General features: G+C 29.5%; 11 protein-coding genes and 4 long non-coding RNA genes across 31 annotated transcripts; 6 read left to right on the top strand and 9 right to left on the bottom strand.

Moving 5' to 3' along the window:
• The first annotated feature begins 7,031 nt into the window (after positions 1-7,031).
• Positions 7,032-38,853, top strand: LOC100871306 (peroxidase). 7 transcript variants are annotated; one of them, XM_012487605.3, is made up of 12 exons: positions 7,032-7,177; positions 25,028-25,171; positions 26,418-26,724; positions 28,790-29,007; positions 33,122-33,298; positions 33,393-33,589; positions 33,873-34,056; positions 34,217-34,559; positions 34,649-34,979; positions 35,218-35,416; positions 35,530-35,635; positions 36,145-38,853. In XM_012487605.3, the coding sequence occupies exons 2-12, from the start codon at positions 25,039-25,041 to the stop codon at positions 36,230-36,232; spliced, it is 2,283 nt and encodes a 760-aa protein (XP_012343059.1). In that variant the 5' UTR covers positions 7,032-7,177; positions 25,028-25,038; the 3' UTR covers positions 36,233-38,853. The 7 variants fall into 7 exon arrangements, with proteins under 7 accessions (XP_012343059.1, XP_012343058.1, XP_012343055.1 ...); XM_012487604.3 differs by having other exon boundaries at positions 26,406-26,724; XM_012487601.3 differs by lacking the exon at positions 7,032-7,177 and adding an exon at positions 12,500-12,914.
• Positions 38,854-45,438: 6,585 nt separating this feature from the next.
• On the bottom strand, positions 45,439-46,908 carry LOC105735697 (uncharacterized). Its single transcript, XR_015292057.1, has 3 exons — positions 46,752-46,908; positions 46,518-46,656; positions 45,439-45,794 (listed from the first exon to the last, which is right to left on the bottom strand). It is a non-coding gene; the product is annotated as an uncharacterized LOC105735697 (long non-coding RNA).
• Positions 46,909-50,235: 3,327 nt separating this feature from the next.
• LOC116414513 (uncharacterized) lies at positions 50,236-75,496 on the bottom strand. Its single transcript, XR_015292056.1, has 3 exons — positions 75,410-75,496; positions 53,757-53,863; positions 50,236-50,459 (listed from the first exon to the last, which is right to left on the bottom strand). It is a non-coding gene; the product is annotated as an uncharacterized LOC116414513 (long non-coding RNA).
• On the top strand, positions 52,674-75,189 carry LOC100872770 (peroxidase). 2 transcript variants are annotated; one of them, XM_086908075.1, is made up of 15 exons: positions 52,674-52,798; positions 62,287-62,858; positions 62,997-63,127; positions 65,382-65,535; positions 65,593-65,768; positions 70,480-70,656; positions 71,416-71,615; positions 71,731-71,926; positions 72,728-72,925; positions 73,042-73,189; positions 73,440-73,596; positions 73,660-73,830; positions 74,302-74,500; positions 74,702-74,807; positions 74,908-75,189. In XM_086908075.1, exons 3-15 carry the CDS (start codon positions 63,001-63,003, stop codon positions 75,017-75,019), a joined length of 2,121 nt encoding a protein of 706 aa, XP_086764201.1. In that variant the 5' UTR covers positions 52,674-52,798; positions 62,287-62,858; positions 62,997-63,000; the 3' UTR covers positions 75,020-75,189. The 2 variants fall into 2 exon arrangements, with proteins under 2 accessions (XP_086764201.1, XP_012343060.2); XM_012487606.3 differs by lacking the exon at positions 62,287-62,858.
• A 2,218-nt stretch (positions 75,497-77,714) lies between the features above and the next one.
• Positions 77,715-80,360, bottom strand: LOC100871500 (leucine-rich melanocyte differentiation-associated protein). The gene is made up of 4 exons (XM_086908073.1): positions 80,120-80,360; positions 78,802-79,062; positions 78,410-78,670; positions 77,715-78,275 (listed from the first exon to the last, which is right to left on the bottom strand). The coding sequence occupies exons 2-4, from the start codon at positions 78,999-79,001 to the stop codon at positions 78,041-78,043; spliced, it is 696 nt and encodes a 231-aa protein (XP_086764199.1). The 5' UTR covers positions 79,002-79,062; positions 80,120-80,360; the 3' UTR covers positions 77,715-78,040.
• Positions 80,198-134,890, top strand: LOC147657637 (uncharacterized). The gene is made up of 3 exons (XR_015292055.1): positions 80,198-80,381; positions 80,708-80,753; positions 133,796-134,890. It is a non-coding gene; the product is annotated as an uncharacterized LOC147657637 (long non-coding RNA).
• On the bottom strand, positions 83,877-130,990 carry Scp2 (Sarcoplasmic calcium-binding protein 2). Of its 4 annotated transcripts, none has more exons than XM_086908072.1 (7): positions 130,748-130,990; positions 89,525-89,591; positions 86,127-86,179; positions 85,903-86,022; positions 85,671-85,785; positions 85,260-85,357; positions 83,877-85,196 (listed from the first exon to the last, which is right to left on the bottom strand). In XM_086908072.1, the coding sequence occupies exons 2-7, from the start codon at positions 89,580-89,582 to the stop codon at positions 85,089-85,091; spliced, it is 552 nt and encodes a 183-aa protein (XP_086764198.1). In that variant the 5' UTR covers positions 89,583-89,591; positions 130,748-130,990; the 3' UTR covers positions 83,877-85,088. The 4 variants fall into 4 exon arrangements, with proteins under 4 accessions (XP_086764198.1, XP_086764197.1, XP_086764196.1 ...); XM_086908071.1 differs by having other exon boundaries at positions 85,260-85,314; positions 130,748-130,950; XM_086908070.1 differs by lacking the exon at positions 130,748-130,990 and adding an exon at positions 90,058-90,185 and having other exon boundaries at positions 85,260-85,314.
• Positions 134,891-140,355: 5,465 nt separating the features above from the next.
• LOC100871737 (uncharacterized) lies at positions 140,356-142,823 on the top strand. Its single transcript, XM_003694417.4, has 3 exons — positions 140,356-141,330; positions 141,413-142,421; positions 142,502-142,823. The coding sequence occupies exons 1-3, from the start codon at positions 141,112-141,114 to the stop codon at positions 142,795-142,797; spliced, it is 1,524 nt and encodes a 507-aa protein (XP_003694465.2). The 5' UTR covers positions 140,356-141,111; the 3' UTR covers positions 142,798-142,823.
• Positions 142,824-142,918: 95 nt separating this feature from the next.
• On the bottom strand, positions 142,919-146,998 carry Suv3 (Suv3 RNA helicase). The gene is made up of 15 exons (XM_012487597.3): positions 146,332-146,998; positions 145,988-146,232; positions 145,683-145,905; positions 145,422-145,590; positions 145,252-145,363; positions 145,016-145,146; positions 144,626-144,939; positions 144,414-144,555; positions 144,168-144,326; positions 143,922-144,101; positions 143,708-143,856; positions 143,518-143,639; positions 143,389-143,445; positions 143,215-143,309; positions 142,919-143,099 (listed from the first exon to the last, which is right to left on the bottom strand). The coding sequence occupies exons 1-15, from the start codon at positions 146,403-146,405 to the stop codon at positions 143,034-143,036; spliced, it is 2,238 nt and encodes a 745-aa protein (XP_012343051.2). The 5' UTR covers positions 146,406-146,998; the 3' UTR covers positions 142,919-143,033.
• Positions 146,999-147,031: 33 nt separating this feature from the next.
• LOC100862986 (uncharacterized) lies at positions 147,032-150,978 on the top strand. Of its 2 annotated transcripts, none has more exons than XM_012487609.3 (6): positions 147,032-147,579; positions 147,651-147,923; positions 148,017-148,219; positions 149,683-149,885; positions 149,956-150,133; positions 150,205-150,978. In XM_012487609.3, the coding sequence occupies exons 1-6, from the start codon at positions 147,576-147,578 to the stop codon at positions 150,457-150,459; spliced, it is 1,116 nt and encodes a 371-aa protein (XP_012343063.1). In that variant the 5' UTR covers positions 147,032-147,575; the 3' UTR covers positions 150,460-150,978. The 2 variants fall into 2 exon arrangements, with proteins under 2 accessions (XP_012343063.1, XP_086764193.1); XM_086908067.1 differs by having other exon boundaries at positions 150,377-150,686.
• On the bottom strand, positions 150,842-152,156 carry LOC105735698 (protein SPMIP1). The gene is made up of 3 exons (XM_012487616.3): positions 151,594-152,156; positions 151,359-151,510; positions 150,842-151,191 (listed from the first exon to the last, which is right to left on the bottom strand). Exons 1-3 carry the CDS (start codon positions 151,780-151,782, stop codon positions 150,975-150,977), a joined length of 558 nt encoding a protein of 185 aa, XP_012343070.2. The 5' UTR covers positions 151,783-152,156; the 3' UTR covers positions 150,842-150,974.
• LOC100872059 (mitoferrin-1) lies at positions 151,029-157,954 on the bottom strand. 4 transcript variants are annotated; one of them, XR_015292054.1, is made up of 6 exons: positions 157,323-157,905; positions 155,466-155,748; positions 155,057-155,281; positions 154,765-154,972; positions 154,385-154,583; positions 151,029-151,191 (listed from the first exon to the last, which is right to left on the bottom strand). XR_015292054.1 is itself a non-coding variant. In XM_003694420.4 (5 exons), exons 1-5 carry the CDS (start codon positions 157,437-157,439, stop codon positions 154,439-154,441), a joined length of 978 nt encoding a protein of 325 aa, XP_003694468.4. In that variant the 5' UTR covers positions 157,440-157,932; the 3' UTR covers positions 151,965-154,438. The 4 variants fall into 4 exon arrangements, 2 of the variants coding, with proteins under 2 accessions (XP_003694468.4, XP_086764194.1); XR_015292053.1 differs by lacking the exon at positions 151,029-151,191 and adding an exon at positions 151,965-152,233 and having other exon boundaries at positions 157,323-157,954; XM_003694420.4 differs by lacking the exon at positions 151,029-151,191 and having other exon boundaries at positions 151,965-154,583; positions 157,323-157,932.
• Positions 157,955-159,585: 1,631 nt separating this feature from the next.
• LOC100872180 (uncharacterized) lies at positions 159,586-165,881 on the bottom strand. Of its 2 annotated transcripts, XM_086908066.1 has the most exons (4): positions 165,622-165,881; positions 161,642-165,411; positions 161,345-161,460; positions 160,209-161,271 (listed from the first exon to the last, which is right to left on the bottom strand). In XM_086908066.1, exons 1-3 carry the CDS (start codon positions 165,751-165,753, stop codon positions 161,379-161,381), a joined length of 3,984 nt encoding a protein of 1,327 aa, XP_086764192.1. In that variant the 5' UTR covers positions 165,754-165,881; the 3' UTR covers positions 160,209-161,271; positions 161,345-161,378. The 2 variants fall into 2 exon arrangements, with proteins under 2 accessions (XP_012343064.1, XP_086764192.1); XM_012487610.2 differs by lacking the exon at positions 161,345-161,460 and having other exon boundaries at positions 159,586-161,271.
• A 343-nt stretch (positions 165,882-166,224) lies between these two features.
• Positions 166,225-170,547, top strand: LOC100872298 (BTB/POZ domain-containing protein KCTD9). 2 transcript variants are annotated; one of them, XM_003694422.3, is made up of 7 exons: positions 166,225-166,416; positions 168,126-168,247; positions 168,327-168,503; positions 168,635-168,795; positions 168,970-169,196; positions 169,317-169,646; positions 169,726-170,547. In XM_003694422.3, the coding sequence occupies exons 1-7, from the start codon at positions 166,366-166,368 to the stop codon at positions 169,840-169,842; spliced, it is 1,185 nt and encodes a 394-aa protein (XP_003694470.2). In that variant the 5' UTR covers positions 166,225-166,365; the 3' UTR covers positions 169,843-170,547. The 2 variants fall into 2 exon arrangements, with proteins under 2 accessions (XP_003694470.2, XP_086764191.1); XM_086908065.1 differs by lacking the exon at positions 166,225-166,416 and adding an exon at positions 167,904-168,034.
• LOC147657636 (uncharacterized) lies at positions 170,391-172,183 on the bottom strand. The gene is made up of 2 exons (XR_015292052.1): positions 171,399-172,183; positions 170,391-171,308 (listed from the first exon to the last, which is right to left on the bottom strand). It is a non-coding gene; the product is annotated as an uncharacterized LOC147657636 (long non-coding RNA).
• Between the last annotated feature and the right edge of the window lie 54,915 nt (positions 172,184-227,098).

Raw genomic sequence — 227,098 nt, 5'->3', positions numbered from 1 at the left:
TCGATACGTATCATTTGATTCAAATAAAAAAATAAGAAAGAAATAATTTAAATACGAGTTAAATATTATGCAGAAGTTTCGAAATTATTTTAGAAAAATAAATAAAATTGATTATTTATAAAAGTGAATGGAACAAATGCATTTTTTCATTAATCAATCCTTATATTTTCACGTTTTTTATCCTAATTATAATCATACACCCATACAATGAAAAAAGTTTTCTGAAAAAATAAAATTAAGACAAATAATTCTTCAAGGAAAATTAAATTCAACATAACAATTACTTACTTGTAATTAATAAAGTAAACACAATTTCAATCATTTGTGATATCATTCTTGACTTTTGCTCTCAATCAAACATAAATTATGAACAAAACATGATAACTGTTCAATATGTAAAATTAATCTTTTAATCTTCCTTTCGGTTTCTCTTTCTATCCCTTCTCAACTATCAAAATACACGTATAAAACAACATTTTTTTCTAACAATGCATTTTGATGTAACGAATTCTTCACTATTTTATTTTCAATTTTAATAAAATTTGAATATAGAAGATTATTAATAACACTTAGGATGAAGGATGAAAATATGCATTTATATACATTTATAAAATGAAGTGGTCTATATTTTTAAATAGAGTATACAGCTTATAACTAATGATTAATGATGAGTAATCATCGAATAATTTTTATTTTATTTTATAATGAAACTTACTTTGTACATCTTTCTGTCATCAATTACATTATCGAAATATCAATTAAATAATTGATGGATCTCAAATTAAATAAACATTCTATTATATTTCTATTAAAATTTATTAATTATTCTTATTAAGGTATACACATCATCTTTAATTTTTAAAATATATAAAAATGTTTCATTCCTCTGTTGACGTAAAAATTGATATTTATGAATCACTGTTCAAATGTATCATAATTTGTGGAAATACATTATTTATATTTCATGGAATTCAAGAAAGATTCAAGGAGATACAACAAATTATCTTTTATTATTCTAAAAAATCTTGTTAAATAAAAAATAATGATACATTGTTTCAAAACAACATTCTATTTAATAAATTCTACTTTATTTGACGAATTATTATTTATACTGAATGATTTAATAATACATAAATTAAAATTGAGTTAAGAAAAAATAAAACGTTTTGTTATCTGCATAAAAATATACTATGTTTTACAATATATTTTTTTAATCAATATATAAATATCTTATACAAGAACTTTCATTTGCGATGAATTCTGTAAGTAAATTATTATAAGTCTACAGTTTATTTTTAATTAATTATATTCAAGATATAAAGAAAGATTGTATTATTAATATTCCTGAATAAATACGAATTAAATTTGTTCGATCGATAAATTCATCCTGCTAATTATTTGATTAAATGGTTAATGATTGGTTTTATTATTTTAAGATTAATATTGAAGATCAATATAGAAAATTAATTGTTAATATTGTTTGTATCTAAGCGTTTAAATACTTTTGTGACCTCATCAGAGAATATAATTGAAATGACTGTTGTGTAAGTATACGTGACCAAGTGTACGTGACCAAATTATCGTGAAGTTTTACCAGTACGATCCTGAAATTTATCTCTTATTCTGTTATAAATTATTAACTTTGACAACTTCGGTTTAACGTATATAGGGATATTCAAATTAAGCGACATATTTTTTCAAACTGGAAAACACGAACTATTTAAAACAAAACTTTATTTAAAATTCTTTTTAATTTAATAATAATTAATCAATGAAAGACAATCAATTATCATTCAAATAATCTCTTCGAGCTTTTGCTCGTTTTATCTAATTTTTCATTACACGTTCATGCCATAATAGCAGAGATAACAGGAATTAATTCGTTAATAGGGGCTGTAATTATTTTTGTTTCAGCTCGTCAATCGTTTTTGGAAATTTATAAGACGTATCGTACCATCCGAAGGAGATTACCAACATCGCGTGATTTCACATTTAATGTGTTAGAATTTTTCCTGTGGAATTGTTTCCTGAAAAGTGAAGTTTACCTTGACAATCTGAAAAAAAAAAAAAATAATATATCAACGAAGTAAATCCAATTATATTAATCTTTCGAATATTTTACTTTAATTATATATATTTAGACACAAATTTTAATTTAATCTATTGCGAAATTTTTCTAAGAATACAAATACTTTATTCAATGAGTAGACATCATAAATCACAAATAATGTTAAATATTTCTCTTCAAAAATTTAAATTTAAATTAATATGATATTCTGTTATTGATAATATCATTTATTTTAATTATTTAAGTTTAATTTCTTCCCATGCAACTTTATTTCATTTGCATCGTTCTTCATCGACGAGTCCATGTTGATAACTCTTATTATCTATATGCGGCGCGTGCAAAACACATTTCGAGGAATCGATTTATGTAATTGATAATAATCGAGCAGACGAAATCTCGTGGCTCGTAGCGTGATCAGGAATGAATGGCTCGCTTACTGAATCGAGCGTAACACATCCTATTCAGGGCATGGTAAAATTCATAACAGTGATCTAGGATTGCCTGTGTTTTCAATGTCTTCAATTATACTAATCGTTTAAGAGATAGAAAATATAAAAATATAAGATAAATAGAATTTTTATTGATTTTTCGAAATTATATTTACATTTTCATGCAATGTGTTTGAAATAATTCGACACATTATATGCATATTTCTGCCCTTGGCCTTCTTAATTTTTCTTTAAAGCTATCTCGTTTCAAAATATCGTATTTCTCGAAGATAAGCTGGACACGTACGCTTAATATCTCCCCTCTTTTTAAAAATAATATATCCTTGATTTAAAGCTTCTCTTTTAGCTGTTACATAAATTAAATAAATACAATAGTTTCTTTTTGCGCTATAATAGTGAAAATAATTTCTTCATCCATTTCACCGATTTAAAAACAAAAATTGAAATTACACAAAAATATTATTATTATATTTAATGTTGAAACGAAGAGAAGAAACGAAAAATATTGTTAATTCTTTTTACTCGTATCCATTCCCCCATATCAATAATTATTTAATCACAATAGAACAAAGATCGTTTAAATTTCATCTCCCCCTCCCATTTAAAAAATCAGACATTTTTCAGAATTTTTAAATAAAAACGTTTAACGAGGAAATAATAATCTCTTCACAAATGTAAACAAGATTTTTTTTTTAATATCATTTATATAATTCCTGTTAATTCCCAATAATAATTATAAAAAAGATGAAATACCGCTATAACGAACCGGTACGCACCATGAACTGGTGTCTGTCGGATTTTATCTATGTGTGTATGTATATATGTGCGCTGATTCCCAATGACCCCAATAATCTTTGAAAAAAATAAAATACGAAAAATCTGCAGTCTCGTATATCAAAACAGGACTTTTTCAAACCACTAATCTAACTCAAAATAAACTCAGAGATACCCTAAATCAAACTAAAGTCGGATATGTTCGAAGTAAATTTAGACATAATCCAAAAACTAATCTAAATTAAACATAATCAGCATTCATCTATATATTTTCGATGCTTCGTAGAGTACAAAAACTATTGAATAAACTATTGAAATCAGATATAAATCGTAGACTTTGTAAATCCAACTCTAAACCAAATCTAACTAACTGTTGAAAATACCAATTAATTATTCACTGAATCTATGTCCATATATTCAATCAATTTTCAATTAAATTTCATGGTCAAATTTCAAACCATGTACGAGTACATCAATATCAATGGATACATAAACAACATTCTCGAGTTCATTCTTCCTACACACACACACACACGCACAGGTACACACAAAATCCAATCGATATTTATACTAATCTCACTATTATCTATTATATAAAGTGGAATATGTGATACTTACTTACGTGGCAAAAGATTACAATAATTTTTGCAAACAGTTCGTTTGTTATTTAGAATTCTCTTAATTTCGAGGGGTTAAAAAAAAACTTCGTCCAAATTATGAAACCACCTGTACATGTTGACAATCTAATATATGTATACTACTTAATAATGTAAGTAGATAAGTATTACTATAATGTGCTGGCACGATAAGGATTTGTTTTATAGGCGTGTAGCCAACTAGGTCGAACAGTTCAACTTTAACTTACCATCGAATACCGAAGACTTTCTGGACTTGACAATCTACCTAATCTTGTTTGTTTGAAAACATGATTTTTAATCCTGATTGAAAAACAAGTTCAACATTGATAAATTTCATCGAACAGAGAAATATATTGCATACAATTCTTCATATTTCATTCAAATAATATCTTCAATAGAATTTTACATTACAATGTTGAATAATAAAATATTACTTTGAAATATTGTTATCGAAAGAAATACTTTTTTCCTTGAGTGACAGATCTTGTTTATTCGCATTCGTATTTCAAATTAGTCATTTCTAACGATTTTAAACATTGAATATTCATTTATTTCATAAATAAGTTAGAGACTTATTCACATTTCTAGATATCGCAATGATTTTTAATCATAGAAGATATTAATAAATTTCCTCTTCACCAAGTTTCTCAATCGAACTATATATCAAGGAAAAACGGTTTTTCCCGTTATGATTTTCATTCATTCGTTATTCTCTCTGTTTCCTGTTCAATCAACGAAACAAAACTATAAATATTATCATATATCATTGATAAAAAAAATGTCTAAATATTATGTGTTACTTAATTTTGATAGATAAGCATATTTATGACGAAATTTCCATATAATATTCTAATATTTCTATAACAATTTACTCCGCATCATCGCCATTAATAATCATATTTACGTAGATTAAAGAATTCATTAAAAAGAGGAAAAAACACACACCATAAATTAAGTTTTCTTTCTTATCCTATTAAATTTCTAACATTCGTATCTTTTTTTTTTTTTTTTCGATTTATGGATCAGAAAAAAAAAACTATAAAATGCAAATATACAAAAAAAAAAAGTCTTAATCATTTTCTTTCACTGATTCAGCAACACGAGGAGTAGAAATTGCGATGTACGTTTAAAAAGTCTCTGAAAAATCATCGTTATCGTAACGCTTTCTATAAACAAATGACGTGCTTTCCGTAGAATGGATATCAAACAAACAAAGCATGTCTCACTGTGGTAATAAGAAAGCAAGTTCTTCTTTCAATTCTATCGTGAGGCATACACTCACGATTAATTGGAATCGATAAAAAATAATTGGAGAAAATGAAATTGTTTCTTCTTAAAAGTTAAAATAAAATGCGTTGCATTTATTCAGTACAGATATATAGAGAATGTATCGTCGCTCACGTTGTTTGATTAATTTGCATGTACGACTTGTGTAGATATAAGCTTGTTCGAGTTGCGTAATGATTTGATACGATGTTTAAGATGTTAACATTTTTACGATCATTTTTCTTACATTGAGATGGAAAATTTCAATGTGTCACAAAATGAAATATAATTATTTGAAATATATTATGAAACGTAATGATGTATAATTTTATCGTTGAACATTTTTTAACATGATGAACAGAATTCTATTAATTTATTTTTAATTAAAATATCTTGGTAATATAATTCCTGAACAGATTAAATCTGTTCGTTGAAACATGAATTATTATTAGATTTCTATTATTACACAAGATTGTACATCCTATTATAGAAAAATCATAATTAAGTAATTAAGTAAGAAGAATCAAGAATCAATGAACTCGTATCGCACATTTAATCGTATAAATTATTTATCACGGATTATTTTTCACAAATTTTATTTCATTAAAAAGATATGGGAACTTAAATTAATATCCTCGTCTGTTACTGAACGTGTCTGATAACATTAACTTTAATAAAAACGACTTATACTTATAAATTTATGCGAAATGTTTTTCAAATATAATGTATATAAAAATTATAATATGTCATTCGTATGTATCTGTTGTGAAAAATTGATTTTCATTTATAACTTTTTTTATAAGAAAATAGTTTGGAATTTCAATTCGCTTTGTAAAAACTAAAAAACTTACTCGTTTCCTTATAAAATTGTTAATCAAAATAAATTTAATTGTTAAGTTGCTGAAGATATTGCACAAAAAATAAATCTATTTCTTGTAACTATTTTTAAACCCGTGGCAAACAAAGTAGAAACAAAATGCCGTTTCCTATATTTATTCATCGTGCATATACGTCTAATCATCAATTTTGGCAACAGGTATATAAATCTAATTAAAAAAGAAGATACTATCTTCTTTTGATCCATCTTAATTATCAAAGAAACTATGATTTTACTCGTATAAAAATAATTTACCATTTTTCTTCCTCAAGTATGACGAGTTTTCTTCCTCACTAATATTTAAGCAATAACACAAGCATTCATAAAAATATCCACATGAAATTTATACATCCTCTTAAATTAAAATTACTGTTCTTTGAAATGATTCGTCTAAAATCTGTCAACGTGTACTTGAAATATTAATTACGCAAAATAAAAAAAAATTATCTAACGATATTTAATTCTTTTCACAATTTCGTTTCCTTTTGACCAACAAAGAGTTCGAATTGTATCCTGATAATAAAAAGAAATATACTATATATGCTCAAGCAAAATATTTAATCGAAATTTATTATTTCGAGGATTTTTCTAATTCGAAAATCTTCTTAAAAATGTTTTAACACGTTCTTATATTCAACTTTTAATTATATCCACTCGATATAAAGTCGAAGTAAAAATTTCAAACTTCACTGTTTCCACCTCGAGTCTCAAGGAAGGCTTCTTGCCACGAAAGCGTATACAAGCGTGTACGCTATAAAAAGGACGAAGGGCCATCAAGGAGGTCGATAAGGCGAACGATGATGATTCCTTGGAGAAGATGGCGAACGAAGAGTTTTCGTCCGGGGTGGAGAACGACCCGGAACGACCCCACCAGCAACCAATGAGAGAGGCAGAGGTCTCGCTATCTAGAATCACTTGCTGGCCGATAGAGCTCGTCTTCGTATATAGTTGCAGTTGAAAAGCTAAGATCAGCCAGAAGCGCACTCGAGGTGGCACGAATAAGAGCTGCAGTCTAATATAAACTAGCCAAGGTGTTCGAGAGATCGGTGCAACGAGATCGAGACTCCAAGATTTTCTTCCCGATCCTCATCATCTTTGAACGATCGTGAGTATACATTTTTGGATTAAAAATTTATTTCTCCGTGCCTTAGTTTTTTTTTGTTGTTTTTTTTTTTTTCGACTCGACTTCATTCGCAATCAACTGTTGAACTGTTTCCCGCGTTTTCGTATTCGTACGCTTTTTCGTAGGAAAAAATCTAACGAATCGAAGTTAAATCTGACGAATCGAAATTAAATACGAACTAGAGAGAACGCGTTCGTTTATCGCGGTGTTATCGCGCTGTCTTTTATGATAAGTGTTACGTGAGATTACAAGACGTTGATCTTTTTTTTTTTTAAAACACACGTTCCACGTTTCTTTTTAACTTTTGTTGAAAATTAAAAGAGAACGAGCGATCGTACATACTCGTGATCCATGTGGTTTACATTGCATTCTGAGATGTATCTACGTAATCCCCACGGATTATGGCTCGCTTATTATTATTTTTATACTGTTTTTAATTTGTCAGTTGCTATATAGTATGTTGACTTAACGAACGCGAATTGATTATGAAACGTGTCATTGATTATCTAAATAAAAATCTAATAAATTTATTTGCGATTTATATATTTCGATTTAATTCTTTTTATTTAAGTATGTTACGAGATGTTATAGAAGAAAAAAAGAAATATTCTTAATTCGATGCAAAATTATTTAATTTAACAAAATGATTGTTTTTTGAAATAAAAACTCGATAACAAAAGTATATTGGACAATTCAAACGTGGCAATGAGAATGCGAATATAAATTTTACAGTAGTCGTAGGGCGACCTAGATTCTATAGCTATTTTTAAAAGATACTGCAATGGCGAACATTGATAATAAAATATCTACTTTTTTTTATAATTATGTTTAATCTGAAAATTATTAAGAGTACAATTATAAATAGAGTGATTCTAAATTAATACTAAACTCTTTTTTTTTTTTACAATCATTTCTATAATTTACCTATTTTAATAATTACTACAATTATTTTATATATATATATATTAAAACGAAATTATTTTCAGCAAAAAACTTTATAATGTCACGTAAAGTAAAGATTAATATCAATTTAGTATCAAACAATCATGAATAATAGATCTTTTAGTGTGAATTGAAATTCAATATCTAAAAGAAGACATATCTCTTCCGATTAAACCATAATATTTTAATCATTAGTCAGAACAAAAGTTGATAACAATAATTTTCCATCAGTTTCTTCTTCTATTATTTTTCTCTCGTTATCACAAGTCATTCAAAATATCATTTTTCTTTTTCAATTACAACGCATTTTTGTAATATTCTTTATAATTTCTTCTTTCTTTTCCCTTCTCGATTTGGAAAATTGAACTTTTTTACCAACATTTTGGAATATCTGTTTATTTTCATATTTTCCCGCTAAAAATATTTCCCTCTTTATCGAACGAGCAATACGATGTTCAACTCTATGCTGCAAATAATAGATGACGCATTCGTGGTATTCTCTTTTCTAGTCGCTGTTGTATATGTAGATTATGTATATGTACTGTTATGTAATGGGATAATTTTTTAAAAAGATAAAAAAAAAGTAGATTTTATATAAATATTTTATATCAATTTCAATCTAATAATAATAAATAATAATAAAAAAGATTTTAAAATTCTTATTAAAGTATTACGAAACTTATTTCAATGTTATTATGAGTAAAATTATTGTTTAATGATATGTATTTAATAGTGATTTCTTGTTTGTTTATTATTTTATGTGATAAAAATGCAAATGCAAATAAAAATAGCATAAAGATAATAATAATAATTTCGTTTATCTTATAATAACATTGATAGATAACACCAAATCAAAATAATAGTAGAGATATTGATGTTAAAATTATCAGTTATCCACAATCATTATCCATAATAATAATAATAATAATAATAATAATAATAATAATAATAATAATAATAATAATAATAATAATAATAATAATAATAATAAGTAATAATAATAATAATTAATAATAATTATTAATTTAACTTTGAATGAAATATAAAAATAGTAAATCTAATACTTGCAGTATTATTAAATTATAATTTAATGAATCTTAATTTATATACTTTTTCTGATCTAAAAATTATCATGTTAATAATAGATATATCGTAAAATAATTTTACATTTAGTTTATTCCGTAAAATAAATGATAATCGTTTAAATAGCGAAGTTTAAACTGTCCCGATTACTAAAAATAACATGATTGAAAATAAAGTATGTACGACGAATATTTATACACGTACATCACACTCGTTACGAAATAATTAAACAGAAAATACGTAATTATTTATACTCCCTCCTAAATGAAAAAATTTATTTATTTTTTCGATGAATTGAATAACGATTGTTACGTTCTAAAAATTTCTTTTTTTTTTACTTTTTTTTCGAAAATTTTGATAAGGAATTTTATTAATAATTTAATTTTATTTAATAATAAATAATATTTAATAAAATAATTTTTTTAATTCCTGAAACTATTTCTAGGTTCTATTTATAAATATTTATTTAAATTTCTAATAAGGCTTTAAATGTGGCATAAAAAAATAATATACTTAAGTTAAAAATTTTCATCATGTTATAAAATATAACAAGTTTTTATCCTATTTTCATCAAATTTGGAAATAATTTTCAATTATTCATTTGAATTAATTAATAGATTTTTCATCCTTTTCTAAAATATCTTCCTCTTCCGATTAAACCATAATATTATTATATATCAGTTTACTGTTTTGTTGTAGAATACTTTTTTCCAATTCCAATTTGTAATTATTTATTTGTTTTACATGGAAATTTTTTAGAACGATTTCCTTAATTTAGTGAGTCATGTTAAATAACTCCCAATATTTATATACATGATAAAATTTAATTTCTGAGTATATTCGATTCTAAATTTAGACACGATGATTATTTATTAATTATCTCTGATGACGTTAATTCATTAATTCATCTTTACATATAAAAAAGAATTGAAGGTACAAGATAAATTGGATTATAATAAAAAAAAAAAATTATTTTTACAGTATTTTCTTTTTCTAATTTTCCATCTATCTTATTTATTAGAAAAAAAAAATTTCCTACAAAATTTAAATAATATTATTAAAAAATGAACTTTTTCATTTTTATTTTATTTATTTATTCAATTTTATTCTAAAATTTTATATTAAAATAAAAAAAGCAGAAAATATAACACACCTATTATGATAGTTCAATAGCTCACATTGATGAGCAATAATAAAACTATTGAAACTATTTGTAAAATTTGTCACGTGTCTTCCGTAAAGAAATAATATCTTATGACACGAAAATTTTTTCGATTGACTAATCGTGATTATATTCATTAAAGTTTTTTTTAAACTCGATCTAAAAATTCTTCGTTGTGACATTGTCATAATCATGTGACCTTAACGTTACACGTAATATACTTTACAATATATAACATTGATAAAAGAAACTTTTCCAATACTTGTTAAATACTGTCATTTGTTTAAATTATCTGATTGACTCATCGTCTTCACCTGCTGACTTTTTATCTGTTTCGATCTTTACAAAAATTTTGTTAATTTTCATTTTTAATTCCAATAAATTCCAATAAATTTAACAAAGAAACTATGTTGTAATTGAATCAATTACAAGTAAAAGTAAAATTATGATTAAACTATTCGACTATTGGCAAAATAAATTTGAATTTCTTGAATTTCTTGTAATGATGATGAAAGAATTCGAAACTCCAAGATTGATCGAAGTTAATTTCAAAATGCCAATTATAAATTTCAATTAACATTAATTCAAAACTTTATCAAATTAATGAGATTGTAAAAATCAAAAATTAAGTAAGTAATATTTATTATAGAGCAAGACGATTAATTTATTATTTTAAAACATTATTTTTTTTGTAAAAAAAAAAAAAAAAAAAAAAAAATACAATTTCAACACAAAAGAAATCCTATTCTGCAAAGGTAGAAAGAAACGGTAAAGATGCCGCATGCCGGCCGGTCGAACGAGCACGTGATATACGCGTGACGGATAACCATTCTGTACGATCTTCCTACAGAGCTTGGTCTCATTTCCCCCACTCAAGGAGGGGGGAAACTATTGCTGGTTTTACCGTTCCCTTCCCTATCGTTCGGTTTTTACTCGCTTTCGTGACAATATAGAAGTGTGAGCAGGACAGATAGAGTAATCATGTTCGTTTTCATTCAAATTACGTATTCTTTCTGGGTTGCGTGTTCGCTCGAAAAACAAAATATCTTTAACGTTGATGATTATTATCGAAAGAATTCGCAAAAATTCGAATAAAATACAAATATTGTGTGAATGCATGTTCCACGAAAATATTCTTTTACTTGTGCGAAAAAGCAGAAATTAGATTTTTATTAGATAATTTAATTACAAATAGTATACAATTTTTTTATAATTTTTATTTATGTGAAAAAAAAAGTTAAATATCAGAAATTTGTAATTTTATTGAATGTCATGTCATGTATTTTTTTTTTTTTTTTAATACATTGAAATAAAAAAATTTATATTATAGAAAATGTGGAGATTTTTATTTTGAACAATAGATCTTCAAGGAATATTTTCGAAGAAATTTCGAATTATTTATTAAATATTCATTAAAAAAAAATTCATTAAATCGAAACTAATAGCAATTAAAGAACTTTCCCTAAATTATTTTAACACGTTAGAAATAAGTTATTAATAAACTATATATCTAAACAGGATTTGAAATTCTTAAAGATTTAATATTTAAATTGAATGGCAACTATCAATTTTACAATTAACAATAAATAAATTAGAAATCGTAATCATGTCGCAAGTAGTGATGGATTTGAACCGGATCAAATCAAATGAAACAACAAATACTTTTTGACTTATGTAAAATCTTAACTTGCAGTTAATCATTTTTTAACAATTTTAATTTCGTATGTGTAACACATAAAATTGAATCGATTAGAAATTTTTCAATTTCGAAAAATTTACATTAAGTTTCAAATGTATATGATAATTTTAATGTTATGCTAATATAATTGCAAAATCTCTTTTCCAATCTATTCAAACCTAAAACATATAATGATATATTTGAAAATTTGAAACTTTAATCTTAATATGTCATCAATTAATACAATTCTATTTCAAGTTTGTATGCAATTTATTATTATTATTGAAGAAACGAAGAAATATAAGTTATTGTCTCTAGAGTATCATCGTTTTATTGTTGGTACGCATGGGCGCAGACATTGTACGGTTCCATAGGGGCAAGCGCATGCGCTCTCCAGAAAACTGTTTTGGAGGGGAAAGAGAGGAGTGTTCCATAGGGAGAGTCGAATTCGGATAGCCGATCGTACAGGAAGTATTTTAATCCAGTTTACGAGTGCTCGTTATCGATTTGCTTTTTCGAGATTGACTCTAATCGTTAATTATCAATTAATTTTTACTTGTCAATTTTCTTGATTTTTCAATCGGTCTGTCTTTTCAAAATAATTATAAATAGTGACTGAAAGTTCTCGAGTTTTCACGTCCGAAAAGTATTATCGATCCTACAAAGAGAAACTATATATATATAGTTTATATAGTTCCGCCGTTGCTTTTGAATCTTACAAAAAGTTGAGCCTACTAGCACAGGGCTATCCAGCAGCCCAATCGTTCAATATTTGAGTGAAAAAATGGGCGTGGATGTGTTTACCTTCCTGTATGAAAACTTGCGAGTCGAACGTTTCAAGAAATCATATTTAGGTAAGCAACAGCAAACCACCATTGGCGTAGACATTGTACTGAATAATTGCAATAAGTGGGGGAAATTGAGAACTTACAAGTCATGTTTATATGACAATGTCTATCATTTTTGAATTTAATTTTGTAATGTTATATAATTTTAAAAAAATACTTATCGTTTAATGTGTGTTACATATACGTATACATAAACCTCTCTACATAAGCCAAATATATATATATATATATATATACTGTGTCAATAAACTTTCCTTATATGCATACAATACTTTAATAGTGTTGTATAATTAATTAATACTATTAATAGTATTGTAATACGTCAAAACAAAGAATTATTAAAACAAGAATTATCAAAAAGAATTATTAAAATTATAAGGAATGATATCTTCAATATTTTCTGCAATTATTATTGTTGTTAATGTATTGTTGAATAAATATTGTATGTAATACATCAATGATATAATATATTTTTCTCAGTTCAATAATAATAATGCAGAAATCAAATATTTAAAAATAATGTATATTTTATATATTTACAAATAACTGATTTACATTGTAAATATTGACAAAAAATAATACTATTAATAACATTTAATCAGTTGAATTATTTTTTATTATTTTAAAATATCATTCGATGCAATCATTAACATTTTAAATAAAAAAAAAAAAAACATTTTGCATGAATGAAAAATACGATTATGACTATTAAAACATTGCATCTGTATTTTTTCTAAATCAATACTCTGGCAATGAGCATTTGATAAAAAAAGTCTTGACGTCAAAACTATACGAAAGGTCAAAAATTTTAATACAATATTAAAAACATTGAAGTTGTTAATAATAAATCTTTTTGATAATATTGAGTATCAAATATTACCATTATCATTTGTTAACAATATTTTGATAATATTTGATATTTTAGACACGAAATTGAATTTTTGGTAAAATTCTAAATAATCTCAGAATAAAAATAATATAATTAACCTTGACACAAATTTTCAGTTTTTCCAAAAAATATCACTGAAAAGTATAGAAAAATTTAAATAAAATCATTTCGATAGAAATAATATTTTTATATGTTATTGAATTTTCTCTAAATTGAAATTCAAAAAATAAAAGTTAATTTGATTTTCTCTAATAGCAAAAATTTTCTATACATTTTTTTATTATCTTGAAACATATTGAAGAAGTGGAAAATTTCATATCGATAAGAGAAGTCACATAATCCATGTAGCTTTGCATTTTTCAATTAACAATCTTGATAGCACTTGTAATTTTCCTACAATTATTATATGTAGGTTATTATATATAAGATTAGGTATAAGATATGTAAAATTTGAATGAAGAACAAGTATAACATTTCTACATTAAACATCAATAATGAAAAGATTCGATATTTCATATTTTTTTAATATTTTTGCAATTTTTCACTTTCAATAATTTTACTCTTTTATAATTTTGAAAATAATATAACATATATATGATAACTTATTATCATATATATAAATTTGATCATGGTTACATCAATATTTATTTAAATATTGATATAACACTCATTAATCTAAACATAGTGAATCTTTAATTTTTCTAATTTGAAGATTTGCTTGCTATTGGATTACTTGGATTACGTAACTTTTTTGACACATCTTTTTCTTTTGAAAGATATTTAAACTTCTTAACACGTGTTTGAATCGATATAATTCGTGTTAAACCCATTGCTAACAAAATGTACATTGCATCAAATATTGAAAATTTTCATTACAAAAAAATTGAATATCCTAAAAATTAATTACACTGATTATAAATATATTTTTCAAATTAATATAATAATAAATAAATGTACAATAAATTAATTTTATGGCACAATTTATTTATCATTATATTTTATCATATCTTTCCATCTAAACTCACTTTTTTAAAAATATTTTTTAATTAGAAACATTTTTACAATTAAAATTATAATTACAATTGAATGAAATTTAAATTCCATAACTTAGATAAGGTTTTCTTCGAATTACACAGTAATATTTAATTTTGTATTACATGTGACGAAGAAAAGTATATATTTAATATCAAATTTCATCCTTGAATCTCGTAGTGTAATTTAATTCTCGAAACAAAATTTACCATGATATTCTGTATTGATTTTTTTTATTTTCTGTACAAAGAATTCAATTGATCAAGTTAGTGATAACCATAGTTAAGTTTCAATTGACTTAACACCCTCTTATTTATAACTGTGCCCGTTTTATAGATGGATTGAGCTAGTGACACAATTCTCATTCTTAATTTGAGTTACTTGAGAAAATGAATAACATTTTGTTTCATTGTGTATATATTCTAAACCCGAGTATCGAAGAATTGTAGAAAATGAAAATACATAGATCTGACTATAATTTTTCAGTATAGTGACTTCAATCAATATGTTGAATATAATTGAAATCACAAAAACACGAATAAGAGATGGCTTGATAAAAAATTGTTGGCAAAAAAATTTATTCATTTTTAAAAAATATAAACTTTTGAAATATTTATCCTTTAAATTTTAATTCTTTGAGTCCGCCACTATTAAACGAATAGCTTTATTTATTACATTATATTTTTCTGAAGAGAATAGAGAATTATATTCGTATCAAAGAACAGAACAGAACAATACATACATAAACATTGATTAAAATTATTTATCGGTTCTAATGGTCACACAACATCGATTTAATAATGGCGTTTGCGCATTTCTCTACTCCCATTTTGTTCTATCGTGTAAATATCAGTACTGCGCAGGACGGAAATATCATAGTGAAAGCAGTGGAAAAGTACTGGGATTCTCTGGAGGGTACCATAAATTTGTATCACAATAAGAGGGTATGCTTACAAATAATAGAAAGGGTCTTTTGACAAAAGGTATAGTAATCCAAACCTTTCGAAGTTTCTTCACCGCTATTGAATGATCCTTGGATTCGTACGTTACATCTGTCTTGTAGAGTATACTGAAAATCATGATACAACCGAGCAAGGGATGATTTTATGTGTAAAAATAAATCGAAAAAGAGAAATAATAAATTTCTTTCGTTTCAAGTTTTCGTTTAAATTAAATTCGAAAATTGTTTAAGTACAAGTGAAAGTGACGGATTTCTAATTGCATATGAGTGAATTATTTATTAGTACGTGAAAATGTGAAAATGAGAAAATGTAGAATAAAATATTTTTTTCATTCAAATGTTAATTTCCAAGAAATTTGAAAATTTCTTGATTATACGACCGTGTAATTTTTTCTCTAAACAATGATATAAAATATTATTGTACAATTTTTAATTGTTCTCATATGTAGAATAATCTCTTATCGTCATATAATTGATTCGAGAATCAGCCAATTTCACATTTCTACATGTAAAATTATTCTCTGTACAATTATTTTCAGTATACTCGCTGTATAAATTGGATATTTATAAAAATCCACGACTTGAATACTACAAATAATAATCCTATTTCGAGATATTTTTTTTTTAACAAAATTATATATTTTAAAAAATAAATAATCAAAATAATGTTTTATTAGAAACATTATTTTTTAATATATAAATACATTCATATTTTATAATTTTCAAGCAGATCAAGTAAATTTTTTTACGTAAACTGCTAAAAAAGGATTTATTATACGTTTAAATAATAAAAATATTTCCAACTAAATTGGAAAAACCATCATTTCATTTCCCTCGAAGAAAATCAATAAATAACTACATTTTCAAATTATCCGATCATAAGTTTAATTTCAATGCAATTGATATAATGACTACGTGCAAACCTGTTCCAATTTCATCGAAGCAAAAGTAATATCGATCATCTATGTTCTCATCTATTTAACAGATAAAACGTATTCGTAGATATTAAAAAAAAAAAAAAAAAAAAAAAAAAAGGAAAAAATCTAAGAAACAATTAGCATTTTTCTGGAAAATATATGAAATACGCATTTCTGAATCCTTCGGTTTAATAAACAGAAAATCATGCGACGAAGAATCGGCAGCGATAACCTGGAACACGCTTAGGGAGCTGACATGCAGCGGGGAACGAGGGGTGGGGGGCCGGGACGAGCACGTGCTCACCGAGTGATAGAAGTTTTTTTCTTCGACCGAATAAGGTGACCCTATCCTGATAGTGGGGTCCCACGAACGAAGCGAGCAAGTACGCGAGTAAGCGCGTAGAATGCGAGGAATCGTTGCCGTTGGTAAAACAAAGACGGAAAATTCGTTCTACAACGTAAGATAGCGTAAGTGGGAAAGGGATGGGGATAGCGATTGAGCGAGATGGGAATACAGGCAGGTGGGGGAAGAGCTCAAGTGTAAAAGTGGTGGGGAGCTACCTTGTGTGCCGTGCATACAAGAGAGACACAGCGATATGCAAGTGAATAAATGGAAAAGAGACACTATATGGGAAGTATACGGAATATTGTGTACGTGCAGAAGCGAGTGAGAGCGGGAGAGAAAGAATGAGAGAGAGAAAGAGAGATGTGCATTTGATCGAAAAACTGAGAGAGATACACCGGTTATGTATATTGTCAGAGAATAGAAGATATATTTCGCGAAAGCTGATAAAGTAAAGAGAGATATACAATATATATAGTTGGAAAAGAAGTATGCGGGATGCCAGAGAAGGTGAGAGTGAGACAGGCAAAGTGCATGGAACGCAGTATGAGAAAAGCAAAAAAGAAACATGAGCTGGAAGTATATGGAAATATAAACGTGTTGTAAAGTAGTTATACAACATATAAAATAATCTCACATTATTACGCATCAAGTATTAAAAGAAATATCATTTTATATAATAATTCGTACGAGGAGGATGTATCAAATAATAATAAATATACGTGGAATCTTTTTATTAATGCGTATACAGCTGCAACGTATACGCTTGAGAAGAAATACTGACTTTATCAATAAGGATCAGAAACGTTCTGTGAAGAGAAAAAAAAAAAAAAAAAGAAAGAAAGAAAGAACAAAACACCCTGTAAATATATAGATATATATATATAGTGTGTATAAAGCATTCAAGTATGATACATAGACCCGTAACTTTCAAAGAAATAAGCTCCAGAAAATACATTGCAAGAGCGTCAGAAACAACTGAGGTTCGTTCGTGTTAAACGCGAGCGACAAAGATAGAATATTACGAGAATGTGTAGGAGCTTCGGTAAATAAGCGAGCGCGAGAGAGGGGGTTGAATAGAAAAGAGAGAGAGGATAGAGAGAATTCTGTAGTCTGTAAACGCGGTGCTCGTGTTCAGTCGTCTTCAGTCCAACTTGGATACGCTCTTCGGCTCGTCCTCAGCAGCCAGTTTTCATAAGCGTATTCGCGAAATACTTTTTCCACTCCGCCGTGAGTTGCCAAAGGTGAATGCACCTGTACAAGCAGTTTCCAACGAGTATCGATTCCGACTAACGAGTTCATTAACGAAACCGGTCTAATTTATTTGAAATTCTATCAGAAGGAAAATCTTCTCCTTCTGTCTGACCAATCGTCTGAACTCGTGTGCGCGTCGAAATTAATAGAAAGATTCGTATTGGATGTGTCGATAAAACGGAAATATCGTATCTAACCGCGAACATTGCTATTCCGCTTTTGCGCGCTGAGAATGTTTCTTATTGCACCAGTGGACAATAATCGCTGGGCCTATACGATGCACGGATTGGAGAAGCCTATGGATCACGTGTCTGGTAATGTGTCTGTCTCATTATATTTTAAATATTTGCTCGTAATCAATGCCTTTTATTATCTGGTATCTTGATGTACACGTAAGGTTTTCGTGATTTTTATTATAGAAGCAAACAATTGTACATTTTGTATACACGTAAAATTTAAATATTCGAGTATATATTTTTAATTCTTTAAATAAGCAAAGTTTGTCCAAAATAAATTTTGATTTACTTTTTGTTGATTTAGTTATTGTGATTTTTTTCTAAATTTAAACATTTTTAAAAAACATTTTTAAAAGATAATCATATTATCGTAAGACGCGAGGAATAATGTTTAGCGATTTAATTTTATTTTATCCTCATGTTTTATTAGAATGTTCGGTTCCGTTAATTTAGTTGGCCTACAAAATAACAGACGCAGAAAGAAAATATCATTTTCAATATTTCAATAAAAGCGTACGGTGTTTAAAATATTTATTCTTATGATAACGACCGTTTTGTAAATTTTTGTTTTGTTGCAAATTAATACAATTTTTCTAACTTAAAATAATGAGAGTAATCTGCAATAAAATATATATTCTATCTCGATTATATATTTTAACATTGTGAAAGTTAGAAAACAGAAAATTCGAGATATCTAACATTGTATTGCAGGTATTATACTTTATTATTATTTATTATTTTTTTTTATATTGATTCTTTCATTATGATTTCTATACTCGAAGTATTTTCTCTAGTACAGTATCTTGTTACTGTTATGAAATATAGAATGTAGCTACTTATCTCTCAGAGTATTGTACTCGTTCACCTCGTACTACTGCACTGGTAGATATACGATATACCACTTGAATATATAAATTTAATATTAATGCAACTAATTTATTTCTTATTCGAAGTATAGGCATTAAAAAGAAAACAATAGTTTTCAATTCTAAGGAAGAAATTTCAATTATGTAGTAATCTGAAAAATATTAGATTTTTAATTTTTATCGTACAACTTTTTTATTCGAGTATGTTTATATATAAATAACAAGACAGACAAGTTGAAGACAATATTATGAAAGTAAATATTGAGACACACGTCCTGGGAATTCGACCGGTAATTTCAGAATCCAAACGAATTATTCTATACAACGTGTGTTCAAATTCTCATATCATACAATGGAAAAAATTGCTAAATTAAATATTAAGTCAACTTTACGAAATCTGCGGAATCAAGAGTTAAGATTGAAAGAAAGTTGACCAAATTTTTCATAGCAAAAATTGGATTGGAGTTGATTACTAACAACTTCTCGTCTCTCGTGCAAACATTACAAATGATTTAAATTATTCATATATTTGTATGAAAATGAACATGAGCTAAACTGAATTTGAAACTTCCATTGGAATTTCAAATAAAAGAAGAAAAAAAAAAAAAAAAAAATGTTAAGTACAAACAATAATATTGATTTTTCGTATCTGAAATGTTATCTAGGTCAAGATAGTATTTTTTAAAACACTTAGTCATTTATCAATATCTCGATTGCACTTATATTTATATGTATTTGATTCTATAAATTATAAACATAAAAATTTTTTAATTTTTAAAAAAGATATCAATATCAATGTATAATGCAAAATATTCTAACATTATATTCAAACATAGTATGATAGTGAATATATGTATATACAGTAGTTAGAAAGTGAATTTTCGTGTCAGAAAAAGAAATATTTTAAAATTAAAATATCTTGTCGTATTTTACCACTGTATATTATTGATTGAAAAATATGAAAAAAAAAGAAGAAGAAAAATACGCAGTAAAAAATTTAAAAAATATCTTTCTATACGATCAAATGATAAACGATAAATGAAAAAAAAAAACTCATTAAGAAACTGAAATGGAAATTTTGATATCATGATAAATTATAAGTAATAAATTATTTTTTTAAACTAATATCACGCTATAACGGTGGATTTGAATTACGGTTACTATTATTTTAGAAAACAATTTAAAAAATTGCAGCTAATTTAATATCCTAATAATAATCGTACAAGTGTTTGAATTAATAATGATGATATAATACATATTGAGAAACATTTGCCCTCCATATGCGTTGTATATTCGTTTTAGATTAATATGCATTATACAAAAGAAACGATATACAGCGTTAAAGAATAATTAATAAGTTTATATAATTACAATATATATTTGGATATTAATAATATTCTAATATCAGCATTAATAATACTATATGATATTAGTTTAAAAATTAATTTGAATTTTAATTTGAAGAAATATAATTATGTAAACTAACACTAAATTTTAATAATTTAAACAACAATTTCACTTTATAAATACTAAAAATTATTATCAAATTGTAATCTCCAATCTTTCAATTCTCAATATTTCTAATTTCAATTTCTAAACTTTTTCTGAAATATTTTACAATATAATAAAATAAAATTGAAAGATTACTCTTTATATTATTAGAGAGACCATTAAGCGTATTTCGGTTTATTAAAGTAATGATTGTAATAACCGTTGTAACTTGAGCTATATACCATGATGTAACGAAGAAGACTCATCTTCAACGTACTGATAGAGAAGAGGCGTGAAAAATGCGTATTTTATAGCAACATATGGCATCCATTTTATAAACACATATCTCGCGAGATGTGCGCGCAAAAATATCGAATCATCTGATAAAAAAGAAAAAAAAAAAAAAAAATAGAAGAACGTTGTTTGTTCTGCACAATTACATTTAAATTCGCATTTTCATTTTGCGTGATTTTTAAACAAATCACACCTCCGACACTATTTCCGTTCTCACGAATCAGGATATGTAATGAATCATTCTCGATAGACGCGACTAAATTTAAATACGATTACGCTCACTTTGTAACTTTGTTTCAAAAAATAAAAGATCTATTGTTTATGTTTGTAAAACCGAAAGATATGAAGAAAGAAGATAAGATGCAGAAGAATATTTTCATTTCTGTTAATATTTTCGATTTATATTTGTAAAAAGAGAAAACAGAAACGATTAGATAATTTTAATAGTATTTAATAGTATAAATCATGTATAGAAATTATTTTGGAAATTGATATTCTATATATATGAATTTCTCAAAATAATTTCTTCGTAAATAATTTAAAATAATATAGAATTGTGGTATAATTCCATTTTGAATTATCAATTCAACTTATATGATTGCTTATATGATTTTCAAACTTCCATTGGATTAAAAATTATGCTGAAAGCACGAGATTCTACTACTACTAGATCTTGTTAAAGAAAATGATAATGGAAAATATAGAATTGAAAGGAGGTAAGAGATCGTGAAATCAAAGCTAAGAACTGGATTATTTATTCTGGAAACTACTAAATTTAGATTTCTTATAATACTATTTCAGTAAAAGTCATTTCGGTTTTCTCAAAGAGAAATGAGATGGAAATTGGATCGTTGCCAGTTATTCTTTTACAGAATTGATACAGAATTTGTGATTCTATTCCGAACTATCTCACGAATTATCTTAGAAATGAAATAAAAAAAAAAAAAAATCGAATGTAATTTAATTCATTCATAACTATAATAGTTCTTTTCGTATGAAAAATTTATTTTCATCTATTTGTCTAAAATTATATTTTTATCTATTTCTATCTTGCTTGTTTAAATATATATAATGATGATAAAATTAAAAACTTTTATATTTATACAAATTCTAATAATTTACTATTCACCAATAGTAAAATATCGGAATAAAGTTCAATAAGATTTCTTATTTATACATCGTTACAAAAAAATGTTTGTGTATTTTCAAACGATATAACATGACATAATTTGTCATAATTAACGCATAAATCGCAATTTTTTTCTCCCTTTTACGTGTATTTCAAGCTCATATAAAGTAACTATAAATATTCTAGTGACTGCAAGTGACTTTGTGTACAGTATGAAGATCCAAGTAAAGAAAAAAAAATTTATTGATCATTTTATATTGTTCAAACATTTCTTATATCTTATAATATCTTATAACTACGTAGTTGTTGTTAATGAACTATTGTTCGATAATATTATCAACAGCGTTATTATCAGCAGTTATTATGATTCTATCTAAAGCGTTGAAAATTATACAGATATTCAATTTCAAATATTTTTAAGTATCCATATATATATATATATAAATCAACAAAAAAATTATAAGACAAGTGGAAAATAAATAGGAGAAAAAAGGCAGAGTTAAAGTCGAAGAGATATATCGTCTAATAAACGACGTATAATGAATATTGATGTATGTATACGCATACATTATAACGAAAAGTGATGCGATAGAACGAAGGCGCCATCAATTTGCAATCGTTCTTGCGTATGAAGCAAAATTAAATTAAAGTCAAGGAAGTATTAAGAACGTAGAATTTCTCGTAAACAATTGAACTACGTAATATTGAAAATCACGTGGTTATAAGAGTATGCACGAGTGTGTACTTATAAAAGAAGTTACGCGGCAAATTTCGATACAACATTTTGCTGATAATTGAAAACATGGTAAAAAACTGAATAATCCTGAAAATTGTCGTTCTTAACTATAAATGAAAAATTGTGTCTTTTTTTAAAAACAAGTATAATGAGATTTATCGATTTAATTCGTCTATTGATGAAATGAGAAGAATGTTAACAATTCAAACAACTTATTCGTTAATGGTTTTTTTTTTTGAAAATTATTTAAAAATTGCTAAAAACTAGTGAAGAACGTTGAACGCTTGAAACAATTATTTTTTTAACTTTGAAAATTAATAAATTTGTTTGCTTCTATATCCAAAGTAATATTTATTATTTAAAAATTATTATTTGAAATTACTTAATTGACATTACCAATTTTGAAATCAAATCTTACAAATATTTTGATAAGTATTAAGAAATTTGTTGGGTATTCAATAGAATTTAATAATAGAGTTTTATATGTCGCAAGAAATGTTTTTGAAATTAATACCTTATCTTTCTTTTCTATGATTTCGTCTAAATGAAAAATATAATGTTATAATCAATTAGACGAAATTACAAATAAAAAATAAGGTAATACATTATTAATGATAACAAATCTAGAAATATTTCAAAACACTATTTTTTAAATATTTAAACATTATTTCTAATCGTACGAGTAAATGAAATACGATAATAAATTATATAAAAATAAATTGTTGATGCTATGTCATTCTGATATACTTTTTTATAGCTCTTTTTCAATTCGATGAATACGTTATTATATAAATATATTATATTTCTTGCTTCATTGGTATAAAATTTAATTGTGAAAATTAAACGATTTTAAAAATCAATATTTTTCAAAAAATTTATAGACCTTTGATCTCATTTTCTCATGATAAAAATAAAAGAGATGAAATTAAAGATGGGGACAAATTTCAAATGTTTTATGTCTAACTTTGATGTGATGACATTCTCAAAAATTTATTTTCGATTTTTTAAACTTATTTCACTTATATACTTTCCTATATGTATTTCATATTAATTATAAAAGAATTATAATCTCTTTTACTGTCACGTAGTATAAGTTAAACATAAGATAAAATTAATAAAGTCATTTGACGTTGTTATTGTAAAAAATAAAATTCTATAATTATATTAATTCCGAATTAAATTTATATCGTTGATAACCTTACTATCAATGACGTCAATGTTCTTTCAAACTCCATTTCACTATCTTAAAAGTGATGTGGAATGAACAATATTCTACAATCATAATTACTAGAATAATTTGTACAATTTATTCAATTTTTGTGTTACAATAACAATTTTCAATTTCACCCAAAAAGATCTAAATACACGATCCTAAATTACATGAATCGAATATATAGGACGATCGAAAAAGAAGATATGCAATTTTGATTTAAAATGAAAATAACAAATAGAGAATGTAAATGAAGATAAATTATAAATAAATATTAATTATTTTGAAAAGTGAATTATTTACAAATAATAAACCGAATTATTTTAAATAATCGAAAATTTAAAATAAAGAATACAGAAAATATCAAGATAATAATATATCTTGATTTTATATATATGTATTCATATCCTTTCGTGTATAAGTAGACGCGATGTATCAACATCGACAAAAAAAGAAAAATCAAAGACAAAATCGAAATCTTATAAAAAGTATTCCACGTAACGGTTTCGATCAATTAATCATTACAATAAATCTCAAATCTTTTTGAATTATTGTACCAAACAAACAAAAGCACGTTTGTTACTATTAATCGAAATGACTCAACTAACCACTTCAAGGTAATAACAATTGCGTCGTAGTTTTTCGCGATAAAGGAAATTCATTTCGATTAGTTCTATAAATACGTACGAATCAATTTAGTCAAAATATTTCGATAGAAATACGCATGCTATAAAGAATTGTTTAATTGTCTTTTTGTGCAGCTGGTGGCCTAATGGCAGGTTCCGTGGCTACCTTGGCGATCCTATGGGTCTCTCTACAAACCATGGGATTCCTTGGAAATACGCATACGATCGGTGCCTATAAATTGCCAATTTCTTTGCAGAACTATCTTGCCAGTTATACAGGTAAGTTGTCCATTTTCCCTCCATTTTACGTATTATATTGTTGTTTTTCTTTTCTTTTTTTTTTTTTTTAATGAAGAAAATTTTAATCGCGAATTGCAGTGTGTTTTAGATAAGGATAAATTTTATCCTGGATTACTACTATCGATTACTATTGGACGATTATCATTGTTATATAAATATTTTATTTGTTAGAATTTGCTTATTTGTTTCGTTCTACACGTTTAATAATAAATTGCATCTTAAATGGTCCATCCAGGATCAAATACGTCATCTTTTGACAAAAATCAAATCAGTGTAAGTGAAAGTATTGTAAAAAAAAAAAAAAAAAAAGTAATGTAAAAATATGCAATTGCTTAACATTGTTTGTTGTATTTGTAAAATATTATTGAAACTATAATTATTAGAATTAGAAATGTGTTTGATAATTTTGCAACGTTCAATTGAATTTCACATTTCGAAGTGAGAGGAGGAGCACGAAGAAATGTTTACTTTTTAAATAAGATACTTTTTATCACTTTATCTATCATTTGTTTTCCTGCAATTTTCTTACTCTAAAATAGATTTATATAGTTACGATTATCAAACATCAATTTCTAATTAAAATAATTATGAAATATCTAATATTATTGATAATCATTTTATTTTTAAATGATATTTAAATGAAATAAATAACGAACACAATTGTGACAAATGCTGTTTTACAAATTGTGTTCGCATCTTTTCTAGAATTTGAAATTCTATCAAACTATGTAAAAAAAAATTTTTAATACTCGTATTTTAATTATACTTCAAAATACTCATAACGACAATAATATAATTCTATAATACAATCCTATCTGAATACAGAAACAAACGTTAAAAACAAGAATACAATATTTTTTTCAATAAAAGATTCTTTTCATCAACATTTATCTCTTCCACGTTACGCGTTGTTACATTAAATAATACACTACTTAGCCACAAACAATAATTATCCGTTAGATAAAACTTACGCAAAATTGGAGAAGATACATTATCTTGCACGTAAACACAATTTAGAAACGTTACCAGTTCTGCAAGAAATAGAAAAAAATAATTATACGTACTTTTCCTCCACGATATATCTTTGTGCCTCGAAACGACAAATTGTTTTGAACAACAATTTCGTAGAGAAAGAGAAACGAAACTTAAAATAGGATACCGCGTACAATCCGGTTGAATTGATTGAATTCCTTTTTTACCGACGTTTTTAAAGGTATCCTTTCAGGTTTGCCGATGACAAACTACCCTTACGAGGGCGGCGTCGTAGACACGGGTCGTACCCATAATCGGCGTTACCCTCACATTGACGAAGCGGTCTTGAACAACTCGATCAGTTTCGCGCAAAGCTTGGTCGATCGTATGAGCACCCTCGAAAGGAATATCGCGAATGCTGGCGTCGAATTGATGGCTCACACGCCGGCTGGAAAACAATTCCTTGATTCATATCCTTCCGAGGATGCTTTCGAGAGAGGCCTCGACGCCATAGTGGCGATGAAAGCTTCGTCCTATCTCCTTCATCAGAGCTGTCACAGGTAACCTTATATACCTCTTAGGTCGAAACTCTCAGTTTCGACTGAGACACATATGTCTATACAGGATGTTTCCTTACTGGTGAATGTCGCCTTAGGGATTAATTCAGCGTTTAAACGTAATTTATCGCAATCTATCTTCTTTCGCCCGATAAGATTTACGGGTTGCTTATTTTCCAGTCGAGTCGATTCAACTCGATTATTTTGAACATCGATAATGGGAATTGTAAAGAGTTATCAATATATCGATATATTATGTTGTAGTTACTTTTGAACGCTGAATCTTTCTTTAAAGTGGAAAGTTCGTTAAAAAAAAAAAAAAGAAAGAAACATCGTATTTAATATATATCATCTGGAGGAAATTGTGCAAAAGGAAGATTCTTTTTTTTAAAAAGGGAGAATTTCATATTACTTGAACACTTGATGTTGATTGAATTGAATTTCACTCTATATTAACATTCATCTATATGTTCTCATCTAATTCTATTCGATATACGGATCTTCTATATGAAATGCATAATAAAAAAAAAATATATATATATATATTTTATAAAAGTTTACAATGGGAAAAATTCAATACACCGAAATAATTTTTCGTTATCGATTATCTACTTGGAGTAAATAAATAAGCACTTTTTGTTGTTTCTATTTATCTTGAACGAATCATGATACGATAATATTAAATATTATCATTATTTTGATTATTTATCTAAAAGGTTATGAAATGGTGCAATATTAAAAATTCGAAATCTTATTCTTCGATTGAGATAATTTAGATTTATAGATATTTCATTACAATTTCAATACTAAAAACTATTATCTTATAATATCTATTTGTCGTTTAAACTTTCAACGAAAGTTTTTGCTGTGTTCGCAAAATATCGATTGAATTTATTTTATTGTAATGCTCCGCTTATAACATCGAACTAATAGAAAAATGCCTTTTTGCACAATGAGCAGTTCATTAAAAGAATTGTTTCCTACTGGGATATCAAAAGATGGTTATAACATTGTCATTTGTTTAATTAAAATATAATATATAATTATATTTTATTTATTGCAAATATAAATACAAGTATGGACGAGATAAAAATAAATAAGATTTGTAAAATATTTCGAAACCATCTTCTGAAAAAAACACCTAATAGTGCTTCATTCTCTAAGATGTAAAATATTACTTCTATATTCTAAAATTCACTAACCATAATTCTTCTTCAAAATTTTTAATTGAATATTGACATTCTACATTCAATCATTTATCATCTCCTGTTTATTTTTAATTTCCACGTTATACTATTTTATAAATTTATATATAAATGATCCTCGTACGTCATCTTTACACGATGATGAATGATTTTGTGTTTTAAAATTATGGAGAACATTCCTTGTGAAATTAACTAACTTTACGTAAAATAAGACTTTACATTTAAAAATTTTATGAAACTAAATATCATTGTACATTTCATAAAATTTTTTACACGTTGCTTCAAATATCTCGAATAAAAATAAGAAGGAAATTATTATTATTTTCAAATTAAAAAAAAAAAAAAACAATGTAAAAGTAAAGGTAATGTATGCAATCGTATTTAAAAAAATACAAATTAAAATTTTTATACTCTATACTCCTATCTAATTTCTAGCATATAATTCAAACGTCGTTGATAAAACACTTCAAGAGTGTTAAAAAATTTATCGTTCCTGTCACAATCAGCGTTACATATTCTTATAACCTTTTTGTTTCATTATTAAGCATTCAATATTATCAAATAGCAATAATAAAAATTATTGCCACTTCGAATACAATATCACGCTTAACTAAACAAATCGATTACACAAATTACTCTTGCAAAAACTTATCGTGATAGATCCATCTTTGAATTTATACAGAAGCACAAAATCTTTTCTTACCCTCCCCCAAATTGACAGCCTTAATGACAATAATACCCCATATATATATTCGTATGGTAGCATGTTGTCACCAATAAATATAGCCAAATACGTGGACGCCTACATTTACAATCGTGGTCGCGATACGTGTAACAAATGGACCGATCGATATTTGTTACAGATTCGGCCTGGACAAAGACGATTGCGCTCGTTTCATATCAACCTTGTCGCTGGAGGGGACCCCGTTGAACTCAGCCTGTCCGTCATCGCGACACAAGGGCTGCAACTCTCTGGCCAAGTACCGAAACATCGACGGCAGTTGCAATAATGTCCAAAATCCAAGCTGGGGTAGTGCGATGACCGCGTACACCAGAATTCTCTTCCCCCAGTACTTCGACGGTAAGGATGTTTCCTACCGTGTGACGATCAGCAAAAAAAAAAAAAAAAAAAAAAAAAAAAAAAGACTTGTCTACCATATTTCGCTACAATCGTCGCCCGTTTTTAGAAAAATTCGCGAAAAAATATTCCTACGGTATGCTCGAATCATTATCTCGTTCCTCGCTGGGCACACACTTTGAATCGGTTTTTTCTCACTCGTTAGCGTAACGCGATACGCGTCGTTTCCAGTGTTTTAACGCTCGTTCACGGAACCATCGGACTTTCGAACGGACGCAAGAAACGGAAGTAAACGGAAAGAAGAATATATCGACATATATTTGTTATTTGTGTGGAATAATAATCGTTCAATTATTTGCAGCCTCTGAACGCTTGGCGCTTCCTTCTTCTCCTTCTTCTCACGTATCCGTCCTCTGACACTCCTCTTGTCGTCTGATCGTTTCTTCCTTTTTTTTTTTCTCTTGTCGTTGTAATCACCGACGATGTTGGATTTCTTCTCGAAGGGGATGATTTCGTTTCTTTTCTTTTAATTTAAATACGATTTAGATCACGGCCGATGATCCAAGGATACTTTCGATCACGTTCATCGAATTATACATGCGATTTCCTCGGTTGTTTTGTTAAAGGAAAGAAGAGATTTGTTTGCATCTATATTCTTATGGGATATAAGGATGTGTTTTCCATCCGTGATGTGGAGATGGTGCACGTTTGACAAATTTCTGTCTATTCTAATTCCGATTTCTGAGAGAAGAGACTGATAATTTTTTGGTTGTTGTATTATTAATACCATATACGGGGTGTCCTAGAAACGTGTGTCTTAATACTTTCGATAAATATACACGTTAATTCGTCAAGTAATATTCTGCAAATGCTAGCAAACAAATTGAACATGGATTATCCTTTTGGATTTAAAATTTATGAAAGGAATTGCAGCTGAATGATGAAAAATCGTTTTTACGATTAATTCATATTTTATTCATATGTCATCCATGAAACGCACTTGTCTGTTTTTATACATTTGAATAAAGTCTTCTCATACAGAACGTTTCACAGAATGTTTAAATGAAAAAATCTTCAATATTCAATTATTAATAACATCGAGGATATTTGAAACAAAAGTGTTAGATATATCGGATATTTGGATAAATTAATTTATAATTCGTCACACATTTTTTTATAAACATTATTAAATTTTTACCACAACATTCTTTTATATATATTTATATATATTTTCTACATATTCTTACAAAAAAATTTAATCGCGTCAACGATTTCACAAATATGAACCAATTATTGCATACATCGATTTAAATGAAACATTGCGTATGATCTTTGGTTTCTCTAGAATTCTTCGAACAACAAGATAAGAACAGATTTTTGGAACGCATTTGATAAAACTTAGATGTATATATATATATATCATTATTGAATGATATTCTATTTTTTTTTTATGATATTCTCCTTCAATAATAAATTTTTATACTTAAATTATAAAACATGTGAAAAATTTAAGACAAGCTAAATGATTCCAAATATTTCTGACTCACACGCCTGCATACGTGTATGCTTCTAAATAACTAATAATATTACTGAAACGATAAATAGTACGATAAATTTTTTTTTTTTTTTGTTTTTAAATGAAGATTTAAGTACTTCGTGTCTCGTATGTAAAGCAGTCTAATGTATTTATGCAGAATAATTCAAGGACATTACTCATACACATTTCTATGCATACAAGTGATTCTAATTTTATTTTATACGATTTCTAATTATTTTACTTTTTACATAATCGAGAATTGAATTAAAAATTGAAACTTCAAATATCATACGAATTATTATTTTTATTAATTCTAGGACACCCTGTAACTTACACCGTATTTTGTTATACACAATTCTCACGATGAATTAAAAATAAAAAATCCTTCGATTCCAACTCTATCCGATCGCAGGTTTATTCGATTATTTTCTTATCTTTCATCACGTTTTTCCTTCCATAAATCGTTCAAAATTCTCGTTCGATTCGCCAACAACATATGGCAAGTTATCCGTCGATCACTCGGATGCATTTTTAAAATTCCTCGCCTCATTCGTCGGCCGTTGAGATATTTATAACAAAATCCGCAAAATTTCGATAAAAACTTGCTCGAACAAAGCAAGATTCTTTCATATTCATGATTCGATATTCGTCATTACGGTGGTGGTATATCGCGAGTTACCAGCCTCGACCTACTAACCCACCTACTCCTCATATCGACACCTTGCAAAAGTATATACCATCACACACGACACGCATATCACACACAACAGACGCAAAGCCAAAAGAATATACATGTGTGTACACATATATATAACAGTTCAAAGATATTTAGCATCATCACTTTTAATATTTAAAAAAAAAAAAAAAAAAAACCGAGCAAACAATTTATTACGTTCAATATAGATTTGCCAAAGATTTTCTTCCATTCTATCGATTTATCTTTCACTTCGTTTGATAATTATATATCTCTATAGTTTTTAATTCGAAATTGATACGTCTTTCTGCGATTAATTTTTCCATTGTATTCACAATTTTAATTAATACCTTTTCTTTTTATCATAACAGTGAGCACACGTTTTTCCTTTATTCAAAAAATTTCTATACTGTTTTATTATTAAATAGACGCAATTTCGACGAATAATTATTACACCCTATCCGTGTTACGTGCACACATACAAAAAAAAAAAAAAACGAACACACTGTCTTATCCTTGGGCGCTAATGGACAAGAAAGAAAGAAAGAAAGAAAGAAAGAAAAAAAAAAAACACACGTTCGTCGATTGGCTTAACAAATTATATTCTGTGATTTGCATTACAGTTGTTGTGCGATAAGGCACATAAGAGCATAAAATGCCTGAGTGTAGCAGTGAATAATACTGCCTACAATAGGGTGCCCCGGTCGGGAGATTCTATCCAGCAGTAGAATGTGTATGTAAACTAATTCGGATATATCTAATAATGTATCATATTTATTATATTGTAACACTAGTTTCAAATATTTTTTCTGTTGATTGCGGTACACGGGTCTCGTTAAAGGTGTCCGAGGCAGGCGAATGAAAATTGGGAGTATCATCCGCGCCCTTCCCATTATTATCTTTTTCTCAATTTTATCGTTTCTCTCGAGATCTTGAATCAAATTGAAATTAAAGTTTTTCTCTTATATTTATACAACACGAGATTATCATCTCCCAATTCGACTTTCTCACTTGGGCACCTTCATCAGCCACCTAGTCTAAGTCACTCGATCCCTTCTGTAAGCGTTCTCGACGTGATTGTTTTACCTTTTTTTTTTTTTTTTTTTTTTTATTTAAAGGCAACGAACAAGCACTCGTTGTGTCGCGCCAAATTAGAAAATGGAAAATCACCGATCATCGAGTGAATACACGAATGTGAGTAATTAAAAAAGAAAGAAAGAAAGAAAGATAATATCTCTGTTCTCAGCGTCGATAACGCATCAGAATATCACGTCAAACAAAAAATAAGTAGAAGACAAGTATTTTGTACTGCTCTGCAGCGCGAGAGTCGTCGTTTCTCGATCGATTCAGAGGTCAATCGGCGTTGTTCAGAATCCGAGAGGAAAAGAAAAGAAATTTTAATTCGTATTCGAAGAGCAGATCGTCGTTTCTAAAATTCAATCTCGAAAATACGATGATCGTCCACTGATTGGTCTCTGATGAATTGAACGGTCGCGTGCTGAGGCAGGTTTTGTAGGAGTAGGAGTAGAACGAGTTTCGTATTGCAGGGAATGGAACCTCGATTTCAATTGTTCAGAATCGCGAACTGTTGCTCGCTCTCGCGCTGCACGAACATTATTTTTCACACGTATACAGCGGAAGATTTTGTCGAAATCGGAGTAATAATAATAATGATCCATTTCCATTCTTCGAAAACTTTTCCTCGATCCGAGTTTCAACGGTTATAATACATCGGTATATTATACGAATTATTCGTTTGATCGACAAATTTCCGATAAAAATCAATCCAATTTTTTCGTTTCAATTCGAACGTAGCGTGATATTACTCCGATTTGGCGACGCGTCGCGAGATAATGCACGAGCCTAATGCTTTATTTGGCGATCAGGAATCCAAGAGCCGAGACGCATGGGGCACACGAGAAAGCCGCTACCAGGCGCAAGAAGCATAAGCGTGGCTGTGTCGACGCCCAACGATCAGTCGGATGTCAGCAGAACATTGACAGTGATGCAGTGGGGTCAGTTCATTGCAAACGACATTTCTTACACCCCGATGCGCAAAATGGGTAAGCGAAACGAATAATTGATAATATAAAATTCATTTGTAATCGATATCTACTTGTATCGATTGCAAATATTGATAAATTATTACGTTTACAGTGTCGACGGGAAAACCAATCTCGTGCTGTCGATCAGACGGGAACACTTTATCTCCTAGATACGTGCATCCTGATTGTTCCGTAATTATGGTACCTGATCGAGATCCTATTTACGGCCAGCATTACGTACGATGCATGAATTACGTGCGATCGTTGCCGGTTCTTAAGGCAGAATGCACATTTGGACCCGCGGAACAGGTTATTTGTAACTCTCTTTATTATATACATCGAATAAATTCTTATCATTGGAATCCATTTAACGAATAATCGTTCCTTCGTAATTCGTAAATCTCGTTATTTTTATTAATTAAAATATGCTTACGTTAAACGCAGCGTTTTGAAGCTGGATAACGAAATAATTGTATTTTCGTTGTTTCATATTAAATATCTTGAAAATTGATAATATACGATAATAATGAAATATCGCGTATATTAGAATTATTAGACCAGGATCAAGTATATTTTTCTCGTCGTCTAACAGATGAATCAAGCGAGCCACTTTTTGGATGGTTCAGCGATCTATGGTTCTACAGTGAAGAAATCTCGTCAACTCCGTGAGTTCGAAGGAGGTCGTTTACGAGTCCACAAGGAGAATAATCACGAATTCTTGCCAATCGGGGAGGATGAAATCTCGTCCGCGTGTGCGAAAAATTGTTACAATTCTGGCAAGTGTTTTAATTAATAAATATCGTTCATCTTTTGTAAAATGATGAACATTTAATTAAATTAAAAGACACCTTCTTACATTTGGCCTTTCCACATTTACTTCGGTTCAAAAGTTTCTATTTATATAAATTTCATCGAACGTATCTCTCAATTACTTAGGCGATTATCGTGTAAATACGCATCCACAACTGGCCGTGATACACACAATCTGGCATCGCGAGCACAACAGAATAGCTGACAAACTTGCCGAGCTGAATCCTAACTGGTCAGACGAGACGCTGTTTCAAGAAGCCAGGCGTATAGTGATTGCTGAAATTCAGCACATCACGTACAAAGAGTGGCTACCTATATTGCTGGGCAAAAGGTACACGCGTGCCGTTGGTCTCACCGTTGGAAATAGCTACAGTCGTAACTATAATTCCGAGGATGATCCAGCGATCAGCAACGAGGTCGCGACGGCAGCTCTCCGCTTCCTCACCTCTTTGATGCAAGGGAAAATAAGGTATTTTTAATTTCGAGGATATATATTTTCTTTAATCTTTTTGTCGACCATTATTTTAATTTTGTAATCATGTATTTTTTGTGTTACAGTTTGACAGACGACAAACGCCAGATCAACAAAACAGTTTCTTTGGCAGAATACTTCTTCAAACCGGTTATAATCGAATCTGACGAAGTGTTCGACGGTTTATTACGTGGAATGGCTACTCAGACCAGCCAGAAAATGGACGTAAGCATAATCGAAGACGTAACGAGCAAATTATTCGCGGCGAGCCAGGATAGCTTGGGCCTGGATGCCATCAGCTTGGACATTCAACGTGGCCGTGATCACGGCTTGCCCGGTTACAATCATTACAGAAAATATTGTGGCCTTCCCGCTGCGAACAGCTTCGATGATTTCTTAGATCACATTCCAATGGAGGTAAAATCGTTCTAATAATAAAATGATATTTTGTTATCAAAACGTATTTTTCGTATCCCAAGAGATTTTCAATCGAAAAAATATCGATTTGCAATTATTAATTAGTTATCAGAGAATTAATCCAAATCGAAAAGTTGAAAATGAGAAAAGGGGATATTTCCAAAAATTATTCTTGAAAAACGAAATACACGCGGTTATTTTTATTATATTCTAAAATATAATCGCGCAATATCAACAGATGACGAAGAAATTACGCGCACTTTACGCTCATCCCGATGACGTAGACCTTATTATCGGAGGTATGGCCGAGAGACCGGTGGATGATGGACTATTGGGCCCCACCTTCCGCTGTTTAATATTTGAACAGTTTTCAAGAACTCGTCGCACCGACAGATATTTCTATGATTCCGCGTATCAGCCACATCCCTTCACACCTGGTAAGAGAGTGAATGCATTTTGATCGCAAAGAAATGACCGCGAGATTTATTAATGCCATTCCCGGAAAATGGAAATTCGGTATAAATTGAAATTCTTGAAAACTTTGTTACAGAGCAATTGGCACAAATACGCAATGTAACGTTGGCAAGAATATTTTGCGACAATGGTAACAATATTATCCGAATGCAACCGAATGTATTTCTCCGGCCACAAGCAGAGTAAGTTGATATTCTATCCACAATTGTTTTATCGTTAGAAAACTCTCGTGTAAACAAACGACTCTTGAGTTTTATACTCTTTATACTCGATTCATTCGTCTATATCTATTTTTTTTTAAATATCTCTTACAAATTACACGTACTTATAACGATTATGAGAAAAAGCGATAAAAGTCTCATATTGTGTCTCATTTGTATGTGTAAATAGATATTTATAGTAGAATTATATATATATATATATATATAGAATCATATTCTAAGATCGTTAGCCGCACGTGTTCGAAAAATGTCACTTGAAACATTTTAAGAGCTCGAAGCTATATTTCTTTCTATGAAATGTGATCCAACACTTGATACTTTAATTTACTACCTTGCTTACACTATCATTATTTTAATTGTTTTTTTTTCCCCTATCAAATTTCATACAAAATCCTATAAATATAAAAAAAAAAAAAAAAAAAAAAACTAAAATTAAACGCGTTCCTTCTAATCTTTCTTTCTTTTACCAGAAACGAGTTGAGGTCCTGTACAATGTTCGAAGCTATTCCAAGTGTGGATTTATTCGCTTGGGCAGAAAGGGCCAAGGCTTATCGTTGAACTTCCTCTTTAATTGGCTGGTCACATTGCCGCATCGGTTTGCCCGGGTCGCAGGACGGGCATGATATAGAGATAACAAGACGATGATCGATTTTGGCATAAAATATCTGCCAAACTTTGACACGTAATCGATGAAGATTTTATCGAAGAACCGCGTGCGATCGAATGACCAACTAAACGGGCACGATGAAGGGAAATAAGACAATTTAATAGTATATATATATATATAAATATGCTACTCGAAAAACAAATTAAAAAGTAATAATAAAAAATAAAAAAAAAAAAAAGAGGTGCATTCAAGACACGTGACTAGTCGATTAAAACGAGCATGCTACGGGGCTATGCTACGAGAAATTATATTATTTTAAGAGAAAGGGGAGGAGAAAAAAAAAAGAAAAAAAAAAAAAAGAAAAAAAAAAAAAAAGAAAAAAAGAACGAGTGTTGTGTTCAATAGATGGAGATTCGATTTCAAAGAGACATTTAGATCTTACGGAAAATTTTTCTATTAGAATAATTTAAGAATAATATGAACTCATATGAGAATGCACGCGAGAGTGAGAAGCTAGATACGCTAATTTCTTTAATCCTACGCTTAAAGTATATGTTTGTTTCCCTTTGCAACGAGCATTCAATAGATCATGCTATCCAACGAGATCATTTAGAATTTTTATTTTATTGATTCGCCATGTTTTTTTCTTCTACTCATTTCATATACTCTATTTAGAATCTATTGAAAAGAGATCTTTTTATTTCGTTTCATTCTTTTTCATATATATATTTATATATATTCTCGTGAGCTAAATGGAGTTTATTTTTGTATCTGAAAATTATTACGATATAAGAGAACATGATATTTTGGATGCCCTATAAAGTATGCAAGTGAATGCATGAACGAGTCGTCTTTTTGGTTATTGTACTTTTTAATCCATTGTGATTTAACGATTCTTTTTTTTTTTTTTTTAATTATTTTAATTAATATATTGAAAATACATTAAAGTTGTAATCTTGTACAACATTTCAAACTTTTGGTATATCAATTTTCTTTATAGAAATAATCTTATTTTTTTTATAAACTGCATTCTTTGTTTTATACGAGCACAATATATAATTATAAAAACTTTAAATTAATTATAATCAATTTGAATTTTGTTAATCAGTGCTCATTAATTAACATATACGTATATATGTTTTGTACTGCTCATCTTCCAATTTTTAGAAAATTGTATTTCTTGGAAAATTTATATACATATTATTGTAAAACATATTCCCATTTTTCATACTCGTACAAAGTATAGCAATATAACTATTCACATACATATCAATATTTCCAATCTTTTATTAAGCTCTCTATATAATATAATAAGCAATATCTTATTTTTCATCTTAATTTTAATAAGTTTAATTTCATTGTATCCAAATAGTTTCCAAGAAATTATGATGCAAACAAAAAAGAAAAATACAATGAGAAATCACAATGGATTAATACAATAAGAAAATGACTCGAGTGTATTAAATCAAATAATACGAATAATTTCGAATTAAGTGAAGCAATGAATTGAAGAAGTAGAAAGTCAAAATGAGAATTCAAACGAGCAATAAGTTTTGAGAAAATGATCGATATTGTAACAGATAAATTTAATAATCTTTGTACTACGTAAATATTGGATGAAGAAATGCTTCAGAAGATTTTATCATATCCTATAATAATAAGGTTAAAAAAGAACAAGAAGAAAATTTTTAAAAGGAGCAATATTTTTTTAATCACCGGAATATGATCTTTGCTCATACGAAATGAAACGAAATTTTAGGATTTTATATAATATTTTTTAAGGAAATATAACTAAGATGTGGTTATAAAAATAATCTAATCAAATTTTTTAGTTAACACGTGTATATATTTTAATTACATTCACTTTTATCATTTTCACCACTATATTGTCTTTAACTATGTATCTTTGTTTAAAATATATACAGAATAGAGAAAAATATTGAAAGAAGAATTGCTGTAGAATCAGCTGTATGTTAGGATTACTGTAGAATTCTTCATTCAAGGCGATACACGAAAACTGTTGAATATCGATTGTTATAGGAAAGAGTTAAGTTCGATCGAGCAAAAGTAAGATCCAAAATCAAAATGAGGAATTTATAATTATAATCAACGTAACAAATCAAATGAATGAAAACAAACAAAGATAAAGACTTTTTAACCCAAAAATACATCTATCTATCTATCTATCTATCTATTAAAACCTTCCACTTTCGCTCGATCAAATACAATAACTCTTAATATTCTCAACGACTGCCACTTAGAAGCACACGCGTTTTTTGAATTTGTTTAGAATATTTTTTTTCTTTTCGTTCTTGTTAATAACTCAAATTTTTAACAAAACTCTGATCAGCGTTTAAGTTGATTTGCATGACTGTAACGACTGAAATATTTTTAGGAGTATATGGAGTATGACTGATTAGTTTTTAAATAAAGAGTAATATTGTTGAACGTTTTATACGTGATTAGGATTAATTGTACTTAAGATATCCAATCCAAACTTCAATAATACTAAGATTGAAGATTGGATTAATCGTATTACGAAATTAGAAAAATAAAGATCTAATCAATGATATTAACGCGTCTAAATTTTATTATTCCTCGAAATTTCCCTACTTTTATCTTTTAAGAAAAGATTTAATTTACTCAGGAAAGATAAATATTTTCACTAAGATCATCAAAATTTTGATATATGAAAGGAAATTATACGAACTAACAAAAAATAGATAAAATTTATTTTAAATCTAACCTATTATTTAGAAGACCGAAGGTAAAATAAACCTAACATTCAATGCCTTTTTTGTCGCTTTTGCAGAATTTACTTCTTCTCTTTTAATATAATATACTCATTTTTTGATAAAATATTTCAAAATTCCTTCCCCCTTTTTTTCATTCAAGTCCCTATCACTGATAAGATCTCTCGCACGAAAAAATTCAAAAAATTCAAAAATTCATACAAAAATATCAAAATAAATATGACTAATTATCCGACTAAGAAGACAAACTAATCAATTTAAACAATTGACTAATCGACTCACTTTTGCAACTGCAATCTAGTGATTGCAATCTGCTATTAAAATTAACAAATCAAAAGTAAACTCAAAAAATACACGGTTAAAAATCTGTATCTATTCATATACTTTACATAGGAATTAACGAATCAATCTACGATCAAAATGATCTATCTATAAAAAATATAATCGCAGCCAATTGGCTCATATTATTCGCTATAAAATTTATAATTGTATCGCATGATACAATTATGAATCGTATAGTAAATAATGATGATTTCCCAGGTCTCACCGGCGTGGAGGTTGCTGCGAATTGGAGACCCACCCTAACCACGACGTCTCCCATCCACCCTCCTTTTGCTCGACAAATTATTTACTCATCATCGAATAAATTCTCCCTTTGGTGCACGTTTGCAAAACGTTCAAATTTTTTGATCGTTGTGCGACACGAGCAGCAAACGGAGCTGTAAGAAAGATTTAATTTCCCGGCGCGGAAGACTAAATCTGAAAATAAAATCTGAAAATTAAGAGACTTTCTATCAATACATTTTTACATTTCCGTCCATTATGAAAATGAAAAATAATTGATAGTTAAAAGCGTGAAAAAAAAAAAGAGAAGAAAAATAAGCAAAAATAAGCATCCCCATAAAGCATTATAAACTACTTTGGCCATTATCTACTTATTTACAAGTACTACATCTACTTCGTTAACACCCTTCAAGTTACGCATGCACTTAATTCTAATCTTCTCTTCTTAATTCGATCTTCTGTTCCCGTAAAAAAAAACTCCTGAAACAAACTTAAATAGAAATATTATTAAAACATTTTAAACATTCATCGCATACAAACCTAAAATCTCACGTTCTCACATTCTTACTCTCATAGAAATTAAATATTTCGTTTATAAACCCTGTCTGTGTGAAAACAACGTAAGAGATATTTTCAGTCACAAGAATTTTCAACAATTTATCATACGAACAACACGTGGTCTGGGATAATGCAAGTGAGGAGATAGCAACGATGGCTAGTGATCGAAATCACGTAGCTATCGAGTATTAAGGATTTGATCGTTGATGAATGAGGAAGTTTAGGAATGGCAAGTGATCACGTTGCCTTAAAAAATGGAAATATTGTTTCCGGAAACTTTGAATCAGAGTAGGGAAGGCGAGCGTGCCTTTTTGATAAGAGAAAGAAGATTAAAAGACATCGCTTATAAATTTTACCCATCAGAAAATTACTGAATACTTCTTTCTATCTAACATAAAAATTTGGAAAATTTATCTTGTACCGAAGAAAAAGAAATGAGATATTCCGTTGAAGAAAGCTGGAGAATTTCTGAAACAGACTAAACGATAGGGATTAATAAAATTCAATAAATACGAATAATTAGTTTCTATCAAATGATGAAGATTATTTTATAATTATAACTCTTCTCTTCTATTTATTTTCTTCAAGTCGTATCTGTAACAAACTCAATCACTAGATCAATACTTGAAAACAAATTTACACATGTTATCAAAGTTCTTAAAGAAAAATCAAATTGTCAAAATATGTAATTCATAATTTCAAATGAAAGACGTTCATTGGTAAAAAAAAAAAAAGAAGTATATTTTTTTAACAGTATTTTTATTAACAAATACTCCTGACAAAGGGGATGCTGAAAAGAAAAGAACGACGAGAAGGTAATCAGAAGGATTACCAAAAATAATATTTATCCACTCAATGTAAACCTGAGCAAACCGTGAGTGGATCATCTTTTTTATTTCGCAACACTAATACATTAGATTCTCCAAAGAAAACGCGAAGAGTGCTTTATTATATTTGCAATGCAATTCTTGATTAATAACAAAATAAAATAAAAAAAAAAGGATAGAAAATTCGCGAAAGAACACCCTTAATAAGATGTTTCAAATATATTTACGAAACTCTAATAAACTAATTTATGCACTCGTGTCTTATTATACGCAACACTAACAGCGGAAGATCGCAGCCATATCAGAAGAGACTGCCGTTGTGCAACCACTTTTGTGCAGCACTTGCGTGCACTTTTGGTTGCAATGATCCAGGAGCAGGAACATTTCCACATTCCAAGTGGAAGTATGGGCAATTTGTAAAACGTAATGCTACTACAAAAAACGCGATCATTCGTCAACGCAACACTACTTCAAACAACGCGATTATTTCTCAACGCAACACTAATTCTTAAAGTGAATTTAACACAAAATTTATTATCATTCTATACATGAAAAACTATGTCAAATATGATATTAAATCGCAATTATTATAGAATAAATTCAAGTTTACTTTAACAAATTTAAAAAAATAAATAAAAAAATTAAAAAGTAAAAAGCAAACGCGGTTATTTCATCGCAACACTAATTCAACCCGTTATTGATCAATCGCAACACTAATAAAAAAATCGCGATGCCCATGATGACTGGATCTGGATGATGGGCCAGCATGCATATTGGCCGGACAAACACAACAACATTTACTACGTATTACTAAAACGAGCACAATGACAAAGTAGTAACAATGACTTCCCATCCTTTGGACCCAAAAAAGATCCAAAAGATGAGAAGCCATTCGTTGCAGCCCTCTTCTCGACAGTTTGTCGGGGCCTCTTCGGTCTTCCTCCTTCGGGCGCGATGCCCGCTGAAACTTAAATCTAGGCTCGAGATTCACTGATCGCAGATCAAAGAAAAAAAGAAAAAAAAAAAGACTAAATCGCGGAAGCTAAGTGCACATAGACGACCAACTATCAATTACGATCGTCGATCGTACACGTGCAGAATCTCGAGCGCAACGTTCGTTTCGAATTTACCTCGCGACCGCGACCGCGGGAAATTCGAAAAATCGACGAATAAAGCCAAATACGAATGGCATGCTCCATTCGCATGTTCCAGCTTCATCCTCGATTTTTCAAATTATATTTCCTGAAACAAGTTGTCACGCGAAAACGCGCCTACCCGACCAGAGACTGTGACAACCTGCCCGGCCCTACCTACTTATAATTAACAGACACACCAGAAGTATACTACCTATCCTACCTAACCCTATATTTAAAAAATGGCAAAACAGGCATACCAACACGTTCATTCTACGAATCTCACGCATAATACTCGGGCGCAAAAGCCTACACTAGGGAAAGCGTCCCGGGACGCCTCCGACACCCGAGCTTGGCACACAACTTGCACACTCTAACTTTACGTACCATTTTCCTGAAATCGACTGACGATGGCTAGTGACCATTGCGTGAAATGCGATAAAAACCGGTGTATATCTTAATTTTAATTGTGCTCTCCATTTCAATGAATGGATATGTCTTTTAAGGCAATTAAATTATTAAGGTTGCATGAAAATTTGATCACCATTGACCATTATTATAATTTGAAAGTAAGAATTATAATATTGCGTACAAATATTGTTGTTGAAAATTGTAATGATATTAATCGTGAATATTTTAAATATTTCAAGTTATATTGTGTTATGGAATGATAAATGAAACGACGCAATTCCACAGCCTAAACCACACACACATAATGTGGAAAGTACGTCGTGCACGATACACTAACGCATCGTCAGTCGCTAAAAAATGTTTATTAGCTTATGAACTAAGATCATCATGCCCATCGCCTCTCTCTCACCCAAGTAGCACTTGGGCACGTGAGTGAGATCCTGGCAATAGACATGGAAGGGGTTAAACCTGAAAATCCTGAGCTAGAAAGATAGATTAAATATTTTGTATCTAACGGATTAATAAACTTTGATTTTATATAATCTCATCATACTTTATCAAATTTTAATGACTCTACTTTACTTTATCAATATAATAAATTGAAATTTGAATATTTTAAATAAAAACTATTAATTAAAAAGAAATTTGTATGTATTTAAAAAATTAAATTATAATTTAATGATACAATTGACTCAACTTTAAATTTTATTATGAATGAAAATACCCTCAGGCGATTTTTTCATCAAAGCATATTTTTAAAAATAAGTATTCAAAATTAGTAGCTTTGATTTCAAAATCTGCCTGTCGCGAAATGTCTTCTTGCATATAATATTTCATATTTTTTCAGACGAGAATAAAATAAAATATAAATAAAATTACCATCTTTATTATCTTAAAGATCAAGTAACTATTTAACGCATTGAATGAAAATTTGAAACATTGAATAAAAATGATTATCATATCATGTATTTAATTTACATGTACAAATATTCATATATTTAGATATTTGATCTGATTTGCAAATATATCTATATTAAATATATTATAGTCGATTTAAATTTATATAATTAATTTGAAAAATTATTATTATATTTAAAAGCGCGATGTACAAGAAGACCTAGCCTAAACTAATAAATAAAACAATGGAAAACGTTACTACTCACGGGTATAATAAATACCCGTGGTCACTGTGCTCGTGCAAAAATCTACGTATACAACCAATCACTCGTGTCGATTTGGACCTTTCATCCTACGACATGATTGAGTGACCAGAGGAACCAAAAAGCATGCGACTCACCATTGATGCGAAGAATCTGCATTGCCACTGATGCCATTGATGGAAGTCGAGAAACTGGAAACTGTAATAAAAAGTGAAACATTATAATTTACAAATATGATAACAAAAATTGAAATTTAAAAGTTGGAATTCTCTAATGGTTTGTTTTTCATTAGAAGAATAAAAATTTAAATAGGAATAAAGATAATTACCTCTTCGCGTGATGGATGACCGCCTTATTTTCTTGAGAGAAGCACTGATTCTATCCTGTGCCGAAAACGAAAATTTAAAATAAAAAAATAAAAATAAGAAACTATTAACGCGTCCGTTATTTATGCTGTTTAATCGGCGAACAAGCACTGACTCTAATTTCACGTGTGATTATTATAATTAAATTTATTTAGAATTAATATTCTAAAAAACGAAATACGAAGCAAACACTGACTCTATCGATCACATTGCGCGTGATCATAAATACTATTGAAGAATATATCAGCAACTGTAAATAAAATATAAAATATTAGATGTAATTCTTTTTTTAAATACAATAGTCATAAAAATAAAATAATATCTTAAAATAATAAAATAATTGCATTTAATTTTAAACTTTAATAAAAAAAAAAATAAAGAATCAAATTTCTAATATGTATTAATGATAATAAAAATTGAAATTCTAATACAAAAAATTAAAATCTAAAAAATAAGAATGTGATAATTTTTCTTACCTCTTCGCGTGATGGATGACCGCCTTATTTTCTTGAGAGAAGCACTGATTCTACCCTGTGCCGAAAACGAAAATTTAAAATAAAAAAATAAAAATAAACTATTAACGCGTCCGTTATTTATGCTGTTTAATCGGCGAACAAGCACTGACTCTAATTTCACGTGTGATTATTATAATTAAATTTATTTAGAATTAATATTCTAAAAAACGAAATACGAAAGCAAACACTGACTCTATCGATCACATTGCGCGTGATCATAAATACTATTGAAGAATATATCAGCAACTGTAAATAAAATATAAAATATTAGATGTAATTCTTTTTTTAAATACAATAGTCATAAAAATAAAATAATATCTTAAAATAATAAAATAATTGCATTTAATTTTAAACTTTAATAAAAAAAAAAATAAAGAATCAAATTTCTAATATGTATTAATGATAATAAAAATTGAAATTCTAATACAAAAAATTAAAATCTAAAAAATAAGAATGTGATAATTTTTCTTACCTCTTCGCGTGATGGATGACCGCCTTATTTTCTTGAGAGAAGCACTGATTCTACTCTGTGCCGAAAACGAAAATTTAAAATAAAAAAATAAAAATAAGAAACTATTAACGCGTCCGTTATTTATGCTGTTTAATCGGCGAACAAGCACTGACTCTAATTTCACGTATAACTATTATAATTAAATTTGCTTAGAGCTATTGTGCTCTAAAAAAAACAAAAAAATACTGTTACGAATCAAACACTGACTCTACCAACCGCATTGCACGCGGTCATAATTGTGGGAAGAGGGGGATTTAGAAAAAAAAATAAAATACATCTATATGTATTTTCTTTTTTTTTTCTTATTGAATATTTGTTAAAAAAATAAAACTGTTATTTTTAAAAGAATGTCGTCAATTATTAAAATGAATAATATTTTATTCACATTATAAAATAGCATTTTAGAAATATTCGAAAATTTTTATAAATTATAGAAAATATGGCATAAATTCAAAATCTTTTTCACTATTATTTTAATATTTTCAAGTAATAATTTTCAATAGTAATTATGAATTACATAAAAATAGTATAAAAAACTATATACATACTATGAAATTAATAATTTAATAAAAAAAAAATATAAAAGTACTTACATACATCTTTCTCTAAAATTTAAATTTTACTTCTTCTTTATATGAAATATAAATTGTCATCATGGCGTCCATATTGAAAATCCATTTTCCCGCCTAAAGTAATTTCAACAATCAGCTACTTATCTGCACAAAAAAAATCAAATCATTAAAATAAATGTATAAAATGTATAAGATTAAACTTATATTAAAATAAAATGTATTAAAATAGAAATTTAACAACTCAAATCCTATTTTGGAAACTCATAATATGAGCTAGTATTAATTTTAATGATGAAAGAGACGAATAAAAAAAGGAATAAATTATGTCTCAAATAGTTATCATTAATATTTAATAAATAATTAAAGAAATTCATATTAGTGAAATTATAATAATAAAAAGAAGTAAAAAAAATAATTGTTAAATAAATATTATAAAATAAATAGATCATACACCTGAAACGAAGCGTCTAATTGTCACGAGTTTCGAGGACAAAATGACACCCCGCGCAACGATTTCGATATTAGAAATTAGGAAGGAAAGGAGAAAGAGTGGGGAGAACGCTCGACAAGTCGAAACATGTCGAGCGTAATACGAACGCAAAATATTTCTTGGAAAGACTGTTATAAGAAATGCTTTTAGCCTCGAGGCCTTAAACGTAAATAATCAAAGGAAGTATAGAATAACAACACACGAGTTGAACGTACAGATGACGCATTTGAAAAAGAAAAAACATAAGAAGTATGTGAAATATTTACGAGCAAATTGATATAATAATTCTAGCTATTTCCATCTCATAAAAAGATAAAATAAATTTATAATAACTATATATATAATAATTATCTCTATTAAATTAAATAAAATCTTACCATATTTGTACGAAAATCGTCCAATTATTTCTTCATCATCGTGTGTGTGTGTGTGTGTGTGTGTAAAACTATTATACTTTCGAACCATTCCATCTTCGAATTTCAAACATACGATAATTTGTCACAAACATATTTAATTCTGTAATAATAGTAATTAAACAAACACATATTAATTAAACAAATCTTTATAATCTATAATTAAGCTTAATATAATATTCTATCAATAAAAATTACACGTAATTATACACTTCTGCCGGCGAAACACGTCCTGTCACCACAATTTTCAACTGTAGACTAATATCATGCGCACTGTGATGCGCAGAAACTCATCTCGCCGTAGCGCACCGTTAGATCTTAGGAGCTTTCTGATTGGCTGAAATAAAATAGTTCTCTATTCAGCCGCGCGAAAATTAAAGTATAAATATATTATATTTTAATTATAGATTTATATATATTGAAATTTTATAAAAATATTTCAATTAAAAATATAATAATATATAGAATAAATAATAGATTATCATAATTATATTATGATTATCATAATATTATTTAAAAATTATCCAAATTAGAAAAACTAAAATATAATTAAACATTTAAAATAAAAATTCAAATTAAATTATACAAAAATATAATGTCTGTAAAAATAAAAATTTGTTCATATGCTTAGAATGTAATAACTTAAAAAAAAATTAAATTACTATAATAATTATTTGTTTCATAATCATTTACATTGTATAAATACAAGATTACAATTCAAAAAATGTTTTAATTGTTTCTGTATATGTATTTTTAATTTGTTCTTAAGTTTTGATCTATTATGTCTCATTTTTATAATAAAATCAGATTTTAATTCCAATCTATTAACGTTTAATCGTTTTCTACATCAATAATATCACATATAATACAAAAATAATAAGAAAATAAGAAATTCTTAAGCTTAAGCTAAAAGAACATTTCATATTACATCTATATATGTGATATAAGTCGCCTATGATTAAATTCTATTATCTTCTTTATCTAACTAAAAATTTTAATAGAATTTATCAATTTAATCTTTTGTATTGTTTTACTTTTGTATTGCATAAAAACATTTGTAATGGTATACTAACAATATAATATAAATAATAAAAATAAATTTACAAATAATTTAAAGACAAATAATATAAATAAATTTATTCAACTTTAATAACATTATAATATATTTTAAATCCATTTTTATAAAAATCTCACAAATTTATATTATTTTTATTATGTTATAATAATTTTTAATTCATATATTAACAAAATACAATATATATTTATGAAATATAATGCATATTTATGAAATGAATATTTATCAGAGAAAGGATGTCAAAGAAATTTTTTTTTTAAATTTGTTAACTTAACTAATCTTTATAATTGAATTGATAACTCCTACACTGATCAATTTATCATAGAGGGCATATCAACAGCTCTGATTTTTTACACGATCGATATTTCAGAACATATGATACAAAGTTTTATTAAATGTTAAGTCTATTTTATACTTCATCCATGATGAAACTCAATTTTCTTTATGAAAAATAAATAAAAATTTCATTATTTAAATAAATTTAAATCTAATATTTTATAATTTAATATTAAAATTAATTCATCAATATTTTAAAATTATAATTGTTTGTTTCATAAAAAATTATTTCAAACATGTACAGATTATTTATAGCAATAATTCTCAAGCTAATTGTATGCGCACCTATTAGTAACCCAAGATATGGCGTTCTTATGAATACCGTTATTGTTATCTTGAATTTCTGTTTGATATATTTTTATTGATTAAAATTTGTAAATTTTTTAATTGGTGATATGGATTTATAAAAAATCAACAGTTATTCACAATAATCATTATATACATATATATAGATGAAAGAAAAGATGATAATTTGTGAACAGATGTTTATAAGTTTGTTATACACGTTTTTAAAAATTGTCTATAGATATTTGCATATAAGATCCATGAATTAAATAATGGAGGTAATATATAGAGTGAAATCATAAAATACTTATTTCCTAATTATTATTATATTAATTAATATTATTCTTATTAATTTAATTTATATGTTACTATCAAATAGGTATATTATCTTGATATATAAATTAATGTAATGATAAGATAAATAATTAATTTCACAAAGTAATTTCTTTGTTGGAAATAAAAAAAATATATTTAAATACATGTAAATATAAATAAACTCTTTAATGCGTTATATAATTTCCACTTAATAGTAAATGATTTTATTAATAGTTCAATTATATTTTTAATCAACATAAATAAATTAATGAGAATCTACATTATCGATGAAACCATTCACTTGATGATTAATCAAGACGTAGTAATTCTGAAAATATTTGTATAATTTGTATATATTGAATGAAAGAAAAAACAATTCTAATTGTAAATTAACATGTACAGTTTTAAATTTTACTTTTTATCTTTATTTAATATATTGTTTCAAATGGTTGTTTCAGTTCTTCAAACATATAAACTTGAATGTTTTATCGATTTCATAACATTATGATATTGTTTATACCAACTGTAGACGTTATCCAATAGTCTGGACAGTCTTTGTCTTTTGTCAAAGCGCAAAACAAAAGACAGTGTCTGCAGACAATATTTGCATACATTATATTTATATGATCAACATGTAGTCGAATAAAAAAGTTTTGTCATTAAAGATTTACATTTAAATGACTATTTATGCAATAAGAACATTAAACAATATAGAAATTGTGGCAAAAAAAAGAAATGCGATTAATATTATTTTCTAATTAATTTAGAAAGAAGAATTTATGTTTTATTTAAAATTAATATTTTATAAATAATATATTTTTAATACATGAAAGATTATATGTATAACTGACACTTAATTAAACATGTTTTAAATAATTGATCAATAGAAAAAAAGTTTTATGGAAAAAGATACGAATATTCTTGCATCACTTGAATAAACGCATAGTAAATAAAATATAACAAACAATATATCCAATAAATACGTTTTATTTATTTTTTTTTATATCTTTATCATTTATAACTTGAAAAATAGATTTATAAAAAAAGATTTATTATCATGTGTTAAAAATATTATTTATTGATTTATATAATACGTTTGAATAAAATTGTGGTATTTTTTCCCATTCGATTTTTATAACATTTACAAGATTTTCCTGGTAAAAAAAATTGCCGATTATTTATGTAAATTTGTCTTGATAAATATCTCTAAACATTTTCAATCCGATGTTCATATCCGGTAATTATGTGATACAATTATGTGATATAAATACAATTTATTTCTTGTTTCTTATGTCTTCAATTATAAGTCTTCAATTAATTTAGTTGGATATATGATCACATATTATTGTATTGAAATATTTTAATTATTATGTTTCATTATGTTAAAAGTATTATTTTTGCAACCTCGATATTTTAAAACATTAATTCATATATTTTCTAGGAGACATTTTTTCCACCAGGAAGAAAACGAACAACCATCATTTAAATTAAATTCTTTTTCACCATTAAAATAGGTATTAAGATATACTCAATTCATATGATTTCTTGCAAATTCAAGCTTTTTAGCCTTCTTTTGAAGAGAAACAGAGTTTCTCTTCAACATTTTTATAGTTTGTATAATAGTAAACGTTTTGTTTTTTTTTTTTCGTTATATAATTAAAAAACATTAAGTTAAAACATTTCTAGCAATTTATTTAAAATTATCAGAAAACAAACTTTTTATCTCTAAACGATCTTAAGCTTCTTTAATTGTACATTTATACTTTATCATAATTTTCTTTTAAATAAAAAAAAAATGACAAACTCACCTTTTTTAAGTCTTTTTGTTTGAATATCTCTCTCATTTTTATATTTCATTTCATCAAACAGGATTGCTTCATTTTTCTTCTTTATATCTACAAACAAGATAAATGTATTACAAATATAATAGTTTTACAAATATAAAAAAAGAAAAAAAATAGTTATTTTTTTTTTATTATTTTCTGAAACTGCAAATATATATCACAAAAAAGATTCAAAAGAAAAATTTAAGATTCTGAAATTCTATATCTTTAATAAAATTCTTGAGTTCATAATGGATGAAAATTTATTCAGAATAAATTTCAGACTTGGAGAATTGCATAAAAATTTATTATTGCAATTGATTCTGATAAAAAATAATAATCACTTATTGATTATCACAATTGTCTTACAAACTCAAGCTATCTAGTAATAGTCTTTATCAATGACAAAAATCTTTTTGATATAATATTATTAATATTTAGTTATATATATTTAATTAATTTAATAAAATTTAAAATAGTTGAACATCTAGAAAAGGAATCAAAGGAACTTAATATATTTAGAATTTATATTTCACAGTTTTACAGTTTTTAATGAATTCAATTGTTAAATCAAATTTTTACATCATAAAAAGTGAAGCGGAGGAAGAATTATAGCGGTCTTTTCTCAACATGATAAGAAAACAATAAAACGAATCTCAATCTTACCATGAATTTTGCAATGAGCATACATTGGATATTTTGTTAAATTTATGATTCACTTTCATATATCATGTTGACAGAGACAATTATATAACCAACTACCCTATTGTGCTCGATAGAAAATTTCAATAAAGTCGACGTTTTCACAAGAATCGCAGGAATAGAAAAATTTATACGATTCAATTGATAAATGCACTTATTGTTTTATTAAAATGAAATCATATTATACGATTTTTCTTTCGCACGGTAAATCTGTTTCTTCTATTATCATTATAAATCTTTTTTCCAAGATTTAGTTTCGATTGGAACTACAAAAAACGTTATGAAGAACAAGAATACATTATATACTTCAATCATCCAACTTTTTTTTAAATGAGGACTAAACTCCTCGATAAAAATTCTTTAATTCTGATTGCATCACATTTTAGATTATATATTCATGTATAATTTCATGTATAATTGTGAAATTTATAAAATTCTATATTTTTTTTTTAAAAATAACTTAAGAAAGGAGAAAAAAAATATATTTCATATATATTTGCATATCTAAGAAATTAAAAAAATTAAGAAATTGAAAAATGTTGCTAAAAAGATAATGGCATAGACTAATTGTAAGATAAAATTTATGCATAAATATCTACTACGTTTCGAACAGCATGCCAGTTAGCACGCCAAAGTTAAACGCCAAAGTGAAACGTGATGTTATTAAAAATTTGAATCAAAATTGAAATTCTTACCGTTTGTACCATTATATTACTTTAATTATTATTCATTCAATATTAATTTATGATATTTTGTGTCCACTAACCACTAACTAACATGACTAAAATAATTCTTTTTGACACGAATCACTAACATTTGATCCTAAGAGATTATTAATATTATTTAATGTTATTTGAATATCATAAATATTCATGATAATTTTTCTTGATAAATTTTTGAACAAGAGATAAACTAGTATTAACACAAACGATACCATATCTTAAATTTTAAAACATATTTGGAAATGGAACATCATAACAATAAATCAGAAATTTATTATCACCTATTATCAGGCTATAAGTTTGCAATAATGAAATCTATTTAGATTTGTAATACTTTAAGGAATATTAAAAAGGAAGCACCGAACAGTAGATAAGAATTACAACAATTCAAACGTTCATTTTATAATTGTGCAATACTATTAACTCTGAATAAATGAATTTAAAAAAGAGAAATGTTATAATTAAAATATTTAAACCAAAAATTTGTACAATTTTAAATTTCTAAAAAGTAATGCACAAAGAATGAACGAAGTGTATCAAAAAATATTGCTATATAACGACATCATTAGTTTCGATTCAAATTTTTCTAATAATTTTTAAATTTAGATTAGAATAAATGTTAAGATTCGTTTCATACGAATTACAATCAAATCTGAAGACACATAACTCATAAGAATACCAGGAAGGAATCGTGAGGCATGCAATCCTCTCCAAAGTTAACCAATTGGAATAGAACACGGTTTGATGATAAAAATCCTCGTAAACCAAGAACTTTTGACAGCGTGGGGTACTTGTCGATCCACGATCGTACTCCATGTACTTTCTCCCACCATTTATAAAGTTCGACTCGTATCTCGCACCCGTTCAGTCGTTCTGCCAATACGTGTTTGGTATACCAGAGATCGTGTATGAAGTGAAGTCTCGTTTATTCTTTTCTAAATAGGTTTTGTGCGCCTAATCAAGTTATCGAGGAATCAGCAATTTTCGGTGGGTTTCATTCTATGCAAATTAAAATGCTGGATGAATTTTGATTTTTAATTTCATTGAGTTGCAACGGTGAATCAAAAGTGTTTTTCTGCTTTTGATATATCAATTGCTCTTTTCTTTTTTTCTTTTTTTTTTTTTAACGAATTGATATTGATATACCGATCAATACGTAGGAAAAATGAAAGGATTGGCATAATGAACAAATTGGTATACGTGTTTTATAATAAAAATTTGTCGCATAAATCAAATCATTATCTTGAAATGATGATCATAAATGAATTCTAAAAATATGTTCAAATGTTTATTTAAACGACGTTTCTATATTACTTTCTTTTTCTATTATACAATAAACTTATATGACAAAGGTGACATGTTTCTTTGAGGGAAACATCGAATGACAGGCAAATTTATAGCTATTCACTTTCTAATGTAAATTCAATTGCATTTAATTCACAAATAATTTTACAAATTTGATCATAAAATAACAGATATATATATATATATATTTTTTTATGAAATGAAATCAATCGTTTGACAAAAGTGTCAATTTTTGATAAAGGAACATTTAATACGTAATTCAGAGAATTATGATTAGAAAATATCTTAAAATTCTTTAATTTACTTTCGATGAAAATGTTAAAATAAATTAAAAAATTCTTCTTCAAATGTTATTGGTGTTATTCAATGGAAAATATTTCAAGCATTTTTTCCTTTCATTTCTTTCCAATTTATAACAAGATCTTTAATCTTAGCAGAGAAAACAACTTTTTAAACAAAATCATTCCCTTTATAATTACACTATCAATCGCAGGACATTCCAAGTATTGCAAGTACTTGTGTCCCATGAAACAGGGCAATATGATCGAGCAAAGAAAATGCCTTGAACTTGCCATTTAAGTAACTACCGTGTGAAGATTCTGACAATTAAAGGTTAAATAATGCTTAATGCTAAACTTACACGAATACATTCCGCTCAACACTTTAATTGCGTTTACTTGTTAAACTTGTTCTAATGTTTCCTTCCTTCTTCTCAGAAATATTCATTTTTCTCGATAATATTAATTTCTGAAAAGTAAAATGTAAATGAATCATAAAGTAATAAGAAGTACTACCTTTCAATCTTTTGTATCAAACAACGTAGAATTAAAGTGCAAGTATATAAAAATAAATGCGCTCTTATTTACACTGATAATCAATTAAATCAATTAGTTCAATTAAATACAAATGTTTTTTAAAATTTCAATTTTTATATTTCTGTTCGTTTAAATATAATTTAATAAATCATTCCAATTTCTTATTTAATTACACGCGATTTACTCGCATGTCTACTTTCAATACTTTGTCCGATTTTACGATAATATAATCATACAGGAACGTGCATATAAAAATGAATATGCATTTGTAATTGATCGATCGAATCGATCAAATCGATCGAGTATTTATACCATTAATTCGAATATCTTCTATCTCGAATCTGAAAGAAAGATTTATTTTTTTTATATGAATGATAAATAATAAACGAAGATTATCGTTTAAACAATTAATATTTTTTAGTGGAAAAGTAGTATACAAAATTGTATAATATTTTCAATTCTGATCAATACGAAACATTTAAAAAAAAAAAAAAAATGAAAATACCTTACATTGTTACGTTTTTCAAATATTACATTCAATTTTAAATTATTAATTTTAATACCTTTGCTGTTGTACAATAAATTTTCAAATAAATCGATTAAATTGCACTTACAACGAAAAGAAATATTTGTTATGCTAGTACCAATAATTAAGTTACCAATACAAAATCTGATTCCAGTGAAAAACTTTAAATACCATTTACATTAAATTTGCATAATGTTTATACAGCGTTTAAATATTTACTTCAAGTTTTTAATTTGTTCATCGCTGTTAATTTTATCATAATTAAAACAAAACGACACGTATCAATTCCTATTATTATACACGTACAACGTTTTATTATTCCATTACTTTATCACATTATAAATATCGTTATTTAATCGTTCCATTAACAAAATTATTTCTCATTATATTTTACTTTCCACGGATAACAGGAAACCAAAATTTAAAACCGCATAATTCGTCTAAGCTTCAATTGTTGATCAGACCTTATCAATCTTTCCTTATTATCTTTATCTTTATTATACCTTCGCTCTCCAATTCACACTTTGCCATCTTTGAGTTATTTAAAATAAGCGGAAAATAGTTTCGTTTCAACCAGTTTCCAGGGTATGAATTAAAATTCCTATGCATTTCCTATGTTTGTATAATTAATCTCATAAATAAGATAATTAAGGAAAGATCGATCACATCGCCGATCTTTCCGCCAAGAGAAACACGCCCGCACTTTCTCCCTTTCAATTGGAGAATTAATATTTCTTTGTTGAGCGACCATCATTAGGGAAATCCAGCGTATTCGCTCATGCGTATCCTTCATTTGATCATTCGAATCGATCAACGTTCGAGACAAAACGTTTGTGAAACTATTTACGTGTTAATTCTTGTAATTTTTATTATTATTATTATTATTAATTTCAATCGTAAATTCTAACGAGATTGAAACGAGGGAAAGACGAAATGCATAAAATGTCAATCATAATAAATGATTCATGCTTGTTGCAGGATTTCATTTGTGAATATGCATTGATGTTTATTTAATGACTAATGAATTAATATTTTAATACACGTGTCTCCCCCCGATAGGATTCGTATAATATACGAGTTAGTTATTTCAAATAATGGTATTTTGACGACTCGTGTTTAATTCTAGAATTTCGTATATTAATTTCTTTTTTTTTTTTTTATATATAATTATGGCCGTGAGTATTTATACATTCGACGTTTTTATCTTAATATATAATCGTTCGAAGTGAATATCAATCGTTCTTAAATTGAAGCAAAGTGCAAATTATAAATAAAATAGCATTTAATTTTTCTCATCGAACATGAGCTCCGCTCATTTCATTATTGTGAATCGTTAAGAAAAGAATTCGCCGTTATATGATATTATTTAATTTCGTTTCAAATTTTTTTCTTGCGCAATTTTTGAAAACTGAACATTTCAGATCAATCTAAAAAAATTGAAGACATTATCGTGAAAAAGAAAAATGGATCAAGTTGATCGCAACAGACATCAAAGTAGACTTTTATCAACTAAAGAATAATAGTTTGTTTTTCGTTTCATTATTAAGATAACACCTTATTGGTGTTAATAATTCTGTATAATTAACCCAAGTCGTGACAGATAATTACGTGTAAAAATTGTTAACCTTTAAAAAATGTTATTAAATTGTCATTTGAAATTATATTTATCATTTGAAAATTATCGATACGATTAAATATCTTTTACATGAACACTAAATGAATTTTGCATAATGGACATAACACTTGTATATGCTTCTCTTTTTTTTTTTCTTTTTTTTTATGTAATTATATATTAGAGCACGTCATGGTAAATTAAACGCATATTTTTTATTTAAGGAACATTAAATTTGTATACGTCAAGATTGGAAAAGATAAAATATGAATGTTCGGTGAAATCGTTGAAGAAAATGGGATGAGAAAAATTAATTATTTTATAAAAACAAATTGCAAAAAGAGGTATATCGCATTTTATTCATGTTTCATCAAACATTCATAAATTAAGGAAATATATAAATTAACCAGTACAATTGTTAATACTTTCGTATTAATTAATAACACATAGATTAATAAAAAAATAAAATTTAGTTAATGCACAAATAAAACAATAATGGATTATAATATACGGAGCAATTTTCTTTTCAATTTTTTAAAATATGATTTCTTAACGTTGCAAACGTCTCTTGTCTCAAAAAATATGTTATATTAAAGGAAAAAGAAAAAATCTCAATTTCATTTCTTCAAAATAAAGAAAAACACAAACTTTGGACAAACTTTCTCACGTAAAAACAATATTTTCTCCCTTTCGTTTCTCGAAAGAATTTCGCGACTGACTGTACGATATGAAACGTCATGTGAATTATTTAATCGCAACTCGGATCGATTTACACGGTGAAGAATAATTTAGATTGTTAATCTATCGTTAATCTATCGTTTCGCAATTAACCGAGAGAACCGTAAAATTATAAAAAAGAAAACTGGATTCGCATACAAACCGATGTGATACGTTTTCCATCGAATGCCATTCCATTGATTTGTGACCGCAGAAAACTCACCGAACACGTTGCACGCAATCCATGCCGACAGATATCATTTACCACTTGGGTTTTGAAACCAGTCTCGTTCCGCTATTGTCCACTATCCAAACTTGGACAGAGAACCGATTATCGAAGGATAGGATGATATCGTAATGCAAATATAATGTATCTTCACTTTCATTCCGCAGATTATTATCGAGTTTTGTCGCGTGACCGTTTCGGTGAATTGAATTATACGGGAAAACGTAAAGCAGCGTGTTCACGACAATTTCTCGCATAATTATTTGACGCGTAAAAATTTATGATTCATAATTCTCGCGTTTCAGCAACGTGCGTACCTGTTCCGTTTGTTAAAATTTCACTGACGTTATCGGGTATATTAAAGTCAGATAAATTTGATGCGAATTCACGATTATATATATGGAAAACAAGTGTTGTTAACAAGATTTATAAAGATTATTAAAACAAATTGGAATATAGAGATTGCTAAGAAATGTAAATTCTTGTGATTGTGTTTCAATAAAATGATAAATCGTTTTTTTACTGATAATTATTGGGATTGTATAACTTTAATGCGTCCGAAATTTTTGTATTAAAGAAAAAGATCGTCAAGAGAAAATTTTTCGCGAGAATCGTTATCGTTCATTGAATCGCTTCTTGGTTTAATGGATTCTTGCCACAAATTTCCACCAGTAGTAGAAAGTTTTTATTCGCCGATTTCGTAAATTATTGTACAATAATCGTGGAATATAAATAGAATGTGTTATTAAAACTATATTAATTAATATTTCAATTTGCGATCTTTGATTTTGTTTTAATTTAAAAGAAAGGTAAACAACAATTTTGCAAATATATTTACTTTTATCCACCTCAATCTCATATATGAAATTTCCTAATATTGTATAAAATGATTTCTTCTTCTTCCCTCGAACCAACTGTAAATTAAAATTTTATATGAGACATTTCGCGACTGTTCCATTCTATTTATCCATCAATTGATCCCTAATTAAGACGTAATTGAATACATATACACACACACACACACAATTATAATTTACTATCCCTAATTGATCATCCCAATTGAAGAATCAGAAATGAAAATCTAGAATTACGTCAGCTCATTCATTTATATACCATTTCTTCGGTTACGTGAAAATACGAATCGTTTCACGATTTCTTACTAAAAAAACTGGCAAACAGTGTAGTTTCCTTCCCCATGAAATCTCATGAATAACAGATTCGATTTCTCAAAAAGTGTTATGCTAACACTTTCAACCAGTTCCCAATGAAACTCGATAATCGTGACAGCCTCGAGTCGATAAATAAATAGATAAACAAAAAGGAAAACGCGTTTCTTTATTGATAAAAAAAAAAAGAGAGAGATCGATCGAAAATACAAACTAACCTGCGATTACCCGTTTCTCATTCGTTCCACGAGGCGTTAAATACTGAACGCGTAAGAGAAACAGAAGCCCGATATTGCCAACCGACACGGGAATGTAATTGCATCTCGTAATGACAAGTAATTGTCCAGTCGCATGATTTGAGACGGACGAACCGCGAGATTAGATCGTTTCATTTATGTTTGCGTTCAGGCATTCGTGAAATGGCTACATTGGATTTAATTTAAATTCGTCGAAACAATTAGATTTCTCACACTTTATATGAACTCTATATTTGTTCCCCATCATTCTTACGCATCTGTGCAACCAGTTTATAGATAATATAACAGAACGAAGTAAAAAATAATATTCTGCGTTTATTTTCTTCTTCCATTATAGTTCCTTTGAATAGATAATATATATATATTGTGTGTGTGTGTGTGTGTGTTTATACAACGTGAAAATAGTGGTTTGAAATTGTGATTATTAAATTGTAAAAAACGATTCAACGATCCATTCAAATGTTTATCGAGTGTATAATTATAAAGTTACGAAATAAATAAACTATGGTCACAGTGTTATCATTAAAAATTGAGGTGTCGAAAGATATACAAAAGCAGCAACAACATATTTCAGTAATACAAACACGCAAAGTTTCCAACGAAAATAGAACTTTTAAATTTTGCAATACTTTTTCTTAGTTCAGGAAGTTGAGAAATCACATTCCCAAATTTATCCATCACGATATTCATTCGTCGCACAGTTAATTGTGGTAAACGAACTTCAACATCGTATTTATGCGTATAATTAGTTGCAATTAACAAATTGTATGATAAAAAAAACCGACGAAAATTATGATTCGCGTAAAACTTTATGGATTAATTATTTTCTAGTTTAAAAAAGAATTTTCTAATGAGGACGAAACTTTAAACTTACAAAATGTTCAGATTTGTTTTATTCGACGCATTAAAAAATTCTGAAATTCTCAAGGTTCGTGTCCTCAAGTAAATTTTGATAGGAAAAAAAGAAAGAACAAAGCGCTTTTTACGATTAACACTGCGATGAAAATATAAAATACAAAATTATCTATTATTTTTCATACGACTTTACGATAACCAAAAATTTATCAATTCCGAAGACATAACCTCAAATTAACCTAACCTATTCCCATATCAAAAATTTCAACTCTGAATGTGCTCTTTTCACGATATGCGTGAATACAAAATGGTTCTTTCCCTCTCGGCTTCCTGTTGCTTCAAAAACTCCAACGTACTTCCATTACTTCCTCTGGAAATATCGATGAAACGATTGCGCAATATACTTGGAGGACAGTGAATCAACAATCGACTTTCTTATTCTCTTTTCCTTTCCTCTCCTTTTCCCCTCCGTGGCGTTAATTAAGGGGAAAATCGGTTCGAGGGAAAGAAAGAAAGAAAAAGGAGAAAAAGAACGCGCAAAGTGTGGAAAAGAAAAATAATTACGCGTTTGATGAATCGAATCACAAAACGATTTTGATCGAGACAATAGAGCGGGATAATAGGCGTTAAAATCGTGTAACCTTCGAGGCGTAATGGAAACGCGAATTACGTAATTACACGGCTGCACAACTCATAATTAGCGCGTGAAAAATCCTCGTGGAATTTCCTCGTGGAAGAAAAACGAGGGAAGAAAGTGGAATTTTCCGCCAGCGAATGTTTTAGAATGAATTAAAAATATCGAGTGGTTACGTTATTGTTTACTTTCCGAGGAAAAGCCTTCAGATTCAGGACAAGAAAATGGAATGAAAAATTAGAAATTGCACGATTACTTTCCAGCTCAGATTTAGAGATTTACGAAGGATTGTTTTGTTTAAAATAAATTTTTTTTTTCTTTTTATATATATCCACCAATGAGAATGATGGTTTTCCTCCATCCATCCTAAACTTCTTCGTATAATCGTAAATTTCTTCGAATATAAAATTAGAGAAAAAGATGTTACTTTTACATCAACTATTAGATGTGTTTCAATATGTATTAACTTTTATATTTGACTTTTTAAAGGATCTCCAAAAAATAGAAAATCTAATGTAACGTTTGAAATTTTCTTTTCGCGATATAAATAAAAATAGATAGAGGATTAATAAAAAGAGTAATAAGGAACGATATTTTTTTTTAAATAAAAGATGCGAGCAAAAGGATATTCGTGTAGGATAAATCGAAACGATTTTCATCGCGTGATTAAAATTTGTAATTGAACTAATTATATCGTGAGTAAATTTAAATTTTAATACGCCAGATTCGAATTTATGTAAATATATTTTATGAATAAAGTAAAAAAAAAACTATTTTCAAATACAATACAATTAAACGATGATGATAAACATAGTAAAAAGCTTTTTACTAGCTTATGAAATGTGGAGATACATACTACTCACAAATAGCCCAAGATAAAATAGAAACAGTCTTTCATTCCATGCAGGATTTTTTTTTTTTGAAAACGTTTCCTCGAAAAACTAACATAATAGATTGTAGTAGAAATGCAATTGCGAATAACTTTCCATATTTGCAACAAGATAGTGTAGATCTAATCGTGTCTCTAGGTATCCCTAGTGAATAATTGTTTTCTAATTTTGGCAATATTGTTACAGCCGCAAGAAAAATCAGGAAAAGTAGAACAATTGCCTGTTTCCTTCATTCATCGATTTAATAAAAAAAAAAAATTATCAATTTACACAAAATATTATGAAATATTTCTTCTTCTTGTAAATTTTTATTTTAAAAAATATAAAGATTGTTCTGAACTTGAAATTTAAAGTACAAAAACCGATCCAAGAGAAGATAATAAGAGAGAAAAAAAAAAAAAAACTATTCTACTCTCTAAATCACATTTACTGTGATTAAAATCTTTTCGAATCCCAATTCGAGTCTGGAAATATCAACACATTGTACTAATAAATATTCAATTTTTTTTTTTTTCTAAAAATACCTTATGCGAGGTAAAGCAGAAAGCATTCTAACATAAGATAAAGTCGAACATCTACATATATATGCATATATAATAATAATTAGTTGATTGTTTCACTTTCTGCCCACAACGATTGGAAAAAATTTAAAATTATTATGTTTCGATTTTATATTATTAGATATAGGTTTTATTTATATTTATTATTTTTTTTTTTTTTTTTTAATTCTAGTTTCTAAAGAATTTGATTTGAAAAGTTGTTACATCCTTTATCTATAATAATAACAAAATATAATATAATAAATAGGGGAAAATAAAAATCTGAAATTTATTCATTTTGAAGGAAACAAATTGAACATGTCAGTAGTTTATCAACTACTCGTTCAACATGTCCAGTTACGTGATATAAATTGCCTTGTCACAATTACATTGTCACTTTTCAGTTAGTTTCATCAATCAAACGAGAAATTGATTAAAAAAAAAAAAGAAAGAAAGAAAGAAAGAAAGAAAAGAAAGAGAAAATTAAAATAAAAAAAATTTCACTTTAACAATGTAATTGTGAAACACAGAGTGTGATCGAAAAATCAAGGAATACCTTAAAATTAGAAATTAATCTCATTTTAAGATGTGACTTAAATAAACTCTGTAATAATACTTGTTCTATTTTATAAATAAAATAGATGTAAAAATAAATTTTCATATATAATTATTTATAAATGTTAGAACATCCTCGTAGAATGATCGCTACTGGAATTGAAATGATTATTGTTAGAATTTTAAATTATAATTTATCTCGTGTATTATTAATTGCTCTAAACTTTTTATCAAAAATCATGAATTGCGTTAATAGAAATAGAAAGTAATAAGATTATCGATATAAGTATTGCAATACAACATTTTTGGAAGGATATTCTTTTTGCAAAAAGCAATAATTCAATAATAAACTAGCTAGATATATATACATATATACAGTTTCAGGCTATAAAGGCTATCTAAAGAAGTTTATGACACGCAACCGGAAGACGTTCGTGGCACGTTGCATGCAAGTTGCATTTACCGAGTTTCACGTAAACTTTTACTATAAAATCGCCCATCTACGTAACTTTGTCTCAATGGAGGGACAACCAACATGAAATTAAGAACAGAACATTAATCATAAATATTTTAATAACCGTGATACATTGTATCTCGTCTATTATTTTCCTTTTGATAAAATAAACAAGAGTTAAATTTTTTCTTTTACATCTAATTTCATATTTGCATTTCATTATATTTATATTATACCCTGATATTTTTTACATCTCAAAAAAACTAATTAACTATTTAAAGGATTTCATATGTCGGTGTGTTCGACCAAAAATTGTTTATCTTTATGATGATATTATTATAGAGAGATTTAAAAATATGTGCAGAAGAAATAAAATAAGAGAAAATACGCAAGTTACGCGTATTTTGTTGCGCGGCAGTAGAATACTTCGTTTATGCTCAGACGAATCTCACTTCTCTTATCAGATCGGACTGAGAGGAGGAGAATATTAACTAATGTAAGAAAATTACCAAAAATCGATAAGATATATTAGACACTATTTATACTATAATTTTTCGCTTCAAAAAAAGTTTTTATAGATTTTTTTTTTACATCTTTTAAAATTTTTCTAAAGTATTATATATTTAAATTTCAGAAACATGAAGGAACGAAACGATCGGCGGATTGCAACAACTTTACTTGTGACACTATTGATAATAAAAGAAGTAAATATAATAAATGGACAGAATGTTACATCTGAGGATAAACCATCTACGAAAAAAGCAGGTACGGGTAATAAATAAAATTTAAAAACATTCGTAAAATTGGAATATGACTGTCGTGACTTTTCATTATCATTGTTAATATTTTTTGTAATGATTTTAACGATGTGATATTTCAATTATATATCATAAATTTATCGATAATTATTATCTCTGCCGCAAAATTTATAATGAATCGTAACAAATTGTTATTATTTTACATTTTCGAAATATTTGATCAAGAATAATTGTAGCATGCTTGAAAGAAATGCAATCTACGATTGCAACAATTGCAACAATAAAAGAAACTGAACAAAGTTTGCATGCAGTTCATGATACCAAGTGTTTTCTACCATGCTGCATTACTTAGTAAATAAAAAAAGAAAAAAAATAAATAAAAAATCTTTGAGATTCGTATTTGAAATAGCATAAAGTCACGCAATCTGATTTTAAATAGAATATTCACGATCTTGAGATAACACGATATAAAAGAAAGAATCACACTTCAGATATAATAAGTCACAATTGTGGGAGAAGAGAAGCAATTAGACGACACAGCAAAAACCATGGAACAGTTTTCTCGTTAATCTCATTGTTACTTCAAATTCGTATCGTATAAACTGATGATACCAAGTGTTCAATGACTTGAACAGAAATAAATTATGGAAAGTTGCTCTCGTTAAAAAAAATTTTGTTCTCTCTTTTTTAAAAAAAATAACATTGTAACACGTTATAGCATATGATCAGAGAGAATAATTAATGCTACTCCAATTACATGCTGCTCTACTTCTTCAAAAATTACCATTCACAATCCATTAATAATGCGCTTAAACACCGTTTAAAATATTAACCGAAGTTTTTATTTCTTCGCGATTTTATCCGATTGATTAAAAAAAATCGATCGAGATAAGCGACAGGAACGGAAAGAAGGAAGGGAAGAAAGGAAAAAAACGTCAGTTTCTTCAAGGTGATGAATGTTTTGCTCGTACATCGAATTTCTCGAATGGCAATTAAAGCGTTAATAATCAAGGCAAGGGAACACAGGTAAAAAAAAAAAAAAAAGCAGGGCAACGAGTCGCTTGTGCAACAAGTGGAAGTTAATAGCAAGAAATCGTTCACGAGGTAGAAAATATTCTGTACTGGCAGGTGTCCTAATAATATTTTCAAGAGACATTCTGGTGTGCGAATATCGCTAGAAATACGACGTGTGCGGGATCGTTTGAAAGGGGGAAAGGAATTATATCTTTTCCTTGAAGAATTATTTTCGAAATATATATATATCCTTTCGATAGTTTTATATTTTTGCACATCTCACCCAATAACTCAACACTCCATAAATACCGACATCCTCGCACTGATATACGTATATATAAAAGAAAAGTAACGCGTAATTGATACTCAATTAAACTTCATTCATTCTCTTCGTTCCCTGTATAATTATTTCTTAACACGGTGGATGCAACGGTTTGACAACAACTAACGTAACAATACGTACAAAACCAATGCCGAAAGAAACACTTCCACTTAATGCAAGAAACGAAAAGAAAAAGCGAGAGATTCCCTTAATCTTATTCAACTTATCGAGATCGTTATTCATCGTCCGCAAAAAATCAGCGCGGAATGAAACGAAAAGCAAACGTGATCACAGGACACGTGGCCATTTACGTAACAACCTAACTCTCTAAATAACAGCGCGCGAGCAATTTGGAGGTGCAACGCCACACATACACGATTGAAATTCAAATTCGAGAAATAGCGAGAATGCACGCAGACCCGTTTTCATTGGGCCGAATCGCATCGATAAGATCTGTCTCGTATGCTATAACATTTATCGTTCACGGCTGAAAGCGGTGAAAGGGATCCTGGTAAACGAGAGTGTTTCACGATCTATTACGTCGACATTGGTATCCCCGGTGAGCGTAGCCTAACGTTGCTCAAAAAGGGGGGAAAAAAATCTTCCGTTGAATAGAAGTCGATGTATCTTGCGTGGAAATCTTCGAGAGAGGAGCGTATTATACCACCTTTCTCGTGGGAAAATGGTCGAGGTTCTGTTGACACTGAACCGTGTGTCTGTCGGCATAAATCCATTTTATTCCAATTAGAATTGAAAACGAGTTGGGTATCGAGCGGATCGAAAGGCGTGACTTCATAAAAGCAAAGGGATTTGACGACACGATTCTTTGCGTACTTCTTCTACAAGCATCTTCGAATTTGTTTATATTCAATCGTGAGACGATTTGAAAGTAATTTTCGTCTCGATTATTATTTTTTATTTTCAGAGAGCAAAGACAGATTGATGCCAGATTTGGAGGGATCGGAGACTAGTTATAGCTTTGCTTACACGAACGCGTTTGGAAATGCGTACAATTCATTCCCTTATCACAACCGGTTCTCCTCCGTTTTCTCAACATTTCCTACGTTCTCGTATAACAGGTAGGTTGAAAGCAGTGACACGGTTTGATTTCGAATGAATATTCTTCACGATTTCAGGGAGAACTCGACGAATAATATTCACCGGGAGATTAAATGCGGGGACGCGTTTCCCCGTGATTGTGAAAAGTCGAGATATCGAGCGTACGACGGCTCGTGCAACAACTTGAACAATCCCACGTGGGGTATGGCAAACACGAGATACGGCCGACTGTTGCCGGCGAATTACGGGGACGGTAAGAAACGATCTAAAAATATTCCAACTTTTCTCTTTCCACGAGATAAGATTAGATAGTGGGAAAGAAGGCTAATTCTTTCTAAATGAGAAACAAGTACGAATACAAAGGTTCGTTTAAGCAATACGAAATCTAAATTTCCGTTATTATTATTATTCTTAATTACGATCGAGCGAGCTTGTACGAACGCTGTCTGAGAAAGGAAATTAATTAAAAATCGCAACGTTTCTGAATCTTTGTGAATCTCATGGAAAGAGAGATGCGATTATGATTTATATTGTACGCTAAATTCGTCAAATGAAACGTTTTAAATCAAGCTTTTAAACGACAGCTTTCGCCGCATTGCGCGTTATCCAATCATTTTTATCCTCATTTACGATCGATAGAGAAAAATTACTTCCGTAATCGATGCAAAATCCACTTTCACTCTTTGCAATCCGTACAATTAACGAACGAGTCGACATTTTATTTAAACAATTATACACGAGTAATTATACACTTTGTCGTTACGCATCACGACCAATTGTTTTTCTCGCCCGATTTCTCTCGATCGAAGCATGCGGCCAGTATTTCGAGCAAAAAGATCCTTCTCTTTCCATCTTTTTCCAACCGATTGTGTCAAGTAAGTTATCCATAAACTTTCTTCTTTCTTTATAATCCTATAATAAAATTTGGATATCTCCTAATTAACAATTCTTCCTACAATCTATACTCATTCGTTGATTCGTAAAAAATCAACTTTTTCGCCAAGAATTAACGAAGAAATTGGTCCATCGATTTCGAATCGAATAAAGAAATGCAATAAGGAATTTTTGACGACGAATATTGGAAAAAAAAGGTGTGAGAAAGGATAGAAAGGTTCCACTAGTATTTTATACGACAAATAATTAAATACAATTAAAATATATAAAAAAAAAAACATTGATTTATCGCTAAAAAAAAAAAGAGAAAAAACTACAAGATTTGTTAAAATCAAATTATATAAAACATTTTCGTTCGTGAAACAACTGCGTCGATTAATTTTTTTTTTTTGCACGTTATAAAAAGGAAAGTAGCAAAAAAAAAAAAAAAATTTCTTTTTTAACACAACAGAGAGTGCGTGTCAATGCAAACACAAAATTTATTTGGACCGATGTGGATAGATAATAATAATTCTACAGCGGTCGCGCTTCGTTTCGCGTTGCCATAAAACGGGAAAGAATTTCAGCAGAATCGTTCTACGTTATTACATACGTGTTAATTGGATTATTATGCAAAATCAACGGTTACCAGATTCCTATCTTCTGTATTACGCGCCAACGTTGAAAAAGAGTCTTTTGTCTCGGCTTCTCAACTATTAATCGTGATAAAATCATGATCTACAATTTTATTCTAATTGACGGGACGAAATCTTGATTTGTTATTTAATCATTAACTTTAATCGTTGTAACGCTCGAGAAAAAAAAGAAGAAAAAAAAAAGTAGAATGAACAAGTGTGACGCAAAAAGAAATAGAACAATGGATTGATTATGAGTAAGTAACTGGCAAGAGTAATAATATGAAGTTGAAGTGAAGATATAACTTGAAACTTGAAATCGTTTATTGTTTTGCCTAATCGTTGGATACTCTTTACCTGCAAAGGTAAAGAGTAATTAATTTGTTTAATTTTTATCTAATAAAGTTCTTGATAAAGAAACATGAGAAATGAGCTCGATCAATTGGAGATAAGAATAAAGATAAGCCTTATTTTTAATACAACGTGTGCTTTGGGCGTAAATTGGACAAAACATTTCTATAGATAAATAACAATTTGTCTTATTCTCTTTGACCAAATCAGCAGGCATTGCAAGTATTCCGTTCTACTTTCAACAGCACGTTGCAAAAATCATAAAACCCCACCAGTGACAAATATCGACTTTCGCAAAAACTTGTTTCGATATTATACGATAATAGTCGAAGCGTGGTTTTACACGGTCACGTAGGAATTAATCTGCTACTTCGAAACTTTACTACTCGCGAGCAATCGATCAGTAACATTCTTGCAATCTCATTCTGCAACCCTTTGCTTCTAATTTCCTAAGTTTAATCGTGCACAATGTGAACACGATATAATTTATAATATTAACAAGCGAGAAAAATTAACGCATGCAGCTAAGCGTTGCTTCGAATTATTTTTTCCAGGATAAAATCGTACAAGTTTTGTTTGATAAAATTAATAAGTTTCATTGAGAATTGTAATTCTCGTTTCTATTCCGATATTTTAATTAGAGACATTTATTTCTTGTTGTTTAAAAAATTAAACACGTATAGATAATATTTTGATAATATGCAATTCCGAGTGATTTCTCTAGAAACTTGCCAATTATCTAATGCAACCAACATTTTTTTATGGAATATGTTTCTACAATTTCTAAAAAGATTATAGATAAAAATCAGGAAAACAAGATATGTATATATATATGTAATGATATAGAAACTTTCTATATGTAGAAATATATTTTATAAAAATTAGTTAACCATTCTCTGTAAAAAGTGTTATTCTTTGAAATTCAAAGAAGAAATATATCAGCAAAGATATATAGAAATAAATATAGAAACTTTCTACGTGTAGAAATATATTTTATAAAAATTAGTTAACCATTCTCTGTAAAAAGTGTTATTCTTTAAAATTCAAAAAAGAAATATATCAGCAAAGATATATAGAAATAAATATAGAAACTTTCTACGTGTAGAAATATATTTTATAAAAATTAATTAACCATTCTCTGTAAAAAGTGTTATTCTTTAAAATTCAAAAAAGAAATATATCAGCAAAGATATATAGAAATAAATATAGAAACTTTCTACGTGTAGAAATATATTTTATAAAAATTAGTTAACCATTCTCTGTAAAAAGTGTTATTCTTTAAAATTCAAAGAAGAAATATATCAGCAAAGATATATAGAAATAAATATAGAAACTTTCTACGTGTAGAAATATATTTTATAAAAATTAGTTAACCATTCTCTGTAAAAAGTGTTATTCTTTAAAATTCAAAGAAGAAATATATCAGCAAAGATATATAGAAATAAATATAGAAACTTTCTACGTGTAGAAATATATTTTATAAAAATTAATTAACCATTCTCTGTAAAAAGTGTTATTCTTTAAAATTCAAAGAAGAAATATATCAGCAAAGATATATAGAAATAAATATAGAAACTTTCTACGTGTAGAAATATATTTTATAAAAATTAGTTAACCATTCTCTGTAAAAAGTGTTATTCTTTAAAATTCAAAGAAGAAATATATCAGCAAAGATATATAGAAATAAATATAGAAACTTTCTACGTGTAGAAATATATTTTATAAAAATTAGTTAACCATTCTCTGTAAAAAGTGTTATTCTTTAAAATTCAAAGAAGAAATATATCAGCAAAGATATATAGAAATAAATATAGAAACTTTCTACGTGTAGAAATATATTTTATAAAAATTAGTTAACCATTCTCTGTAAAAAGTGTTATTCTTTAAAATTCAAAGAAGAAATATATCAGCAAAGATATATAGAAATAAATATAGAAACTTTCTACGTGTAGAAATATATTTTATAAAAATTAGTTAACCATTCTCTGTAAAAAGTGTTATTCTTTAAAATTCAAAGAAGAAATATATCAGCAAAGATATATAGAAATAAATATAGAAACTTTCTACGTGTAGAAATATATTTTATAAAAATTAATTAACCATTCTCTGTAAAAAGTGTTATTCTTTAAAATTCAAAGAAGAAATATATCAGCAAAGATATATAGAAATAAATATAGAAACTTTCTACGTGTAGAAATATATTTTATAAAAATTAGTTAACCATTCTCTGTAAAAAGTGTTATTCTTTAAAATTCAAAGAAGAAATATATCAGCAAAGATATATAGAAATAAATATAGAAACTTTCTACGTGTAGAAATATATTTTATAAAAATTAGTTAACCATTCTCTGTAAAAAGTGTTATTCTTTAAAATTCAAAGAAGAAATATATCAGCAAAGATATATAGAAATAAATATAGAAACTTTGTAGAAATATATTTTATAAAAATTAATTAACCATTCTCTGTAAAAAGTGTTATTCTTTAAAATTCAAAGAAGAAATATATCAGCAATGTATCTACCAGCAATTAAGGCAAAAGAATTTCACATATGATAATGATATTAATCTTCTTACCGATATTTTTAACATTTCCAATTATTGGATGAAGAAATATCTATGGAATGCTACCATAGAGTATCATAGAAATACTCTCAATATCAGAATAATAAATGGACTGTATTTATTATACAACACAATCAGTGAATGTGGTAATCTCGTGATAAACAATTTTGCAATTATTCGACTTTCTAAAGATAAAGTAGGATTTGCGAAATTTGTGTTATTCGTGCAAAAATTGATTAACCTTTATGAGTTTCCTTCGTTTAAGCGAAAAAAAAAAAAAAAAAACAAACACCATCTAGTTCCGGCATTATTTGTGTAAATTCACATTCATAAATTTTTAATTTTTGTTCTTTCTAATATAACGCAAGTATAAAACTAACATATACTTTATAATGGAATTCATAAAAATTTAAAACGAAAGAGTAACACATTTATCATAAATAAATTTAAGTGAATAAAGGAATAATTTAAAGAATAATAAGTATCCATTAATTTTCACTGCCTCTTTCACTTTTCTTAAAAGCTTAATCACAATTTCTGCAGGAATACAATCACCTACGAGATCAGTAACCGGATCAGAATTACCATTTTCTCGAATGATCAGCTACACGTTATTTCCAAACGTGGACATAGATGATCCTGTATGGACGCTGGTAGCAATGCAATGGGGACAAATCATTACCCATGATATGGGTATGATCGATGGCACCACTCAATCAAGTAAATTTTTATCACTCTAAGATTATTTAATAACTTAATAACTTAATAATTTATCTATTTTTCTTCACTCTTCACTCTTCTAAAAATTCTCGATAATTTATATCAAATTTTGAAACTGGTCGACTGATATATATACCTTTTTAATATTTTCAACTTTTCAAATGTTACGTCGAAGTTGATCAAGTTGATTTGTGCAATATTATACAACAAATTACTATTAAATGTTAAATGTTACATTTCAATATATTACTCACTGTCGCTGGCATTCCAATCGTAAAACGAGTTTATAGTCCATTTTTCTACTTTTTACTATACCACCATTTTCCGGTTTTATCAGCCTTTTCCTTCAAAGTGCACATTGAACTACGTTCAAATATTTTTACCTAATTCGTTTTATTTTTTTTTTTCCAAGTTAAAGTTTAAAAAGAGACAACAAAATTTATATATTTTTCCAGTCGATTGATCAGAGATTACTATTTTAAAAATCATCCTAATTAGAATTGAAAACCTTCAACTCATAAGCATCGTAACAATATAGGATAACTCGTAAATTATAGCAAACAATATTTTCAAAAATAATAAACGATAAATTAAACGTCCACGTCACTCTACACGAAGAGAGAGCGAATATTTCATTAAAAATTAAAAAAATAGAAAAAAAAAAAAAGAAAGAATGAAAAAAATTCTGAAAATATTTCCAATTTTCATTATTGGAACTATCGCTAAAAACAATTCGTTTCTAAATTACTTTTTGTACAGAGCCGCACAGTACAAAATGTTGCACCGACGAGGGCCAACTGTTCAGAGATCCATCGTTCCTTCATAGAACGTGTTATCCCATACTAATACCTTTCAACGATCCTGTCTACGGCAAGACTAACATAAGATGTCTCAACTTCGTTCGTAGTACAACTGACCTTGACTACGGTTGCTTAGACCGATTGAAACCAGCAGAACAGGTTTGCTATTATTACGTTGAATGGCTTTACTCGATCGTTCGTCATTTCCACATGATGTACAATTTCAAACTTTACGATTTAAAAATAACTTCTTTTCGCATCGATCTTTTTTCAGATGAACGTGGTAACGCATTTCTTGGATCTTTCCCTGGTTTATGGATCCAGCGATCAAGTAGCCGCTAATTTGCGAGCCGGCGTCAATGGACGTTTGAGGGTGGATGTTCGAACGAATAGAGAGTGGCTACCCTCGGCACCGAACGCGTCCGAATCGTGCGACATCGTGAAACCTGTCGAAGTTTGCTATCTAGCAGGTAAGATGCAAAGAAATCACGTTGGGATAACGTTGATTGCAGAAGAGTTTCGATTTCAATTCTTCAGTTCCAGCAAAGTTTTTATAGATTCGAATCCGAACGATTGTTTGAATTTCGAAAAGAATTAAATAACATTCAATTGTGAAAAGTAAGAATGTTATATGAACGGATAATTAAATCATTCTCTTGCAATTTAATTTAATGTAAGATAAAGTAATAATTAACCACCTATGTAATGTATGTTCTGTATTCTATACGACGATATAGAATTATAGATAAAAAGATAAAGAAACTTTTAATTGCTAATTGAGGGGAAATGAAACGCATAGCGTGACGTTAAAACACGTAATCTTTGATCTTTAATTAAAATTTAATTAATTATCTTTTTTGTTTTCACGATATTCGTAACGATCAATAATAGAATTAAAATATATCCTTTCCCCTCCTGAATAGCTTTAAAATGATCGATTTTGATTTAATATTACCAATTGAATCTTTCTCGGTAAAATAATTTTTTTTTTCAATCAAGTTACAAAATTTCACTAGATAAATAAAACAAGATACACTTTCTTCACTTCTTTTCAAATAATTCAAATATAGTAATTGGATTTATATCAATTGCTGATTACATCTAACATTCACTTCGATGTTAAAATAAAACGTATATTTTCGCCAAGAAAAGGCGAACGTAACAACGCATATATTTTCTTTCGTATTGCATTCATTATTTTTAAAAACACTTTGTAAAAATTTATTTTTTGATACTTATTATTAATTAAACACAAATGTCTCAATTTTCAGGCGATAGTCGAGTCAACCAGAATACTCAATTGACCGTTTTGCAAATAATACTGCTCAGGGAGCATAATCGTATCGCGAATGCTTTGACTAAATTAAATCCTCATTGGACGGATGAAACAATTTTCCAAGAGACTCGAAGAATTTTAATCGCACAGCATCAACAAATTTCGTATTACGAGTGGCTGCCAATATTTTTAGGTGAAACAATTAATTTTTGTTTTGATTAATATTAATGATATATCTCGTTATTTCTTTAAAAATAAAACAACATTGTTGCGTCACGTGAAAATCTAATACGTCTGTTTGATTTTTAGGGAGAAGGAGTACATATGGTAACAAAATTTTGTACGAAACCAAAAATTACGTGAACGATTATGATCCGAACGTGAATCCAAATACTCTAAACGAGCATTCGAACGCAGCTTTCAGATATTTCCATTCCCTTATCGCTGGCTTCCTCAAGTAAGCTCAAGCGGTAACATTACAATTATTAACAAACTTTTTGAAATGAATAAAACGCTGTCGAATGGTGGACAGACAAATGATTATTCTTCAAATACATTTTGATGTCGTCAAAACTGTCTACTAATATTTAATTAAACTTCTAACAATTGATAATTTTGACGATAACAATATCGATAATAATAACAACCTATTGAATTAGATAATACGAATCAATTTTGTAAATTTTATTTTGCGAATCACCCACTAGCTTGGTGAACGAGCACCGGTTTCCAGACGGTGTCGTCAGGCTCAGCGATTATTTCAACCGGCCAATAATTATCGAGCAAAACGACAACATGGACGACTTGACAAGAGGCATGTCTTATCAACCGCAAAAAGCGAGCGATCAATATTTTGATCCAGAGGTATATAAAGCTCGTTTGAAACAATTGCGAATACAAAAATACCGATCGAAATCTTTATTCCAGATCACTCACTTCTTGTTCAGGAATGGAAGACCGTTAGGAGCGGATCTTCATGCGACGGACATTCAAAGGAATCGCGATCACGGTATCGCGTCGTACAACAATTACCGCGAGTATTGCGGTTTGCCAAGAGCCCAAAGCTTCCAAGATTTTACAGATTACATTTCCTCCTCGGTACGTGGAAAAATATTTCAAGAAAAAAACAAAAAAATTAACGTCTCTTTTTAACCCCTTTTTAATTCGACTTCGAATGAAAAGTGAAATAACTTTTAAAAAATTACACGACGTGTGTCAATTAACACCTACGATAGGGAGGTTTCGCTAGTTTCAAATTTTTGTATCGATACAAAGTATATTTTCTTTGCGCCGGGAAAAAGGAATAACTCGAATTTTTTAAGAATAAAAAGTAATGATTTAATTTAAGAAATGCACGAGCAGTTCGTTTAATGTCGTGCTAAAACTAGAATTTACACTATCTTTTTTTCTTTTGCAACAATATAGTATATCGAGTATGAATATTGTGCGATGTAATTGTGAGATAAATTGCAGATGTAATTTCAAAAAAATTCGTATTCCAATTCCTCAAAGCTTATGCATTAAATCATTAGATGAAAAAAAAAAAAAAATCATTATATGTTACTATAGAACGTAGAAAAATTGGCTCAATTATATGCCAGCCCTGATGACGTCGAAGTGATTGTTGGAGGATCGTTAGAAGAACATGTTCCAGACACGCTCACTGGACCTACGTTCCTCTGTATTTTTATAGAACAATTTTATCGAACACGAGTAGGTGATCGTTATTGGTTCGAAAGAGGTGATCACGAATTAGCATTCACTATAGGTAAATATCCTATCAAACTTAATTTTAATTTTGATTTGATTGCTAAAATTTCATATTTAAAAAACTTTTAAAACTTTTACACGACCTTTCAGATTTTTCACGCGATTAATTTTAATTTAGCAATGTGTCAAGTTTCCTAATTTTTTTTTAATTTCGTAATAAAAACAACTGTTATAATTATTTAATCGTATAATTTTGCAGAGCAATTAAACGAGATTCGGAAAGCTAGCATAGCCAGATTATTTTGCGATAATGGTGACAATATCCAACACATGCAACAAAGAGGTTTCGAAAAAGTATCTCAATTGTAAGTATCTCGATTTCTGCATAAAATTATTACGTATATTTTATTTAATTTAACAACAATTATTATTTAAGAATTATAATATATTTTTTGTTGATTTCAGTAATCCTATTGTAAACTGTGACGATATTCCTTCGATAGATCTTTCATTATGGAAAGATTATGCCCCGACACTAACGACGCAACATATACCATTCTCGAATTTTAAGAAATAAAAGTGAGATAATTGTTATTATCTTGATACATTTGCCAAATATCAATTTACTAGATAATCTCACTGCTACATGAAGTATTATTAATTAATTTATAGAATATATATTTACATAATTTTGAAAGTTGTGTTTTGTATTATGTGAATAAAATGCATTATTTTGTTTATAAACAATTGATATCCTAATCTTTTTCATTTTTTCCCCTGATTATACTTTTATTTTTATAGAATAATCGAAAAACCACTAAAATTACATTATTTTTCAAATATAAAATGGAACAAACTATATTTTCATTTAAGTTTTTTCTTATTAAAAGAAAAATAAATTAAAAATTAAAAGAAGATATATTAACAAAATATATCGTAGATGGTTTGAAAAATCAAGTGATCTTACCTGATCAAAATCCTCTGATGTGACTTTTCAACAGCAAATAATGAATTGGAATGTCGTGTAATGTCAATGATTTCCATTCTTAAACGCTGAAACAGTTTACGATATCATACAAATATCAACGATAGATAATAAAAAGATTAAACTTAAAATGAAAATAACAATAATCATAAATAAGAAATGCTTAATATAAAATTTAATATATTTCAAATTTTATTAATTTATTTTAAAGAATAAATTTAATAAATAGAGATTAATAGAGAATAAATTAAATAAATAGAGATTAAAGAATAAATTTGAATTCATTAAATCACAAATGAATTCGTGATATATTGTACGAGTAGATAAAGAATGTAGAAAATATAAATTATGGAAAAGTAGAATTTTCTAGATTTTGAAGACTAATAAAAAAGATGTGGTGTGAACGTTTTAAAATTTCTTTTAGAATGTAACAATACATGAAATATCACTAAGTTTTTCTTAATTACTATCTTTGATAGCCTGTGTTTTGAAAATTTTTCCTCATTCAAGTGATCATTAATATCCAACGATATTATTGAAATTTATTGATATAATTTTTAATTCTTAAATACATTTTCACTATTTGCAGACATATTTTCGAATCATCCAAAAGAAAAAAAAATCACAAAAAGCAAAATCAAGTAATGTACAGGCCAAGGAAGGAATTTTATTGAAATTAAATACGTATGGAATATTTCTTTTTAATCAAAGTTTAATAGAAATTAAATAATATTTCATGTCACTTTTATATTTTAAAAATATTCACTTTTCTTAATTATTAATCACTAAAATCCAGAAGATTGTGCTACTATATTATTATTAAAATATTGAAGAAAGGAAGTAAATTAAAACGCTTGTTTGGTAAAATCATTATTATGATGAAATAAGATATAGTCATAATTTATTGAAGTTGCAATACTCTTTAATTTGCCACGTGATATTACTGTGTGTGTTTTATCAAAGTACCGTTTATTTGCAATATATTCTCGTGTAAAATGGAATTTACGACTTATCCCAACACGTTCAATAAACTTTCTTATCTTACATATGTTTACGACCGTCTGAGCAATATTTCCTATTAAGGAACGAATATCGGAATCAATCTCGAAACGATCCCACTCGTAAGATTTATAATCGTGTAATTCTAGAACAGAATTCTTATCAAGATATACGTGATTCCATGTGGCAAAATTGTATACAAAATTAAAAATAAATAATATTAATCTTTGAAGATCATTCTTAAAATTATTAGTTTTTGTTTATTATTATTATTTATATATGTTATTTTAATTATTCACGAAATATGATAGTAGTTTGCACATATATATATATATATAGATTGAAAGAAGAACATCTCTTATAAATTATTCGAAAGATAAAGAAATTAATTGAAAAGTATATCATAAATCTATAAAATTTGTTATCATCAAAGAAATTTCGACGAACTTAAAACTTTAATCAATTTTAATCATTTACAACGTTTGAAAAGTATATCCTATAATATTATTATTTCTGCTTGTTTAATCATAAAATTCATTATATTACATAACAAAATACGTTAGAAATCTCTATTATTATATAATAGATATATATAGATTAGTTTTATCAATAAAATTTTTAAATAGAAAACACACAAATAATATTATATTTAGTTTTGATTACCAATGATTAATATTAAATTTATTATATTGGAAAAATATTAAATAATATATATATATATGCAAACAATATTGAATTTGGCAAATTTTGATTATCAAAAATTATTGTTGATTTTTTTAAAATAATGATTCAAAGTTTAAGACAAAGATGTATTAATTTAATATCATATTAAATTATATTCATATTCCGATAAAGATTTTTTATATTCTAGATAAATATAAAAACAAATTATTAACTGTTTAAAACTTTGAGCTTGCGCAATCTGACAATTTTATATCGGAAAAATAATAAATTGATAAAGCAATAAATTATAAAAATAAAATGTCAAAAATTTTATTTATCAGTTGAATAAAGATTCAACTAAAAGTGCTAAAAAGATAAGAATAATAAATAAAGATTAATATACAAAATTAAATGATTAAAAAAATATCTATAAATAATTCAAAAAAATAAAAATTTGGGATAGATAAAAAGATATTAATTAAAAATAATTATATATAATTTTGTAATAAAAAATTTTATTTATTATTATATAAAATATTTTTAAATGCACACTAATGTATATGATTATACAAATGTGTAGCATATAATATTTATTGAAACATTATTGCAAAGTTAACGTTGTAGCTTTTAAATCATAATTCAATTTTATTTATTAATATAAATTAAATACATTTTTGTTAAGTTTGTGTATATCATATAGTCACTAATTATCCGATTGTACGTAAGAGTTAATTATGTTTTTAAAATTGTAGTAAACAGAAAAATTATATACTTTAATAATTGTACAATAAATTTGTTTTGTTACTGCCCCATGTGATTGCTTCTGTATATTTAATTTATAATTACGTGTAAAATAAAAAATGTAAGTTTCTATAAATATTGTTCTAATCTCTTTCTTAATTAATAAATTTAATAGCTTTCAAGCAAGACCATTACTAATATAATACTGGTTTAAACAATAAAATTTGTTCCTCTTGGTTTTAATTTATAAGGCAGTGTTGGTTTCGAAAATATATTTGCAATTTTATTGTGCAATTGTTTAATGCATTCTGGAAGAGGAGCATATTCAGTTAAATTTTCTAACAATGGTCGCTTGAAAAGCCTTTTTGCTTCCTGACGTTGTTCTGGAGTCACAGTTCTATCATCCAGATGTACCAAGTGAGGAAACCAAGATATGACGTATAACCTTTTTTTTTTATGAGAAAATTTATGAAAAAAATATTTATAAAAATTAAGTAATATACCATGCATATATTCGAATGCATGCAAATGTTTAATACAAAATTTTAATATCTTCTTAATTATTTTTAATTTCCATACCTGTATTGAAGATAATCATAAAAAGTCCCACCATTTAAATAACTTGGTGCAGCCTTGTTTCCCATAAGACACAAATACCTGAGGTTGGGTACACTCTCATAGAGATTCTTAATAAATGGATATAATTCTTCTATGCTGTTATGATTTAACCACAGAAGTTGAAGTTTTGGCATATGTGGAAACACTGTGTGGTCATCTATATTATTATGGTCTAGATTTAATGATGTTAAATTTTCAAATTCACCCAAAAATTGTAAGTTTCTAAAAATTTTATGAAAAAAATAAAATATATAAAATATATATAAAAGTAGAGCTTTTATTAATAGATATATATTTCTCAAAGCATTAGCGCACATGTACATAAAAATTCAAAATAATAGGTACATACATACCTAGTAAACTTATTATGACTAATATCCAATGTATGGAGAGTATTGCTATAATTTTCTATAATGTCAAATGGCATATAAAAAAGATTCTCAAAGGCAAGCGATAAAGAATCAGCAATATCTACAGATGGTTTATCTGAAGATAAAGACTTTGGATGTCTACAATGTAAATCTACAAATATTAATCTTCCTAACGAAGTCATGGCAAATTCTTCCACCTCGTTTGCTTCTTTTTGTAATTCTAACTCATCACTGTAATCCAACCTGTAAAAATTATTCTATTTAATTTAGTAGTATTCTGATTTCTCTTCAACTCAAAATTCTTCTAAATATCAAATAACATTTAAGGATTATTGAATAAATAATTGTTAAAAGATTTTAAAATACTTTCTTACATAAAGTATAATATGTTTCAAAACATATAGGTGATATTATATATTTAAAAAATAACAGCGAAGAAGATATCGTGAAAAATTATTAATCATTAATATTAATATTTTAGTTTTACTAATATATACTAATGTATTATTTCATTTATGATATATTAAAAAATTTCATTTATAATATTATTGATATATAATTGTTTTTATTAATAATTAATAAAATATCATATTTCTGATAATTATATATTATACGCATATATATATATTAATAACGATCTCGTTCTAACACTCAGAAACTTTTGTATATATCTACGAAAAAATTTATGAACATATAAATATCCTATGACATTTTGAAATGACTAATAAGTCAGTGATAAATAGATTTTTGAAAAAAACCTTAATCATCATACTTACATTATGCCTTGACTTATATCACCTTACGGGGCAGTAACTTCAAATGAACAATCAACACGTTAAAATCATGCAATACACTTTTCACACACTACATTTATCTATACCATTCACTCTAACATTGATTAAAGTTAAAACTTGCATTGGAAAATAATATTGCGTAAAGAGAAAAGATCGAGTAAGGCTGTAAGGCTTCAGTGTAATATGCAATGCATGTAGTGATTAGGTCAACCATAGTGAGTTTTCCGGCAGTTTGATTGATACTGAGACTCTAAATCGCGATGATAGTACGTAAAATTGATCGTTTATCTGACGATAATTAATGATAAGATACGAACAAAACCAATTTTTAGTTAAAACATTATCAATATTACGAATAATTCAAACCAAAACGTAAGATATGGAGGTTAGAAATTTAGTATTATACGATATTAAAATATCATTAATATATTAACGATAAAATAATAATTTATTATTAACGAAGATAAAAGAATTAGAAATTAACCAGAATAATACAAATTACTCACCGAATTTTCCTGCATATCTTGTTTTCAAACCTTTCCAGGGAATGAGATAACGAAACGTTGAATATTCATTATTGAGGTAACACAGATGGTGCTGCTAGTTCAAGCTGGTAAACTATTAATGTATTTAAAAATCGAACTATATATCGATTAATCGTTTTATCGATTTCTATTTTTCAAGTTGGCGATAATTGTGCAGTGTCTGTGTTACTTTTTTTCAATCAATTGGAAATATATTTTTATTAATCGGAGAGAAAATAAATTGGTAAAATATTTATTGCATAAAAATTTTAATAGATTTAAGAATATCTTTATTCAAAATACATTATTACAACGATATTTGATTATATATAATAGTTATATTTAAAATTGAAATCATGTCTTTCTATCATTTATACATTTACAAAATATTTGAATTTTAATTTAAGAATATTTTAATACATAATTACTCTATAATTATTATTAATTACATTAGTAAAACATATTTCTTTTTCAATAAAATAAAATAATATGATATATCAATAAGTAATTTAAAAAATTTACTACTAAGATAACCTCTTTTTTCTCAATGTTGAATATTTATTATTACAGTGAGATGATGCTGTCAGTTTGAAAATATGATATGCAAGAAAATTCGGTGAGTATTTTGTAATCTCTTCTGTATTGATTTATAACATAAGAATAAAACATTTGGAACATGTCTTTAAGATGTAAATACATATGTAGAAGCAGATATCTTTAAGATGCTCTTAAGATGGCTTTATATCATTTACGATGTGTTTAATTATTAATTCTGAGAGATAGAAACAAAAAAAGGATTATATAATGAGTCTTAAAATATAATTAGGAATCTTTAATAACTGTGTAATTTTCATCTATTGTGTTTTTGCTCATTTTTAAATATACAATATTAAATATTAAACAAATTTATAATTATTGTCAAAAATTAGATTAATAGATTTGCTAATGATCGTCGTAATAGACATCATTGTGATAAAAAGACAGGAATAATAATTAATCCTAAAGTTGAAACTTTAGTCCACAGACATCTTTATTTAAAGAGTTAATATGTAATTAGTTTTTACATAACTTTATTTACTTTTCATGTTGTTATCAATACGATTTATAGATAATCAATAACATCATTAATATTTTTATATTATCGAATAATAATCAGCGATTATATTTATCTCTTTTTCTTATTAAAATTCACGTCCAGCGTGACATTTATACTTTCGCTTCGTCTTTTCTCTCAATTTTCCTCTTTTCATTACAACACTATAAACAGTGGAATAGGATTTTTTTCATTATGCATCTTATAATTTCTTAATCTTGTAACAGATCATGCCCGGCATTATTTACATGTTCATACAATTTCAATGTATGCATTTGCACGTATCTTCAACGGGCAGTGATTGATAATAGAAACAAATGTCAAAACTTTTACAATTTATCTTCATACATTTTATAATGAAATTGATATCGAATTAAGTATCTAGGATCGAGAATTTTTTTCAATCGAATTAAACAAATTAAACGTCTCCTCTGTTTTTTGTACCTTTAATTGATCTTGACCATGATTTTTATTATTTAGAAAAAAATCTGTAGTTTTCTGTAAAATTGTCTGAAGTTTTCTGTAAATTTTTAACGTAAATTATTTATAACAAATTATAATACAACAACGAATGTCATTCTATTAACAATCGTGTTTATTGTAATGCAGTGCATTGGATTAATAGCAGTTCTGATTAATAGCACAATAAATAAAAGAAAATTATTCATGGCAAAACGTGAATAGATTCCTACTTTCTCTCTTGTTTCTTTTCGCTTTTATTGAAGTCTTCGTTTTCAAGGAAAACAGCTTAAAGGGGTATTAAGTACACTCGATAAAGTGTCTCAGTGGTTCTCACGAATTATTGATGTATTTCAATGGAATTATATATTCATTAAAATGAGATAAGAATAGATGCAAAAGTTAATTTTATTCATTTATCTTTCAAGTTTTTACAACAAGCATTTTTATTATATTCAAACAGTATGCTGCATAAAAGTTTTGTTTCTTGTACAAATTGAATCACTTAGTGATTCAACTTGATTAAATAACTCGTATTTTTTTGTATGCAAAAAATATTTCATATAAAAAGAGATATAATTCGATATTTTCAATTTTTTCTGCAAATTGTTCACTAATCGATTTTCATTTTCCATGAAAAACTATTAAGCCAATTATAGTAATTATAATAATAATAAAAATTATTAATTTCGCTTTTTTTTTTTTTTTAAATTTCATATAAAATGTAAATATAAAAGTACGCGTGAAATATCATTCGTTTGTTCATGCTTTCCTTGTCTTTTACAAAATTTATATCAAAATGTTTCCAAAACTCGTAATAATTTTTTCCTATTAATAAAACTACTAATAATCGCTTGATATTTTTCTTTTTCTTATAGAAATAGCAATAAAAATATTCCCCTTAAAAAAAAAAAAAGAAAGTTTAATTTCATATATCTATTTACAAAAAAATATTCATCCCTATATTCTTTGTCTCAAAAAATATCCTAAAATTATAATATTTTCATATAATAATTTCCAGAATATGAATCTGGAAAGCTTATGTAAGCACTGTACGTAAGAATAATCATCACACTGAGAATCACTGTGACATCGTTATCGAGTGTATAAATATCGAATAAATATCATTTTTCAAATTTTTTGTCTTTTTTCATTTTATTATTATCTTTCTTTCAAGAATTTATAAAAATACTACGCATCCGTTTGTTAAATAATCTCTTGATTATTATTTTTTTATTAACACGTAACTAATAAATATATGCAACAATAAAGTTCAATGACATCTAAAATTTATTAAAATTTATCAATATTTTTGTTTTATTTACTTTATCTATCTCGTGTTGAAAATCGAGAAAATCAATTTTCACTGTTTTACTGTTTTCAATTTTCTTTTATTGTACATTCAGAATTACATGACAGGCTATATTAAGTCGTGAAACAACATTGTTGTTCAATATCTTCTTGAAGCAGAAGAAAGTTTCAAAGAATATAATTAAACGGTAAATTGCTCTCAATCGTATTCGTACACGTTCATTTTCCTTGTTTTCTCACCTTTATAATCCGAATAAAAAATATTTTATCAATGAAACCAATAAAAAAAAAAAAAATAATATTGAGAAAAGATTTTTAAACAAGTCGCTACAATAAATTCTAAAACAAGTTGTCTATAAGTAAAAAAAATTTAGTGTATACGAATACGAATGCGAGCATTTTATTTTCATATTTTTCACATCTTTATTACAAATTCATTAAATTTCTATTGCTCGTCAAATGATTTATCGACAATTTAATATTATTTTAATATTAATATAATAATGTCATGTATTGGTTAAATTTTTTTCTGAAGGAAAAAATTGAAATTAAAAGTCAAAAACAGTAGAGTAACAATATAATATTTTAAAAATTTCATTGAAAAATCAGGCAAAATAAAATATTAAATGGATTAAAATTGAAATACGTACCAGTTGTTCGATTGCTCCTTCACAAGTCGACATCGATTAAAATTTAAAACTCTCTTTAATTATAATTTATTGAAAAGTCTATCGTATGTTTATTCAAATTTATATATATAAATATATATATATATATACATGTATATATATATATATATATTTATCTATATATCTCTGTAGATACATTGTGTACGTGCAAGATATTAATATATTTGTGAAACATCTTCGAAAGTTCGATCATGCAAAATGCCCAAATTTATTTATTAAGTTACAAAAACAATTTAATTTCGTATCAGACGAAATGAGACGAAGATAGAACCATCCCCTCTTTGTCTTTGTCTTGCCTCCGTTATACCAATATTTTTACGTTTATAACCTTTATTAAAATTGACCAACTCCAAAGACGTTCCACAAATATATTAAACACCTTGTATATTTTTCTTCTATACATATATTCTGTATGTACCTTTTATCTCTCGGTATAACAGCATATAATATAATATCTATACAAGACACATTTAGGGCAATATTGAAACTCGTTTAAAATATAACACTTCATTTCTGCAATATTTCCTTACACGATAATTAAGCCAACATTTTCTCTCTCTCTCTCTCGCTTCTTAATCCATCTCTAACTTATTTCTGCCGATAATTACGAACCAGGACATATTTATTTATTTTCTTTTTCTTGTTCTTTATTTCCCCTTTTCTCCTTTTTTTCTTTCTATTCTTTTATTCGTCTCAACACCACGCCTCTATATATCTTTCCTCTCTTTCTTCCCGACACGAAAAACTGTGAAGCCATTATATACGCGGGCATGCTTTATTCCGAACAAGTTCAACTCTGAAAAATATCGTCTGTTCAACAAATGGAGGGAGATATTTTGTATTTTTCCGTAGACGAAAATCGAGATCGACTCGATCACACCCGAAAGCATACACAACGATCTCTGCCACTGGACGTGAAGGAGAGGCTTGCACGAGTCACGATCATTTTTTTTTCTTTTTTTTTTTTTTTTTCTTTTTCGTTTCTCTTACATTTAAATAACGCTACATATACAAACATACAGTGAGGTTATAATTTATTATTACCGCGGCGGAAGGAGTTCTTCGCTGAAGATCAAACGTACGTCTCTTCGATCGATTCGCGCGGACGACGATTCTTTTTATTATATATCGTCGAAGAAAGAAAGAAAGAAAGAAAGAAAGGAAAAAAAAGAAAGAGGAAAGGAATGATTTTCTTTTTCTTTTTAAGAAAACAAAACGTCCACAGTTGAATTATTCAAATTGTCGAATCAAATAGGTTGACTCGAGAGGGGACAAGATCGAGAGATGGTGAGAAATCAACGTGAGAATGGAGGAAGGGTGTGAGGAACTGAAGGAGGTTCAATATAATAATATATATATTATGCACGTCGGTTGACTTTTCCGCGGGTTTAAAAGCGAGTTAGAAGGAAGTTTTCCCGAAAATAAAGTTGCCGGCTGCGGTCGGCTCGTCCGAGGAGAAATATTGCTTCCAGAGGTTGGTGAATTTATCCCAGGTAATTTCCTCGCCCTGTGCACAAAGAGACGATTCAATGGGATTAGCGAATTCGAGGTGGAGTGAATTTGCACTTACGACCCCCAATTTTTTGAACGCCTCCCTTGCCTCGGCCTCCGCGACGCCGTGGTATCTGCACACGTTACAAAATTCGTTCTCGTCGATCGATTTGTCACCTGAACAGAACAGAAACGACGCATCTTTCCAAGCATGTGAGAAAATTATTTCTTTCGTTTTGTTAATCGAATCGTTGGTTGGAAATTATCGATGATATCATAATAATATAAAAGAAAGAAAGGAAAAGATTGAACAGAAAATCAAAAAGTGTTGCACAAAAATATAGGAAAATATAGGAAAGAAGTTTCGAATATTTTGAAAGTTTCGGATCCTTTTATAAATATTTAACGGATCTTCCAAAGATTTTGACAAAAGTGCGCTTCAATTATTTTCCTCACGCTTTCTGGGAAACTGAAAGCATAACAAACTTACCGGATGCATCGAACAACTGGAACGTCACAGACATGTACGCTTCTTGCCATTCGGATGGGTTCGATGGATTTTTCGCGTATTCTTCCCACAGTTGGAACCACTCCTCTCGACTCACCTGAAAAATACAAAAACAGCGTTATTATCCGTTCTGATACGTACCGAACCTCTTTTTTGTTCGTTGTTCGAGTACCTTTTTTATCGGTAAAATTTGTATTAAAATATTATCGTTCACCTGGCCATCTTGATCCGTATCAGCTCCTTGCCTCAAGTTATCCCACATTTTAAGCAAAGTGTCCCTTATACTTTGAGCCTTGGGATTGTCAGCGGACCAACCCCTGTTTTCGTTGATTCGCTACGAGAAAAAGAAATTAGGAATTCTTCTTAGTAGTAGAAACGTAATTTCCTTTCGTTTCCCTCACTCGATTCATCGATCGTTCAAAAACGTTAAATGCTTACTTGTATAGCGAGGTCAAGATCCTTTCTGTCAATTGCGCCACTCTGATTGAAATCTAGGAATAACATAGAACACAATATAAATAAAGTGTACGAAATGGAAAAGAATCCACATTTGCACAAAAACCTTTTTTAATCTTTTAATCTTTAAAAGTCCCTGTCCCGGGCGACTACAGCAGATGGCTCGTAACTCGATCGGTACAGCAGGCGCATCCTCGAGATAGCCGGGTGGAAGAAGGGAAGAAATAGGTTAAGAAAGGAATGGACCCAGTTTGGCACGAGACCAAGAACAGATGATAGATAAACGTTGAGAGTAACGTCGAAGTAATATCGTCCTTGATATCGGACACGGCATTAGCATCGGCATTAACGCTTATCGTTTCGCACGCGTCGAAACGAAAATCGCGAAGGCGACGAAACAAGGAATCGATCTAATGAAATACGAGCAAGGCACGGGTGGGCAGAGGGATGGTATTTTGGCCTGTATCCAGCAAGAGTTGTGTGCAAAATCTCCACCATCCGTAGAAAGGACGTCGATCGTGCCATTCATCGTCCACCAAGGCAAGGTCGCCGTTTCAATCGGACGTCATTAGTTTTCGCAAAGTCGACCCAATTTCGTATCCCGACTTTTCTCTCCCTTTTCACGCGTCTCCCTTCCATCCCTCCGGCATCCATCCGCGGATTTCCCGTTTATTAATTCTAATTTCACCTAAGAAGAATCCTTTCTCTGCTCTCTCTCTCTCTCTTATTTCGTTCTCTCCTAAGTCACAGTTCAATTTGAGAAGCGAAATGGTCAATAATTCGTTTCGAGGCTTGCTGGACGAGGCGCTTCTGTGTCGTGGAACATCAATGGGCTGTTTTATCTGTCTACTAAAACAATTATACTGAATTTTTGAGAGAAATTTTAAATTGGTAAAAATTTGTTTTTAGATAGTGCGTTGAAAGTTTTCTATTTAAATAGTAAATTAAATTCTTCTCTTTGAATATTATTTTTTCAATAATTTTGTTATAATATTTTGAAAAAGCTTGTTGAAGAATTATGAAATTGGATGAAATCGTTTCGTTTTCGCCAATTTCCAGGTATATAAATATAGAAATTCGATATAATATCAATGAAACGCGTATATGCATTAAATGTATTTCTACAAAAATCTGAATACGTCTATACATGTTTCTTATACGTGTCTTTTCAATACATTTATTCTTCGCGTTAGCTTGTATCGCGTTCTTTACCTTCCATGTTCATTTATTCGTCGGATTATTATCGTAAGACAAATACTCGAATATTCGACTTCGTTAAATCGTTCTTTGAAATTGGAAATATTATTTTTAAAATTTCGACCTCAGAACACGTATACTCTTCACAGAAACAATCAAATATACGAGGCAAAATTATTACACCTCCTATTTTTCTCTCAAATACTTTATCTTATCTCTCGACTAGAATTCTAGAATTCGCAATAGAATTTTCGAAAACGTGTGATATCAATTATCGCGTTGTACCACCAGCTTTCACGCAAAGATTCTCTGGGTCACGGTGAAATACCGTATCGAAGAGCAGCCCCGCAGGATATGTTTAGCAGTCGATCGACGGTCAAAGAAGGGAAGAAAGTAAGGGGCTAATGAGAGCCGCGAAGCGTGTACACTGTGACCTCCACGCTCTTATACGAGCAGCCTCGTCCTCCACCGGCATACTAACCAAACGCGATTCGCACATTCGCCAGTTTATTTATCCTCTAACGCGTAATTTTTACACGCGTATCGTCATAAACCGTGCGACAAAAGGAAATCCAAGATTTCGTGTAAATAATAAATCAAAAAAAAAAATATCTAATCGATATTAGCCTCCAAAATGAAAATTTTCATTATTCTTATAAAAATAATAAATACGATTTTTACGATAGATATTAATGAAAAAAAAAAAAAAATATATCTAATCAATATTAGCCTCCAAAATGAAAATTTTCATTATTCTTATATATATATCTCGCGAAATTTAAAATTGTGTAACAAAATCCAAGATTTCGTGTAAATAATAAATACGATTTTTACGATAGATATTAATGAAAAAAAAATATATATATATCTAATCAATATTAGCCTCCAAAACATGAAAACACGAAATTTTTTATTATTCTTATATGTATTCACCATGCGTATCGTCATAAACCGTGTGACAAAATCCAAGATTTCGTGTAAATAATAAATACGATTTTCACGATAGATATTAATGAAAAAAGAAAAAATATCTAATCAATATTAGCTTTTAAGATGAAAACACGAAATTTTTCATTATATATATATATATTTATCTCACGTTGGAAGAACGCAAGCCGCGGTTACAAGCCATGTTAATTGACGCGATGACATGCCATGAATGAATACTGAACAGTTGTGGTAGGTTCGCGTCTATGAAAGCAACCTTCTTTGACACATTATTAATAACCTCGTGTCGTCGCACAACTTTGACCTAATGTATTTCTAGACGAATTCTTCCGTTCGATATGGAAGAACGTTCGACATGCAATTTTTTTCAAAACATCTGTTCTCCCTTCCATCCAAGTTTTACCTTCCTCCGCGAAACTTGTTCCGGGCCTGGTGCACCATCCACCTTTAACCGCGTCCATTGTTTAACCCGTAAATAGGTGTCCTGGCTAGACTCGCTTTTGCCCAGCACGTAGAGGGGGGGGGGGGGACAAAACGTCCGCTCGATTCGAACCCAACCACCAAAAATACCCTCTCGAGGATGTGTCGTCCACTCCTCCCTCCGGCTATATTTCATCTCGGTGGATGAAGGTGGAGCGTTGATGTTCCCGTTGCTTACCGCGATAGGGGGCCAGGAATGGACGTTGGCTGAGCCAGGAATCGAGGGAATCGGTTTGGTTATTTCGTTACCAGGCAACGAAAGGGAGGAAAAGTAATGGCCGATTCGCGACGAGAGCTTAGGTATACACGGGACCCATAGATAATATCCCTCTGCCTGGAGTCTGTTCTCGGCCGTGAAATTTTCTCGGGATAATTGTTTGTCGTTGGGGATGATTGACGGCTAAATTGAGGATTGCTGTAACGTCTCGCACTTGGGCGAGAAACTCGTTCGAGCTACTTTCTCCCTTTCCCTTTTCTTTTTTCACTGCTTCTTGGTGGAAGCAATGTTGGCGGCTTGATTTTGTTCCTCAAACGTGAAACGTTGTTGATTATAAAAAGAATGTAGAAAATGTATAGTCCAAACGAAGGTTGGACTTGTAAGAAGAAGTACGGACGAGGTTTCGAATTTTTCTTCTTCGAACGAAAATCTTCTAAATATAGATATACAATTAACGGACGAATAAACTTTATAAAAATGAATTATGCACGGTTGGTATGTATGGATAACAGTGGGATATAGAGTGGTATTCGCTCACCGAAGAAGGTGTTAAAAACGTAGAGTAACTTCTTTTTACGGAACTCCGACAGTGGCATCTCGTCGATCTGTAACAGAAAAGAAACAAGGGTGATTGCTTAAGTATCCCCCTTACGTTCGTGTGTGCCACGTTAAATATTCATTCTACGATCGAATGGCGATCAGGGTCGATTGTCTCGAGCGAGCGACCCTTATTTTATCTCCTCGGTGAAAAAGTAGCCGCGGCTCGCTTTTATCGAGCCACTTTGTACAACGCCTCGATATTTACAAGGTCGTCGTGAAGACGCAAAGTTAAGCTTAATTCAGGTGTTGAGCCTGGGATATCCGAATAATAATAAAATATCCGAGTCTATTGTTCTATCGATCCCTTGATTTATGGGGCCTAAATTATAAAAACACTTGAATTATAATTCGAATTGTGCCGATAAAATTGAACATTGAACTTTCGACTTTAATACGTAACTTATTTAACGTTATTAATAAAAATATTTTATTTAAGATGGATGTTTTAAATATTAACACTGAAAATCTTACGTGTATTTGGTGAAGAAATTTTGGAAGAATGAAGATCGTTCCTTTTGCTCCAAGTAAAAAACGATTGGAATATCGATGAAGAGGCAACCTTTTATATATAATAAGATAACATGTACGATTCGAGTATTTAATGACGTACATTTTATTCCACAATAATACTGTAGATGTAATTTAAGATATCTGCAAACATCAGAAATGTGTTATTACTCGAATCGTGACGTAAATCGTGTTCAAGTGATTCCCATGGAACGAGCAATTCCTCGAAACACTTTTTCCCCCCCTTGGCAATCGACCATTAAATTTGCAATTCTGAAAATTGATTTGGAAATTGTTCGTAATTCATTTTATTAAATGTTCGAGATCGACAACGCGTGTTCGAGAAAAAACGAAGGTACACGTGTTTAGACGTTTTTTCTTCGTGAATTTATCGGATATAATTGTGGCACAGGGAATAAATTATGAAAAAATTTATTATTTCAACATTTTCAACGACGTTTGTGCGACGATGAATTGCCTCGAATTTTACATTTTACATTTTCGATTATTCTCTCGCGTAAATAGTGTATAGCTCGTAATAATTCAAGTAACTCGAGTAATATATCATAACGAAGGATGATATATTTCGTAAGAATAAATTTCTTGAAATAACTTCTTTGCCTTGCGACATCCCTCTGTAATTTACGATTTTTACAATTCCGTTCCTTTATTTACAATTTCAATTTGTTACGGAAGAAAAAAAATGTCAAGATAAAAGTATAGAACATTATAATCTTCGAAACAAGGAGGACAAAATACGAAGCAAAACGAAGCAATTATTCGTGATGATTCACAACGTCATTGTGTGTCGAATCTATACATTCGAAAAAAGAAAAAAAAAAAAAAAAAAACAATTCTCGAAAGAGAATTATTCATCGTTCAATTATCCTCATTTATCAATCTCTGATCTGTCCCCCACCATCGCCCCAATAATTGCAAGCCAATATCTTGTTACGTAGCCACACGAATAAAATATACATTCCCTGCCTCTATTCCTTTAATTACACTACCTCGTTCATTGTAATTTGCATCTATCTGATTCGCTTTGAATTAACCCATTGATTAATTGATTCCCTCGTAATCTTAAACTCAACTCGAACAAAAAATGGTGCGACGATTTTTCTTTTCAGCGAAAAATGAATAGAAGAAAAAAAAAAAAAAATTACGAATTTCTAAGCTTCTTAAATGGAAATATGTATATTTTAACGTTTGAAAAAACGTACGGATTTTCCTATCTCCAGAGATCGAAAAAAATTTTTTCTCAAACCCTTCTCTACCTCTGATCTACCAGCAAATAAGCAATAATAAGAAATAATAACAGCACTGATAACTACCTATTCGAGAGAGTTGAAAGAAAGTAGACAGAGGCAACATTATAATCGCACGTACTATCATTACGCGCCAAGGTGAATGTTGACGTCAATCTTTAGAGTGGTTAATATTGCACGGCAATCTTTTCATTTCTCGATTGTGCGCCAGTCAACTGGATATACTACTAACGAGGCGAAACGCGAATAGAAAAATCTACTCTTTCGCGTCACTCGTGCAATTTATCAATTTTCAACACAACGCCGTTTCGATACGAGTAGGATTAAGTAGAATACGCGTAGAGTGGTGCGTGTACACGAGTACACGATACATTATCGTGTAATTTGATAATAAAGTAAGTTGATTGCAAACTTGGTTAGATCTGGCAGAGAATGCCAGAGATGGTCGTTCGAGTAGTTTAATGCTAACTTCTGGCCGCGTTATTGGCCGTGCAAGTGTTGCCCTCCCTCTCCAACTAAGCTAACCACGATTTCAAACTTGTTCAATTGCGGTGAATTTCACCTGCTGATCGAGTTTCGTATTGAAATACGCAACTTTTGCGAAGAGTATTTTTCGCGTATCGTGCGGGGATTAATTAATATCGACGAAATGATTTTTAAATTTATATCTGTATGAGATTAGCGGGTGATTCACTGATGTTTGAAAATAATTAATTCGAATAAATTACAGATAGGTAGAAAGTTTGTGCAGGTAGAAAGAATACGTCGCTTTAGATTTCGATACTCTTTGATACGTGACATATATGACGAATGCAAATTATTCAAAATTTTCCAATTTTTTATATATTTTCCATATTTCCACACGGAAATTCAATTGGAAAATTAGGCGAATATTTTTATGCAACGTCTTATCGTATATTGCTTTTCTGCTCAATCAATATCGTAATAAAACTCGCGGTCTGATAAAATTTCGAAATAACAACACGACGGAACGATCTTGGAGAAATGCTTGTTAACGATGCGGAGCGAAATTCTTTTCCTTTAAAAAAAAAAAAAAAAAAAAAAAAAGAAGACTTTTAACAATTGTTTCGCGAGCCGATAAAAGCTTTCGATTTTCATGTGGAGTATAATAGATAGATGTAAAGAGATGCGACGAAAGGAGGGGGAAAAAAAAAAGAAAATAAATCGGTGAATTATTTGGCGTTTGAAATTCGGCATTTTGAGATAACGTGGCCAGACGATATATGGAGATGCAGTACAAAGATCCGAAACGAGTTCTAAGTTTATTGTTTCTGTTTCTACACCACTATGAACAATCTCCATTCGCATAAACGTGCATACGTGAGACACGATTCCTATATTATAGCCTCGTTATCTGTCCCTGTCGATATATCAACCTGTCAATACCGCTAAATATTGCACAGATTTGGCGAGACACTGTACGCCAGATAAAAATATCTTCAATATTTTCCTGAGGTACACGCTCTATGATTTTGTTAGCAAAAATTTCTATATTATTCGAAAATTATGAAAACAAAAGAAAAAAGTGTAATTTGAATATGAAAGAGAAAAGAGCATTGATAAAGAGCTTTCAACTATATTTTTGAAATGTTTCGCATGGTGGCAAGGGAAGTATAATTTAATTCATAATCGTTGATACATTCTCGCCTTCCATTCTACGCCAAGTAACATTTAAGCGCGATCCTTATGAAAATCGTGTTACCACGACTTACACAGTAGGAGGCAAAAGTAATCTACTTGTAAACCACTTTGCTATTGAAAATTCAGAAAACTCTGGTTTTAATGAACAATTTTGTAATGGATTGATTGTACGTAATACTAATTCAATATTTAATTGAAATTAAACAATTAATTTTTTAAATAAGGATTGAATATAAGATAAGATATAATCTTTTTATAGCTCACTGTATATGAAATTTTGTTTAGAAAGATATATATATATAAGATAAAAATTATCGATTGTGATAACTGTAAAGATAGATCTAAATCTTACTCAGAAAACGAAACGATTATATTCTCGTACGATGAGTTATCTGATCGATGTTAGAATTTATATAAATTTCTTTAAAGATACATCGTATTTTTAAAAATTCCAAAAAGGGAATTCGCGAAAGAGGAGAATTAGAAAGATGTTGGATTAAGTTAAGTTATTGTTACGTAAATGTTTATCATTTCGTAGGAAAAAATTTTTTGTAATTGACATGTGTGTGCATACGTGTGCAATTAATATAAAACTTTTAAAGTTTAAAATTAACTTTATGATTCATTATTCAAATCTCGGAATTAAAATATTACTGGAAAGCAGGGCAAAAGTAATCCTGCTATAATTATGGCCCAAGTTAGCAGAAACTCGTAATTCTGAGATGCGAGTTTATTTTGTTATTAATTCCAGCATTATCATGCAACAAAGAATTAAATATATCCGTCCTTTTAAAATTTTAAAAATCAAAGCGAATAACATAATTTAATTTGCGAAATTTCGTATTTTAATATTAATCATAAGTGCTTATATTTCTCGAAGTTAAATTAAATTTATAATATTCAAACTCTATATACTTTTCTTTTATGAAATTCTGTATCTCGAATGTTGTGTATACGTTATAAATCGAGGAATAATAAGAATAATTTAATTCTATTACGTTTGATACATATCGTTTAAATCAAATTAAAACAGATATAAGAATCTCAATAATAAGACAATTAATAAAACGTATAGTGTAAGAAAAATGATGACAAATTAAATTAAATCGAATTAAATAGACGAACGAAGTGCAATTTATATTAAATTATTTGAACATTCGAAGAAGATCGTGAAATTCTTACAGAATTGAATTGAAATTGTTTAAATCGTGTAAACGAAGAAAAATATCTGTATATATGTAATAAGAGGAAAAATATAAAAAAAAAATATCGCAACATATCAACAATATTTTTCTCTTGCCTGATTGCGTTCACAGAATTTATCCACGGAAATATCCAATTTCTGGATCATACCTGAGGGAAATACAACGTGATTTGTGAGAGTTTATACAGAGTTTATAGCGTCGTAATAATATCGACGAAGCGAGACGATGGATCGACATTTGGAAAAATTTTTTTAAAATTAGAAATAAGAAACACGACAGCTTCGTATAATCCTTTTTTGCAAAGTAATAAATTCAGAAATAGTGTTTGAATATTAACGCGGATGCCTTATTCCCTGTACGTAAACATTCTCGTGATTTGCATATCTCAAGAAATAAGATATCTCAGATAAGATAAAATCTTATCGATCAAAAGGGCTACATCTTTAGAAAGCAATAGCTTTTTTTCGTCATATCGTTATATCAAAGAACGTAATACGAATAAAATCGAAAGAAAAAGAATCTAAAAGTATCATCAAATATTATGAATTGTATATGGAAAATACGAAATGGAAAAATGTATATTTCGTAACGTCATGATCAAATTTTAAAAGATAATTTCGCGTATATTGGAAATTAAAATTTATTCGGATCAGGATCTATTTTGGGATACAAATTGAAATTATTCTTATTTTTAAAACTGGAAGACGATCAACAATTCGACATTTCTATAACGTTTTAAAAATCTTGATCGCTGATGACGACGACGAAGGGAAATAAATTTTATATAAATCTACTTGGTGAAAAAATTCACGAAATATATTATGATACGCGTAAAAATAATTCTTCCCTGATTTATTTATTTTAATTGTATCTAACGAGCCATAACGCATGATTTATTTCTTTCATCAAACAGCTTTCGCTGTTTAATTAAAATCGTATTCGATTCTGTGCGAAATGCATGGCTGATATCATTTAAATGATCGTGTTGTCTCTTTAATCCCGTCGCGCGGAAAATTCGAAGGTACGAATCTATTTAAAATGAGAAAAAAAGAAATTAAATACAACTCGAAACGAAAAATCTGAAATGAAATCTTTCGTTTCGCTATATTTCTTCACCTATCTACTTGAATATTTTTCCATTGTGTATCGTATACATTCTACGCTTGGCACTGAATTTTATTCTCAAATATCGATCAGCGTTTATATTCAGACTATATTTCAACTAATGTAACTTTAATATTATTCGTAGTATTAAAACGTTTTAAGAAGATTATACAATTTTTAATACTCTAAATATGTCTAAAATTCATGAATTAGAAGATGTATTTGATAGAACACGTTTGATTCACTTTTATTTAAAAATTATCGTGTCTTCCATAAATAAAATATAATTTCTTCATGGAATATTCGTCATCGAAGAGAATTAAAAACTGGATAAAATTGTGTTCATTTAAAAACGTTGTTTTTTTTTTTTCAAAACATATATTACATTTCAACTGGAATGCAATTTTTTCATTGTACAAAATAAATATTTAAAAATTTATTTGTACGTTAATATCTATTGATTTTGGAATGTAATTTGATTTCTGAACCTTTTAACGGTTAACTTTTTTATGAAACATCATCATAACTTGCAAATATTTGCTTTTAAAATATCACATTCAATATTGCCTATGCATTTCTTGTGATTGAAAATTGAAGCAAGCATGATATGATATTCAAAATCAGTTAATTTTTGTTAATTTCTTTCTTTTTATATATATATAAAAGTAATTGATTTTATTATTCCATAAAAGTATTTTGGAATAATTTTGTTTTATCATGCATTTTATTCGTATTTATTTTTTTACAGTTAAATTAGAATACCATATGACGTGACTTTATCAATTTTTTCTTATTCGATACGAAGATATTACAACCTAATTTTCGTTATTGTTTCACGTTTTAGAAATTAATTGTTCCATCAATTATATTAAAATCGTGATTCAATGCAACGATTTAGCCTCATCACGAATTTTTTATTTATAGCAAACGATATTACATTTTCAATTTGTACAGCGATAATCAAAGTTTAAGTAATTCGATATCGGATAACGCGGGGCGTTAAAAAAAAATATCGTCGAATAAAAATTGTAGATCGATAATTAATATTTCACGAATAATTTTTATAAACAATTTTATTGAAAGTAAGTAACTAAATCGAAAAAAACTTTATGAATGATGAACTTTAACGATAACTACAATTAAAATTTAATTAATCATAACGTTCAAACTTTCCAATTACCAATGCAAGTTAAAATGAAAATTCACCAGTTTGTGTGATACGTTATAAAATTTGTATTTACACAAAATTTCTATTTATTCTCTAACTTCTTTTTGACGATAATTAAAATATAAATAATTCAACGAGCACACACGTAAAGAAAAAGAAAGAAAAATAGAGAAAAAATAGTGAAACTGAAAATGTTCCTTGTGTTCTGAAATTTTTCAATTAAAATCAAGCGTAGATATCTATTATTAGATATATTATTATATTTATTATAACAATTAAAATTTATTAAAATGAAAATTCTAAATTCATTCATTTATACGATACGATATTACAACACTTTTACTTTATTTTTCTCTTGTTAGAATATAAACGATCCAACAATTATACACAAAAAAAAAAGAAAAAAAAAAATAACAAGATAGAAAATTTTGGATTAAAACCTTCGAAATCCTTCTTAACCCTTCTTAAGTGAATAGCCGTGATAATCGCAGGCTCGCGTATGATTTATGCAGAATTTTAAACAAAATTACCTTTCGTTTCTTCTATTTTTTTTTTTTTTCATATAATCTTGAAGTAATTTTTAATCTTTCCAACAAGTTTCTTCAATTTCTTCGCGTGGATATCCTCTATCAGATCACAAATCTTCGTTCACGCGAATAAATTTCTCGGGAAAATTCAATTTCTTGGATGGTAATCAATTTCAGCGAATTAATCTGGCAGGGGACGCGTGAATACTGTAACTTTGCAATGGTTTTTCGAACAAAAATCACGCGTCGATATCCATTACAACACTTGTCACAGCCACTATACCGTTGCAATTTCAATTTTCTGGCCGCGTGGAAGGCAGGCGAATTTTCACGGAGTCGCTCTTTCTCCCATTGTGTTTCGAGCTCCGTGTTCGACCGATCGTTCGTTCGGGGTGAAAAATTTGAAAGCCTCTTATTCCTGCTAACGAATGAAAGTGCAAATTAAATCGCGTCTCCGGCAGATAATAAAAAACAAGAAAATCAGGATCCGTAATTCCCTCACCGATTACTCCAATCCTTGGAATCTTATTCGGAAGAAGAAACGTTTAATAAAACAGTTTCTCTTTCGTTTCTGCCTCCTTTCTTTGTCTTCCAACATATCTCATAAACTTTTGTGAGAATTGAACAAAGCCAATCCTTAATCAATCATTTAGAACAATTTACACAAGGAAATAGAAAATTCTAATTTATTATCGTGGAATTTACTTTTGGAAAATACTTTTCTTTCCTTCCAATCTTCTCTGTTTCTGATCCTATAATTTGTATTGATTATTACGATTTCGATCATTTTTTTTAAAAGACACTCTAATTTTAAATTATTCGCGGAGAAATAAGTTAAGGTTTCGATAATTTAAAAATTTTCCTCTGGAATAAATGGGAGAAAGAAAAATAGATGAAGGATAAATACGAAATATTGAAAATTAGAATAATATCTCCTGTCCGTTAGCGCACGTTTATTGTACATGATGCGTCCTGACCGCATGCAAAATTTCAACGGAATCGGTGACGCGAATATTATGCACTCCTCCGCTGAGATGGATTCAATTAAAGGATTGACGCGTTGATCACGACACACGCGGATATCGAGCGTTCATAAGATTTAAGGAGGAAAGTGATTAAATTAGTTTAAAGTTTTAATAGAGTGGGTTCTTATACTCGTTTAATAATAAAACTAATAATAAAATTTATACGTTGGATCAATGACAATTAACATTTATACAGGAAAATGTGGGATTTTAATATTTTTTTGCCACTGATAAAAATTCTTTTAAAATACGCGTTATCGGGTTCGTACTTGGTCGAAAACGAGCAAATTGCACGAGAATCAAATTTTGTTCCGTTTTCGTTCGATTAGGTAAATGTATGTGTACAACAATAAAAAAAATCGAAATCTTGAATTATCGACAAACGCTGCATCGTTAGTTAACTTTCTTTTTCCACCAGATTCATTACTTCGATAAAGGGAAAGAAAATCGATTAAAAAATTTTCAAACTCTGGCTCCCGTTGCGTTTTATAAAATTATAAATCCCATTTAATGAATAAATAACAGCCCATTAAATCAGCGTAGGAGTTTCTTCTAACTTCTTCTTTAAAAATCTTCTATCCACACCTATAATTTGAAAACTTTGAAAATAATAGATTAGGGGATAGAGATTAAAAGAAAAAAGAAAAAATTAACTATCTTAAAAGCCTAAACGATAACAATAATAATTACACTTTTTAAATCATTTTAAATCATTAAATTGGCCACGTTAGACCACGCAATAGATAGATCGATTAATCAGTGGCTAAATTCGTTAAGAGTAATAAAGATTGGAGAAGATATAATTGCGAATGAATTTCTGCAATGTCTTCTCCGCAGTGTTCATAAATATGCCAAGCGGAGATCTCATATCGTCGTTATTAAAAGAATCCGCAGACGGTGGAGCTGTGATGAAAGTTCTCGTCAACCCGTTTATGTGAATCCTGCAGTTCTCTTGATATAGAAAAATGGCCTAGCTCAAAGTATCTACCGATAGATTCTATCTCATAAAATCTTCATACTCATACGAAGAGAGATCTCCAGATATTTCGAGAAAAACATAAGATTCGATCTTTCAATATCGTAACGCGATTTTCACGATTAATATCCACAATTATGGAAGCGTTAGAGCGTTTTTATCACGTTATAGGCGAGTGTAAATCATTACGTTCAACCTTTTCGCAATCTAATCTTCGAGTATACAATATTTTCAAAGCTTATGTTTTTAAAAGTTTATCGTGTTATCACGAGGGGAGAAATCTCCATTTAACCCTTTCAAATTTAATCTTCAGTCATCTATTATTGAAATTACAACGGGAGGAAGAACGGAGGAAAGATATTTTTGATGGTAGAAGCGGATATATATTTTATCGTAGTTTAACGATTCTTTTCATCGATTCTTTTCTCCAATATTTTTTCGAGCACGGTATTCGCAGAATTTTTATATATTTAACGAACGTTCCTTAATTAATAATTCTTTTCCGTGTGTTAAACAAACATTTTCGCTGCGTTTAATTCCGGAAGAAACCTCGTCGGCTATAAAAGAATTGTTTAAGGAATCCGGTTGTGGTATTGGCAGCTGACAGTTACAAAATAGAAAGGTGGTGAGAATTTGTGCAATTACTAGCTTCCGGACGAGCTATTGACAGCTAATGACAACCATGTTTCACAGAAAGGCAAAAATTGCGTGTGTGTGCGTGCTTAAAAGTTTTAAGACAACATTTTAAAAATGAATCAAAAAGTTACAAGTTTTCCCCTTTCTCCTCCCCGCACAAATTCCACAATTTTACTACGTTAAATTTTCACATTTCGTTCTAATTATAACTATCTCCACCATCTTCCTCTAACCCAATCTCAAAATGCCCATTTAACGAACAATACACGCCACGAAATTGATCGATCGATCGATCCCTTTCACATCGAATGTTAATCGAATCAACGATCCGCTTTAAGGAAGAAAAGAATCATCATCGAAATCCGAAGAACAGAGAGGGAATCGACAGGAAAAATAGAAATCTGGGAAGCGTAGGCAGCCGCATTTTTCGTTTCGCGGAATGGCATTACATCTCATTCAGGGTATTAAAGCGTTGCAGGAATAGCGATTGGCCTTAAACGGGGCGAGAGAGAGAGAGAGAGGAGGAGAGAGCGGAAGTTTCATTTGAATCGTGCCGGTGTTTATCGGTCACCAGCCGAGTTGGCAACGACGGTGAATAAAGTGCACGTGCTCCTTGGCCTCCGAGCTAAGAAGCTTACTTAAATTATGGCCGCGTGATTCGCGGCGTTTATCCGGGGAGGGGACGACGACATCGCGAAACGTCGAAGGATAACTGCAAATCTCTCTCTCCTTTCAGCGGCAGCCAGGCGACAGCTGCACAAGATTTACGCGGGCTAACGATTTCAGCTGTTTCGCCTCCCATCGCGAGAAACCCAAACCTAAGAAAGGGAATTCTCGTTTATTCCATTCGGCCTCGGTTTCGCTGTTTTTTTTTTTCCCTTCGATTTTTCCTTCATCGATTCGTGGATCCTTTCGAGGATCGTTCTTGATCGAGGATCTCCTTTTTGAAATTTTCGTTCCATAGAGCGTGGTATATTTTCTTTTGAATTTCAGTAAGTACATTTTCATCTCGAGTGAAAATTGAGTAAGATATTTTCGATGCGCGTGAGACTTTTAACGAGAGTTGAAAAAGCAATAATTGTAATAAAGCTTAGCAACGGGGTGAACGAGTCACGAGTGGAATTGAAAAAAATGTAAATTCGTGGAAAGTAGAAGTTGGCTCGATGCGCGAATATTTCTGTTCACTCTTCAATTTACATTTACAGTATTCGTGAATATAGTTGAGCACGAGTCAAGGAAGCATTGTGGAAAAGTTGTATCTCGCGAATAAGGGTGAAAGAACGAGGATGGTTGAAAGTTTTCTCTTAACAGATTATAACTTTGATATAAATATGTTAGGATGAGTGAAAATTTTAATGAAAAGTAATTAAATATAAAAAAAAATATCAGACAAGAATTGTAATATGATAAGATTTTCGTGAAGGAGACGTATATAATTTCGTATCTTCCTTTTTGAATGTAAATCACCAGCAATTTGTATTATTCTCGTAGAAAAGTAAAAAGTAAAAGTATTATATATAATGAATTCAAATAGATGCCCCAACCGTGCGAGAAAATTTATTTCTCTTGAAAGATAAGAAAGTAGATGCGAATTTTTATACGATCATTTCTCTCAACATTGAAATAGAATATATTTTTCTTGATTTCATGAAACGTAAATAATATTTAAATATTTATGTATTTTATCTACAAATCCATCGTAACTATTATAAATTGATTTTAAAAATACTTTAAGTATTTTCTATAACTAATGTTAAACTTTAAACTTCGATCAACATCTTGAAATTTAAGGTTAATTTAAAATCACGAAATTATATTATTGGCAATAAAGGGGGAATCGAATTGGAAAAATTCATTTCGATCATATTTTGAACAAATAAGAGTTGATGATCTGGCATTATATTTGAATGAATTCGAGATCAATGTCGCAGAGATTTTAAATCTAACTTATTTTCTTCCACTAAAATTAATTCCAATTAATTTCAATTTACAATTTAAAAGCGATTAAAATTAAAAATTGAATTATCATTTCTTACAGAAGGAAGCTTCGTTCCCGCTCGTATAACTCGTAGACGTTAAAGATCGCGTACACTTTTACGTTTCCTTAACGGGCGACACGAACGTATTCATTATATGCTAGAAATATACATATTACGATGCCTTTCTCGCTAAATCGCTCGATGAAACACGCCAGTGCAAGCACTTTTAATTTCCCCTCTAAGAATACTTAATTTAATGGATCCAGATTTCATTTTTACCAGGTCATCTGATAAAACAAGATTAATGCCTGAATCTTACGTTATTAACTGATATAATATCATTAATAAACGTACTAAAATAAGAATGCATTTGGAAAAGTGGTTAGTCACGTTTCGAATGATATTTAAATTCTTGGCTATTTATATACAACGAATTATTATAATAATTCCATTCTTAAATAGCAAGGCTATCCTTCAAACTCGAAACTATGTTATTTTCAATAACAATAAATCAACTTAATTATTAAAGATATTATTCATTTAAAAGATTTATTCGTTTAAAGATATAATAATATTTTATACAAAGCTACTGAATATATTTATATTCCACTTTTAATTGGAAATCTGTTTTATTAAATTCAGATATGATAAAAGTTCACGATTGACTTTCAACCGGTCTGTTGCACGATCAATGATGTAAAATATACGAGTTTCGGAATTTTTTTTTTTCTACGAACAAAATTGATGATCTACATTTGCTGTATACGATCTGGAAAAATTAAAACTTTCAGAATTAATTTTCCCCTCCACGCGATATTGATTTTCCCTCCGTTTCGCTATTGTTTCTCCCGGGAAAAACTGATTCTTTGTATCAAATAAAATCTCTCGTTAACATTCAAGTTTTGTTAATTCAATACAACTACCCTTTTTTTTTTTTTTTTGCTTTGACAATAAAATAACAAGGAAACGTTTGAATTGCAATTATGTTTTTGTTTCGTACATATTCTCGTACGTTTCGTATTTTATTTCTCAAAAAATGCAATTTCTAACGAATTCTGAATCTTTTACCAAAGACTATTGATTCATCGGTCAGAGATTATATTTGAAATAATTTGATATCCTTTATTTTAACGTATATCCATAGTTTTCAGATGTTAAAGCTGAGGGAAAGTTTAGATTTATCCCGTTGGAATTTCTTGCGTGCAAACAGGAGGTGGCTTACTCGTTATCGCTTGATTCTACAGATTCTACAGAATATTCTGTTTTCTGTGTTAATCTGCTATGATATCCTGGCTTCTTTCTGGGTACATCCTTCGTTTGCCCGAAAATTTCTCGACGCAAGTTTGTCTTATTACTTAATTATTCGGGAGAAACAAGTTGATACCCGATTAGAAGACAATTTGAAACGGTGTCACGAGATTTTCAACAAAGGATAATCGATAATCAGTAAACTCATTTTCAGCTTCGGCTTGTTGTCGATGGAAGAAATTATCTAATTACCAAGGAATTAAGCAGTCAGGGGGAGAGTGGCGCAAATCAAGTACGGCTGCTTTATTTAATTATCTCGCTTAACTACACTTCGTCCTCTGCATTCGATACACTTTCAATTTAATGCTTGCAATCTAACTTTTCGAAACGTTGCGCTTACCACCGCGAAAGGAAGATCGTTAACAAGCGGATTAATTTAATCGTTCAACGTTGTTCCTCCAATGGCGATCGTAAAATTTCTAACGTTGCGAATATATCGTTAAAATTTCATTACGAAGATTTTGTTCAAATTCCGGCAAAAATCAGCAAAGAGAGACTATATATTTTCGAAATATTTTTCCGCAGAGGGAAACAATTGAGAATCGAATCATCTGTGAAAATGGAAGGGAATAATTTTTACAACAAATGTTACGTTATACGAAGGAATTTAATTTCCTCCCCACAAATTTAACTTTCGTTTTAACTCGAGGAAAAAGAACAAGCTCTCCTTCATCATCCAGCGAAGGATAAACTTAATTGAACAACCGCTTCGAATTACATCGAACGACTCGATAAAGTTTGTATACCGTTGCGACGACACGTTCGTTGCACCGCCACCTCCAATTTTCTAATTTTCTTCCCTTCTTCTATTTCCACGCTGGATGGTCTAGCTATTATCGCTATTAGCACCCGTTGCATTTAAAAAAATATTCCAACTTCCATGCGGATGATTCTTAATTAAGCACATCTGTGCATCGAATGTTGCCTTTCCTTGTTTTGTCGTTGAACAGATCTAGAAACTTATGGATTTTGTTTTTTAATTAATAATTAAAATTTTTAAATTACACCCAACTTTTCACTTTTGTTTTTAAGATTATACCATATTACTTTATCGTACAATTAATATTGATTGAAGTGGAGACTTGATTGTATTAATTTTATATTTGTTTTTCTAGTTAAGAAAAATATCTAGTTAAGTCAAAGAAAAATATCTTTTTCTAGTTTAACAATATTTTTAATAATATCGAGATATGGATAAAAGCGCTTCCACTTTTGTACATTATGTACTTTTCCCAATAAATGACGCTTTCTATCAAAAGTTTATTCTTCATTCATACGAACACGACACACGAAATAGCGAAATCCATTCAAGTGGATTTTGGGCAAATGGTATATATTTAAAACCGATTTCCAGAGAAGGAGATTTCGATGTGAAAAAGATTCTATTTTAAACAGAATCGATTTATTTTTTTCTTCTTTCTCGATAAAATTTTATTATTGAAATATTTATTATTCGCCGAGTGCACATCATCATCTCAAATATAACAACAAATAATGAAATAAATAATGACTCTACGTGATTCACCAGTGATTAAACCGAATTTAATTCAAGAATCAAGAATTGAATCAAATATGAAAAAAATAGGCAATGTGAATCGTAATCGAATAGAAATTCCAATGTTCGATCCAACAATTATTTCAATCGAAACGTAATTAAGATCCGCGAATAATTCACGCTGATTTTTACCAATTATTCGATGGAATGAAACGCTCTTAGGTTAGGCGTGAAATCCATTGCCGCGCATAATCCACACGTTCTTCCTTCCACTATCAGTTTCTTGGTAATTTATTCGAAGGCACGCTTGCAAAATTATCCTTGTTGTTCGTGGAACAATGCAATAATAAAAATTAGCGGAAGCTCGAATCAACTACGTTGAATTACTTTTTCTCTTTCTTTTTACTTTTCCCCATCGTGTTTATCCACTGCTAATTTTACGACGTATCATTATTATTATTAAATCTATTCAACGCGCAAGATAAAAATCAATAACTTGGTTTCGTGCTAAATTTAAAAATGTATACTTCAATGATAAATGCTGCAACGCATACGACACCATTTTAAATTGTGCGTTTAAAGTATCGAAGGAATCGAATACGTGGAGGGACAGAAGGTAAAATCGCGAATCATGTCAAAACGTTGGTTATATATAATTCATACAAAGGTTAAGTTCAAAGAAGCTATTTTCGAGGCTCGGTTTACTCTTGCTTTTAAGCATTCATAAAAGTTTTCTGGAAATCCCTCCAATTCCAAAGAAACGTTAACGTTTCGATCGCTTTTTTCGTCTTCTAATATCACAGTTGGGCGCACAGTTTGGAGGAAGTCTATCTTTTAATAGACTTTGGTTCCTGGACTAACAGTTGAAATCTTTCATCTTTGAAAATTAAAAGCACAAGGGTTCGTTCAAGTTTGTTAAAGTTGTTGAAAAATGATTAAAACATAATTAAACTTTTTAAAAGAAGAAGATCGATCGTGAATTCTTTTTGAGAAAAAATGATAAATAATTGGATTATAAAAATTAATTATTCAATGGATATTTTTTTTTTTCAAGAAAAAAAATTCAGCATCAATAAGAAATTTTAATTTTACAACGAAAATTTTCACACGAAGAATCGTTATCGAATTTTGGCTAATCGTAATTTCTCTGCAATTATCTTCATTTGATCAAAATTACGTTATCGAAACTCAGTCAGGAAATGAGGATTACAGTATCGTCGAATATTAACACAGTTAAATCAATACTATCCCCGTAGAAGCTTCTAACAACATTTATTCAATTTTATATTTAATTTTGTAATAATACATTTATATTTTTAAACAAAAATCGGCTTTTTCAATAATAATAATAATAATAATAATAATAATAACAACAATAATAATAACATCAACAGTTTTACAGTTATACAGTTAATCTCCAAGGCAAATTAAATTTTTTTTAAATCCTTTAATTCGTTATTTAAATTCATCTTCGTTGGATATTCTTCCTTCAGGGATATTTATATTCCACAAGTATTAAAATTGATCGTTTCATACCACGTTTATCGATTAATTTCATAAAACAATTTTGTGAATGTAATAAACGAAGTTATGATATGAAACGTACGTTGAAAAACAATACGAGCTTTGTTTTAGTTACAATTGCATTTTGTTTCAAAGAATTAATTTTCCAATATATACTTTCGAATAGAATATCCATTATCCATTGTATCTTATGTACATTGTATCATGTAGAAAATTACATTTCGTAATTTCATTCTCTTAAGTATTATCCTCTATCTCACGAATTATCGTATCTCTTAAAAAAAAAAAAAGAAAACGAACAACAATTTTAAACAATTTAGAAGAACAAAGAAGAAACATATCTGGAATTCAGAAGACGCCCATACGTGACTGGCATAGTTCACCGATCAGATTTACACGAAAATGCAACGCGTGAACATTCTCCCCCTGTTGATAATTATGCTGATCGCGATTATGGAGATAAAGCACTCAGAGCCATTAATCACGATTCACAGAATGGCGATACACAGAAACGCATTAAACATCGTATTGGAAATGAAGGCAAAATTTCTTCACTTATCGAATGATCCGATAATGATTCGATCAAAAGTTTCGAAATTCGATCGATCGTAACCTGTTTGTGCCCAATTTTTCCATGAAATTAATTCCATTTCGTATCTTTCGTCGTTGGAAAATACATACATTCGTTCCAGAAAATCACTTTCTTATTAATAAAATTTATATATATTCAGTTATCATATTATCTTTCATAAAATAAATTCGTATCGAAATTCATCCAAAAATTGAACACATTTGAACTCTCGAAAACTCTTTTCCTTTCCCTGTCAGAAATCAATAACGAGAGTTACGCACCATTATTATTATCCGAGCCACTCGAATGTTGTGCATGCTCCATGCATTCCAGGAGACACGAGATGATAAAAGTTAGCCAGGCGATTGTTCCAGTGTCGAAAATTAATTATCGACGCCATCACGGCTTGTCGTCCCCACGGTGACATCTCACGGTGAAATTCAAGTTTCCAGTTGTACATCGAAATCCCAGGATTTCTGACCAATTGAAACTCGAGGTCCAGCGTCTCCTTGCCACGGAAATGGCTCGACCAAATTGTGCATTGTTGTAGAAACCAAGCCAAAACGGACTCTGCCGGACAACAAACTGCGATGCTCGCACCTTAATCATCGATCCAAGTATGCCTCTCCGAGATTCGGCCGTTTAAATTAGTCGGCAGCCAACCAAATAGGTAACCGCCTTGTCCTTTGTGCCTTCATTCACCCGGATCGTATCTCTTGACACGAGCATGATCGCGCTACGATTCGAATATTTTCGAATAGAAGGAATTTATTTAAATCGATCGATCGTTTATGTTGTAAAATTGTTAATTAATTGGAATTTATTTTAGGAAAGCTTGGAACGACGTTTAAGAAGAATTTGATTTGAAATATTCAGATCAGAATTTTGGTTTATTATCGATTTTAAAAATTATAGGAATCATCGATCGATGAAAGCAAGAAGGCAACGACGCGTTTCTGTTGTAAAGTTGTTAATTAATTGGAATTTATTTTAGAAAAGCTTGGAACGACGTTTAAGAAGAATTTGATTTGAAATATTCAGATCAGAATTTTGGTTTATTATCGATTTTAAAAATTATAGGAATCATCGATCGATGAAGGCAAGAAGGCAACGACGCGTTTCTGTTGTAAAATTGTTAATTAATTGGAATTTATTTTAGGAAAGCTTGGAACGACGTTCCGAAAGATCAGAATTTTATTATCGATTTTAAAAATTATAGGAATCATCGATCGATGAAAGCAAGAAGGCAACGACGCGTTTCTGTTGTAAAATTGTTAATTAATTGGAATTTATTTTAGGAAAGCTTGGAACGACGTTCCGAAAGATCAGAATTTTGGTTTATTATCGATTTTAAAAATTACAGGAATCATCGATCGATGAAAGCAAGAAGGCAACGACGCGTTTCTGTTGTAAAATTGTTAATTAATTGGAATTTATTTTAGGAAAGGTTGGAACGACGTTCCGAAAGATCAGAATTTTGGTTTATTATCGATTTTAAAAATTATAGGGATCATCGATCGATGAAAGCAAGAAGACGACGACACGAGAGTCAAAAGTATGGAATAATGAAAAGCGATATTATAAAACAATTTTTGATGGAAAATCTCTTTGCAAGATCCATTGACAATTTTTACACTTGTATTAAACGTTCGAGTATTTTCACAAATTATTGTGCACATATATATATTTAAAATCTTTTCGATTAATGAATTTATTTTTACGAAACCTCGGTATTTTAACGTTTATTTTTATATAATACTTTATATATATATATATGACACACAAAATTGGCAATAAAATTGTTAGATAGGAATAGCAGTCTCGCATACATCGTTAACACGTCGTTCATAAAGTTTATATCCTCGAAAAAATCCCAAGACCATCCGAATATTTTACGGTAATAAACATGTATATCCTTCGCTATCTTCGCCTTTAAAAGCAAACATTATTATTTTTACTACTCGAAAACCGGATGTGCTAAAATTCACGTTGATCGTTAGATCGTACCTCGAGATCTCTTCTTGTCAGATGCACAACGTAGAATTTACCTACGAGCTGCTGTTCGTACGACAAAAAGGATGAATCTCTAACTCCTGACTTCTATAGCTCGCTTTCGTGAAATTACTGAAGCCTCTAGATGTTCTTGTCTGCTCTGTCAAGCTTGACCGAATTTCAAAGCCAGAAATCGTGTTTGAAATTTTTTTAACATTGCTTAATCTAATTGTTCAATTGAAATAAATAAATATCTCAAAATATTGTAACATTGAGGTATAAAATTTATCATTTTCTGTTTTTTCATTTGTATTTTCTTTAATAATTCAATAAATTTCTAGGATTTTATATCTTGAAAAATAAAACAAATTAGAGCAAGGAAAATATTTGAAAATAATTTAATTAAACGTATCTCTGATTCGTGGAAACGTAGTAGATAGAGATCGATGAAGAAGTTGAATATCTATTTGTGAAAGAATATTTCTCTTTGAAGTTCAAAGAGAAATAATAAGAAATGATAAAGTAAAATTAATGGAGCAAAATTAGGGGCGGGCGAAGAACAAAGAATCTATCTGAAAATTTTAATTAAAACTCGAAGAAATTGGAATAGTTTCTTGCTTTGTAGTGATAAGACGAAGAGATCAAGATCGATGATGATGAAATTATAAGTTCTTCGAGGCATGAAATCTCAGTGGATCGTATATAAAATTGTAATAACTTAATCTTTTATTAGATAAACTCAAAATAATCGTTTTAAAATATTTTTATATAACAAACAACATCATATTTTCATCAAATTGAGATACAATGCGATACACATTAGTCTTTTATACACAAATATCTAATATAATAAAAAGTTCTTTTAAAAAAAAAAATTATAACTTCTTTATTATTTATTTGATGAACGAGCAAGACTCATATCACAAAGTTCAATATCATTTTAAACAAAAAGTTTTTATATATAATTTTGTAACAATGTTAAACTTTTTTGTTATAAAAAAAAAAAACAAGAGAGAAGTGTTTGACAATTTGAATTTATAAAAAAACTCGATTGAATAACTTTTAGACATTAAATTTTTATTCAAAAGTTATTCCCTTTTTATAAAAAAAAAAAAAAAAGGAAAGAAAGCAATCCATCTACTTTAATATCCTAAAATATATATCTATATATGTTCGACCTAACTTTGAGTTCAGTTTGAAAAATGTTCGTTCGAATCACAAGTTCTATCGAGTTATCAATTCGAGGAACATCCTATTTTTTTTTTTTTTCAATCTTTTAATTTTGGCAACGAATCTTTAACATTATACTACTACAATTCAGGAGCGAAAACATTTTTTAGTCGGAACATTTTAAATCCATTTTACCTCGTGAAATTTCTATTCATAAAAGTGTGTCAAAAGTTCGTAGGAAAATAATTTGTCAATACTCGGCTGCATGAAAAAACTGATTAAAAACTTGAAGATCGATATAAAAAAGTTTGGATAAACGTTTCACTTTTAACAATTAATTTGATAAATATTTATTTAGTAGAAAGTTTTTATTATTCATTTCGATTTCAATTATTATTATTCATTATTTAATTAGAAATTAAAATTACCAATTATCTACCTCAAATTATTATCCTGAAACAAATTATACAAGTTTAACGAGAACGACTTTGCGTGCTTTGTCCTGAATTTTTATATTACAAGATCTTAATAAATTCAGATTTAACTTTATCTTTGTCCCATTTCAAAAATTTCTACGCCGTATATCCAAATGTATCGTCCATCGTCGTTTTTTCATCGTTTATTCGTTTATTCATTCAGTAACATCCTTATTTTATCACCTATTTCCTCGAATTGATATCTCTTAATTAAAGAAAACGCATATCTACACATACGTGTATGCCGATACATCTCTGAAGGGATTAATAATAAAAATCCATGCCTTTTGGAACGATAACATTGGCGCGGCATTTGGGGAGGATTAAATCTGAAAATAAAGTTCGTAGCAGTATTTTTTTATCCTATCTATCTATCTATCCTTTATGACTATCAATAATTCAGCCTCGTTCCAATGTTTCAACTCGTTTACGCGGCGTTGGTTTAACTCCGCCCCGCTATAAAAGCTCAATTGGATTTAAATGGCGAAAAGCTAGATGTGTTCCGAGGCGAAACAACGATTATCATTGAAAGATGTAAAAGTTTCGAGCTGGCCGGGGCGGATTTAAATAATCGAAATATCGTCATGAACGGGGGGCAGAAACGTTTAAACAAGAATTATTGAAAGTATATCATAAAGGGGGGATAAAAATATATGATTCCAAATTCCATTATCACGTTCGATCGTCGTTGCAGAATTTTAAATGGATTATTGATGATAATCTAGAATAACAAGAGTTATTTGAAAAATTATTTTATTTTACTTTTATTTTTTTCTAATCAAAAATATCTTTGGTAGATTTATAGAATATTATATAAATTGATCGTTTGCTCGTATTTATATAATTTTTCCCCTCCCCCCCCCCCTTTTTTTTTTCCTCTCTCGTTGCAGCATCGAATATTGGCCATTTTTATTTTCTCTCGTTCAATTCATCCCCGTAATGTACGTATTTTATCAATTTGATCGACTGTTTTTATTTGCTTTTATTTTTTTTCTCCGCAAAAGAGAAAACATAGCTCACCAAGTTTATCACTTAGAAAATAAATATCGGTTCGAAATATAATTTAAGATAATTTTTCCTTTTTTTATAATGAAAATGACGATATTCAAAACTGAATTTCCCAATTATATGAATTCGTCAAATACTGCTCTATTCGTTAAAGAATAGTTTAGTAATAATATTAAAATATATTTGACAAATTATAGATTTTAACCTTCCGGGTTTCTAATACTAAGAAATAAATGACAAGTTTAGAAAATTTACTTCGTTATGACAATTATCGATCGTTTATTAAAAACAACATTAACACTTATAAAATAATATTTTGAACTTTGCATTAAATGTTCGCCAATAATATTGAGAAAAATCTCTATGCACGAATAAATTAAATTCCTACCACTATTCGATCACTCGACGATACAACTATTGATCGAACAATTAAAAAGATTGCCAATTGAATTTTTTTTTTTTTTTTTTTCTTTACGTTGCATTACGTCATTGAACAACCTACGTTTCTCTCTTGTACTTGGCCTAAAGCGCAATAAAGAGTCGAGACGAGCCCCCGTTACGCGCATCCCTCGATTGCTTTCAATATCTAATATTAGATACAGGCTTAAGAGCTTATTATCAATTCAATGTCCGTGATCGTTTGACATAGGGCTTAGATAGATTGGATTATAATTGTGCAGCATCTAACGAAGTTAATATTATACTGCAACCTTTGCCATAACAACCAATTGTGCCTCTGAACTTTGTTATTGAACGATGCTTTTAGAAGACGTGAATCTTATTTCGCTTACCTTTTAAAGAGGTCTATCCGACATCGACATCTTATTTCGATGCTGTATCCATCATTTTTCCATGTAATACATCTCGATAGAAAGAAATTTGGAGAGGGAAGGAGAATGACTCTTTTATCTTTTATTCATTAACAGAGCCAAATTATCTATTTTTATTCTTGCTTCTTATTTATGAAACATCGTTGTTGGATGATGCACAACGAGATGTAATTTGGATGTATATTTTAAAGACTAATTTATACCGTGAAAAGATACTAAAGCCATCGTATCGTATTCGTTTGATATATATTATTCGTGAGAAATCAATCATAATTAAAATTGTTGGCGGAAAATTAGAATTGAGAAACGAATAGAATTAAATTATATAAAATAAGCAACAAGTTAAAAGTTTTTGAACGAATATTTTAATTCGTATCAATACATGATTTAAGACTTTAAGAGTTTTAAGAGTTTTAAGAGAAGAGAATCGTTCAGCTTTTACTTTCATACAGTTAAGAAAATTGGAGGAACTTTTACTTCGCGCCTAACTAATTTCCGCGAAAATTAGTTAAATTAGTTGTACGATTAAACTTCGTTGGAAGGGAGAACATTGGAAAAAATTTCAAGTATTCGTGGAACTCAGATCATTAATTTTAAAATGATAACTCCATTTTCAAATTATGATCTATTCCCAAGATTTTAATTATGCATCACACTTTTAAAATAGACTTGTATAAATAAACTTAACAGTGTGTAATTTTTTTTTTTTTTTTCAATAAAAGATATACGTTCCAGACATATTTATACAAATTATTTTATAGAAATGAATAAAACTTTTTTTTTTTTTATCCAAGCTGCATAACACGAAACTTGGTTCCCGAATTTTTCTCCCCACATTTGCGTAAATAAATAGCAACGCGAAAGTGAGTGAAATATTTAAAGGATTTCATATTCGTATCGACACCGACCAAACACGAGCGGATCAAACGATAACGAGTGAATGAAAATTTATTTATATCTGTTTATCTATTGATCGTGTAAAATAATCGAAATAACGAAGCAATATAATAATATAACGTAGAACAAATATTTATTAAACGATACATTTTATTCGCCCTAAATATCATTTCCAAATTTATTCTCATTCGAATAAATTTTTACCAAATTTTTCTTTTCCCGAGCGAGTGAATTTTAACGAATTTTTAATTTCGATTTAATTATTCGCCATGTTTGATATAATACACGAGAAAGTACAAGTCAGTGGTGAAAATCAGCGCGGAAACCTGTTGATGCTTTCATACAACTGCTACTTCCTGTTAAATTTCTAGGGCGCTGCTACGTCAAACTTTCGTTTCACGTGAAAACACTGCAAAAGGGGTAATTATCTTTAATGCTGCAGCATAGCATGCATGACTATTATTATTTCACATCCTCAGACTCTTTTAAATCTCAAAAATTAATAAATAACAATTCGTTCAACTAATTTTACCTATTCTTCGTCCAATTTTGAATACAAGTACAACTCGCCATTTCACTCACTCGTCCTTACAACAAACCTTTAATTACAAATAAAATCGAGCACGTTTCTTATTGAAATATTATCGAAATGTGGGGGCAAAATTCTCTGAAACGTTTCTAGGAAAACTAATCGATGAAACGAAACGAAACGGGGATAATTGTCGTGGCATAATTACGCGCAAAACGTCTCTAAACGAGATACCGGATGCGAAGAAATTAATCAGGTTGGATCGGTCGGTTAATCAGCGAAATTGAGCTCGAAAAGGTCGGCATTCCGTGTTTTTTTTAAACACGGTCCAAGAATTTTGACGGCCGGCCGTCCATTCGTTCCACGTTGCCTCGCTTTATCGATCATTCAATTTAATTATTTTTAACCACGATGCGCACCGACTCATTAAACGCGGTATAAAACTTTTTCCACCGTCGTCCAACCAACGGTGGACGAAGGAACCACGTGAAGTGTGAAACATCGATATAATACCGCGTCTGTTTTTTCCCCTCTCGTCGTGAAAACCATCGGTTCTTCGTTGCTCGAGAGTTGAGAGGAAGGAAGAAGAGAGAGAGTGAGAGAGAGAGAGAGAAAGGATTGCGAGAGAAATGAAAAGTTTTTAGGTTTAATTCGAGGTTTAATATCTCGATTATAAGTTTTTAAGTGTATTCTATACCGGTTTCATACTCGTGAACAATATTATTGACTTTTACCACAAATTATATTTTAATAATGCAATGCCAATGACGCAATGCTTAATAATAATCGTTATGATAAATTCTATACGATTAATAATTAATTATATTAATGATAGGAACAATACGAGTGTCTATGGAATATAATTTGTTTCGATCATTTTTACCACAAATTATATTTTGATTTTTGGTAAATCACGAATATCGTGTAATGCTAATGACGTTGCTTGATAATAATGATAATTATGATAAATTCGATTAATAATTAATTGTTGCAATTATAGAGTAATTAATGAATAATGAATGGGATAATTAAGTTATAGTTAATATTCGCATTTGTAACAAATATAACCGATAAGATAATTTATTTGATAATAATAAATTGATTATCTACATCTCTGAATAATTACAATGTTGATTTATTAAGAAACGATCGTCGTGCAAGATTCAATCCTGTATTTTATTATATACGAATTAATATCTTTATGATTTCGTTCCTACGTGAAATTCTACTTTTCGCAAAAGTTTGAAAAAGAATTTTCTCGATCATCAATTAATATTCCATCGTGCGAATGCAAGTCGAATGACGTCGAGCGTGAAATCATAAAAATCGCGTGGGAACTAGAGCAAACTACAATGCTAGAGCTTATGTAAATTCCCTAAACCCGAGCAATTGCGGAGTTTGATTAGTTCAGATCGAACAGATTAAACAGCCAGATCTGTCGGTTAATCTGCTCGACGAAATTTGCACGAAAGAATAATTCGCAATGTCACAACAATATCAGCGTTATCTCATCGAACATAAGATTTGATTCCTATAATCACGATTCGTGTCGGACAAGTGTAATCGTTTCGACTTGCAAATCGGTAAAGTCGCTGCGTTTCTCTAATTTCGATTCGAAACGTTGTTAAAACAAGCACTTCGTTATAGTGATTATCGAAAATTGGATTCTGAGAAACAGGATGTACGTGCCGTTCCACATACGCGTTAGATGGAAATGATAAACCAAGACGACAGAATTACAATTGAATACAGTGTGAAAATTTATTAATGAAATTCTCCCCCATTCCGAACGAATAACCCCTAATTTCACTTCGATCGCAGCTTCATTATCGTCGAAACTTAATTCTCGATCGACAATAGATAATCAAGTGGATAATTTCAAAGCGAATAAAATTTTCCAACAATTAAGATCGGATGCGTAATGAACGAACAATAATTTTAAATCTTCTAGCTTTATTTGTATAATTAAATTAAATTATCACAAACAGAAATTTATTTTTTAAATACGTAAAAAAAGAAAAAAGAAACAATTTTTAAGAAACTCACGTACGCATAAAAGAAATAAATAAAAATTCAATAACTGTAGCTACGTGCGTGTACATTCTATTCGGGATGTATCTTTTGATAAAAACGATATACTTGGATATGCAAAATCGGGCGATCAATCATTGTTTTTCAATCCCTAAATTACATTGGCTACAAGTGAGTGATGGCATTTATCTAGTACAATGGTTCACGCGCGTCTCGTAGATAAAGGAGTATATAATGGAACACGTGTTGCTCGCTTGCTTTCTATCTTATCGAGGCGAATAAAGTAGATGCAAACTGTTAACATGTTTTAGAGATTAACTTTAATCAACCAGATGAGTGATGACGTATGATTGGCAAGATTATGCGTTATTAAAATAAGTAAACGATAAGGAAAGAAGAATTCGAAAATTATTGATTGAATAGTAAGAGCAGTTTTGAGGAATAAAGGAAAAAGTGAAAGTGGGTTCTCTTTTTCATTATATCATGAAACAATGGACGGAGAAAATGATTTTAAAAAGTTGTTGACATTCGCGCAAAAGTTTTGAAGTTCAGATTTCGATATCGATTTGAAGAAAGTTTAGTAGGAGAGGGTGAAAGTGTTAACGAAGTTACACTGCGAAGAGAGTTGTTATCTTGCAGTGATCGATACTTTTAAAAATTATTTCAACACATATCTTCTCTCAATCCCTTGTAACTCAATACGTGTTTATCACCTTAATTTAAAATATTCTATATATTATTAAAAGTATTGCGACGAATACGATCGATATTAATTTAAATCTCTTCGTCATTCCACAAGAAATTAAAATTTTCTTTTAGCCAGCTTTTTAATTACATTTTATTCTATCAACTACGCGTTATCGTAAATCTAAATAATGAATCAACTTTTCATCGTCTCCGAAAACTGTTTCTCGATTGGTTATTCCTCTCGGATGTATATATATATATATATATAATTCTCTACAAAATCGAACAAATTTAATAATTTGGAACGAAAAGCCAATTCAAATTATTATTTGCAAAATTTACAGAATAAAAGTATAGATATCTAAAAATTTCCACCACTTTTATCCCAATATTAAGAGGGAAAATTAAGGAAGGTTGCGTTTCATCGTTGTCCAATTCCAAAATAGAACGAGCTTCCCTTAAAGTTTGCACGAATCGAGTTGGAAACAAGTTGGAATCGCAGTTGCAGTAACGGCATTCGAGCCAGAAATGGCGATCCTTAAGGCTAGGATCGTTTGCGAGGAGAAAAACGGCGAAATAACGCAATTACGTTCTTTTCGTGACAAGTGGACGCGCATACTGTTTCCCTTTGTTTGTTTCGTAAAATTAATCATCGAATATCGAAAATTGAATACAATTGAATCTCGATTAGGCCACACGGAGACCAATCGATCGATTAACATCCCAGTTCAAATCCGTCTTCCTGTTATGCTTGATCCAATGGACTCATTGACTCGAGACATCTCTCCTTCTCTTCCATATCAATTATTCGTTGATAAATTTAAACGGTTGTTTGATCATCTTGCAACGATTATAAATCAAAGACCTACTAATATTATGACGTCAATGATGAATGAAAGTTAAAGTATTCTCTTGGAATTAGAAGTCGATCAATTTCGCTTCTCGATAATTTTAAGCGAGTATAGCGATAGCGGTTAATATAGTCATCGCGTGTTTAAGTGTAGAATAATAAACACGCGGTTATACGAGGGGAATCACGAACAATACAATGGTAACGTTTGCTTCATTGTGATGCATATGAGCACTCGCGCAAGCTACGTACATTAGATTTCACGTTCGCAAAATAGCGAGAATAAAGGGCGAACGTTACCACGTCTGTATCGACATAGATATGCTTGCTTTTTTTTTTATGATAACTATAACGATTTTATCGTAACTTTTTACGAACAATCTTGTTCTATATATTATTGTATATATATATATATACGACATATACGAATATGCTTGCTCTTTTTGACGATAATCTTTCGTTCTTATAAGTAGCAAGCTGTAACTGCTGTATACATTGAAATACTTGTTTTTAATCGAATATATTTTCTTTGTTAAATAATCTTGATTATTCTATATATTAGTGTACAGTAAATATACAAGTATTCTTTGTATAACTCGTGTATACGACACTTGTATGAATGATTATTGATATCTTGATTATCCTATATATTAGTGTACAGTAAATATACAAGTATTCTTTGTATAACTCGTGTATACGACACTTGTATGAATGATTATTGATATCTTGATTATCCTATACATTAGTGTACAGTAAATATACAAGTATTCTTTGTATAACTCGTGTATACGACACTTGTATGAATGATTATTGATATCTTGATTATTCTATATATTAGTGTACAGTAAATATACAAGTATTTTTTGTATAACTCGTGTATACGACACTTGTATGAATGATTATTGATATCTTGATTATTCTATACATTAGTGTACAGTAAATATACAAGTATTCTTTGTATAACTCGTGTATACGACACTTGTATGAATGATTATTGATATCTTGATTATTCTATATATTAGTGTACAGTAAATATACAAGTATTCTTTGTATAACTCGTGTATACGACACTTGTATGAATGATTATTGATATCTTGATTATTCTATATATTAGTGTACAGTAAATATACAAGTATTCTTTGTATAATTTGTATATACGAATTATATATACATATGAATATGGATATGCTTGCTCTTTTTATGATAATGTTTCGTTCTTTTAAGTATAAGTAGCAAGCTGTAAGTGCTGTATACATTGAAATACTTGTTTTCAATTTTTAATCGAATATATTTTCTTTGTTAAATAATCTTGATTATTCTATATATTAGTGTACAGTAAATATACAAGTATTCTTTGTATAACTCGTGTATACGACACTTGTATGAATGATTATTGATATCTTGATTATCCTATATATTAGTGTACAGTAAATATACAAGTATTCTTTGTATAACTTGTATATACGACAGTTATATATACATATGAATATGGATATGCTTGCTCTTTTTATGATAATGTTTCGTTCTTATAAGTATAAGTAGCAAGCTGTAAGTGCTGTACACATCGAAATATATTTTCTTCATTAAGTAATCTTGATTGTTGTATACATTAGTGTATAGTATTATATGCATAAGTATTTTTCATCTTCGTATAACTTGTATATATATATATGGATATGATTGCTATGATAATTATAATGTTTCGTTCTTATAAGTATAAGTAACAATATGTAAGTGGTATATCGAAACTTGATTGTTCTGTTGTGTAATTCTGTATACGTTTAAAAGAATGATTAAACTGTTACTACATGTCAGATATTTCCTTAATTTCTTAAATTTAATACTCGTGTACTTAAAGGAAGTGGAGAACAGAAATAAGAGATCAGAATCTGTATCTTTACTTGTATCCAACGTTAAAGAGAGGGAATATTTGGTAACTGAGGATGAAAATAGTAGGATTCTACGTAAAAATCCCTAAGGAGGACGGCAGAGTCAAGACAAAGGAGAAACCGGCGCGAGACAGTGTCCACACTTTTCAACAAAGTTCTTCTCTGCTCTTCCGCGAGACTATTAAGAAAGTATTTCGAGTTATTCCCAAGAAATGGACCATTTATTTTTCGCTCGGTGTTAAGAAAAATTCTGGAAGGTAGACTGGAAAAGTGGGGCGGATAAAAAAATTGATTAAAATGAATAATATTAAAATAAACAGAGTTTTGAACGAGTAATGATCTCGAAACGCTTATATAACGTCATCGAGAAAAGATTCGATCTAATAAAGGAATTGAATTTAAACGTATATTATTACTTCGATACTTTAGTCAAAGATACATTCTTCTCCACTATTTACCTAATATCAAACTTTAGAGATTGATCTTTAAATCAATCATCCTCTCTCTTTAATAGATATGTACCATCCAAATACAAAGAATTTATTGTACGCGCCTCATAATCCTATTGTTAAACCAATTATTAATCGATAAACGTGGGTTGAAAGATTATCTTTTTTCCCGAAAAAAAGTTACTTATAACAACAAAAAATTTAACGTTCTCCCTTTGTGTTAATTATCTAATTAATTAACACAATGTTATTATATGTAATTATATGTAAAATCAATTTCTAAAGAAAATATTCCCCTACGATTACAGCTACTCGTTTCTTATTCTTTTTCCAGTCAATTTCTGATTCGACGAATCAGGTATTATTATCATTCGTGTTCGCGAAAATGGGCAAATACAAAGATATGAAAGAGTGTGAAATGCAACACGATATTTTATACACGTTTGATCTATTATTATATTATAATAATCGTGTCAACCGTGGAGGAAACGAGTTCCGGCAAAGATTTTCCAAGTAATGTAGCCTGCATCTGTTGGAAAACCTCGACAGCAAACCGCAGGTAATTTATGGAGGATACAAAGGGTTCGATCTCTTGTTGGCTTTGCGATATATCACGTAGGAGATCGAAGTATTGGATACCAGGTGTAGCAAATTTTACCATTCTTGTAACGTGTTAGCTACAGGTCTCCTTCTTTTTCACCTGGGGGTTGAAGACAGCGTGTAAAAAAAAAAAAAAAAAAAAAAATCATATACGGTTTCATCTTTCTCATAATAAAATTCCAATAAAATTGAAGTAAAAAATGAAAGTATGGTAAACAAAAAAATTAATTTCCATACAGTGCTTCGTAAATATTACGACACATTGACGATTATTTTTTTTTTTAACGATTGTTTCAACTGTTCAAACTAATTTTAAAAGTAAATGTAAAAAATATCATCGTATATTTACCTCAATTCTTTACACGAATTAATGCTTTCTTCGGTATATCAAATATACCATTGTTCGTGTAATGTACACGAATTTTATTGTCGAATATGGAGGAGTAAGTAAGCAATTCTTTATGGTAATTTTTTAGATAATAGGGAAATGTGTTTAAAGCGAACAAGTAAAAATGTTGGCAATTTTTTAAGATTAAAACACTTGAACGCTTGAATAGAATATATTTAAAAATCACTCGTTCCAGATTTTAAGGAAGATAAGTTTGAACAGTTTTGCAGTTTTGAGATTTATGAAAGTTTGAGATTTCTTCTTTCAAAAATCTCGAAATTTCTCGCGTCATAATTTAATTAAGATGGAGAGTTTCGTGGCGAGATGATAAAAATTTTCGGAATCGTTGAAAAAGAAACATACGCACAATTTAAAGATTTCGAACTAATAGATAATTGATGTAAAACGTTTCTTAAACTTATGAACGAAATATTATAGACTGAGAAAGTTTCCTAAGAAAGTGATACCTTGCTGATACTTTTAAAAGCCGTTTAAAAACTTTCACGAGCTTAGATTTTATCAATTTTTTTCACGTTATCTATTTGGGTTAAATCTAACACTTGCTCGATTATCGAGGGAAAAAAAAGGTAAAGAAAGAAAAAAAGAAAAAAAGAAAAGACAAGAGATCTCACGCTAAAAAAAAAATTAATAAATTGTTATAACTTTGTGACATATCGTAACATAATTTATACAGATTCATACGTTTCACAATAATTGCCATCTATCATCTATTTCCTTTTTCCCAATTAAAAGATGAACAAATCTCTAAAAATATATATAAAACGATTTTTCCTATTTCATGCTACAACAACAATTCTTCTCGGCTGGAATATTCGCCGAAATCTTCGAAGGTAATAAGAAATAAAAATTCAGAGGAAAATGTGATTTATGCGAGCCGGGTTTTATCTACAAGCCAAACGATTCTTCATTGTAATCCAATCATTGGTAACGACTAAGTTATCCGTCTTATCCTCGAGGTATTTCCTCAAGAACAGATCTATTATTTGCATTTCTTTCATTCCGCCTGTATACCACATCGATCCTGATCCATGAGAAATATTATTAGCTTATCCTGTATCGAGTACACCAGAATATCGTGTATCCATTCTTATCACTGGATATTATCAAGGAATATTCGCGAGATATTTATTATATAAATACTACGATTCTTGTATTTAAACTGTGAAAATAAATCGCGATGAAAGAGCACGGTTGAAAGACAAGGGAATTGTCAAATTTTATAATGTAGAAACTTTCTGCGAATAGAGTGCGGGAAACAACTTAAGACACAGTTGTTTCTACGATGCGCTTCTTTTCGCGTGACAATAATACACGGAATAAAAGGAGTGATGAAAATAATTTAATTTAATATATCCAACATTTCGAAATTTTTCCAAATTTCGTAGCAGCCACGGAAGAGCGAAATTTTCCTTGACCTTAATTCCCAGGATTTAGTTAATTAACAAAATGTTCAAACCCCCTTTCCTTGCAAATGAACCCCTAATTGCATATTTGTAATGCGTGCAATCAGTGTGTGTATTTCAATCGATCGTAATCGCCACTAAACGACACTCCACAGCTAGGCTGTGTAATCGTTGTTCCGGGAAATTAAAGAAAACTTTGATCACAGGCTACTATGATCAAGTTACTGGACTAGAATCTGATTCCTAAAAAAAGAAAAAAAAACAGAGAGCAGTCTTGAATTCTATGGAAATGTTAAACCTATCGTCATCGAATTCGCCTGGTAGAATGTAACAGTATATGAAAAACAAAATGAAAGAGAAAGGGAGAACGTCATGATGGAAAATATTGAGTTTCAACCCTTCGATCCAGGGTAACAGATCAAAGAAGAATGATTCGATGTCTGTCATTTGAAGTCTGTCAAATTCAATCAAAGCTTTGTTCCATTATTATTATACAAAATATTATTATTATTATAATGAAATTTAGCCATTTCTTATTAATATACAATAAATTCTTTGCTCGTTCATTTATCGCGTATGAAATTTTCTTGATAAGAAAACTAATTCTGGCAGTAATGGAAGTCCTTTCTTTTTTCGTTTCGTTTCAACACCAACTAATAGCCACTATTAGTTTATCAAGCACTCTTATTTTCATTTTATATTCGAGTATTGGAAATTTTTAAACTCCTTGTCACTCGTGTGTATCGAAATATGTATATTAAAAATTCGAATATTTCCTTTTAATGTGATATTATAACGTTCTTCCTGTGATTTTCAACTCGACGCAACGCATTGCATTTTAATCAAAAGGGTGAAATAAGCAAAAGTGATGTTTCATTTTTAATCTGGACGCGAATTTCTGGAAAATTGTGTTTACTCGGACAAAGGTATACACGACTCGAAAAGTCTTACGCTTCATTTTACATCTGATTGTACAATCTACTGCTACATCTAGAAATTTAAACACGTTTAACAAAGTTTTAACGTAAGAAAAGTTGTTGCGTTTCTGTTTTCACTTCTCTACTTCGAGATACGTGAAAAGATTATTTTTTTTTTTTCCATTTTTTAAAATAAGAATATAAAGTTGTCCACACAAAGCAAACTTTCAAAGAATTTTTCTTTATTGAAATATTTTTAATGTACAGATATTCGTGATTTCAGCGTTCTCGTGTTCATCCTTTGACACAATTCTATTGTAAAACTATATATTATTTATTAAAAATATTTTACAGTATTTTACAAACTTTTTCTAGTGTAATTTCTAATTCTAATTTTTAATCTTTTACACGTTATTTCATTCGAATAGAGTTTTGTTATGGAAGTTTTGCTCAAATGCAAATACGAACAAAATAATTATTCCTCAAAAATATTTCAATCGGTAAAAAGTAAATCTCTTGCTATTTGAATTGAAAAAGCTCTAGAAACAAATGAGAAACTTTTAACTTCATATTAGTGAGGATTTATTAACTCATAATGTTGAATTTGCAATTAAATTTATACATTTATTTCCTTGAATAAATTCAATTTCTCCTTTCTGTTCTAATTAACTTTTATAATTAATTTAACAAAAAAGATCACGTGCATTAAAATAATTGCAAGTATTCAACATTTCGTATCGAAATACATGATATCTGTACCGGTGAAATTAAATTGCAAAAAATTATTATAAAAAGATGGTAGAAAAGCAAAAGCTATTCCATTATTCCAGAATTCTATCGATTCTATTAGCAAGCCTTTATTATTATTATCATCCTCTTAAAAAGTCTATTCTTTGTGTAAACATAACGATATATTTTAATATATAAGAAAAAATCTTATTACTGTGATCTAGAATTTTGATCATTTCCTCTTTAAATATATTCTTATATGTACATTACATGAATGAATCTTCTTTATAATTAAATATTTTTTTTTTATATATATACATTTATATCACATAATTAATATCTAATCGTTTATAATAAATAAAACATTTTGTACAACATATTTTATATAAAAATTCAGTGTAAAAAAAAGTTGGTTTCTTCCTCCCCACTGTATGGTAGACTGTGAAGATCGATGAAGATGAAAAGTGGTGAAGACGGTCAAACGATCAAAGTTCTGCTTTTGAAGGTTGTTTAAAATGCATTATTTGTTCACTGTCTTTATAAAGAAACCGTATTCGGGTCACGAATATATCCTTAACTTTTTAAATTAATTATCCACGATATATTAGCAAAGATTAATTTTTTCTAATAAAAAAGATTAATAATCTAATCATGTTTCCCAATTATCTACGAAATGATGTATCTTAAAAAACTGCTTAAAAAGTATAATTTTCGCAGAATTCTATGATTAAATTCGTCGTGATTAAAAATTGGAATTAGATTTATACGTATCGTGATTCGTGAACGATGAATAAAAGGGGGATTGCGCTTTTAAATAATCGATTCAAGTCTGAAGTAGAAGAAAAGAAATGATCAAATTCTTTGTTTCTTTGCCAACAATTTTCTCGAAAAATTATTTTTTCAAATATGAATATTTAATAGCGAGATTGTTAACGTAATTAATTTTGAAGGAACGCGTATCGATCGAAGTATCCACAATAATCGTGGAAACGTACAAGTCAATTCTAAATATCCCCCTTCCTTTCGGTTCAAAATCCTTTGAATTCCATCGTCTCGAGTTAATTGAACGATTCGATGTGCACGTATCGTTTAGCTAAAGCAGACACGATACGAAACGATCGTTGTTTGAACGTGTATATATATATAGGAGAAATAGCCGTTTCAAATTTTCCATCCTATCATCCTCGACACAAAGCCTCGAACAGACACGAGATCTGAATATAAAATAAAGGAAGAATCAGTGTGTACGCCTTTTATTTTAACAAATGAAAATAAATCGATACTTTTAATAATGGCACTGGTATGGGCAGCACTGGTAAATAAAATCGTAGATTTTAAAATCGATGGCAAGAGATACGCTCATTAATTCTCAAAAAATATCCGTATAATTGAATACGTTATTCGAGTGAAATACAATACGCGCGTATAATTTATTTCGTATAATTAAAAAGCGAACGATATTATAATTGCGAATATTTATGCACAATCGAATTTTCATGAAGAAATGGGGTTTAAATAATAAAGATTTTATTTCCTTCTTCAAATATCACAATATATACTTTGTATCTTTTGTAAATTTTTCTACATTCGAGTTTTGCATAATAAAAATCTCCGCAAAAATCTCTGGGATTATATCATCTGAGAGCACACGTAGTAAAATATATATAATAGAAATATTAGGAATTTCATTAAATATAATAAATTAAAATAAAATATACAAAACGTGTGATATATAAATTGAAATAGAAAAATAGAAAATGACGACTGAGCAATAAATTAAGATAATAAATGCGCGTAATATCGTAAACATTTTTAGAAATAACGATCGTTTTTTCGAAAAAAAAATTAAAAATCCCCTCGTTTTATTTAAAAGTATTTTATCCTACGCAAAGGCAAAGAAAATACGTTTGAAAAGCACTGTGCAGAGATCATAAGTCGGTGTGCCATTCAAAATTTATGTACCCAAAGTCTTACTTACTGGTCGATATTTAACGATGATCACCAAATACCAATAATCTTAGAACGAAAGAAAGAAGCTTTGCTTATCTTCTTATTTAACCAAGAATGATTTTTAAAAGGAAAGGGAAAAAGAGAAGAAATTGATAAAGTAAATTTCGTTCTTTTCGTTCTTATTCGTAATTCACTAATTATTCAAGATCGAAGAACGATTGATCAATGCATTTTCTATTCAACCTCTTCTCTCGAAATAAAAATAAGAAATGCACCATAACGCGTATACAAATTTCTTTGCAAATCGCCATTTCACAGTTTTTCTTTCTTCTTTTTTTTTCTCTTCTCTGATCAAAATTCAACATTTTGATCCAACATCGCGACTGAATTCTTTTGGCATGCGATATTCGAACGGGTCGATATTCTCCATGTTTTTTCGAATCGAACCGATAAAAACGACAGAAGTAGAAATTCAAAGCACTTTTTCTTTTTTTTTCTCTCCAAAATTATCGAACTCTCTCGTTTAAAAGCATTTACAAATTGTAGGATACGTAGATTGTGCAGAATGCAATTTTAATCGAAACGTTTTAAAAAGACTCAATATATATTTAAAATTACCATGGATTACCTTTCCCCTCTCAATATTGAAACAATTAAAAATTCCAAGGCGCGTAGAGAAATACAATTTCGATTCGAAAATTCCAAGCCACATATGTATTCGAATACATTTGAATGCATAAATTATCCAAAAGCAATTAACATAACTCTTTCACAAACAATTAAAGCGATAGCTTTAACTGCCAGAGAATTCGTGATCCCTGTCGATTTTCGAGCCTGTTTACATAAAGTGATTGCTTCGTTTCATTATTTCCACGACCTGTTCGAATTTCGTGAAATGAGTTGTACTTGTGGCGATCGTAAAATTTAAGAGAATTTAAATACTAATAGCAGTTACGTTTATCCGATTAAATGCACGTGTTTACGATACAACACCGGGAAATCGTTTCCATTTTGTTTTATTTTACTCGAGCAGCACAATAAAAGTATCAAGTTTGTTTCAAAAGCAGCTACGTTCAAATTACGCGCATATATTTTAATATAATCTTATCGTTACACCACTTGCGTTACACTAATTGCACATGTTTCGACATAATCTTATCATTATGCCATAAGCGAGAAGTTTGAATAATGAATTAATAAATTCAACCGAAACTTGGATGATACAGTAAAACGTAGTCGAAATCGAGCGATCGAATCATTTGATCAAACAAATAGAAAAACTTTTGAATCGATATTTAACATTCTAACATCTTACGCAATCTTACACAATTCCATCTTAAATGCTGCCATCTTTCAAATTTTTTTTATCTCGTTTCAACTTGTATTGTCGTTAGGTTAATTCTTGAAACTTGTCAATCCACCACGTTCCATTTATTAATTTTTCACACGTTTCGCGATAAGAAATTGAACACAGAGTTTCAATCGAAATTAAATAATTCTTAGAAACGAGAATTTTCCTCCCTCGTTTTTTTACATCAATTAGACAACATGCAATCGAACGTTTCGAAATTCTTCTTCGATCGACGATCAATCATTTCGTCGATAGAAGATTGAAATTTACCTTCGAGATATATGTAATAATATATACAGCAATTACAAGAATAAAATTCCCTCTCCTAAAATGTGTAATACGTACACATCTTTCCTTTCCTCCTTTCCTCAAAATTCTACAAGATTACCGAAAATCTCAGGGGATCGGAATAAATCCGCGAAATTGTTTCGCTAACCGAAAAGCACGCGTCCTTTAACTTCGTCACTGGGACAGATTTTTCACTCGAGAAAAAAAGAAAAGAAAAGAAAAGAAAAATGCCTGGTTGTATCCCGGTGAATTACTACGGTTTCAAAGTTTCTTTCTCCGATAGGCGAGCACTGCCGAATTTCTTCCCTTTTTTCCTTCCCTTTCTTTTTTTTTTTCTTTTTATTCGTTCGAATGCATCCGGCCAGTTAAATTATGATTTTGCAACGAAGAGAGAGAGAGAGAGAGAGGAATAAAAGGATGGACTCCACACCTGAGCAACGCGGATTCAATGCAACTTGGAGAGGGGTGGAAACAAAGAACGCAGCGCCATTTATAATTTCGCGATATTCCGCGTTGTGATGCGCGGGAAATAGACGAAAAGGGAGAGAAAAAAGAAGGGAAGGAAGAAAGAAATTAGATTAGATTGAGGTAGGCAAGAGACGGTGGCGTTTCTCTTGCTATCGAAGCTTCGTATCTCGATAAAGATTATCGTCACGGTGATGATTTTAATGCGCTCGATCCACGTTCGATCGAAATAGAATAGTTGGAATTTTTTCGATCAAACTTTAACGAGCAATGGTTGATTGAAATAAAAAAAGAAAAAAAAAAATTGGATGAAATATGCAGATGATCGTTGAATCATTGATGTTTCATTGAAATTTTAATTGACGCTTTTATCGTGGAAATGTATGTATGTATGTATGTATGTATGTATATATATATATAGGAATTACGATGAATCGATTTGATTAAGCTTATTACGTAGTTATTGGACAATTATATTAGAAATTGTACGAATTAGATAATTCCATGTAGATCGAGATTATAATTAATAATAATCAAGGAATAGTGCAAATGGTGATTAATACAGATATATTTTGTCGAATATAAATTTTAAAGGATAACGAATTTACGATACAATTTTCTTGTAGGTTATCCCAATAAAATTGTATGAGATTATGATCGTTTATATAAATACGATATACATTTTTTTAGAATAAAATCTTGTATCTTTAGTTTCGTTCATAATATATTTTATCATCGCTTTTGTCGTAAAATTTTTTGTCGTATCCGTTTTAAACCAATATTTGAATCAATTCTTTCTCTTGAGAAAAATATGCCCCGTGGTTTTTTTATTGAAATTAACGATAATAACACCGCTTCCTCGTGTCGCCATCTTCACTCTTTATTAAATGTCACAGGAAAGTGCATCCCTTCGTTACATAAACTTATGCTCTGTTTAAAATAACTGTATTATCATCCCCATAAACGAGACATCTAATATTTACAATATTACAATATTGCATAAGCCTGATACTTTTAAAAAATTAAAATTTAACGATGCTAAATTTACCATATTTTCTTTTTTTTTTTCTTTTTTTTAAGATTAAGTAACTTTTTTTATAAATTTCATTTTTACTTATATCGCGATTCGAGTTCGTAAATTATTTTGTATACCGCCAATTACTTTGAACAGCAAATATAATTTCATCGGATAATTTTTCAGATTTTTAACGCAAACATCGATCGTGCATACGATTCGACGCGTGTTTTATTTCTATTAAATTAGAATATATTGTTACACTTTGTAAATGTAAAATTAATTCAAAAATTGAAATTGTAAAATTGGTGAAATGTTAATTAACGAATGTCGTTACGTCGCGCTTTTCATCGAAACCGATACATGAAACAGTTATAATTTTTCCACGAAAATTTGCCACGAACAGTTATAATTTCGTTATTCCTCCTCATCTTTTCTCTCCATTTACCCTTTTTCCTCAACGTACACGTAATTCATCAATTATCAAAAATTATCAAATATCCGAATATAATAAATATATTTCTTTGCATTGCATATCCTTTTTAGAAAAGAAAAAAAAAATAAATATACATCATGATGGTAAAAAAAAGAATTTTCCCTTTAAACGATCTTTAAATGACATCTCTATCGTAAAAAAAAAAAAAAAAAAAAAAAAAAACCGACAAAAATGTACTCAAAACATGAATGGGAGTTGATTTCATCCCCTCAAAGAGTTTTCCCGTCGACAAAAAATTATTCCATGTCCTCCAACCGTTTATACAAACTTTCATTAAAATCAGAATTTTTGGAGTAAATAAATTATAAAATATTCTATACCTCTAAAATATTTTCGCGAGCCACTTTCTTCTCTTAAAAATCCGTGATAAAATCAACAAGGATAAAGAATCCCTTTACAAATTGAACGAACACATTTCATAAAATAAAAAAAAAAAAGAAGATCGTATCCATACGTATTGTTTATTGGAAAAAGGAGAAAAAAAAAAAAAAACTTTCGTCGGTTTAATTAAAAAGAAACGAGAAAATAAAATTAATCGTCTCGAGAATCTCTGGGCTAATTGTAAAGCAACGTTATCCTCTCGATGGATGTAACTTTCCGATTTAAGGAGAAACAATGAAGCTAATCGAGCGCACGGTCGTTCGAAAGTCGGAGAAACTAAATCCGATGATCAGAAAGAAGTGAACTTTCTCTCTCTCTCTCTCTCTCTCTCTTCCCGTTTATCGGGATAAAATTTGAGAAAGAAATAGAGACGATAAAGCTCGTTGTTATCTCGAGTGCACGGAATTTTAGAACACGTTCACCTTTAATACGAAACGCCGGCCAAAGACAACTCTCAAACTCTCGAGTGGTATAATTGAAGGGTCGAAACAACAAAGGCGGTAAGTGGTTTCGCGCTTTTCAAAATGATAAAGTTGCACGTGCGAAAACGGTGAATTTTTATGTCGTTGGGATGTTCTGTTAATTATTTATCAATCATTCTGAAATGATAATATTACGTGTATAAGTTTTAATCATCAGATTTTTTTTAGAAGACAATGTCAAATATTTATAAATCGTGATCCACAATCGAACAAAGACTCTTTTCGCATCTAAAGGACGATAATATTCGAAAGTATCTGTACGTAGCAGGCAAGATTAATAACTCGTGGTGCAATTAACCAATTGTAGATTTAAATTGGACTGGAATGTACTTCAACATTATCTTCTTTAGCATATACAATGTCTTCCACGTTAAGTTTAACTTATTAAGTAATTACTTCTATTGTAAAAAAAAAAAAAAAAAGAACTATTCGTCCATTTGCTAATAAATAAAGATCGATAATCCACAATTCAAATCCCGATTTCAAATACCTTCTCATTTTTTTCAACGTCCACTCAGCAAAAACAGGAGTCCAACGTTGTTCTTCTAAAAACGAGCCTCTCAAAATAATCTTCGATGATGAATCCAAATTAATTCCACAAAAGTTCGGCAAAAGTAGCGTGAAAACCTATTCCCTGCCCACTTGCTCACCTTCTCGAAATCTTTCCTTAATCCCTCCGCTTCCTCTTCACACTCCATTCCAAAACTGGGATAAACCTATTTTCCCCATCGCGTCACCATCCAAAAGTTCACAAGTTCACCGATACGAATCAATCTCTCGATATACAAATCATCCACCACCACGTCAAAAGAACAACGAACAACAAAGGTTGTTCTGCGCAATCCAAACCGAAAAAAAAGAAAAAAAAGAAAAGAAAAGAAAGCTTTAACATATAAAAAATGTAACACCTACCTGGTCGAGCTGAGCTGGTGTGAAGCGGAAGTGATGGATCCAACGAAGAGGAACGTATGCACACGAGGACCCGATTCCAACCGAGGACAGTTGGAAGAAACTCGATTTTCGCGAGGAGAGAGAGAGGGGGGGGTGGCGAGCACTGCGTGAACAAACAGCGGACGAGAGCGCACGACGCGAATGACGGACAGATGAAGCACAAAGTGCGCGCAGCGAGCTCGAGCTTCTCCTCTTTATACCCTCGAACTTGCACCTGTGCTTGCGCAGATCGGCCTCTTAAGCTTCGTCCACTCGGCTCCTTGGTTCCCCACGGGTAACCACGTGCTCCAATCGTTCCACGCATCGGTGCCCCCCGTTTCGAATCCGAGTTTTCACGCCTTTGGACAGGCTTGCTCGATCTAGAGAGCTTAGATGGAGGTTGAACACGTTTGAACGAGATTAGATAGAGGTGAATGCATGGAGGTGCATAAAAATATACTTGCTTGATATGATTAATTATCGAGCAATTTTGCGTTGTGAACTTGTGTGTAGAAAGTAGTCTCGTTCTGTCCTCGTAATATAATCTCGCTTTCTTCTCGTTGTTTCTTTGTGTAGCGATGATTGGAGAGGACCCTGGAAGGAAGAAAAATTCGTGTTAGTATTGTGAAGAGTGGATCAGATTTGGGACAATTTGTGAACGATGCGAAACATGGTAGATGGCGCGATGGAATAGTCTCGTTTTGTCCTCGTAATATAGTCTCGCTTTCTTCTCGTTGCTTCTTTTGTATTTATGTAGCGATGATTGAAGAGGACCCTGGAAGAAAGAAAAATTCGCGTTAGTATTGTGAAGAGTGGATGATTGGATTTGGGGCAATTTTGTCCTCTTCAAAAGATTTATGGTAGTTGAAACGTGGAGGGTTGTGGAGATTAGAGGAATTAGAGAAGGTGAGGTGATTGCTTGTTAATCAGAAGGTTTTGGTATAATACACGTGTTTCAACGTATCCATTGACAAATAAATAACGAAAATGAACGAAGAAATACGATATAGGTATAGCTTTATCCCTATTAATAACTTCCACTTGTATTTTTAGTTAGAATTCATCTCTATTGGATTTCCCGTTCAACAGGTAACACGAGCAAAAGTGTCAAAATGAAATATTCTAAGATAAAACATATTTTGGAATTAATCTTTTCTTTTTAATCTTTTTACATCTTCTTTTTAATCTTATATCAATTAATGCAACTGTCTTATTATTAATTAATTGATGATTTGATTTCGATAAGAATCAATTTATCGTTATATGATTTTCCATTGCGTCTGAAACACGTATCCATTTTTCTTTGGCACACATTGGCCGACACGTGAAGACGTGTCTTTTTACGTAATAATTACGTCTTTAGGAAAACATGTTGTTGTTGAAGCAGTCTCGAGCATTAATAATGGAGCGATAATGCATCTTTTTAGAATGTAAATTTTTTTCTTTATACCATGCTTAATTAATTATTTCGAACGATTGTTATTCATTCTACCATTTCGTTCGTGATCGATGACAAATTTTGATCGATATCTGTTCGATCAGATAAATTCCAATTAATTCCATATTAGGTAATTCGTGGTCAAATTTAGGAATAATTATAATTCTTTTCCCTCCTTTTATTTTTCTCGTTATTTCTTTTCGTTGACCTCGTGGACAAAGATGGGCAATTAGCCAGGGACCCAGTTTTGGACGTTAAAATACGCACATAATTTCTAGTCCATTGTTCAATGGCGACATCCTGCACAACTACCGATATTTCGATTACACGCACACAGAATGTATAAGCGTCTTTCCAACGGTAAAATTCTAAACACCGGGCAACACATAGCTCTTTGAACAAAAAGCGTAAAGGCGGTTTAAAATTTCACCAACCCGTGTTCTGTTCATGGTTGCACGCATGGAGAACGTGTATCCCAAGATAAAACTATCTTGGAATTATTCCTTCACTCGTCCCTCGTATTCTCGAAGTGATTATCAATAAATCCGTCGATCTTATCAATTTTAATTCTATCCAAAATTTTGATTAAACTTTTTTTCTTTTTTAAATGCACATCATTGTGAAATGTAACGTAATTCCTTCCTTCCTTCCTTCCTTCCTTCTTCTTCTTTTTCTCTAAGTTAGAAAAAAAAGAAAGAACAAGTTATACTGATAAATAAAAATTATCAAACAATAAAATTTAATTATATGATTGTAATTTTTTTTTTTATTGATTGAATTAAAAAAATTGTATCTATATTGTATAAAAAAATATCGTTGATTGTTAATAGTTTTTTTTTCAAAGAATATTAATTTATTAATCGAATAGGCGCGTAGTCTCGTATATAACATGTTTAAAAAATTTATCTCGTAATTTCAAGGCCGCTTTTTTCGTCGACCTGTTTCTGGCCTGTTTCCAAATTAATATGCACCAAGTGAATAAATAATCTGAACTTGCCATACGCGCATGCGACACTTCTCGACTCCGCTAAATTTTATCCATTTGTTTCTATTAAAACTTAAATTTTAATATAATAATGTTTATTTACAGTTGTCCATCTGTCATCATAAATTTAACAGTAATGTATTATTCAGATGTTATTCATATTCAGGCTGGGTTCGTGATATTTAGACAATCCTAATCGTGCACAATTTGTATTCAATAATTTTTAAATTTTTTAAATAAACGAATTCGCGATCCGACAATTGTCCAAAATAATTTTTATACATAACACAAGAAAATATAACTAAACACCTAAAATAAAATAAAGTTTTAAAATATTCATATTTTCACAATGTTCAATTATATTCACTTATGATCTTTTCAATAATGTAACTACATTCGTAAATTTAATAAATTTAATAAATTCAATTATAAACTATCAATTTACAATCGTACAACATAAATTTATCATATAATCTCGTAAATTGAACACGGTGAAAATATATACGTGTAATTAAATTTTCAATATTTATTTCATCTATTTTAATATCTGGATGAACGAAAAAAAAAAAAAAAGATATTACAATATAATAACTGCACTAATTTTCAGTTTCAATTACTTTTATCGATAATGAGACGAGAGAAGAGAAAAAGAGGGACGTCGCGTGAAGGATGGCAGCGATATTAATCGACGATTTGAAACAGAAAGAAATGGAAGAGTGGTGGCAACACGTGTTAATAAGTCACAAAGTCACGAATGGTCGGAATGGAAGAAGGATCTGTCTGGCCGGAAATCGAGAACAATGGAGAACCAGATGGAGGATCGATCGGTTACACATTTCTGTGATTGATACGTTGACAGATGGACAGATCGATTAAACGAATTAATCCATTGTATCACAACAGAAATTTTTTACTTCACGATAATTTTATAATTAAAACAAAACTCGAGTTTGAAAAAAAATTTGCTTCGAAAAATTAACAAATACAGGCTCCTCTCTTCTTAAATTTCTCTTAAAAAATTCGCTCGTAATTATAATTGTAATTATAATTATAATTTTGCAAAAAGTTCTTCGAGAATGATTTTGTTCCACGAAATTCCATCGAGGATCTCGGATCGGAAAAAAAATGGTTTCAGAGATGCTCTCGTTTGCTGGCTTCCGTCAATCAAACCGCAACTTACATATACCACGTTCGATCGCGGATTTCATGGGTTTCGGTGCACGTCGGTTAATTCGATTTATAACAGATATAAATTGCCAGATCGGCCAGCTTTACATCTGTAATACCAAGATTGTCTCTATTAATTAGAGACTGTTCGATTTAATTTCGCGAGCGTGGACACCTCGAGTGTTACGTTAACAACAAGTAACGAATGAATTAAATTAAATTTGTGTTATCGATCGTCGCAAACAAAGTGATAAACAATTAAAGTAAATAAAAAAAAAAATGGAATGTGAACGTATTCTTTACGTTTAATCAAAACGTTAAATTTATTTTATTGTTTTCATCGAATTATATATTTTTTATCGTTTCGAATTAAACGTAAAGTATCCGCTTTTGTAGAATAAGCAAAGGTAAATTTAAAAACAGAGATTTTAACAGAATAACAGAGTAACGAGTGAATGTATATTGAATTTTTTTTTAATTGTGAAAACGTGATATCAATGTGACATCAACTCGAAATAAAATATATAATATCATACTTTCATTTCTTTCCTATCGTCTTCTATCGTTTCATTTCAACACTTAGCACAAACTGCTTGCTCCACCTATTTCCTTTTGTACACGAGATTACAGGAAGAATATTACATATTTGTGCACCACCACGTTCCATTTTATTGTAACAGGTAAGAAACTATGTATCCTATTCGAATAGCAGGACGTTTGAATAATGGAACTTTCGCATAATCTGGGATGAATAATAATTCCAATTCTATTATCTTCCGATTCTATCCCTTTGAAAATTCCGGTGTATAAACATATTTCTAGTGTAATAAACGTTTAATTTTAGAAATTGGACCAATCAATTGTCACCCTTTTAACCGTGGAAACGAAGAGAAGAAAAGAGGGCGATTGAAATTTTTCAACTTTTGTTTGACAAAATTTGTGTTACGTTTATCATTACATTCATTTGCCACAAAAATTTATAATCTTTATTATTAATTTTCTTTAAAATGTAATTTGTTTCAAAGCTTTGTTTGAAATATGAACAAGTTTGTTGCGTGCGCGTTATCACGTGTTGAATTATTCTCGTCACCGTGCAAGTAGATTTTGAATTTTTTATGGATCCTTTTACCTTTGACAAAGAGAAGCATAGCCCTTACTCGTCGTTTCGTAAAACCTTGATACTCATACTCGGCGTTATTCAGTTAAGAGTGGCGAGTTATTTTCGAAAATTTAAGAAAAAAAAAAAAACCTACGACGACATTTCCATCACTTTATTGTACGTATCAGGCTAATCTATTTAACAAAACATTTGTTACGAAAAAAAGAAGAAACAATTTTACATATAACATGCCGTTTGCGACAGTTCAATTACAGCATAGAAAAAATTTCTGTTCATGTTTTCCTTGTCTTGCATACAAAATTTTATATTTTACAAAATTTAATATATCTTCTAAATTATTAATTTTTTAAATTAATTCACCAATACAAAACTCACGAGCGCACACTGCAAATCTTATTACCGTTATAATCAATTATTAAGTAATTTATGTCATCAGCCAATTTTCTAATCGTTTAAAATTACGTTTAAACGTAATCTCGAGTGAATTATTGAATTATTCTTTATAAAGTCTCGATTAATGCCGTTGAGTATTTGAATCAAGGTGTGTTAAATTTAAAAATTTTTATGAACCAATTAAAACCGTTAAAATATAATCAAGTATAAAGAATAGAATGTTACACTTTTGTCTGATTGTGATTCATTATTTCATGTACAATTGATTCGATTGATTTCAAGTAAATAATAATAATAGTTTATTATTGTATGATCCGCATCGCGGAAACTAATTCATTGTTTTTCATTTCTATCGTAAATTTTACAGAATAGATTGTTATTGATAAAAATAACATCTTTTCTCACTTTAATTTATCTAAAAGTTTTACATTTGTTAACATTTACGTGTACATTTGCTTCCAAGTTATTCCTCAAATTAAACGTGAATGCTTTTGCTTCCCCTGCATCTTCCTCTGCTGGAATATTCTTCTATTTTGTAATCTCCTTTTGCTTTTCCTTCTTTAATATAATATTTCTTTAATAACCTTGCGAATCAAATCTCGATAGCCACGCTGGATAAATATTTCTTCCAGCGTTAACCAGTTTCTCTTTAGATCTGGCTCGTTTCGTTCCACGATTGATTGAGAAAGAGAAGAACGACACGTCAATTTCAATTAACTGATATTTGATATTTAAACATATCGTCGCTGGATTTCGCTTTCTAACAAAGCTGAGAGAATTTTTAATTAAAAAATGTGACAACTATCCCACTTCTTTTATCTAAAAGAACAGTTTCAGGTCAAACATTTTAGACCTCTAAGCTGTAAACGCCATAAACAGAGCGTTCTTTATTAAAAGGAAAACGCTATTGCACCTTCCTTTATAGCTTCGGTCCAATAATTTTCACGCTCTCGCGTATACTCACAATGCACAAAAATTGAATAATTACATACATTTGCATGAATCCCTATCTTCATCTTCCACTCGTGGAACCGTTTCTGGCAACCCGTTTCGATACGAAAGACCTTTGTCCGTCGTCGTTGAGCGGCCAAGAAATATTTGACAAATCAGCAGTGGAACGACAGCTAAGAAACCAGTTGGATTGGATCGAGGAGGAGGCCGATTTTCGAGCCCCCTTTCCCGAGATTCCTTTACGTTTTATCTCATCGCCGATTCAGCGCCGTGTCAACGATTTTTCGAAACTCAACAATTCTTCCTGATCATCAACTTTCAGCCTGACGAACAGCTGATCGTATCGCGCCAATATATCGAGTGGAACTTATTCACCTTTTATATTACACAAGTCACTTCTCTCCTTTTCTTTTCTTTTTTTTTTTTTTTCCTTCTTTGAACAGTGTGTGTGTCTATCTCCCTCCTTTCCTCCTTCCTTCCGGTTCGCAAGGTCGATCTCTCACGTGTTCATTCGATTTCGAGACGAGAAGGACGAACAATTTCTTGTCTGCCTCTTTTTCCTTCAGATTGTAATTCGAATCGCAGTTGAGAAGATAGTAATTTATTACGATGCGTCGTAAATATAGTGTAACGATAAATACAGGATCTTCGTGTGAATCTATACAATTTGCCTAAATTTTTGTCTAAAATTTCATCACCGAATCGATTTGAACAATGATTTATTTAATTTTAACTTCGTGTTCCAAGTTTGACTTTTCCATCCTGAATGAATAATATTAAAAGAATATAATTAACGTGTATATCGAGTTTTATTATTCAACCAATATAAAATTACCAATACCCGTTTTATACATAAATTCGAATTCTTCGAATAAAATGGTTCACAGTTGGGGAAAAAAATAAAATACGATACGACCTTCAACAACCTCCACCACATTTAACGTCCTTTCGTCTAACACCATTTCTTCGTTCGAAGGTGTTCAAATCATCCCGTAAAGGCCAACTATTCCGTCAACTATTCCATACTAAGCAATGTATATTTCAGCGTTTATAGGAGGAATATGAGTTTGCACTTTGTCACGTATCGTAACTGATAATAATCTCTGGCCAGTGTCGCGGGATAAAGTAGGCGCGGGTTGCTACAGCTGGGGATTTATTCCAACGCTATAACACGACCGGCCTAGAAGAAGAAGAAGAAGAAGAAGAAGAAGAAGAAAATTGCTTGGCTCGCAACTTTCTCTCCCCCCCACCTTTCGCTATATTGTCGCCCACGGGATACAACATTCCCCCCCCCCCCCTCCTTTTTCCTTTTTTTACGCATCGATATCTCACGACAATAAGCGCGAACGCAGCGCCACGCTGAACGAGGATCACCACCTCGTTATTTACCCACCCAAATGTGCAACGATGGGATTTCGCGTGAATTATAGAAGTTTGTATGGATAGAGAGAGAGGGTTGCGTGGGAAAATTGTGAACGCTGCACGAGTCAATTTGTGGGAGTGGCGCGAGTTGTGATGAAGAGATTGAATGTAATATGTTTCGTTGTATAGAAGCGTTAAGCAGAAGAAATCGAATGCACGAGCGAATTTTTGTGAATTTATAAAGATATTTGTAAAGATAGAAGGGGAGAATATATGTTATAATTTCGTATTCCCTTCGTTCTTCTTCAGTCAGATTCTTGTTTGTTAATTTATTCTAGAATCGATTGCACGATGCGGAATTAATTAGTAGGGATGAAAAGTAAAAGTGTTGTAGATTGTTATTATTTAGGATATTATTTCTTCACATTTTCGAATACGATTGTTTACGTGATCTTTTTAAATATTTAAAGATCGTATTATAAATGGTTAAAATGGTTAAACAATCGAATGATGGGATATAATGAAATATACAATGGAATCAAATAGATTTGTTTAGGTATTTATTTAAAAGTAAATTTAACTATAAAAGCATCTTCTAAATCTCGAATTATAAAATTAATTTGTGAATTAATATTTGTAATTTTTTTTAAGATTACGCGATATTAAATTCTTTCGTTATCTATGTATATTTAATAATAATTTATTTCGTTATATACTTTTGAATGCTTAATTATATTGTTTTAGGAATGCTTTATAAAGTTATTAAAAATTGCGAGAAAAAATAAATTCGATAAACGAATCTTTTGTAAAATGCTTTAAATTTCTAATTCATTTATTATTGGGCCGAGCTTTCTTTATTTAAATCCTATCAATATTCGCGTCAAAATATATCAGCATAAATTGTGTTTTCATATTTTCTTATATCATATTAAAAAGGAGAGATTGTTTTAAAAGAAAAATGAAATTCACGAGCAAGGAGTATGAACAAGGAGAACAAGGAAACAGTGAGAAAAGGATAGAAATAAATTCAAAATTAGGTAATCAGCGCCATCTCTGGAGTGCCGCAAATAAAACATGTAGACAAAGAGAGCAAATGAAAAAAGGATAAAAATAGAATGAGAATTGATTATCAGCGCCATTTTTAAATGTCTAATGATACTTCTTAAATATCAAAAATTCTCAAGAGATGACACTGATATTTAATTCTTACTCTACCTTATCCTATCTTTCAAGAGGTATCATTGATATTCGAGAGATAACGTTGACAATCAATTCTTGCTATCTTTATCCTTTTTCCTGTTTGCTTATCTACATTTGTATTTCATTTGAGACATTCCAAAAATGGTGCTGATTTCCTAATTTTTAATTTATTTCTGTCTTTTTCCTACTACTTGTTCTCTTTATCTATATTTATTCTGTAAAATTCATCATTCAAGAGACAATTTCGACATCTGATTAATAATCAATCAGCGAGAAAAAAAAGCAAGGAACATTTATATCTGTATGATTTTAATAATTATATTACTAGTAATATATATAAATAAATTTAGTTTTAATAGTGTTATACTTAGATCTTTATAAAAGATTTTTAAAAATAAAAAATCTCATAAATTGATATTTTTATTGAATTGTACAATAGTTATGAGCAATATTAATAAAAAAAGTATGAGCATAATTTTTAATTCATGAATCATTCAACTCGTGTATAAATCTGTCATTTATTCGTAACACTAAAAAGATTTTTAAATACAAGTTAATATAATATGCATAATATGCATATAATACATGGAGTAATATTTTTGAAAGGATATATTGAAGAAATTATTTTTAAAATCTGTTAACTTTATCAACTTTTTATAACTGAATTAAATATAATTTCCATGCTTACTGTCGCAGATGAAATAATTCTTATATCCTCTTCAATAATAAAGTCACGGATTAGATATAAGAGTTTTATATCTAATCTATGTTTTCGTTTCACTTTCATCAACGCAAACTTAAATTGATTATATAAATAATAAATAAACAATTAATTTAATAAATAAATTCGATTGATATAATGATTTTTATGTTTTGATCACTGGAATCAAATCCTTTGATCCAAAGATGTTCCATAGATATATTGATATCTTATATATATAACATTAACTGAAAAAGCAATATTATATATAATTCTTTTAATTGGACGAATAAAATCGTAATGTCGATCAAAATTACCCGTAAAATATTTCACTTTCATATTTCACTCATAACTTTTGATTCCTGACATTGAAATTCTGATTTTCAAATCTATTTGCTATTAAAAAATATAAAAAAATATCCAAATATTTGATTTCAGAAACTAAAATTTAACCAAATTTTATATTTTAAGTTCATATGATGCTATCCATAGAGGGCGATACAAATTTTATAAAAATATTAGCTCAAAGTAAATAAATCGTCAAAAGTGCTTTATTTTTAAATTACATTGTTTAATGTTTCTCATGTTTTTGTACAAAGTGATAAATCGCCATTTATAGAATAATCTGTGAAATTACCTATCACTATGAAAATCTTTTTATTGAATGATACAGTTGAACAGAGATAAAATGGTTGTTTTAAAATAATCTGAAAAAGTAATGAATAAACATGTTTAACGTATATAATTAAATAAAAAATTGCACAGAATTGATAATAAATAATATTAATTTAAATTTTAAAATAAATACACAATCTGTGTATGTATGTGCGAGATGATATTTTAATATACCAATAATATAACCTAAATTCAGTTCGATGATTTATTGTTTTACATCGTATCATCCTCAAAGTTAAGATAATTATAATATACGCATAATATGAATTATAATAAAAATAAGTGTAGAAATGTAGTAACAATTTTATAAATATTTCAAATAAAATAATTTAAAAATACATTTCATAGTGTAATTATGACGCGCAAGTGTGTACTGTGCAAGGAAACCAATTACAGAAACACTTATAGTTTTTTCTCAGCACCAAAAGATCCTGAAACGCGTAAAAAATGGCAAAATGCTATAGCCATTGAAAATTATGCTGTTACTGATGATACATATGTTTGTAGTAAACATTTTCACAAAGATGATATCATCACACATTGGGTTAGTGGTGTACCTCCACATGTTGTAACTGTAAGTTTAACTAGTTTTGTATTTATCATATATCATATAACTATTATTCTCTTTTTTACTATATAATTCTATTATTTTGTAGATTAAATATAAGAAATGCAGATTAAGACCAGGAGCTGTACCAGAAAGAAATTATCATTCTGAAGATGCTCAAGAAAATTATGATGATTCTCAGAGTAATATTGATAAATTTGATAAAGTAAATACAATAGAAGAAAAAAAAACAGATTTTCTTATACCTAGAACTGAAGAAGAATTACAAATAAATAATGATGAGAATCAGTTTTCTTGTGATTTTAATGATTATATTCATAATTCTAAAAGAAATTCCTTAAATAAAGTGGAATTGATGGAAAATGGTCCAAATGTAAATAATGCATCTTATAATGGATCTAAAATTAAAGAATCATTCAAACAAAATAAAACAACAAACTTAATGGAAAACTGTATCGTTTCTGAAACAAATTTGATGGAAAGCACAAATTTTGAAGATAAAAGAAAAAACCAAAGTCAAATATCTAAAGGAGATTCTTATTTCAAGATACAGAAAAAAAGTTCAGAGTCTTCTTCCAAAAGTTATATTTCTGAAGAACATGAAATAATAGAATGGAAACACAAAACAGTGAAAAAAGATACATCATCTAAAGAGAAATCACCAGATAATTTTAAAACAGAGAATGTATATAAGATGTATATAGAAAATCAAATAGTACACAATTTAAATTATAATCAGTTAGATGAACATTATTCTATGTGTAATGAAATTGATGAAAATGAAATGTTGTTTGAAGATTTACTTGAAATATGTACTGAAATATTATTACCACGTGGATGGTCATGTTTAGTAACTTCAAAAGGTCATACAACAACAATAGTATATTTATATATGGGAATGACAAAAAGTGGGATGCCTTTCACAGAAAAGCAAGTATTTATAAAGAGTGATATGATATTGCATTGTGCTGTCATAAATAAAGAAATTAATCCACTTATTCACAATCTTATAAGAGAAGGAAAACATTTAAAAGTACAGAATTTATCAGATATAGAAGAACTTATTGATGAATTTGATCGAAGAACTGTTTGTCAAGGTATTTATATTTCTTTTTTTTTCCTCTTTGTTTTATTATAATTATAATATAATAAATATATCTTTTATCTTTTAAATTAGGTATATATAATTTCGGAAGATTACAAGATATTAATCGTATCATAGTTGCGTATAAAGATGGTATAAAATGGAGACATATTTTATGTCCATTAATAGTGAATAATGATTCATCAAGATGCACAAGATGCATTTCATTGTCTCGTACATTACAGCATAAATCAAAAAATCTTGTATTTCCTCACAATTCTTCAATATTTAAAAACCAACATCAAAAAATACATTCAGTACGTCATAAATACAAGCATACAAGGAAACAAGATCATGGATATGAATTTATAAAAGTATTCAAACAATAATTTTGAATAAAAATTTTTAAAAAGTACAATTTTTAATTACATTCTCTACCTTAATTATTTGTCAAAAATATATATATATATATATATATATCTATAAATTGTTTTGAAAATACATATAAAATTATTAGAAAAATGTTGTTTGTGTCTTTAATTTGAATAATAGTCACTTTACATTTTAATATAAACATCATTCTATAATAAATTGTATTTAATATAATTAAGATTAAAAAACTTTTTCACTTACGAAATTTAGATCTATCTTCATTTTTAAATTTATTGTTCTTCGTATTTTTATGACGCTCCTAAAATATTTATTAAATATATAAAAATTTACACATTTATTCAATGTTTAATCAACTATTATAAAAATAATGTAAATAAATTTAATTTCTTTTTTTTATGAAAAATTTTTCTTACCATAGACCATTCTATCCTTAGTTGTTCTAACATTTTTGGTGTTAAAAGACCTCGAGATATCAACGTATTACTTAATGTTTCTTTTTGATATTTATCTATATATAACATAATTGTGTAAGAATATAAAGAATAAATTTAATAATAATAAAGTTTTTAATAACTTTAATAGATTACCATCTAATATTTCAGCATTTTCAAATGATTGTAATTGTTCCTCCTTATTTTCAGCATCTATTTAATAAAATTAAATAATATTATTTGATCTGTTTACTTTTAAACAACAATTAATTCAATATTAGATACCCGTTTTCGACTGTTGAAATAATCTTGTTATTTTTTTAATTCCCTTCTCAATAATTTTGTCTAATTCATATTGCAATTCCCTAACTGAATCTCCATCAGGAAATAAATTTGATATCCGGTAACTGTATTATCATATAAATTATATTACAATTTAATTCATTATAAAAAATAATAAAATTATATTTCTTACCTTAACCAAAGATAAACGTCTAGTATATCAAATATACCTTCTAAACGTAAAAGTTCAACAAGAGTCGATGGTATTTGGGGAGGCCATTTAATTTGTTGGCGTAACCATAAAATAGTTACCGGCTCATTTTTACTACATTGTCGAGCGTACTAAATAAAAAATATATATATCTTATAATTTAAAATTTTATAATCTTGTTATAATTTTAATATACCTTTAGAAACATGCTGCATGTTAAAGGTACTTTTCTATTAACTGGTGCGCAACAGAATAAATATCGCGTAGAAAGAGGCAAAGGTATATGTTGTATCATATCAGCAAGAAATTTAAAATCATCTAAATTACAAATAAAGTATAAAGAATCATCAACTTCACATAATGCAATAAAAATATTCTGAAACAAAAAAAAAAATTTGTTAAAATTATAATAAATTATAAATTAATTATATTCAAATATTACAATGAGATTTGATAATGGTGCATTTGGTAAATAATAAGCATATAATTCTATTTGATCTGCAGTTGGATGAAGTCCAGCTTGTTGAATATCTTGTGGAGTTTGCTCTAATAATTTTTTTAATAAAGGCAAATCTTCAGATTTGTAAGTTGTTACAAATCCCTGTAACATAGAAAGTTAATAATATTATACTTTTTATATTATTATATTTTATTCATTTTTATCTGTTTAAATCTGATTATAAATTACTTTAGACCATTGTGTTCCATAACGTCCAGCACGACCTGCTATTTGTAATGCAGATGATACTGAAATTGTATCAATATCTATTTCTCCTTTTTCATTTATAGTTGGTTGAACAAGACTATAAAATATAATTCTGCGAATATGTCTGAAAAAATATCAATATTTTTTAACCTTGTTAAATATAGAAAAATTGAAATTTTTAATTATGATCTTACAAATTAAGACCCATTCCTATTGCATTAGTAGCTACTAATATTTTACAAGGATCTTTAGGATCATTAAATTTTGCAGCTTGCGCTAATTTTGTGCCTGGTGGTAAACTACCATATATTACAGCTACTTTATGTCCCATTTTTTCAATAGCTTTTGAGACAGTGAATATTTCATTTCTACTAAAACAAACAATACAATCTCCTGGTTGAATATTTTTTAAAGAATAAAGTGCTGAATTTTCTATTTCAAGTGTAGTCAATCGTTTATATTCCTTTATTTCTACCGATTCACCTGTTGTTAAGCATATTGATTGTATCTATAATAATAATGTTATAAAAATTTTAGAAATAAATATTTTAATATTATTTATAAAATAAAATTATGAAACAAACTAAGGGTATAGCAGCAGATTCACCACATAAATGTATTTCATTTGCAGCAAGACCAAGAAGGGCTCTTGTCCATGCCCAACCTCTAGTTGGATCACGTATTAATTGAATTTCATCAATTATTGCTACTTCATCTGTAAAAATTATTTATCTAATTTATAATAATTTATTTGATGAAAATTATGTGAAACAATAAAATGCATTACATAAATAAAAAATTATAAATCAAATGTACTTACAAACATTTTGTAAATTTGTCATTTCTACAGAACATGAAATATGATTAGCAGGACATGTTATACTTTTTGCATATCTATGTTCTTCTCCTGTTATTAAATCACAAGGTGTACCCTAAAATTATTTATATTTATTAAAATAAAAGTAATTAAATAATATTTTTTATACTAACCATAGAATTACATTTATTAAAAACTTCATTAGCTAATAATTTTAATGGCCCACAATAAACACCACTTTTTGCTGATATAAACTTTTGTAAAGCATGATAGGTTTTACCACTATTTGTAGGTCCAACATGAAATATAATTTTTCTCTTTCTAGATCGTGCTATAGGATACCTAAGAATAATAATAATTAAATTTATCTTGTATATATTTAAATGATTTAAAATTTAATAATATATTATTATTATATGGTATATAAATATTACCAATTAGATGGATTTCGTAAATCACTGATTTTTTTCAATTCATCTAAACATTCAATATGTGGATACATTTTTTTAACATAATCCAAGAAATAAGGATATATATCTATAATATTTCCTGCATTATTTATAATATCACTTAAGATAATATGAAGATCTGCAGGTAACTGCTCAGATTCTATACAATGTTTTCGAAAACTTGCCATAGCTGAATTAAAAATTAACTCTACAAATAATTAGATATTAATAATTAAGAAAAAAATATAAAATTAAGAAAATTAATCAAGAATATAATTAAAGAAAATTACCATCTAATCCATATTTTATAGTTAGCTCTTTAATTATTTCTTTCTTTGCAAAATCACATAAAATTTGTACAATTTTACGTTTATTTAAACTACCAGTTAATTCAATACCAACATTTGCATCATCTGAATTTTGATTTACAGGAACTGGTTTGAATAAAGAACTTATAGATTCTTTAGCTTTTAATTTGTTACTATTTTGTTTTTTTTTTACATTTTGTATAAATTTAGTTCTAGAACATAATTGTCTAAAAATCATATAAATTTAATTAAATAACTTAATATAAACAATTTAAAATTTTTGTAAATGCTATAACAAATATAACAAGAATAATAAAAATATACACCTTAAAAATGAAGACACAATAAAATTATTTCGTACTTTTAATTGTTCTGTAACAATATACATAATTGGTATCATTGTTAAAACTAATTTTATTTATTTTCATATTCTATAATTTTTTATATATAGAATATAAACCTCGTGTCAGAAGAGGTTAAAATACATGGCGACATCTTTGTTAGTGTGAAATGAAATGATAATACATATACAGAATTAGTTAATATTAAATTTTTCATTTTAATTTATTAATAGTGTTAATTATCCTTAAAAATTATATATTTTTTATATAATTGTGACAATAAGAGTAAAAATATAATTTAAGAAACTTCAATAAAAATAAGATAATTTTTTTTACTTTAAAAAACAGATTTTGAATTTAAATTAAATTAAAATTTATCTTTATAGATTTAGAATATATACTTAAATTTCTTTAAAATTTTATATAATTTTTTAGATTTTTAATTATATTATATTTAAATTATTATGTCAATTTATTTATCACAGTTCAGTGATTTTTATGAATAATTGTAATAATTTATTATATATATTATATATATATAATATAAAAATTTGATAAATCACATATTAATTTAACTATAATATTTTTAATGCAGAAAATTATATATACATGTTTCATTATTTTAGCATAGATTTTATTTTTTTCTTGTAATTATAATAACTATATTTAGTGTGCAACAGTTGTCATACTTGAAATAGTTTTCTTTTACTTTCTTCTATTTGTTAAGATCAATTTTATTTATATATTTACGTTCTAAAAAAATTCAGAAATTTCAAAAAATAATTTCCAAATATAAATTATCTTAATATTAACCTAACCAAAATTTTTATTTTGAAATAAATTAATATAATTTTATTAAAAAATTAACATAAAATTTTAAAAAATAAAAATATAATTTTATATTTATTATATATATAATTTATTATTCGTTCATATAAATATATATAAATATATATAAAAATATATAAAAATATATATAAAACGATACAATTTTATAACACAAATTGTATTATATAAATTTATATCTTTTAATAGAATTTTATTCTTATAAATATAATTCGAAGTTTTATGTATCGCTAAAATTTTTATATTTTTACTTGAGAATGATTATTCTTTCTTTTGTTTTTTTCTTTAAATCAATCTGTCATCAATTAAAGATATTATTTTGGAAAGGTTAATTCTTTCTTAAAATTTATTTATTAAAAATTTTTCGTAGCATTCTAAAAGATATGCGTAAGTCAAAATAGTATTTATTAATATTTTATTACATCTTTGAGTGAATAGAAAAAGTAAAATTTTTACAGATCAAACAAGTGTAAAATGTAATGTAAAATTATGCTCAAACAATGATGTTCCGCCTTCGTCAGTAATTCGCACTTGTCTTGGTCCATCCTTGGCACAAGTGTTTTTTGACTATACTCATCATGATACATTAAAATTATTAGATGTACTAATAACACCAAAAACATCAAAACCATGTTTCTCAATTCCATCCGAAGATCAGTTGGTCAAAAATGAATACATGCCACCAACAGACCATCAAGTTATAAAAGCATTTGTACATCAAAATATATTAAGTAATATTATCATTATTAAGAAAATGTTATGTTATATATGACGTAATTTAAACAAAAATAATAATTCAAATATATTTTAAATAAAATTAATAGAGATAGGTGAAACTCTCATAGAAAATTTAAAAAAGGAAGTTGAAGAAAGTTTAAGAGAAAAAGTAGAAAGGCAATCGCGAGAGAAGTTTTATTTGTATCAAGCAAAAAAAAGACGAGAAGTCGATCTGCAAACGCAACAATTGCATGAAAAATACCAGAATTTCCTTGAATCTGTTCGAGTCAATTTACAGAAACAACTCCAAGTAACAATTTTCATTACTTTTTATATATTCTTTATGAATTTTTGTTTTTTAAATAAATATTTTTCAATATTTGCTATAAATAAATATCTTATATATTAAGTATAAGAGAAAAAAATAGAATTTAATTAATATATTATTATATTATTATAATTTAATTAATATTGATATTTCAACAAAAAATAGTTTAATAATATTTTATTTAAATTTGAAATAATGTTCCAATTGATAATCATATACATAAAATTTTTTTGAAAAGAAATCTTTTATTTTTTTTTTTTTCTGTAAAATCTGATAAGCTGATGTGTTTTTATTGAATAGATAAATAATGATATGAATGATACTATGTTAAACAATATTCAAAAAATTGAAGATTTTGTGTCTAACTTAATATAATTGAATTTATTATAAATAATTATTTTTTTTTAATTTATAATTAAAATCTTATACAAACAAAAAATTTCATTTAATGAAAAATTTTATTTTAAAAACGTTTATATACGATTGTGTAACTTTCTTTCTTCAAGGTTGTTCTATATGAGAATCGTTATCTAATTGAAATATTTGTCTTAGGAAAAAAAAAATATAGTAATATTTCATTTGAAAAAAAATTAACGTTGAAAATCTTTTTAATCTTTTTCGTAAAAAAATTATAAAATATGTTTTATAAAAAGATTTAATTACTTTATAAGTATTGTTTAATAATCATATTATTTTAATTATTAAAATTTTTTTTATCAAAAACAGAATAATTCAAATAAAAATTAAAAACAGATAATTGAATGAGATTTTATTGAAAAAATATACGAAAATAAAAAAATATATATATATATATATATATATATTCATATAATATAGAAGATGATTCATATAAAATATTAAAAATCATTTTCTTAAAAATTAATGAAGATATAAACTTTCTTTTTCTTTTAATTAAATTATCTCTTGATACAAATTGATAATAAATGATTAATAACAAATTTTTGTAAGAAAACTAATAAGAAAAGAAGTTTTTATATAAGTGTTTAAAAATCAAAATTTTAAACATATAATGAAATAATAATATTTCGCATTCGTAAATTTTTTCTACAAGTTTTTAACTTATAATAAAAGTAAAAAAAAAAATAGTTTAAATAATTTTAATATTTTAATGAGCATTATTTCATTTGATAAAAACTGTTCGAACAGCAAAAAATTAATACCATTTTCTATGATATTAAGATACCTTTTTATCATTCGTTCTAATAATGATTTATGCTAAAAAAAATTTGTTATATATCAAAAGATCAGTTTTCCTATCATTATATCTCTTTCATTTAATTTAAAAAAATAAAAGAAATTAATATCTTTATTAATTTTTGAGAAAATAGTTTCTAAGATTTTGCATAAGCTTATATATTTATTTATAATGCTAATAAAACGCTAAAAAGTAAATTTATAAAGAGAAAAAGATAATTATTTTTTAGAAAGAATGGCTTACAGCAGCCGAAGAATGTGCCAAGAACACACAAAAAGCAATTATACAAGAACGGATGAATATAACACAGGAAATGATACGAAAGATGCGTGCAGAAATCACGTATATTACACAATCATTATATAATGATTTTGAAAAATTATTTTGTGCTAAAAGGGATACCATAATCGCTGATTTCAATCAAATCATGAGGTTTATATTTGCAGGTTTATATTCATAGATAATGTATTTGCATAATTAATTTGAATTAAAATTCACACAGGAAGAGGCATATTAAATTTAAAAACGAAATGCAAGAATTAAAAGAAAAGGCGAATAGAGATATGTATATTCAAAAACGTCAATTTGAAATGCAAAATGTCACAGATATAATTTATGTTCTTTGTTTAGAGCGAGTACGAAGTAATAGAGAAAAACATGCCATACATAAATACTTCGAGGTAATAAAATTATATTCAAGTCTTATTAATTATTAAAAAAAATTTTTATAAAACATTATATATTAATACAGGAAAAAATTGATGAATTTTACCAATTAGTAATCAGCTTGAAAAATATCATTAATATTATGAAACAAGAAATTATTAATTGTCATACAAATAAAAAATCGTTAGAAGAAAAATTCTATAATGTTACTGAGCATTTTCAAAAATTCATTAATTTCATTTTTCATGCTATACCAGGACAAGCAGACTATTTATTACCACCAGAGTTACAACAGTTGATTAATTTAGACATAGATAAAGAAGATAAAAAGATAGAATAATTAAAAAATATAAAATTAGACATATAATGTGTAAGAGTACTTCTCTTTAAAGTATTAAAATGTTATAAAATGTTAAAATTATAAAATATAAAAGAAAAAAAATTATTTGTAACATTTCAATGTGAAAAACATATAATAATTGTTTAGCGAAATATCTTTATTGTTGAAATTGTATTAAATGTAAAGTATCGTTAATTAAACGTAATTTATTTTTAAAAACAAAAAAATATGAATGTAAAAAATTTATTATATAAAATAATAAATGATATAAAAAAAAAATTTTCACGATATTAATATTTTTATATAACAAATTTGTATATAATATTAATATAAGAAAATTTTTTATTATTTATATAAAATACTATAAATCAAAAAATAAAAATTAACAAATTATATAATAAATTTATTTATAAAATTTTTACTGTTTAAAAAATATAGCTGATAAACAATTTTTATAAAACTCTGGAATAGAAATATACCTGTTTGAAATTTTATTTAATAAAATGATTAATTCATTAATCGTCGCATACAAATGTTAATCTTCTTGAAGGACGATACCATTCTGGATCTTTATGAAGACTTGATATTTTTGGATGATAAAATTCACGCATCATAACAAATGTATGTGAAAATTTACTTCGTGGAATTGATGGATAATCTGATAGACGCCATCCATATATCCAATTTGTACACTCCGGATAGTAATAACGATTTTCTGGAAGATCTTTTAATCTAAAATAATTAATGAGAATATTATTAAAAAATATTGATATATATAAATATTGGTTGATTCTTCAATAAAAAAGAAAAGTTGAAATAACATAAAGAAAGAAATATAATAGATTTTTTTATTAAAATCTTTTTTTTTTTTTACTACAAAATGTTAATATATGTAAAACCTTTTATAAGTATAATTTTCATTGGTAATAAAACTTGGAGCGTCTTCAAATAACATGGCTCTCGTTTGTGGATCAATGGGTTTCATTATATTCATATTGATAGAACCATCAGGTTCGAGAGGTCTCCAATTTGGTAGGGGTTTTAAATGTATCTAATAAAAAATAAGAAATCTCATATAATTCTTATTATAAAATGAGTATAAATATATGTAATATATTATTTACGATTATATACAATGCCTATGCTTGGTTTTTTCTCTGGTTCATACTTCGGCAGCAATTCAACTTTTGTTGCTTTTTCTAAACGATCCAATAATTTCTGTTGATTTTTCAAAAACCAGTTAATACGTGTGTTTTCCTCTTTTTTTATCATTTCAGTATGAAATGCCTGACAACGTGTATCACAGACTCCTTTAGTCGTCATGATTTAATTTTATTATGTATTCAATAGTTTATATAAAATTGTAATCAAAATTTGAATATAAGCCCACTGATTTAAAAAAAAATTACATTTATAAATAATTTTCAACATAGCATAACTCTGAAATGAGAGTACATGTTATCGCGATTTTCTAATGTTTCTTTTATTAATTCAATAGACAAAAATAATATTTTCATGACTCTTTTTATATTTTATTTACATTACAGAATCATTTTATTTACATTATTATTACATATAATACGTTTTATTGTATATCGTTCATTTATTTTTTCGTGCGCTAACATTATCAACTTATGCAATAATATATCAGTGGGAGCATTATTTTATATATAAGTTGACAAAAAAAAATTTAATAAGCAAATATTAATTAAAATGTAACTCTATTAATTTTTCAGGTAAATAGTCCATAAAAATCAATTGGTCATCATGATCTCTGCAAATATACATAAAATTTAATTTCGTAAATATTAATAAAAATTAGACGCTAATATTACTTTTTATACTATATAAAGTGAGTATTTATTTAAACAATTAAAAAGAATTAAATTTTGCGCGATTATTAAATTTTAAAGATTATTGCGAAATGCATATTTATTAAACACCGAACTAAATACCATTTATTTATTCGGTGTATTGGCATTTTACATTATACACATAACATATACATGTATATTTACATGCATAGATTAATTTATATGCCAAATTTTATTATAAATTTTATTTTTTTTGTTAAAAAATCATATCTTCGCACCATAAAAATAATTTAAATATATATTTTTCTTCGTTTGAAAAAAAATTTATCAAAAGACATTTATAAAAAGATTATACATATATTTTTATGTATACAACAATTAATGACATGTTTTAAGGTGTCAAATAATATTATATCGGTAGCGATGAACAATAATAAATAAATATGGCGTGAAGTATGAGTTTTCATATGATATTACTCCCTCTTAAAGTCAACATCAAATGACTCAGTAATCACAGCCATAGGAAGCAATATTGTGATATAATGTTTAGATGAATTATTTATATTACACAGACTAAGGAGCAATTCTTAATTTGTACTTGTATAATCAAGGCGAATTGTACTTGTTGCACAATAAGATTGCCGTTTCTTTGCTTTATAATTTGTTTCTTCATACTGTACACACGCACGTAATATTAACTTATCTATACTGTTCTACAAGATAGTCTAAATTCTGTACCTTTTTATGCAGGACTTATCTAATGTTTCATTTTATGATTAATGAAGGTATTAGTAAATTTACATTTTATCTAAACTTAGATGAACCGCGTTATCATTTTATGATAGTAAATCGAATACTAAAATTTTATATTTTTCATTCGAAATATATGAGATTTTCAATTAAGAATTCTTAATTTCAAATTTTAAATATATCATTTTAATTATATTATACACACTGCTTCGCTAATTAATTTTTCCATGCATCCCACTGTTTGTTTTTTAATCTAAGTGTACAATAATGGTACAATATTAAATATACTAATTAAATTTATTCTAATTTACTATTCGAATAGAGCATATTTTTCAAATTTAATATTTTTTAAAGATAATTATATTATTGTTTTATTTATGATTTAACCAATATAATTTTACTGTATTTAATTAAAATATTTTTAACAGTTTTCTTCTATACAAAATATGTGTATATCATTTTGATTCAAAATTACATGGCTCACTTTAATGAATAATTATTGTAACATTAAAATTTTTTTTTATCACGTATTTTTATGAACGCCAAAAATACATTCACGCGAATAATTCATAAATTATTTTATAACAAAAGTATATAAACTATTTCATAAATAAATTGAACATAGTTTACATATAATTTAGCATGTTTGTTATATAAATCTTTTTTAAATTTTTATAATGAATTTCTTATTGATTAATATAAACGGTATGGTAAATGATAGCACGTTTAATAATACCGGATAACTATCATTTACACAACATTTATATTATGTTATCCTTTGTGAAATAATATTACTAATTAATAATTGTATTTCATTAATTTTTTAAAATAATACATTGTTAATTATTTTGTTTAATAAAATATGATATTCAATAAAAGTTTCAAAGATTCTATAATATCTTTATAGTATTTTATAGTATGTTAAGAAAAACAAAATATTTTTTTATTATATTAACAATTCCTTGTTTTAGATTTTATATCAATTAATAATGTTTTAATGATTTGGTGAATATTTGTAAATTACTACTTGCTGTTTACTTCAATGTACTAGAAAATGCAGTCATTAGTTTGTAATTATACATTATTAAATAGTCATATATTAAAAAATAACTAAAGAAATTTTCTGATTCGTTTTTCTTATTCCGTTGAGCTTGCGTCCCGCACTTGGCTCAAAATGGATTTTCATTTATACATGTATTTCTTCATTATGAATTATTATATACATGTAATAATACCGTAGATGAATTAACGAAATATTGTTGATAAACTCTCCAAATACGAAAAAACGGATATTTTATCTACTATTCAATAGTTCTTCATACAGTTCAAATGGTGTCGGTAAAGATTCAAAAATACTTAACTCGTTGTCACACCGAGTAACACTGAGGTTGGAGCATTTTTATCGAGATATACGCTCATATCTTGAAAAAGACTAGAAAATGAAATCTAGAATTCGAACTTTGGTTCTGATTAATTTCACTCGAAGAATCATTATCAATTTCTGGTCCACGATATCCATCATCTTGTTTTTCTTGAAATATATATTTGAAAAACTCATATCTAAAAATATTAAATTATATTAATTATATTAAATATTATAATTAAAAAAACAAAAATTATTATTTAACATTTTAAATAATATTATACAATATAATATTATTTAGATAAATATCTATAATTAATATTTTTTCATTTTATAATATTAAATATAATTTTTATTAAAATTATTTTATATATTTACGTTGACCAACAAATAGTTGTGGCTGGCATTTGATAAAGAACACGGGCATTTAAACCACGAAAATAACTAGATAAACCTCCATATCTATACACAATTCTTAAAGCATCTTTCATGCCTTGAGCCTGTATACCATTTTGTGTATTTAGAAGTGTTTTACAAACATCTAAAGGTGTTGTAACTGCAGCAGCAACAGCTCCTGCTAATGCACCTGTAATTTATTCACATGTTAGATTTAATATAAATAATTTTTAAAATAATATAATATATTTTCTTTCAAAAAATATATATATACCTGATACCATATGTGCTATTGGATTATAAATATGATTAGGATTTGTGACAACTTGTGCAACTTCATAAGTAACAAAATGGATCGTTTGAAAAGGTATATTCATAGTTAATTGTGTTGTGTAACTTCTATAAAATGCATATGCACCTTCATTTTTATATATATTTCTTATACATGTCATAACATTTTGATAAGGAGAATTATACATTTGTAATCGCTGTTTAACCACTGGAATAAGATAATTATTTTCTTCATTGGAAAAAATTCTAAAAATTATTAACCACATTTAGCTTATTAAGTTTCCATAAAAAAACATACTTAGCATGTTTTGGAAATATTGGGACGTAATATATGAAAATTATATGATAAATGAATAATTTATTTATTTGTTAATAAATTTAAAATGTTTTACCTTCTGCTGGATTCATTATACCATCATGAAGAAGTGTTGCCACAAAACCAGCAATTGCATAAGGAGCTACATTCAATTCAGAATATGTTCTTGAATTCAAAAATTTATTTTTAATAAATTCATAGCACGAAAAATACAATGCATGTGCAGGACCAGCTCCTACAACCATTGCACTCATACCACGAATTGGTCTCAAAAAACCTTCTTGTTGTACCATCCTCCTTAGAACAGTTCTTACTCCACCTCTTACACCTGCATTTGGTGTTAATGCTTGCATTCTTGTCTAAATAATATAAATAAAATATAAAATACATATATGTATAAATAAATTTTATTTTTACACTTTCTAAATGTCACATTTTATTACTAATTTGAAGTATTGATTACACATATAATAATATGATTTATAATGCAATAATAAAAAAGTTATTATTGGAAAATCTTTATAAAGATTGAAAAATCTTTATTACTCTTTTAAAATTTTAATTGATGAGAAAACATATAGAAATACTAAAATAAATGAAATCATGATTTGCAATTATTTAAAAATATAATTATTTTTATGTTTATTAATTTTTTCTCATTAAATATATTATATTATAATAATAAATATATAAGTAAATACATAATATTTTAAAAATAATATAAAAAAAATATAAAACATTAAATAAAATTTAAAATTTTTACTTTTATGATATATTGTTTATGTGACATAAATTTTCATGTTATTTTATATTTACATTTCATTGCAAGTATATTTTTTAAGTAATTGTGAAAGTAATTGCTAATATAGGTTGTAGGTTGAAAAGAAAACCAAAAATAGAACCTACTGTAACAGAACTAAGAAATGTGTTATATAATAAATGTTTGAAACTCATGTTCAGTTCAATTATTTTACGTGTTAAAATTATTTACAACTAATCTTTTTTAATATTATAAAATTACAAATATAATATTTAGGTATTGTTTATACTTTGCAAAATATAATATACATAAATATGACATAATAAATATATCAAATACTTAAACAATATATATATATATATATATATATATATATATATACAATCAATAAATAAAATTATATAAAATAAATATCTAAAATCAAGTTTATAAAAAGATAAGTAGAATTTTAATCATATATTTTAATAATAAAAAGGGATCATAAGAAATGTTTATATATTTATAAATTAATTAAAAACGATTAAATAGAGATTAGAAAGTTTATTTTTTATTACATAAAATCTTTTTTATTTATTATCAATTAACATAATTCCATTATTATTTAATTATGAATAGTTAAATTTACATTAACAACAATATTTTCTCAGATAATAATAAATTATATATTTATCATAGCATTACGTATTGAAATATAATAAACTATTATTATAAAATATTAATACTAAATTATTTGATGACTAATACAATCATTTGTAAATTCTAAAAATTAGTATCTGAAAGTAATTACGAAATTATATTGCTTAAACTGGTTGCACAATAAATTTATAATTGAGATGCAAAACACGAAATTATACTTGAATATTAATATTATATTATATTTTACAAATATTTGCAATTACCTTGAAAATTTAAGTACTTTTTTATTTATTTAAGATTACATCGACGAGATCACATATGACAAACTTGATTTCCAGATTTCAATGAGGAAAAAGATAAAATTCAAAGAACTGTCTTTGAATATCACATTTTATTATTCAAAGATTGTGACTTGCAATGTCATGGTATTAAATGTCATGATGATGTTAGAATATGACGGAAATTAAATTCCGTGAAACAGTAGTTGAGGTTATGTAAAATATTTTAGAAAAAATATACAAAAAATAAAATTATTACCTTAACACTGTCAAGTGGATACATAACACAATGTTCCATAATTCCGGCAAATGCACCTGCTGTCATATGTACAGCCACAGATGATGTAGGTAAAGTCTCATAAATTTCAGCATTCATATTTCCTGAAGATGCTTTAACGTAATTTTCAATTCGCAGCTTTAAAATGCCGCAATTTTTATATGCACTCTTTTGAAGCAGACAACGCGCATTCGGCAATAATTGATGCCGATTTATCGTTTATGTAGCAACATTTGCTTTGTAATTGCCAAAACATTCATTCAAAAGGATATGAGGATAACGTTCGTTCTTTCGAAATAATAAGACGTAATCGTATTCGTTGATCGTGTCTTAATGGAACGTATTGGAGTTGAAAAGCCTGCTACTCACGATAAGTAAATTTACAATGTATAGTCCTCTCCTGATATTCACGCCACATATAAGTTATTTTATTTTCTTACACTACTTTCTTAAAATATGGTAATACATGGCGTTTGCATTTGATTGTTTATTTGAATCGTTACGGAACTCGATACATACTGGCATTCTTCGCGATACGGTTACGGGTCGTCGTCGTCATACATTCGTTTGGTGAGGTTAGATGTACGCGCACGTGTCACGCATGCGTCGTATTCAACCACGTGGTTGGTGCGTATAATATCTACGCAGTAGTAGCTTAATAAATATATAATATAATGTATAAGACATGCTTTATATGTATATAAAAGCATACAATAATGCATCCATTAATCCCTCTCATAAATGGAGATGGGTCGTTGAATTTAAAATCACAGAATGAATCTCTCTAATATAATTTTTTAGAATTTTTCTTATTTTTTTAGATAAAACTAGATACTAATAAAAAGTACATTAACTTTTAATTATTTTATTTTAATGTACTTCATTACAATTTTTAAATTCCTCCATTAATTATAAAATATAAATAATAAATCGACATAACACTTATAGTAAATGTTTACGATATGTTTATAGTATTAATGTTTTTTAATCATATACATAAAAAATATTTTTATTTAATATTTTTCATTTTAATCATTCTATACTTTATTTCTATACATTTAAAATAAAAATGTTTGATAAATTCATTATATATCAATCATACATATTTTGTCAGAAACATTTATTTGTTTTATATAAAAATCAATCAAATTCATCATGTAAAATGAAGATAAATAAATAATTATCATCATTGAAAAATTTAATGACTTGCATTTTGTACTTCATAGTATTCTATGGACGGTTTTACTATATTCTAGACAATGCAATGTTGTAAAAACATGTACAAGATCATGTTACGTAGCATATGACAAACTACACATATTGTTCTAATTATAGAAAATATCAAGATTACGAGCTATCGTGTGCAGTACTTTACACGCTAATACTTTTTTAAAATGATTTAATCGAATGAGTTATGTAATATAAGTTTTAAATGTATGAAAATTCAATTTATATCATAATTTTTTGAATAATAAAAATGTTCGATTATATTGTATAAAATTACGTAAAATTTAAATACTAAAGTTAATCGATATTATTTTTCATGAGTTGAAAAAACCAGAATGATTCAACAGATGTAATTAAAGTTTCTAATATACAGGTGTTAATATATTCGTGCGATATCTTTAGAGGATCGATTTTAAAGGTCAAAATAAACAGAAAAGTTGATAACAAAAAATGTTAATTGAAATATATTTATTAAATTATAAATAATTTAAGTTTTGTGTTAAATAAAACAATTCATAAATAAAGTAAAATTCTATTTTCTATCACGACCGTTACATTCCATTTCTGCTGCTTCATCTAACGCAAATTTAAATTCTTTATAATTTAATAAATAAATTAAATCAAATTTTTATATTTGTTTTGGCCTCTAGAATTAAACATCCAAAATGTCAAACATCCTAATAAAATAATTATATTAACATCCTGTATAATATAATTATTTAATCGTTAATTTCGTATAATTATGTGAAATGTATATTTTAATAATCTATTGTTTTTATTGCATCAATTTAATCTGTGATTTAAAAATTTATAATATCTATATATACATAAATACTTACATGTAGGTACATACAATTATTATTTCAATCTTATTATTTATAATAAATAAAATGAAATCTTTTTTACATATATTGTTTTAATTATTTAAAAAATTTTCAATTGAAACACCAAAGAATATATATAATATGACTAATTTATATTATTTAAAATTCAAGAAAGGATTTAAATATTTATAAACTTTTTAACATGTATACAAAAAGTCATTTTATTTTAAAGCAATTATAATATAATAGTAATGAGTTTTATAAATTGTTAATTACTATGTTACATATGGCAATAAATATCTTAAAAAGTTGGAAAAAATATTCTACAATATTTTCACAGTAATAAAGTATAATATACTTGTTTTATGTACATATTTATACAAACTTATGTATATATGGAATAATAAAGAATACGCTTATTAATAAATGTAACATTTTTCATAAAAATTTAATATTACAATTTTTAAATAGATAGAAAGTTTGGATGAAAAATGAGATAATAATATTTTTGTATTACAATTTTGTTGTTATTGTTCAATTAAAAATAAAGAATAAAAGGAAAATAAGAAAAAAGAAAATTATTGCTTAAAATTATTTTAAACACAACATAATTAGTTTCAATTTCTATCCATTTTGTTAAACTTAAGTATAAAGAAATTGCCAGTAGAGTATGTAAAAAAACATAAATAACATTACTTTTATAAAATTTTATATTAGAATAAGATAACTATTTAAAAGTAACAATTGCCTTCCTTTTAATCTTATCAGGTTGCAACATTTTTACACATATTTCTTATCATAATGTAAACTTGATGAATAAGAGCTTAAAAAAAAAATTATATTTGTATAAAATTTTTGTTAATATATACAAAACTTATATTCATGTCAAATAGAGCACATATAATAATTCTTTAATTTGTAGCCCTATAAATATGTACTTTTATATACTTTTTCAAAGTGTACATTTATATTGATAAAAATTGCACACTAATTGCAGATTTGTGTATTTTTTATAAGAAGTTGAGCTTTATACAAAAAATTTCATATAAGCAATATGAAAAAATATTAACTATCCTTTTTCTTTTTTTTTTTTTTATAAATAAGAACTACTTAAGTATGTATTCTTCAATATAGTTTGAATGATTAACTCAAACATACATTATTTGTACAAAATTTATACAGGTTCTTTGAAGAAATACAACTTTACAACCAATTTTAATTAAATTTAATAACTGTACAATTCAATTCAATTGATTTTTTTCACAGTGTTCTTTTTTTCCTGAATTTTTTAAAATATTGTATATTATTTTTATTAAAAAAAAAATGTCTATTTTTATTTAAAAATATTTTTTAATTGCGTATTTTAATAATACTGCATTAGACTCAATATTTCTACATAAGTAATTCTTGCTTAAATTATACCATTTAGAAATTCCTAAATATATTTTTTTTTAGATAAGTATAAATAGCCAATTTAAAATTATGAATTTAATTATGAATGTCAACTTATTTCTAATATAACATATATTTGAAACAAATATTAATATATATTGATTTATATGAAGTTTTGCATAAAAAAATTTAGAAATTTAAATTTTAAACATATTAGATATATAACTTACAGATTTTTTCTTGGTCACATCAGTATTTTAAAGTTTAAAAATATTTGATTCAAATATGATATAAAATGTATATTATTAGAATCAACAACTAGGATTTCTTTTTTGTATTATATAAAGTAAAACACAATTCAACATCTTAAATTACAAGCTACTAGCTATACCTGATTAGATCTCCTACTTCTGCGAGAAGAACTTGAAAATAGTGGACGTGGTTTGTATAAGTCATCACTTGAATAACGTTGACTGCTTCTATGTCGGCTGCAATTACATAATAAAGTTCTTATAGTATGGACAGTAAAAATATATATAGTTTAAAAATTATAAATATTACAAAAAATATGTAGATTTTTTTTCAACTTTTTATATTATGTATTATATATAATTTGTTGATTTTTAATATATGGATAGCTTCTGGATAACTTGACAACTTTTTTCATAAATAGAGACCTTAAAAAAAATGTTTGATAAATATAATACTTTTAATTCATTACATGTATTTTATAAAAACAAAAAATTTATTTAAAAATTTATGAAAACATAAATCTTGAATATTTTTTCTTGAAAAATAGATAAAAAAACAAGTTTTCATTTATAAAAAAAGAAAAAAAAAAAAAAAAATTTAACATACCCTTTGTCTTCTTTAATTAGATTTGAAGAAGGAATTTTTTCACTGGTTGCAGATACATCACTTTCTGGACTTAGTGGCATAACAAAATTTTCTCCATTTAAAAGTGCTTGTGGAGCACATATGTTTTGTTGGAGTCTTTGCTTTTTAGATATTAATTTTCTTTTTTTTATATTATTCAATGCTTCTTCATTAGGTGAATTGAGAACTTTTTTATGGCTTCCTCCATCATTGTTATTATTTGAATTATTTAATAATATATCTGTTAATGGGCTAGATGAATGTTTACGTTTTGGTAAAGGTGGTGCCATCGCTTTTGGTATTGAAGATACAACTTGTCCTCCTAAACTTTCTATTATATCTTCTAAAGAACTATTTTCCACTAATTCTAATGATTCTAAGAAACTAGAAAATTTTTCGGATTTTTCATTATCAGCTTTGAAGTAACGACAATCTTCATTATCTTCAATTTCTATTGATGTAAATTCTATTGCCTCCGATTCTTTTTTTGTCATTTTAATGTCAGTTACACATCTATTGAAATTAGAAAGACTATTGTTTTGATTATCCTGAGAAACATCTTCATTGTTAAATTTTGATGTTGAAGGAATTTCTATATTTTTATTGTCATTTGAATAAGTTATATCATTTAAATTTATATTACTTGATTTTAATTGCTTGTTTTTATCATTTATGTCCATTTTATTAGTATCAATGTTAAAATACTTTGTGCCTTGAGATGTTATATGTTTTTCTAATTTAGATGAACTAGTTTTTTGTTGTATTAGTTTTTCAGAATATATTTCTACAGAATTATCTATTTTTTCTGCCTTTATTATATTGCTACTTGTTTCTTCTATTGTAGAAGACAATGACTCTTTATTTTGTAAGTCTTCAACTCCTTTATTGTCAGATAGTTTTGTTTGAATATTGGAACTTGATTGTTGGGCAGATTCTTTTTCTAATGTTTTATTAGGTAATGTTTCATTTAATGATTTTCTAATACACAGTTCCATGTCTGATAATTTCAATTTCAAATTAGAATGTGTTTCCAATAAATCTTTTGTACCAGCTTCAGTTTGTAACATCATTATTGATCTTTCTTCCAAAGTTAAATTAGTATGTTTCTCAGGATACGGTTCTTCATATTCTTCATCTGGTATTTCTATTATTTGAACACGTTCTTCATCTGGCATACTTTCAAAATTATCATTATTTACTGAATTTGATTGTATTGATTGTTCTATTTTTTGAATATTTTGTTTTTCCATCTTTTTATTTTCTTTAAGTTTTTGTTTCTCTATTTGTTTTCTAATTTTCATTAATCTTTTAGCTTCATGTATATTTTTTGCAAATTTTGGTTTCTTTACTTTCATTTCTCCTGAAATGCTATTATCTTCTCCTAGTAATGCTCGTTTTTTCAGAGGTAAATTAATATCATTAAATTCTAATTCTGGTTTACTGTGCATTTCATAATTATTAATGCTCTCTGTTTTGTATTCTGAATGTAATTCTGTTATTCTGTCCAATTTATAACTTTGTTGGTCTGACGATAATTTTAAATCACTTGTATGTGCTTCTTCAATATTATCTGATGTTTCACTACCAGAATTACTTATATGATTTGTTTCTTTAGAAAAAGTTGATGTATTTGATTTACTATTAGCAATATTAGATCCAGAATTGCTAGATTGTGAGTTTTTACTACTGGATCCATTTGAACCATCCCTATCTGTAGAACGACGATCATTAGAATTTCTTCTTAAACTAGAATGATCATCTTTTGATTTGGACTTCTTTTCTTCTTTTCGTTTTTTATCTTTGTGCTGTGAATCATTTTTACTTTCTTTTTTGCTATCCAATTTCTCATTTCGTGTTGAGCTTTTATTTTGCATGTAATTTTTTGCATCTTTTTTATTGTTTAACTTTTCATTATTTGTCTTAATATCTTTTTTTGTTTCAGATTTGTCAATTTTTTCTTCTTTTTCATTTTTTATAAATTTCTTTATATCTTGTTTATCTAATTTTTCTGTTGAATCCATTTTCATACTGACATGATTTTTAGATTTTATATGTTCCTTAGAAGTTCGTTTTTCATCTCGCTTATTTTTATCTTTGTCCTTTGATTCATTTTTTCTTTCTTTTCCCTCAATAATTTTTTCAGATATTTTAATAGTTTTAATTTCATGAGAACTTGATGAAGAGTTTTTGGAAGAACTTTTATTATCTTTTTTATAAGATTTTTTATCTTTTGGAGAATCTTTTTTATCTTTATTTTCTTTGTTTGATTTTGATTCTTTATTGTCTTTATTTAATTTTTCCTTTTCTGTTAATTCTTTTTTTTCTCTGAGCTCTCTAATTTTTTCTTTATAAAGATCTTTTAGATCTTTTCCCTCTTTACTGATATTATCTTTCTTATCCGTTTCTTTTATTTTATCTTCCTTTATTTTATTGTAATTATCTTTTTCTATATCTTTAATTTTATCTGTATTTTCTTTTAGTTGATCACTTTTATCTTTAGTTTTACTTTTATCATATTTATCATATTTTGATCCACTATGATTCCTTTCTCTTTTTTTATCATTACTTCTATCCCTATGATGTTTTCCTTCTTTTATATGATTTTTATCTTTTGATTTTGATTTAGATTCAACATCTCTGCTTCTATCTTTATTACTTTTATGTTCATACTTATCTTTTATGCTGTTATTTGTAGCATCACGACAGTTTTCTTTAGAAGATAAATTGTTTTTAATATTTTTAGAATCTTTAATATCTTGTACATCTTTATTTTTATTCAATTCAAAAATATTTTTATTATTTTTATTTTTATTAGATTCATATTCTTTGACAGTTTTAAAATTGTCTTTAATATTTTTAACATCACATTTATCTTTATTTATTTCATCTTTCAATGCTTCATGTATTGGTGTTGATGCATGATTAGAAGATCCAAAATCAGTTACAATTGATAAACGAGAATCAGAAGAAACTTTACTTAATTGTGAATCTTGATTACTATAATCAAAATTATCTCTTGATAGTTCATTACAGAAATCAGGACTTCTAGATCTATGACTAGTTAATTCTGATATACCTGATAAATGAGAATCATTAGAATTGTTAGATTCATTTAAATTCATAATATCAATTGGTTCAAAAGTAGGACTATCTTCTTCATCTTCTTCTGTTTTATCATCTGATTTTCCAGATATATTTAAATTTAAAATACTACCAGTCTTATTAAAAGTTTTATCACTTTCATCTAATACTTTTTCATCTGAAGAAATATGTCCATTCTCAGATATGTTATCTTTATTTTTTTCATAAGAAATTTCTTCCTCATGTGATTTTTGTTCATTAATTAATTTTACATCTTTCTTTATTTCTAAATCTTCCATTGCATCCATAGATTCCAAAGATACATCCTTTAAACTATTTTTGTCAGACTCTGGTGAAACAGGATCTAAATCTTTGGGTAATAAATCTTTAAGGCCACATGCACCATTTTTTTCTTTTGCTTTAGGTCTTTCTATTCCTAAAAATTTATATACTACATCTTCAATTTGAGGCATGAAAACTGAATACACTTTTGGATTTACTACTTGATCTACTATGCGTTCTACACCAGCATCTAAATAAGGAGCTTCATGTATATGTTTTCGTAATGTTTCTCTCAATTGATTTTTGTTTAGATCTGGTTTCCATGATTGTTTGCTAAGAAAAGAATTTACAGATCCTTCAACTCTTGTACGCAAATTTTGGTATGCTGGCTGTAATTAGAATGATAAAAATTATTATGAATAATAAATATTATTTATAATCATAAAAAACTTCTATACATAAATGTAGTATTTGAAAAGCATAATTATATTAAACATAAATATATTATATTTTAATCATTATTCTATAACATTGTTTAAAATGATTATATGAATAATTTTATTGTAATTATTTAAAAATATTAAATATATGTTACATACTTTTGTATCAACATCAGCAATACATTCTTTACGAAATTGATCAAAAATTCCTTGAGATTTAACTTCTCCTACAATGTGATCTATTAATCGTGGATCACCTGCTAATAACGTGTTGGGTAAACTTAATTCCATGATGAATAAAATATTCAAAATGATTATAATTCACTTGAACATTAAATAATTATTCATTTTCACTAACGAAATCATTCCATGAAACAGTACGCAGCCATACTCTTTGGCTTTACGTCTAGGTTAAATGTTATATTTGTGTGAGTAAATGAATAATAATCAGTGGTACCAATCTTCCTAACTTTACTTACATCACAAATATTATGGTATAATATAGATGTGGAAGTCAGTAATATATTTTACGATAAATATGCAAAAATAAAAGGTGCATTTTTAGAATTTTATCTGAATAGTTAATAGGAAAAAAAGAAAATAAAGTATTTAAAATTTTCTACTATTTAATATTTTTTATTTAATTTACAATTTTTTATATATATATATATATTATTTATAAAACATATATTAATGAATAAAAATTTTAGATTTAAGGCGTTTCTCAATAAGAAGTGTAGTTCAGTGTATGATAATAAACACATCTAAAAAATTTATACTTCTGATCTTATGTAAAGTTATTCTATGTCAAATGCAACTTGTTTGTGATTCTATTTTGTCTGGTTATTACTAATTAATACCATTTTTTTTTTATTACGTATAGAGGTTTATAACTTTCTAATTATGAAGAGAATAACGCTTTTTGTCAATGGCACCAATATTTCAAATGGCAAGGTGGCTGCGATTTTATTCATATGTATAATAAATTTTGCTTCACGTTTTATTTTTTCATTTTTATTGAATTCCTAAACATTATAATTTTTCAATTTTTATTTTATATCACAACTATATTATATTATATAAATATACATATAATATAATATATATAATATTTATATGGATATGATATATAAACTTATAAAAAAAATTTGTTTGAACTGTATTTGCATTTTTGATATAAACAATATTTAAAAAAATATGTAGTATTTTACGATTATTTTTTTTATTTATAGATATGTAGATAGTCATATAGAATATTTTTAATATTTAATACTTCTGCAGATACTTTTTTTAATATTTTTAAAAATAAAATATTTTATTTTTAGTAGTATATTTTTATTTAAATGTGTAAATTAATATTTTACTTAAAATATATAATGTCATGTAACTAATGCTATAATGAATGGGGATTGATATTACGTGGAAAACTAGGAAAAAAATTAGAATAGAATTTTTTCATGCAATACATTTGTTTTTAAAAAAATTAATTTTTATAAATATATATATATATATATATATATATATATATATATATATTATTTATTATAAATATATATTTATATATAAAATATAAATATTTATTTAATATAAACTATATTTAATTATACATTTAATTATATTTCAAATAAATAAAATGGATATGTCTACACAATATATTTTGTTTTTGTATAATAAAACAAATTTAACATGAAAAATATATTTAATGGAATATATAGAAAAAAATATATAGCAAAATATTTATAATAATCTTTATAAATATAAATATAAACAGTTTATATATAATAATTTACTTTTAAATGCTACATATTAATACATATAACAATATTTAAGTTAAAACATAATTAAATATATACATATCAATTAAATACTTCAAGTTAATTTTTTTGAAAACAATATATAATATTTATTTTTGGTATTTGTTGATATTTATATTATATTATGGAATATTTATATCTGTTTTTGTTTATTTTTTCTTATATTTCTTATATTAAAAAAGATATATTTAATATATATATATATAATATATAATAAATATATTATAATTAATAAATTTTAATTAATATAATATAATATATTTAATATAAGTAAAATAGTGTTTCATGACATTTATATATTACAAATTAATATTTAAATAAAAATTTTAATAATGAATGAATAACAATTTTTACAATATATAAATACTATTTAATATATATTGAATATTTAAAAAAAATTTATTATATTTAACTTTTTATAAGAAATTTATACAACATTTATAATAAATTGCCCATTTCTAAATTATCATATTAAAATTTATTACTAAATTATTAATAATTTTTTATATAATTAATTAAAATTTTTTGTATAACTATATTATTAATAATTATTAGTAAAAAATTACTAATAATTAAAATTATTATTTTATAATATTGTTAAGTTATAAATGTAAAATTTGTATTCACAGAAGATTTATTAAGTTTTACAAAGGAATATAATTCAAAAATCTAAAAATTTATATAATTTAGATATTTTCTTATTTTTTACACATTTTGTTGTATGTAACAACTAAGTTTTCCAATCAAAATTTATTCAGGTGATTATTTTAAGAAATTATAATAAATATTTTATATATAAAAATTATATATATAATTATATATATATAATTTGATGTTTATTTGTTTTAGGTATTTATGGTAACCAATTCACTAGATGAATTATTAACAGCAGCTAGCACAAAATTTAATATTGTTGCCAAAAGAATATTTAATATTCAAGGTGGAGAAATTGATGATATTAATCTAGTCAGGTAAAATAATTAATATACTAATGATGATCAGTTCATATTTTTTTAGTACATATAAATTATTGAAATAAATTATTTACAGGGATGATGATGTTTTGTATGTTTCATGTGGAGAAGATTTTATTTCAAAGGATAAGCTTTGTATTCCAAGTCAATTAAATACATATTCAGAATGGATTACACTGAATGTTGGTGGAAAATATTTTACAACAACCAGAGATACTTTAACGAAAAAGGAACCAATGAGTATGTTGGCCAGGTAAGCAAACATATTCAATTGATTTATCATTTATGGTTTAATCATAGTTAAAAAAATGAAAAGACTGATATATTTTTGTTAATTTTTAGTTAAAACTTACTTTTGCACATACTTATAATATGAAAACACAGAATGTTTACAGACACTACAGGCACTGAACAAAGGATCTTACCTAGCCGACAAGATAAAAATGGTGCATTTCTAATTGATAGAAGTCCTACATATTTTGAACCATTATTAAATTATTTAAGACATGGACAAATAATACTTGATACTAATGTGAACGCAGCAGGTATGTTTATTACAAATTTTATAATTTATTTTATCAATTATATGAAATTTTTTGATTTAAATTGTTTATCGAATTGTCACAAATTGTCTTTAATTATTAATTTCTTTTTATTTTATTTATATCTCATTCTATTATAAATGTAATAAATTAATTAGATAAAAATTAATTTATTAGGTGTTTTGGCAGAAGCACGCTTTTATGGGATAGAAGGTGCTATTAATATATTGACTGAAATGGCAGATGAAGAGGAGCTTCAAAGAAGTGGTTTAGTATCTTTAACTCGTAAAGATGTACTTAAAGCAATTATGTCAACACCTACAACATCAGAACTTAGATTTCAAGGTGGTAATTTTGTTGGTGCTGATTTATCACAATTAGATCTCAGAAATATAAATTTTAAGGTGATTAGAGTTACATTGATATTAAAAATAAATATTAGTTATAAAAAAGAATTTAATAATGTTCATATAAATAATTAATAAATATAATTAGAAAATAATAAATTTAAAATAATATTTTAGTATGCAATTATGCGTGGCTGTAGTTTGGCAGGTTCAAATTTATCAGGTTGTTGCTTTGAACGAGCCGATTTATCTCATGCAAATTTACAAGGTGCTGTGTTAAGTTGTGTAAGAATGCTATGTGCAAATCTAGCTGCTGCCAATCTTCGTTCATGTAATTTTGAAGATCCTTCGGGTGTACCTGCTAATATGGAAGGTGTGAATCTTAAAGGTGCCAATCTTGAAGGCAGTATTATGTCTGCTGTAAATCTTAGAGTAGCAACATTAAAAAATGCTATTTTAAGAAATTGTGATCTTAGATCAGCTGTGTTAGCTGGTGCAGATTTAGAGGTACTATTCCTTAATAATTATTTCTCTTGAAATATATATTTGTGCTTATTTTGAAAATGTATATTAATATATATTTCAGTGCTGTGATTTATCAGGATCCGATTTACATGATGCAAATTTGCGTGGCGCAAATTTTAAAAATGCTGAATTTAATCGAATGTTAACGCCATTACATATGTCTCAAACGATACGATAAATTTATTTTAGATTCAATAATATAAATATTTATTTAATATGTAAGATCATAGTAAATTTAGTAATTATTTTTATAGATTGCATTTAATATTAATGCAAAATATGCGCCTAATATTTTGTGCTTGTGTGTGTACTTGTTAAATTATTGCTTTATCATTAAATTACAGTCTAACGCTGCAATCAGCGGTCTAAATATAACTAAATATTTATAAAATTATTTATGAAATATTTATAAAAATATTTCATCTCATGGAATTAAAAATTATAGAATATAAGATCAAAATATCATATAAATTTGTTTAAATGAAAATAAAAATTTTGACAGATATGATGATTAGAAACTTTATCAAATATAATATATAAACTTTTCGTAAAAAAGATATTTATAATTGAGAAAAATTACGTGAATTGAAATATATAGAATTATATAATTTTTTATTTTCTATTTTTCAGTATATTATAAATATTTTCTGTAATATTTTTTATTAAAAAAAAAAAAAATAATTGTATTATATTGTAATTTTTAAAAAAATGTATAAAAACAAAATATTTTTTTTCATAAAACAGAATCGTATTTTTTTATTGATTGCGGCGTTAATATGTACATTGAATAAAATTTTATTTCTATTTTTTATATAAATTTTTATATCAATAATATAGGTTCAACAAGAATGTAACAAGAATAAAATTATCAATACTAAATTAATATGTAGTGTTTTAATCTAATATAATATTTTTTTTATCTTTTTATATTAGCATATAGTAAATATACTAATATTATTTTATTATTTATATTAGTAGTATAGTAAATAGTTGAACGAATTTTTTTTTAAAAATTCGAAATTTTAAAAGATCCTTATTCCTTTCATTTTCCATGTATAATTTCTTATTAAAAATTATTTATAAATTACCGAAATATTAAGAGGATAGATATTTTTAATTAATATTTAATCATATTATTTTCATAAAAATTTTTTGCAAAAGAATGAACAATCGTTATCTTATATCGTTATTTCATTTTAAAAGATTATCTTCATTTTGACTCTCTCTTGTTCCACTTCTTAAATTAAGTAATTCTTACTTAAACATTTTGAAAAGCGTTTCCGTTCCGTTGTGATATCCATATTCTTGATAATCATGTCAAAATAAAAATAACAGTTTCAAACTATATAATAAATCTCCCATGATGAATGTGTTCGTCATCGAAGTTTTCATATCCATAAATTATCTTGAAATTCCTTGGAGAATAGTCAGTCTAATTATAAATTAAATAATAATCAAATGTGAAGGAAAAGCCAAGTACAGAATGTTCGGTCAAATTTAATTTGTCTTTGCCACGATTGTTTGCAGTTACATGGAATATGGTCGATGGAGAACGGGACTAGTGTTGCAACTTGTTCCCGGAGATTCGTCTTAATCTCGTTTATCAGAAGTCCAGAAACATCCGCGATGTTGCTTCAAAGTTATCTGCTTCCCAGAGCAACGAAGTCGCTTTAACGAAGCGCATCACAGACGCGTTCGAGGACGATTTTTATTCCGACAAGGAGTAAAACTTACTTGTTTCGTATTTTTCGTCGACATTGGATTTGATATGTCTTCGATTCGAGGATTAAAAAGTGAAGGAAAATGTACAGCCAAGAAGAAGAATTTGTTATCACGAATAAGATAAGATGTTGGGCCTAATTTATCATGCAATTCCATGTATTCTTCTATATGTAAGATAGATAATAAAATTTGATTAATTCAATATAAAAGAAAGTTAAGATAACTTTGCTGATGATGATTAAGAAAGAAAGTTTGTGGATTTAATTGTTGGTTCATTAAAAGTGTCATTATTCTGCGTCATCTTATATCGCCGTTTTTAGTAGTGAAAGATTTTCAACAAACTATTTTATTACTTAAAATTTCATTTTTCTAAGTTAGAAAGATGAAGAATATCGTTGATGTTATTTCTTTTTCCTTTTTTTTTTTTACGAAATTAAAATAACTTTCTAGTTTCAGACATTAGAACTCCTGAATGAAATCTTAATGCACTTCTTACATTCTCTTTTATCTTATGACAAACGATTCGTGTAAGTATTGAATTTGAGAACTTCTTTGACGTTGAATTGCTTCGGAAACGAGGCCACCAACTCTACTTTTACTTAATAATTGAAACTGCATTTAATTATATCATCGAGCAAGTCGATCTCTATCTCGACTGAATGCCGAAACAGATTTTCGGGATACGAAGCAAGAACTTTGCAGGAAAATTATTTAAATTTTCTCTACGATTATCGTCACACAGTATCTCAGCATAACAATATTAATCGTCAATAAATTTTATTATTCTTAACATTAACATCGTTGCAACTCAAGGTTCGATTGCAACTCCAATCCAACGCTCACTTCTGGAGCTCTGGATTTAGTCGACTTATAAAACGACTTAAAATCTTCCATTACACCATTCTACGAATATACGTCAAAAGTCACACAAAAGTTGGGCAAATAAATAATTCTTCTATCTACACTTCCATTAATCCATCTCTACCATCATCACTATTTCTAATGAACTATTTACTACAACATCGTTATACCGTCGAAAAGATATAACTTAATCCCTTCTTCATCCGTTCGTTCATTGTAATAATTTCAATATTATCTTTTTCCGTGTCGTTGCACCAAACTGGGCCAGGATAATCATCGTTGGGAAAAAAACTGGGGACAGGTTTACGACTTATCGTTGAACGCTGAACAATGTGAAAATTCGCCAGGTAAGGGGTCGCGGATGAAAGGGTGGAAAGTTGAGAGCCGCAGTTGCAACGTAACCTTAAATTGGAGACTCTATATTCCGGTGCACGAAATTGCATAGGTTCACTAAATAGTGGCACTTTAGCACGACCTTCTGCTAATAAGATCCTTCGAGTGATACTCACGGCGAAGTGTTTTAAAGTTGAACGTTAACTCCGATACCTTGTTGTTGGCACGCGTTTTATTCCTCGTCTCTCGCGCCACCTTCGCCAGTTTAGATTCGGATCGGGACGGAAAAGGAAAAGAGAGAGAGAAAAAATATCGTATTTATAACTTTGGAGGAAGGAAAACAAACGCGAGGAGGGAAACAGAAAGAGCGGGACATTTTTCAAGGCGTTTTATATTCGTGGCGTAGTGGAGATTTAATGCACGAATGGAAATAAAAAGTAGGCCAATTTAAAGTACGTACGAAAAGTGTCACACATTTCTTTTTTCTTTTTTTTTTCTTTTTTTTAATATTTTATCATTCGTATTTTAATAATAGATAATAATAGTTTTAGTTGCATTTATTTTCCGTATATCTTATATCTTTTAATGGAGCAAACAATTTATAAATTATTCGCCACGATGTGTGGTGTTACTTTTGTTCAAGGAGTTATTCGTTATGAAAGAAACTTTTATACACAGTCTTACAAACTTTCAAAATTTCAAGTAATTCATCGTGATGCGTTCTCGAAAGAATAATCTCCGCGTCACTTTATTGCGTAAAGTGTATTTAAACATCCTGTAACAATATCTTCATTCCTCAATTCAAACATTTCTCACAAATCTTCACACGATTATAAACGTGTTTGAAAAATATATTGTTCATACAAGTCATACATTTTTCTACCGAATTATAGGATATTTCACTTGTTTCCAACTTTAACTAATAAATACAAAAACTTAAAAAAAATTCTTTGTTTCTTCTACGAGTCAATTTCCTTTCCCTAATTATTTATTCATTTCTTTTACAAAAAAAAAAACATTACTAAAATAAAAATAAAAAAATTGTTTCGAGCCAAATTAAATTCATTCGTATCTTTTTAACATTTCCACTTCAATTATTTACGTTCTGAATATACTTTCATCGATATACTTCCACTGAACATACCAGTTTAATATAATTGGACGTATATTAAAAGTTAACAAACTTTCCACGGAATCGGAGAAAATTTATTTTCGTTTCCCTTTCTTTCCCCCTTGGTATTCACTTGGTAGACGAGCTATGTGTTACGTGATAAAGAAGTCGTTAAAGATCGCTTCGAGGAACGTCCTGGAGATTCGATTCGTCGCATCGATGGCGACGAGGGTCGAGGTCGAAAGGTCAGGTACCGTTCACTATTTAGAGCAGGACCTTGGTACCGTTCTTATCTTGAGCTGTGTGCGAAACAAAGAGCGCGAGGAGGCGGAGTTGGAAGGAAAGAGAGAGAGAGAAAGAGAGAGAGAGAGAGAGAGAGGAGTGGAAAGAGGTACACGCGATGTCGTGTTGGGTGGGCAAAGATGCAAGGGAAAGTTTCTTGGGCAAAAGTAGTCACGTACCGGCTTTGTCAGACGCCGCCAATCTCCTTGAACGATCTAGCCTCGAAAAATCCTACTTTCTTAGGCACGCTGCTTTTCCTCCTTCTCTTCTCCAACATTCCCTTCTCACTCGCCAAATCTTTCTCATTATTCCCTCGTTTCTTTCTCGTTTTCAAAATATGATTTTGATAAAAAAAAGTTCTTCGATAAAACTGTACACAGTTTTTTTCCATCCTTTCAAACAATTCGTTTTGCGAATTATGAAATTATGTGAAGCGTATATCCATGTTTTACATACGTGTATTTAATATTCATCAGACTATTTATATTTATCCCAAACTGATGGATAAATTTTGCTTTTAAGACATTTGAATAGCAAATATTTTTTTTTTTTTTTTGAGTAATAATTGCATCCGTTTTAAATTCATACGTGTTATTGTTCTGTATGCAAGTTCTGTGCTTATTATAACTTGTTGCAATTATTTGAAAGGCTGTCGATATATTCGTGGAATAATTTTTGAAGCAACGAAATTTAAGGGAAAAGAATTTTTAAACTATCAGAAAGCGAATGAATTTCGATTTAAAACGACTTTTTCGTCGCCTTCTCAAACATGTTTGAGAATCTTTCTTGTTTATCGATGGCCATATCTGTTCTTCAGTTTCATAAACTGAATATCCGATATGATCCATCAAATCATGTCACTTGGTATAACTATGTAACCTGGTTCATCACAGCCTATTAACAGTGCGGTTTGTATTATGGGCATGGCACAGTTGCGGGATTGATTGTCGATAATTTCGCTTTAATATTTCGCGGTACGTACTCTCTCTTTTTTTTACAATTTGCATTTAAATTATCCGCGTAATTTAACAAACTAAGAGAAGTATCCTAACTCGAAGAACGATTGAATTTATAGAAGGAGAAGAAGAGATAAATTTTAACCCCTTGCTATAACGAGTGTGACTCGTGATGAAGATAGCACGAGTGAGAACGAATTTTTTTCAATCGTGATCTAAATAATCTACGTTGAAGTAGAAGATTTAATAATTTTATCTTTTAAATGAACAAAATGCGATACGAAACATTTACATGGAAGCAATCCAGTGACGTGTTTGTATCAATAAGAAGCGTCTAAACCATGCAGGATTTATTAATTTTTAGAATATTTTCCTATTACATATTGATTCATTTCTTATGATTAAATTTTTTGTTTATAACATACTTTACATTTATTTTTACGATATAATATCATTACAATTGCTTGGAACAAAGATACATTCAGACGATTGTAATTTCTATTAAAGTTGTTGTTAATTATTAAAATAATTTTGAAACTGTTATTTGTACATATACAAAAGCAAAAGAATTATTGTCCACAAGAGGTGTATCGCGTCAAGCAAATGACTGTATCACATTTATTTCTTATATTTCGACTCGTATTGCAACCGTTTTCTGCCCTATTTCATCGAGCTAAACGAAAAAAGACAATAACGAAAAAGTTTAACAATTCTGTATCACGCTAGCACCCAATACTCACACCTAACTCTTCACCTTATCTTAACAAGAATTAAAATTATCATTTAAATAACACTAAGTAATGAATAACATTGCTCTTAGCATTATTAATCACAGATTGGTAAACGAGGCGTCGATCGAACCGAGTGAAATATATCGTGTAATATATAAAATTCGAGAAGATCCTCCCCCTCCTCACGCAGGGGATCCTCCCCTCAATCGAGAAATTTCGTCTCTTCTGGAGGAATCGAATTACGAAACGAAACGAAATCATCATCTTCAACGCATTCTCGCGTTAAAAGGAAAGGAGAGAAGGAAGGAGGGGGTGAAAAGGGGGTTAAACTGACTGTAACAGGATGGCGAATTATCGCGTGACCGTTCGAGATTTTCACGTTTTAACTCGTGATCGTTTTCGCGAGTAGAAAATTCTTGAATTTTTTGGAAATTGTGGAGGAGCGCGCTGCTTCCATCTAATTATCCCGTGTTGCTACACGCTCGTGCTGGAGATTTAAAATTCTCTCATTAGCTAACAAGTTCTATTCTATCCGAGTTTTTTTTTCTCCATCCACCGTTTCATCCTGAAGCAAGGATGAAAAAAAGTTTCGAAAAAAATTTCAGATAGCGTTTTAAATTCTCTCTCGCGTGGATAATCTCGCTTATTTTCCCCCTTTTATTCTTGCCAATTAGAGTCTCGGATCGATACGAAAGGATTTCTGAGAATTTTGAACCGATTTGTCGATTGGTTGAATTTTCAATGCTATTTCAAGGGACTCGTTTACGTTGGACTCGTACGTTGGAAACGGTCAAGAAATTTGGTCAAAAATTGTTCAATAACGAGCGAATGTTAATTTAAAGATTGAAAAAAGATCGATGTACATTACACACTTTTGATTGAACTGTGTGATTTTTATTATATAAAAACTCCAAACTTCAAACTTCCCTGATCCAGTGTTCGAACGTATTTCATATCCATCGCTACCAAACACTTGCAACTTTTCAACGATTACACAAGAAATCCTCAATTGTACCGATGAATCTATCTATAAAAGTCTTAAGACGTGCGCATCTTTTTCCAATATTTTCGATCATCACATTTACGTTTTCAGTTTTCGAAATTCGAAATTGTGTGACACACGTATGCAATCTTTCCTCCGCGCATATACAAACTCGTACACGATTCGAGGATCGATATATATTGGAGCGTAGTAATTCCCCCATTCCGTATCGACCGTGACACGAAATCTGCGTGGTTTCCAACGATACGCATCGTGGAGATAAACCGTGGCACGATAAATTCCTGATCCAACTTCCCGTTTCGTGATTACATTAATTAACCTGGTGGCTGGCTACGAATGCGAGTAAACGAGTGTACAAAAGTGTTTTTTGATAGCAAAGGGAGGAATGGGAGGGGAAATGGAAAGGAAAGAAACGAGGATTTAACGCGATGAGATGAACAAGAGGAGGAGGAGGGCTACTGAATAAGGATGGCCTGCTCTTCTCGAGGATGAGCTTTGCTACGACAAGGACGAGTGTTCAAAAGTGGAAGAGTTTGAATATTTCTTACTTTCTCCTGGAAATTGGAGTTTTTTTCAAAAATTGGTTACAATTTAATAATTTAATTAAAATTGTTCGTATTTTTCTAAATAAACTGCATAAAAAAAAATAATTCGTTTTTAGAAATTTAATCTAACACAGAGATACAAGTATATTTTTTTAAACGAGATACTATTAAATCTTTCGAATCGAAATTGATTTTTATACTTTTTAATTTGTAATAAAATTTTACATCAAAAGGATCGATTCTTTGCTTATTCTCTTCACTCACCGATCGAATCGGCTTAAAATCTTTTTATTTTGACTTTCGTCGATCCGAAATCACGTTTCGGATAAACGAATTTTCATTTTTCATATACGATTTTATTAAAATTTATTCGCACTTCATTCCTTTCGTCTCCGGATAAAAGCTGTCCTCCCAATCTTGGAAGGAAGAGAAAGAAAAAGAGAAAGAATGAAAATAAGGGAGGCTGCTATCAGCAGCGACGCCGTGGGGGATCGGAAAGCCGGGGGTTGAAAGCGACTTCGGCCCGTAGTGTCTCCGCGGACAGCAGCTACGCTGCCACGCAGCCTCCTCGCCGTGCCTCTCTCCTGCGCATTCCGTTTCCTCCGCCATTTCATTCACCCGATTTTCCCGCGCGACGCCCTTTCGATTCGCGTCCCTTCGAGTCGCGCGCGGCCAAATTTCTTCATCCGAGCGGAAGGAAACATTGAGGAGATGTTGAGCGTCGAACAACGTCGAACCGATTGAATCCATCTCGGAGAAATTTTTATACGTTTATGAAAGATTGATGAAAAATGTGATAAAAGTGGATCCACATTGGAAACTTGTTTAAATTAAACACGGCTGAAAGTGAAATGTGAGTACAGTGTATGTAGAGACAGATCGAAAACTAGGATAAAAATTGTATCTGTGGGAATTGTGCGTGAAAAGATGTAACGTTTCCATGATTTGATGTTTTTCAAACTTAATTTTTACTCTTTCTTTCTTTACGAGGCACAATCGAGGAGCTTGTTTTTTTTTAAATTGGAAAGTTCGATGATTAAAACTCGCGTCACGTCCTAACGACGAAACAGTGATAAAAGCTGTGCTGTTACATTGATTCCACGCCTCGATAGCGTTTCAAACATTTTGCACCGTGGACTGGAATTCGCGTGTCGATCTCGTAGGTCAGATAACCGAGAAAAACGTCTCTTCGATTCTTCTCTCTCTCTCTCTCTCTCTCTCTCTCTCTCCTCCCCCCTCTCTCTCTCTTTCTTTCTCGTCACAACGTTATCGTCGATTCAGGTAAGTCTTTCTCCGTTACGCTTTGTTTCGCGCTAAAAATAAATGGTATCACGAACGACGATCCACGTGGTATTTCATTGACCTGTCGAGAAATCGTTTCGATGTAAATGTTATGGAAAATAAAGTTAGTCGCAGTCGTTGTTAATCATTTTCGATATTAATGATAACAATTTCACTTTGGCCAGTCGGGCCAAACGAATTTTCACGATTCAACCATTTCTGTGTGAGATTACTTTTATGGAAATTATACTGCACGTGCTTTTACAGCGTGTTTACACATGTATATGTATAGATTAATATTATAATTGTAATATCACTGTATGCTTGTAGTAGTAAAAAAGTGGCCGAGATGGAATAAGAGATTGCTCGAACGAAAAACGAATTTTTACGAAAATAATTAATACTTATATATTAAATTATATACATACAGGTAACTTTTTGAAATATATTAAAACGAATAAAACTTTAGAAATCTCCTCTTTTCTTTTTTTTTTTTTTTTCTTAGATTTTAATCCCATTGTGAAAAAGTTTGAATAAAATTATATCCTCGCGATGTTTAAATATATACACTTTCACCCGAGAATTCACATTGCTTAAATTTGCTTTAAAAAAATTTCCTTTTACTCGTTTCCAGCGGTTACAAACGTAATTTTATCAAATACTCGATGGAACGTTTATAATTACCTACCTACCTAAATATATATATATATATTTAATCTAAAAATCGATATCCATATTAAATATTAATCATCTTTCCATTCTTCCTCTTTCCATCCAAGAAAATTTCTCTCGCAAATTTTTCAATTACTTCCACTTCGCCTCATCTACGAAACGTATTATAAACGATTTGAAAATTCATCATCCTCCCCCTTTCTCCATCGAGAAACGGTTCATTTCGTTCGACGGGATCTCAATTACCGTCGCGCAAAGATTGCAGCCAGGCCGATTAAAAGCCGGCTACTCCTGTCTTCCAAGATCCACCAAGTTCTGGGCAGAGGGCCGGTAATGCGGTTCGCTTTGAGCCGCTTTTCGCTCCCCTCCTCCTACATCTAGTACCAGTTAAAAGCGTGCTAAGCTTGGTTACCACTCCGTGTAATTATTTTCTCATTCACGCTGGTGGTGGATGATCGAGCGGCTGTCAAAATGGAGGGGCAGGTGGCATTGGCGAAGCTGACGCATTTCCTTCGATCCTCCCTCGAGAGGATTCGATTCGGATCGAACGAGGTGTCGCGCCACCCCGAATTTATCGTTTCCGATTTAATTGAAAATCCAAAGCGAGGAAAATCGAAATTTTCCCTCCTTCCTTTCTCGTTGATCCGGAAAAAATGTAACGGAAGAGGGAGGCTTTTCGTTAAATATTTTTTATTTATATATTTCGTTTTTCGCAAATTTTGAATGCGATCGATAGCGATCGCACGAAATAAGGAACGTTTGGAAAGCGATCGTTTTGATTAATAGAAAATTTGATCTTAGTATTATTATTCACCAGGCTTTGGCTGTAATAAATATACCAGTTATAAAATTTATTACTCATTACAACCAAAGCTTTATGAATAATATCAATATATACCATTTTATTATTCAAAAAGCTTCGATTCGTAATGAATAAATTTAATTTACGTGTATTTGTAACAAATGCTTGCTGATAAAATAATATGTATTCAAAGTTTGATGCATGATTTTTCTTTCTCTCCTTCAATTCGTGCTTATTTTTTACATTACATACATATATATTCTCTTTTCAACACTTCTTCCAAACTTTTAAATTTCTTTTGAGAATTCGACGAAAAATTGGGAAAAAAATACATTCACTTTTTTAAATCAAAGTTTCGATTCTTTTTTCTTTCTTAATTTAAATGTACACAAGAAGCAATATAAAACGATTATTATAGAGTCAGAATATACGATTAAAATTTCACTGATTCAGCCAATCAATAGTAGGTCCATTTTATGCAGAAATTGTTTCCGTCCAAAGCGGATTTCAATTAAATGCTATTAAACCGATCTCTCGATAACATCGAGAAGCTGACTTTATTGCTTTATTCCCCTACGATACACGCGTCTAGAACGTCGAAATGCTTGACTTTACTCAGCCTTGTATAATTTCAGTCCGCGGTATTGTTCCCAAGTATTTTCAAAGGTCTCGTAAGTAGATTGGTTCTGTCGCGACAACGCAATACAAGTTGCATGGAACAACGACTAAACAGAAGAAACTTATTCAACAGGGGATATTTTCGAGGCGCGACGAATTGATAAATTGTTCGAGCAAGAAATTTTAAATCTTTTTCCTCGTTGGAATACGTTTGTTGAACAGTTTTTCCACGTGATTGGTCTCACAATCGAGATCGAAATTTCCTCGAAATCGCAAGTTAAATTTCACTTTTGCGACGATTCGGGTTTCGACTTACCTGTCTCCAAGAGGGTGTAAAAGGCTATGTAAATGACTATCTTAAGTCTGTTTAATCTTTATAACCTGTATAAATCAAAATTGTCGAAATTCTCTCACGACGAATAAAACGATTTACCAGATGGATCATTGGCGATAAGTATTTTCCAAATTTATCTTAGTTCGAAGAAAACCACGAGATGGATGAATTTAAATTTTCCGATATTTCAAATGGATGAACTTTAACGGATTTTAAACGGATATATTTCTTTCCTTTTGTCTATTATTTTTTTTTTTCTATTGTTCGTTTAACAAAATTTGAACGAGTGATTATGAATTTTATTTTGATTATTTTGATACGAATTTTATTGTTTGTTGGCGAACCACGCAGATTAAAATTAAATGCTTCGTTAGATTCAAGGGTATATTATATTATTAACTGCTTGGTGAAAAATAATCGAAATTGGAGTTTCAATTGAAGAAAGAAAATTAAGTGAAAATTTGTGGCGCGAAAATTAATTTTACACATTCCACGTTCCTTCTGCAAACATTTCTGGAGATAATAGAAAGTTTGCCGTTACGTTTGGATGACTTAAAGAAAATTTCTCTCGGGAGAAGAACAAAAGGTTATTAACTTTGTTAAAATTATATTTCGAATAGATCTAATTCATTCCTGTTCGTTTTTCATTATTTCAAGGAAATAAAATTTCGAAAATAATACTTGAACACTTGAAAGAAAAAAGGTTACATCAGTAATTAATAAAAATTAATTATTAAAAATGTATTAGAAGCACGAAGAAATTTTGTGAAATTATCCTCTGTTCATATCCTGTCAACTTTTCACAGAAGGGAACCTATTTAAATCTCTTTTTCGCTTCGACACACGTGTTTCAAGCGTAAAGAAAGAATAATAAATCGAATGGATCCGAATTATTCAACACTATTGCAAACAGATTGAATAACAATCGCGACTATGCACTCGTACTGCTTCGAGTCAGGATATCAAAAGGATGTAATTATGAAGTTACGGTGTGCTTGAATAACGTGAAATAGATTTGCTAATTCGACTCGTGGACAATTAAATTGGATTTTTGCCGTACGATTAGATTAAAAAAGTGAATTAATTTCGTTACTAAAAAATTTAGGATAAATTTTTGAGAATTCATTTGCGATAATTTGATTGAAAAAAACGTAGATATTCTACTCGACATTTGAAATTTCAGGATCAAGTTTCTCAAGTTTTGTACAATATCAAAGAAACTTCCATCTTTGGTAAATTTCTTCTAGAATTATCTTCCTAAAAGTTATCTTCTTCTTAGGCATGTATTCGCGCGTGTAAAACGTGGATTTGCACAAGTAACGAAGATATAAATACCTAATGAGCAATCAGAAGAAGAAGCAGACCATTGAGAGAAAGCTAATGAGTATTCCGTGCTTGTCAGCTATTAATGTATATAATTGTTACAAGTCTTGTTAAACGAGCTTTCTTCAAAGCTTCGAGGCATACCTCTTCCTTAATCGAACGAGATAATCTTCTTTCTTTCACACGATTCTACGATAACGATGATTGTCAGATAAATTTTAAAAATTACGAATTTTTGCATGGTGGAATAATTGGAATAAATATTTGAGAAGAAAAGTGGAATGATATTTTTCAACGATTCCAGATTATTCGATCTTTCTCAATATTCTTTTTTTCTCCATTATTTCCTTGATAACAGAGATTTTTATAAACTTTTCGTAAATGAAAGTAAAATGAAGTAAATTTTTGCGAATAAAATATCTCGATTGGATTTTGATTCGTTTTTTTTTCGAATTTCTCACGGAAGAATATCGAACGAATGAATTATCCGAATTGATCGAGATTTTTGAAAATTTTGAATCTTAAATTTTGCACATATCTTTTTTCTTTATTTAAACGAACGTACATATTATTAACACTCGATCGCAAATACTCCTTTTTATTTTATGTCCGAGTTAAATAATCAGTCAACAAAAGGAGCACTCGGGTACTTTGTTCTCCACTCATTAGTAACGCCGTCTAGCAGACTTGTAGCTTAGACAGAGGTCAGGTTAGACGATTATTTGCAGAGAAGGATATAGTTAGAGAAGTGCTTGCGAAAATTGTGTTTGCAGCGTGAATCCCACTGCTATTACTTTGCTCTGAATTCCTCGAGAGGATTCGAAACAATCGAGCTCATCGCGGCAACAGTTACGAAAAAATAAAAATAAAAATAATGTTAAATAAATTAGGAACAATCGAAAATTATTAGGAAAAATTCACAAGAAAAATTGGTTGCTTTTTACCTAATATAAACGTACAAATAAAAACGGACAATCTAAAAAAGAAGAAAAAGAAATCTACATTTTGTATGATAATCGAAAGGTTCTAAAAGGATCGAACTCTCTTGCGTATTAACGACAATCGACAATCAGGCTATGCTGACGTTTAAAATCACTGCTTTCGACCCAGCCGTTCGATCGTTGTTCCACCTTCTCCTCGTGGAAAATGAAAAGAATTGAGATCAATTAGCGTTGCATTATTTCCGAGTTAGGCAGTCGTGTTACAAAATACGACATGCAAAGAAAATTAGTATTGTGGTTCAAGTATGCGTCGACCTACTTAACACGTTTCCATAATTGGAGAGTTTCCTCGAATAGAAAAAAAAAAAAAAAAAAAAAAAAATGTTTACAACCGTTGGCTAAGAATTTTCAACGAATCGACGTTTATATATATATATCCGTTTTAAAATCGATTTAATTTAGGAATTTTCGTTGAAAAGGATGGGTTTTCGCATCGAGAAAATGTGAAAATTTCACCGAGATCGAAAAATTTACGAGCAATATTCTGAAGTTTTTTGTTTCATTTTCTCTCGATCGTTCCATTTTCCTTCTTTCTCCTTTTTAGATTGTACGTGGTATAATATTTGAATACGATGATTCATCCAGCAATTCCTAATAATAATTCCTACGAGTTATGGAAGAGATTATTTTAATATGGTCATTCATAAATAGGTCTCGGTGTTATCTCATAATGGGTGACACAGGATCTCTGTGATTTATAAAACCTACAATAGTAATTTCCCCTCGCTATAAAGTATTGCAATATTTCCATTTCCACAGCCCAGGAATACCGATTATTCGATTATTTATACAAGTGGTTAAAGTAAAGTCGACTACTTAAAGTGAACCGATCGGTCATAAGTCAGGCATTGGGCGACAACTCGAAACGGGATCTGTTTTCAGTGATGCGTCGTATAAGTGGTCAGGCATCAAATGCATGTTTAACCAGCAGCTAATGTTTTGGAAATGTAATTCGATATCGACAACAGCATAGGTACAAGCATTGCTGTTGCACTTCAACGAACGTTGCTCGATTTGTTATGTCGCACAATTGAACATTTACCGACTCGATTGAAATTAAAAATTGATCTTTCTATCTTAATATTTTGATTTAATTATCATACATGGAAAATAAATCAAATAGAAATACATTTTTAATCATTGAATTTTCCTTTTCATCAAAACGAATGTAGAAAAATTCATTTTTACCTTTAGAAAATCAAACTATTCTCCACCAAATTCATCCAAACAACCTGCTTTCCTTTCCTTCAATTATTTATTTAAAATTTCGTGAAATTGTAACTTGCTCGTATTATATAGTTATATACAAATAACCGTTCGAAGTGATCACCTTTCCAAATAGATGCATAAATATTCGATAAATATGTGACCGGTTAAAATCCGGTTTATTAATCGCAATCTTAAAACAGATTGCAATTATTATCGAAACAGTTAATCCCATTCGTCGAATCTCGTCTACGTATTTATTCCAAAATCCGATAACACGAGTTTAATACTGAAAATTAATAAATCGATATAACATGTACGCGCGTACAAGGGACGATCTCGTCGTCTATGGAATTTCGATTAAGCCTTCGAGACAGAATTTCCTGGTTGAAAATTTTAATTAAAACTGTCGAGCCGAGTTCGAAACCGGCTCGCTCCAACACCTCGACCTTCGCGTCGCGAGCCTCAACTCAAGTGTAAAGGAGAAAAAGATCAATAAATATCTCGGACGTGCATACATAGGCCGACGTTTAGCTCTTTTCGCTCTTCTAATTAATTAACTCTTAACTTTACGTCTATGCAACAAACTGATCGTTGCAAAATGAGTTGCAACTCGAACACAAGGTTGTATTTTTTTTTTTTTTTTTGTATCCAAATTGATCTTATTGTATATTACACGGTGCTAACATATTCTTGGAATATTTTTTTTTTTTTTTTGAAGGATCGATTCTAGAGAAATTAAAATTTTTTCCATTTAGCTTGCTAATATTTTTTGTATATCATTGTTTATTTTATGTTTTCGATCCTTCAAAAATATTAACGTTCTATGTATATTATATATATAATTTTAGTTGGCATTGTTCCTTTCTAATAATTTAATAAATTTGTTCCAAATTTGTGTATAGGATAATCTATAAGGAAATCTACAAGGTTTCTAAAAGGATGAAGAAAATGTCAGGGATTTTCACGGTTGTTTCTGTAATTGTTTTTGTAACATCTGGTTTTATGCAAAGTCCGTTCAGTCTTTTCAAAGAAGACAGGCATGGCCATTTAAACCGATGAACCGCTTTTAAAAATATACTCGGTTCGGATCGCTTTTTCCCGGTTGCTCGGTTCACCGATTTTATGAAATCGAAATTGAAACTTCCATCAACGCTTCTCGTTAATCGATTCGTTTTTCGATTGCAGTCCGCCGTGCATACGCGTTCAATCTCTATGATTTCGAATTTAAAAATCATTCCTATTTCATTCGTGAAAACGCATCACAGCCAAAATAGTTTTCATTCGCTTTGACGAATTAATTCCTACTTCTAATCAACGAAGAGGAATGCATTAATTGAAATTGCACGATAAATTGCTTATATTTTCAATGCAATGCACAAATTAAATCGAACAACCCTCGTACGTACGAGGGTTTCTTACTATTACATTCAATTCCCTATAATTTCATAAATACAAAGAAGAAACTCTATCTTTCGAAAGAGCTAACTTCTTTCTTTCTAAATTTCCTTTTCAAGAATATCGTGGATTAAAAAAAATGAATTGAAAACTTGCAATTTTCCACTTTCGTGATCAACGTGATCATTATAAAAATCGAAATTGAAATCGAGAGAAAAAAATTAACGATGTAAAATTATCATTTTCGATAATTTCTCTACCCCGACTATTTAATACCAATAATCAAATCGATTGATCGTTAACGAAATAGTTGGACGAGCGATTCAATCGCTCGGCTATAAATTAATTCTAATTAAAAGCGGATCGTTCCTTGTTCCATCTTCCACCTGCCCCCCCTAATTTCACTCGTATATATCTCGGCATGGTTACTGCTATTGTTTACAATCTCACTCGAGCTGCCCTCGCGTGATATACGCGTGCAAACACAGTGGGGCATAAATTGGGATTCGAAGTGGGGATCGTGTTAAGACGTGCTATTGTCCAATTGTTGTTCCTCAATTAACGGTTTTAGTTTTCGCGTAGGGGGAGAAGGGTTGGAAGGGATTGGCAACGATGATAAGCGTTTGGAAAATGATAAAAATTGCGTTTTACTTTTGAAGAGACAAGAGTTAGTCGGAAATGGTGTTTAGAGATCGTTTAAGAATTTTACTTCGGTTATTTACTTTCAAATAAAAAGAAATCTCACGTTTCACTCTCGAGTTCGAAACATCGTTTCTCGTTCTCTCCCCGACGAACACGTCGTAGAACACGAATTGTTCGAGTCGCTTTCGTTGAAAGTTTCTCACGTGGGAAGCGAATCCGTAATGAGCGAAAACTTGCCAAGGAATTATTCTGTCCCCGTTTACGAACCTGTTGAATCTATATCTATAGCCGTTCGAAAAGTTGTTCAAAATTTTCTCTTTGGTCAGCTTTGCATCTTCACGCAGTAACTGTATTATAATATTCGTAATTACTTCAAAAGGGGATTCACAGAGAGAGAGAGAGAAATTGGAATAAACGTCATCGAAGGAGAATAAGTAAAATAAGAAGCAAAACCGTGACACGTCTCTTCGAATCACAAATACGGATATTAAAACTTTCCGTTTTCCTGGTGGAATCGGTTCGTTAAATCCGTGTCGTTAAAACGGTCGAAGAGGAATATTTTACAAGTGTTTGAACATTCCCTTGAAATTAGTCGAGGAATTTCGCCTAACCCTTTCAACAACAACAATACGCTTTCGATTAAACGTGAATCGAGCGACTGTCCAATTAAGTCTCGAGATGGCTCTCAATATGCGAATAATTCCGAGTATCTTTACATCAATTTCACTCTTATCCTTCTCCTTTCCATCGCGTGAACAACAATTCTTTTGCAAAGAAACAACGATTCCTACGTTCGAAAATAACTGTACGTGTTATTATCAAGAAATTAATATTTGCAAAATATCGTTGTAGATTAACATTTTTCTTTTAATTTTCCGTATATACTTTCAATAATTCAAAAACTGATTACGTTTTTCCTTCAATTCTATTCAATTTATTCTCACGTATATACAATGATCCAATTAAAATCGTTATCATTATTTGCTTCTTAAAAAAGTCGAGGTGTAAAAATTCTAAGAGTTCCAAGAAGAACATCGACTCTCATTCAATTATATTATAGTTTAGAGAAATTGTTGTTGGCGCGTTGTTCAAGCCGATCTCGCGGACTGACCGAGACCGATGTAACGTTTAATTGAATCGAACATTCGTGAAACCGAGATCGGTGAATCGAAATTCAACGGGAAACTTGTTCGCGTGTATCTAAACACGGCTCTGTTTGCGGAACCGCTTTATCCACCGGCTTGTTTTCCACGTCGTCCGATCATATTGACAGAAAAGCAGTTTTCCGGCCGTATTCTCGAATGAAACAACCAACTCTGTTGAAAATCGCGCTTGTTGTGCGAGACAATTAACCCGTGGCCAAAGAATAAAGGCTATAATTTTCAATATGTTTTTCTTCCCCCTCTCAATTCAAAAATTTAGAAAGCTGAGAACGAGATTTAATTAATCCTCACGAATTTTTCATTATTATCAATACGTATTATTTCACACGTGTGCTTTTTTATTATCTTTTTTATTTTTTTCACTAAGCTCTTATGGAAATTCTGATGATGGATCGGGATTTATGCACGATCGGTCATTCTGGATATTCGATTTTCGATATTCGAAATTATCAAAAAAATAAACGGTGGACATTGTGATCAAAGCAAATAGAAAATACCGTCGATAAAAATAGTTAATAAAAACAGGTATTATTCCTTGAATCTCCACGAATAACCACGATAAAATTTTCTGCGTTGATTGTCGCATAATTATTCTCGATAATATTGACTTATCCTGTTTAACAAAGGATCGATCGCAAAGTATTTATCCTTTTTGGTCGAATAAATGTTTCATTTACAAATCCGAATCGAAACGAATTATTTAATCGTAAAGTTTTATATAATTTAATTTGGAAAAAATAGGCCGCTGGAATTTTCGCTGGTGTTTTTTAAAGAGTTAAAAAAATATAAGGTACAAAATTATTGTTTGAAAGCGCGTGGACATAATCCTCTCGATATTTGGAAAGTAAAAAATTGTATTTCGAAGCGAATGGAAAATCATTGACGAGAGTGAATAAAACGAGGGAGGAAAAAAGAAAAAAAAAATAGAGATTCTGTTTTATCATAATAATAAAAGGAAGTAATAACTATACTATATTAATCATATCAATTATTTTGAAATAAAATAATTGAATTTAAATTCTTGTGGATTTAAATTTACATTTTTAGCAAAAAGGTATTATACAAATTGAAATAAATTTACAAAACGTATTATTTAATTTTCTAAACATTATTGCAATTATGATTTTTTTAAATCCAATACTTTTCTTATAATCCAATTTTTGTTAAAAAGTTATTCTATTCCAAAGGATGATCGAATACCAAAGAAAGCTAATTTAATTTCTTTTAAATAAATCGCTGTTAAATTAAATCTAATTTAATAATCACGTTTGTTTTTTAATTAAATACGGATAATTATCGGGGCTTATTTCTGATATCTTTTATAATTTAATCAAAGAATGATGCGCGAAAGGAAAGCTCGGCGATCGTTTAAAACTTTAACGAAATATTAAATAAATTGGGCGTAATCTCTCGAGCGTAATTAATTCATGATAAAATTCGTGGACGGCTTTCGAGGAAATTGCAAGATAAGAATAGAAATTCTATCATTAATTTTCTTTCCTTTTTGGTGCAAAAATATTTATCGAAATACGAAATTGATCATATATTTAAAATTAAAAAAAAAAAATCTACATTCCTTAAAACATAGAAAACCAAGATGCGGACGTAACACCTACCTCGTTGTTCGATTGAAACATCGAAAATTCATAGAAATTCTTTCCCCTCAAAATAATACACAACGAGGTGTTTCTTACTCATTTTAACACCTCGTCTGAACACGAAGATCGACTCGTTAAACTCTAAAATATACTTTATCCCTCGATCTAACAACTTTAAAATTCCTCCCTCCATATCCATCATTTCAATCATTCTAATCTTTCAAATTCTCTTTCCTCCCAAATATCCTCGAAATCGAACGAGACTCGACATCCTCCTACAACTCTACAAGAATGACTCGTTTCTTTCTTCGTTTCTCTCGTCCAATACACATAATAAGAATAATAAAGGGAGAAAATGGTGGTTTCGAAATGACATGTTGTGTGGGAGATGACGTCAACCGTGGTGGGTCAAAAGTCGGCGCGCACAGAGGCGGTGTACACACACACCGGGTTTTCCTCATCGGCGAATAACTCGGTTAATTACTCAGCACGATTCTGGGCCGGTGCTGGCCGATAAATCTGATTTGCTCCACCGACTCGGTCAATCGCTTTCTCGCACCGATGCTCCGCACCGAACCCACCACGTTCGCCATTTTTTAATGCCCGCACCCACGCCATTATCTTTGTTTCCAATTTTCGAATCGATTCCACGTATTTATTCTCCCTTTCCGATTTATTTCGATCGTTGCGTTAAGATTTGGAAATGTGTTCGAACCAAGCCGTTGAAAATATCGATACAATTGTTGCGAGTGTTGTAAAATCAGGAAGGAAGCAAGGAAGTGGAGATTTTTATTTAAGTTATAATACAGTGATAATGTAACATGTGACACGTGATGATAATGATCGATGTTATTAGGATTAAATAATATGTAATGATCAGAAGATCTAAATTGAAGAATTGAGAGGAGGAGTAGTTTGATCTTATGAATTGTACAATTTTTGGTACAATATAGAGGCTGGCTAGTTGCCATTTCCAATCTTAATTCATTTATTGTTCCCTGCCAGTTGTAAAGATTCAATACCGGTTGAATACCGGTCTTCGTTTTCCAATAATTTTTTCCAACTATTTTTTACAAAGTATTTTCAAAACACCTCAAAAAATGGCAATATAACTTACCGGCTAATCATCTCAAGACAATTTCCTCCAAATTTCATCGTTGCTAAAAAAATTTATCGATAAATCAAAAACGAGGATCGATACTTTCCACAGAAATCGAATGTAAAAAACTTATCCATACATTTTACGAGGGACGTCGTAATTATCGAAGTTCGACGCGTATCTCATCATTCTCTCGCGCCCTTCGACAATCATCGGGTCGCAATTTAAACAAAAAAAAAAAAAAAAAAAAAAGAAATCGATTTGGCCAAACGTCACCGCACAATTTCATCTAACTCTCTAACCAACTAACGTCCTGATCCGCCATAACACGAGCCTCCATCGAGCGGAACCATTCGTATTCGACCCGTTTCCAACTTTTCCCTTTTCCCTTGAATATCAACGCCTCCGGGTCTGAGGGGAGGGACCAAGGAAGAGAGACCGTTGACCCAGAATCTCTCATCCTGCAATCGATGGCTCTCTTTGAAGCGGCGACGAAGAGGAAAAAAAGAAGAGGAGAGAGGAGGAAGGAATCGTTCGATATCGATATCGAGAAGAAGCAACGGTTAGGCTTATGGTCGAGAAGAAAACGGACTGCCAAGCTGGAGCGTAAGGAGGAGGGTGCGTTGTTATCCGTTAAAATCTAGGTTACGAGGAGGTAGGATAGGCCGCGAGGGAAAATCGAACGACCGCGAGGCTTGGACGCCGACCCATCCCCGTTTTCCTTCCGTCCCTGTCCTCTCGTTTCTTGCCCCTCCTTTTGTTGCTTCTATGCTCTTCCGTCAACTGGTGGTGGCAACCTCTGCCCCTCAGTTCATGCCTCGTCATTGGTCGGCTGAAACAAACGATACAGATATGTTAGAACAGATCAGAATTTATCAATATATTAACGGCAACAAGTAAACGATCGTTCTTTAATTCGAACGTGAAACATTGAGAAGTGTTTTTTAGCTGACGGCTCGTTAATAGAACCTGAAACAAACGATATAGATGCGTTAGAATATATTAATAGAAAAAATAAACGATCGTTCTTTAATTCGAACGTTCCTCGGAAACGTAAAACATTGAGAAGTATTTATACACAAGAATAAATATATATATGTAAATCTTTAATTATCTTAATATATCTAAATTTGTCCCAGCTGGCGGCTCGTTATTAGTCGTAAGACCCAGAACCTGAAACAAACGATATAGATATGTTAGAATAGATTAAAATTTACTAATATATCAATCGAAAAAACATCTTCGTAATGTAAAACAGAGAGAAGTATTTACATAATAATTTAATACATAAAAATATATGTATATACACGTGAATCTTTAATTGAAATTAATACTTTTCATGATACATTCACGTGCATACGTGAATAATTATTCTTAATATTATTGTCAATTGTTATTGCGTATCAAAAATGGCGTTGGTGAAGTTTGCGTTTCAATGCGAATCCGACGAACACTTGGGATATTTGGGGGGATGAGAAGTCGTATTGGGGCAAGTAGTTGGATCATCTGGAGAAAATAAGGAAGGAGGCTCGAAGGAGGGCATTCCAGAAGAATGGGATTTTAGGAGAGTCTGACGTTTATAGGGGGAAATAATGACGTTATATAGTGACGAGATCTGTTGTTTGCGGTGGGATTTTCTTCATTGAGATATACTAAACACACAGATTTACTAGAAATTGATTTTGTTTATTCGTGTTATTGTCGGGCTTGGAAAAAGAATTTAACTTTAACATAATATTGTTAAAGTTATAGTGGAAATAAAAATGATGGAAAATAAAATAATGAAGATGTTTATCTTTACAAAATTTGAGTTTTTATATGTTAAAAACGGTTTTAATATCTATTAATTAATATCTATCAATAAATAAAATTTGTTATTAAACCATCAATATGGAATATAAAGTTAGTTAACGAGTCTTTTATAAACTATTATCAATTATACATTTTTACATTAATATTTTCCACCCTCTTTCCACCATAATTCACTATTCTCCTTCCTTTCCACCTACATTTTTTCACCATCGACGCATAAATTTAAGAACAAGAAAATATGAAAGAAACGGAGGAGGAACGATGACGTCTGTCGACGTGAGAGATACAAAGATACGTGTTACACTTCAGAAAGCTTTTTTTGCCTTTCATTTATTCATCCCTTTATTTTTCCTCTACTCTTTGTGTCTTCGTCTCGACTTTCGTCGTTTTCGTCGATCCTTATCGGATTCGAGAACAGTGGAACGAGATATCTCATTCTCATTTCTTTCGCTGCCTCTTCGACCGCATCGTGGCAGAAATGCTGAAACGGCTAGAACGCCCGATAAAGAATAACGAGTTGCAAGAAGAAGAAGAAGAAGCTTCATAGTCGAAGGGGGTTGGCTTTCCTTTTGGAGAAACATAATTCAACACGCTCGACGGATTTCTTTGCCGGTAACAAATAGTAATTCTGTCTGACCAAGGAGAATTGTTTTTGGGTATTGTTTCTGTTTCTGTTTTTTTTTTTTTTTTTAGGAAAAACTAGGATTAATTGGGTTTGCGTACGAAGCTAAGGGCTGATGTTTTTGTAATTACTGGTATTGATCTTTTAATAATCTTTCTTCAAACTACAGTTTCAAAAATTCCAATTTTCGTGTATCGAATTCTTCTAACTAAATATTCTTGCATGCAAAAAAATATTGAATTACACCGAGATGCTTTACTCAATGTATTACAATTAAGCGACAATTATTAACAATATAATTATCGATTGATATATAATTAATTAAGAGAAATTCGCTTATCATCAATTTCGATTCTTTCGAAAGATTCCTCCACCGTTTTTCCCATCCAAAATTAATGAATGGAAAAGAGATCAAAGATGGAAGACGTATGCCGGTTCGAATCGATGCGAAACGTTGTCTCGTATTTTTTAATCGCTTTAAACGATGCACCGTGTCGACTCGATTTATAGTAGCCTTGTAACGAACGTGTTCCATTCTCTCTTGTACAACGCCGTTACTATTTTTAACGGCTTCCATTCCAAGAGCGGTTGAAATCTTTTTTCAAATCAGCTCGGGATTTCAACGTTTAATCTTTCTTCCCTTCTTTTACCTATTTCTTTTTACCTTTTTTTACCTTCCGTCAACGCCTAACTCTTTTTGTACTTTTTATACGCTTCGAATTCGAGGGTATCGAATTTTTTCGTCACACGGATTTTATTTGTAACTTTGAAATACGAGAAGGAATCGTACACTTTGGAATAATTAATGGGAACGGGAGAGAAAGAGAGAAAAAAAATGAGAAAGTGCCTCGATGGAATTTGCTAGCAAACAATTCATCAATAAGATTTAAGCCGATATGCTGTTCTGTGACATATATTTGCCGTGCGTTTGCTGAACTTTATATCGCGTTGCACGAATTAAAATTCAAAGATATTTTGGATATTTTAGAAAACTAGAATACGCTTAATGTAAAATATTTTCTTTCTGATATTTCTGGATTCATATTTATTATTATTATTATTATTATTATTATTATTAGAACCGTGTACATTGCTTAAAATTTCATATTTAATTACTTTCGAATCTGTAAATTAAAATACGAAAATTATCTTTCGTTAAAAAAATTGTAATATTCGTTAGTCGTTTCTTTTTTTTATTAAAAATTTATTTTATATCAATCGTATAAATTAATCTCTACGTGAAATAATATTTGTCATTAATGTTTTTTTTTTTTTTCGTTTTGTATCGATGGCAAATATTAGTGATATTAAATAATACGCGTAGCTTGGTGTTAATAAATTCTATTTCCGCCTGAATTTTAATCACGTTTATTAAATAAGTTACAAGATTTATCGAATAAACGCATCATTGATGAAACCGATCAACCGATTTAATACCTTTTACGTTTATTACGTAAAATACATTGTCAGGAAGTCGTAAAAAATATTCATTTGAAAAAAGAAAAAAAAAAGAAATATCGTATTTCATAAAGTAAAAGCAATCGAAATGAAATGCGGTCGAAAAAACAATATTCCTCAACAATGCGGGATGAATATGAAATAAAATGTATCGAATATCACGATATTCCGATGAAATCAATTTTTTAAATACTGTTACTGTTCGAGATGGAAAGTATGATCTGGCGAGAGGAGCAAGTTCATCTGATGAAATTTAAGATTTTAATAATCTCAGAGAAAATTTAAATAGGTCGGTTTTAATTGAAATTTTCACAAGTTTCTGATATCTGATACATATAAAGCATTTAAAATGTTAATTCTTTAACATTTGTATTCGTTGTATTAATCTATTATTTGCTATTTAAAGAGAAGTATGAAAAAAATTTAGTGCGCAAATGTGTCTTTATTGAGTACAAATTTCGAGAATTAGTATTAAAATTAATTTAAATTTTACGTAAGAAAATAATTTTCGAGAAGAATCATTAAAGAAATTTGTAGTATTTCTTTAAACGAATCTAATTTATCTGATTATTGTTTGACGATGAAAACTTGGAGTAAAACTTTCTTTAGACTTTGAAGAAGAACTATTTGTTAAGCGTTAAGACCGATTGGACTTCCGTTTTAACGATCTTTTAAACTTTATCAAAATTCAATATGTTTATCATCAATTTTAACGTTTAACTTTTAAACAGTCTTACTAGTCCCTCGTTAAACTCCAAGTTCGTAAATTGTTCGCGAAATTTCGTCACTCTTCTCTCTTAATTTCATCCCCGATTATTTATTTAATCTCTCATTCAACTTTTTGCTCTTTAATTCACTCGCGAAAAGATACCTCGTTAAAGATTCTTGGTTGTTCGTTTTTTAACGAAATGAATAATTTCTCACATAAATAAGATAGTCATCATTGATTTCTATATGCATACTATCTCAATCTTTTCACTTGTAATGAAATCACGTGTTATTTTGTTCATCGTAACAACGAATATCGAATTGGATTCAATTTGGGGGTCAATTTTTCAACAAAAATTAACGAAAAGAAAAAAGTTACCAAATAGATAAAAATTTGCAGAAACTATGGAGTAAGAACGATGTTTGACGATGAAAATTGAATAGAACGAAATGCGTGCAATCTAATTTGACTTTCTTAATCATATTTATCAAATTTGTCAAATGTAATTTATTCTCCGAAATTTCCATTCTCAAGATATGTTGCGAGAACATTTCGTTTCGTTCGAAATTATTTCTTCGAATTTAGGTTATCCACTGGTTGAGTATGGTTATGTCACTGGAATATTTTTGTCGGAAGTATAGCACAGCTATTCCATAAGTGGCCGCAAAATGGAGCAACTTCATCCCGAAGAGATTCATAAAGGCCATCTTCATAATGGCCAACTATTTTGTATCACGTTTTGGGAATATTCCACGGGATTTTACATTTTGGTGGTGTGGATCGTTTAAACGCAAGATGATTATAACGCTTCATTGGCCGTTCATCACGTTAATGAGAACCCGCCATCAGCTACTTAATCTCTCAGGAATTCTCCTTGCCTCGATATTTACACCAAGAGTATCCAATATAGGATTATTCATTATCAAAATAAATTTTTACCTCAAATAATTATTCGAACAAATTTTTTTTGTCGTGCTTCGTTTGTTATCCCTTTCATTTGAACAATGAAATGTAAATTTAAAAGCTAGATCATTTCAATATTTATCTTGAGAGATAAATAATTAAAAATAGTTTGAATGGTGCATGCACGGATATATTTAACGATAAAAGTTAAGAAACGAATTAATCACAAGTTTTTTTTAACATTTCTCATTTAGTTTCTCTCCAAGGATATTCGAAACGAAGAACTTGAATGATGAAACGTGTGAACTATTATCTTCCTATGTCACTTTGTTAATTCCAACTTTGATCTCAGAGGATAAAAAAAATATAAAGAAATTTAGAAATGGTTAATTTTCAATACGATTAAAAATTAGCCTTTATTAATTAATAAAATCGATAAATTTAAATATTTGTCTTTAAAAATATCACAAATATATATATAAATAGATTATTTCTTTCTACTTGTGAATAACAAAATAAAATTATTAGTGATTTTGTTTCAATTAGCGATAAGTATAACCCAATGGTTCGTTATTAAAAGACGATATTTCGCGATAGATTTACGATGCGAAAGTTTTTAAACACAAATGGAAAGCTTATGTATTAAAAAAGTCAGCTTACTCTCTCGAGTGGAACGTTATGAATTTCAACAAACGCGACAGGAATTATTGGAATACTGAAAATTCTGGACTAACTGTACGATTAATGAGATCTTCTGGTACCAAAGAGTAGCACGAGTTGTCAGAAACAAAGGTGAAATTAACATGGGTTTAATTAAGTAATGAAATATGAGAAAGATTTTTTATGAAAATTAATTGCCACGCTAATGAATGGCGCGAAACCCTTCATTTAGAGGGAAGGAAAAACAAATGGAGAATATATTTTATATAATAAGATGGATAATAACAAGTATATTAACAAGTACATCTCGAAAAATTGACGATGTGCCAAGATGTAATGTTTGAAAAGTTTTGACAATGATATTATTTGTTTTATTTATTAATTAATAGTACGTTTTAAAAAATTAAAAGTAACAAATTTTTATAATTTTTTGAAACTTCATGAAACTAAGAATAAAACAACAATGAAATCAACAAACTTACTTTTCTTTTTAATTTTAGTTTTCAATCATTTTATAAATATCTTCTTTTTCTATTTATTATCGCATTCATAATTAATTATATCCAGCAAATTTGATGAACGTTGACGTACCACGGTGTCAAAGATTCATCGACACACCATCCCTTCATTACATTTACAATTAAATTAAATTTAATTTATAAACACGAAACTTATTTATTAAAATCATTCCATTATTAATTAATCATTCATTAATGAGTAATAGATTCAATTATAACCTCAATCAAATAACCTCATTCACGCAAAGTAGTAGAAATTTGTGAAAATTTCTAAAAAAAAAATTTGATCCAAAGTTGTCCAAAGAAACATTCCTTTATTAACTATATAACTCTGAATCGAATTGAATTCCATTGAATTGAAAAATCGAGATATTTCACGTGTTTAGCCCATAATGTTTAGCGCAATTTCCGATTAAATGCGGAATGAAGCGAAAGCGTTGCAGATGGGAATACTTGTCCTCGATCCAACCCGTTTAGTCATCGCTGATAACAACTTTCTCCACGATTACTTACCATCCAACTAAGAACTAATAAAGTGCAAGATACGGCTGCTTCTGCGTTGCAACTTTGTCCAACTTTCGTCGCCGCGATGTTTCCTTAAGGCGATTTCTGTTTCGTTGTGATCTGGTTCACCCTCGATTGTCCGATACCTAATCGTTGTCGAGTATTTAACATTGCTCGAATTAGTTGTTTGAACTAATGAATCGCACAATTTGACAATTTTAATTTCAAAAGATGAATCGTTGAACGAGATAAACCGATTTAGTTCCAATATATATATATATATATGTGGAAATAATAAATTCGAAAAGCTATAAAGTCAAGCAATAATGATTATAACAATATTATAAATTTTGTTTAAATTGTGCATCATTTTATACGATATCTTTTAAAACATATCTATTTTTAGAGGGTACAGAGAATTAAATTAAATATTACAAACTGTAATCTTTGTTGGAGAAAACGAAATCACAGATTTCAACCTCGTGTAAGGGTATTTGCATATTTGCACCAGACAACGAAACAAGAAAACAAAGGGAGGAATTTCAAACAGCCTACTTAGCCTAACCAGAGAACGGGAATCGACCTACATAAAATTCAAAACGGATCTTCCACTTTAAAAAAAAAGAGAGGTATCATAGAACAACAAATGAAATTTTCCGTCCATTGTGAAATTAATTGAACAAGCTTCTTTTGAAATCAATCTTCCAAACTTCTATTCTTCCACAGAATATAATAATCTCCTAATAATTAAACAAAATCCGTTCCAATATGGAATGGAAACATGCTGTACACCAAATTAAAAAATTAAAAAATATTCCATCTTCAACGAAAGCAAAATCTAACTTTATCTTCACTCGTCGATTCCTCTCACACGAGCTCGATTCCTCCTCCACATTTCTCTCCATTCTCTCCCCCCTCTCTCCTTCTTTCACCTTCTCCCCCATTCAAATTTCATTCCCTTTTCCTAGCTGCAATATCGTCTTTACTCGAAACGATCGGTCCCAGCCCTGGCAAAACGCTATAATTACTTTCCATCGATGGGATCAATATGAGCACTCGGCTCGTTAAAACGTGCGCTCGATCGATTCGCCTGGATTACACGCGATCGCCCTCGTTTCGAATTACCGCTAATCAAACGTCTTGATTACGTTTTTCACGGCCGATCGTTGAAAATCCGCGACGAATCCATTCCGAGTTTACGAATGGAATTTTTTATTTCTATTATTTCTCCCATTTCGAGACTCGACAAGTTGTCTTTAAAAAAAAAAAAAAAAATAATGTTTTATTACGAAATTTATTATACACGTAAAGACAAAGTTATATTTACGAAACATTAATTCGTACAATGTATGTGCGAATAATAATATCTTAACGCGTGTCGTTTGTTATTCATCAAAGTTGTTTCGATCAAAGATGTCGATACTTCTTTCTGTCTGATTAAACGTTAACCCGTTCTACTCGCGTCAGCTCGGGCTATTCATCGACCTGTTCATCCGTCTGACCACGCATTGTCCAATTTTACTCGTGTAATGAAGCGGCACCCATCATCGTCCCGTTCTACGCGCATGACAAAAGGTTTCTATTCTACGTATTTACTCATAGACGATATGCATATGTAAATTAATCCATACTATGCTAATTTACACTAATACGGTGTATCCTTGGTATGGTAAAATATTTGGCTTCATAATTTTCATTTCGAAAGGTGATATTATAATATTTTAAATTTACGTAAAAATACGATGATCAATATGATGTTACACATGTTAGAAAAAAAAAAAAATATTAATCTTATTCGAAATTTCCTTTCCACGGCTCTCTGAGTTTTTATAATTTTTCGAAAGTATCACACTTTCTTCAACGCCACTACGATTTTAATGTATCGTTTTCACGATCTATTACGGATTTTTAGAACGGGACGCGAGCGAAATACGAGAGGCGATGATAAATATTTGGATCAAATCACGCGATTTATGGGATCGAGAGGGGAATGAACAGGGGGACCGTTTTGAAAGGATCCTCTCCTTGCCGAAAGCTTTGAAACGTTTGTTGAGAAGGAGGTCAAATTAAAGTGCTAATGAGGCATCTTTGCCCGGTATACATTACATCGAAACTCTACTTCCAACTTTAGAATTATTTACGCGCGCTAGGGGATTCAATGAATTTCTAAAGTATGCGCTAGCAGGCCCGCCAAATGTTAATGACGTCGAATCGATGACCCAGTTTCGATGACTCCGCGACTCGATCGATATTAGAAGAATTGAAATAACGTATTATTTATTTCCTCGAAATTATTTATTTGATCTCGGGGCCGTAAAACCAAATTGAACGAACAAAATGGAATTTCTTTGAGCGATTCACGTGGTAAACGAAAGTTTAAAAATTAACCAACCAAGAAATTTCCTCTAATTCCGTGAAACGACATTGTGATTTTAATGCGGTATACACTCAAGCAATGTTAGTTACATGGAACCGTAGAACCGTAGTTCCCTAAATTAGGACTTTACAACGTTTCTACGTCACACATTTGTACCCCAAAGCAAGTTTGTGGAATGTCTATGTTTTCCAGGAAACGCTGGTAACGAAGCTTATCATCTCTATTTACCAAAATTATCTAGAAGCAAAAATCGAACAGCATTTACAAATCAAAAGTCTCTTGCTATTCGTGTCTCTACTATTTTTCTTATTTTTTCTTTAATTAATATCACCAACTGTTTTAATCAAATCGATCTTAATTTTATTGCACGTATGAATAACCCATTTCCAATTCGAGCCTGTCATTCGTAATAACGAAATCGCTAAATCTTTTTATCGTGGAAGAAATTGCACGACAGATTTCGTCGAAAATAAGTCCAGTTGATAGATACATCCTAGATGCATCCATCTTTCATTCTTCAATGGCTTTAATAACACGTTAAAGGAGAACGTTTCATCGTTGAAAAAGGCTCTCGAGGAAGGCCATCTTCGGCGAAAGATCCCCCTTTTTTAAACTGCTTTCGTCCACGAGTCGAGTCTAATCATAAGATTACGAATGTACGACGAGGATAGGAAAGAAAACACGAAACGCGATATCTAAACGAAGGAGAAGATAATTCCAGAGACGTGTTCGAAGGACAATGACGAATGAAATTTATCGTAATCTCACCTCTGTCTTCCCAGCTGGCGCAATCAGTGTCCAGATTCGAACAAGTTTAATCCAAGTTCGAGTTTCGGATAGACAATCGGAGCAATCTTGCAGATGTCGGCAAGATTTGACGGGTTGTCGGATTAAAAATGATCGTTCGACGAAAATCGTGATTCTGGCTCGAGATGGAGGAAGAATCGTTCTAATCCTGTTCGCGAGATATCGAGTTTCGTTCATGTTGAAATTCTGGCCAACTCGAACATGCTCGATCCATCGATTTTCTTTGAAATATTTATAATTTCGACATCGCATTAATACCGTGATACAAAATACAGGTAGAATGTTGGAAAAAGCTATTGGAGCTGTTCAATCGAATATCTAATTTAAAGTGAATATAAAATGAAATTTGACGATAATTAAAAAACAAACGGTTTGAACTTAAATTAAGACAGCTATGATCGGAACGAGACTGTCGCGAGCAGATGGAATATGCTAATCAACTTCTAATAACTCTGATTTCCTGTATTTGATGACGATCGTTTATAACGATTCCTGGTGTTTAAATTGGAAAAGTTGGTCGTTCGGAAATTCTCTAGAACTCTGGTGAAAGTTTATTAGTATTCGAATTAATATACATCTCGAAAAGCATTTTCCATTTCCGCTATTCCTCTTGGAAACCTTGCAACTCTGATTTCTGGCATTTCTGTGTGGACTTTCGTGTTTGTTAATTAATCAAACTTAAAATTCTTTCCTTTGAAAATCGAATTGGTAAAAAGTTGAAACTAGATAGACATTCCTCGGATAGACACAAAGAGACGAGGATAAAAGTAAATGTTTCGTTCGAGATTGTTATATAATATCTGTCTATCTTTAACCTTTTATCTTTGGCATCTCTTCGTCGAAATCGTGTTATTGTCGAAATGGCGAGGTCGGATATCGAAGCTTTGAGATCTTTCTTTCAACCTTCATATTTCCATTAATGGAACAAATGCTTCAGTTCAATCCGTTAAGCGAGCCGCTAATTAAGTCCTCTGTTTCGGCCTTGTGCCCTTAATGAACGGCCACGATCGAACGGCTCTTTGTCAAATTGGGGAATAAAAGGCGATTTCTCGCATTCGTCGTTATTATTGAATCGCTTTCGTTTCGTGAATCGATAATTGTACAAACAACGACGAGGATATTTACGAGATTTCAAGCGGATTTGGATCTTGGAGGGAATAAATTTGTTTAAAAATCTTATTAAATCTGTTCTTTCTTGCTTTCAGAATTATAAAAATAATCGTACTCTAACAGATATGAATATAGTTTCACGTAGAAAACAATAAGAAAACAATTCGAGACCGAACCTATAAGAATATTTAACACTTTGACACCGTATGCAAATGCATGGATAGGGCTCGATACGTGCACTGCATCAAAGGGATACGCCCTATTCGATACGATATTGCATCAGCTAAGGAGATAGATACCAGTTACACTCGATAATTATTCACCGTTCAAGGATTTCGTGATCGCTCGAGACAATTGGGACAATTCCAAGATCTTTATCCCTTTCTTCGATCTCATTCTCATGCCATCTCGCCCTTTTTGTGCGAGATGGAGACCCATGCTCGTTTTCTTTCTTCTTTTTTACGAACCAACATAAATTTTCCACACAAGCTTGAAAAATAGATTCAGAAAGTTTCATTCAACTGGTCGTGGTGGTTTCCGATAAATTTTTTATAGCGAACAAAGAATGTCCTGTATGGTTCGTGAGAGGCACTAAAATGTCGGGGCAAATATCGGACGAGATAAGGTTCCGAGATCTATTTGATCTCGACGTAATCCGCGAATTTCTTTTTCTTTTCTTTCCTTTTTCTTCTTGAGTAAAGTATTTTGTTTATTTTATGCAAAATTATACGTTTCTTTAAACGATAGTAAAAATTGGGGAGGAATTTCTAAATAGAAGCATTGTTTCAGCTCTGGTATCACGTCTGGATTTTATGGTCGATGTGAAAATATAAAACTGGATCCTTGTTACTTATGTTTGTATGATAAAAGAATGAAGAATAAAGATACGATGAAGTTTTGTCTTTGGAATTGCCAGTCGTTTCCTTTTTAACGTTTTTAATTTTTTTATTTATCATTTTTTATTGTGTTATGGATATATTGATAATTTGATTTAATGACCTGTTTGACGAAAGAAATGGATATTTCGCTTGTTACAAAATTTTGTTTAGATTATCATAGAGAATAATAAAAAAGGCAAAAAGGCGATTGATATCTCAAAAGGGATAAGTTATATTTCAAAAATCGTAGATACCACTTGCGAGAAAAAGGAGACATCTGACGGTGACGGATCGAAACAATCATTTTACACGTAAGAAGACGCAACGTTTGTATTCTTCATTTGCCTTCATTGTAATTCGTAAATTGAGAAATTATTCCTTCGTTGAATTGAATTCTAAGGGGAAAGAAATCAAGCGTATTATTTATTTAAATTTAAACGAAAAAATTTTAATCGAACGTGAATTTGAGAATTTTCGATTTCGATGAAACAATTTCGAAAAGATCGTTAAACTAAACTCGTTCATTTGAGTGACAAAGCAAATAACGGGGAGCTTGGAGAGTGTGTGCGTGATGCTATAAAGCGAAATTAGGCGTGTTTACGCAAGACGGCGAACTTATACATGGTTCAAAGGAAGGAATCTCGTACAATGTAACAAAGAACTATGCACGAGAATGGAGCTGAAAGCCCGTTAAAGACACCTAGAAATTACTATGTACACTCCAAAGTGGAAACTATCGTTATAAATTGCGACTCGAGGAGGAACTGAAATTCCCTTCCTAACGCCATTTTCAACCCCTATCAAATAGATTTACGATCTGCAAATTTTTCTAATTCTTCTACCCACCTTATGGAAACGATATTGCTACCATATATAGATTATACATTGTTCCAAGTGGCTTAAGCTGAAATTGTTTGGGGATGTTTGATCGTGAAGCTGGAACAAAAGGATATTTCTCTTTTCTCTTTATCTCAAATATATATATAATAGAATGTAAATATTTTACAAATTTGTTATATACGTTAATCAATGTTTATAGCTGTTGCTTCAATTTGTATCAATTGTTATATTTCGATTATAAAAAAAGACTGATCGTCGTTGATTCTTTAATTTGCTTCGTGCAAATTAACTTTAACACCAAATTCATTCCCCCTCTTTGTAACGAATCCTATTTACCCTTACGAATCGTGATAAAGAGTGCGAAGCACTCTTGAAAGGGAGCAGAACGAAGAAGTTATTTCGTGGCATTGTTCGAAATAAATTCCTTAGATTAGCCGAGAATCGTCTGGGCCGGGTAAAATGCGGTCGTTGAACGTGATTTAATACCCGCGCCGATCTAAATTCAGCTTAAAGTAAACGGGGGAGGGGAGATAACAAAATCGCGTCCTACAAATCAAACGAAATCGCTTCTCGTTTCGACTTTTCGCTCCTCTTTCAACGTTTCTAACAACGAATTGAAATATTTTGTAACGAGAATCAAATAATTCGATTAAACGTTTTATAAATAAACCCGAATCATTTCAACTCGTATATTTGCCGAGTTGTCATTTCAGAAACATTGTCCCTCGTTCAAATTTATCTTCAAATATTGCCCTCCCAATTTCCCATCATCGTATGTAATCTCGAATCGGACAACTTATACCGTAACTCGCTATCCAGGGAGGATACCTGTCTTTCGAGTACATCAGAGATGGCGCACTAATCGCTAATAGGATTAACGAACTAGCAACAAGCTAGACCAAGTCTGCCCACGCTGGCTTTGTAAAAGGATTAGAATGCAGTTAATCAACGGAGTCGCTAACAATTTATTGTACAAAGCGAATTACAAGCACGAAATCTGTATCGTTATTAATACAAACTTCCGTTAAAATTACCCCTCGATACACGCGAGACGCGTGAAAGAAGAATTATTAGATTTAATACGTCAAATTCCAACTATTGGTAATTGGTTAATTAAAAAAAATCGATATCAGCCAATTACCCTATTTAACCGGCGATCCGATTTTGAAAAGCCATTTTTTTTTTCTTAAAATTGGGTTTTAGGCAAGTATTGAAATGAATTCATCACAGAAATTCCATCCTTTTCACGAGGGATTCTCGCTTTTCGCGCGCATTTATTTTACGCTCGAATAATCGCCATCATTATTGGTGTTCTATTTGCCATGCTCGAGGCTCGGCGCAAACCGGAACTCAGCCCAAGAATTTGAACGAAGAAAACGTGAAGAAGAGGGGGAGGAAGGAAGGAGCAATTTAACGCTCGGACCTAGCATTGTGAAAAGTCAGAGGAAATACGAAAAATACGAGAATGTTTATACGCGTACATATTTAATTCCATCGAAAAAAATCTACTTTTATACTCTCTTCATTCCTTCCATTCGAAATTTATATCTCGACTTGTTAAATTTCTTATCACCAAATAATTTCCTTAACTAATAAATTGGAATTTCCTTATCATTAGAGAAGTTTTCAACCGATAATTAAGCAATTAATTATGAGACAAACATTCGCACACGAGAACACCGCTTCCTCGTTACATCTTACTCGTCGCGAGAAAAGAGATCTATCTGGAATTTGGAAAATTTCGAAATCCTCGATGTGTATCCGCATCGAAATAATTTCCGGATCGGAATATTTGATAAATGGAGTCGAGGGTGGCTCGAGTAAAGGGCAAATCGACGAGCAAATTAATTAACACCGATTAAGAAGAATCGATGCTCTCCCTCGAACAATTTTATCGTCAAATATATTAATCGTTCCCCTCGATATCGACAATTGATTATCCATGCATTTATTTTCCCAGCCTGGTTAATTAATTTCACCCGATTCGAAATCGATTATTCATCGACAGGCACGCTGTTGCGAAATATTTGCGAAACTTGGCGAATATTTCGCAACTCGTGGATCCTCGATGGACGGATAACTTTTCGAGTGGTATAATAAATATTCGATGGTTCGAGTTTGTGCTCGAGGCAATTAATTAATATCTGAATTTCAGAATACGAAAGTGTTTCGGAACGCGTTTCCAAAAGTGTTTTGTTGGTAAGTTTCCTGGAAAAAATTATATTAAAAGTTAATCTATCGATCGATGCATTTGAAATTTTATGTCTGTTTGTAACAGTTTTGGAAACGTTCGTGATGATCTATTTAAATCATCTTTGTATTGATCCCGAAACAAGCAATTGTTTTCTTCTCAAGAAAATGTTAATTTCGGATTAAATTTATAAAAATCATATTTAAAGTTAATTTTACAAGTATCTGTTCAATTTATCGATCGATGCATTTGAAATTTTATGTCTGTTTGTAACAGTTTTGGAAACGTTCGTGATGATCTATTTAAATCATCTCTGTATTGATCCCGAAACAAGAAATTGTTTTCTTCTAAAAATAAAATACACAATCTTTTCACTTCGTAGATCATTTTTTCCATCGCTTCTTCTACTATCGTCGCCGTATAGAGAGAATCGCGACAATGAGATTTAACTTGACGGACTTGTATGCAGGAAATTTGTCGGATTACGCGCGGCTTAGGCCGCTGTTTTAATTACGTCTAGTCTGCCATTAGTGGTGGAGTAATTGCTTGTTTAAGTGTAACTTTGTTTGCGTTCAATTTAGTTTGGCAAAGCGTTCGGCGATGACGTCGCTTTACATTACGACACAACTATCTTTCAGCGATCTTCCTGCGATCAAACGCAGATCCCTTATTTATTTAATAATCGCGATCGTAACTAGATTCTCGTAATTTTTATGTAAATACAGTTAATAGAAATATTTGAAACTCGTTTGATTATAACAAAGTTGATTTTAAGTTAACAATTATTTATTTTGTTAACGCAACACTCTATTTTGAATGAATTTATCGTTGCTGTATTCGACAGAAACGATGGTATAAAATATTCGTATAAAATGAAAGAAATATTTAGCGATTTATAAAATAGAAAAAAAGAGAGAAAAAAAAAGAATTTTATTGGATCTTAGTGGCTAGCAATGTTCAACGATGTACCTGGAACAATTACAATTACTTATCTCTCGTAAGCGGATGAGAACAAATTGAAAATGGATTTGTTTATGGATCGCCTGGTTCGTTTTACACAAACCACAAGTTAAAACTTTGTTTATTTTTTTTTGGAAATCGAAAAATTTCAATGTTGACGAACACGCATCGGGTGTGAATTTTCATCATTTTGATCTCGCGAATAATCTTTGAAAAAAATTTTTAGACGAAGAAACGGATCGAATTTGTTGGATTGAAATTTTTGAGACTCGTGCTCACAGTTTCTTTAAAACGAAATTAAACAAATTTGGACGTATAATAGACTTTTCTTTCCTATTCCTTTAATTTTTACGGAATAATTCTGAAAATAATATTGAAAATAATTTTCACGATTAAATTTAAAATGAGATTTAAAATCGTTCCTTTCTAAGCCTTTTCTGACCTTTTCAATCTTTTTTAATATTCCTACCGAAAAAGAGCAGATTCTGAAAATCGAACAATTTTTCTCACCCCTTATTTCCAAATTTTTCACCATTTAATATCAGCATTTTAATTACAATTCATAGAAACGAGAGAGAGAGAGAGAGAGAGAGAGAGAGAGAGAGAGAGAGAGAGAGAGAGAGAGAGAGAGAAATCTATCAAAAATATTCATTCGAATTCAAACCTCTCAAATAAATTTTCTCGACGAGTTACTTCAAATTCTCCAATAATTTTACTACTTTTCCATAAATACCAAAAATACAAAATTAACAACATCCATACGTTCCACGATATTCCATAATTTTATCCAAAATTACAGAATACCGTAAAATTTCCCATCCAAATTCCTTTCATCCCCTTCTTCACAAAAAAAAAAAAAAAAAAGAAAAAGAAGATTCAACCCGTGACAAAGCTGGTTCGCCAAACTGGTTGGATGGGAGGGAAACCGCGTTGTTAATTAAATAGATCGGTGGAATGCAATCTCGAAGCTTGTATCGTTTATCTTTGCATCGTTCGAGCAACGACACGATCCATGGCGACGTAAGAAGACTTGGATTACCGTTAACCGCTGGTTAATGTAATCAATGCCGACATTATTAGCCGCGTGATCGTCTTGATTATTATTGTTACGGTTATTGTTATTGGATCGGTTGTATCGAACGATCGGGGATCGCGTTTATCCAACGATACGCGGCGCTGTTCTAATCTGTATTGAAATTAGGCTAGCGCTAGCTACCTTCGAGAGATCGAATTTTATCGACACATGAATCGTGTTAACGCAATATGAATTCGATCAAAATTTTATTTATCTCGAATCTCATTGAATTTTCCAATTGTAATAACCGAGCCACTCTGATCTCTTGTTTCTCAGATTGTTTGGAACAGGATGATGATGGTGATATTTTCTGAAATATTTCCAACTTGAAATGATTTCACCCATAAATTAACGCCCATAAAACTCTTAATATTTTATTTATTAGAAAGAAACTTCCGCCGTTTTAATGGTGTTTATTGAAAAACAATCGATGATATAAACAAAATATCGATACTACATTTCCACAGGAGGATACCCGATGTGCAATAACTCCAATCGTCGTATGCAACAATCGTTTTATGCGACCAAAGAGTTAAAGTTTATTATCAAGATGCATCCTCGGTTTATCGCGATTGAATGTGGTTACAAACGTGGTTACAATCCCATCAACGTGCTCTCACATTCTATTACTCTTATTTTCATCACTTCTCTCTATTCTTACAATTTCTTAATAAACAGACATAATTTCGTCATTCGATAACGAAGTATTCCATACTTAACAAAACTTTGAAAATGATATTTCGACTACGAGTCGTCAAACTCGTCGATCACGGATGTCCAATTTCGGATAAAAAGATCTAACCGTTCGATAATATAAGATTACACGTAAAGAGGAATCTGTTCATCAAAAAGTCAAAGATGAATAAGCATCCAAGTGGTGGCCGAGAATGATAAGATTGTCATTCTTGTTGGAGCGTTAAATTTTTTTTGCGATCACACGTAATAAAGAATTGGAAGAAAAATCGTATGATTCGTTGGGGGTAGAAAAAGGTATATAAAAAAAAAAAAACGGTATGAAAATTAACGAACGAAAATTCTTTCCCGCTCGATTATTCAGCTAATTAAATTAATCACGGTGCAGCAACGTATCAGAGATAAATTAATTTGTGTAGAGAAATTAATTATCTGATCGATTGGTACATGGATATGCCGTGTCATTTCCAATGATTTTGCGGATTACGCGTGCGGTTATGCGTCCACGTAGACGTGTAATTTTAATAAATTCACGCACCATCGCCGTATATTATAAATCGTCTTCCCTCTCTCTCTCCCCCCCCCCCCTCCCCGCTCGTTCAATTATCAATCTGTCGGCCAGCTAATTAATACGTTGATTATTATATAATTATACAATATTATAAAAAGCGTACGGAAGACGAATTATAAATACGAATTTTTTTATTTAATTCGTGAAAAGAAATGCTAGAAGCTAGATATCAGTTTCAAACGCGTTTACTTTCGAGAATTGAACAAATGTTCACTTCGCGACGAATTCTCTGAATTTTTAAATTTTTAAACACATGCATCCAAGTTTTTACCTTTGCTCGAAACGATTGATTGAGTTGGAATTTTTTTCCTCTCATTTTTATTCAGAAGAAAAATTAAGGAACGATATGTTAAATTAATTTTAAAAACGGTAGCTTCAGGTAGAAATTTATACGCGGGTTTTTTGTACGTGAGTTATTAAGAGAATTATCGCGTGAAAAATGAACGAGCAGAGGCAATCACGTTGAGCGAAAGTGAAACACCTGTGTACGAACAATTGGAATCGTCGTTACACGGTCGAGCTAAATTCCTCGAGCTACGCAACGTACACAGTTAATTTCCACACAGGGATTGTTCTTTGATCAAGCATAACGGATTAATTAGGGATTCATCGTCGCTTCTCCGATTCTCGAATTGCCAATCTGGCGCGATTCGATGGCAAATTCTCGATAATAAAAAATAACGATCGACATTCGAATCGATGTCTTCTTGTCTTGGCGAGAATTTGATCATTCGACGGCCATGAAATCACGACCGGAAAATCGCAAGCTTACCCACGCATAATTCTTGCAAATTTCCTGCTAATTTCCCCCGGGCAAAGTATAATTGATCGCGTTTTGTATCTTCGATACACGAGAATCGTTGAATCGATCCACGCTTCAGCACGAAATGTATTTATATAACTTGATTTCCATGTTGCTCGACATAGAGTTATACAACAAACAGTTAATTTACAAATTTCAAATTAATAATAAATTATTATTTTTTCGAGAACAACGATCGGTAAAAATTATATAATTCCATTTAAAAGAATTAAAGTTGTACGACACGATCATTCCAAAGAAAAATTCTTAATATCGCACGACTTAATGCCATTTATTTCAAATAATTGTCGCGACAACATTTCAGAGTACTTTTTCCTTATTTATTTCATCGGTCAAATAAAATAGCTAGAAATACCGACGTCGTTTCGATCCTCGATAATAAATTTAAAATTTAAAAAAGGTTAAAGATCAATGATCCGTTGGTATAAAGGCCAACTTGTTCGATGTTCGATGGCGAGACGATTGTTCCCCATATTACGCGCAACAAACATATCGGATCGTTACAAAGGCAATTGCCTAATCCATAGATTGGACGTAAAGGACAATGGTTGGCACATTCTCTGGACTTGACATTCCGATTACTTTCTTTGACGTGTCTTTGACACCTGATACACGAAACATCAAAGCCGAATGATTCGAACTTACTTAATTTAACCAAATATATATTCTAATTTCAATTATTCCATACTATCCATATAGTATTTAGATTTAGAGGATTTAGAAGATATTGAAAAAGATAGAGAAAATATCTTTTCCAAATTTTTCATTTTCGCACGCGTGCGAAAGATCGGATCGTAGATCTAAATTATTTTAAAGCTTGTCCGAAAGAATTTATTGATAAAATTATTGAATTATACAACTTTTGTATACGAGAAAATTAATTAAAAAGCGGAATGACTCGTCATTTATCGAGTTATCGTTATTATTATTGATCGATGTAACTGATACTATTAATTTCGTCATTGCCACCATCATTGATTAACCATTAATTGATCATCACGAATCATTAACTGACAATTAACCGACAACTAATTGACTATTACCGATCGATCGGCAATTGATATCGTATAATATTCCAATATTAAAATTCACAATATTAGAATCATACGAATTATATAATATTCAAGTAGAAATATCAACAATATATATCAAAATCGATGTGATCAATTGAAAAAAGTAACAAGATAATCATTTCAACAATAATTATTTATTTCCTCCTCGTATCCTCGTGTATTGTATTATTAATCGTATCGTATCGAATGACCATTTCCAATTATTTTTCACGCTTTCACGATTCCATTTATTCGATTTGAATTCGTTTGAATTCGTTGTCCATCTGGCGGGAAAACGTGTTGAAGAAAACAGAAATACGGAGGGTAATGATTCGACGAAACGGATGAAAGAGGATGGAATGCAGGCAAAGTTCACAGAAATGCTCTGCATTGTCTCTGATTTCACTGAGACGCGCACAGACTGTTCAACCTTGTCGTAACGTAATATGAAATATCGCGATGAAATATGGGCGAAACTTATTACGATCCCTGCTTTTGAGATTCAACAAGACTCCTTTGAGACAACCCATTCCATTCGTTTTCTCCTACTTCTCACACACCTCGAATTTCGTTTAACAATATTTTCTCCACGCAACGCGTACAATCGTTTCAAATAACGGAGATATTACACGTATTTTTATATTACATGCGGAGAATAATATCTCTCCTCCTTTTATTTTCGTATCACTCGATTGGTTTCCCTACGATTTTCACGTGGTTTAAAATTTAATATTAAACCAAGCAACGTTTGCATTTCTCGTATTTGCTTCTGTTCAAATATTTACGAATATTTTATTTTATTTCGTTAAATAAAATCACTTTGTATTATTTAATGCTTCCAACCTCGACGGGAGAGAAAAGAAAGGAGAAAGGTGGAAAATCTTCGGCGCAATTATCGCGTGGGGTATATGCTTAGAGTTTGCTTCGGTATGAATCTCGTGCAACTTTCAAGCGTCGTCGCGGAGATTAGAGGGGTTGAATACATGACCGGAAACCAGGACGCCGGATCTAGATATCCTCCACCGCGTATTATTTCCCAACTGCCTTCATCTGCCTTGCGCGCTCGTTTGCGTATAAATTTTCCGTATACACCTTATTTCATCAACGCGGCATAATTACTTTTGCCACGTCTATCTATCTATAAAATGCAAATTAATCTGTTTCCTTTTCTTTCACATACATCTATTTCGCCGAATCAATATGAGAGAGTAGTAAAAGGTATTTCGGCTTTTTTTCAAGCACGTCCAAATATTTTAATAAATTTCGTTTTTATATTATTATTATTTTTAAATAATATCATAGGATATTTGTATCAGCATCATATTTCGAAACCTTCGATAAGGAAGAACAAATTCTATCGAATCTCGATAATTCGAAACCCTTTAATTCTCGGGGGATCGTTTAAGGGGGAAGAAATAATATTCTCGCTTGGAACGACGAAGACGAAAGGTTGAGAAGGGGAGATCCCTTTTCATATTCGCATACGTATTCGCAACGTATTCGAATTAAAAAGCTGAAAGGAAAAATGCAAATGTCGGAGGACGGTCAAACGCGAGGAAGGAACGATGCCTCATTGTACACCTGTAGGACACTCTTTCTACACGACTCTGAAAACTCTTTGTTCGACCGTCGTCCACGGCACAATGACGGAGAAACACAAGCGTGGAAACGGTGATACGCTTTGTTCGTGCTCCATCCGTGAAACTATATAACGGGAGGGAACCGTGAAAATGGCGTGTCACGTCGATTACAACATGACGTGCCAAACTTATCTGATAATATTTCCTCGCCGATCACCACAAAGTATTAGCTTCTCGAGATTTTATGATGAGTTATTATATACGATCGTTTCGTGCGCCTCAACATTTGTTGTTGGCCGATTTCGTTCAGAGAAAGAAGAAACATACCGATTCATTTCTTTATAAATTAATATCGAAAAGAAAACGATTGGTTTAGAAAATATATTATATATTTCTCACACTTTCGTTTGTAAATTTTGTAAAAAGGATATTTCTCAAATTTAAATGATTCTTCAAACAGGTATAAAATTACCGCGTTTCCATTTAAATTTCTATCTAATATAAATCGTCGAATCGAATAAAAATTTTTTAGGATAAGTCGAACCCTTCAATTTTTTTGCTGTGGCTATGGCAAAAAGATGTCGAGAGCACGGCAGCAGGAGGAATGGCGAAAAAGGGAAGGAACGAAAGCAAAGATTCTCGTTGACACGTCTAATGCAGCTTTTACGAATGCAACTTGGTCCCTAGCTTTAAACTCGCTTTTATGCTCTTTAAGGAAAAAAAAAAAAAGAAAAAAAAACGTACGTGTGTACACGCGTTTTTAACCATTTTGTTTACCTTTTCCATTTACTTTGTCGTTTCTAAGCGGACGTTGCTTAAAGAACCAACGATAATTTGCATAATATTCTCCTTCTTTTAAACCAATGATTAATTTCATTCCATTCTTTCTAAAATCCGCTCAAACGTGTAATGAAGAAAAATTAAAGCAAAAACAGGTATCTGATATATATTTTATTAAGATCAAATATCTCGATTCGATCGATATTTCAAGATTTTATGAAATTATTCTGGAAAAGAAAGAGAAAGCGACATGTACGTTCTCTTCTTGCTGATCGTTATCGTGAGGATCTACTACGATTCCATTTTACAAAAAATAATCCAAATATGTGTCGTTCCAAATAAAATATTAACTTTTAACTTCGAGACTTATTTTATCGTGACAAAATTTATCTCTAGGAAATATTGAAAAAAATATTTGTTCATCCCCAATCTGTTTACTCGTCCACTGTTTATCTCTGAATTTCGTGACTATAAATTCCGTTTGATAAAGACATCGATGGAAACGAGTTAACGAGAAAAAATATCAAGATCAATGCTAATATTTCTTATCGTCCATCCACTCTTTAATTTTCACCAATTTTTAATCCTAGAGTTTCAAAAAAGTTTGGTTTGTTGAATAACAAACTTCGTCAACTATCGAATTTTCAAACGAAGAGTTTTATTTAAAAAAAAAAGAATCCCTTAACGATGCCAATGAATCGTCGTTCCTGACAAAGATAACTCTCGTTGGAACGGCCTTATTTATTCGCCCCGGAAACACAGGGAACGTGACAATCCTCGTGGAAACATTTCGTTGCCGTAATTCGGAATTTCAACGGGCGAGGATCCCTTTAGAGTTGTAAGATCGAGAAGAAATGCCAGAAATGCGCACGAAACAATTTCTGTTCTGTCTCGTTTTATATTTACGCGAGTAACACTGGCGTAAAAATCTCACTGTCCCTTTGCCGTAATAAAACCGATGATTTACGATGATTCGCGATTTTTCTCTTCAAAATTTTACTTTCATATCGATCCACAAGATTTTCTTCCTCTATTTCATCTTCTCGTCGAGAAATTGAATATATTTGAAATTTTTTATTCCTGCGACAAATTTTATCTTCGCTGTTTAAATATATTGCGAGACGCGCTTCTTCTCTATTTTCCTCCGCAATTTTCATAATCGTGCGAACTTGAACACGCTTCGAAATCGTTCGTCTACGATAAAGTTCTCCATGTTCTCGTATATAACGAGTTTTCGTCTGCCAATAATTGACGGAAAGAAAAAGCATCGATGCCGATTCTTCCTTCCTTTTATCCACATCCACTCTGTCCATATTTATAATGATTCATCATATAAATACGATTCGTTTCTACAAAAGATAATTTTTCCTTGCAACCAAACCGTCGTATTATTTGAAAATTGAAATATTATGAAACGAAAATTCGTCAAAGCTGCATTTACATCCGTAAATCGGGGACAATATAAAAGAGAATTAAATCCTACTTTACGTTTTCAATTCTAAAATTCGAGAAACAAAAGTTAAAAATTTATCAAATCGTAAAACTACTCCACGAATAATACATCAACGCTTCGCGTATTTTCCAATATTTTCTTGTGACCAAAGAAAGAAAGAGAAGAGTTAAAAATTTCAAAATCCTTTCTTCCGTTTCCCCAACGAACGGAACAAACGAACCATTTCCTTAAAGTCCATCAGCCCCCCAAGTTGCGACGGCATTAATCTTATAACAGCGAGCGGTGCACTCTTTTAACATGCAAATACGGGCTGCACTCAGCTATGAATATAATTTACGTCTGTCCTCGGCGAACAAACGGGCGAAATCAATGAAGCCCCGACTCCTTGCCTCTGACCCGCCCTTTCTTCCACGCTTACCTCGTCGAATTAGCATTTTCACCAGCAGGATCGCTCGCCGTGCCGGACGATAGCGGCAACCAAGATTTACCGCCTCCTTCCAATCTCGCTCTTTCCGCCTCTCTAATTCCTTTTCACCGGAAACCTTTGGATAAACGTTATTGCGGCCCCCCTCCAACCTTTTCCAACCAAACCTATTTCGGATAGTTTCCAAGGAACGGTGTGTTAAAACGTGTGGAATAAGTTTCTGGGCAGAAACAGAATTAACTCGATTGATGAAACGAGAGTTACGCAAGTCAACCAGGGGTTGGATACGATTTATTTTTGTAATAAAAGGATACTTGGGACGTCGACCGCTTTGGGGAATTTGGTTTGGAGAATTTTTGTTGGTAGTTGTCATTCGTTCTTATAAGAATAATATTGAAAAATACTGTTGATTATTTTCGAGAATAATTGATTTTGTATTAAATGGGATGGATGAGAGTGGTGAAATTTATTTTCGAAAGCATTATTATTGTAAGATCGTATCGTTGTTCGAAGCAAGTAATTACCCCATTTTGGTCTATTTAATTATCATAAAGTGGACGCATGAAGAATGTGAAATCGAGATACGCTACTTCATCTACCGTTTCATTTCCGTGATTGATAAAATTGATTAATTATCGTGAAATGATTCCCCTTTATATTTTAATTTTTCACAAAATCGAATGAACTATTCTTCCCGATAAATTATAACTTTACCTATCCTCATCGTTATCTTTGTCACAGTTGAGTGTCGTTAAAATTGATTAAGGTTAACGTTACGACACGCGGTTTACGAGAAGTTTCTTAAGGCAAAGTTTCGTTCATAAATTTGCGGTTGACGCATATAATATCACAGTTTAATCATAGTTTAATCAAGATAAACTTGATGTTAAATTCCTCGCAAAACTCTTATCGTATTTCTTAATACAATATTGACAACTGATATCATCGATATTTTTTCTATTATCTCGTCGTTATACGTAAATGCAAAAAGTGTCTTTACACTAAATCGTGACTCTCATTCAAATATAACATTTCATTCGATTCGAAATACGAAAGGAAATCGTTTTTTCATTGTTCCTTGGATTCCTATTATCGAATACCATTCGTTCGAATCATTTGGCAGAATCGCCCAATTTTCCAATATTTGGAAGATTAAAAAAATTACTCGAAACCGATTGAAATAAAAGTTGGAAGTTGTTTCTTCGTTCAACAAATTCCAAAACCATATCCAATTTCCACGTTCACAATTATTATTATTATTATTATTATTATTATTATTATTATTATTATTATTATCATTGTTATACGACACGTAATTGGCGTATTAATTTTGCTCGAAATGTAATTGGCAATAGGAGCATGACGAGAAGGATGAATTTCTTCCTGTTCCATTTCGGCCAATGCGTAACTGTCAAAGTCGAGATTTGTCGAGCTGTATCAACAATACCAAGGAGCGTATCATGCTCGTTTAATCACGGTTAGGCAAAGTGGCGCTCCTCCATCCGTGGCATCCTCGTTGCCATACCGAGTTTCAACCCCCCATCACGGCCACGTCGCACGCTCTATTAAATTCTGTCCAAGCTGTTTGAATTTTCCTTCACATCGCGATTCATCATCAACCGATCGCTCTCAATCCCATCTATCTCTAGTCGATCCTCTTGCTGTAAAAAACACTATCGTCGCGTTTAATATTATCCAACTTGATCCATGCAATGTTTACATCTTTATATAATTCGATTAAATACTATTGCTATTTTTTTTTATTATAACTTGGAATGAAATAAATATGGATTTATAAAGATTTATAAAGATTCGTGTGAAACCATAGTTTCGAACAATTATCAAGAGAGATATTCTCTACTTTCGAATCGCAAGACAAAGATCCTTGAAAGAATAAACATTACTCGATAATATTCTTCGATATTAATATTCGGTTTGAATGAAACTGAGATCGATTTAGTTGTCAACGAAATCTAAATTTGCGATAAAATACGAAAGAAAAGACGATATGAACGTTATCCACGATATCCGACTAGGAACGGCACTGGTCTCGAGTACCATCTACGACTCATCACAGTTATCGCACGAGATACGAATCAGGATCTATTATATATTGTTTCATCGCAGAGGATCCTGTTGCGTTCCTGACCTTGCGTTTCACACGCATTGAGATCCCGATTCAGCTAAATGGACGGTTAAATGGGCCGTCCTGCTTTGTAATCCTGATTCGGCCTTTGATACAGCCTTTTGCTCAATCAACGTGCAGATCGTTTCAATTAGTCGAACGATTGCGCTTCTGTGCACGAATGAACGTCACAATTCGTTGACGTGTTTCAATTTATCGATAGCGAAGAAAGAATTATGCAAAGAATTTGAGAACATCCGAGACGAGCCAAATTTATAAACATTCCATTCCTTCTATGTAAGTATAGTATAAAGTAAAATATGAAAAATAGTAGTCTCGTGATGTTATCCGAGAAAAGTTTGCTCCCTTGAATAATTCTTTAACTTTTTCGGGTCGAAGAGCTTGGCACATTGAATATCACGTATTATGTCGTAACCTATGCTATAATATAGTATAATATAATAGACGTATTATGGAAGTGTGTATAAAAGAAAAATGTATTATACTCGCGTAAAAATAGAATTACTTCAGATTTAGATTAAACGTGTCGTTTTTTCACGTTCGTTTAAGCAGTAGTTTCAATAAAAATGTAAATTCCCCATTTATAAAACATCACGTTCGCATCACCTTCGTAATTCTATTATTTCTTTCTTTCTTTCTTTCTTTTTTTTCATACGTAACGTAATATTCTATATAAATGCGAATTACCATGCTCGTATGAATATACCGTAATATTGAATGTAAATATCCTTCTGGTAATATCTGTGTAAACATCATTTGCTTCTAAATACATATTTGACAGTGTACACAGTTTCGTGTAACTGTAATTTAACGGTACACATGATTTGTACCGAAAATTTCATTTTAACATATTCTGTAAATTCTACTTCGATTTAAAACAAATCTAAAACACTTGATCGTTCACCGGATGATGTAAAATTATTTTTTCCCCGTAGTATACTTTTCCACGTAGCTTCGAGAAAATCATTTGGAAATAATTTGTTATTGTGATTCCAAGATAAAATATTCTTAAAATGAAAAATAATTAAAATATCCGAATATCTTATGTATACGAATACGAATTTGAATATAATTCGTACGTATTTCTCGTATATATAGAATCGAATCGAATCAATCGAGATTAAAATTCTAAGCTTCAAATTATAATTACATTCGACTCTCCATAATCTTTCGAAAATTTCGAACCGAAATTCTTCTATCTTCATCACCAAGTATAGGTGTCCAATCACCTAACCAAGCAGATCATTTGTTATTCGAATAATAAATTAAGAAAGGATCGAAAATACCGAAATCCAATAATAAAAAGATATATTTCAAGTATAAATTAAAACACGTGCCGAATGATACCTGTTCCAGATCATCTAGATTAAATTAATTTGATAAACCACATACTCAGTCAGTCATTTGAAATTAATTTTCGAATATAATCAACTATTTCTAACGTACATCATACTCAAAACACCCTCCAATTGTAACAATTACGTACGTGTTACGCGAGCAATAAAATACCGTACACGATAATAAATTTTTAACCCCCTCGAATCGACAACTTTCCTATCGAAATATCCCCGGAGGATACGTAACTTCTCCACCATAAGTTTCCAAGAGTCGAATTGGTGGCCCAAGTTAGAAACGGATCGCGTTTCCTCGAGCATCGATTGTTATCCACGACGTTTCGAGCAGAGACTGTCCTCGATGAGGACAAGGGGAAACGTTAATCCGGGCAAAATGGGGCCCAGTTGTAAAACTGTACGTAGCGTGGATCGAAGTGGAACTGGGGCGTAAGAAGCTGGTTTTCTCCGCGAGGTGCAAGAAATCTTTTGCGGTGGAAAAAGAAGGATGAAGGAGGGAATTTTCTTGCTCTTGTGGAGATTGATCGAATCTTTTTTCTGGAAATATGGATAACGCGGGATAACGTTAATTAATTAGAAAAGAAATCGTATCTTTCCATCTATCGTGAAATGGATTGGATATTTTCGGTTCGAATTTTTCCCCCAATTCGTGTAGGATTCTACGAGTTGATTAATTGGGATATAAAGCGATAATTGAATATTGAAGAATTTTCAAATGGATCTGAGCAAGAGAAATGCATCTTAAAAATAAATAAATTCATAGGGAATTTGATTTGGATTAGGAGATTCATCATGATTCTCTTCAGAATCAAAGTGTTTGAAATTCGAATTTTTAGGTAAATGTTGGATAAATTTCTTGGTAAGATAAGATACGAAAATTGCATAGAGCAAATAAAATACGTTCCAAGTTTCGAGTGCAAGCACCTTGACCTTTCGTACCGATATTCCCCAGGGATCCATGTGATAGTTGGTAATGCAAGGACCGTGATATTGGAGACAGGGAATAAGTTGCTCGAACACAGGTCCCTTATCTGGGATTTTTTTTCCTTCCCGATCCTTAGCTCGAAACTTATTTGGATGGCCGGAAGGAAAGGATTTTGCATAAGCAAACTACGGGGAAACAAATTTTCTGAGAAATTTTCGAGCATTACAAGAATACGAAATTCTACGTAAAGAAACTCTTGTATACGGAACATGTACATAATATAAATTCTTATAAAGTCTTGTTATTGTTTTTTTTTCAAGATAAAATATACAGAGAGAAAGAAAGAAAGAGAGAGAATTTGGAAATCGTAAAGGTTAATTGGAGATAAGTATTTAAATTTATTGATTAAAGAATTTTTGCAAACATTTTTATTATAGTTAAAGTTTATTTCAATTAGAGAGAAAAAAAGAAATATTTTTAATTTGATAGAAAAGAGAAGAGAATATATTACCTATCTTTTGATTCTTCGATAAAAATTTATGCGAAATATACTTTTTTTCACGATAGAAAAAGATTTTAATCGTTAACATATTGTTACACGAATAATAGAATTTTCCATTCGAAGGCGCGCACACACGATTGAAAAAAGACAAATTCCTTTTCACGAGTAGTAATGTCAAATTAACGAAAATCCAATTTGTACGCAGTTTCTGATTAAATCCGGACGCAATTCATAATTAACCTACTTTGGACAAAATTAATCAAAGTTCTTCATTACTCGGCGTTATATATTCGAAAAAGGAGCAAATAGAGGCAGAATTAAAATTTTTATTTATATCCAAGATTTAACCGGGACTAAAATTGAAACAGAAAATGAATTCGTCGAGTAGGAATGTTAGAGTAGCATCGTTCCTTTGAAAACGACAGGCGAAAAGTTATATAGGAGAAATTAACTTCTTAACTCGAAGCATAACTTAAATGGAAATTTAAAATTAAAATTAGCACAAGTATTAACTAGGGTTAAACGTACATTTCCTTCGATGCAAAACTTATTTCAAATTTATGAATAAAAAGATAATATCGAAAAATAGTGTGTCGATAATTTTTTTCCATTTTTTACAATTACACTATTAATAAACAGTAATTCAATGCTAACATTTGAATCCTTATCTCCAACATTTTATATTTAGCATCGACAGATCTAACCTAACTTTATCTTGCACCAATTCCAAATCACACCCTGTGATCCATCATCCCAAATACCCGCAACAAAGTTTCGAACGTGATCGAAAGCGAATAAGAAGAATCGTTGGAGGTACAAAAGAAACAACGTAGAAAAAAGTTAACAGATCTGCCAACTTTTTCGTTCATAATCCGTGGCCAAGGAAAGAACATTGGAAAGAACAAAAGGAAAAGTTTAATGAAATCATTTTAGGAAGGAATATATAATTACAGGTCTACAAGAATAATCCTCCAAGGCTTAAAAATTCTTTTCTACGCTATTCGTATCGAGTAATGGATCGCCCCTATTGGAAAAGAATTACAGCCAGAGGATTTTACGCGTTTTCGTTCGATATCGAAAAGGTTTTCGAGGTCAGTTCACAAGTTGGACAGAGTTGTTACGTTTCCAGACTATTGGAAACGTCTTCTGGAATCTTCCCTCGCTCACCCTCCTGGTCCAGTTTCGGTTTCCCGCGCTCCGTTATGATTTACGGATCTGCACGAAAGCAATTTCCTTTTAAAGTGCGCTCGGAACGACGCTCGACCATTTCGAGGTATCGTTACGTTTCGCAGAGGATTCCTCGGATTTCCTGTTTCGAGGATGGACTTTCGAGAAGATAGATTCGAATATTTCTCGGTAACGGGTAGACCATTGGTTTACCATCGACTGATATTACAGTTTCGAATAGATCGGTAGTGGATAGATATCGGTGGAAAGTAAGATGAATTTTTATTAGAAATTATAAGATAAGAAGTTTTGAGATTAGAAGAAATACACGATTCGTGAAAGTATTTGAATACTTTTTTTTATTTTTCAATGAAATGCCGATAGGAAATCTCTTTGTCGAGGGAGTGAAATCGATGCTCGACTATAGTGTTCAAGTTTCAACGTTAATCAACGAAACTTATCTAACAAAAGTTGGATAAGATACTCTGTGGAAAATTTTGTGAAAAATGCGTATTTCTAGTAATTATTGAATAGAAATACCACTTATATTACACTTTATCGTGTTAAGTAATATGAAAGTTTAGAAATAATATTATATCAAAATCAAATATCAAAATTTGGCTAATTAAATCGACTTCTTTACCAGTGTACAAGAAATATTGAAAAGATGAAAGCGTTTTAGATGGTTCTACGAGGACGTGTCGTTGTTTCAAAGCAAGGAAACGATATTATTAAAACTAATGGTAGAGCGATGGATTTGACTTAACAACACCCTCGTAACATATTCTTTGTTCGAACGAATGAAATGAAGAGCTTGCCACGAATCTCGTTAAACATTTCTTTATTTATATTCGTTCCAAGTTTCAATCTCTGGTAGCGATCTCTAAATATAATACGAACCAAATTGCCAACAAGATATTTTTTTCTCCGAGACATTGCCTGAGAAACCAGGGTCTCAGGATAAAGATCGATCAATCTTATCTGCATCCACCGAATGCAATTTAATTTTCTCACCGGTTATTCCAGCAGCGCTGGAAAGGATTCCCACTGTGAAACTTCAATTGCGAAGATTTCCCACGAGTTGTCACCCCTCCATGACATTTTTCATGGTTAAATGCCTTGCGTTTTAAAAAAGGATTTTTAAAAAACGAGATTCTCCACGAATGAATGGAATGCCGACGAATTAATTCCAGGTGAAGTGAATTTCACGGTGGAAGAACGTTTTCGAACATGGATGGATTCTTTTTTTTTTAAAAAACGATTTCTAAATAATAAAATAGTTTTTAAATCTTCGTGAGGTATTTTCATGTCAAAATAATCTCTGAAAATCGATTAATTCTCACGTAATTTTTAATCAATCTCTAATTAAGATAATCTAATAAGAGCAACTTTATCCGAAAATTTCTTAAAATGGATCGTTAGTTCGAGCCTTAATTAACAAGTATTCTAACACACTGTGCGTCACATTGCAATGTGAAATTGGATTCTGATAACGCACTTTCCAAGTCAGTCGAATGAATTTCAATCTGTTTCGCGTTTCTGTTACGTTAATTTTAATCTCCTTATACAGCTGATGTTGTTCCTTTCCCGTTGTCTTTCAACAAGCAAGAATCGATTGTGCGACCATTTAAGAAAATCCAATCTTTTCTCTGTTTTTTTTTATTTTTCTTTCACCCGATGCGATTGAAGCGGACAAACATCTAATATAATACAGAATGAAAATTGAAGAACAGATTGAACAAAACATTACAACTTGCTGTTTTTTACTGAAATTATTGTAAGTAATCGTTCATTTTTTTCTTTCTCTTTAACTCGAAAATAGAACGAAAGCTTACGTTTCAAGAAGCATATTACATTAACAGCAAGTATCGAATCATATATCGACAACGATAAATCATTAATTAAAAGTGAAATGCACGAAAAGAAAATACATTGTGTATGTATTAAAATAACACACAATTTGCATATCGAGTATTTGCTTTCGAACGAGCTATGAAATATTATCTTCCTCGGGTGAATTTTCAATGAAATTGATAGTGGGATATGCTTCAATTTCTAAAATTTCTTAAATTCTAAAATTAATATTAAAGAGAGTATATACACAATGATGGTGGAAAAAAATTTGTGAGTTAATCGTTTACAATTAAACGTTCCATTATATAATGTTTATTTCTCGAAGAGAAATCTAAAAAAAAAAAAAAATTCATAAATATTTCCATTCTTCCATTATTGTAATAGAGATTCTCCGCTGACGAGATAAGATTTTCAGAGGCGCATACCCCTTCATACAATAGTTTTATTACTGTTGGGAAACGGAAATACAACGTGGCACGGGTTGACAGGCATAAATATTAATGCAGCTTTTGAATTATACCGTAAGCTTTCATGCTTTGTGACAGCCAATAGTGCTCCACCAGCCCGAGTTTCGTCGTATCCTGTTTACCCGTTGGTTTCCCCTTGTTTCCTTGTTTACAATGCATTCGCGAAATCACAATTAATACCGACAAGCAACTATCTACGCGATCCTATGAATATCTCAGCCAACAAATACGACCAAATTTCAATCTCGATCTAAATTATTTCGTCTGCTTAAAGTAACGATCTCTCGTGCAAAAATCTTTAGGTCGTTTTCGATACAATTGTATATATCTGAATATTAATCGTAAACTGCAACAATTGTTTGCGAATTTGAATAAACTGAATTAAATTATTATAAAATTTATAAATGATAAATAAATTAAACTACTTTTTATAAATTACTATATTTCATTGTTGGAAGAGATGGATCATTTTTTTTTTTTTTTTTAAATCGAATCTACGACGAAGAAAATGTAAAAATTTTTGCTCGATTGAATCAATATCGAAATAAAATGCCATACTCGTATCAATATTATGTCATACAATGTTAAATTGTATTCACATTGTTTTGTTACGTTTGATCATTGTATTTCGATTATTAAATAATAGATAGATATGTAATAGAGTTATTCATTTACAGTGTTTAAAATACATTATATTCTTGCTGACAGAATGTATTTTAATTGCAACAACGATGAAATAATATAATATTGCAACGATAATATTTTAAAAGCATCGAAACGATTTTCGAAACGGTTTTAATACAGATTCGTCTTCGTTTAATGTTCGACAAATATTTATGTTCGAGTTTCTGGAAACGAATAATATTTGGCACGAAATCGGAATTAATTCTCGTTTTTTCAACGAAATTTGTATTCCAGTCAAATGAGTAGGAGTTTTAAATCCATTTTAAGGAGAGAGAGATCAAAATTCAAAAAACAATCCGCGTGTAACATTTCAACTTGAACGTTCCACAAATTGATTATTTTAAATTATAACATCTTCCCTTTTCTGAATTACATATATGTAATGATATATTTCTAAAAATATATTCATATCGTTATATATTTTATTTTATTCATTCGCATTCGACACTTTTGTATTTGTTCCAATTTCCACTTGTGCCAACGCATCCTAGTTTATCCAAAGGAAAAATATGTTCTGACGTTTCATCAGAGATCGAGCGACATACCGGTATCGGTATGTATCTTATATGACTTAATATTTGAACAGAGATATTCCGTGTGAGTGACGCTTTAATTACTCAAACGGAAAAAGTTGGAGAGAAGAATACTAATTGATCCAGATTCATATTACTGTCTTATAATCTCGTGTTCTAATCATATTATATCATTGCCACCTTAGAAATCGAACGTCGTACGTTTCAAACAAAATTGTTGTTCAAAATTGCTTTCATCAAAGGCAAATTTAAATTTAACAAACGTCTCCATTCGATTCTCCAAAGTCGATTCTTTCTTCCAATAACTTTATACACCAGTTAAAATGCTCTTCTCCTTCTCGAATATATTCCCACCATTTCCTTTCCATTCTATATTACGCTCACGGCACACATTCCGCGCAATTTCTTTCGCGGATATTTATTCATTTCGAAGCGGTTCAGGAACGCTTTAAAAGCGTTGATCGATCCGAGTGTGTGCTCGAGCAACATTCGCCTTGCTTCGTTGAATTCGCGGATATACATCACGGAATCCTCGTTACACCATGAATCCACGCGACGAGGCTGCATACCGAATCAAACCCTTCTCTGCAAAGGTAAACGCTCGATATACGCGCGACAAAGATGCAACTTCTCCCCTCCACCATTTCGCAATTTCTTTTTCTTCCAACGTTCGATCATGATTCATTCGTGAGTCCAGCTTTCTATCCATCCTTTTTTTGCAATTTTCCCTCGCTAAGGAAATTATTCGAGGAGGCAAAGTGCTCTTCCGTTTTTTTTTTTTAAGCGCAGATTTAGGATGAACGAGGTGATATTAACGTTAGAACGTAAACTTCGAAGATTCTCGAGAGAATTTTCTATTCGCGGTTGCGTCGAGTGTTTCGGGATCGTAATTTGTACAGGTAAAAATATTTTGTCTCTTCTTTTGAGTTCCAAGTAATATTTTCCCGCATGCAGAATCCCGTATAGACGGTGTGAAATTGGTTTCTATGAATTATTATTGGCCACGCTTGTTGAAAAATATTTTTCAACATAGAAATTGTAGAATCCGCAAGAAATACACGCCAGTAAATATTGGAAAACCTTAATAGGCTAGTGGCCGTGGACTCGAGAGATTTCAAGTTCAAATTCCGAGACGAGAAGTGGAATTTATTCCGTTTCTTTATTCCGTATATTCAACTTTGTAACGTGAATTTAAAATAAAATAATGGAGAAATCGCAGGGAGAGCGATCGAATAACGATATAGAAATAAAACGCGATGAAATAATATAAATATTTTATCGAATAATATCGTTTCCATTTTCGTTATCGATGATTGAAAAAAATTATACGACAAACAAATTTAAAAGTTCGAGAATACGATACGATATACCTTAATATCTTGTATATTCTTTCCTTTTTTTTTTTTTTTTTCAAAAGCATCAAATATATTTTGAGAAAATTGATTAAAAACATCATGGATTCTGTTCACAATGGATTTACAATTTCCATTCGTAAGAATATTTGAGAATCGAAACGAAAGGAGAGAAAGAAGAGGAGAGAGAGAAATATATATCTCGATGCTACTCGACGAGAAATGCGCCCTAGAATAGACGAGGGGGGGAGGGGGGAAGGTTTTGAAAAACAAAGGAATCGCGTTATCTTTGTGCAGATACGATTGATCGGGAAATATTTGCATGAGAAAGGCGGCGCGAATCTCCCGGATGGAACGAAATAAGGAATATCGAGAAAACTGATCGCGCCATTTCCAATGATTATAACGATAACGCGTATAATATTTCGTTACTTGCGTTGAATTTAATCGAACAGAAACGCGGCGTGTGACGATAAAAATTAAATTTTTACGAATTTGGAATTGGAATTTGGAGATGGAATATCGTCATTATCTTGAATAATTTGCGATTTTAACGCAAATTTTAAAAAAAATACCGAAAATCTGCAATTAACACTCGACATTTTTTAACATTTTTCTACCAAGAAATAATTCCTTCCCTTTCTCCCCTTCCTCTAACGAGATTATCGATCGTGATTTCGTTCCATCGCGATGGCTCTCTGGTTCGAGAAAGAAAAAGTATGCCTTTGAAGCCAATTTTTCGGGGCTGGTCCCGTCCAATTCGATTAATTAGCGGCCGTATAGGTGTAGCGTAGCACGTAACGAAGCTAAATTAGGTTTCACAATGCTCTTGTTCGGGCTGATAAGTTCCGCGTGTATCACGTGACCATCCGTCGTAACACGGGAGGCAAGCTCGACCGGGACGAGAAACTTTCCGATTTATCGAGGCGAAAGCCTATTTGCTTCCTCCTATACGTTCTCGCCAACTTTTA

Source organism: Apis florea, unplaced genomic scaffold (genome assembly GCF_048593485.1).
Source record: "Apis florea isolate Af1SG1 unplaced genomic scaffold, ASM4859348v1 contig_3036_pilon, whole genome shotgun sequence".
Lineage (NCBI taxonomy): Eukaryota > Metazoa > Arthropoda > Insecta > Hymenoptera > Apidae > Apis > Apis florea.
The sequence above is the reverse complement of the archived record's forward strand: the minus strand, read 5'-3'. Positions and strand labels throughout refer to the sequence as shown.

Bases quoted from the DNA above. Each gene is read 5' to 3' on its own strand.
- Suv3 (XM_012487597.3), bottom strand. From the start codon at position 146,405: ATGATACCAATTATGTATATTGTTACAGAACAATTAAAAGTACGAAAT. The intron at 143,446-143,517 runs GTATCTAATATT...TTTATTAAATAG, and splicing joins ATTTCAACAGTCGAAAACGG to ATGCTGAAAATAAGGAGGAA. The intron at 143,310-143,388 runs GTAATCTATTAA...TGTTATATATAG, and splicing joins AAATGCTGAAATATTAGATG to ATAAATATCAAAAAGAAACA.
- LOC100871500 (XM_086908073.1), bottom strand. From the start codon at position 79,001: ATGACTTCGTTAGGAAGATTAATATTTGTAGATTTACATTGTAGACAT. The intron at 78,671-78,801 runs GTATGTATGTAC...TAAAATTTTTAG, and splicing joins AGTCATAATAAGTTTACTAG to AAACTTACAATTTTTGGGTG. The intron at 78,276-78,409 runs GTATGGAAATTA...TAAAAAAAAAAG, and splicing joins TATGATTATCTTCAATACAG to GTTATACGTCATATCTTGGT.
- LOC100871737 (XM_003694417.4), top strand. From the start codon at position 141,112: ATGACGCGCAAGTGTGTACTGTGCAAGGAAACCAATTACAGAAACACT. The intron at 141,331-141,412 runs GTAAGTTTAACT...ATTATTTTGTAG, and splicing joins TACCTCCACATGTTGTAACT to ATTAAATATAAGAAATGCAG. The intron at 142,422-142,501 runs GTATTTATATTT...CTTTTAAATTAG, and splicing joins TCGAAGAACTGTTTGTCAAG to GTATATATAATTTCGGAAGA.
- LOC105735698 (XM_012487616.3), bottom strand. From the start codon at position 151,782: ATGACGACTAAAGGAGTCTGTGATACACGTTGTCAGGCATTTCATACT. The intron at 151,511-151,593 runs GTATATAATCGT...ATTTTTTATTAG, and splicing joins AAAAACCAAGCATAGGCATT to ATACATTTAAAACCCCTACC. The intron at 151,192-151,358 runs GTTTTACATATA...TAATTATTTTAG, and splicing joins GAAAATTATACTTATAAAAG to ATTAAAAGATCTTCCAGAAA.
- LOC100872059 (XM_003694420.4), bottom strand. From the start codon at position 157,439: ATGAATGCTGAAATTTATGAGACTTTACCTACATCATCTGTGGCTGTA. The intron at 155,749-157,322 runs GTAATAATTTTA...TATATTATTTAG, and splicing joins ATCCACTTGACAGTGTTAAG to ACAAGAATGCAAGCATTAAC. The intron at 155,282-155,465 runs GTAAAACATTTT...ATCTTATTCCAG, and splicing joins TATAATGAATCCAGCAGAAG to TGGTTAAACAGCGATTACAA.
- LOC100872770 (XM_012487606.3), top strand. From the start codon at position 63,001: ATGAAGGAACGAAACGATCGGCGGATTGCAACAACTTTACTTGTGACA. The intron at 65,769-70,479 runs GTAAGAAACGAT...CAATTTCTGCAG, and splicing joins GCCGGCGAATTACGGGGACG to GAATACAATCACCTACGAGA. The intron at 70,657-71,415 runs GTAAATTTTTAT...CTTTTTGTACAG, and splicing joins CGATGGCACCACTCAATCAA to AGCCGCACAGTACAAAATGT.
- LOC100872298 (XM_003694422.3), top strand. From the start codon at position 166,366: ATGAAGAGAATAACGCTTTTTGTCAATGGCACCAATATTTCAAATGGC. The intron at 168,504-168,634 runs GTAAGCAAACAT...ATGAAAACACAG, and splicing joins CCAATGAGTATGTTGGCCAG to AATGTTTACAGACACTACAG. The intron at 168,796-168,969 runs GTATGTTTATTA...TTAATTTATTAG, and splicing joins TACTAATGTGAACGCAGCAG to GTGTTTTGGCAGAAGCACGC.
- Scp2 (XM_086908071.1), bottom strand. From the start codon at position 89,582: ATGCCACTGTCGGAGTTCCGTAAAAAGAAGTTACTCTACGTTTTTAAC. The intron at 85,786-85,902 runs GTGAACGATAAT...TGTATTTTTCAG, and splicing joins ATACGGATCAAGATGGCCAG to GTGAGTCGAGAGGAGTGGTT. The intron at 85,315-85,670 runs GTAAGTTTGTTA...TAACGTGTGCAG, and splicing joins CCAGTTGTTCGATGCATCCG to ATACCACGGCGTCGCGGAGG.
- LOC100871306 (XM_012487599.3), top strand. From the start codon at position 18,537: ATGTTTCTTATTGCACCAGTGGACAATAATCGCTGGGCCTATACGATG. The intron at 25,172-26,405 runs GTAAGTTGTCCA...ACGTTTTTAAAG, and splicing joins CTATCTTGCCAGTTATACAG to GTATCCTTTCAGGTTTGCCG. The intron at 33,590-33,872 runs GTTATTTGTAAC...GTCGTCTAACAG, and splicing joins CATTTGGACCCGCGGAACAG to ATGAATCAAGCGAGCCACTT.
- LOC100862986 (XM_012487609.3), top strand. The intron at 147,924-148,016 runs GTAATATTATCA...TAAAATTAATAG, and splicing joins TGTACATCAAAATATATTAA to AGATAGGTGAAACTCTCATA. The intron at 148,220-149,682 runs GTAACAATTTTC...ATTATTTTTTAG, and splicing joins ATTTACAGAAACAACTCCAA to AAAGAATGGCTTACAGCAGC.
- LOC100872180 (XM_012487610.2), bottom strand. From the start codon at position 165,753: ATGGAATTAAGTTTACCCAACACGTTATTAGCAGGTGATCCACGATTA. The intron at 165,412-165,621 runs GTATGTAACATA...TTCTAATTACAG, and splicing joins TTGCTGATGTTGATACAAAA to CCAGCATACCAAAATTTGCG. The intron at 161,272-161,641 runs GTATGTTAAATT...ATGTAATTGCAG, and splicing joins CTAATTAAAGAAGACAAAGG to CCGACATAGAAGCAGTCAAC.